This window comes from Trachinotus anak, unplaced genomic scaffold, assembly GCF_046630095.1.
Source record: "Trachinotus anak isolate AG129_WGS33_773 ecotype Australia unplaced genomic scaffold, CSIRO_AGI_Tana_v1 ptg000016l, whole genome shotgun sequence".
Lineage (NCBI taxonomy): Eukaryota > Metazoa > Chordata > Actinopteri > Carangiformes > Carangidae > Trachinotus > Trachinotus anak.
The window spans coordinates 9,360,674-9,649,031 of NW_027273867.1; the positions used below are offsets into that span (position 1 = coordinate 9,360,674).

General features: G+C 41.2%; 4 protein-coding genes and 1 long non-coding RNA gene across 11 annotated transcripts in view; 1 reads left to right on the plus strand and 4 right to left on the minus strand.

Moving 5' to 3' along the window:
- The first annotated feature begins 1,184 nt into the window (after positions 1-1,184).
- On the plus strand, positions 1,185-126,382 carry col9a2 (procollagen, type IX, alpha 2). The gene is made up of 34 exons (XM_071500844.1): positions 1,185-1,470; positions 41,821-41,948; positions 109,929-110,303; positions 111,638-111,712; positions 112,784-112,819; positions 112,929-112,991; positions 114,892-114,945; positions 115,307-115,342; positions 116,217-116,240; positions 116,372-116,425; positions 116,540-116,593; positions 117,644-117,694; positions 117,779-117,835; positions 117,955-118,008; positions 119,634-119,687; positions 119,819-119,872; positions 120,340-120,393; positions 120,493-120,546; positions 120,697-120,750; positions 120,845-120,898; positions 120,987-121,040; positions 121,967-122,011; positions 122,120-122,173; positions 122,265-122,318; positions 122,401-122,454; positions 122,555-122,626; positions 122,972-123,007; positions 123,130-123,174; positions 123,591-123,623; positions 123,774-123,920; positions 124,011-124,065; positions 124,218-124,406; positions 124,509-124,586; positions 125,041-126,382. Exons 3-34 carry the CDS (start codon positions 110,232-110,234, stop codon positions 125,244-125,246), a joined length of 2,076 nt encoding a protein of 691 aa, XP_071356945.1. The 5' UTR covers positions 1,185-1,470; positions 41,821-41,948; positions 109,929-110,231; the 3' UTR covers positions 125,247-126,382.
- Positions 67,158-89,635, minus strand: angpt2b (angiopoietin 2b). The gene is made up of 9 exons (XM_071500845.1): positions 88,478-89,635; positions 82,957-83,112; positions 82,137-82,258; positions 78,858-79,090; positions 78,242-78,366; positions 74,959-75,060; positions 71,366-71,532; positions 68,346-68,476; positions 67,158-68,112 (listed from the first exon to the last, which is right to left on the minus strand). The coding sequence occupies exons 1-9, from the start codon at positions 88,793-88,795 to the stop codon at positions 67,952-67,954; spliced, it is 1,515 nt and encodes a 504-aa protein (XP_071356946.1). The 5' UTR covers positions 88,796-89,635; the 3' UTR covers positions 67,158-67,951.
- A 206-nt stretch (positions 126,383-126,588) lies between the features above and the next one.
- On the minus strand, positions 126,589-193,941 carry col16a1 (collagen, type XVI, alpha 1). Of its 6 annotated transcripts, none has more exons than XM_071500839.1 (71): positions 193,683-193,941; positions 187,721-187,842; positions 178,696-178,764; positions 178,496-178,613; positions 172,220-172,343; positions 171,194-171,475; positions 168,601-168,681; positions 165,328-165,396; positions 161,397-161,429; positions 158,427-158,462; positions 158,278-158,328; positions 157,931-157,963; positions 157,729-157,773; positions 157,196-157,234; positions 156,969-157,031; positions 155,966-156,010; positions 155,774-155,869; positions 155,472-155,510; positions 154,471-154,515; positions 154,314-154,349; positions 154,106-154,228; positions 153,368-153,403; positions 152,822-152,857; positions 152,393-152,521; positions 152,104-152,148; positions 151,721-151,756; positions 151,577-151,630; positions 151,366-151,416; positions 151,135-151,278; positions 150,112-150,147; positions 149,177-149,284; positions 148,735-148,857; positions 148,598-148,651; positions 148,445-148,486; positions 147,996-148,031; positions 147,861-147,914; positions 147,675-147,743; positions 147,530-147,583; positions 147,122-147,148; positions 146,108-146,164; positions 145,782-145,805; positions 145,518-145,589; positions 144,669-144,722; positions 142,116-142,169; positions 141,750-141,869; positions 141,454-141,495; positions 141,109-141,180; positions 140,940-140,984; positions 139,603-139,647; positions 137,293-137,346; positions 137,147-137,200; positions 136,968-137,021; positions 136,832-136,876; positions 136,684-136,737; positions 136,568-136,603; positions 136,417-136,479; positions 136,257-136,328; positions 136,103-136,156; positions 135,910-135,954; positions 134,164-134,208; positions 133,871-133,924; positions 133,673-133,726; positions 133,513-133,563; positions 132,954-133,043; positions 132,779-132,814; positions 132,620-132,664; positions 130,730-130,924; positions 130,463-130,526; positions 130,103-130,279; positions 129,936-130,013; positions 126,589-128,734 (listed from the first exon to the last, which is right to left on the minus strand). In XM_071500839.1, exons 2-71 carry the CDS (start codon positions 187,794-187,796, stop codon positions 128,541-128,543), a joined length of 4,836 nt encoding a protein of 1,611 aa, XP_071356940.1. In that variant the 5' UTR covers positions 187,797-187,842; positions 193,683-193,941; the 3' UTR covers positions 126,589-128,540. The 6 variants fall into 6 exon arrangements, with proteins under 6 accessions (XP_071356940.1, XP_071356938.1, XP_071356941.1 ...); XM_071500837.1 differs by having other exon boundaries at positions 145,761-145,805; XM_071500840.1 differs by lacking the exon at positions 158,427-158,462 and having other exon boundaries at positions 145,761-145,805.
- A 24,924-nt stretch (positions 193,942-218,865) lies between these two features.
- LOC139634534 (uncharacterized) lies at positions 218,866-223,015 on the minus strand. Its single transcript, XR_011693981.1, has 3 exons — positions 222,830-223,015; positions 222,430-222,463; positions 218,866-221,758 (listed from the first exon to the last, which is right to left on the minus strand). It is a non-coding gene; the product is annotated as an uncharacterized lncRNA (long non-coding RNA).
- A 32,816-nt stretch (positions 223,016-255,831) lies between these two features.
- Positions 255,832-288,358, minus strand: part of adgrb2 (adhesion G protein-coupled receptor B2) — a 228,823-nt gene continuing 196,296 nt past the window's right edge. The window contains exons 25-35 of one of the 2 annotated variants that reach the window (XM_071499909.1): positions 288,227-288,298; positions 285,748-285,840; positions 284,139-284,417; positions 282,003-282,042; positions 281,533-281,547; positions 280,072-280,244; positions 279,212-279,925; positions 276,617-276,652; positions 274,436-274,549; positions 263,487-263,540; positions 255,832-260,530 (exon numbers count right to left, since the gene is read on the minus strand). In XM_071499909.1, coding sequence (XP_071356010.1) covers positions 260,354-260,530; positions 263,487-263,540; positions 274,436-274,549; positions 276,617-276,652; positions 279,212-279,925; positions 280,072-280,244; positions 281,533-281,547; positions 282,003-282,042; positions 284,139-284,417; positions 285,748-285,840; positions 288,227-288,298 — 1,767 coding nt within the window. In that variant the 3' untranslated portion in view covers positions 255,832-260,353. Of the gene's footprint in view, positions 260,531-263,486; positions 263,541-266,617; positions 266,670-274,435; positions 274,550-276,616; positions 276,653-279,211; positions 279,926-280,071; positions 280,245-281,532; positions 281,548-282,002; positions 282,043-284,138; positions 284,418-285,747; positions 285,841-288,226; positions 288,299-288,358 lie in introns of both variants that reach the window. The other variant, XM_071499910.1, reaches the window with a different exon arrangement.

Below are 288,358 nucleotides of genomic sequence, written 5' to 3' on the forward strand. Positions count from 1 at the left end.
TCGAGTCCGTTTCCTCTCCATCCACTGAAAATTGAAAAGAGATTCCTGCAGTCTGCTTCTTGTAGCGAACCGCCAAGTGAAGTCAGTGACCCTCCAATCAATTATGAAACCCTACAAATACTAGTGTTCCTCCAGATGTTTTACTCGCTATTGAGTGACTGGGAATACGTGTAGGAAATTGCATGCCCAGGCAGATGTGCAGAGCAACAAGACAAGAGTGTGAAGCAGGCTGTTGTGCAGATTACAGATGGATGGCGGCCAGCTTGAGAGAAGACTGGGAGAAAGTAGGAAGAAGAAGAGAGAAGGAGGAGAGAAGATGTGATGTGCATCAGTGAGGTGAGAAATTGCAAAGCTGCACAGATGGCACACTCTGAACTTCATCAGCTTTATTTGCCCTGGCACCAGTGCCACATGACATGACCCACTGAATGCATCCTTCATGTGCACATCTTTACAATAGTTGTGAATGTAGCACTCTCTGGTCTAAACACCCAGAGTCTATTGGGTCTTTCCAGCGTACAATCCTCCGGTGCGCAGGAAGTGATGTTTGGAATAATTGCGAAAACAAATAAGTGGTGTGGTGAGTGACAACACAGTGCAACATATAATACACTTGTTTTAAGTTTTTTTTCCCCCAATTTTCACCTCTTTACAAATTTACTTGAAAATATTCCTTTTATTTGTTTTTAATCTATTTTCACCTGCAATCTATATTCCCACTCAACCAAAACTTGTTTCCTGCTGCAAGAGGGTCACCACAGTTAGCAGTACATTAAGTCATCTGGATGAGCATATTTAGTGTTGCATTTATTAAGAGTTTGTGAGTCATGTATTTGACACATGCATGTATAAGCTTAGAATATACCTGAAGTAATAGAAAAGAAAGTGGCATAATGTGGAGAAAATGGACCCAATCAATAAATGGTATTAGTACTGCTACAGATCTTTTAAATCAGATTTTTATCATCAAAACGAAGTAAATTCATAAACAAATAAATAAACTGATCATTTTTCGTCTGATAAAAATAAATAAATAATGAGCCAAGATTAGAGCAGATTTTATTCAAAATGCTGTCATATAATAATCGGACCAGCGTTATTATTTAACATTGAATCTATTTGTGGGATGCCTGTTGAAGATCTTCTTGTGGGTTCAAAGCGGTGGGCTGCGCGCCGCTGCGGTTGTGTGGTGGGACGGGGCTGCGCGCCGCTGAGGGCGCCAGGTGCAGGCGACATTTCTTGATGAACAGAGAGTGAAAAGTGGAGGAAACTTCATTTTTGCCCGTGAAACATACAGAGGAAGGTCTCAGCAGCATCACACAGATAAAGTATTTGGGATATGTAGCAGTATTAGCAGTGTTTTAGTATTAATAATGATATTAGCTACTATTAGCTACTCTTCTTCATGGCGGAGTTGGTTAGCTTAGCTAAAGCTACACCATTAAAGGGGATGGACTTCTTCAAATGCTGGTAAGTGAGCCAAACTCACACCCTGCAGGCCATGGTAACGCTGCCCGCCGTGGTTATATTGTTTCTGTAGTGAGTACAACCTGAAGTACCCTGTTTGGTTTGATGGAGCTGTTTGCGTGAGGGCTACTGAGGGCAGGGCCTTCATTTTTACTAGTTATCAAATCACCTGTTTGACCTGATGGGATGCATGTTTGTTTTTGGAAGTCTGTGCAGGAGTTGTGTGTGTGTGTTTGTGTGTGTGTGTGGTAGTTGTTTTTTTTTTCTGTTCATGCTAGGGTTTCAAGTTGTGCTGTTTAATAAGCCTAATGAGCCTTAATAGGTATCTGGATGAGGACTGATGTGTGGAGGTCTAGGAGGCGTTTGTAAGTCTTGTATTTGACACATGCATTGATGTGCTCTGATATGTCTTCTTTAGCAGCAAGCGTTGTGTGGTTTCCATAGCTACTGCTAATCTGAAGCTTTGTATATCACAGTATATATTCATATGTTAGTTGCCTTCTTTTTGAGCCCATCATTTCCCCTCCTATATTCTTATAAATAAATGTTTGTAAACCTATTTTGTACAATTATCTGCACTGAATATTTAAATTAGTGCTGCAACAAACATTTATGTTATTTTAATATTGACATCTTCAGATGTCTTTTGTCCAAAACGTAAAGATATTCAGTCTATAATGAGGGATGATATTGAGAATGAGCAGACACTATTATTTGAGAGGCTGGAACTTTAATTATTTCACAGTTTATTTATTGAAAGATGACTGAAATAATAATGTGACAATCAAAATAGATGCTAACTATTTTTCTCAATTAATTAACTGATTGATTGACTAATTGTTTCAAATGCATGCTCTTATTTGGTCTATAATGAGGGTATCATGACAACCTTGTGTTTTGTATGTACAGGCAACATGGAATTGATATAGAAAAAGAAAATCACTAGAAGAAAAGGTCATGGATTATGTGTCAAGATAAGGTGCGTGATAACTGATTTATGATTGTGACAACTGAGTGAAATTATAACAATCCAATATAGTAATACATAACATTGGATTAGATTATATCCAATAATGTTATGGGCTATTTGTTAGGGTTTGTTTTCAATTCAAGAAGTCCTTGACTGCAGGATTCACCATTGTATATTTACAGCATAGGTAAAATCCAGAGGTTTGAACAAACACATAAATAAAAAGATAAAAACTCCCTCTTGTCCAAACACACACAGCAGACACTATCTACAACATATGTACAATGCAGAGGAAGCCATAGATTGGCCCATTTCGCTCTCTCTCCTCTCTTCACTCTCTCTTTCTCCTCAGGAGAACAGATGCGTAGGCAGCACTAAAGCAGCAGCTGATTGTGTTTGTGATGTTTATCGCTCCCCTAGCTGCCAAAGATTTACAGTAAATATCTCTTTTATTGCTCACACTGGGCCCTGCATTTACACCGATGCACCAGTTCCCCTTCTATATACCTTTGGCCACCCACAGTCGACTTGAGGCCCATAACCCCAGCTTGTCTCTCCTGCCACAGGCAGTGCTGACTTTAAACAAGGTCTCCTGCATGTGTGTCATATCATTAATTGCCGGATCTCGCAGTGACTCGTAAAATCCTGTTCAAAGTAAATGCACCCAGCAGTAAATAAAGCAGCCTTTTATTAGTTTTTGTTCCCTGCAAACAAACTTTGAGGTAAAAAAACAGGGTGAAAGTGTTAAATTAAGGATGATCTGTGCAACAAAAGGGAAACATCGCCTCGGTTCTTGCGAGCATTCATCCACTTCCATCAATAATGGCATGCATTTGAAATGGTGTGATTTGTATTCAGGAAAGGAGTGAACTTTAACCACAATTTGCACATATAAATGAAATCCTGCTTTCAGTTGTGGCTTTTTTTTAAAGTGACACAGAGGACTGAAGAATGTAAGCTTGTATGCATGGGCATGGGTGTGTATAAGGGCAGATGATCTCACTTGGAATACAAGTGTTTATAATTTTTTTATTCCTTAGTAGATTGTGGTTGTTTATGCACTGATTAATTGTATTTATGTGGAAATCACGTATGGTTTGAACTCGTAGTTAAGTCAATACAATAATGCAGTGTGGTACACTTTGAGAATATTAATAGTATGAATTATGTGCATGCTTTCCTTTGTCTTTTGTCTCTAAAATTCTCTTGTCTCTAAAACATACAGTATCTTTTCATGCTATCTGGGAAAGTGGAGGGATTGAGGACTATACGATCAAATCAAGTTGCTCAGCTTCCTCTTGGCATCCGGTCGAGATAGATTTCTTTTCCTGGATCACGCATGTTTTCATTTCATGCTTGTGGCCACACTTCCATTTCACCATTACCCTCCCAGCCACTCAGTTATCATACCTCGTGGAGCACAGGAGGATGAGTTGGTTAGGTGGTGGTAGTGGAAGTGGTGGCGGGGGGTGGTTGTTCACATAAAGGTGAATGATACGGAAACTATCCGTCCCGAGTGGAAGAGAAATGGTGGGATTTGTTGATGGAGAAAAGGATGTAAGGTGATGGAGGGGTGATGGAGGGATGAAGTGATAAAAGAATGCAAGTTGGAAGAAGGGGGTGGCGATGTGATGGAACGGCGGCCTCCTGGAGTCCAGGTCAACCGCTGAACTCTAAAAGCACCCATTTGATCATGACATGTCAAGGATGTGAGTAGAGAGAGCGCGGGAAGACGAGAGCCAGGGAGAAAGATGGCACAACAGCCAGAAAAAATGCTCATCGTTTGGTACCAGATTGAGTGATCCATTTCAGGAACTGGTGAGCACATATATGTGTGTGTCTGTGTGTGTTTGTTACCTCCATTTCATGCACTGTCTCGCACCCATCACTCCTTATGGGTAGGTGGTGTATTGCTTAGCCCACGGATTTGACGGACGGCACATCAGTGAGCCGCATCGATCTGAGGGGTTTGGTGGGAGGAGGATGAAGGAGGAGGAGGTGGGGGGAGCTGGAGTTTGGTTGTCACAGACAGAGAGATGGAGGATAGTATCAGGCATGCAATCTCACAGCCAGGGACCCTGGCGTGGAGGGATAGGTTGGAGCCATCCATCTCTCTGCATTACCCTTAGCCACAAGGACATTAAGCCACAGGGATAAGGGTCTGTCTGGGGGTGTTTAGAGCTATGCATGGTTATCTCTCTGCGGGGACCACAAGGCTAGAAGCCAGTGTTACACCCAGGCAGATGGGCACTTTCTCTGCTTTGAAGTCTGTCAAAGTATAGAAGGCAGAGAGGGAGAGTGTATGGTTACAAGGCTTTTTATGTGCTTTTCTCAGTTTCTGTGTGCTGTCTTGTCCCTAGTTTTACACTCAAATAACTCAAGTGTATTTAAGACCAAGTGTTTTCTGTCATGTTTTAAAGTGTCCTACTTAAGAGTATAACAAGTCATTGAACTGTGGAGCTATGGCCACATGAATTTCAACATGTATTACACATTTTATCTTCTATTCCTCTCATGACTTTAGAGAAAAAAATGAGTGGTCTGGATTAGCCCCTTTAAATCCATGATATAATACACCACATTGTCTGCAGACTGATTGCTGCTTGATTAGAATGTCAAGACAGTCCAGTCAAAATGAAAATTTAGAGGCGGAATAAAAGGAAAAAAAAACATGGTTTCACTACCCCTCCAATTTAAGGTCATACCACTGAGACTACGGAGTAAATATAAAAAATAGTCTTACATCTTCTGCATTGGGATTAAGTTGTAGCTTCTATTTTGTCCTCAATCAAATGTAACCTACTATGAAAGCCCAGTAATGCAGAGTTTAAAAAGACAGTCATAAAAGCAAGTTCCCATGAGTACTCATGGTTTGACTTTGAGGCGGGTCTGTCGGGAACAGCCTTGAAACTAATAAGTGCTTTCAATACTTTATCCGACAACAGAGAAGCATAATGAATGGTATTCAGTTTAGTGGACTTAGTTTGTTCAACATAAAGTTTGATCCTGTATGTAGCAGAACAGTCATATGACCTCTGTTGTACATCTCAGTGTGCAGTTTCAAAGAAAACAAATACAGCTGTAGACACACAGCTTTCTCCAGCAGACATAAAGACTGTGTAGACAATCAAGTAAGAGAGTAAGACTGTGTAGTGTCCCTGTCACAAATGAGTCTGAGGCCAGTCTGGTGTGATAAGAGAGAGATAAAAAAGGAGGGCTGATGGGGCCTTTGAGGACCGTCTAAATGAGACGGGGATAGGAGTGTGATATGTACAGTGTTTTTCACTCTGAAAGCCTGTCTGCTGGCCCTTGCTGCCTGGCTGGACACTCCCCTGGTGCGATGGTGTGGGACTTCTCAGGTCAATATTTCATGCTATCTGGCTCAGTCATTAGTGATTAGCATACACACACACACACATACAGCTACCCACAAACACATCCACAAAGGCTTGTGTATCTAAAAGAGTTAGCTGCACATTGCTGTTTCTTGACAAACCTCTCAATGTCACTGCTTACAGAGAATGCTCCATAATAACGAACAGATGTTGATTCAATGTTAATTGTGATTATTAAAGTTATAATGGGACAGAGGCAGCAGATGACCCTTTTTATTTACCTAACAATAAAAATGTCAGAATAAAATCGGCATCATGTGGTTTAGTTGGGTTACTGGGATGTCCTGTTAAGTAAAACATAACGTTGTGAGCAGATTGAATTTCTTTTAAAGGCCCAGCTGGTAACAAATGGGTTCAGGCGACCATTCGACAAACATCAGCTTCTGTTTTATAAGCTGTTGTCTGTCATGTTTGCTCAGCAAAGGTTCATGTGTATCACAGAGACAGTTTAACCAAATCCAAAGTCGAATTATTTCACATGACTGGATGTTGAACTTTCATATTTTCAGTTGTTTTGACAGTGACACAGTTGCTCACACACCACAATCAAAACAATTGTCTTATGGTTTGGTCCAACTTACCTATCAGTTGTGCACAACATCCTTTTCACAGCAACATCCCCACTAAATGAGGATGGCAGTGTCTTTCCTGACTCACTGCCTTTCTTAAACACAAGCAAGCCCCCCCCCCCCTCACATACACAAGCTACATGCACACACTGTGAGACCAATGAGTGGAACAGCAGCCCATCCATTTCATTTCATGGGGAATTCTGCTGGCTGTGAAAGCAGTGTGTGTGTGTGTTTGTGCTTGTAAGTACTTTATGTTCAATTTTGTGTTTTTTGTCCCTGCAGCAAATGTGTGTGTGTATGCCTGCTGGGTGTATTTACTTATGTCACACTGTCTCAGTATGCATATGTACACACAGCTGCCTCTGTAACACAGCTCGACTCCGTATGATCCAAAGGGAGCTTCAGAGCTTTGATATGCTTTCATAGCAACACAAGGGGATAGTGGGGCTGTCAAGAGACCCCAATAAACCCAGCACCAGACCTCTGTGGTAGGTGGATGTGATGTTGGAGTAGAGCAGACAGCCACTGCTGAAACCAACACCATCCTAAAAAGTGTGTGTTTGTACATGTGCATATTCATGCACGAGTTCTGCTGTTTGCCCTCACAGCAGCAAGGATCTCTGCCATGTCAATAACAATGAGAGCAGCCAAGATTTTAATGGGAATATAATCTCCTGCTTATTTGGTCTTTCTTTGGCACTGAGTGTATTTAGCTTGCCTGCAGTGATTCAGTGCGGAGAGAAGCACGAAACGAAAAAGGAAGCTGAATTTGATCGACTGAAGGACAGCTTGTTAGTGAGGGGAAAAAAGAAGGGCAGTAAGGAATATGGATAATATGGAAGAAAGGGAGGGAAATGACATAGGAGGAGGCAAGGATATAAAATGTATAAGCAACGAGCTGGAGTGAAAAAAAATGTTCCCACACATAAAGTCCTCCAGTTCATCTCTGGCTTTCTTGACATTGTATCTCATCCTATTCCAGCCCTTCCACCCTTACCTCTGCACTTGTGATTTTATTATGGCATCACACCCTTTCCTTTCAAGCACTTACATGACACATAGATGCACACACACACATACCCACAACCACACTCGCAACTAGACCCAATGATCCTTTCCTTGGCCTCTGTGGGACCAAAGACCTCTCTGCCAGGAGATAACGAGTTCCCCTAGAAGAGTGAGTGAGACGGGCTGGAAGTGAGATACAGAGAGATGAGGCCACTGATAGGAGGGAGAGAAATAACACTCAGCAGTGCATGACCCCCCTCCCCCTTCCAGTGACTAATTATGTTGTCCTTAAGGTTCCAAGGGATATTCTTCCCTTAGTTTGTCTTCCACCCTTTCTACCTTTGCCCAAGGATACACCCAGCTGTCCATTGCCAGCATGTGTGTGTGTATGGTGTTAATTGTTCCCATTGGGGCAGTTTTGTTGCCAGTGAACTCCAAATGAAATAAATAAATGAATAAAAATAGATTTAAAAAATACACATATTTTAACAGATTTCACAAACTGTTTCACCACAGTGGTACAGTTGTTGGTGTAATTTCACTTGTATAGCTTTTACTGACAGTAACCATTTTATTAGGTAAAATGCCAAATCATAACATACATTATCTCAAGGCACTTTACAGGGTACGATCAAGACCTTACAATATTATGGAGTGAGACCCAACACATTTGACCTTTTTTTAAATCAAAAAAACTGTGGCTGCTGTTTCGATATTGTATATGTTGTGACTTCAGTAGTATTTCAATTAATTGTACAGCTGTAGTTATAGGACAACTGAAAAATGCTCTTCCTCTTACCAGCCTTATACAGCAATGAACCTCTACTTCACTATGTTGTATTTCTTCAGCAGTGGACACTAGCACATAAAAAGTATACTTCAGCTCTGACACATGTGTTATAAAATCTGAAGTAATCAATAATGTCATCTCTGTGTATATACTGCAAAATCACTTTGGGTGTCTGAAGTGTCATCCTCAACTCTGATAGCTGGCTGAGCTGCAGTGATGGTGCTGATTGAGACTCCCCGGAGGCACAGAGAGGGAATATATAACTTATCTCTATGTGCAGTTATTCTGCCATCAACTGACATCAAAATACAAGAAGACATAAACTAGTCTTGCTGCAGTGATACAGAGAACAATGGCAGATATTATAGACATCATGGGTATATCATCTTTTCTTTTAAGAGGAACCTTTATTGACACCTGATCTCCTGGCAGCTGCAATAGAGCTCTGCTAACAGATGAGACTGGAACAGAAATGGAGGTGAAACTGTAATTTTCAACTCACGACAGAGACCGGATGTTTCAGATACAGTTCTATACAGTCAGTGCTGTTCTATTATCGCTTTTAACATTTAATAAATGAAGTTGTATGATACAGTTGAACAGTATTAGAAAAGCCATCCGTAGGAACAGATGTGGGAATAAACAGCTTTCAGGTGTTTAAAATTGTAAATGCTCACGCTGTGCTTCAGAACTACATTAAATCACAGGCAGGCAATAAGTTAAGGTGTAACTTTTGAAATAATAATTTAAAAAAAACACCCTTCCCTTTGATTACACAGTCAGGAGACTGGCATAGTAAAACCTTGATTTGAGGGCACAACATCCTATAATTCTCTACTTTCAAGATCTGCTGTATTTTCAGGGTAAATGAGTATGTCTATAATTAGTCCTTAGAGGTGAATAAGCTTAGTAACGTATCAATATTGCACCAATATTAATCTTCTTTCCTTTACCTTAAGTTTGATTTGACATACTTCCTACCATTGTTAGAGTCTCAGTTGCTCACTTCTTCAAGCCGTCATACCCCACCTCACCATCCTGCTCTTTTCATAGGGTCGGGCCTTGGGCAACGCCCTCGAGAGCACAGTTTTCCTTTTGTCTTTGTTAAGATGTTTTTTTCCTCCTCTAAAATTATCTGAACCTTTGAGACAGCAGGTCCAAGGGAAATAAAATTCTGTGGATTAGTTTCAAATCTCCCCCACTCCTCAGGCAATAAAAATTACATAGATCAGCCAGATGGTAGGAGTAGAAGAAAAAATGTCTAAAAACCTGGACAAGGTGACCATTTTTATTGCACTAATACAGCCTATCATTGGCATTGGCCAACATTCAGTGTCACTCTGAAGCTTTTGAGGGTTGTTGAGAAATTCAGGGTCAAAGTCACAGATGCCTAGAGGCACGAATCCACACTTCTGCCAACTTATTTCGTGTTTCTGACAGTGGTCGCAACTTTTAACTTCTAATGGAGCTCAGAGAGACGGTGGAACAATGAGAACTTTGCAGGTTCATTGTTGGTAATAGAATTGCAGGTGGTATTATTATATTGGGTTGTTTCAAATACCAACAGTGATGAGTTGGGTATTGAGAAACTGTGGCAGACAGCATGGGCTCAGAGGGAAACATTGACCCCGACAACTCTGAGAGTGTCCTCTCAGATTTAGTTGAACTAAATGGATTTGACAAGGTTGCATCTTGACCCATTTGCTGAAATTTATCAACATGTACCATCATGGCCTTGAAGAAGAGCTGCTTTAGCATTTTAAAGGCACTGTAAGTTTTGCTATTGCTGCATAGCCAACATTAGCATTAACAGCAGTTTACTAGGAAAAAACGACTTCAGCATCAAAGTTTAGCCTTTTACTTGCCAAGAGCTGTCTCCAGCGGTGGAAAGAAGCACAAATGTTAACTCTTGTTTTTATTGCTCCTTTTCTTTTTCTCCTTAAATTACCATGCTAACCAGCTAGCCCCGGCCTGTCCCAGCCAGTGTACTCACTTATTTGACCGCCACTAACTGTAGCCTCCCATCTGCCCTGAAGACAGTGCTGCTCAGATGGTGTCTTATATAACGTCTTGTTTTATAAAGACAATGATGGCTGAAGCTCTTGTCAAGTGATAATTACCACCATCCATTCAGGAGAAAACTTACAAATAGCCCCTTTAAAGACGAATCTGAGGAATATATTTAGTATATAATGTCTCTTTAATTTAATCTTCAAGTGCTCTCAGTAGCAGAGCTGCCACATTCTCCACACAGTTGTTAAAGCTGTGGATCGACTGTAGCCCCACCTGGAAAGTCTTTGCTGCGTTAGAACCTCTGGTAATGATATTTTTGCATTAAGCTCACTCATTGCATCTAAATTAAATTTGGGAAGTGTAAGGGAGTGCAGGAAACTGAGAATATAGATTGCTTTTACGAAGCTCTGAGTGGTGAACGTAGTTGTTCACAGTATTTATAAAAGCAATCATTCATTCAAATTTGGTAACTATAGGGCCTTAATGAGCTTTAATGTGGTGAATGGCTCTACGGGCTCGTGCACCTCTCAACTGTCATGCGAGCAAGGGGGCCAGGTTTATCTCCCACTTCAAACTGTTTATGTTGCTTTTCGAGAGCTTTCATATTCATATTTTTAATTTCATAATGTAAAAAGATAAATCAGCATTGAATCACGGTGAAAAGAAAATGCTGCTTTCTATGAGTTAGATGCAGGAGACGTTTTGTATTTGACTGCTGATAAGAACACCTCCTGTAGCATCATTGACAGGGGTGTGGTCAGACAGGGGTGGAGATGCCCCCAGAGTAACCTGCAGCTGCAGTTGATTGTTCTTTGTGATTCATTGCTGAGTTTCTCTTAAGCCACAATAGAAAACAGTGCAGCTCTACACTGTTCTTCACTGTTAGAAAGTTGGTATACCGTATACTGCCCTCACCGTAAGACATACTTCACTCTGTCTAACTACAAACAGTATACAGTTGAATCAGAAATGGTTTCATTTAAACCCACACACTGCCTGGTAAAGGTTAAGCATTTTCCATATTGTAAAATAGGTGATCATAACACAGATTGGGGTTAAATTGCTTAGGGTTAGGGTTAGGTTAAGGGGTGGGGTTAATATGGAATTTAAATATGATATTTGTGTAAGGTCATCTCAGAATCAAAATGAAACTTCTAATGGGGTGACAGTGAGCAGCCGGGGACCAGAGTGCCTGCTGCTGCTTATGAATCTTTGGGCTGGACTGCAGTTTTCCTTCGGCACAGTATGTGCTATTTCTATTTTAAACTGTGATGGTCCCTGCCCTCCTCTGAGCTGGTTCAGCATCATGGTAAATTGACTCAACATATGCAGCTATTTTTGGAGATGGCATTTTAAATGGCCCCTATGTTCAACTTAAAGCAGTTTCATAGCTCCTGCCTTTCTGTTTCTTTCAGCTACCAGACAGCAGCGTCACTGCTCCCCCTTTCCATGCTATAATCAACTCTAATACTGTGTCAGTTATCATTAATGCTCTGTAATGTGATTCACCGTAGGGCTTTTATAGTGGAGAGGCAAAAAGTTGTGTTGCCTTTGTTACTGCGGTAAAGTGACTGATTGCAAATCCTTTGTTAGAAATAACCCGTCTACATCCAGGTTTTGAATATTTCTGGAACATTTTTTTTGGCAGATCAGTTTTATGCATGGGAGGAAGGGACAGTAATCAGACAGTGAAGTGGTGAGGGTCCCTATGTGAAGAAAATTCAGAGTGACTCATTTGAGGTGTTACGAAAACCAGATGAAGTGAAGTTTTGCAGGGCTAGTTTTATTCACACTCTAGACATTGCAGAATGGGCTTCCATTGCAACTACTGCTGTCAGCTACCACTGGTTTCAAAGCTTTATGGTTAATGGTGGCATTTGAGATATTTTCAGCTACAATATTTAGAGTTAAAATCCCTCAAAATGAGGGTTGTTGTACTTTAGTGAGCAATTTTTGCTCTGTATGAATGACCCAAGATTATGGCAAAACATGGTGTTAATGCAGTGGCCTGCTCACTGTCCTGCTCTGACCGTGGTCATTTCAGGATGAAGTAATATTTCCACAAAAAACACAATGGGCTTGTGGTCATTTGACTACACACACAGACACATTTAGGTCACTTATAATCCATGAACTGACATGCCCCCCCTCCCGAATCTACAAATAAGTGTCTCCAGTGTGACAACTTGTCCCCACAGGTAGGCTAGAAATATTTTAAGATCACACTGGCAACAGGACTTTTATGTCTACGCGCCAGCCAGAGCCGGAGGCATATTGTTTTTGGGTTGTCCCTCCGTACGTTTGTCCAGTTCTCGAGGACATAATATCTCAGAAAAGCCTTGAGGCAATTTCTTTGAATTTAGTAAAAATGTTCACCTGGACTCGAGGACAAATTTAAGTTTTGCAATATCTCAGTAACTTCTTCAAATTTGACACGCATGTCCACTTGGACTCAAGGAAGAACTGATTAGATTTTGGTTGTGAAATGTCAAGGTCAGTGTGACCTCACAAAACAACATTAGTCAACACTTCAAACAGCAATTATGACAAAATTTCATACAAATGATTATTATTTCATATGACTCTGGATAAACAGGGATGTCATCTGAAACTTGTCTCAGAGCTATACAACCCCGCGTTGGTAGTTTTTCATTGTTTCTTTTTTTTCTTCCACACAATTTTTCATCAACTGCTCTGCACATACACTTGTCAGTCAGACTTCCACAGTATGGTGTTAGGGGTAATACAGCATGCAACTCTAGTTGTGCGCTGGTCATTTGTTTAGATTGGGGTTTAATGTGGCCAAAATCTTTCACAAACAGGTTTTGGTGTTTGAACACCTTTTTGTAAGCTGGGCAAGCACATGCACACAATTACCCACCTTTATATGCGTAACCGTCTTCAACATTATTATCATAAAATATTGTAATCTGATTTATACTATAAATCAGATCAACGCTACTAAATACTATAAGTGCTATACTATAAGGACCACTATGTGAAAAAGGGGACAACATATAAGTATAACTCTAAAAGGAAGATATTGGGGTGAGGGGAAGAAAAAAAAAAAAAAAAAGATTTAGACCCATGTGGGTTTAGTGGAGTTATCGAGATGTTCCCTCCCTTTCAAATTGTTTGATCCGGGCTATGTTCTTGGCACTCTGTACGTGATGTGCAGTCTTGATCTGAGAGTCGGAGGAAGTGCTGTGTCTGCACAGGTTCTTTGATACTAGCTGAAGGCAACTCCCTCTCCTGGGTGAGGTATTAATAATATAGAAGGAGATTCAAGCGGAGAGGGAGCAAATGTGTCACTGTTGAAGCTTTGAGGAGATCTGTGCTGATAACAGCCACCGTAAGGCAGCCGTACTTACTGTAGCCCTGTCACCATGCAGCCCCAGTCTGGTCCTCCATGTCTCTCTCTCACTCTGATCTTAGAGCAGCTAGAAGTTATAAGCTGTGTAGAACTAAGACAATTATGTTGCTTTAATTTGCACTTAATGTTGGAGGTATGCTTTATTTCTGTTGTTTCCCTCAGTTGTAGGATATATGGCAAACATTTGTACTTTGGACACTTTTCTCATGAGATAAGACTTGCAAATATTTGAAATTTGGACTGTGATTTCACAAGCCAAACCAGCTTTAGATAAAAGTAATTACAAATACTGACATTTGTCCTAAACTTCATATGTTGCTATAATATGCAATATTGACTTTAGCAGTGTTTGAATTGCTGAATGGGGTCAGACAGAGGATTTGGGAGGTCAGCTTGTAATTATTTGCAAAATACCAAGTGACACTGACTTAATAATGATGTTTGTAAATCAGTGCCATTTGGTCTAACAGTTATTCACATATCCTAAACTGTGTTTATTGTAGGGCACAAGAGGGAAAAGCCATTTTAATTAGGCTGTATGGGCTGTTAGACAACAGTTTGTGTACACATCACCACTGTGGGAGATTTAAACTATTTCATTTAACTCAGCAATGCAAACCACCACAGAGCATGTTCAGTTCTCTTAAAAAAGTGACACAGGACCCCTGAAGTTTAGATTTAATTTGGTTCCCTGTGCCTCCAGAAGCCCACCTCCCAGCCTGCTACATCCCAAAATTCATGCTTCTCAAATCAAAGGCAGACACAGTAGAAGAGTTTTCTGGGTTACCTTATTCTATTTTTCCCACTTCATTTTTTAATTGTTGGCGATCAGGCAACCTGATTCTAATCAACTGAAGTCAGGTAGTGATGTGTTTGATTAAAAATATTTAATGTGAAAAATGTCTCTTTTCCTTTAATGTTTAATCTTTTCTTGGAAGTGTCATTTCTTTTTGTATTCCTGTGTAGTAGAAGGTTATGAAAACTATCATTGTGTTTTTTATAAAAGTTGTGAATGTGGATTCTTGCTATGTGAGCATGAGCTTTTTTCTGCCTTTTTAGGGTTAGGGTTGATGTAATGTCTGTTTTGCACATCTTTCCAGTCTGGTGTCATAACTGCAAACAAGGAAGAAATGAATAACTGAAATATTTTTTGACTGGGGCTTTTTGCAAAACCAAAAGCTGGCAATATGTCAAACATCCTATGTGTCTAAATGCCACGTTTGCACGTGTTTCATCTGTGTGTGTGTGTGTCTATGTTTGTGAGTGAGCAGGTGTACCCTTTCACTTCTCCACACTTGCATGTGCTGGATACTGGTGCATGCCAAATCACAGCTGTTGTACCAGTGTAGCTGTGTTGTACAGGCTTTCTGATATGCCAGTCATGGATGAGATAGTTAGAGACTTCAAAGTAGCTGAAAGTAGCTCAGAGTCAGCCTCAGTCTTTAGGCAGGCAGGTTCAGGTTTACCTGACAAGCCTCTTAAAACACTTAATCCTGTTAATTCACAATGTAAGTCTGTTTGCTGCACAGTTCTCATCCACAACTAGGAGCTCAGCCCCTACTGAGTTTGTCTGAGACAAGTTAAGCTGGAAAGTCTTCACAAGTAACATTACCTGCGTGTCTGTCTGTCTGCATGAGTGTGTATACCAGACATGGGGACCTCAAAGATTATTTGAGGACAGACACATTTTTAGATGATTAGGCTTTGTGTGCTTTTTAATTGGGATGTGGAATCACACAGTGACTGAGGTTAAAGTGTAAACTGTCAGCTCCGCTATGAGTTTTTTTTAAGCCATGCATGATGAATAATTTAAAAACTACTGCTATTCATGGCTTCCATTTTCATAGTGGTATATTAGTTTGGACATGAGATTAAGTAAAAAAAAAAAAATCTGTCTAAGTTTTTGTTTTTCTTATGTTCTTATTATTGAATAATAAAAGACAGTGTACCTTGTCTGGTTTTAGCTTGAATTTTAAGTGCTTCCTCAGACCGTAGCGGTTGGTACAAATATTGTACAATCTGTTCAGCACCTATTCTTGTTAAATTGGAAAATCATATACTCTCTCTCTCTCTCTCTCTGTGTATGTGTGTGTGTGTGTGTGTGTTTCTGTATCACATACTGTGTTATAAATTGATCTGGAGAAACGATTTAGATAAAAGAAACTAATGTAGGTCTGTGCTTGTGTTTTATATGTACCTGCAAACATGTTTTCTTTACTCAATTTCACTGAAGATGCAGCTCCCTTCTCTCCACCAAGGGTATTTCTTAACTGTATCACAGCTGCCCCTGCCTTGAGTTATGGTGCTCTGTGATTCATTGAGCGATTCTGATGAGGTTATGAGCGAGCCAAGGACAAAGTTATCTCTCCTCTGCCCAACAGAAACACTGAGTTTATTAGCCTTCAAAGCAATAGACCTCTTTTTTTTTTTTTTTTTAAATCTAACCCTTCGTTCCTGCACCTCAACCAGCCACTTCATACGCTACATGCATTGGTTGGCAGAATACATAACGTTGTATGGAGACAGGAAAAGAAGAAAAAATGAAAAGAGGAAAAATCCATTACACTGCTGCCTTGACTCGTGGAGCCTATATAGCGTAATTCATCCTGAAGCTTGTTCAACTCGAAATGGCCCTATTTACAGAGTTCCATTACAACAATAAGAGGGAAAAGAGAGAGAGAGATATTGAGAGAGACTGTGTGTGTGTGTGTGTGTGTGTGTGTGTGTGTGTGTGTGTGTGTGTGTGTGTGTGTGTGTGTGTGTGTGTGTGTGTGTGTGTGTGTGTGTGTGTGTGTGTGTGTGTGTTTGCGATTCATGGGGAATCATGTCCAGGGTGTGTAATTGAATGACTACAGTGTCGTGCTCCTTCATCCTCCGTAATTAAGCTCAGGACAAAGAAGAAGAGACACAGGAAGAATCTTACATGGGAGCTGGAGGCTGACTTGTCTCTAATCTGTCTGTAGCACTGGTTCATCATCTTAACACAGCTACATGTACAGACATGCATACTTTTGTAATTGCGAGTCGCACACGCTGCTTCCTCTACCTACTTTTATAATTCTTCATATCTAAATGATAAAATAGGTTTTTGTTATTGATTCGAAACCCCTGTGAGTTGTGTTTTTGATGTAGTACCCTTTTACTATGCTAGATGTAGTTTTTTTTTTTTTATAAGATAATATGAGATTATAATTATCTCATATTGTCCAGTCTCAATAGACTCACATCTGGCAGGTTGATGTATTTCCAAGGACCCCTCTGTGGTCTGGGCTGAAGGGTCTTCAAGGAAGAAAGTGAGGATGCTAGTCTGGCCAAAATATGAATTGTAGGTCCTTTGTTTATTGTTGGAGGTCTCACATTTGTACCTTCAGGCTAAACTGTTGTTGTTAGGGAAAAGTCCAGTTTCATCATGGGTAGTGTAGTCAACCAAGGCTTTCTGAGACAGAGGCATATATGGAACTGAAAGGGGGATATCTCTACTTCTCCTGCATTCATTTGGAAAATGATTTTTTATAATGAGTCTCTTCTTTCCTTACGAATGTGCAATACTAAAGTGGTGAATGTGCTGTTATTAATTAGGGATACAAGCAGAAAGTAATGAAATCTTCTTTTCTTCCGTCTCCTTTTTCTTAATAACTGAGATCAGAAAATATGGTGAAACATGATCAGTCAGACGATCAAACAGGAGATAAATGAGCCAACAGCTTTACCTGGAGGTCAAACCAAATGTGAGCACATCAGTTATGTCAGTTATTTTTTCACTTTCTAATAGCAACTCATGTAGCCTTCAGTCTGCCCTGAAGATGTAGCACTCCTCACAGGGTGTATTATAACCTCTCATCTTCTAAATGATGGCACAAGTGCTTGTCAAGCAACAGTTGCCTCCAGTCACGAAACCATGTTTGGTGGCAGATAAAACTTATAAATCGCCCTTTAAGTGTTACTGTTCTTTTTGTATGCTTTTGTACAGTTATGGTTACAGTCTCCTCCTGAAACACGTATTTGAGTTGACGTCATTTGTGGAAAAAAAAGACAAAACACACAAACAAAGTTATTTTTGGGACATTTTGCCTTCATTACTGTGACAGCAAAGGGCCACAAGTCAGACTCGAAACCAGGCCGCTGCCGCCAGGACTAAGCCCAAATGGTAAGCGCTTTACCAGGTGAGCCACCGAGGTGCTCCCACAATAAATTAAGTTAAAGATTGATTTAACTGATAGCATTTTGTTTGGTTTATTCAAATTTTCTAAAGATTTTGTGATAGTATCGTTATTGTGAATTCTTTTGGCCATGATAATTGTGTAGTGAAAATCTGATATTGTGACAAATAAGACTATATCTGAAAATAGCCAACACAACCTCTGGCATTAAGTTTTAACCTATGGGAGTTGCCTCCTTTCAAAATTTTCATTCAAGAGCTGTGCTTTGAGTGCTTTGACTGTAAGCATCAGAGAACAAGTAGACATAATTTAAGTGTAACAACAGGCTGTTTACAACACAGTGTGCAGAGAGAACCACTGTGCCAGGAAGGCAAGAGAGTGTTGTGCATGTGGATTCACACACTATACACACATACAGACAAACATACACACCACCCAAACTTATGAGGTGGAAATGACTGATTGCTCCTCATCTATTTCATCATAGGGATACATTGAGACTGGGCACATCACACACACACACATGTGGCCACAACTCACTCCCAGACTCTGTCTCGCAAACACAAACACACACACACACATATGCGTGTTTGCCTCAGGACACAGACTGTCCTCCACTGTCTGTTTATGAACTCATCTGTTTGCTGCAGACAGGCTGGAGATGAGGACATTTATAGCGTATGGCGATACAGCCACATATTCAGCATAATTAATCTACTGTCTAATTTGCCCTCAGCGCTCCCAATGCATCTTGTCTTGTATATTACATATTATAAAACTATCCTCCTTTCACTGCTATCATCTGCTTCATTTGTAATCTTTGAAGTTCACAGGAGGTTTTTTTTTTTTTTTTTTTTTTTTTGTGGTGGGGTTTTTCATAGTCACCCAGACACTGAGGTGTCAGACGTTGCTTGTTTCAAAATTGACTGAAATAGACCCTTATTAACCAGAATTATGTAGAGGACTTGTAGCAGAGAACAATCATCTGAATGTGCCGCACGTATACTGGAATAATTCAACAGGAGGCAGACAAACCTTGTACCTGTTTGTGTGCAAGTTCATGCAGAGGCAGACTCATATGGATGTGTATCTGTATGATTTTTTTCTTTCAGTATGTATGGTTTTTGTGACTCCCAAACATAGAGACCTTCACTTTTCACCCTGATGGGAGCCAGGGATCAATAATGTATCAGCCATCAGATGGGTGAGTGTCCCTCCTATCATTTGTTACCTCTCCTTATCATTTCCTCGGCCAAAGTATGAGAAAACAAAGGTGAAAGAGGGAGACAGAGACACTCTTGAGACAGGATGACAGAGGAGGGAAATAAAGAGCGGGAGAGAGTGGGTGTGTGCTCCACTAGTTCTCCAAGGCTACTTCCTCAAAGGCTCAAATAGATATAAAAAAAATGGAAATTTTTATTTTTGAATCAGAGTGTGAAAGTGTGTGCATGGTGGTATTTGCGAAGGGAGAATTAAATGATCCAGAGTGTGAATATGCCTTTGGAGAGCTTATTTCTACATCATTTATGTCTGATTACACAGCTTTTTCTTTTAACTTCCACTTCCAGAGAGTTGTAATAGCAGAGCCATATATATATATATATATATATATATATATATATATATATATATATATATATATATATATATATATATATAATTTTTTTTTTTTCTTTTTTTTTGGAACAATGCTCAAGGATATTCATTGTGGGTATAAAGACGAATTGACAGCTTTACAAGGACAGCTCAAACTTGCAATACAAGTTAAGAGGGAATTCACTAAACTATAAATCTGGAGACATTTTCAGTGAAACTTGCACTGCCCAGTGTGGAAAAGCACTTTTCTGTGTAGAGCAGGTCTCTCTTGAGGATGGTTATGTCTGCCCAGCACATCAATGGTTTTCATACTTCTAGCCATCCGTCATGTCAACCACAAGCCGTCCCTCAGGAAATCATGGCACATCTTCAAACATCCCAGATATCCCAGCTGCAGTATGTTCAGGTCTTTGCAACAACATAGGCAGAGTATAAAGAAATGGTAGACATCAAGCTCACGGAGAGTTTCTAGCGACAGGTCTACAATCTGCTCTGGGTCTTCTGCTTTTACCATACCCACTCATGTCTTCACATTTATTAGCCTTATAGATATATAGAAGACCATTTGTGAGTTTGTTTCCACCATTTTGAGTCTCAACTGTCAAAATTTATGAACAGATGGAAAGTTCACGATGCTGTGGGCATTGCTCTAAGGATAGTCATAGCCCTTTATAATGTAATATTGCAAAATTGGGAGTCTTGCAAGTGATGCATTAAAAACGAATGTAGCTTAGTCTGAGTCATCCTGAGTTCTAAAAATGCTGGATCATACATCTCCCGTGATGCAACTTCCTCTCAGTTTGTAATGCAGGCTTTTCGTAGCTTGTAGTCTCCAGGCCTGGGGCAAGATAACCCTGATGAAATTAGTAGGGTTCCCATCGCAAGTTCCCATCAGAGCTGTGGAAGACATGATTCAACTATCTTTACCGACTGGGTAGTACTCAAGGGTTTTCCTTCTCCAAGAAAATTTGATGTTATTCAACTTCAAACTACACATTTACATTCTCGCTGATGAAGAGTAAGTCCTCAAGTGAACCCTCAAATTTTTGTGAGTAATTGCATCATGTGCCATACAAAATAAAATTGGTAAAACAAGCCTTAAAGTGAATGGACGTCTGTCACTTTCTCAGTGAGTGTAGCCACTAGCCAGCTGGCAGAGTTACTGCTGGAGTTGAATCCTCTCTCCTCCAGACAACTTATGCATCTCCAGCCCACTGAGAGGAATCTATCTCAGTGTTCCCACCTCTTCAGTGAGTGCTGGGAACCCCAGATGGAGCACAAAAGGTTTTGTTTTCCTGCCATACTGTTTACTATTAACACCCTTCTCTCCAGAGTGGTGGAAAAACCTCAGCATACTTTTTTGGCTTAGGCGCTGTGCCTAAGTTTATAATGATAGGGAAAACCCTGCACTCCTCATAATTAGCAAATGTGTAAGTGCCACTTAAAGTTTTGAAACATATATTTGAGCTGGAGACTTAAAAAATCTAATTGAGCCTTGAGCTGTAGCACATAAATTATGTTTCCCTCCTCAGTCAGTATAGCTATAATCAGATATGATTGGCATCACAGCTAAACTGCACAACCCTGGTATTTAGGTTAAATATGGGAGGTGCAGCTTTCACTGCTTGCTGCATAAATTACTAATCATCGCCTTCAGATTTCCTAAAATATATAGCCTACATGAAATCAAAAAGCTCAAATCTGAGTATGGTGATGAATGCATAAATTTTAAAGATATTTTCCAAATTTATTTGACATCACTCTCAATACACAGGCACATTTTATTTCTTTCTTTATATAACATTCCAGTTGCATGACAGTTCTTGTTGCCAATTGTGTTCCAGGGACTGCTGCTGTTAAAATACTAAAAGATGCCATCGTCCCCAGTGTGATATTGAGAAGTGCCTGTGGTGAAATTAATCAACATTTCAAAATCCTCAAAAGGTAATGATTTGCAGGAGAGTCTGACATGGTGTACTTCCAAACAGTTACATCTCTTTCTCTTTGTTGCGGTAGCTGGCGGTGCTGTGTAATCAACAAACACATTGTGATTGGCCAGTGATCCTGGTGTACAAACATGGCATACTCTGCGCACCTTGAATGACAGGCTCACAGAGAGGGCTGCTAAAGGAATAGGCAGGGATGACAAAAACTTTATAGATGTCTCTGATGGTCCGCCGACCCACCAATGCGGAATCATTTCTCCTGCTGCTCCTGATGTCCAACTATGACAGGCCAGTCTGTTGTGAATGTGTTTGTGAGAGAGATAGGCGAAACAATGTGCAACACACAGCTCTACAATGAAATAAGATATTACTCAGTTGGAATATTAAAAAAAAAAAAAGAAAGAAAATCCATATGTTGGGGTCAATGTTGATATTTTGGCGGGCCACCACAAATAAATCAGCGTATTGGAAACATTTTTGAATCATGGAAATTAATGTCAGAAAACGTGGGATAACTAGAAATTGTTAAGCCAAAGGCAACATGTTGGTTGGCTCTGAGCAAGAGATGAGATTCTTAGCACATGCCCCTGGCAGCAGTACCCCTGGCTTCATTTTCTGCTCTAAGAAAAGTGTACATGAATATCCAAGATTAGACCGGTTTTGTCTTATGCAGACTGAGAGTAAAATATGGAAGTGATTGGGCAGGGGTAATGCTTCCTCACAGCAGCAGAGAGGTCCACTTATGTGATCTGACCTCAAGTAATAGTTTACAGGGTGAGGCAGCAGGCCTGATCTCAACTTAACCTCTCCAATCACTCACCCAGAGGGATTCCTCTGCCATACTGCCTGTAGGAGTTTTGTAGTAAATCTATTTCTATGGATATGCCGGTGGCACTGTCAGTCATCCATGAGTAGGCCTGAATGAGTATGTGACTAATGTTGCACGCCGATGTAGTACCCCTTCCTCATCTATTTCTCTCTGTGGGGGTCGGGTGGCTTATATTCTTATACCTGTTTCACTCCACCACCTTGCTCCCCCCTCCCCTGACCCACTCCCTTCCACACCCTATCTCTCTCTCTCTATCTCCCTCTGTTGATCTTTCTGCAACTCTTTCCTTTTAGTTTCCAGAAGGTAAAGCTTGTTCAGTTCAGATGCTGCTGCCAGTTGGTGAGTCTGACTGCTTTAACATATCAAAGGTGCTGTGCAGGAAGAAAGCACCTCATTATTTCAACTGCCAACATCAAGCAACTGTGCATTTGTAAACCACAAGAGATTTTTTTTGGGGGGGGGGTGTAAACGCACAAAGTTAAATAACTGATTTTGAAAATTTCACCAATCACTTTTAATCACAGTGAATTACAAGTATAACTTTTCCAGTCTTTAAATGTATCTTTATCCAGTGAATGTATGATGTATTCGCCAAGACTTCAGTTTAGGAACCTTGATATATGTGCAGAATTGTGACTTTGTCCTTTTCTTGTTCGTTTCTTTGCCTCTCTATCCTTGCATATCTTGCACTGGCTTGAAACAGTGCTTGAACTTTCTGTGTGCTTCTTGTAACTTTCTCTCAGCCTCTCTGTTCCTTTGTGTTGTGTGTGTGTGTGTCGTGATTCATTAGCTGTGCTTGGTGAGAAGTTCGGGACACATTTTTCTGCACTTTTGAAAGCTGTGGAAAGATATCTGTAGTTTGTTAGACAAACACTGGGCCTATTAAAGGTCACAAAAATGAACATAAAGAAAAAGGGGGTTGCACTGGGCAGCAAAGAGAATATTTCATTTTAAGATTAGAACAATATCCCACCTACACACGAAAGAGCTCACTTGCACACTTAGGGATGCATGCAAACATGGGTGAACCCATTCTTTAAAAATCTTTTGGCAGGGTAATTACATCTGGCATGGTATCAGCGTTTTCACCTTCACAGAGGTCTAGTTTAGTCATTGTGTGTAATTGACTCCATGCTAGTTAATGTAATGTTATTCATAACTGTGCAGGGGGCTACACTGGTCACATTACACTCAATGGGACATAGCTGGAGGTTGTGTGTCGTCTGTGTGTTAATGTGGGGGAACTGTACTATGTGGCTGCAGCCACAGACCAAAGTCAAACTGTGCTGTGAACAATCTGCACATAAATGTGACACACTTTTTCTCATTCCCACAGGCCATGCCACATGTTAACAGGAGAGAAACACACAGCTGAGGTGTCTGCTCATGCTACATGAAGCCAATTAGATGGCAAGTTTTGCATATGGTACCACCCATATGTGGTGCTACCATATGGGGGAAGTGGGGAAGAGGTATAAACACAAGGATAGAGAGATGACATATAATGCAAACAGCACCGCTAAATGAGAGGAGATGGAAGGAAAGCATAAGACAAGTGCCTGGATTACAATTCAGCTGTTTATCATATAAATGAAGGCTTGTGTTGAACTGAGCCAAGGGATAACAATCAATCGTTTGGCATGCAGATCTGTCTCCATTTCCTTGCCATTGCCAGCCATCCACATAATTTGACTGTGTGCCACATGCATGTCTGCCTGCATCTGTTTGCTCTGCTAATGTCCATTGTTTCGTTTCATCACCTCTGACATGCTCAGTAAGAGGGTAAAAGTGTTTTCCGTGCATTAGTGCCTGCTCTTGATAATATCTTCATTTCATTTGGATATGTCGCTGATCTGGAGCCAGCATGACCTTTACAAGTTGAGTGTTTATACATTTAGAAAGCATCCCAGTCTCATTTTAAACCTGATGGTGGGAGTGGACAAAGCAAGTTGATCACTTTGTCAGGGCAAGGCACAGAGGGCCTGAACCGGTCCCTGTAAATTTTGACAGTCTACAAATATTTCATTCAAAAGAGTTACACACATGAGTATCAGGAGCTTGATGGCATTAATTTATCATCGTGGCTAAATGGATACTGCTTTTTTTTTTTTTTTTTTTTTTTTTCCAAAACCAATTTATCATCATGTGAGCCAATTAGTTATGAAACTTTTTATTTTTCATTGGTTTTCATTTTTATTTCATTTTGACATTTTTTCAATTTCAGTTTCGTGTTAATTAGTTTTTAAAGCTAGTTTGATTGTTAATTTTTTTTTTTTTAAATGCTTTACTTTTTATTAGTTTCAGGTAGTTTTTGTTTTTTTTGTAATATGGGGGATTTGTCAGGAGAGATTCAAAATGACCCAACTCAAAATGAACTCAATGATCTTTAGTTTTAGAGGCATTACTAACACTTGTTGGAAATCTTTTATCGCACTTATCGTAATGAGTTGTCAACCTGTCTGCTTCACACCATGTGTGTGGGGAGGGCCTAAGACACCCACATGGTGAAACAGAATAAACATGTATTATTTTTTTGTATATACAGTGCATCCGGAAAGTATTCACAACGCTTCACTTTTTCCACATTTTGTTATGTTACAGCCTTACTCCAAAATTGATTCAATTCATTTTTTACTTCAATATTCTACACACAATACCCCATAATGACAAAGTGAAAAAGTTTCCTTGAAATTTTTGCAAATATATTAAAAATAAAAAACAAAAAAAAAAATCACATGTACATAAGTATTCACAGGCTTTGCCATGACACTCAAAATTGAGCTCAGGTGCCTCCTGTTTCCACTGATCATCCTTCAGATGTTTCTACAACTTGATTGGAGTCCACCTGTGGTAAATTCAGTTGATTGGACATGATTTGGGAAGGCACACACCTGTCTATATAAGGTCCCATAGCTGACAGTGCATGTCAGAGCACAAACCTAGCCATGATGTCCAAGGAATTGTCTGTAGACCTCCGAGACAGGATTGTATTGAGGCACAGATCTGGGGAAGGGTACAGAAAAATTCCTGCAGCACTGAAGGTACCAATGAGCACAGTGGCCTCCATCATCTGTAAATGGAAGAAGTTTGGAACCACCAGGACTCTTCCTGGAAACAAGGCACCGCTCATCACCTGGCCAATACCATCCCTACAGTGAAGCATGGTGGTGGCAGCATCATGCTGTGGGGATGTTTTTCGGGCAGCAGGAACTGGGAGATGAATGCAGCAATGTACAGAGACATCCTTGATGATAACCTGCTCCACCCACTCTGGACCTCAGACTGGGGTGAAGGTTCATCTTCCAACAGGACAACGACCCTAAGCACACAGCCAAGATAACAAAGGAGTGGCTTCGGGACAACTCTGTGAATGTCCTTGAGTGGCCCAGCCAGAGCCCAGACTTGAACCCGATTGAACATCTCTGGAGAGATATGAAAATGGCTGTGCACCGATGCTCCCCATCCAACCTGATGGAGCTTGAGAGGTTCTGCAAAGAAGAATGTGAGAAACTGCTCAATAGGTGTGCCAAGCTTGTAGCATCATACTCAAAAAGATTTGAGGCTGTAAATGCTGCCGAAGGTGCTTCAACAAAGTATTGAGCAAAGGCTGTGAATACTTATGTACATGTGATTTTTTGTTTTTGTTTTTTATTTTTAATAAATTTGCAAAAGTTTCGTTAACACCAGTAACAAAGATTCTCAGACTATTGCTTGTCACCTCATTCAGGGCCCAGACCAGTGCTGTTTGAGTTATCAGCTAAGATACATACTGACAGATCCAGCCTGATCAATAGCTGCCATGTCATTGCTTGGCAGACAGAAACAAATGTGGGTGAAATAACAAGTTTCATTGTTTTGAGTGTGCACATAGGCCACCAGTATTTCTCCACATGACTTTCATCATCAAATATCCCTAAAAGAATAAAGTTCCCTGTGCCTCTGATATTCCAATCTGGGTAAAAAGCTTCGGCTCCAGCTCATGAACTGACAGACAGGCTCTTTTCATTCATTTTGCATGTTAGACCTTACTTTTGCACTATTTCACTCTTTTGCAGCAAACCACATCCTCCCCACTGATCCCATTCATGTCACTAGTCTTTTGTCAGCCTAAACTGCTCCAGCAAACCTTTTGTCCAAGCCTGCGCTGCGCACCCTTTGACTTTAGAGGCTTAACAATTACAAATCAACTTGAAAGAGCCACAAAGGGGATATTATTGAAGATGAATGAAAGTGGGCTGCTGTAGGAGTTTCCTTTAAACTTCACTAAGGCAAGGATAGAGGGATTAGTGACAAGGGATGCTAATGATGCACAGTGGGGAGGCCCCTACCTTGTGATATGTGACCTCTACAGTATTTGATTATGGGTGAGATTTTATTAATCCTACTTTTTAGCGCAACCTCTATGAATTAAAAAGGGCACATATCACACTCTCACAGCAGGTGTTTTAATAATAATAGGAATGTAAGCTTTGTAGCAGTAATGCTTAATGTGATTGATGGTTGCAGTACATGTACACTCATAAATGTGTATGATGAGACATACACCATCTCTGACCTCCAACACTACCACACCCATTCCCCGTTTGCTTCAAATGCATCAACTCTCATCTCCCAAAAAAAGTTACGTTTTGTGACTTTGCTGTCTGCTGAATACAAAGTGAAGTGATTACACGGAGACCTCCCACTGCTCTCAGCAAACTGCTGCTTCTGTAACTCACACTGGCATGGAGGTTTGGCACCGGCTCTGCCTGGGTATAGTGCCCCCCCCCGTGCTGTCATTAGCATACAGGCCATGTCTCACTGGCTGCCAACCTCTAGGCAGTGATTCCATCTTGTCGTGATACGCGGTGAGGGAGTGCAGTAAAACTGCCATCCTGCCAGGCTCTGACGGCTACAAAATTGCAGTACGGCTGTGAAAGGGAAAAAGGAGAACAAAAAAAAAAAATTACAACCTGCCTGGCAGAACGTCAAGAAAGAAAGGGGACTGAACTCACAGAAGAGCTACTTCACCTTATTTTCTTCTGTTGGTGTTGTTGTTGGGAGTTATTGATGTAATTGCCCAGCCTAAGGACAAGGGAAAAATCTATAGTGGAAGAAGATTTTCTTTTTCTCCAAAATGGAGGCATCAGTGAAGGCAGCCAAGTTATACTCATGTGTTATAGGTCATCTTGTTGACTGTAAGTTAACGGTAATTGAACTGCGACCGCAACTGCGACTGTTGTTAAGAAGAGCCATGGCCATTAGGGCTTTGGCTTGCATGTCCCACAGGTAGTCCTGCTCTGCTGGTTTATGGCCATCGGGCCTAAAGAAAATCAGAACCTGTTTCTATCCAGTGCAGGTCCTAATCACCTCTCTCCCTCTCTCGGCTCTCAGCTGATTTTTCTTTTAACCTTGCATTCCCATTTTCTTTTTCAAGAAGCAGACAATATTTAGCAAACTGATCACCAGCAACCCCCATTTGAAGTCTTTAACCCTGCCTGAGGGCAAGCTGTGTTACCTTCATAAATACAAATTTTCTAGTCAGATAAGCCTTGATCATCAAGAACACTTTCAACTTGCAATGTTTAAATGTTCTAATTATTTGACCACATGTTGTGAAGAAGAAAAAGGTCTATGAGGATGCAGGCGGCCCCTAAAATCTTTTATCTCAGATATTTTGCATACTTTTGCATCTGTAAGATACCATAACCTTCAAAGGACACTGAGCTAATATGAAACAAAAATCCACATCTTACCCTACTTATTATAATGCAAAAACTAGTGTTGTCAGCACTGTGTTTCACATGATTTATTTCTTCCTTCCATGTTTTCATGTTACCTTATGGTTGCCAAAAATTGAACTGATTCTGATGATTCTGACTCTATATATTTAAGGCAAGAAAGAAAGTCACTAAGCTATGCTTACAGTGCTATGATGCTCAGGCTTGAACACAATGAGATAATGTTGACGCAGGGAGCAAAACCTGGCATGTACATCTTGTATATAAGCCACAGAGAACTACACAGGGTTATACTGTATATTGAATGTTTCTGAGGCTGTTTATAATATGAAATGTACTCACAGCTATAAATATTTATACCATTTCTATTCATGTAATGGCTTCCAATTCCCAACTGGCAAAACCAATTTTGACATTTAATATCATTTTGACATGTTACTAATCTGAACATCCAGCTGCCTCAGGTACAAAGTATAGGTCTAGACCTTTCCTTCTGCAATCTCCGGCCTTGACATATATGATCAAAATGTGCTCTGAATTATGCCAAACTTTGATCAAACGCAGCTGCCACCGTGCCAAATTGCCAGCTGCAAAATGATGGGGTTTGGCCCCGTTTAACTAACTGATAAAAAGACAGCTTCATGGGATCCCAATCCCTATGTCAAAAGTAATTCCTGCTCTTCCTCCATCCCTGCATTCAGCAAAAGGATGACACACCACCTTCATTCTGCCAACTAAAGTCTGCTCACGTCAGTGCACACACACACACACACACACCCCCACAAGGACAAATTCTGTCCATTGACTGTGTCCGTCTCTGTATTCTGATTGAGCAGAGTAACAACGAGTGGACTTCCCTTTTCCTCTCTCACTCCATCATTGCTTAGTTGCCAGCCTACCTGCCATGAATATCTCTTTAGGGCTTGTTTTACTTCACCAATGTGACCATGTCACCTTCGCCATATTCTATACATCTATATGACTTCTATAGGAGGTTTGAGACAGTGGTTCAGGTGCATTTATAAATATTTATAATGTTCTGTTTTCACAAGTATGTCTCCAAGGACTTTACAGACAGAAAAAAACAGTATGTCTAACTCAACACTCATAACAAAGTCACACTATGTGATATCAACAGGTGACATCGGACAAGACAAATATTGTATGTTGAAAAGACAAGCCTACCCAATTTACTTAATGCATGTTAGGTTGGTTTTGTTTCTGTTACCTCAAGGCTTATTTCAAGATGAGTAATCTTACACTTAAAAAGAAAGGGAAACCCAGTTTGTTTGGTGCATTTATGTTATGTGACAGAAAGTCTTTATGTGCAGTCTTTCTTATTTGTGTATTCTCAGTCTATGAAATGTCAGGAAATAGCGAAACATATTTGAGGGTGACATCTTCAAATGTCTATTGAAACCCCCCCAAAGATATTCAACTTACTGTTGTGTCATGACAAAGCAAAGCAATTCTTTTTCTTTTTCTTTTTTTTTGGCATTTTTGCTTGAAAAATTATTGAAACAATCACTTGATTATTAAAACTGTAGCCATTTAATTTCCTGACAATTGACTAACGATTTCAGCTCTAGTGACAGACAACACACTAGTATTCAGCGGATATTTGATTTTTTAATGAATTTAAAGATAAATAAGGTTATGGTAATCTCTTACTAGCACATCAAAGTTTGAAAACTGAAAAAGGAATGAAACAGAATTCCTTTTAAATTAGATCTGGTTCGAAATCACTCCCTATTAACCACATAGTACACTACATTTACCCTCATCTAGCCTTTTTGAGTGCCCCAATTCTGAATGTAAAATTTAAACACTATATGCTCCATATGGCCCTCAAAAATTCCCATAATCCCAAATAATGCCTTATAGGTGTCCACATTCTTAATTTACAGCTTGCTATAAAGTAAAATACAATTTCTGTTGTGTAGGGAGAAGTGATAGGGTGAAGGACGGAGTGATCTTGGACACAGCCTTAGTTATAGCTATCTGTACAGCATGTGGGTATGTGGGTGAGACAGTAAACATTTTAAAGGTCTGTACTAGATTCCGTAATATCATTTTAAAGTGATTTGAAACTTTTAACTGCCCTTGCCTTACTTATGTTTTCTTCTCTCGTCTATACTTACTGGCACAAAAACAAACAAATGTAATTTTAATAATAACAATATACAATTAAGTGCCATACATAACGTATGTTATATAATTTATGCATGTTTGGGTAGCTCCGCAATCTTCACTTCACAGTTTTATTAACTGGAATAATGTGGATAAGTGTAGAAGTCTTGATAGAGTTTCTGACTTGGAAAGTTAATTTCTTTAGCACTTTGGCTTTCACTCGTTCCCAGGGACATGGAGACATGGAGTTTTTCATGGCCCATTGGCCTGATCTAATTTGGTGGAAGAGAAGCCTCTATGTCTAAATTTGTCACTGTGGCCACCAAGGTTGGCGCCAAAGGATGGATCACTGAGCAGCACCCCTATCTCCCATATCAATTTCAAACGAAAACCTAAAAATACACCCAATTATACGGGGAAAGTGGTTGTTGTTGGTCTTTATCTGTTCTAACCCTAAGGTGTCACCTGGATGAGGTTATGTCCAATATAGAACGTCCTAGAGGGTTAAAACATGTGGGGAAACTCTTGATTAAATATCATCTTCTATTCCGTATGTTTCACTTATTGCATAATTCACATAAGAATCCAACATGTGAGTTGTGTTGTTGGGGCTTAAACAAGAAGTTAATTATCCTTTAGCCTTTTTTTTTCAGTCCACCAAAGTTAAATCAACTGGGAGCCTTGGGATTCATACAAGAGCTTTGTCACTTCCTGCTTGCTGTGAGACTGTGCAAGCTGCATACTTCAGAAAGTAAAGACCAATTATGTTGACACCTCTAAGCACCAGTGGATGCCCCATCCTCTCTTCTGTCAACTGACAGCCTTTCAGGGCTGTCAAATCCACCCACTAATCAGCTAATAACACCAACAATTGGTAATTAGGCATCCCCAGAGTAAGCAATTAATTATCGGTTCACAACGTGCCTTCCCCCCACTAATAGTTTGGTAAAAAGACAGCCGGGTTGATGTTATGTTTAATAGTCATAAACTTTTATTGCCTCTCAAACACGAAGAGTCAATTACGTAGGCGAGTGAAGATTCCTGCTACAGGCCCTGCAGGGGAGAGAGGTTGATTAAGGGTGTTAAAGGCCCTGCAGCTTTAGAGGAATGGTTGGAGAGTAAATAAACAGAGAGCCATAATTAAGGATTGGCAGAAAAAGGAAAAGTTTATTTTCTCTTTCTCCTTTCTCTTTTTCTTTGTATTTCTATTGCCCCCTTTTTCTCTTGATATCACTCTTTCTGTGTCTCTCTCCCTTTCTCATACATGTTTATTCTCATTGACTTTTTTTTTGATCTGATTGAGCTGAAACCCTTCATCTGTTTGAAGTTTACTTGCTGTTGCTAATGGTGTGGTTGATGGCGAGATTACAGCACAATTTCTCTTCTCTGCAATTGTATGGACTTTTTGTTCACAATTTTAGAAACTCTATACCTCATGATTCCCAGAATTACATTCACTAGGGAAAAGTTCTCATTTATCACTAACCCTATCTAAAATAGTCTACAACATATGCACTTACTCAGCACTCACACAGACATACATGTTTGAACATATAACTTGATCGTCATCAGTTAACTATCTTTACTACTTAATGCTAACCTTATCTTAAATTAGAGTTTTGTGGGGCTTTTACATCTATAGTCATATTGCCTGACACACAACACATGAATTGATCAGTTTTAGAGTCCATCTTAGCACAGAAACAGCTCTGGTTAAGGTTACCAATGATCTCCTCATAGCCTGAGACAATTGACTTGTCTCCATACTCGTCCTACTAAATCTCAGTGCCGCATTTGACACCATCGATCACAAGATTTTATATCAGAGACTAGAACATGTTGTTGGCATTAAAGGAACCGCACTAGGCTGTTTTAAGTCATAATTAAGTCATACTGTGCTCGGACTGATACTTTTTGGCCTATATATATGTACTTCCTTTAGGCAATATTAGCAGGAAGCACCAGATAAATTTCCATTGTTATGCAGATAACACCCAGCTGTACTTAACTATGAAGCCAGGTGAGACTAACCAGGTGTTCAAAATTCAGGTGTGTCTTAGGGACATAAAAAACCTGGATGACCAGCAATTCAGATTTAATTTAATTTAATTTAATTAAGACAAAACTGAAGTTATTGTAATTGGCCCCAACCACCTCAGAAATGCATTATCTGGTAATATACTTACTCTGGATAGCATTACCTTGGCCTCCAGTGCCATAGTCAGAAACCTTGGGGTCATTTTTGACCAGGACATCAGAATCAGAATCAGAATTAGAATCAGTTTTATTGCCAAGTATGTTTTCACATACAAGGAATTTTTTCTGGTGATTGGTGCAATTGATCAGCAACAGTGGGGCTCTCTAGCCTTGTTGATAAGGCTAATAGCAGATGGGAAGAAGCTATTTTTGTGGTGAGAGGTTTTGGTCCTGAAGGACCGCAGCCTCCTGCCAGAGGGGAGTGTCACAAAGAGTTTGTGTCCAGGGTGGGAGGAGTCAGCTACAATCTTCCCTGCACGCCTCAGAGTCCTTGAGGTGTACAGGTCCTGGAGGGATGGAAGATTGCAGCCAATCACCTTCTCAGCAGAGTGGATGATACGCTGCAGTCTGTTATTGTCCCTCTCCGTGGCAGCAGCGTACCAGATGGTGATGGAGGAGGTGAGGATGGACTCAATGATGGAGGTGTAAAAGTTCACCATCATAGTCCTTGGCAGGTTGAACTTCTTCAATTGCCTCAGGAAATACATCCTCTGCTGAGCTTTTTTGATGAGGGAGCTGATGTTAAGCTCCCATTTGAGATCCTGTGTGATGGTGGTTCCCAAGAAGCGAAAATGCTCCACGGTAGCCACGGGGGAGTCGCACAGGGAGATGGGGGTGGGTGGGGCTGGGCTCTTCCTGAAGTCCACTATCATTTCCACTGTCTTCAGAGCGTTTAGCTCTAGGTTGTTCTGCCTGCACCAGGTCACCAGACGGTCAGTCTCCCACCTGTAGGCAGACTCATCGCCATCAGAGATGAGTCCAATGAGAGTGGTGTCGTCTGCAAACTTCAGGAGCTTGACAGACTGATGGCTGGAGGTGCAGGTGTTGGTGTACAGGGAGAAGAGCAGAGGAGAAAGAACGCAGCCTTGCGGGGATCCAGTTCTGAAGGTCTGGGAGTCAGACACGTGCCTTCCTAGCTTCACGTGCTGCCTCCTGTCAGACAGGAAGTCGGTGATCCACCTGCAGGTGGAGTCAGGCACGCTCAGCTGGGAGAGCTTGTCCTGCAGCAGAGCCGGGATGATGGTGTTGAAGGCAGAGCTGAAGTCCACAAACAGGATCCTGGCATAGGTCCCTGAGGAGTCCAGGTGCTGGAGGATGAAGTGGAGAGCCATGTTGACGGCGTCATCTACAGACCTGTTGGCTCTGTAGGCGAACTGCAGGGGGTCCAGGAGTGGGTCAGTGATGGATTTGAGATGGGACAGGATAAGGCGCTCAAATGATTTCATGACCACAGAGGTCAGGGCAATGGGTCTATAGTCATTTAGACCTGTGGGCCTTGGTTTTTTGGGGACAGGGATGATGGTGGAGGATTTGAAGCAGGCTGGCACGTGGCAGGTCTCCAGTGAGGTGTTGAAGATGTCCGTGAACACTGGAGACAGCTGATCAGCACAGTGCTTCAGGGATGATGGAGAGACAGAGTCAGGACCGGCTGCTTTGCGGGGGTTCTGCTTCTTAAAAAGCCTGTTGACATCTCTCTCCAGGATAGAGAGAGACGTTCCTTTGGTAGGGGAGGAGGAGGGGGGTTCTGATGTGGCTCTGATGTGGAGGTTAGTGTCAGGCTTGTCCCATTGTCTTTCAAAGCGGCAGTAGAACTCATTCAGATCGTTGGCTGGATGGAAGTCGTTAGTGGGGGGGTTTAGGTTTGTACTTAGTGATCTGTCTGAGCCCTTTCCAGACAGAAGCAGAGTCGTTGGCTGAGAACTGGAGCTGAAGTTTCTCAGAGTACAGTCGTTTAGCTTCTCTCACCGCCTTGCTAAACCTGTACTTGGACTCTTTAAACCTGTCCCTGTCCCCACTCCTGAAAGCTTCCTCCTTTTGCCTCCTGAGCTGACTGAGCTTAGCTGTGAACCAGGGTTTGTCATTGTTATAACTCACCCTGGTACGTGATGGGATACAGCAGTCCTCACAGAAGCTGATGTATGACGTCACAGCCTCTGTGAACTCATCCAGACTGTTGGAAGCAGTCCTGAACACCTCCCAGTCAGTGCAGTCCAAACATGCCCGCAGATCCTCTATGGCTTCACTGCTCCACTGCTTCGATGTCCTCGCAACAGGTTTACACAGTTTTAGTTTCTGCCTGTATGTGGGAATCAGGTGGACCATGACATGGTCAGAGTGGCCCAGTGCAGCCCGGGGGACGGCGTGATAAGCACCACTGATTGTGGTGTAACAGTGGTCCAGAGTGTTCCCCTCTCCGGTCGGGCAATTAACAAACTGTCTGTATTTGGGCAGTTCGTGGCTGAGGTTACCTTTGTTAAAGTCACCAAGGACAATAACTACGGAGTCCGGGTTGGTCCGCTCCACACACAGTATCTGCTGTGGCCTGTGGTGGGATGTAAACACCGATCAGAATGAATGAGGTGAACTCACGGGGGGAGTAGAAGGGCCTGCAGTTTATGATGAAAGTCTCCAGGTCAGGAGAACAGTGCTGCAGGATCACTGTCACGTCTCTGCACCAGCCACTGTTAGCATAAAAGCAGATTCCTCCACCTTTCGTTTTGCCGGACAGCTCTGTGTCGCGATCCGCTCTGAAGAGCTGGAAGCCGGCCAGCTCCAGGGCAGAGTTCGGAATCGATCCACACAGCCACGTCTCCGTGAAGCACAGGACGGAAGATGAGGAAAAGTCTCTGTTCTTCTGCACCAGTAGCTGAAGTTCATCCAGCTTGTTGGGCAGTGAACGTACGCTGGAGAGAAAGATACCTGGGAGCGGTGTGCAGAGTCCGCGCCGGCGGAGACGCGCAAGCGCACCAGCACGTTTTCCTCTCCTCCGGCGTTTCACTGCGAGAGCAACGGTCAGTGATCTCTGACCAAAATGTCCAATAATTCCACAGGTGAGTCGAGAAAAGTAGGAAAAAAATCCACTGGAGTTGTTTCTCTGATGTTAATGAGCTCTTCTCTGGTGAAAGAGCTCCGGAAACCAAAGCAGAAAACTGGATTTACAAAGAAAATAAGGCAAAAAAATGCGCACCAAAACACCGAGGCAGCCATCCGCGGCGCCATGGCAACAGAATAAAGACATGTCCTTTACTTCACACATAAAGCAAGTCTCTAGGACAGCCTTCTTCCATCTGTGCAACATTGAAAGAAACTGACACATCCTGTCACTAAAGGAAAAACTAGTTCATGCATTTGTTACCTGTAGACTGGACTACTGTAATTCTTATCAGGATGTCCCAGTAACTCATTGAAAAGCCTCCAGCTGATACAAAACGCTGCAGCACAAGTGCTGACAGGAACAAGGAAACAAGCTCACATCTCTCCTGTGTTAGCGTCTCTGCATTGGCTCCCTATAAAAATCCAGAATAGAATTTGAAATCCTCCTCCTTTAATGGTCAGGCACCATCGTATCTTAAAGAGCTTATAGTTCCCTATTATCCTAACAGGACTAGAATGGGGGGCAGAGCCTTCAGCTATCAGGCCCCTCTCCTGTGGAACAGTCCCAGTCCCAGTGTGGGTTCGGGAGGCAGACACCCTCTCTAGCTTTAAGATCAGGCTTGAAACTGTCCTGTTTGATAAAGCTTATAGTTAGGGCTGGCTCGGGTATGTCCTGAACTTAGTTATGCTGTTATAGAGCTAGACTACTGGGGGATTCCCATGATGCATTGAGTGCTCTCTCTGACTCTCTCTCTCTCTCTCCATCTCTCCACAATTACATCATACCACAATATGTCATTAACTTTGTATTTTTTCTCTCCCATAATTTGTGCTTCTCCTGTCTTTCTCTCTCTCTGTGTCCTCCTATTTACCACTGTCTATCTATTATTAACAGTTACCCCCCCGCCTCTTAAACCCAACCGGTCGAGGCAGACGGCCGCCCACCCGTAGCCCGGTTCTGTTGGAAGTTTTGTTAGTTTTCTTCCACCCTGTTGCCAAGTGCTTGCTCTTTGTGGGAACTTTATTCTCTATAATAAAGTAAGGTTGAGACCTTACCCTGTAAAGTGCCTTGAGATAATGTATATTATGACTCAGTGCTATACAAATAAAATGGAATTGAATTGAATTTTGGTGATGCCCTCCTGAATCATCAGCTCTACATGGATCCACATGCAGAGTCAAATTCTTATGTCTGTATTTACCCTCACCAATGTCAAAACAGTTATAAGGAATTAACAGAGCACAAACATTATTACCTGTTACCTTGTACTTCATAAAAAACAATAATAAGGCTAATAATGACACCAACAATAATTGTAGCAGTGGGTGTTGAGCAGGATCATGGGGGAGCAGGTGACTTACAATCACAGATCCATAATTTACACAAACAACTCTCAGTACACTAAGGGTTTTGTTGCTGAGTAGTAGTATTTTAAATTGTAGTCTGGAGTCTAGTCTCTAGATGCTTACACATGAGAAAAATGATCTAATTTCCTATCTCTTGTCAGTACCTGTGCTGTAGCATTTTGGTTCAACTGGAAGCTTTTCAGTTATTTGGACATCCTAATAATAACAAAGTGCAGTAATCCAACCTAGAAGTAACAAATGCATGGACTAGTTTTTCTGTATCTCTTTGAGACAGGTTGTGCCTGACTTTTGCAATGTTAGAAAAAATGCTGTCATTGAAGTTTATTTTATGTGGGAGTTAAAGGATGTAGCCTGATCAAAGATAACTCTGAGAGTCATTACAGTCAGGCCAAGGCAGTGCCACATAAAGTAACTATATCATTAGATTATGTGTTTCTGAGGTGCTCAGGGTCAAGTACAATAACTTCGAGATTTGTCTGAGTTTAATTGCAGAACATTGCAGGTCATCCAGTTTTTAATGTCCTGAAGGCATGCAAGTGCCTAACTAGTTGGTTTTAAATATAAATGTGTATCATCTGCATAACAATGAAAGTTTATGGAGTGTTTCTGTCTCTCCATTGCAATTAGGAGGTCATTTGTAGCTTTCACCAGAGCTGTCTCTGTGTTGTGAAGCACTCTAAAGACTGCTTTCCTAGGCTGTTACAGAAAAAGGGAAGGTTGCATCTGGGTCTGTAGCTGGTTAAAACACCTGGATCAAGAATAGGATTTTTGAGAAGTGGTTTAATTGCAGCTGCTTTAAAGGGCTGTGGTACATAGCCTGTTAATAAAGAGATATTGCTTATATAAAGTGAAGAAGTGCTAATGGTAAAACTTAGTTAAGCAGCCTTGTTGGGGCTGGACAAGTTGATGGTTTAGATGAAGAAATCATTGTAGCTAGTTAGTAGAGGTTGATATAGGAGAAAGATGGTTAAAATATACTGTATATATGGTTTTATAGCTGTTTCTAAGGTTCCTGTGTTTGAGGATTAATCTGTGCTTGTTGAGGGTAGGAAGTGATATTTTGTCTCTAATAATACAATTTCATCAATAAAGAAGCTCATGAAGTTATTACTACCGAGAGCTATAGGAATACATGGATCAATACAACTATGACTCCCTGTCAGCCTGGCCACACTGCTGGAAAAAAACATGGTTGTTTTTATTTTCCTCTGTTTATGATGAGTAATAGGCTGCTCTGGCACTACAGAGGGCCTTCCAATATGTTTTAAGATCTTGCCAGATTATGGTGTTTGGTGGGACACTGTATCCTTTCAAGTTTTTTGCCATGTTTGCTTTAAGGTGTGGGTCTGGGAGTTAAATCATGGCACTAACCTCTTTTGTTTTACTGTCTTCTTCTTCAGAGCAGCAATAGAGTCATGTGTCATTCACACTGAGCCTGCTATAAACTATACTATAAACAAAATGGCCACTTTGGGAAGGACTAAAGTTACCATAGGAGTCCTCTGTTATATTGGGACATGGCATTGAATTAAGTGCTGTTGGAATCACTTACTTAAATTTAGCCACAGATAGACATCTAGTGCAGACTTTTGTGCCTTATGGCGTGTAGTCCAGTAATTGGAATTCAAAGTAATTAAATAGTTTTCTGATAAAGGAGGAGTCTGTAGAAGGACTATAGTACGTTCAATTTTGATGCCATGAGTCAGAACAGGGTCGAGGGTGCGGTTAAAAGAGTGATTGGGTTTATTTACATTTTGAGAGGAGCCGATTGAGTCTAATAATGAGATAAGCATAATGCTAATGCTATCAATATCAATGTCCACATGAATATTAAAAACACCTACTATAATTACATTATTGTGAGGACTAAACTTGAAAAAAAGAGTTAGAATTTGTATAAAAATTCAGAGTACAGGCCAGGAGGGTGGCACTAACAGATAGAGTTGGCTGTTGTGTTTTTCAGGTTGGTTGTGAATAACAAAGAATAAGCCTTTATGATTTAGTTTAGGTTTAGGGTTGATTAATAGGATTGAGTTGAAGTTGCAACTCCAACTCCTCGGCTGGAATTTCAGTATTAATGAATGGGGGGAGTGGATCCATTTAGGGGTGGGGTATTCAATTAAAATTCAAAGAGGTCAAGTTTGACAAAATGTCCTCAAGCAAAGGTCTGGATTGTTGGTCTGGGGGAGCGAACTGGAGGGAAAATAAATAACGTCTCTAATAAAAAATATAATATTCTTATCTCATTTCAAGGAAAATAAGGGATGTAATAAGTAATAAGTACATAGCAGGGATCATTTGATAAATGAGCATGAGTGTCTTGAGTTTCTTCTTTTGTGTTAACTCCATTTCACAACCATTTTTTTAATAAACAGTCTCAACGCATCTTAACAATTGAACAAAACCTCTGGTCTCGTCTCTCCCGTGTGTGTATCTCACACAGACTTGAATGGCAATGATTGACTGAGTGGCATCAGGTGAGATTATTTACAATGCAAGCAATTAGTCTGTGAGTTCCCTGGGCTGCTAAAACAGTGGCGTAAAGGCTTGAAAAGCTGCACTGGTTAAAACAGAATTCAAAGGTTATAGGTCCTGGTCCTGATAGGACTGCATCTGGGTCAGCACCCAGATGCAGTCCATTTATTAGTGACCTCAGTTTTATACTAACATATTCTTCATGACACAGCTGGGTTTCAGTAAGACAAAATAGATCAATATGATAATCTCATATTCAATCAATTACTAATACAGCTTTAGATGATAGAGATGTAATGTTTGAGAGTCCAGATTTAACTCTATTTTGTTGTACTGTTGCAGTGATGGTGTTAATTTTTATAAGGTTCTTATAAGTAACTCCTCCCCTGTTTTTGATTTAATTAATTTAAGTCATTGGGGGCATACACAGTCTCTGTGGGGTTTTGGGTGGGTGACTGTTCTAATGGAAGCGCAGAGAAGCGTGTAAGACTGCAACTCTGCCTCCTGGTCTCAACTCTGGGTTATCATGGTTTTGGTCTACCAATAAACTTCATCAGATTTCTAGAAATGAGAGCTGCTCCATCAAACGTGGGATGTATGCTGTCTCCCCTAATCAGAGCAGGTCTTCCTCAGAAAGTCTGCCACTTATCTACAAAGCCCACATCATTTACTGGACACCACCTTGACAGCCAGCAGTTGAATGATGACATACGGCTGTACATGTCATCACTGGTCAGATATTAGCAAAGACCCAGAGAAAACTATGAAATCCAACATTGTCTTTGCAGATGTACACTGATTTGACAATAATTTTAGTGTCATTGATGTTAATGTGAATAACAATTTTACTATAATTACACTTATCCTGAGCCAGCAGTTTAAAATAGGAGTCATCGTCGCCTGCTCTGGCTCCAGGAATACATTTCGACTATGGCTGCCAGTGCTGCTAACTTCTTGTTTCTCGAGATTGAGCTGCCATTAATCAGAGCAAGTTTCTCAGGGGGTGTGTTTACTGAGTGGGGGGAATCTGTTTGAAACATGAACTGGTTGATGGTGAACCATGGGCTTCTGCTTAGTGCTACACTTCTTTTGGGCAGTCACCCAGCCGCCTTGGCTTCCTGGGTTCCCTGCTCAGGAACTGCCAGGTAGGGAGTAGGAGCTACGCTGGGTTGCCTCGCACTGGCTACTGGGGGGTGGCTAACTATGCAGCTGATGACTGGGTTTCCATGGTGCTGAGCTGCACCTCCAATTCAAAAGTCAGAGTCTAACTTTATCGTTTCACCAGTGCAGAAAATTTGTCTTTGTCTCACCAATCAAGACAATACAGAACACAGAAAATACAATAGGTATAACACAGTAAAAATAAGAAACACAATATGCATCACAAATCATAAGCAGTAGAGTAATATGCATGCAAAAGCTGATACAACTTAATGAAAGCTTCTGGAATGGGGACAGTTTAATGTGTTTGTTCATTATATTAACTGCACATTGCACAAAGGATCCTTTATATCTTTTTGTTTACCAGAAGTGTTGTCTCAAAGGCATTAACTTGAATTCAAATTTTTAGTGTCACTAACAAAAGACAAAACTTTGCTGCATATAGCTGCATTGTATAGGGCATCTTTTAGTTCAGCTACTATGATGATCAAATGAAATGTTATGGAGTCTGACTGAAAACCTGCATCTGATTTGCTCCTTTTATGGCACAGATTTAGATGATTTCCTTTGCTTCCATCTAATTTAAAAACAAATGTAACAAGTGTAATTGCATTGAAAAGTTTGGAACTGAGAAATCATTTCTAACAGTGAAAAATCCCCTTACAGACCCTTTAAATTGTGTGATTGTCGACATTTACAGAATGTATGGTGACAAAATTACAGAATCAATTGGTATTTCGATAACAACTTTCTAATCTAGCACACAGTATGTGGTTTGACTGTCATCATGGAGCATAATAACTATCTTACTCTATCCTGCACAGGCTTTCTGCAAAGCTGACACCAGCAAAAGGATCCATCTTACCCATTTTATAAATATTTCAGTTTGTATTTCGCATTAAACCTGCAAATTACTACATAGTTACATTAATTCACATGGATATTCAAGGGCAAAGGTGTTTTACAGCTATGGTTTGTTTGCAATACAACAAACAGAAGCACAGAGACACACACCTGACCTGTCCTGATCGAGGGTCAACATTCCCTCTTGCTGCTTGCTCTCAGGGTTTGTGGAGTGTAGCTGCACGCTTCAGCACCATAAGTGGTGTGTGGCTGTGCTATGGCTCTCCCCTGCGCAGCCTCACTGTCGCCTGGACAGTGAGTTATCCACATCCTCCATCACCCCCCTGTCTCAGCAGCCTAATGTGGTGTGGGCTTGTTGTGGCTTGGAGCACACAGGCCTGCCTGGTCAGCCATTAATACTGACCCATTTCCAGCAGCTGTCTAGAATTAAGAGACAGAAAGGCATGCTGAGAATTATTTTCCAAAAGATTTTGGCTTTGTTTTGAACCTGCAACATACACAAAGTTTTGAAGAGTTAAATGTCAATGTGTGCATTTTGTGTAGAATGTTTGACAGATTCCTGCTTTAAAGTCAACAGTACAGGTGCGAATTCATGTGTCTCCTTCTGTCTATGTTAAGTTTGTATTTTCTTTCATTGTACTTACTTTTAAAACATTTTTCCTCCTGGCAGTCTGCAGGCTGTAGAAACTCTTCTAGAGATTAGTCCTGTGAGTTTCATAATGCTTTTGTTGCCTTTAGCCTGTTTCTCCCTTGCAGAAGGTGCTTTCTGAGCATTTCTTACTTTTGTTGCAGGGTATTACTTTCAGTATTGCATCAAAGTTCATCTAATTTGTTGTCCCAATTTCCCTTGCAGCCGCCGGTCAATCATTGGGGAAATGTTTCAGAGGAGCTCCAAACATGAGAGAGGAAATGAGCCGAGACGGATGTGCCCAAAAACACACCGTGGGAGATGGAAGCCAACGAGACAAAGGCAGAAATCAGGTAGGAAGGATGAGAGGGAGAAGAAACTGAGACAGAGAGAGAGGAGAAGGCAGGTGAGCTATGAGCGTGCTGACCTTCCCTCTCGCTGTCAGAATAAAATAAACCCAGCAGCCCCTGCCCCTCTAGCTGGATCAGACTGCTAGTCCATCAGCTGTCCCATTAACATGTCAGAGCAAACTAAACAAAAAAACACAAAGCACTGGTGAGCAAGAGGACGGATGGATGGATGCCTTAGCTTAGAGGACGACTGGCCGTATGGATGTGTAGTGAGAGATGTACTGCTGAGCATTGTGGATCTGTCATCAGTCATTTCTCTCTGTCTCGCTTTCTTTTTCTCTTTCTGTCTGCAAACAATGGCACAGCCATGCACCAGCACCCACAAGCCAGGCACAGAGAGGTTAGGGATTGTATCTAGCTGCTTGCATGGAATATTATTCAAGATTATAAAAAAAAAAACAACCTCTCCTGAAATATTATTAGAATCTTGCGTCTTTTAGTCAGCACAACATTTAAGTGGGTCACATTTTGTGATCTTATAAGCAGCCCTAAATTATGCTCCAACACTCCCCCTTCGTCTCATCTGCAGTTCACAAGGTGCAGAAGAAGATGGAGGGAGAGAGCCAGGCTCGATGACTGAGCCTCCCCTCGCCAGGATGCAGATTGTCTATTTGTTTATATGTTTGGACTTTTAATCTTGTCAAGTGGGTTATAGAGCACAGCTGTCGGTATACAAAACCAGTGGGGTAGCTGATCTAATACATAGAGCTCTTTTTTTACCTCCCTGCATGCCCCCTACTCTTTTCCCTCTGTCTGCTTGTCTGTCTCTGCAGCACAGATGGATCTACAGTGGCTCCTGGTGGAGCTCTGAGGTACTGTACTGAGGACTCACTCCACGCAGTGGATGTGTGAAATCCTTGACCTAGTTCTTCTTCCTCTTGTGTACATTGCATGTCTCTTGTTAATCAAATCAGTGTTTGAAAAACTGGTAGACTTTTCTCAAAATGAATAGCAGATGAAGGGGACTAGAGCAGCCTCCTTGGTTTGACAGATTAGCCCAGATCCATTGATTTTAAGTAAGAGAACATCGCAGCAGACTGGCACTGAGCACAGCTGCTTTCATGGATTCTGGCATCTGGGTGAGGGTTACATCATATGAGAAAAGCTCCACCATATTGTGCTGTATATGTGAAAGATGTGTAGATAAAAAAAAAAATATCCAGAAGGATTTTCCTCTTGTAAGCAGGCCTACATGAAACATACAGACAGCAGGTTTTCCTGTGATAATTTCCACCTCTTGGGGACAGCTGTGAAGAAATGTATTGTTCATACATTAAGTCCATGGCAGCAGTGCTGTGGAGGGATGCCTTTTACTCACAAAGAGTATTGATTGAGTCAGTATACATGCAAAATCTTCACAGATCATTAGATCCTATAGGCTTAAAGTAAGTAAATCTTTTGCTACATTCCAAGGAGAGAGGGCACAGCAAGTCATCGTGTTTCTGGAGCTCAGACGCAGTTCACTCTCCTCATTTTCTCCTCTTCCCACTATCTCTGCTGGCCAGAGGTAGTCTGGGGAATTTTGCGCTGCCTGGTGGAAGGCTCAAATCACACAGTCTGAGAATTACTTAACTGGACAAACATGAGGTCTTTGTATATGCGGTTGGTATTTGGCTCTGTGTTTGTACACATGTTTACCTCAACCTGACTTGTCTTATCTTGCCTGCGTTCGTCTTTCCAATGGTTTTCAGTGTAAATTTGCCCTCGTGAATTAGCTTAAACCTTTTTGAGACTTTTTTGAGACTCTTCACTTTCTATTTTTACGTGCATATCTCTTCCTCTGGAGTCAGACTGTGTATGGATCTAGAAACTCTGTGGCTCAGTGCGTCTTTCTGTGTATGTTTAATGAATGCCACGCCATTTTGGAAAAATTATTTGCTTTCTTTTTGATGCCACTCTCATGTCTGTACATCAAATATGAAACCACAACCACTGATCATAGCATAAAGACTGGAAACAGCAAGCCTTTTCAGAGGCAAAAGTCCATCAATCAGCACCTTTTTAGAATTTACATATTAATAAATGTTATCCAATTTATTTAATTTGTACAAAAACCAAAGCATAACTAATGCCCTGGAGTCTTTTGACTCTGTGAGATTGCCAGGAAACAAAGAAATAGTCCAGCAGATAACTGCTCTAAAACAAATAGACCAGCAAACATTAGTCAATTAATCGATTAGACTAATTAACAGCAACTGTTTTGATAATTTATTATTATAATAATTTTTCAAGTAGCAATGCTAAATGGTCTGTAGTTCCAACCTCTCAAATGTGTTTGATATAAATGTAAACTGAATATCTTTTGGACCATTGATCAGACAGGGCAGCACGTTTGTGATAGGCATCTTTTTGTACTGTTTTACGACCAAACAATTCATCGTTTAAATGATAAAATAATTGGCACACCAAGGGGTAATGAACATCATTGTTAGTTGCAGCTGTAAAAACCACAACATGTCATTTTCACAACTCAGTTGTAGCACAAATGAGGCAGACAAGATACAACAAGGTAATTGGTGAGATTAAAGGTGCTTGTTTCCCCCTGTTTTCAGTCCTTATGCTAAGATAAGCTAACCAACTGCTGGCTGTAGCTAGTTATCCTCTAATTCTAGGCAAGAAAGCAAGTAAGCTTATTCCCCAAACTATCCATTCTTAATGAATCATATGTGTAAATAAACTCTAGTTTTTAGAGAAGAAATGCCAGGTAAACCCACCCCTGAGACCATCTCTCTGACCCTAAGAGCAACCACAACCCAATTCTTTATGTCACAGAGAACAAAAAGTATACATTAATAAATAAAAATTTGAAATGTAATTTCAGCACGTTGAAGATAAAACACCCCCCTGATATGGTGTTGGGAGGGGTCAAGGCAGTGCCACATGTGGCAGGGAGGTTGATGAAGGGCCTGCAGCTCTCTGACAACTTATTTTCGGTGGGTTTATCCGTCAACCATGTTGATTCCATTAGCTGGGACCTGACAGCGAGTGGCTGTGCTCCAAGCTCTATCAGTCTCACATCAGAAGCTAGTGAAAGAAAGAGGACTGGAGAAATAGGGAGAACGAGACGGAGAGAGGTAAATAACAGCTGCACCTTTTACTGTATAACTCCTCACCCCCACCACGAGTGATAACAGTTTGGAATGGCATGATATAGCCTGACATGAGCATCTAAAACCAGCATAAACAGTCATAAGATTAATAGTAGTATAATAATGACAGGGCAAAATTTCACATGAATATGGTGACAGTGACAATGAGAATGAAGTTGACAAGAATGATGACAATGACCATTATGGCAGCATTAGAGACCAGCAGCATTATCCTGTCCCTGCATGAAGTGGGTCGAAGCCCTAATGCCTTCTTTGTGAATGTGACAAAGTATAAAGCGTCTGCCGCTGCTGCTTTCTTATACCCTTTTCCCACGCACAGCCATAAATCTCCTCCTCATTTACTGCTCACAGGATTGAAATTTAGTTCCCCGGAAACTGGTTTTAAAAAGACACTTCAGGTCTGGCAAGTTATCAGATTAGGCAATACCCATCCCCATTTAGGCTGGCTGAATTAGATCTGGGGAAAAGGGAATGGGGTCAGACTGCCATATTTCATCTTTAAACCAAAGCTCATATTTTTGCCTGAGATTCCTCACTGCCCCGCTGTCTTCTTGAAGACATCCTGTGCTTGAATGTACTCCCAAGTCCGAAATTACCTTTCTTCTGTGTCTCAGTCCATCAGCCTCGACTTGTTATTACAACTTCCCCTCAAAATGTGCCAGGGATAGATCCATCCAGTGTAATGATGATGGAAGTCACACTAAACAGGTCGGCGGTGTCTGTCACGGGCAGAGGGGCAGCTTTAACTACGAATAAGGTGCAAAATGACTGATGAGAATGAAACATTACTCATTTGGGGGGTAATGAATTTGAACATGATTAAAAGGCCTTTATTCTGTTGAGCTCACACCCAAACAATCCAAGCTGGAGGAACTGGCTCAAAGTCAGGGTTTGACAGAACAATTTGTATGACGCTTGAGAACTCGCTAGCTTGAGAAAGCTAATTAAAGCTTTCTGAATGGTTCCTTGACCTGTAAAATCTGCTGGCCAGGCAACCGTGAGAGAAGACAGAACAAAGTAGAAATCTTGATTAAAACTCAATAGAAAGTCACTAGTGGAAGTGATTGTTTAAGCCTGTTCCAAGTCATGTGGGTTGGACACTGTAATGCCTAATTGTAGTTTAAGCAGCAGCTGTTGGGGGGATGGATGAAAAACGCGTTACACCAGCAGGCTCAGCCTAATTGAGTAGTGAACATAGAAGTACAGGAGAGGGGCATTCCTTGTTACTCCTTTGGGTAATAGCTAACAACAAAAAATTATTATTATTTTTTTAACTGCACAGTTTTTTTTAATTAGATGATGAGATGTCCACATACAGTTAAAGTACACTTTCAATATTCTGCATTACATTTTTAAGTAATTATTTTGTTAAATCAGGGAGAAAAAAGTATACATTAATAAATATGCACTTGAAATATAACTTCAGCACGCTGAAGTTAAAACACTCCCCTGATATAACTTAAGTAAAGTTCTTATTTTGTTATGCAATTCTTTCTGTGGACAAAATCAGACCTGCTTATCAGTGTGGTTTGGATCCAGAACAACTTGACTTTGTTAAATCATTATTAGCAATACTATTAGTGGCATCTAATACTTACCTGATTTGTAACTGTGTTTTCATTAAAAACAAGTAAGTAATAATTTTTGGCTAATACAATTATTTTAACAAATATACAGTAAAATAATATTACTCAGTCCTCTAAAACTAAATTTAAATAAAGAAATTGTTATCAAAACTTCACCACAAACTTAACAGAAGCTTATTATGATGATTTTTCCTCTTGGACATAAGGTTTGCTAGTAATGTATTTTTCAGGTTGGGTCAGTATACCAAACAACTGAAAAGACCAGGTAGAACAGAAAAGGCAGCTTGAGGTGTGTGTGATCTGTAAAATGCATCTTTTAGCTGCAATGTTTCACTCTGCCGAGGACGTCCCTGTGATTGAATATATTTCAAAAGTCACCGAAAGGGTCAGTCACTCTGCAAGCTGATGCGTCATGAGAATTTCGTTTTATAGAGTTCACTCCAAGGCAAATCCTTCTAGAGTGAGACACACATTATGTTTTATTCAGCGACCCTCTTGCTCTGACATTTTAGAAACAATAGGAAGTGTGGATGTGTGAAGCAGCTTAAATGCAGCGATGTCCACACTTTCAATTTCTACATGAAATTCGGCTTGAGATGCGAGACCACAGCCAGGCAGGAGTAACTGGGAAAGGGGAGTACCTGTAACAATCTCCTTGACCTTGGCTAAATAGAGGTGGAAAGGAGGACCAAAAGAAGTCAAGAATAAGAAAGTAAAAGTCTTTTTTTTTTTTTTTTTCAAAGGGTGAATCCCACAGGTGTTCCTCCTGTCTGACCTCGACAAAATAGAAGAAAATGAGCTAAACTCATCACCGTGCCTGTAGGAAATTTCCAGTTGGAGACAGAGAGCAGAAGGGGAAAGGAGGTTAAGGGCCTCCGTGGAATTAGACGCGATGTTCCCCTGACTGAGGGCTTTGGAAGACATAGACGTTCACACAGGGGATTGTCTGGCAAAAAACGGGATCATGATCTGAGATACTGTGATGCATAAAAGATTTAATCTGCTGTGTGGCATCATTTCAATTTACACAAGCTGTCTCAGTTACAGAACTTTTGTTGCTGGCCAAGTAAAAGTTAAGTAAGTAAGTTGCAGTTAAAACACTGGAGCAGATATGTTTCATATTCAGGACTGAATACATAATATTTCTGTCCAGGAGAATCAATAACTGTTAAAACTGTGGAGCAAACTGCAGGAAAACAGTTTGTCTGTTAAAGCTGCAGACTGTGAAATTCACTGAATGAAGGTTGGAGAAACACCCAGAAAATTTCATAGTCGGGGGATTGCGTTGTTTTCTCTTTTTGCACACTCAGCCTTCTTTATTTGATTTTCACATCTTTTTCATCTCTTCATATCATATTTATACTGTTTTTATTCTGCCTCTGTCTCATTCCCTCTCTCCCACACACACACACATGCACACGCACGCACATATACACACTGTGTGACGAGTTCGACACGATCTTTCATTCAGGCCGGCGTCTGAGCTTAATGTGGTCCTGGGCTCCTGAGTTCCCTTCAAATGAGTTTTTCTATTATGCCTCTCTCCACCCTCTGCAGGGCTATTCCCTCACAGCCATGTGGTCATGTGTGAATACTAAGCTGCCAACATCACTATATGTGAGTCAGGGTGTGAGAGTGAGATAGAAATAATCGGGTTTGCTACAGGCTTGCATGCTACTGTAAAACAAATCAGTTGATATGTTCTTATGTTCTCTGGGACTATACTGTACATCTTGCTTGGTACTACTTCTTCTACCTACTATCACAACCATGCATAATGTCTGCAATGCCCCCCCTGTGGAAGAAAGATGAGTCACTCTGTGCAAAACTTCTAATAGAGTCCCAAATTAAATCACGCTCATTGATCATCTCCCCTCTTTATCTTCCTTCTGTGATTGTGTGTTCTGATCCCCATTCTGTTGCTCTGCTCATTAGCATCCCTGCAAACCAGCAACTGATTCCCCAGTGCTGCTTACACTCCTCAGCACCCTGACATTGATCATAGGTCTCCATTTACCAATACAGGGACTCAAAGGCATTATCGTATGCACACATGGATTCATATCTCAGGCACACAAGCATGCACATACATACTGTCATGCATACCATATTACCTAGAATATATACCCTGCTGGTGTCGAGGAATGCAACTGAACATGGGTGCATCGTTTTCCCTTTATTAGCATGACATCTTTCAGGATCACAAATAATAGAGGAATACTTATCTGTGTTTGTATTGTTTTCTGTTGCCTTCCCATGTGACTGAGCTTTCAGTGCTAAAGAGAACCTTAAGCAGATTTTTTTTTATGTTCTCAAAACAGCAGTGATCTGTATAAGACATTGAACACTGATGCTAGAAAGCGCTCCAGCATGACAAATATTCTGGATGAGGGCAAATCATTTATATACAAGCAAGCTGCTTTACAAATCTAACTCATAGTATTGAAAAGTGCTGAAATGTGCCATCACAGATAAATTTCAAGTCCATAAGCCTATATTTGGCAAGATTTTCTCTGATCATTATCATCTTATGATCCCCCTCACAGTATTTTATGTTTTTATGCAATCACAGACAGTGCGACACAAACAGAATGACTAAGTAGAGGGGGACTGTGGTGATACGAGTGTGTATGTGCGTGCACCCGTGTGTGCGAGGGAGCATTACAGAAGGGTAAAAAGATATGCCAAGTGTGGAATAATGGTTTGGCATGTGTGAAAATGAACACAGTGATTGGGATTAATGACCTTATGGGAGCCTAAAGTGGGCATAATGAGCTGGAAAAGGCATATTCTAGATAAACCCACTGGAATGGTAATGGAACAAACTGCTGGAGTCAGGCCCCAGTGTTGAGAGATATCGAAGTTAGATTTAGACCTGATGGATTTCAGTCCTGTGCACCTTAGGGTGATGAAGCTCTCTGATTCTGCATTACAGCCAACTTTCCTAATACTCTCATGTAGCTCAAGTGTAATGTTGTTAGGTATTAATCATTAATAGGGTTTAACATGACTACTAATGGAATTTTCTACTTAACCAAGCTGTGCACATTTGTAGCTGTACACATAATGGATGTTAAAACTTACATTTATCCACAGACAAGAAGTTTGTATTAACAAACTTAAACATAACCAACAAAACCAAAAAAAAAAAAAAAAAAGTAAACCTAACAGCATCTGATAAGCAAGAAGATATATACATTTTATTAGCCAGTTCACAAAGTGCTTTACAATAAAAGAATGAAATACAAATAAAAACAATTAAGACCAACAAAAAAACCAAACAAGTTAAACAAAAGCCCAAAACTAGAGCCCATTTAGTGATGGGATCACAATAGCCACGATGCCCATCAGCATGTTGACGTTCTGACCCATGAGTACTCAGTAATTATTATTACATTATTACATGAGCAGTCAGTAGTCATGAGTCGAATCACACCCATTTTCAAACTTGCTTGATGTCAAATACACAACTGTAAAATTTTGTGACTGTATTTTGTGACACTATCACAGTGATAAAATCAGTCCACAGACTGACAGACAAGAGCCAAAGTACTCGAAATCACCTCTCTCGTAGTTCCTGCTACAGTAGGTGTCTCCAGGACCAGGTGAAGACGATACCAGTCCTGTTGTCACAGCTGGTAACAAATTGGTCTTTAACTGCTTTTTAAAAGTGTCCACAGTATCCACAGACCTTACATCAAATGGAAGAGAGTTCCAAAGTTTAGGAGCTACAACCTCAAAAGCACAGTCTCCTTTTGTCTTTTACAAGGAAGAAACAAACCCCAGTCTCCAATGCCAAAGTACTGTGCCTACCCAGCCTCTGACAGCAGACTGTGACTGTGACTGTTGATATAAAATGTTTAGACTGAATGGATCAACAAAATAATGAATGCTTTTGTGGTTATATTTAGTTAACTTTTACGTTGAGAGATAGAATATCTAATGTTAAAAATGTCAATGCTGGCTTGGAGTACAGGATAGGGTAAAGGTTTCTTAGTATTTAACCAAGGCAACATTCTTTCCCTAACCTTAGATGACAAATCTGGTGAAAGTGTTTTTCTATTTTCCTGTATTTTCCTTTCTAGTGACAAATCTCATGAAACATCAACAATGAACAGATCCTCCTCATAAGTGTTATCTGTTTAATGAAAGCCTCATATAGCTTATTCCATTATTGTCCATTGTTGTCAAGACTATTTAAAAACACACCAATGAGTCCATGTTGCACTTGCTGACATGTTCTGTCATTGCAATCAACATGGGTAATTGTCAATTTTCAGTCAGTCTTCCTACACTGTTGAGCTGCCATAAATTCAGCATTAATAATAGAACTAAATTGCTAAATTGCTGAAAATAACCCATAACAAATACACAATTTACTCTTGTTTAAATAATGTTTCCCAGAAACTACAGTACCCAAATTATTTTTGGCTTACTTAGGAATCAGATTAGCTTGGAGTTAGAATCACAGGCTGGGAAGCTATTGCATATCGAGACACAAACTAACTCATTGTAGGTTTGGGTCTTTTCATGAAATTTATAGTCACCAACTTTATGCTTTAACAAAGTGTATCTGTAGGCCAAACCCCTGAACATGTGGGATGCAAGAAACAAGCCTCACAGTCCAGTGCCAAAGTCCTGTGCTTTTCCTGGATCCCTCTCTATAACTTCTGTGCAGTATGAGAATGTCCCACCTGAACTGGAAAAATCGCCAGAAAACGTCATCCAGGCAGCAATTGATTTCTTTTAAAACATTTTTGGCAAAGCAGATAAGTAGTAAATAATACATTTTGCCGATCAAGTGCACAGTTTGAATTATAAGCTAGCTTGTTTAAGGACACAAAGCAAATTATTTATTACTTAACATTTACTGTTGATTTGAGTATGGGCCTGCAAATTCAGAGCTATTCTAAATACAGTGTAGTTTTCAGACTTGGTAACATTCTGTACAATGCTGTCAAATTTGACAAATAAGATTTGAAAAGTTGACTTCCACACAGAATCATCCTCAGCAGCTGCCTCTTGGCTTCTTCTCGCTGTCTTTCACTGAGTTTGGACCTTTCCTTGAGGCGTCCTCCTTGGTTTGTGCTGCGGGCTCTTGGGACAGATGTCTTTGGTTGTCACTCACAACAGGATTTCAGTGGGGGTTGAGAGAGCAGGAGGGGGGATGCAGCATGGAGAGTAAGTGAAGGGTGTAAAACTGGCCTTCTGGGGGAATCACCTGTTCTGAATGGAGTGGTGGGGGCCAAAGGAGAAAGGAAAGGGTGGTTGGTAGAGGAGAAGGAGTGAAATGAAGAGTGAGGATTATGAAATGAAGCAAAGAGAAAGGTTTTGTGGTTAACATGTGTCATGCACAGCTGCTGTCTTGGTGCCTGTCGGCAATGCTTCAGGCTTTAGGCCTCAACAGTGGGCACCGTAGGCTGGAGGGGGTCATAGGAGGCATGCAGGGAAGGAAAGCAAAGATTGTGTGAGGGTAAAGATGGTATAGAACAGAGTGAGGCCATAAGAGCGTAATGAGGCCACAGGGTGATGGAAAAAGAACAAGAAAAAATGAGATGGAACATTGTGAACAAGTGAAACAAAAGAAAATCATGTACTGCATAAAATAGAATTTCTGTCCCTTTGCAGACCTTGTCTCACATTCTGAAATCGTATATATCCTCCACCAGTCCCAGGCAAATAGTCTATGATAACTTTTACTCGTCCGTCAGCAGTATGGGTCCACAGGGACCGGGCCAGCAAATTTATGGGTCCAGGTTAGTGAGTGGTAAAGGAGATGACTCTGGGAATGAGAGGTGGGCTGTTTAGGTAAAGCTTCAGTTGCTCTCCCAAAGGTCCTCTTGATCATCACACTTGCCCCCTGGAGACAATGACTCAGTTCAGTGCTCCCCTGCTCCCGTCACACGCTCATCATATCACTGAGAGAGACATGGGCACCAGGGAAAAGCATACACACATGAAAATACACTACCCACACACACACATGTACCCAAACAGTTCCTCTGCTTAAATGATATTTTCCTTGACATCTGTGTCTGCCCTCATCACTCTTGTGTTTGTGTCATGTTGGCAAGTGGCTTGAGTGTTTGTGTATGTGTGTGCACATGTGAGTAGTCATGTGTTTATGTGCCATATGTCTTATAATGCTGGTAAACGACCCCACCAGCTCTCCAGAGCCTGATTCCACTCTGACAGGGAAACGACCATCTTGACCGCAAGGATAAACCCATAGTCCTCACAGATGGATGTCCACACCCTTGGTGATGAAAGGACTTCATGACCTACATCTAAACCAACAGTAAAACTGGAGGTTGGGGAGTCGACTGTGTGAAGAGCATTTTATTCAATTGACACAGCCAATGATATCCACTTTACAAACACACATCAAACCTAAAGATGCCTCAGGTGTGACAATCTTAATGCATAACAAAAAATGTCAGGTGTTTGCACATAGATCACAGATCTTCCTCAGCTTTTTTTTTGTTTGTTTTTTTTAAGATGAAAACTAGGTCTTATTAATTGTTTATCACTGACATAAACCTAACCCTCACACAGATTCAGATTGTTCTTTCTACTACCAGTTCTTGCTTCTTGATAGATTATTTGACTAAACCAAAGCTACCTCTATTTTAAGCAGATTTACAGTTTTTACAATTAACTGTTGTCCTCTGAAATGTGTCATGCATTTTGCTTTTAGGACCTGTATTTGAAATGTAAGAGCATGCGTTAATGGTACCACTGGTACCATAAATGCTTTCTTGGTTTCGATTAGAAACCTACAAACCTGCAGATGTTTAGAGGAGCTATTTGTATGTTTTGCTGTTGCTACATAGCCAACATTAGCATTAGTAGCTGTTCACTTACCAGTCTAAAAAAAAACATTTAGAGTACAGCATCAAACTTAATTCCTTTACTCACCAAGAGCTGTCTCCAGCGGTGGAAAGCAATGCCAATGTTAATTCTTGTCTATCACATCTTTTCTTCTACTAAAGTTAGCATGCCAACCATCTAGCCCTGGCCCATCTTGTCACTTTCTGATAGCGACTCACTGTGGCCTCCAATCTGCCCCAAAGAAGTAGCACGCTCAGAGTGCATATTATAAACTCTTGTATTGTTAAGACAATGATGGTTGAAGCTTTGACAATCACCACCATCTGCTCTTGTCAAGAAACTACGTTCAGCGGCATAGAAAACTTACGAATAACCTGTCAAAATGGTGTTTGTGTGCGTATATTTATATCTTTAAATATAACTGTTACTATTTGCTTTCAGAGTAGTTGAACTCTGCTCCTGCTCCAGCATGATGGAATACCCACAGCTTTGTGAATGCACTGTTACCTTCTGTCCAGCCAAAACCAAGTCTGCAGATACTGGCTGGGGGGTCTCTTGGGCCTACTTTTCCCCTGGAGAAAAAAATTTTTTTAGTTGTGCAGCACAAAAAGTGCCTTGATGAAATACAAAATAAATCTAAATAAATCCACAGTGCAATTATAGCCAATGTTTTCTCAGAGTCCCCTACATCCAGAACAAACAGGGACAGTCAAATATGATGATGTGTTTGACACAGACCGATTCTCTGCCCACTCATGACTGACTGATGACACGATGACTGGAAATAATGGCTGAAAGAATGACTTGACTTCATTATACATAGACTTACTTTAATTGCATAAAGTAGATTCTGTAGCATGCAGAAGCAAATGCAGCGATGGCATCAGTCATGTGAATTTGCATAATAAACATGCTGCCCTGTTTTGCTGAAAGCACTTTTCAGACAAATATCATTCACAGTAAAACAACAAATATTCATAAATTTGGAAATGGAAAGCAGGAAAATAGTGTATTCTAAAAGAACACTTCTTCATAATTTACAGTGACTCAAAATAAACAGAATAGAATACAGAATAAGAGAAGAGATAGAATAAACAGAATAGAGCTATTGCTAATTTTCTTTGAAGAAAATGTACATGTAGCAGAAGTTAGCAGGCAAAGTTGATGGGTTCTTCAAGACCTCACCTCATACACATCATACAATTTAGCAGAGAATGTGCATACAAATAATCCAAATTTTCATATTGACCACCAAAAAGCAAAAAAAAAAAAAGTTTTATTTGAAGGACAGCAGCTGAGATCTTGGCCTTTAAAAGATAAGATAAGATAAAAGATAAGACTTTTGTTTTCATTTCAAGACACTTAATGAGGGCCTGAAAGTACTGATTTCTTTCCAAAATGGATGTAGAGAATAGTGCAACTGAATTCATCAAATAGTCTGTGTGGACAACTCTGATTGGAGTTACTGTTGATGCACATGTCCAAGTCAAACACACTGCTTGTCTTTGCTTCTCTGCTCATTTTCATGCGCCCTTGGAGAGAAGCCAGAGTTCTTCAAGACCCCTCCTCCCTGCGTGCTTGATCCCAGCACACAGACGAGTAGAGGCTGAGCAGTTTGGAAGAATGGCGGGTACTCTCTGCAAGTGTGTGTTTGTTGACCCACTTTCACACAGTGAGCGAGAGAGAGGTAGAGCTGCAAAACTTCTCCCTCCTTCCTTCCTCTGCTCTACCTTCTCTAACACTCTCTGCCTTGGCATCCTAAGGATGCAGTGGTGGCTATGGCAACGCTGCAGTAGTGAGTAAAGAAGGGGAGGCTTCTTTCTCTTCTTCTACTCACTCTTTTTCTCCCTTTTCTCTCTATCTTCAGTTTTTTTCTGGTTGTGAGCTCAAGGCTGTGTCACGGGTATGCATCTAGATGTTGTCTTTATAATTACAAAGATCCCTATCTTCTGATTTATTTAGCATGACTGACTTGGGATTTTTCCCAGCAGTAAGCTTCTCATTTAACCTAATTTTCATCAAATCACTTTTTTACACTATTTCAATGAGCTATTATAAAGAGCAATTGGTAAAATCATCCAAACTTTATTACAGCACACACAGTTTGTTTTAGGAGATAAACACATTGCATCACACTCCTCACTTACAGAAGTGTCAGTGGGTTGGTTGTAATGGCTGCCACTAGAAAGGGATCCAGGACTGTTAGGATGCTGTCATTAACTGGTTCTTCAGGGATCCTGTTGTTGTGCTGTTGACTCTCCTTTGAGGTTACTCCTGATTCTGGATAACTCTTTTGTGTGTGTGTGCATTTGTGTGTGTGTGTGTGCATTTGTGTGTGTGTGCATGCCTACCATCTCTTTGGCACAGTCCCACCGCCCCTGCCCAGCAGTTTGAAGCTGAGGACTCCTGGCAAAGACAGAAGGGCTTTTGGGACCTGCAGCCGAATGAATTTTTCATTCACTTCCCTCCGCCAACTCTCGCCCCCACTCTCCCCTCTCTCCCTTTCTCTCTCTCGCTCTCACTAGTCCTCTCCCTCTCTCATTGACAAGTATAGTCTCTTGCTCAGTTTGCGATAGCACACCTGGTGCCCATACAAACAGGGGGAGTAAACACAAAATCACACTCTCAAACACACACAGGTGCACATTTACTCCTGCTCAAGCACAGCATGTAGCCTGCAGACAGAATAAACAGCTCCTAGACAACGGCGTTTGGTATTCTACTTTCCAGTGTTTTTTTTTTTTTTTTTTCTTTTCCTCCATCCTCTCCTTCCCTGGTTCCCTGAGGGTGGGCATGTGGAGAAAGGGCAGAGGAATCCTTTCTGCAGGGGAGTGTTACCAAAAAAATACATGACAGCAAGAGTGAATACACACTGGAATTGCACACATTCACACACAAGGCACTACTTAGGAGAGGGAAGACGAACGCTCTTCACCACCGCATCAACAGACGTACCACCTGACCTAGCTGGCACTCACAAAACTGTGTCCTCTGCAGCACTTAGTGGTTACTTTGTAGTCCTTCAAAGGGGCTGAGAAATATTTAAAAGAAAGACGAACGTAAAGACTTGGTGATTAAATCCCATCTAAACCAAGCCACACACATGATCACACACATGCATCCATGTGCACACAACAGACAAAACTACGACTGCACAAGACAACCAGACATGTCCTTTTCATGGGCCAGAAAATAGAGCTGTCAAGTGGCAGTGGCATGGCCAAGTCATTGAACCCGGACAGATTTCTCAAGCAAAATTGCCTATCAGAAAGCAGGTGAACCTTGAGGCCATGACATTTTAGATCTCAGCTCCTGAGACATTTAAGATCTCAGTAGGTGACATGTTACCGTGACCTGCTGTCTGTGTTTGGACGTATATGACTTGGCAGGTCCCACAGCTTCAGGTAATGTCAGACATGCAGGGATGTTGTGTTTTTGTTGAACCAGTTTTTGTGCTTCTGTGGTGATGGTTGCAGAGCTCTTAACGACAGAGGGCTCCTCTCTGCGTGGATCTTGGGAGAAAGTGGAAATGGTTGCCTCCATACGCTCCTTACACTCTTTGAACAGTTAGAAGATTCCCTTCATCAATTATTGATCAAAGCCATTACAAAGCTCTGTGAAAAAAGTTGCAAGTGTGTGGTGTGATTCATGGTGTCCACGGGTACGGGAGTGTGTTTCTGTTTGTATGGCAGAGAAAGTGAGGGGCATACAGATGGAGAGGGAAAAGGCTGAAGAAACAGAAGTAGGGATAAAGGAAAGAAAAAGCATGCACTTATGTGGCTTCACAGTCAAAATGAGATGTATTTTAGTTATTTTAAGTTATTTTCTGCTGTGGGGAAAAGGATTGCATTGGTATTTTTGGGGAAATGAAACATCTCTAAGTTTTCCATTCTTTATCTTTTTATTACTGTGCTCTGTATTTGGTATTAAAAGGAAAATCCACCGTGAATATTACATTTTGTCTTTGCTGTGACTTTGGACACTAAATTTAACATCTACAAACACACAATACTGTCTCCTTAAGCTGGAAATCAGGGCAAGAACTGAAGTAATGAAGTCATTAGGTGGCACTTTCTGGATTCAGTATACTGACACAAAATTTGTGAGTGACTCCATGGCCTATAGAATTTTTGTTTTAAGACATATTACATTCAAATGAGTTTTATTAGAATGTAGGGCTGAATCAGAACATGTTTCTATATCCCAGTAAATCACAATGGGTGCTGTCATTCTGTCTCAGGATTTGTTCTATTATTAACCGACTATAGAGCAGCTCCAGGACTTGTAAATCATATGCTGCAGTCTTGTCTCTCTGCTGCTCAGCTTATGCAGAGATTTGGTCAAGTTCAGAAATTAAAAATGAACAGCTCAGTATAATGTGAATTCTTTTCAAAGATGGGTTTTTTTTCTTTTACTTTAAATAAGTAGGAGTGGCAGTTGTCACGATTCTGTGGTAATGGACCACAGAGTCGTGATTACTGCCACAAGTTCTTATTTACTGAGCAACAGCATGATCAGTGCTGGGGCAAAAGGTTAAACAGAGCACGTGGGATGGGGGTAGTGAGATTGACAGCACTGGAATTTTTCATGGAATACAGCAAGAAAAACGGTATTTATACATTTATTTATTTATTTAGTTTTAAAGCCCATGCAGAGTTTTACTTTAAATATAGAAGTTCAAACGGAGCAAGGCCTATTATATTACCTTCGATATGCAATGGTCAGCATCAAGTAAGTGCATCAAATCTGTAGCAAACACTCATGCAGGAAAATCTTGTGTTACAGGTTGCCATGATAATGTGAACAGGACTGTAACAGAAGCTACCATGTGAGTTAATGACAACCTTCATTATCCTGTGCCTATTAGTCTGTGCCTAATGAAGGTTGTCCTCATTAGCCTGTGCCTCCTAAAAGTGCCAGATAAATTCATGAACATGTTTACTTTGTAGTCTCTGGTTACAGGCAATTTAATACATTATGAACACAGAAATAGGGCTTCAACCAACATGATTATTTCCACTGTTGATTGCTGTATATTTTCTCAATTAATTGATCAGTTGTGTGCTGTAACCAATCAAATGTCCATCACAATTTCTAAGAACCCAATTTTGTCAAATTGTCAGTCCAAACCCCAAAGATTTTCACTTTTTGATAAAGCAGCAAAAAAGACAGTTGTCTCATTAATTACTCAACTAATTGTTGTATCTTTGCATAGAAATACATGTGTATAGCAGTCAAAAATATAGTGGTAGTGCATAAGTGGTGCACAAACTGCTGCAACTGCTCTCATCAGAATGTCCCCACTTGTAGTCATAAAAGCTGCTAGGTGGTACAGGTTGGCCGAAACTGCAGGAGCCACATGTGTAAATGTGTAAAAACCATGTCTATGGCAAATACCACACAAACTGGTACATATAAAAGAGAAATGTTAAGTGAGTATGTGTGCACCACATGGTTGTGAAGAGCCAGCTGCAGGTGATATAATAAGGTGGAGGTGAATAAGAGGAGATAGAATGTAAATAATAAACATTATTTGTGTAGGTTGTTTGCCAGTTTCACCGATAACACCGGTGTCTAATTTATTTATGAATTTATGACCACAGGTGTCAAACTGGTTGAGCTGCAGCTCTGCAGTTATGATATTAGCTGGTGCTGGATTTGATTCCTGGGTGTTCTACTGTATCGTCTCTTTGATATTGTACCATGTTGTTGTCAAGTGCACTGTAAGTAGTTTGTTTTTTTTTTTTTTTTTTACAGCTTGTCAATATCATTAAAAAAACGAAACAAAAAAAAGCTGCATAAAATAGTGATATGTGATGGATGGTTTTTACACAGCGCTTTTTGTCCTGTGCCTCATGTACATTCTGCTAAAATCCATGTAATCACAACAGAAGAAAGTGAGGGAGAGTGAAGCCAGCTGAGTGAGGTGGGCTCCAGAAGAGTTGCAAGTTGCTTGTAGGATTGAACAGACTGAAGAATTGTACTGTCCCCTTAACACTAATTAGGGTTTGTATCACTGTGTACATCCATCTTTGGCTTTCTATTACTTTTACCAGCTATGACAGCGTGGCTGGTATTGCGTTCACCTTTTGTGTGAGTGTGGGTGTTGTAATGGTAAAATGTGGGCCTGGAGACACCTCCTACTGAGACGATGGTAAGTGCTTGGCCAGTTGTTCGTGTTTGTGAGTGTGTCTGTCTGTGGACAGATTTTGTCACTGGAATAGCATCACAACTGCGTAAGATACAGTTACAAAACTTTACAGGTGTGTAGTTGAGATTAAAATGAAGGCTGAATTTGAAGATGGGCGTGGTCCAGTACTCATGGGTTGGAACAACAACATGTTGACCAATGACTGTGTATATAAAGATGAATGACATATCAGCTCCCTGAAAGTGAAGCCAAAACATTTTGATTGCCCCCTGATGGCTGGCTGCAGTATAGGTCATAAACCCCACCCCTTACATTTTATTAGATGGGCTATTTAGGTAGTTCTTATGATGCAGATCTGGTTTTCTGGTTATTTGATGCTATAAAAAGGGGATATAATGTCATGATTGATGGCTGTGACTGAGTCAGGTGGGTGTATGTGCGGGACCTCGATACCGTGGCTTCAGCCCTGATCACTACTGTGCAGACTGTGGCCCCCAAATGGCGTCACCAGCACAAGATGGCACGGTTAAAAATAGTTGGTTTAGAAAAACTCTTACTTACAAGTTTGATAACTCATTACCTTGACCAACCATTAACAGCAGCTACTCTTAAATTCTTCTTGGACCATGTGGGGAAAGAATTAGATTCAAAGAATGATATTCTGAACTATGCATTGAAACATCTTAACTACTCTTGAACATGGGTTTACACAGCAGTGAACAGTGCTTTAGGTTCTGCCAATGGAAAAGTCTTAGAATCAGAGCAGTCTGCTGCAAAGAATGAAATCAGAGCAGTTGCGCTGTAGTAGCATCAAGTGAGTATTAGCTCCTATAGCCTGCTCAATTATGATTGGCAGTTGTAAACTCCAGACACCTGTTACGTCTGACTGCCATCAACAAACTGACACCCAACACGCCCAGCAACACTGATTACAAGTATTAGATGTTATGAAGAGTGTCAGGGACTCATAATGACAATTGGCAGCCCACATGAATAGAATAAAAGAAAACAATCAGCCCTAGCAAAGATGACATTGCTAAATAACTATTTAAAATGCTAATAGTTATAAAAGTCTCTCTCATTACTGTGCATTATGCTGCATTCAGTCTCATATTCATTTATCCTATCATGTTGATACACACCTCCATAATGATTGTCAAGCCCATTCATTAATTTGCAAACATTTCGGACAATTAAAATAATATACCCTCCCGTACCGTTGAAACTTCCACAGGTGTTTTCCACCAATTAAAAAAAAAAAAGCAAAAAATAAATAAAAAATAAAAAATCTAACCAGTGCATTAGTGAGGGACTGGGGTTGTTTGATTGAATTCGCATCTGTCTGTTGATGTGTGCTTGGGACTCTGACTCAAGCTGAGTACTAATGGCCAATTCAAGCCAATTACAGCCGTAATTGCAGAGCTCTTGGCATTTGGCCTTATGAGGTGAGAAACCTACTCTGATTGGTCCAGCCAGGTAGTGAACAGTGAGGGACAGAAATAGCCCCATTTGGAAGATATTCATTTGTTGAAAAAGTCAAAAAAAAAAAAAAAAAAAATCAGAGCTGTTTCTACTGAAAAAAAAAATCATTATACCCAAGTTTGCCTTAATAATATAAATTCTGTACACCGACTGGAACAATTACCAGCCTCATAAATCTAAATCAGTGTTTGGCACCCTTGTTATACACTATGTTTTGATACAGCAAACAGTTCTCTCACTGTGACATTTTTTCCACGGTGACTCTTCTCACTGTCTGGGCTGTGATGGCTCCAGAAAGCAGCTTGTCTGTTTTCTGCCCACATACTAGAGCACCTGGCCAGACACACACTGCCCGAGAGAGAAGGTCCCATTTCCATAAACTTACATGTAGCAATGTTTACTTGCAATGGCTGCAGACATCCTGCAGTTAAATATGCAGCTCTTATTTGCCCTCAGTATTGCTGTGTAGGCAGTGCATTCTTAGTTAGAAAAAGGTGTCAGTCCTCATAAATTATTAAATCATTACTTTAAATTTTGCATCTGTCCCCGTTTTGACTAATAAATCACACAGACACACTTGTGGGTTAAGAGATCACTGACTTTCTTGGTTGTAGAAGTAAGAAAATGTTTTGGGTGCCCCCAGCTTGTTTGTTCCCACGGAAGGGATGTGCATCATTTGGGCGGTATATACACTTTCATGCTTTAAATACTAAAAGCAGTGTAGCATTGTAAGATTTTGTTATTCAAACAGGAGTAAATAGTACCTTTGTTTAGAACTATTTTAAAACTGCAGATTTGATGCACACGTGAGTATGTACTGCAGCAAAATGATATATGTGGAACTGACTCAAAATAACCTCCAGGACCCATCTTCATCATAATGAAGTAACTTGTCAGCCAGTGCAACAATGTGACTCAGTGCTGTGTTTTTTAATGGTCTTTGGACAACACTGAAGCTGTATTGCACAACAGGCCGTCACAGGCTGTGGAGAAACAAATAATATTGGTTTTGGTCTTTACATAAGATTTGTTGACAGTAAGACAAATGTATTTTTTACTTTCTTAATATTTGTGATATTTGTCTCTACAACTACCTTGAATTCCACAAAGCACTGACTCAACTAGATGCTGGAAACTTTCCACTGAGGTCTCGGCCCATGCTGACTTGACAGCATCACGCAGTTCCTGCAGATATTTCAGGGGCACATTAATGCATCTGATGGCACATTATGCTGCTGGAAGCATCCATTTGGAAAAGGATTGACTGTGGTAATAACTGGGTGAACTTGGTCAGCAACAATCTGAGAGTACACTTAGAACTTTAAATGTTGCTCAGTCAGTGCTGTGTGACAGGATTTTTCTTTTTTCCACTTTTTGTAGATCACATGAGCTTTATCTTGTAGTTCTTGGCTGATGGGAGAGAAGTCTTGAGTTCTTATCTGAGACATCCTTCTGCACATCAAAGTGAGTTTTGTGAGTTTGTGGCCTGTCAACTAGCATGAAACCATCTTGCCACTCTTTGACCTCCTTTGTTTATGATGCATTTTTGTCCCCAGAGTTGCAGCTACTGTTGGGATGTGTCTTTGTTTGTTTTGTTTTTGCTGCTTTGCTCAGTACCCTCCCATAATGCGTAAATACCTGAGTGTGACGACTGTTTAGTCAGATGCTGGAACCATCGTGTCTGTAATGATCATGCCATATTCAAAGTGACTTAAATCCCACGTCTTGCCCATTCCAACATTTAGCTTAACAGCAACAGAGCCTCTAAACTCTGTCTGCCTGCCTTATGTCTTATTTACACATCACTCAGTCTGGGAAGGCAAACTGTTTACATGAAAGGGGGGGTAAAGTGAGTTTTTTTTTTTTTTTTTTTTGGAGAAAGATAGAAATGAAAAGAGAGGAAACCAGAGGTAGATATATCCTGCAAGCTGATATGACAACAGAAATACCAGACAGTTCCACTGGAGTCAGGTTGTTTGCTGATAATTGGATTCTACCCTCAGTAAGAGTTACTGTGTTTATTTTAAAGCAAGCAGAACACGACAGCCGAAGTTATTCAGCTGTATACCTCATTATATTGCAGTCAGCTATGATTTTGATATCCATGACTACAGTTATGTTTCTTGACAGCAAAGGGTTTGTTTCACTTCCCTTTATAGAGCAGAGTAAAAGTTAACAAATGCCTTCATTGAACATCTATTTTCAGCCTTTTCAAAGTCACAGCACAGGTTGATTCAAAGGGCTCTTCCTTATGAGCGATACTAATGTGATTTTTCCAAGGTTGCCCCCCACCCCCCAAATTCCTCTGTAGCCTTCAGTTAACCATCTGCTGGGTTGGGGGCACATGGTGAAAGATGTGTTAATGAATGCAGAGTTATATAATCCAGACCTGTGATGGAGGGAAAGACCACTTCTCTTGACAAGGGAGAAAGGTAAAAGACATTCTTTGTGCCACCAGTGCCCCCAAGTGGCTGGCGGTGGCATTTTTCCCCCTCTCCCGTCTTCACCTTTTCAAACATGACATGACAACTGCTGCTTTGCCTTTTCTCTTTCTATAAAGAATAACTCAAGAGACGTAGGAGCTGATGTATCGCACGTGACAGGCTGATATACGGACGGTATTGCTTTTTCGATGACCACTGTTAAATGGGCTGCATGCTGACACAGTACACCACACAGCAAGGACGACTGTTACAAATCAGCCCCCAGCCCTCCCTCTTTTCCTCCTCCTGCCAAAACACCATACCTGGTCCTTGCCCTGGCCAGCCATCATACTCCTTATGAATCAAAGACACTGGAGCAGAAGTAGAGAGAGACAAGGACTTATGAGCACTTGGCTCTGCCTCCCCTATTTTCCTTTCTTTCTCTCTCTCTCTCTCTCTCCTGCAGTCTCTACATTTTTCTCGCTCCTCTTCTGCATCTATCTGTCTAGCTAGGTCGGATGATAAATCCTCCGGCAAGGTTTAAAGCACCAGCGGAGCAGAAACTGCCCAGGTTACACTCTGTTCACACCAGCTAATATACATAGCGGGTCAACGTATATGAGGATATGTGCACACGCAACTGCTCCCCTGCCCTTCCACCCACTCACAAACACATTTCTCTTTCTCTCTGTCTCTTTCAATTTAGTTGAACTTTATTGGCAATACTATTTATTACAATCAATGTTGCTGTCACAGTATGGTAAAAAGGCAACAAAACAACAACTTGTCCTGAACATCACTATATTTATTATTCATATGATTTTATTTATTTTTAGGACATTTTGGGCATTCTGAAAGCAGATCTTTAATTCCTCATTTCTACTTCTCAACATTGACTGAAATTGCTTATTTGGAAAAAATGACTCTCTACACAGGTAACAAAATAAACCTTCCAGCACCTCTAAAGCTTAGTACTTAAGACATTATATCTTATTTGTTTAATCCCTACAAAAACTGTAGTGCACTCTGTCAAGAAATATTCAGGCTCATAGCCCCCAGACAATTTCAACTTGTTGTTTTTATGGTCTGTTCAGAGTGTGGATGAAAACGGAAAGATGTGATTAGCCACAAAATTGCTGGACCTCAAGTAACATGAACTGACATGAGGACGGAATTGTTCGAGCTCAAAATGTTTAACTTCAGCAAAAAAAGGTCTGTACAAGTGGCACTTTGCATAGACTTTAAAAAGATGGACATAGCCTCCGTGACAGAAGTTTCTGAGGAGCGATTTTGAGATCAGAGTGGGCTGCCCCGCCGTTGTCGTCTTGGCAGTGCCTAAGGTGGGGAGTGTGTGGAGCCAAGGCTTCGGTGCATGCCGGTTTGTGGCAAGCATACACTTCCCCATCAGCCACTCATGGTCCACCTATTAGTGTCCTCAGTCATACAGACATCTAGGTTTCCAATAGAGATGCCCTAAATTGCCTGATGTTAAAGCCTAGCAGGCTGTTGGGTTTGAGAGAAGCACTGATCCTCTCCTTAACTCTGTTAGAAAGTGAGGATGCATTTCATATTTCCCATTTCCCAAAATGTCAAACTGTTCATTTATGTCACTTCGAAGTTAGTGATAGCAATTTCCCCACTGACACTACCGCATACACTGTGTATTCTGCATTTGCTTGTTTCGTTGCAGCATCAAAGTCGTATGACAGTAAAAAATTACAATCTAGAACAGCTTCACAGCAGAAGGTGTGTTTTTGTACAATTTTGTAAGCAATTTTTGTACTTGTATAGGATATTTTGTATCTTTGAAAACCTTGGTATGTTTGTAAAATTCAAAATTATGACTTGTGGGTCTGAGAAATACTTATACAAACAACATGAATTTGTAGTGATGGACCTGCCAAAGAAGAGCTTAAGTATTCGACTGTAGGACTGTGCATGAGGAGCTAATAGAGATAAAAGTCAAATTTCTAGTTAAGAGTCATTTTACAAATTCTGTTTTTGAGATTAATCAAAATAAAGTTGCAAAACAGACTATTTTTTCTTTTGCAGGGATTCCCCCACTGTGAGAACTACTATATATAATAATAACAGACAGTCACAAATAGTGACAATATTGTAAAGCAACTATAAAGTTACTACCGTTCTCGCTCTCTGCCTCTGTTTATAAGTAGCCTGTCGAATAAACAGGGTCTGGGACACGTAGAGAAGCAATGCGGCCCAGAGTCTGGTCTGCTTCACTGGACCTGAACACAGCCATTTCATCTGTTGAGCCAGCAGGCCAAATCAAGTGGTCTTTATTAAAGTCGCTTTGATGGATTCACCCCTGGCCTCCCCCGCTGTGATCTATCGCCTGTCCAGCCCTTGGAGGTCGTAATAAACTTGTTTAGCAAGGGGGTCACTGCATGCAAGCAGAGCATGTGTGTGAGTGTATTTGTGTATGTGTGTGTTTGTATTCGTATAGGTTCTTTTACAGTATGCAGCTCAGGTCTGTCGTCACAACTGGTGCGTCGTTTATTCATAGCCGCTGGCTCTCCATCCTCCTGTGATGATATTTGTAGTTTCCTCACAGATTATGGTGTGATTGCATCATATATTTATACACACACATTTAAGATACGGACAGGCAGAGTAGCACCGCTGTTATCACTTTGAGTAGCTTTACCGTCTTGAGCAGATCCTGCATGTTTCCTAATAGAGTAGTAAATCAAAGGCAGTTGAGCCTGGGTAAGTCCTTAATAAATTCAATGAAGTGACACACAGACAAGCTATTTATTTGTGAAAATGAATGATTTTCTGTTTGGTTATATTGTTTCCATAACCAGAAAGCAAATATTATTCTCTTTTTCAAGTATCTGTGCTGCCGACTTGAATAGACATGACATGTCAAAACACCAATACCTGGCTCACGGTCCATTATGCTTAATACCTAATTTCTGCAGTTGTATTACATTTGCAGGATTTCGAAATGAAACACACATGGTAACATTAGGCAGAGAAGACGAAATCTTTAACTGTTCCATCCTTCATTAAATGAAGCACAACAACTGGCAGATGCCGTGGACATGGCCAGACATCGTCCTCGTGTGTTGTCTTCCAGTTAGCAGCCGCTGTCTCCAGCCTACACCAGCAGATGCAGGTCACTGTTAGTCGAGGTGAAACCCATCCGCTGTCTAATGGCCACCACAGGGGCCCAGTGTTATTGGATGATTCATCAGATCAATGGTGCAAGTCAGTCCTCATCTGACTTCCCTGAGTCCAGCATGTGTGGCTGGTTGGAGTTTATGTAGCTCACATGGAAACAAGCACCTGGCATTGTGGGTTATAGGCACCGAAGACTATATATGATTTTATTGTTTTAACAAAGTAAAAATCGAATTTATAGCTTTGTTCCCAGATGTTATTACAAATGTTTCATTTTTGAAAGTAAATCACACCAGTGAAAATGTGATGTGCTTTTATGAACGAAATCTCTCACAAATAAAGTTTTATGAGAGGTGTGACTGGAAAGATTTGGGGATTTTTCATTCTGAAAAGACTATTGAAGACACAGCAAAGGGCAAAGCCTGTTATTGTTGCTGTTCTTTATGCTGCTGTTTTATTAACAATCATTGAAGTCGATGTAGGATATCACAGGTTATATTGTGCATGGACTGAACTACAGTTTTAAACAAGTACTGATACTTTACAGTCCAGTGGAATAAAATTACAAACAGGGCACTGCATAGGAGAATTATGGCTTGACATCAGGCATTACATATATCACAGAGTTAATTAAGCATTTAGCATGAAATTAAGACCTTTAAAGTATGGAGTATATATTTTAATTAGTGGACCTTTTATAAACTATACAAATGGCGGTCTGTTAATCCTTGCAGTTTAGACATGTTGCCTGAAAAATGATTTTACAGCAAATAGACAACCACAACAACACAAGTTTTCATATTTTAATATCAAAATATGTGTTGCTATAAAAGGTTTCTGAAGGTTAATCAGTTTATTAATTGAATTAAGTTTTGGGTAACTGCACAATTTGATTTGATCAGTTCTTGTGATATCTTGTCATCTGTAGAAAAGCTCATACCCTTCTGTCAGCTCAACAGTCCTCGTAAAAATATAGTCGGGGCACCTTGGTGAATAGATTTCATTGGTGGAATTCCTTGCACAGGAATTCATTAAAACCACAGTCAATGGCTGAGCGTCTGGGTACGTCTCCGGGCAGTCGCTATAGCACCCCTCCAAGGTGCTCAGAAGCTGTAAGTGTCAACCGTGATTCAAATTTCCTCCCAATGTTTAGCATTTCCTGGGTGTAGTTCCTTATATTTACCAGAGATGACATTTACTTCATGAGAGAGCCATGCCATCAGAAGTTTGCTGGGCGCACCATCATTGTTGTCATAGTAGCCATCAGATTTGGCCCCTTCCAATAGTACCATTTAATGCCATTGTAGCGAACCACGCTGGATGAGGCGGGGTAATATATGCCATTCAGGTTGGACGGGCCACAAGCCTCAAACCACCAACCTGGAGAAAAGGAAACGTGGCAGTAAGTTCAAGGAAGAAGTCAGAATTAATTGAAATCCAGCTCATGAAACCTAACACCCAAATGTACAGCTGTAGGTCAGCAGTAACTTTATACTGGCGCAGAGGGAAAATGAAATGCACCTCGGGACATTTACAAGGGGGTGGATAGAAATGTTTAACAAGATGTGTTATAAGGAGAGGCAGATTGAGATGAGTTGGGGGAAGCTGCGCACCTCCTGATGCAAGCTGTGCACACTTGCAGGTGCAGAGGTCGTTGTCTCTGTCCTTGGTGCTGAATTGGGTGCCAGTGTGGGTGAGGCTGCTGGTCCGTCCTGCTGTGCCACTGAAGCCATCGGCATGAAGGCTGGTTTTGGGGAGCAGGAAAAAAAGCGCAAAGAATTTCAGCAACAAGCTCATCCGCAGGCACTTTGACTCATTATTTAGAGCTGTGTTGGGAAACCTTTGATTGTTGGCAGCTCCAAATGGCAGTTTGTGGTCACTGCCTGAAAACTGTTTGATTTTCAATATCTGTGAAATCATCTAATGTTATATTGTAGACTGAACACAGCACAGGTTTATTTACGACACCGGCTGAACTGTGATTCTTTAATACCACAGGATACTGAAGGGATGACAGAGGCAAAATATTAGTGAGTCTAATTTTCTGTGGTTGGGGCACTCATACTGTTGGTTAGGAACCAGTTTGTAGTTCACTTTTAATTTTCCACTCTTTGCCTGATGTTTCAATGCCTCTGGGCATATCTAACATTAAAATGTCATTTTGGCAAACACGAAGTAAATAGACAGCATCTTAAATAGGGCAAAATCTAGCGTGCCTCTCTCTTGCTGCTCTAACTTGTCATTTAGAGTCTGTGTATAAGGGTGTATTTTTGGACAAAGTTCTTGCCTAGTGCAGCATTAAATCAGAATAACCCTGTGTATATTATTATGCAATCAAAGATGAATCAAGATATATCAAAAACAATCACATATTATGACATTGCAACTTTTTTTAGTGTATGTATACTTTTTAATACAAAGTACCATCTCCCCTAGGTCCCCACTGTTGTCAAACTTCAAGACACAAACTAACCTAAAACCTCTCATTATTTTTCCTCCATGCTGTGCTTTGTGAAACAACCCAAACTGTCTGAAAGCAATCCCTGCCCAACTAAAATTGATTTGCTCAATTATTTCCATTCAGTGGCACAGCAATGGGTTGTTTGTGCATATGTGTGTGTGGGTGTGTGTGTGTGTTTCTGTGTCCATCCATCCGTGTGTGTGTGTGTGTGTGTGTGTGTGTGTGTGTGTCAGTACTGGTTTGAAGAGAGTGGACGAGGAGGTCAGCCCTGCTGTCTGACCTCTCCTCTGCCCTGTCATTCTGTCTGGTTAGTGCAGGACTCTCCCCTGAGTTATGTGACCCCCCCTCTGTAGCCGAGGGCACGCTGTCTGTGATGACTAAATGAAGAATCCTCCTCTTGAATTTGTAAGTTCACAGGGCAGGACAACACATCACAACGGGGAGCAAAATGGGAGTTTGAAATGACAGTGCCAGGGACGGGAATAACACTGGAATAGCAGAGAGAGTGGAATTAAACATGAAGGAATATTTAGTTGGATAACTTTTTTTCCCTTTTCTTTCCACAATGGATTGGTGATGTGAAGTAAATTAAAAATATCAAATTAGACAGGATGGCAACCACAGGCTACAGGATATCCTCCTGGAAAGAGTGGCCTGTGGACTGTGCCGGCTCTTCCTACTCTCTGAAACATTTGCATTAGCCATGACTTCCAGATGAATTAGTTCAGCTATTCCACCCACACCACAGACCACAGGCTAATTCTTTTCAAGGTGACAGTCTTTTTACATTGTTGTTTTATCGTTTAATGAAAAATATACTGTTACAATGAAAGGAATGCTCACGATTAGTTTTACTATAAGAACAGCTATTCTTGGCTAACTCAAAAGGGAAAAGTGGTCTGTCATGCTGATGATTAATGTATGAATAATGTTAGTGAAATTTAGGTGAAGACCTCCATGTTGCTCCAGGGAGCACACTAGATGCAGCTGGGGAGGAGGAGGAGGAGGAGGAGGGGGATTGCTTTGGCTGACTAGTTTAATAGCACCATAGTTGTGGTTTGGGATTTATAATAGAAATCCTCAGACGAAGTCAATGTCTTCAGAATGCTAGTAAAGCTGGTACATATTGAGCTAGTTAAATAGAACATGATGTCAGAGGTAGCAGCTACAGAGGTGATTATATTCATTCAGGTGCTTCACCTCACACAGTGTAGCCTACAGCAAAATTGTGAAACATTCAATTTCATTGCGCTTATTATGTGGAACAAACACAGGCAAATGCAATTTGCTGCACTATTAGGGATCTTGGAAAGCATGCACCCACGTATGATTATGATTTGTCATCTCTCAGAGCATCAATCTCCATGAATGTCCACAAAACAAGGGTAGATTCCTGTGAATTTATATGAAATCTAAACACAATTATTTTGGTTTATATTTTATTTCTGTCTGTTTTGGAGGAAGCATGACTTCAGCACACGCACATATAATCTTGTTAGTGATTGCAGGGTTACTGGGGAGCTTTGTTTGAGTTGTCAGTTCCTGGCAGGGCCAGGTATTGCAGAGCGTTCCTGTTATACTCCAGTGGATGTGGCTCCCCTTGGGGATTTTTCAAGGGGCAGCGGTAGCAGTGGTGATGGGAAAAGAAAAATGGAGGCAGATGAAAGTGGCTGCATGCCCTCCATTGAGCTCATCATTTTGAATGACATTCTTAAAGATGGCCCAAGTGGCTCCTTAACTTCAGTGCTTGGGGATAAGAAAGATTAGAGAATAAGAAAATAGAAAGGAATTGGAACTGCTGATAACAGTTTCTAATCTGTCGTGATATTAAGAGTCTTACACCCAAAGGGAAAGCAACGACTGAAAGGGCGTTACTACATTGCAATTATGCCTTTCACAATTATGCCTTTTACTGAAATAAAGCAACTTCATTAAAGTCCTATTCATGTCAGATTTCTGAAAATGTGAGGAAATTTAATTGGAGACTGGTTTTAGTTTGGCATTTTCTCATAACTTGTGCTACCATGTACTAATTACCAAACACCTCAGGTAATTGGATGATTTGATAATTAAAGTAGTCAATTTTGATCCAAGCATTATTACAAGTCAGAATACTGCAAACTTAGTTCTGAATAAAATGGCCAAATAATACATTTTATGTTGTGTGGTTACCTGTAGTTGTTGTCCTCATCTTCTATGTAGAAGCGATCGTAATGTGAAAAGGCTTCGTTCCCCTCTCTGTCTTTTAGCTGGACATGCAGACTGTATTCCTGGGAGCTGGTCAGCTTGTGGATGATATCATTCCCCAGCCAGTGTTCCCCAGACGGCTCTCCAAAGCCCTGGATTAGACACAAAGGCAGAGAAACAATGGAGAACGAGAAAATATTCTAACAGGAGGGATGATTTTACCAGAGACCTGCCAAGTGTTTTGGAGTTAACATGAAAATGGACCTCAATTTAAAAAGTCACGTTTATCATTTTGATGGCTTAAGGCAGTCCACTGGGTTTATGAAGTGAAATACTCCTCTCCCAAAGCAAGAGGCCAGTCAATTGAGACCTTAATTTACCCTAATATCCTACCAATGCTCCATCTGGGCTTGCAACATTTACAGTAAAACAAAAATTGGCTTTATGGACTAATCCACTGTTGTTTTTAACTATAGAGCTGCAGTTTTCTATCCCATTGTTACTACTGGAAAATTACATTGAATGATCACTAAATGCCACGAAAAAGGAAATAAAACATTTTGAGAGGTACATTTAGTGGTATACTGCTTAAAGATACAGGAAGATGAAGCATAACAAATTCAGGAGGTCACTAAATAGAGTATGAGAATGATGGCTTTTTTACCAGATCTCAACCAAATGGAGCACCTATGGGCAGGGTTTGAGCCAGAGCCATTTCAACATCCATCCATCCATTAGCTAGACCACTTTGGAGGGTTGTGCAGGGCTGGAGCCAATCCCAGTCGACAAGAGGCTGGGTTCACCCTTGACAGGTTGCTACTAACAGGGCTGAGTTATACAGAGAACCATTCACACTCACATTCACATCTATGGGGATTTTGGAGTCACCAGTTAAAGCAGTTATTCGTACGTTTTGCTATTGTGACATAGCCAGCGTTAGCATGAACAGCTGTTAATGACTCTTACAAGTCTAGAAGAAATATTGTGAGTTCATGCCAAACTTCATTCCTTCATTCACCAAGAGCTGTCTTCAGTGGTGGAAAGCAACGCCAGTGTTAACTCTTGTTTCTATCACATCTTTTCTTCTACTAAAGTTAGCAAGTTGCTAACCAGCTAGCCCCGGCCTGTCACTTTCTAATAGAGACTCGCTGTAGTCTCTAGTCTGTCCTGAAGACATAGCACTGCTCAGAGGTCGTATTATAACTTTTTGTATTACAAAAGCAACAATGGCCTGCAGACACGAGAAGAACATGCAAACTTGACACAGAAGGGCCTACTTGAATCCAGAAGCTTCTTGCTGTAAGGCGACCGTGCGGCCCACCACTGCAAGACTGATTTTTAAAACACATGTCCCATCACTACTATGTCACAACATATACTGAAGTACATCATGTAGTTGAAGAATTCTACTACTACTCTACTTGTTGGTTGCACAGTTCATTTTTGATGAAAAGGGAATGCACAATTTTATTTTTAATTCGCATTTCTTTAGCATAATCAAAAACAAAATCGCTTATGTCTGATACAATGAGTCTATTTTCAGTTCTTATATTTTTTTAGCACTTAATTTTAGTACTCAGTGGTACTAAAGGTTTTCACAGTATTGCTTATTGCCCCCCTTGAATGGTGCAGTGACCCCCTCTCAGTTAATTACAGCTCAAACACACAATGGGAGCATTTCTTCCAATAGAGTTCAAGCATTGAAGCTGTTCTGGCGGCTCATTGTGGCCCAACACCTTACTGAGATTTTTCTATTCATTTATCCACCACCTTTATATCATGAGAAGACAATATATAAAGAAACAGGCACAGGATAGAGAAGCTCGCTCATAAGACGTTCACTCTCAATAAAAGTCACAGTGAATCATATCAGTGATTTGATTTTCACTTGAGATGTTCCTGCGACCAGTCAGCACCTGAATAGTAATACTGGCTGTGCATGGACAGTTCTGTTCACAGAATAGAGACATGCCAAGGACTCACATAATACAGAGTCAGGAGGCAATTTTAAATGACGTTAACAGGTGGAGGGCGCAGTAATACGAACATGATTTCACAAAGGAAACCACAGCAGTAAATGAAAACAGATACCGTGTGCCATGGGCGTGATGCCTTTGACAGAAATGGTTTGCAGTGGGAATGGAAGTTATTGGATGCCACTCCAGGGAAATGATGATAATAACATGCAACTGTCTATTCAAAGAGACGGCTTAAGAGGAGCGATGTAATATGGCCTCCACTGATGAATCTCACAGAGGGCTGTCAAACACAAAATACGCAAGCGAATGTGGGGGGTGGAAACACAGTGGGAAAAGGCCAAAGCATACAGTATAACCATTAAGTCTGATTATTTGTATTGTTACATTTTTAAGGCAGAATGGTGAATAATCCAGCTCTATCTGCAGGTATGAAACATTATTTATCCATTTGAAGACGGGGACACATTTTGTCCTCGTTTATCTCTGGAATTCAAAGTCACTTTGTCTAGCTGCCAGACTCTTTTTGTGTTTGGTCTTTAGTGAGAGCGACTATATAGTGAGAGCCTTGGAGCATTTATCATATGACCTGCAGGTCTGGATGCAGCATTTGATCAACACACTGACCACAGTTTTGGAGAATACGGAGAGTGGTCCGGCGCAGTGAAGCATTTCAGTACATACGTTATCTGCCATCTACCAGGGCCCCTGTTCTCCCACGCCCCAAATGGAGCCAACTATTTATCATCCACTTGTAAAAATATTGTTCTTGAAAGAGGTTTTTAAGCTTTTTTCTGTCGCTCTCTTTCAAACTCTTAGCATTTTCATTCCAGTCCAAGCTGTGGCAATTGATTTCTTGGCGTGGGTGAATGATAAATTGCTACTCTGTTCAATCAAAAACCCAAACTAGCCTCGCTCACTTATTCTGTGTGTAATTCAAAAAGGCCTCCAAGCATGTTTTTCTCTATTGCTGAAACGAAGTAGTGACTCTGCTGAGAAAACTTTGTTCTGAGATAAAAAAAAAACAAAAAAAAACCAAGATCTAAATGTTAAGTCCAAACAAAACAATAGCCAAAGGTGTGTGATTGATTCGGTGAGAGCAGTGGAGCAACTTCAGAGTCTCTTGTGTGTGATTGTATTATTTCCAGTTTGTTTTTTGGATCTTGCGTTTGGAAATGTTGTTACTCTCATCACCACACTCATTTCCCTTTGCAGGAAAGCTATTGAGGTCTAAAGGATGGATACAAACAGTAGTGCTCTGTGGTCACTGAAATACATGACGTGTGTGTGTGTGTATGTGTGTGTGTGTGTGTGTGTGTGTGTGTGTGTGTGTGTGTGTGTGTGTGTGTGTGTGTGGGAGTATGACAGGGAGAGGGAGTGAGAGCAGGTGCAATAACAAGGAGGATGGTGGGGAACACGAGGGCGGCCAAATACAACAATCGTAGGTCACCTGGGATCACAGGCCAGCCGCTCTCCCACGCCTCTCTGTGCCAAACCACCCGTAGATAGTTATTGGAGCGTCCTGTCCAGTCCCACAATACTGATCCATACTACCTATACTGACAAATGATGCGCCCTAACCCGATAGTCTGAAGAACCCACCGTTTTGTAGTCCTTCCACCCACGGTGGAAGTTGACGGAGCCGTTTGCCCGATGCTGTAGCACTGTCCACCCGCCACCTCTAGTCTTCATATCACAGAACACCTGGAATAAAAAGAAAATTACAATAAGGCTTTATTCCTCCGGGCTAGTGAACTCAAGTCTTGCTTGGTCAGATTCTTTTGCTTGTTTACCAGTCAATGATTCTGGAAATCTGGAAAACCTTTTAACTTAAAAGAACAGCAATGGATTTTTTTTTGCCTACTTAGGAGCAGCAGAATAACTGGTAAACAGAAATATTATCACTTTATTTCACACATATTTGCCATAGTAATTATACAGATTCTTCAGATACAGAGAATTATCTTGTTTTGAGCCATCTTGGCAAATGTAAGTTGAGTATTCACTCTGCTTTGTATCTCCACCACCTCCTGAGGGAAGTGTTTAGCTCTTTAGCAGCTAAATGTGTTAACCAGCTTGTCACTAATTGTCTTTTGTTGCTGGGCAGGTAGCTTGCAGTGGGTTAATTGCAACTTTTAGTTTTTTTTTTCTGAAAACGGCTGCCTGCTGTGGAGATTGATGACAGAAGTGTAACTGAACTGAAACATGAAAACTGAATGACATTAAAGTGGCCCTGTAGATCTGAAGGGAACTGCAGGTGATAATGCTCAGTGGGTTTATCACTTCAAGTGACTCCTCACACATTAATTGCACATCATTAATTCACATTAAAAAATATTGATTAGTGGACCTTTAAATTATACTTAATATGGACACAACTGATACTTTAAGCTGTTTGATGGTTAAAAAATAAAATAAGGCTATGCTTTATAAAAATTAATGTTTTGTATCAGTATAGTTGTACCAGCATTGATCATTTTTAAACAACTGTCCAGCCTTATCACTGTTTTCTGATTTGAGACATTTGACATTGACAACTAATCAGTCCTGAGTGTGTGTGTCAGTAAACTGAGATTAATTTCAAAATTTTACACTTTATAGCACCAGAGTGAACTAGGGGAAAAAAGTGTCAAGAAATGAAGAAATAAAACACACTATAGCTTCTCTGTTATTTGAAGGATGACTTGGAAACCTCAGGAATAACGGGGGGGGGCAACATTTCAGGTTGTCACAGTGATATGACCCAGGTGGGAGGAAAAACTAACATATCAGCATGTTCTCCTATCCCCTTAAGTGGGGCTTGAGGAGGAGGCATCTGCGTTTTTGGTTACACATGCTGTTTTCTTTCTGACTTGGCTGCACATTTTGCCAAGTGTAGATATATTTGGAAGAGGAGATAGGAATGAATTACACTTGAAATATAGACTTGTTAAGGGACTTGTTTTTAAATATTCAAGGTGTTTAACTGGACATATTCCAGCTTCCCTTAGGTATCATGATTATATGACTGTGTAAATGTCTCCCATGGGTGGTAAGATTAGCTGCTTTTTGTAACTGAGATCCTTTTTTTAATCGAACAAGTGCATTCAATCAGCATTGCTCAAGGCTACAAGATTGGACTTTGACAGTTTTCTGAGGCATTAGGTTTGAATCTCCATATAATATTGTCCCTTCACATTATAGATGTTGTCTGACATGATAACCCCCTCTAGAGCCTGCAGTGTGGATAATAACTGATGAACCTGCATTGATTTGCTTGGCCACTTGCTTGAATTTTGTCCACCAAACAAACCACCCTGACCTGTCTCAAGAGCTGTGCAATATAGATGCTGGTGTGGACAGAATCCCAAGGGGTCTCTCTATTTCGACATCTCGACTGGCTATTTTCTGCTAGAAATGAAATGAGAGTTTCCAGCACTTTCCCAGAATAGTAAAACTAAATCAAGGTCAAAAGGCACTCAGGTCTTTTACCTCAGAAAACAGCACAGACTGGCAATATGCTGTGATTATCCTCTGGCACATTAAGCCAGTATTGTGGACTTAAAAGCATCACAATGGATACAAAAACAGGGCGCTGAAATAGAATTCTCAATTCAAGTCATTCCCCAAAAGGCATTGTTTCTTAGATTTAAGCCAGATCCATATTTAATACGCCAAATTCACTTATTATTAGCCAACAAGGAGTCATTTAAGTCCAAATCCATTACAATAAAATGCAAAAAAAAACAGACCATTTAAGTATTATTATGATTTTTAAAAACGATAATATGATTGTTATTATTTTCAAGGGGCATTCTGGGGATAAAATGGTTACTTCTGAATATGTGTTTCATTTTATGAGCCCTGTGCACATGTGGTTCTAAAAAAAGAATGTATAAAAGGGTTATGAAAAATTACAAAAAGGCGCTGATCCAAACTATGAATTATTTAGTCTGTAAACACCATCATTATTCACAACCTTGGGGATTAATAGAAAAGATAGATGGATAGATTACATGGATAGGTTACATATGTACATGCTTTTTGTCCATGGTCCAACTGCGGAAGCCCACTCTCTGCTTTGAAAATAGGGCAATTTATTTCTGCCCCACTTTTAAGCAGCCACCCAGCTTGCCAGCCACATTGGAATTAGATGGCATAGATTGAAAGCAGCAATGATTTGGGGAGTACTAACTTGCATTAGTGGAAATGTACATTGGCCTGAGTTGGCAGGAAACACATGGCACCAGTGCCTAACACCTGGCTGCCTTGCCCACAGGAAATGAAGAGGAAGAACATGGGAAAACAGAGGCAGTAGGAAACGTTGCCAACCAGCAAACTAGACTGAGAGTAATGAATAACAAAAAACTGTTTTACTATTATCTTTCTTCTTCCCTGAATTCTAGCTGTAATTCAAAGAAAGGATAGCCTGATGGTAGATGCCATGGATGAGTTAGCAAGGGCTAGCCACTTCACGTCAGCAGGGGTACCTCTTAAGCTTTCCTGACTTTGCATTCAGCAGTGTACACTCACTCACCATGAAAGGAGGCATAATGCTCCTGTTGCATATTATTTTAGCTCTCTGTAACCCAGGATGGCATTTCCATCAGCCTCCACACCAGAAACCCAAGCAAATGACCATTACCTCAGACTTGTTTGTCCTTCTAGTGTTTACTGCAGTCTAAAAAAATGATGATAAGCTCTCTGAATGTCATTATATGATCTGTGTGAGAGAGCTTTACATTACCCAGGCTGGGCAAAACCTGTAAAGTTAATACGAGTGAAATTACCCCAGTGCTGAGTACTGCAAGACAAATGGATAAAATGTCTTACAAAAAAGTTTCATGTCACAGTCAATTAAGTGATATTTGCAAGAAAAGGCCAGTGACCTTTAAAGCCTCACTACCTTGACAGTCTGGGTGGAGTTGGGGAGGCGTATGCTATATATTCCACTCTCTGTCGCTCCAGATCGCAGGATCTCCGCACAGTCCCTGAAACTCAGCTCATCCTTCTTGGGCATATTGGAGATTTCTGCAAAAACAGGCAGGCATGTGTTTACAGATGGCAGCCTTATGTGTTTTGCACACAAATCCCAACCCCATATGTGAGTTCTCTTGTAGAGTTAAGCTCTGGCGTAAGCCCGCCGCGTCTGTAGTGCATGCATGTACTGTACGTAGTGTGTCTTAGATTTGAATTCCAGGCTGCTGTAGGTGATATTTTCACGTAAAATGGATTTTTTACAGCTTAAATCACAAATCCCATCCTCATTAACCAAAATACTGAAGATCTCCCTTTTGTCTAAATGCAATTCTGGTGTTTATTGATACTGTTAATGAGTCTTTTTTTACACTGAGGAGGTAATGACTCATAGAACTGCAGTAGAATCTGACTAATATTTATTAATCCTTTTTATACCTACAGAACATTTCTCTTCTTACGTATATTTGTATCTCTTGTTTAAAATAAATTATGTTGGCAACACATTTTTGCTCATTCAAAAACAGTAAACCCCTCAGCCTTACCATTGCAGTGGCTGACCATGGCCAGCAGTTGCTGAACAGTGTCAGTGAGCAAGGCCTGTTGTCTCTGAAGTAAGGTGCTGTTGAGCGTGGAGCTGCCCAGTTCACCCTGGAGCTGACTGACCAGTCGGCTCTGCCTCTCCAGGAGCTCTTGAAGCTGCTGCTTTTCACTCTGCAAGCCTTGTACCTCCCTCCCATACCGAGCCTCCAGTGCTAAGAGCCTCTGTTCCAGAAAACTGTCAAACAGCAAAAATTAATTGAGCATAATATTGGGGTTTTTTTCTACTCACTCACTTCTACTTACTTCCTTACAGTGCATTGGAGAAAAGTAAAAATCTGAGGACATATCAAGTGCTCAGATGCATTTTTGATTGTAGGGGGGCAGAGGGTATAAGAGAGTGGGTGCATGTGGAAAATCGCAGTGGAGGTTGTGCAAACTTGGACATTTACATGAGGATGACTAATAGACATCAGTACGATGGTCCCATTGGGCAAACATCATATAAACACCTGTACTGCAGCAGCACTCACAGATGGGCCTGCATGCTAAGTCTCTTGATCATAGCCATGAGGCAACAGTCTGACAATATGTGTGTGTGTGTGTGTGTGTGTGTGTGTGTGTGTGTGTGTGTGTGTGTGTGCGCGTGCGTGCGTGCCACACCCCCACCTCCAAATGAAGATCATAAATCCCTGCAGCCTGATCTTTATGGCTTTGACTAACGACTCTGCAGCAGTTATTTATTGAAACAATCCAGCCACCCAGATTGAACAAGCTACTTTTCAGCCCCGCGCACATGCAGCTGCTGCACTGAACGTGTGTCCACAATCTCCTGCTTTAGGCAGCGTCTCAGTGTGTGCCCTGGCAGGAGAGCTGGATCAATCCAAATCATTTTTAACATCATTTCCATTTCATATTTGCGTTGTGGGGGAACACTCAATAAATGTGGCAAAGCAAGCTAACAAATTGTTCTCCATTGTGTATATTTTGCTTTGAGGAACAGTCAAAGTGTAGAGCACGGCAGTAACCCAGCACTGCAATATTTAAACAGTTTTGCGGGGTTGACAGAGCAAATGTGGTATTTTGGATCACATTGTATCCTGGGCAATTAAACTGTTATGCTTATGATTTTGTGCTATTTATTATTATTGTAATATAGATATAGCTATTAGTCTACTCTCTCTCTCTCTCTCTCTCTCTCTCTCTCTCTCTCTCTCTCTCTCTGTCTGCAATGTGCTGCACCCCTTGCCAATACTACTTTACATGTAATGCCTATGAAAACAAACATGTCTCTCTGCTCTTTTTAGTTTGGCAGCAGTTCAAAAACTGGCTCCATGCCCTTAAGGCTCAGCAGCAGTAGCCCCCTACAACCACTGCAGCCCTTAGTTCTCCCTTATTCCATAGCTGCCTGGTTACAAATCTACTATGACCTTCCTAATTTCATGTGTCCTGTCATGGTGTTTACCCTCATGAAGATGTATTCATTTATATACACGTCAGACACATGTAACCAACTTGAAGGAGGAGGGCCAAAGGGCAGAGCAGGGCAGAGCAGGGCCAGATGTGTAACAGGTGTTGGAACTGGGGCACTGTGTTCTCCCAGTCACACTTGGTACAGATGGATGGAATGATAAACAACCACATACAAAGATAGAAAACACCCACTCCCTTTCACACTGCCCAGCACCCTGTCCTTAACCCCTGCTGGCCCCAAGTTGACCTTGTGTTCTTAGACAGAAGAATGGGAAACCCCTCCTAATGTGCACTGCCTATTCACTGGCAAACACACACACGTTTACACAATACGCATTATATTGTCATTAAGTGCCCTGTTGTTCACATCAGTTGGAGTCATTCAGCATACTGTTTTACAGTTGTTGTACCAGAAGGACCAGTTTCATATTTGTGCATGTACAGTTACAGTGTACGACCCCTTTAAGGCCTCTGTATTCTGTGTGAAGTAGCTTTTTCCTGAGAAAACATTCTTTGGTGCACGGGAAGAGATGTGTTTTATGTTTCCTATAGCAGCCACACCAGCTCATTTGGAAACGGTAAAGGAAAAGTTAGGCAGGCAAAGAAAATAGTGCCACCTACAGTAACTACAGCCTCAGCCTCACTAACAGAAAATCCACAACAAAAACACAACATTACAGCAGGCACAGTTCTAGATTATTGGGCAGAGGTGGACAAAGTGCACAACCCCACTACTTGAATCAAAGTATAGATACTCCTGGTCAAATATTACTCCAATACCAGTGAAAGTTGTGCAGTCAAATTTTTACTTGAATTAAAGTATTGGAGTACTTGGTTTTTAAAAATACTAAAGTATTTAAAAGTATGCATTTTTTAATGGTAACACATAGTTGTATTGTTCCACATTCACAGAACTCAGTGACTCTGAAACAACCTACTGAATGACTGACTGAGTGTAGAATAAAGAGCTTGTAGAATATGATACAAAGACAATAGCAATGGCCATAAAAACACAATTAAATTTTAAAAAAGAGCCAATGTTGTTTCTCTTGCTTTTTAGGTAGTGTTGAATTTTGGTAAAAACAACAAACATTTAAAATGAAAGGACTCTTTCTTTGTTCCTAAAATGTCATACATGGACATCAGATAAGGCCACAGTGCTCTTGTGAGGAATCTTCTGCATCATCTTTATCTAACAGAGCCATCGTTTGGCCACTGCCAATTCAAACTGAGCTGTTCAAAACTGCAGAAGCACAACATGAATGCAGCGTAGGAGTTGGCTGTGATGGGTATTTCTCCTGTGATGAACAGAGTGTATGGTCTATCACATTTTCAAAAATAAAAATTGCACTGACTAAAAGCTCTGCTTCAAAGTAACAAGTACTTCATAGAAATGTAGTGGATCCAAATGTTTGTCTTTTAAGTGGAGTAAAAGTTTCCCAAAAAAAACAAAAACAAAAAAAGTCAAGCACTCAAGTAGAGTGCAGATACTCGAAAAAAATACTTAAGCGCAATACTCGAGTAAAATGTACTTCTTTACTTTCCACCCCTGCTAGTGGGTGATCTTAGGGAAGTACAGAACAAAAAAACAACCACAGCAATGGCTGCGTAACATCACCTCATGATGTCCAAAAATGAGAGCAAAATGAATTTTGAATAATCACTCAAGCTCCAACCACTGTACTAACACTTAAATTGCCATAATGAATCTAAAAATGAAATGCCTGTACCTACCAGTAAAACCACCCTGTAAGTTTGGCAGTGCTTAAAATGTGCTCGCCTGAATAATCATTTGAAGTGTGAGCGCTCACCTGTTTTTATCACTGAGGCGTGAGATCTCTTGAGTCTGCAGGAGAATATGTTTCTCCAGCCGGTTAGTGAAGAGTGAGTACTCGAGGAGCTGGATCTCCAGACGACTCGTCTGGTTTAACACCTACAGATTGATAAAAATAGAGGAATAACTCTATCACGGTATGTGCTTGTACACGGATGGATGGGAGTGATGTGAAATACTGGATGAAGAGACTGCTGGAACAAAAATGGTGCCCATTGAATTCATAAAAAGGACGCTTGGAGATAAACAAAGATACACATCACAAGCCTTACAATGTTCATTCTTTGAGCTTACAATGAAAACTTTAGCAAGAATTATCTCATATGCACCTGTGACATGTTTTGAAGTTGCAGATGAAACAAAAACTTGAACAAAGCAGCTCAGATATTTGTACAGGTTGCTGTTTGAATATCAACTTTGATAAGAGAAAAAGAAAGCATGAGGACCAAAACAAGCCCAGTCTGTAATAACAGCTCTGTGGCATGATTGAAGACACATCTGTGTTGTGCTACTGAGCTTTATGTTTTAATTGGCGTGTTGTCAGACGCAGAGCTCAACTCACTCTGTCAATCAGAGCCTGTAGAACCAAATACCAGCTGTTTTAAAGCAGTCGCCGCCACCTTTGAGCATGGCTTCTTTGTGGGTTACATCTGATTTACATTTAATTAGCCATTCGCCAAGTGTTTGGTAAGTGACATGATTTGTTTTTGCATGGGTGTAATCCCCACAGTTGTTCATTTGGATTGGCTGCAAACACGTTTTCACAGGTTCACTCCAGTCCTTCTTGATGGCCTCACCTGGGTCTCCACGTCTGTCAGTTTGCGGGTCTGCTCTGCTGATTGGCTGAGGAGGTTGGTTCCCATTTCAAGCATGGCGGCTGTCTGGGTGTGTACCGCAGTTCTCTTTATTTCCTCCATCCCAGAGCGTACATTCTCCTGGATGAAGTTCTCCAGCTGTAAAGAGAACAAGCAGACACTGGGAATATTATTCACAATGTCAGATTGTGGTCATTTTCATATTTTAGGAGGTAATGTCCCCAAAGGTCCACTGACAACTTGATGTCTTACAGCAACCTCAGAGTGTTCTGTAATTGTCACCTCAATTTGTGATGGAGTCATAGCATTCAGTATCCCCAGGACACTGCCAGTGTCTTGCCACGCATCTGTCCATCTGCAGGTCTACCTCAGGCACATACTGAACTCACATTAATAACATGATACAATACATGGGCATTTCAATGGGAAGAAAGAAGAGCAGCGATGGGGTTTGACATTGTGATATTCATGTGCTGGACTTCAGGGATAAGGTCGCTTACACTCTGTAATCAATCATAAGCTCATAGTAAGAAGCATTGGTAAAAAATCATATGTTTCAGCAGAGGTAAAAATAGGGCGGCATCCATCTTGCTCCAATAAATAGATTTTCCTATTAACGTGGTGGGTTTGAGCACATCAGGCAGCAGGAAGACAAATTTGTCTTTTCCTGCCGTGAACGATGGAACTTTGTTTGATGTTTAACGTGCAATGGTCTGTGCCTTTGCAATAAGGCAAAGTAGGATATCGAACCGGAGCACATTAATATTTATGACTTTTCTGGGGAGAAAAGATCAGACTTTATTCGTTAAACCACATGACTGGAAAATGAAGTCTCTGTGGAGAAAGCATTCAGAATTATCCAGCTAATGAGTGGCTATCCACAAAAATCGAAGAGAATTCAAATGAGACTAAGATTGTTTGTATTTTTTCAATACAAATGCCCATCTCAGAGAGGAATGTGATTATAATAATGCACAATCACAGGAGGGAGGTGTTTCTGTTTTTTATGAAATGCAAAAAATACTGATGCAAGTGGGAAAATGGAGATGAATTGGCAATGAATTGTTTGCCTGCTAGTAATCTTTCTCTCTTTGTCTCTGACTTCCTCTTGATCTCTCTCACTAAGTCCCTCTTTCTTTCAAACTCTCCCTCTTCCCCTCTTCCTTCCTCTTGGTCTGTAAATCCATCTCTCACTTCCCCTACTTCAGGACAACTAAGACAGCACAAAAAAAATCCCTCCATAACGAAGGTTATGAAGAGATTACCAAGCGGATTAAAGCCAACTCCAAAGGAAGAACCAAAGATCCTTGCATCATAATCAGTCTCGTGTATTGAAGCCGCTATCAGCCACCGGTCCAAATTGTTCCCATTACAGCCGTCTTTGATAGAGCTCAATCTAGAGGTCTTGATACACTCCATCTCCCTCTGCCAATTGCATTAATTGCAGCTATGTCATATGCTGCACTGTGCAGCCAGATAAATCACATTTGGGATGTAGTGTAATTCTGTCTTCTCTTGTGTCTGAGTGGGACAGAGGAGGGATCAGCGCTCAGAAAATCATAGGAGTTGTATCACTTGATATCTTAATTGTTGAGCAAATAGACACATTTGTTCTCAGCTACAATTACAGAAGACAGGGGAAACATATCTGCTGGATGTTCTGGCAAATGATAATGATGGACTGAAGCAGATCAGGATGGGCGTGATCATGAGGGACGGCGATGAATATGTTTTAAAGGAAATAGTGACTTGACTGATGTGTCCACTTTTCATTAGAGAAAGAGATTGGTTTAATTTGGATTTCTGCCTCCACCCCAGTCCAATGGAGGAGGATATAATTGTGTTTGCGTTTCCTGCTGCAATATAAAGCAACATTTAAAAAAAAAAAAAAATAACATCAATATCTCTCCCAAGAGCCAATTATTCTGGACATTCTGCAGATCTCACTGTGGATAGTTGTCATTTCATTCACATTTACCCAATTACTGTCTAAGAGTTGGGCGGCATTGTGGTGCAGTGGTTTGCACTGTTGCCTCACAGCGAGAAAGTTCTGGGTTCTGAGGACTTTCGGTGTGGAGTTTGTATGTTCTCCTTACGTGAGTTCCCTCCGGGTGCTCCGGCTTCCTCCCACACTCCAAAGACATGCGCATTAGGTTGATTGGTGACTCTAAAGTGCCCATAGGTGTGTATGTGAGCGTGAATGGTTGTCAGCCCTGTGAGAAGTGATATCACCAGATAAGCAGTCTAGCTAATGGATGGATGTCAAAGAATTAGCATGGTCTGTGGGTTATCCAGAGTAACCAGGAGACTGAGAGATGTTGCTGTTGAGCAAAGCTCTAGGGACTGCAGTGTTGGTCTGTCCACCACTTTGGTCCAGAGTGAAATATCTCAAAAAATGTTGGAAGGATCGCCATTAAATTTTTTACAGATGTGTATTGTTCGTAGAGGGATTCTAATATCTTTTTTATGATCTCTTGACCACTTTATCTGGGGCCAACTGCAGGCCAATAACAATAATCAATATCCTAACGTTCATGATACCTAGAGGATGAATCCTAATGACTTTGGAGATCCCCTGAATTTTCTTCAAGCCATTCCATCAGGTTGACATTTGTATTTTTGAGTGATGTTTCGCAATAAGTATGGATGGATTTGATGCAGACATTTGTCTCCCCCTCAGGATGAATTGTAATAACTTTGATCATCCCTCAACTTTTCATCTGGCATCATCAAGTAAAACTTTCAATTTGATGAGGATGAAACTAATGGCATTCCTTTCAGCCTCAACTTTGTGTTTAGTGCTTATTTGCTAATGCTAGCACGCTAATATGTTTAACGAGGATGATTAAAAGGATAAACATTAAACAATGCATGCAGCATGCATACATTAGCATTTAGCTCAGAGCACCACCCTACCGACCCACTTGCATAATGCAGACTCTTGGGCTTGTTTAAATGTAATATTAGAATGCTGTGTGCACAGCAAACAAAAGTCAGTTCACCCCTGACAGATAAGATGCAAATACAGCAAAACCTCGGTCAAATACTACCAAAACTATCTGCATGCACGGGCACCGCTAAAAGTATCTCAGATAATAGACAATAATGTTTTGTTATAATTAAGATGAAAATCAACAACCATAGTTTTATAGTGTTCAAGATGGAGAACAGGGGCGGATGTTTAAGAAAAGACAAGAAAATGGAGACCAATTGCATAATGTGGGAGACATACTTTACTATTGGCTTAATGAAATATTACTTGGAATCAGGTCACTCAGGGTAGCCTAGCCACCTTGATCTCTCTGCAATATTTCTGCATTAGCATAATCCACACAGGCTCTTAAAAGTACTAACAAAAGCATGCTCACATCCCTTTTGCCAACCCCTCAGGGCAACAGAAGGCAAAAGGGACTAGATGGGGGGTTATGTTTGGGGTTAGTACAAAAGAAAACAAACACTAGTTTCTTCTTGGAAAGAAGGAAACTTGAATGTTAATACACTCCTGTTGCGCTCATCCACTTGGAGATTCCTCTGCGGAACATGGTGGATTAGTGTGTGCGCTCCCAGGTTTGTGTGTGGGTGTGTGTTTTCTTTCAAGAGGTTCGGATGGAAGGCTCAGAGTAATGGTCATAACATCCCAGGGGAGCTTTGAGTGAGATCGTCCAAAGTCTCATCGACATGCACATGCCTCGAGCTCTTCCGCATGCATATCACCCGTGTCTCCATAAAGCTATGCAGATAAGCTTAATGAGTTCCACAAGGTGCTGAAAAGGCTTTGCCACCTTGGGTCAAAGGTTAGTTTACCCCTGTTCATAACCAAAAGAGGCTCTCTTAAGGTCATACTGTGTTTATTTTGAAATCCCACCTACAGTGCCATCATTTATGCATCACAGTGGCCTAGTGGGGGTAACGTGTTGAAAGGTTGGATCTTTGTGTTCATTCCAGTCGTATTGTGGAGGAAGTTTGGCAACAGAGCAAGATATGTGTCAGCAGAGCTTTTTCTGTAGATGTGGGGGTTTCGACTGCATCTCCTCTTCATGATGGTGAATATAACATCTCTTGTGGAGGGTAAGAACAGACATACTACAGAGAATATGCCCAAGAATAGTGCAATATGTGATGCTTTTGTATTCAACAATTTGACCTATGCATAATAGCTGTATGCATTAATAATATACTGTGCACATGAGGAAAAGTGTGTGAACTCTCTCCCTATCTTTGTCTCTCTCCGTCTCTGAAAAACACACATTACACATACAGTGTGGCCTCCTGGGAAGCTTCCCATGGAAGTTAGGTCTCCAGTTCATTGACTGCGCATCAGACAGAGTGTGCACAGGGGAATTGAGTCCGTGTGTGTTTTCATGTGTGATTCCGACGGCGTGTCAGGAGAGTGCGAGCGAGACAGACAAAGAGTCTGAGATCTGATGGTCGATGAGTCAAGGTGTGAGATGAGATGCGTTCATCTCTCCCAGAGCTGCAGAAACATCCAGATGTGGCCAGAAGTGAAGGAGATGGATATAGAGGAACAAAGTGTCAAAAGAAAAAGCAGAAGAGAGAAAGGGAAGGAACAGAAACACACAGACAATTTTTTTGGTGAGTGAGAGTGGGAAATGACAGCAGCACAGAAAGAGCACTGGTATTCATAATACCCCATTTTCAAATCCTGAAATATAATCAACATGTTTGCCTTCAGTTGGCCAATCTAAACACTCAACACATCGCCTATAATCGGCCTAAGGATTAGTGTCCACCATAAATATTCTGAGAGATGCAGACAAGAATAGAGAGACGGGTGGAGAGGGGTGGCATGTCAGTCAGTCTGTCCTAGACAATGGCTCAGTACTGAATCTGTGCCCTGATGACCTTAGCAATGAAAACACTATTGTGAAGCCACTTTAATCGCATCATTTCATTTTAGTCGGTCATAATCCGAGCTAAATGGAACCTCAAAGGCCAACAGCCCAGCGAGGAGACATGCTGAAATGTGTCTCCCACAGATAAACAAAAACATTTTTCACAGAGGAAAACGTGTTATATTTTTTTAATTTAAACTGAGTTTATTGCAGAGTTTTCATCGACTTTGTTTTCTGTCTACTAGTTGCCTGTTTGTTGCCTAATTGTCTGAGGTATATTTGGCACCACCTCATATTCAACAAACTTTATTTCATCTTGTCTTTCTCTTCTCTCACGCAAAAGGGACTTCTGGCGTTCCGTTGGTCTTAAATACAGATACACACTTGTACACCAGGCGTTGTCATGGAGCCAGATATGCATACAGCGACCATCCAGGAAATCCCAGCTCAGCACTGAACTTATCAATAATGAAGGCTTGTCAACAAATGTCACTTGATAGTCTGCTCCATGGACAGTCCTGTGCTTTCTCACCCAAGCATTTTATTTGAAAGTCTACAGACCAAAATAATGCATGTGGAAAAAATAAGAAAACAGCAAAAATGTCAGGAGGAGAAAGTGGTTGTTTTAGCTAACAGGTCAGAGATCTTACCTTCTGCAGCCATTGGGTGTTATTCTCCATAGCACTCTCCAGACTCTCCAGCTTCCTCTCCTGCCAGGAAGGCCTCTCCTTTTGGGCCTTGGCTTGCTTGGATTGGCTTGAATCAGGCTTAGCCTCGGGTGGGGAGTCCCTCTGCAGGGTGTTGGTGACCTGGAAGTCCTTTAAGGGATGGCAGTGCTCCACCTCAGGGAGGATGAAGGTGTAGCTGCAGGGGCCGTGCTGAACACGGTGCTGTTGGCGCTCTGAGCCGATCACGGCGGCCAGCAGGTAGGCCAGGCAGGCGAGGGTCAGGGCCAGCAGGCGGCCCATGTCAGGGGAAAGAGAGGGAGAGGGGAGGGAGGGAGGAGAGGGGGAAGAAGGAGGCTGCTCCACCTGGCAGAACAGACAAGTGGGTCAGGTGAGTTTCCTGTTTTTCCTTCTGTATCTTTTTCTGTGTCCTGTTAAATTGTCCCTCAAGACTCTCTGCCTTCCTCCTGTCTTCTCACTCCAGCTCCTGCCACTTCTGACTCTGTTTTATCACTCTCTCTTCTCCTCTTTTGGCCGGTCCTCCTCTTTGCTGTTGCATCCAGAAGTTCTCTTCAGCCCAGTTTGTGCTCCCGCTCTTCAGACAGACAGAAAACACACACACACACACACACACACACACACACACACATATACGCACACGCACAGGAAAATAGGATTGCCTCCTATTGTGACACCAACACTCAGCCAGCGCATGCAGCTCGGTCCAGGAAACCAACAGCAGACTTCCCTCCCACCATTTATCTCTCTTCTGAAAAGTTGCTTTCCTCACTGCCTTCTTTTCAAGCTGCTGGAGTCCATGCGTTGGTCTGGAGGAGAGAGGAGAGGAGAGGAGAGGAGGGGTGGAGTGGAGAGGAGAGTGGCCCGCTTCAGGATGTTGGCTGAAGTGGTAACGCTCTTAAAGTACAGAGAGGGAGAGAGTGGCGTTCCTCTCCACACACACAAACACACACACATATACACACACACATGCACACACCTCCTTAGCACATAATCACTCAACCTTCAACCACCCTTCCCTCTTTCATTTTCTCCCTCCTTCTTACGGTACTCCTGTTTGCAGGGGTTGGAAGAGGAAGCAAAAAAATACACACTGCTCACCACAAGAGCAAAAACTAGGAACTTTCTCTGACAACTTTTTGCCTCCTCCCATTCTCTCTCTCTCTCTCTCTCTCTCTCTCTCTCTCTCTCTCTCTCTCTCTCTCTCTCTCTCTCTCTCTCTCTCCCACATCTCTCACTCTGTTGGTTTACTGCTGTGACCACAATTAAGTGCAGTATTGCCAAAGCATGTTTTCCAGGTTTAAAATGTTAGTATAAAAGTTCAGAAAGTTACAAGAAAACATGACAAATGGTTTGTAATGAGGCATTCTAAACTCAAGGTACACTTATCAGCTGTTCCAAGAGCTTTCAACATCCCATAAACCTTTCATGCATATATTTTAATAGAAAGCTGTGATAATGTGAAAACACCAGAAAAAGGTAGTAAGTCAACCTTGAGATAGAAATATTTCATCACAGCTAAGGTCAAGAATGAACCTCCATAAATTAATGAATGATAAGGTCATTATGTGCCCAGTATGTGTCTGTATGATACAGTATATAAACTACACAACAAGAAATTACATTCCACTGATACACAACATGATACACCATAATAAAAGAAAAAACATAATCACAGGAAATCTTTAAAATAAAAAAATAAAATGGTGTATACATGATAGGATTAGGTTTTGTTTAACAATGTAAGGGTGATGAAGGAAACGTAGAGGTGATGAAGTATAAATAAGGGTTAAAATACTGATAAAAGAAGAGGAGACGGAATGTTTCTTACTGTTTTCTTCCTTGGGCTCTGACATGCTCCAACATATTTCACTGCTTCTTAAGGCAATGGAGGACCCCTCCCCAGTCAGATTTTCCCCAAGTAAATATTGAGTTTTGTTTTGGTCTTGGAGTGTGTCGAATTTGTAGAATCAGATTTATTTTTGGTTCGCCGGCCACAGTGCAGCACAGTTGTGGCTTTGTCTTTACCATCTGTTGTTGGTTGAACGGACACTGTCTGTTTTCTTTTGTCTGCCAGTGGAGGTCCATCCATCAGTCTGTGTAGTTAATGTGTTTCGTGAAAATGTAACTGTAATTAAAGGATGGGAGGTTATAGAGTATGGTATGACACTGCAGATATTGTGTATATTATTCCTTTTTAGAAAAACAGGAGGATGATGTTTTTGGTCTTGTTAGTCACTGAAGTATTTAAACTTAAAGACTCTGGGTGGGTGTTTTTCATGGCAATGTTTGAGTGACATCTGAGAACCGTGGTGCACCATTAAACAGAAGTCATACCTACAAACACTGATAGCCCATATAGCAGTCGCTATAAACTATTAACGATTATTGGCAAGTCTACTTGAGTTTTTTTATAGTTGATGTTTTATATTTTACAGTATATAGCAGGAGTAGGACTCAGTGACTTTTAAATGTGGTGTTGAGTTTTATTGTCTTTTTTTAGGTCACTTATTAAAAGTACAAATTAGCCTAATTCCTCTTTATTCTGTTTCTAGTTCTGTTTCTCTCACTTGCTTACATTGTCGGCCAAACCTTCCAACACTTTCCATTTATTCCATCTACACAATTATGGTTTCATTCGTATTGCTGCTATTTTCTAATGCATCCTAAATTCCCTCTCAGCCTTTATCTCCTACTGTGCAATTCAAGATTCAATCCACACTACAACATAGCTGATCCAGTCAATTATAGTCTGAGAGTACGTACTCACAGTGTGGCACCAGACTTACTTTCAATACATCCTGCTTCTTTCCAATACCCTCCTGTCACAGTGATCAAGTACCACTGACTCAAGCGAACAAAATAACGCTCTCTGAGGATAACAAGAGAGGAAGTTGCTCTATCATACAGCCAACATGAAGGCTGTTTGTTTGCTTCCTGCAATCAATACTCCCAAAGAGGAACAAACCATATTAGAATTTCAGATTCAACATTTTTCTCTCCTCCTCAGTTTTGCCTCTGTCTTTATCTTTTGTTCGTTCCCGTGTTAATATCACATTAGGAGACAAACTTACAGTATAAAAGCCTTCATACAGTCTTCATGCACTGTAGAGTCTTAGCCCTTATCTCCCAAGCATGATGAGCATTCCACACTGTCACTGTTGTGTGGACACCTAATGACCCAACAGCTTTAAAACCGTGTGTGTGTGTGTGTGTGTGTGTGTGTGTGTGTGTGTGTGTGTGTGTGTGTGTGTGTGTGTGTGTGTGTGTGTGTGTGTGTGTGTGTGTTGCCCCGTCGCTCAGCATTCCAATGACTTGGATCTATAGCAATATGCATCGACTCATATCCATCCTGGTCATGCATGCACTGTATATACAACACCCATCTTCCCGAACACAGCTCGATTGATTGATTTTCATTCGGAAATTAACGTCATTGTGTAGATGACGGTGCTGATTTCAAAGGCAGAGCTGTCAGCACGTGATTTTCTCCTGTGTAAAGGAAGAAAAACAAAGAATGTTTTACTTTGTCCTCGAACGATTGTGTGGTTTTGTTTTAGAATGAGGCAGTGTCTCTCTGTAGCCATTGGTCAGACATCACGTTGTGTGTGCATTGATTAAATTAAATGACTTCCAAACTACTGTTCATAACAGGAAGAATTCTCTCCAGTGTTTATTCTTGCCATGGATAATCATCAGATGTCACTTTATGTTCAGTTCTGTCCCAAAGTTGTGAAAATCTGGGAACCTGTACATGAACAACACAACAATAATTGGAAAAGTTTTCCCACTGAGATGATTTAAGCACAAACACAAAACCTGCTGCTGTTTTTATGTGTGAAACATATTTGCATGTTAGGCTTGTATGAACTGAAATGAAAGATGGATATAGTAAGTGTGTTGGGTAACAGGACACAACAGAGTAATGATCTCGTGCAAACTCACTGACAATGCATTATCCAGAGGGAGAACTCTGAACATTGTTCCCCCCTGTGGCCTCTTTCTGCAGAGTAAAAAGAGCACATACACATTTGTATTGCACTCAGTTTTTCATATAAAGACAGACTGAGGAAGAAGATGGGATTAGATCTTTTTGGCAGAGGATGGGAAAGAGCAGAAATAAACCAAGTGGCAATCTGAGTGAGTCACGTTGGAGAGCGATGTATTGATATGATTATTTATGGAGATAGCTCGAACAATCAAACTGCCTCAGGTTGCTTGTGTGTCCAGAAATAGACGTTTTTTCATCGGGCTGTTTCCAGTGTTCACAATCACAATATGAAAGGAGATGTTAATAAAATATTCACCAGAGTCTTCTCTTAGTTCCACATGTGGATATGAGCAAAAGTGAAAAGTGGCAGTGACTTTGTACTGAGAGGAGTTTGACTGCTGTCCAGTATTCTTTCATAAAACAAATTCCTGATCATAAACAGGCCACCATCCTGTTCTAAAACACTCTGTGTAGCTTCTCCCATAATTCATATCGATGCATTCAGGTACACTATGGGATATAAATGGAACAAACACTTAAGACTTTCTCTTTCTCACACACTGCACACATACAGGACATATTGTTGTAACTATATGGCCAGATACTTAAACACTAAGTCTTGAAAAATTCATGGTGGAATAATAAAAAAAATAAAAAATAGAGGTGACCCTATATCATAAAAACATGTTTGCTACACACTTAAACACATGATCATCAAAACAGAACATAAACATGAACAGACATCTTGACCCCTTGAAACAAGATGAATTATGTTTCAATAAAAACCTGTGTTGATATGATTTCACATCAGCCATCTGCACTATTTTTAGATATGTTGCAGAAAAAAGGAAACATCTCATACAGAAGGTTAAGTGCTTTGTTTATTGAAATGTACATTTCAAACATGAACACATTTTCTGCCATATAAAACAAAGTGTGATGTTAAAAGAAATTGCCTGGGGCCCATAACTCATGGCGTGCTGCAGTGAAACGCTGTCCCAGGGGAACTCTGGTTGTTTAGTTTAGTGTCTCCTGTCAGGCCAAGGTATTTCCCACTGCTCCCAGAAGGCCTTGAATCAATCCGCCTGCTGGATTTGAAGGTGACATTCAGTCTCCCCTCCCTCTGGTCTGGGTATAGTGACTGGGTTTCTTCCTTGTCTGCACCGCTTGTCACCCAACCCTGTCCCGAGAGACAAGTGTTATGAAAGAGACAGAGACAAAACTGTTTAAAAAAACAAAGACAGAGTAATTATTTTTTCTTTAAAAGGGACCAAGAAAAAGTAAAAAACAGGTGAGTTATTTTCATTTTATTTTTGTAAGCCAAACTTGTTGACAGTTTTCACTATGTTGAAGCCATCCGCAGTGATTTTGTTATTCTAGTGGAGCAGTGGGGAGTATCCACCCTGTGGTACAGCGGATGTGGGACCCATCACTCCACACAGCAATCTAAACCTTCCTCCTGGGCAGGGTGGAAAGAGCAAAGAGAGAGAGAGAGCAGAACTGCCCCAGATTCCCTTTAAAAAGTTCCTCCTTTAAGAGCCCGTCCGAAACACTTAACACCCTCATCCACTCTCATCTATGCAGGCTGTCACTCACAAATCACCATCTGTTTAAGGTCTGTTTGTTCAGACTGGCAAAAGAGAAATGTGAGAAGTGCCCAGCTCAGACTGGCCTGTGACAGTCTGCTGTGGGTTAATAGTAATTATGATAACAATAATGATGTTAGCGTAGCTTTACTGCCTCCCTTCATGCTGTTTCTGGGAGAACAAGGCATCCAGGCAACAAAGAGCCCATGGGAGCTGTTCTGAAGAGAAAACAAAGTTTAGCTCTGCTAATTTGAACTGGAAATAAGATGAACTCGAATGAACCTTATCTGAAAAACCCAAGAGTGAGACTAGTCCCGCTGTAGCTGACATTCATTAAAGACATGCAGGGCAACTAAATCAAACTCCTGGTGTGCTCACTCACTTGTGGCTTAAACCACTTGGGCTAAAGTTGCCTTGAAAATGACATAATCACAAACTGACAGGTCCAGAACAAACAAAGCTCCGCATTCAGAGCTGGAGACTGAATTGTAACTCAAATGCTATGGAGCGTGATTCACCCACGGACCCTTTTGATTGTGTACACAATGATATGCATTCATTTCCATGGAGACTAAACAAACAGAGCGGCTGGTGTCCCTCTTTTCTGATATGAGATAGTTTCACCTCTCCTGACTCGCCTATCAAAGCAACAAAACTATTCCAAAGGGGAAATTCCTTTACTGGCAAGAAAAATCTATTATTGACCATAAAACCCGACCTTACAGCAATTAAAAAAAGAAATGCAGTTCTGTGTAATTGATTGAGGCTGATTCAGACAGAAAAAATAATGGCGTTGACAAATGAGCACTTGAGAAATAACAGTTTCTCAATTCCAATGCCAACATTCAGTCAAATGTTACAGGTAAAGGGTTGTGAGAATGTGGCTGAGTGTGTTGCTCAGTGTGTGTTCAGGCCTGCCAACCACTCTACATAGACAATTTAACAGCCCTCATAAAAACAGGAACATTAGGCAAAGCAGGTCCAGATCCACGTCTGTCTCTCATCGACCTTTCTTATCCGTTCCCTATTTGATCCACTTCCCCTGAATGAAAAATGTCGGCGACTCCGCTCTCTCCTGAAGCTCTCCCTTTATAAATTTCACCATCTAAATTGCTATTCCTATTAGTCTGTGACACATACAGTCTGCTATGTGAGAGCTGCCTGTTACACAGGCCAGATACCATTATTCATTGCAAGCTGTGTCTTGTAAAACAACACCACAAGAACCTGTTTGAAGCCTGGGTACAATTAATTACAGAAAAAAAGGCAGATGAACACTGCAATGTGATATGTTTTTACCACTGTTGTTTCCTGCCTAGTAATGACTTATGCAGAAATTTTAACAGAAGTGATTGAGATGCTTAGTAAGGGTGTGATGACTGAGCTAATGCGCATATTAAATGATCCCGTCACAACAGAAGGTAAATTGCAAGCCATCAGGAAAATCATCTGCTTCATGCGATCACAGTTCATGACAAGTTTTCTCCTCAACCATGTCTGTTTCCACCCCGCGCCCCTCCTCTGGTAAGAAAAGTTTTCAGTGGCTCCAACGCGCGATTCAACTATAAAAGCCTGTAATCTGCTTCATATGTTATTTTGTACAGCAGAGGGTGAGCGAATGTGTGTGCATGATTAGGAGGCACCTCTCTTGTTTTGCAGTGAGATTAGGTAATACAAAGCACTTTATGGTTGAAACACATATTGAAAGCAGCTGCTTTTCCCCCCAGCTGTTCTCGCATTGCCTTTGTTGTGTGTTGAGTATCAGGAAGTCTGTCCAGGTAACCAATAGCCCAACTGTTGCTACCTTCCAAGCTAATAATATAAGCCTATGGGTATGCATGCCTGGATCTGCTTGCTGAATGTTATTCAAATTTAGTTTTTTTGTGATGGCTGCAGTGTCAAGATGTACTGTGTGTTGCAGTACAGTAACTGTTGTGCATGCACATGTGTCACTACTTAGCAGGGTTGTCAATGTCTGTGTGTGTTTTGAGATGAGAGAAGCAGAGAAATATGTCAGTCTAACCAGCCCTGCATATGGTTTCACATGTCTGTACTTACATTAGGTTTCATGTGGAACATATGCAACATGACCTCTGACCCCTCACACACTCAGTTGTCAGTTTCCTTTTCCTGACACCAGCACCTGGGTGCAGTTTTCCACTTTACACTTTTTCACCCCGGGGGGTATGCTTTCTGTGTGTGTGTGTGTGTGTACATGTATATGTGTGTGTGGGCATGTGTTCACATGGTATAGGCCCTTACCGTCCGGTTCTGGAGATGGTAACCTGGTCACTGATTGGAGCTCATCAGTGTGTAGCCTTTCAGAGGACCTAAATTCACTGAAAAAAGAGGTGTTTATGTTTTTGTGTGTGTGTGGGTGTGTGTGTGCCAGCCAGTGTAATTTTATCTGTTTGCACTTGTATTGCCGTACTTGGAAGTTATATACTGTCATGCCCTAAAGAGTAGTAACTACAGAAACAATGTTTTGAAAAAAGGATAGACATTTTATGCTAGCTAGCAAGAAAGGCTAACCCCTTCATTTTAAGCCTCATTAATCTGACCATTTTAACTTTAAATTGTTTGTATATAATAATAATAATGATAATAATAATAATGCCTCAAAAACGAAATCTGTGAAAAACACACCAAATTGCATGGATTCCACCAGAGTGAAAAGCTTTGACAGCAGTTAGCATTACTGTTACTCTGTTAAGCTAATTACATTTTGGCAGGACTGATTTAGCTGTTTTTGACCCATTAAGTTGTGACTGAATTTGGCTACTGCCTCATGCAGATGAATTAGCAGGGTTTTGGTTCATCAAAATGTATATTTTTTTAGTTGCAAATGCAGCTGGAAAAAGTATGTGAGCCCTTGGAATGACCTTGTTGTCTGCATTGATTTATTCATAAAATGTGATCTGATGTGGATAAACATAATGTGCTTAAGCCAATATCACGCATACAATTATAACCTTTTATGTAAGTGAACCCTTGGATTTAATAACTGGTCAAATCTCCTTTGGCAATGATAACAAGCTCTTCCAGTAGCTGCTGATCAATGACTCTTTCATATTGGTATGCAGTTCCGTTTTCTACACTTAGGGCTGCGTGTCATTCAACAATTCAACCTTAGCTTCATCAGTCCATAAAACATTTCCCAGTAGTGTTGTGGAGAGTCAAGCTGCTCTTTGGCAAACTTCATTGGCGCATTGATGTTTTTTTGGAAAGCAGCGGCTTCCTCCGTGGTGTCCATGGCAAGAAGCCATGCTTCATGCAGCCATGCACCATGATTTGGGAATGGTGGACTCACGAACAGAGATATTGACCAGCTCCAGTGATTACTTTAAGCCTTTAGCTGCTACTCTCAGGTTCTTTGTTACATTTCTAATCATTGCTTGTTGTGCTTTTGGAGTCATCTTAGCTGGACAACCACTTCCAGTGAGAGTGACCACAGAATGAAATCATCTCCATTTATGGGCAGTTCATCTGACTGTTGACTGATGAATATCTAAACTCTTTTAGATGACTGTGTAAACCTTTCAGCTTGATGAAACCAGCAATTCTTGATCGTAAGTCATCTGAGATCTCTTTTTTGCGAGGCATGGTTCACATCAACAGATGTTTCTTGTGAATAGCAAACTCAAAATGTTGAAGTATTTTTTATAAGTCAAAGTAACTCTAACCCAAACCTTCAATCTGGTTTCATTTACTAGACTCTAGGTCCGACCATATTCTAGGACAAACTTGTACATAGATGGAGATAAATTCAAATGGTTCACTTACATTTTCTTGCCACTGTAGTTTAACAAAGACAAGTCACGGCTACCTGCCCCCAGCTAGCTTTAGCTAGATGTGGTGCTTTAAGAGGAGAAAGTAAGACATATGCTTGCCTGCTCAACAGATAACAAAACATATATCAGGCTTTCTTATTTATTCATCTTAATGTAATGAAGCATGGTGGAAGTGGAGGATGGCAAATTCCCACCTTGTTGAGATGGAGCATTAACTGTGCTAAATCAAACAGTGAAACTAAGACAAAACGATGATCCTCAAAATGTAATTTCTCAATAGGATGCTAAACCAGAACATCTAAGATTTTAATCAAAGCATCAACTGTGTGTCCATGCCCGCACAAACAGACACTTTGTGCAGACTGAATCCTGTTCAAAGGCGTGTGCATTTATAATCTCACAATCTGACACAAACACGCACATACAGGACCATCTCGAGTGGATCTGGCTGAAAACTTGGGAACATTATGTCCCCGTGAATTATGGTTTTAATGCTTCATCCGTTCCCATTAGGCTATCCATCACACCAGGGCTCACTTAGTCATGGAGCAGTCTCATCAAGGGGGAGAAGGGTGATGGGAGATGGGGAGAGATGCACACGAATGAGTGGGAGAGGCAGAGAGATAGAGCAAAGGATTGAGAGAAGAGAAGAAAATGGGGAGGTGGGGCGGGGGGGGGGGTGGCATGTAGATGAGTGGTTGTAAAGAAAGGATTTAAAGAGAGGGAGAAAGCTTGGGGGAGAGATGTTGATATGATCTGGAGGGAGATAAAATGTGTGGATAAAATGGACGAGCAACAGCAGCGGTGGAGAGACAGGGCAGAGACAGAGTCATTTAGACAGATTGATGGTGATGAGGGAGGGTCTGAGATCCCTCCAATACTGATAACCACTCACAACTGCTCTGACTGAGAAAAAGGGGCTGTGTGGGTGTTTTTCCTCATTCACTCATTGCGTGGTTCCTCGCTACAAAAGTAGCTCTGGATAAAGTGGCTTTGACATCAGGCGGAATCCAAACAATATTAAAACACAACATTGACCTGTTTAGACTTGCATGAACTAAAACACCATTTTCAGCACTGCCTCTGAATTCAGGTCTGGGTCCCAGGTTGTGTCTGAGTCAGTTTGCATTTGGTGGGAGGCAAAAGAAAGAGAGAAAATGTTCTATTAAAGTAAGTAATTGTATGCTCAAACACACAATTACACACATATAAATGTGTCCTATAATGCAGGATCATTGTAATTAACTTGTGCCATGGAATTATATCTGGCCCCTCTATCACACATGTTATTAACCCTCTTGTAGCTTACCTGTGTTGATTAAGTATTGATTTGTACAAGCCTTTATAACTGTATACGTCCTTCTTATAAAACTGCTTTATATTCCAATTCTCCCTTTGTAATCTCAGTGACAAACTGACATTCTTGGAGTGAATACAGATTTTACTTATTCAAACAGCTATTACTTCCAAACAGGCTTGATAGCAGACCTTCTTTTTTTTTTTTTTTCTTTAAAGAAAATCACAGCGAAATCGTATTCTTATGTCAGCTGCACCTGGTATCTCAATTTTACCTCAGTCCCAGCTTTTTTTTTTTTTTTTTTTTGGTTATATAGCCTTTTAAAATGTATTAAACAACTTTTAATTAATATTGCATCTCTTATGCAAGACCATGCATCAACAGAAACCCCACAGTTTAGTGACCTAGAAACACTATTTAACAATTCAGTGTACTGCATGCCAGGCCACCCAGGCCTTTATATGGAGGAATTGCCAATTCAGATGTAAGTGTTAAAGTAAAATGGTGTCAGCAATATGGATGACTGGCCACAGAGGGTTTCAATCAACCATGTGGTATGAGAGGAAAAGCCATGGCAACATTGTCCAAAATGTCAGTGACAAATGCTCAGTGCAAGAGCTGTGAAGGTTGCATGTTATTGGGAGAAGAGGGAGGAATGACAAAGAATGAAAGAGTGGAAGATAAGGAGATGGATGAAGCAGGACAGGAGACAGAGAAGGGGAGCGGTCAGCGATAATGCAAATGAAGACAAGTAGGACAGCTGAAGAGTTCACAGGGTCCAAAAGAAGGAAGAAGTTGGCTGGGGTGTAAGAGGACACAAAGCCACAGGTTGCTTTTAAAGGTTGAAACAGGTGTGATTGTACAAGATCTGCCTGCGGGATGGGATGAGAATCCTTCACAGTGGAGTCAGGACAAGGAGAGGAGTAGGAGAAGATGTTACAGCTGGTCTGTTTCATAGAAACCTGTGTGGACAAAGATGGAAAACAGGAGATGTAACAAGCCTTATGCTCAACGTGGCTCACTGTGCTCCTCCCTGGGCACCCACAGACAAACACTGTTCTCTAAGTTAAACACCAGCTCTTGTGTTTATTCATTAACAATCTGTTTAAGTAAGTAAAAGGATGTAGTTATGTCTTGCCTGAACTAACCCACCGATCAATTTGTGAAGAGATTTTTCCAGCTCTTTCATTGCCACACACACCCCAGGAAAAGTCAACTACAAAACCTAAATATTGCTTGATATTAAGCTGACCATGTAGCATCTGGTCTTACTCAAGAGTCTGTGTGTGTGTGTGTGTGTGTGTGTGTGTGTGTGTGCTGTTTGGCAAAATGTCGGTTATTAATCAGTCAGTTTAAATGCCTTTACACAGAAATTGAATGTCAGACACTGTCAACATGGGATCTGGGGCAACCCATTTCAAGTCTGAAGGTGAATTCATGTGTTTGACCAGGTGGTGCGTGTATGGATAGGTGCTTTTCAGTTTGATACACAATATTTTGTATTTGAGCTTCATGGTCTCCAACTGCGCTCTATTTGTCAGTGGTATTTTATATCACACATTACAAAGTAATCATTTCTAATTTCTAAGTTGGACCGAGTATTTGTAGTGGGTCCAGATGACTAAACCAGAACCGTCTGTCCTCATTCTGGCCTATTGGAGACTGTAGGTAATCGGCAGACTGGACTTGCATGTATATTATCAATCATGGAGTCAGGATTTAATTTGTTGCTTTCCTGTTGGTTTCAGAAAAATAAAACAAACAGATCCCACGCATGAAGAAAAAAAAAAAGTCATAAGAGCCAGATGTAGCCTTGTGCAACACACATTCTCAGAATTAGACAAGTAGGATGTCTAGTTTTTATTGGTTTCATGTTCAGCCTGTTTTAGTGCTTCTGTGGATAATTTGGCATTCATCAAACCCCTTGATAACTACTTGCTGAGGTGCACTTTTAACTTTGACGTAAACCTGCCATAATTTTTGGCCCCTTGGGAGTAGCACAACAAGCAGTAAACACAATACTGAGCTATCTCTTTACAGTATGAAACTTTTGGCAAAAAATGGTAACAAACAACAGCCTATTTTCACTTCTAGCAAACATAGCGCAACGTTGGCATTTATTTAGATTTTATGTTTCTGGCAACATACAATAGGCACCCTCCTTTTAGCTCTGTTTCGGTCTCCAAATCCTGAGGGAAATGTCTGCTTGTTTAGAAGTGAGATGTTCCACTGTGTTCCCTGGCAAAAACACTCTGATAAAGCCACTGTGCACTTCTTGCACAGTGGCTTTATCAGAGTAGAAACAAGGTTGATAAGAGCTGTGGGCGATAACACCAAAACAATCAGCTGAAAGTTGCTAAAATGCTCTGTAGAGCTGAAGTCGTGCAGTGCAGAGTCGGGTGATTAGTTTCTGTGGGTTTGTCATCAGGAACAACACCTTTCATGTTAGACAGGGTTATTTGATCTAATGTTCATATAAAAGTATTGATTAGTGCAGCTTTAAAGTTTGTGTGGAATATAGTTTAGTGAGTAAACATGGTTGGAATTTCAGTGTGTGTTTGCCAGATGTGCTGTTAGGAGGGACTGAAAAGCTGGGAAAGCCCAAAAAACATGCCAGCGATGATATATTTATTTTCAGTGTTGGTTTTGAAGTGTTGAAGTGCATATTTTTTTGGCAAGTGTTTTGTGTGTTCTCTAATTTACCCCAAGATATATTGACTCATATCGTCACTGAAGGCTCAGGCAGCCAGTTGGATGCATTTCTATTTTGTCAAATTGTTCAATGGTAAAATTGAGTGATTACCTGGACCATGGTGGACTAATTTGTTCTTTAAAACGTGCGTGAAAAAAAAAGAGGATAAATGCGAGAATGTAGATAAGAGCCTGTGCTGACTGCTTGTAAAAATGAATCATGCTCAGCTTTATTCTTAGCCTAATCCAATTCAGAGCTGATGTTAGAATATCACAGCAGGCGTAAGATTTAATTACAGTTCTCTTTAACAGTTTAAATGTGGCATTGTTAGCAATCCATTTGTGCATGCCATCCAGATGTAATACAGTAATTATGGTACATCCTTAGCCATTTAATGCATTTTTATTTTATAACTCTAATTCAGAAATTGACTCTCAAGTTTATAATCTTTTTAACTTGTAGATGATCCAAAAGGCATTTTATATGAGACAGATATTAAACATGGACAAATATAGAGAGCTTAATTCAATAGACTTTCCATCTCAAATCAAATTTATTTCCTCTTTGCACGTGTGTGTGTGTGTGTGTGTGTGTGTGTGTGTGTATGTGTATGTATGTGTGTGTGGGGCACCTAACATACTTGCAGCAGTCCCTCCGTGACCCCTGTGGATAGGTCTGAACAGGAACTGCTATGAACAGAGCACTTTAAAAGGAACTCTCTCCCTGAGATGTTTTGTTTTTATCCTCTTATTTCTCTTTCTCCTCTTTCTCTGACACAATATGCAAATATGGTTTGTTTTTAGCTCATTATTGCTCAGGCTGTGACACATGGGAATGTGTCTTTGTCTCAACCACTCCAACAGTGGCCACATATACAGTCCTCTTTGGATTTTCTCTCAGCTGTTTTAGTTGTAGTCAATGTCCAGAGATGATCGCAGAGCTGCTTAAGCCCTTGTGATGGTGGGAATACCAACAGGTAAAACTGAATTCTGCTAGTAATTCCTTAGACCAGGGAATTACTAGCAGCCAATATTCTGGTAACATATGCTTTTTGTCCAACCCCCATTTTAAAGCTGCAGTAAGCTTTAGTTTTTCCTTCGGCCAATTGGCAAACAGCTCCCTATTTACTTATCCAGCAGGTGCAAAGCAACATTCATTTAGTGTTAGCTCACAGCTAATTTTATCTGTCTGCCGTTTGGTGAAAAGTAGGTTTGTCAGAGCTTTTATTTAACTGAAAACAGCTGGAGCTGATGTTGATGTTAGTGGTGAGACTGAACCAAAACAGAAACATTGCACCAAAACACTGAGCTAAAATGCTCAGTCGAGAAGAGGGGAACAGCAGTCATTGATCAATGATCAAATGGCCATTGTTTATATAAAATATTGATTAGTGGAACTTAAGGAAAAGTCTGACTTTAAATTTATAAGTAAAATTACTTAAAAAACGAATGGAGTTAAAATATTTTCCTTCACTTCTCTTTTTCTTCTCTTTTCTTTTGAGGTTCTTTTAGTAGATGAAAGTAACCTGTGCATTTATTGAATTTCTACTGTATGTGTCTGTATGGGCTGTATTGGACGGTGTGTTTGTGCATGAGAAAGGGAGAGAAATGGAAGGACAAGTGTTACATGTTGTTGTGAAAACATGTCAACTTACTGTATGAAGAACTCCTCAAAGTCTAAATGCAGGAAATGATCTTGATTACAGCAAGTCTGCATGAAATTGTGCTGTCTCCTTTTATGTCACGGCAACACCTCATCACAATAACATCACATTTATCATCACATATGCAGGAATTAATTAATTATGTAATTTTAAGGGGTTCAACGAATATCACTGAAAATGCACATAGTACATATAAAACTGGCTTTATGGGACACGCAGCATGGACAATGCCCCCTTTCTGTCTCTCATACACATATTTGAAACTGAACAGACACAGCTGAATCCTGTCTTAAGTCATTCTTCTGGATCATCCAGGGGGCACAGCGCTGGGCTGTATATGACTATTGTTCGGTTGTCTTCACTCATTTTGGCTGCGGGGTGTTTTGAGACAATTTTGGCCACTACTCCATTGTGGATTTATTTTGATTTATTTTGCATTCCATCAACGAAACAGTGTCAGAGCTGCATGGTTGTCAGCCTAACACAACATTTTTCTCTTATTTTTCAAGGGGAGGGTACTGTAGGTCCAAAACACCCCCAGCCTGTACCCTGGACTACCTCTTGGCTGACCTGTAGGAAACAGTGTAGACAGCAAACAGTGGGGTGTTGTCTGTTATACTGTGTTATACTAGTGTCAGGGAAGAGGGGAGTTACGGCTAGCTTACTGCTACTGAGTTTGGCTTCCCCACAAGAAAACAATGGTACATATTTATAAGGCACAGGCTAGGTCTGAGACTTCAGTTCACATTTTAAATCTCACTTTTAAGACCCCTTTAGTGACTTTTCCTTTTCTTCAAAAAAGCAACTAGCAACATATCCAGTGACTTTCTGGGCAGACTTTAAATCCTTTCATTGGAAGAGAGATGCTAATATTTCTCAATGAATGTGCTATAATATTTCTCATGAGGTTGATGCTCCTAGACTGACTGTGTTCAGTAAGTGGGAGAGGGCAGCCATATGTTCAGTTGACCAATCAGAAGCCAGAAAGAATGAATGAGCTGTAAATGTGCATAAATGACAAATGCTGATTCACATTATTTGTCTGGGTAGTTAAATTTAGCTTGACTATTTAAGTACCAAAGTAGTTACTAAACTAGACTCCATTACGTGAGTGGATCCCCTCTATGTATGACACTCCTACAGTCTGTACAATAGCCCGTATGAAAAGGTTTTGAAATTCAAGATGATTTAGATGCATATTGATGTTAAAAATAAGAGCTAATGATAAAGCTAGTTATGTCTAGTTTGACTTAATTAGTATCTGATAAATATATGTTAATATGCTAGTAACTTATTGATGTCACTGATATGTAAATGGACATTTGACGTCATCTGGCTTTAGCTCAGGGGTCTCTGTCCTTTTTCATGTGAGAGCTACTTATGTCTTATATTACTTACATTTATTCACATTCTGTATCAAAACACTCAAATTAACCAGCCGAATTGAGCTACTTTTTGTATATACATATATCATTTGTGACATTGTGGATCAAAAACATCCTAAATTCACATCAGTAGCATGTCAAGTGTATGTTCTGTATCCATAGGTTTCAGATTTCAGTGTGTCAAGCTCACGTTTATGAAAACATCTTAAATTCACACCAGACTCACTTTGCTGAAGGTGAAATGACAGTTTTCCTTGAAAAGCCTTCACAGCACTGATCATATCTCATATGATTTTGTCTTTTTCTATTAACTGTAGGTTCAGGTGAGTCAGGAACACAAGATCAAGCAGCCACCGAGCGTCAGACAAAGAGTCGTCCTCCTCCCTTGATCCGTGAAAACCTTGATTTATTTCAGCAGGGGAAAAAAGCGCTGTAGTTTCTTACCCCTGCTCAGCCATGTGACGTCTGTGTGGAGGAGGAGATCACCACACTCAGCAGACAAGAAAGAAACAGTTTGAAGCTTCTGTGTTGTTTGGACTTGGCTCGAAAGGAGCTGATAATCTTAACAACTGTTCCTTATGTTTCATGTTAGTGTGCACCAGCCCAGAATGTGTAACAAATGCAGCAGCATAACCACTAAAAGCATAAAATCATTACTTAAACATAATCTGCCTGTTTCCAGTCTCGATCTGAAACACATGTATCATGATGACTTAGATTAACTGTTTCTTATTTATAATGTTTGAAGTTCTCGCACCAAGAGCTCAAATTGGATTTAAAGACCATATAGCCTCATACCAGATCACTTCCACAGGCCAGTATATTTCACCAGTTATTAGGTCAAAACAGCATGTGATTGCCAGAAAACTTAAATCAAATTCTGGGGAGGCTGAGAAAACTTGTGGAGGATACAAGCCTAATATGTTGCTTCCATAATAATGTCAGAACATGAAATATTAGTATGTGTTAGCCAATGCAAACACATTAAAGTAGTATTAAGAATCTGCTGCGTGAGACTGTCTTTCATCCCCTCATGCCTTATCTCTGGTGGTGGTGGTGGTGCAGTGCAGTTCTGGCCTATAGTCAGACATGCAATATGTGCCATGCTTTGTTGCTTGGAAACCCCTCATGTGGCTCTGACTGGGGTCAGCGGCTGTTAAATGGTGCGTTTTTTTTAATCTCCGCAGCAGTCATCGTTTTGTCAGCCTGTGACTGTGGGCTAGTTCTCACTGTGCAGCTGGGTCTCACCACTACATCAGGTTCAGCTCAGGTAACAGGCGCGGCGAGAAGCCAGATCTGACTTTCACTGACTTAGCAAATGCACAAAAGGATAAAGATTTTCACTCGAGTCTTCGGGGATCAAAGTCACTGACCAAAGAGGAAAGTCTGAAGGCATGGATCATATGTGAACGTTTATCTCTCACTCACTCGCACACACCCTCAAGTGCACTGTTAGCTCCATGATCGACAACCAAATGACACCGCAAAACATCTTCATCCGCTGAATTCCCCAATAATTTTCCATGTCAGAGGCGCTTCAACCTCCAAATGACTAGAGTGATTTTCACGGCGAGAGAAAACCCACCAAACGCCCTAATGAATATGTTTTGTACCAGACAGACTAATACCCTCTGCCTGAGTATCATCAGCCTGTCAGTGTGTACCTCTCCTCCCTCTGCTCTGACTGTAAACTGTGCCTTTTCAATGGCACACTACAGACTTCGGGGCAGCTTCAAACCCTGCTGGGTTGTTAATGACCTCCTCTGTTATCACTTCATTGCTACTCCTCACACCTGCACTCAAGAATAATATTTACCCTGTCTGTCATCATCATCGTGATGGGTGTGTGTGTATGTGTTTGTGTGTGTCTTCCTGTCTTTGAGTTAGACGTTAATGAATACTTCCAAGCGAGGGGAAAGGGAACGGACACGGCCCGTCTGTGTGAAACAGAGTTTTCTCAGGAAAAGCAGAGACCTGAACACCAGTGCAGAACCAAAAACTCCCTGGTCACTCATAATATTTAAATTAGGCGCTACTTCTATGTGTGAGCGCGCATATGCATGTGTGTAAACGCCCGTCCTTTCTTGTCTCTGTTTTGTGCATTTATGTGCAGGCTGGATAATGACTTGTTGAGCTTGTGAGGTGAGGATGTGTGATGATCACTTTGGGTGGCATGTTGCTTCCTGCCTGTCTCAGTAAGCTTTGAGAAATATGCCACCCGCTTGCCTTCAGAAGAATAACAGCTAAGTCATATTCCTCTGAGAAATTAAACATGAGCAGGGAAGGAGAGCGATTCAGGGGTACTGGGAGAGTGGAGAGAGGCCAATATTTTCTTTGTCTGTTTTCGAAGTTTGAGGAGGCTGGGGAATCGTTTGTAATGAGAAAGACAACAACTGGAGGATGATTCTTTTCAGTTTTCACCCGTGAGAAGATCAGCACAGCAGGTTTTTGGATATGCACACATTTTAATGCATTTGATACGCCAGTTTCTCAGTTTATTTCTATGCTGTCCCTGTTTTAACCACTTTTGTGTCTGAAATTTTGATGTGAAAACGCAAAATCAAAGAAGGTAGAACAGGCACACTTTGGCAGACTTTCAGAGAAACAACAGAGCAGCACTTGTTAGCAAGGAAAAGTAGATGTGTGTCAGACAGTTGCCTGAGGGACTGTTTGATACTTCATGTTCACGGAAGGTGACCTAATGGAAATGTTCAAAGCCATTGTTCAACATTTTTGGGAAATATGCTCATTTGCCTCTTTAATAAGAGCTACATGACAAGGTCAATACCACTCTCCTCCCCCTCCTCCTCCTCCTCTTCTTCCTCTGTATGAAGCTAAAGCCAGTTAGCTTAGCTTAGCATAAAGACTGGACACAGGGAGAAAAGCTTGCTCGGCTCAGTGTGGGAGGTATGAAAATTGTCTTACCAGCACCTCTGAAGATCAGTAATTAAAACATTATAACTCTACTGACAGAGTTAGGCTAGCTGTTTCCCTGTTTCCAGTCTTTATGCTAATCTAAACTAATCGGCTACGGGCTGTAGTTTCATATTTAGTGTGCAGACATGAGATAGGGGTCACTATAAGGTATCAAGCTTCTGATGTCATTCATTGTCAAACTATTCTTTTAATTTACGTTTCCATTTCTGGATTATTATTTTAATTATAACTGTTTGCAGTTTTTTTTTTTTTTCTTTTTCTTTTTTTTTTTACCAGGCATGCTAAAATACAGCCAAAATGAACTCACATGCACTATACCAACACTCCAAATGTACTGTAATGTACTGTGTGCTAATATAAACACAGTATATCCACATGCAAAATTCATACAAAATGTAATAATAGGAAAGATTACATGTGAGATTATTTTTTATAAAGTAAGCTTCCATGTTTGACAACTTAAAGCTTTAAAATCCATGCACCAGCTCCTTTTTAATCACTGTACATTTCTTTGATCAAGCACACTCTGCATCAAAGGGTTAATACAATCTAAGCTCTTCCTTGATGTTGCAATTTTCAACTGCTTAAGGGAAGTGACTCATAAGGATTACAAGAAACTACTATTTTGTCATTTGGATTTGCAGAACTTTGCTGACATTGTCACTTTTGAAATGTACTTGTTGGAAGAAGCGGCACTGAGGCAAACACTTCACAGTTCACTAGAGCATAATGAATTAGAAGACCATTAACAATGCCTGTCTTTGGTCCCTGCAAAATGCAGATTTGGTCCACTCAGTTTGAATACTACTACCCACAGCACTGCTCTCACAGAAGGGGATCAACCTGATTGCATGAGAGTTAAGTAGGACTGTACAGATTAATGGACAAAATAACAGAAACACCTTACAGATGTTTATAATTCAGTGCTATTGACTATCACCGTTTTCTGTGTAAACTATGATTAATACTAGGCAACAGTTAATATTTAATCCTTTGTGGCAAAGTATGAAAAATGCAATAATAGTATTAGAGTGTGATAAATGCTGTAAGTGAAAATGTGCAAAACAAATACAGTACTGAAGCCACCTCTGAGCTAGTTTCCTAATTTGTTGTTTACAGGGGTCTGTAGTTCCCTGTGGTGTACAATAAATCTCAATTTACTAATAGATGCGTCTCCTCTCAGCATCCTCAGTACTGTCTTTATCATCCCTGAGGAGAACAAATGTGAAATCCCCCAGTTGTTGCAGCGGAGGCCTCCATAGCAACCACCCACCTTTGCAGAGGAGGATCTGATAATGTGTATTTGCTGCTATCTAGTGGACAGAAGTAGTTGCTTTATTTGGTGTAATGTAAGTTCTGCGCGATAGGGGTCACTATAAGGTAATTTTTTCACATTTCCATGAGTTTTGTTTAGCTTGCCTCAAGATGCCACTTTTTTTTATTACTGTGGGAACCTGTGTTGTGAAAAGTGACCACTAGATGTCAGTGAAGGACTCAGCTTTCAGGGGCCTTCAAAGCATAAATAGGGGGTATGGTGATCAGGTGCTTTATTGTCTCTCTCTCTCTCAAATCTCAAATCCCTTCAGTTTACACCTTTTATCTGCAAAGTAGGTTTCCAGTTCTGTCATCAATGTACAAGAACTCTCATGAAAACTGTTTGGATGTTCTTTTGGATGATCTGTTTTACACCACCATGCAAATAATGGCCTCAGGGTAAGAAGAAGCACCAACAACACAGACATTTTTGCAAAGGGAGACAGAAAGATGTTCAGGCAGGTTCTCTTCACATATTGGCTTTATTCTCAGGTTTTATCCATTGGTCCACTGTGAGAGTGGACCTTTGGGAGGAGCTTGATTGCTGCTCTGCTCTGATTGGCTTCAGAAGCTTGTTAAAATATATATATTATTCATAAAGCATCCAATCAAAGGGCCAGAAACTACCCCTTTTCTTGCATATTCAAAAAGTCTGCTCCTGCCTCAATCTAAAGTGTGTGTATCTATATATAGGTGTGTGTGTGTGTGTGTGTATGTGTGTTTTCCACACTGTTGATGGGTTCATATTTCTTTTGCTTCCAGGGGCCGGCAGTGGGACAGGATTATACCTTTCCCTACTCCCTCCCCACCTCCACCTCCCACCCCCCTTGTCCCTGCATCCTTCCCTCTCCACTCTCAGCTCTCTCCTCTCTCCTGAGTGGATTTTTTTGGGGCTGTGCACATAGCCCCACCACCTCTTCCTTCCCTCCCCCCCTCCTTCCTCTCGGACAGCTTCACTCCACCAGTTCCACGCTGTGCCGGCCTGGAGAGGAGTAAGGGAGCGGAAAGAGGAGCGAGAAGAGAGGATTTGGTGAACCGAGGAGAGACAGACAGGGGAGAGGGACCATGGCTGCTCTCTCTGCCTTGCTGAAGACCTGGGTGATACTGCAGACTTTGTGCCTGGCTCTGGCCCAAGTGGTGAGTGGACAGGGGAAGTTGAGACCGGCTCTGCTAAAGACTTTGCTTCTTTATTCTGGGGTTCAGTGAGGCTAAGGGCCCCTGGAAAGGGCCAGCGGGCTCTGGATGTCTTGAGGTGATGTTATGGGGTGTGTGCTGGTTAAGGTGATGTAATTGCTTGCTTTATAGCACGCATGTAAAAAAAAAAAAAACACAAAAGATGAGCTTGAAATGTTTTTGCTGCTGTGAAGACAAAATGAAACCGGACAATCTCTTTGGATTATCATCCTTATCGTGAATGGAGTCTCATCTCTTCTTAACTGAGGAGCTCCTATTGAAGGCGAGGATTTTTTTTCAAGAAGACTTTTATTTATGGAAAAAATGAAGGAAATATCAAAGATTTTTTCAGTTTTTCACAGGCAAACTAAGAAGCCATGACAGAGATGGAACTTACTGTGCAGTCACAGACACACACACACACACACTTTGCCCACTGGGTGTGAAACCCCCCCTTATTCAAACAGACACCTACATGCTATCTACTGAATTTCTGTTCTCTCAAGGATTATTTTTGCTTTTTAAAATTTTGTACATTTTTCAAGAAGAATTCATATTGAAAGTTGGATTATCACCTGATGGACTGGCTCATCCACTGAGATGATTTGCAGTACAGGCTGAGGAGACAGCGAGATGGAGAGAAGGGTGTGAGGGGGGGGGGGGGGGGGGTTGGTGGTTGGGGTAAACAGTGCCAGTCTCATGACCCCTCCTCCCACATTCCTCCTCAGTCTTTTGTTTTTATCCCTCTGCTACACCAGTTTTATTCAATACTATCTCAAATGTGTTTTTATATTTTATCTGTTTCTATAGTTGCTTTTATTTGTATATTTTATCATTTGTTCATATTTTGTCAAAGTTGTGGACACATTTGCAGTAACCTGCCTAGAATGGACTGATATAAGGGTCTCCTGTGCATCATATGATAAATTATGGTTTCACTATTTATTTATCCATTATTTACTATTGCTGCATTATTTGTTATTCCGAAAGTGATAGGTATCCAGTGATCTGTACAGCTCATCCAGTCTAGCTTATGCTATTTGAATGCTTTGACAACACTATTTTAGTATTTCAATTTTGTACATTAAAAAATATATAATATCAAATAGAAAAAAAAATGATTTTCTGAACTCTAAAGTTCCTATATATCACTATAAAGAGAAATAATATCAAGCTTGTTCTAATGTTATTGTACCTCATGGTATTATCAACTACAGTATCACCATAATATTCTCGTCACTACGCAACATTGCAGTTAAAAATTTTGTTGTGATATTTGTTGTCTGTCTGTGTTTCAGAGGGGTCCACCTGGACCTCAGGGCCAGCCCGGCCCAGCAGGCCCTTCTGGCACTCCTGGGTCAGACGGCATTGATGTGAGTATCCGCACAAGTTTGCCCAACAGGTTGGTCACAAAGACCGTCATTGTGCTGGAGAAATACCAAACCCTGTGCTTCTCTGCAAGACTGGAGTCTTACCAGCAGAGGGCACTGCAAATGAAAACACCCTGGTACAAAAGATCTCTGTTCCCAGCAGAGAGAGGGGTCTTTGAGAAGGGACCCTTAGCTCAAGTCTGCGTTTGTGTCACAGTAATGTGATACATTTGAGATATTCTCAGGGTTAACCACATACAGGTTGTTTAAATATGTGGGAAATGGAGGCTGCTGGGCTAGTGGAGTAAGAAACAAGCAGCCTGTAAAGGCCAGGCTCCAGGGGACTTTTGGTTTCTCTTCTATGATCTACAATCAGATGTAATTAAACTTATACATTTGAGCTGTAAACAAAAGTCTATGATCTTAAATTTATTGCACCATCTTAATGTTACTTCTCCACCAGGATGCAGCTGGTATAAGTTAGTGTTACCACCTCCCGTTGCAAGACCATTGTTGCTTAGTCCAAACTGGAAGTTGTAGTCTGCCCTCCAGTTTCTAAACTGTTTGGGTCTCTGCCTCATTGGGGCAGCGGGGATGTCAACCAGAAGAAGAATCTGGCCTTAGAAGAAAACACTTAAGAGTTTATCTAAAGCTTATTTACACCATAATCACTAGCCGTATCTTTGAACATGTTGGCTTGAAGAACATGACATTAACAAGTTGTCACCTTGTTTCATAATGAATGTTTGTGTGATGAACAAGTCAAAACAAACAGACTCTACAATTTCTTTATTATTATTATTTATTTTACCCTATTTTGCATGGACAAGACAGCATCCTAAAAGTTTGCAGATGATGCAAAAATGCAAAAATCTGTGAAACATATAAAAAGAAGGGGAAAAAAATCACAGACAACACAAACTTTGATGATCTATTGTTAAAACTGCATCATTTGTTTTGTGTGTTATGTTTGCTTACCTCATCATTTGTACCATTCTCATACTCATTCCCATAAATGTTAAATTAACAAATCCCAGATAAATGATTTTAAATCAACACTCCATCTCTTCACAGGGAGACAAAGGACCTCCTGGGCCCCCTGGTCCCCCAGTAAGTTTGTACTGTGCTGTTTACTGAATGTTATATTGCAAAAACATTCATATTTGATTTATCTGGCCTTGGGTTTGTAAATGACAAAAGTGTGTTTGTTTTAATGTAGGGACTTAAGGGAGAGCCAGGAGAACCAGGTCCCGATGGTGCACCAGGAGAGAATGGCATTGATGTAAGTAAACACGCTGATGTGTTAGAGAGAGACAATGTGACACACTGAGAGACAGAGAGAGAGAAAGAGAGAGAAAAAGAGAGAGAGAGAGAGAGAGAGAGAGAGAGATGGATGTGAAAATGCATATGAAATGATCAAAAATAAAAATGCTTGCCAAAAGAGACATTCTGAGAGGCTTAATGTGAAAATAGTGTAATGAAGAGAGAGAGAGAGAGAGAGAGAGAGAGAGAGAGAGAGAGAAAACTGAGGAAGTAGTGTAAACTTAAACTTTCATTCTTTATTCTTCCTTTTATTCTACTTGCATATTCCCAGAGGAAGTGTATGATGGAACTTAGTCGTTGTGTAAAAGAAAGTGAGTCTGACAGAGCTGTCATTTTTTTAAAGAACACACTGTGGGGGAAAAACAGCCAAATACGTGTATAGTTTTTGAAACCACAAAGTACACAACCACACACAAAAACCTTTCTTTAGTTGAATAAGTAACATTTTCACTCCCTATAGTGAGTGTGAAGTATTTTTAAAATGCAAATTAATGTCAAATTAATGTCGAGATCATTTGGATTAGCAGGTCCTCGTGTTGTTTGTATCACTTGTTGTACTAACTCATCAGCTATGGCTTTTACTCAGGTGTCATGGCGATGGAGCATGATTTTGTCCATAGTGTATTCATGGAAAGCATGAATGTTCATTTTTCACCTTGAAAATGCCACTTTGACAAAAAACAATTCCAACTCAAGGTCCATTTACTAGATTTCTTCCAACCATATCACAAGTTTTGCAGAGCTGTTATGTAAAATGTTATCAAAATGTTTGTTACACCTCAAGGATGTGCAAAATGGGTTTTGATGAGAAATGATGCATGTAAACAAAACTGTTTTTTAATGAAAACTCCACATGGTACCTTTAAGTCATATACAGTCAGCAGGGAGGGCAAAAAAATGGCATCTTTAAAAAGGTCATAAAAAAATCTATATTATTGAGCTAATATTCAGCCTTTGTTTTTTAATGTAATATTTAAACCATTTTGTAATGCCTCCCATTTTTGGTGCTTATTCTTATTATCATAAATTCTCATAGCTCTTTTTTTTTTTTTTTTTTTTTTTTTTACAATTCTAGATTTTCTTTTTCAAGAAGCTTCATTAAGCTTCTGTGCATTTGCTGAGCTATATTTATATCAAAGTATTTAGGGTTTCCTTCTGTGGTTTGAACTGTCTGCTAGGAGAAATATTGTCATGGCATGATTCTTGAACCCCTAGTTTCTTGTGATTATGGTGATTTAGTGATTAAATCTTATTTCACTGTTCCAGTCATAGAAATCTATTTTGAATGGATAGCTGTTTGGGGAAATTATTTGGAAAATATCCTCTTGTGAAACTTAATGATAAGGTGAATATATAGTTTTATATTCAATCCATTATCTATTACTGATTATACTTATTAAACCTCTAGTAATCACAGGTAGTGAGGAGATGGAGATAAGCACAAGTAGGTGAGGTTAAAATGATTTTGAACCTTCAGTTCTATATAATAATAATTGTGATGTTGCTTTCCTACAGGCAGTGAGTGTGAGGGCAGTGTCAATGCTTAATGGTCACATGCTAATAGAAGCACGCACACACACACACACACACACACACACACACACGCATTCCTAAGAGATTTAGCCAGTAATCCGCCCTGGAATCTCAATCTCAGGCTTGTTTCCTAATTACTTACAAGAACAGTGTCAACTTCGATCAAATGTGTGATTAGCCCTGTTGCAAGGTGAAATCAAGTCACATGTAGCCTGTGGAAAGCACAGTGGTAACTTCCTCAATGTTTTTCCTTTGTATTTCTTTGTTACCTCAGTATACATGTCTAGTTTATCTGCCTGCCTTCTTTTCTCCCTGCCTGTCTCCAGGGTTTGATTGGAGCAAAGGGTGACCGAGGTCCTATTGGGAGCCCTGGCCCTAAGGCAAGTGTCTAAACCTCCGCCTGGAAAGATTATCAGAACACAGCGTTATACTGCTATTGTGTGGAAAACTATAACTCAAACATTTACATGTATTGCCTTTGGTGGTGGTGTTTTGGGTGGAATAAAGCTTCCATTTTTAACAAGGGTCAGTACCTTTATCTTGTTTTAGTAACGTTGAGCATGACACTGAACCTTTGCTTATAAGTGTGGTAATTGCTTTATCTCTTTTGTCATAAGCGATAAAATATTGTTTAAACTTCAGTTCAGTGTATAAAGCCTTGAGGATATTGTTGTCAGTTATATGTGTAAGAGTCTAACATGTTAGCACCATAGTTATGTTGATGTTTTCTGTTGTCTGCAGGGACAACCTGGACCGAGTGGTGAGCCCGGCCTTCCTGTAAGTGAATTATTTATACTTACTTTAATACTTGTGAATTGACTATTGACAGAATTAGGTATTGTTTGAAGCCTAGTCAGTTTCCTAACAAAGTCCCAACATATTGAAACCCAGCTGGTCTCATAAGGCAACCTCCCGAGTCCCTTTTTCTTCATGCCTGAATGCCTGACCAGCTGTGCCCCCTTTTGAGTTCAGTCTACCCAGATGTGGCATATGCTTTCTACAGCTGACATGAGCCTTATTCCTATTAACAATCCTTGATAAAGACGCAAAGTGCTATCAATGATCTGCATGTTAAGCTCATATTGTCATCAAATGCTGCCACATTGACTTCATGCTCAAGGCCAGTCAGCTCAACAGCACAACGTCAGTGTGCCAACACAACATCTGTAACACAGTCAAACACCACTAGGTGGTGCTCTGTGTCCATCTATCACACATCATCCACTTTATTCAAACATTAAGTCCAGATTCACCCAATGTCATGCTTGAATGCAACACCATTAGTTAAATCCTTTGTTTAGCATTAACAGGCGTGCTGTCTGGAGGCTGTGCCTCTACACCCAGCTGCCTCGCGCTGCACAGACAGGAGATCCTGCCCTGTGGGTTGTTCTTCCTCCAAGAAGGCTTACTTACTTAATTACTTTTCCATAATTAATACCAAGCAAAAGACAGAGCAAACATAAACTGATTGCATTCTGTGTCTTTGTTGTTCTTGAGCACTGTTTACCCTGCACTATGACACTGTACACGTGTGTTACTAAATTACTGTTGCCATTATTAATTGGCTTTCACAAACCTTAATTGATACTTTGAGTGCTTAGTTCCACTTGTTAGACAGTAACTTAACCCCTTGTCCCTTCTGTCCACACAGGGATCTGGTCTTCCAGGCCTAGCTGTAAGTAGCTTCTATGGTGTAATACAGTTATGCCTTTATCACTTAATGCTTTTGCTTTGAGGTGTTGAAATAATTTTGTCCCCTTTTGGTCATGTATTGTACTTTCTTGCTCTTTGTGTCTTTCTGTCTAGGGTGCTCCAGGACCAATTGGTCTTCCTGGGGAAATTGGACCAACTGGACCAAAGGTAGGACACTGGCTACAGTTTATTTTACAGTCTTCATGACTTGTGTAAAATTGCTAGAATCTCACCTGTTCAGTGACATATTTACAGTTTCTTTCTTTCCTCTGCTATGTCTAGGGCATCATAGGACCATCTGGACCTCCGGGACTTCCTGGACCTCCTGGCAAGCCAGTAAGTGTCCAACCGGGACAGGTTTTCAAGGGAGCATCTTATTCACCTGTTGTCTTTCTCTGGTTGGATTGCTGAGTATCAGGTGGTTGTAGTGGGGATGGACATTTTTGATAAGGTTCCCTTAATTTTCTTTATTTATTTTTAAGAACTGTGGCTTAGATATAAACTTAGTTGGACATTTTACAGCTATGCTAATATCAGCTGATACATCAGCCCAGCAATTCTATCAGTCTAACTCTAACAGCAACAATGGAAACATAGTGAATTAAACTGTGCCACTTACATAGAAAATCTGTAGACAAGCTCTCACAGTAAATCATTTCAGATCTGTGACTGACAAAAGTCTTTTCATCGAGACTGGTGAGATCAGCTGTAAAAAGAGTGAGAGACAGATTAGCTACCAGCAGCTCCCCGGGCTTAATCAAGCATTTAGTTACATCAGTCTAACTGCAGTTAACTTATATTATAGACTGGGGTCACAGTGTAAAAGTAAAGCAAGGACAAACTCAACATCACATCTGCTAATGCCGTGTTGAAGTGTGGTCTTTTCTGCAGAACCACCAAAAAAAATTTTTGTTGGTTTTTTTTGAAAATACAGCTAGAGCTCACTGCTGCCTGTACAGGTCCCAGCAGACACTAAGTGGTGAGATATCACAAACAGTTTTGAGTGGTACACTTTCAAGTCTATTTTCCAATGGTGTATATACTCTCCTGTGTGGTTCCAAGAAGGGGAGGAGGGTGTCTTCATTGAGAGTGATGTTCCCAGCCCAGGGGAGTGTATTTGTTTAGCTCTAGTGCCATCCTAGGGTAAATAAACCCCCATTAGATCAGTGGACCTGTCTCATCTGACTGTAGCAGGAATACATCAGCCCCTGTAGAGATACTTTACTTTCTAACTCAATCTATAAACAGAGAGACGGAAAGATGGAGGGAGAAATAGATAGAGAGAGAGAACGACAGAGTGCTTGCTCAGCTCAGGGCATAAGCCTGCCATCTGTGACCAGGTGATCTTCTTCAACCTTCTATCTATCTATCTATACATCTGCCTAGGGTCCTCCAGGGAAGTTCATCGGTGGGGAAGAGGGCAGTGCAGACTTCCAGGTAAGATCTAATGACATCTACTTTATTGCAAATCTGTTGTGACACACTTTTCATAATCCATTTATTTCCCTCTCCCTGGAACAGTGTCCTCTTAACTGTCCAGCAGGACCAAAAGGCCCCCAGGGACTGCAGGGAGTCAAGGTGAGCAGTCTGTGTGTTTGCTTCAAGTTGCTCTGAGGGGTAACTTTTTTTTCAGTATCAATGGCATGTTACATTGCAAAACTGTTATGACACAATACTGATTTATTGTTGCCCTCTAGGGACACAAAGGACGTGCTGGTGTTCTTGGAGAGCCTGGCAGCATAGGAACAACGGTGAGGTGCACAGTCGCTGCTAGAGAGGATACACAAATACACTCAAACACCTATACTTGTACATGTTGTGCAGTCTTGCACACTCACCCACCATTCAGGACCAGCAGGAGCGAGGATTAGCTCTAATGAAGCCCCCCAAGGCACATGACTGGCACTAATCTGGCTGCGATTAGTCAGGCCTGGCCCTGGCCCTGCAGTCAGCATGCAGTGAGCCAGATGAAAGGGGTGGTGAAGAGCCAGGTACATAAAGGGGAGGATGAGAGAGTCAGGGTTCATGCAGCCCTTTCACCTCTCTGTATTAAGCAGAGCTAATGAGCACACAGTAGGCTCCAAGGGAGCGGCTAGCCAAGCCCCAGGAATTAGCCTCTGATCTTCCCACACAAGGAGTCTTCTGGCAGCGCTTAGATGCTCAAAACACTCAATGCACCAAGTTACCACTCCTCCCATGTAAGTCACTATTTTAGAAGACCTGACTCAAGGTTGCTTTATGGTGCAGCTTTCCCTTTTTTCTTCTTGAAGACAGTCGGCAGGAGTTGTTTACGTCCCCACTAGCTGCTTGGACTAAAACAAAGATACCATCCATGGAAAATGTGCTGTTGCAATAGTATTGCTATATCTCTGATGGCTATGTGATGCCAAGGACTCAGTAGATGAGTGAGCAAGAACCGAATTGCATATAAGCTTTGTTGAGCTTTGTTTTTGATGGATTTTATTGGTCTAAGCAGGGCAGACGACAAGTTGCAGGTACCAAAAAAGTTCACTGATGCTGGTAGTCCAATGAGATTAAATGAAAATATCTTTCTGTAGCAAAAGCTAGGAGGCTATTAGCTTATCTTATTTTAGCTTATTTTCTGTAGCTTTGCGTAGAGACTGGAAGCAGTTTAAGTTCAAAATTATGCCCTTCAGTATCTTTAAAACTCACTACATGTGACTTATTTGTTAAATTTGAAACAGAGATGTAAAAAAATATAAGTCAATATGGAGCTTCAGCAGCCAGGTGCTCTGTAGCTAGTTGTCTGGCTTCCTCACAGTAACAAGTCTCCAGGAAGCCACTGTGCTGGCCAAGAAATAGTTAAATCAACTTCCCTGAAACCACAGCTTGTCATTTTAAAGGTTTTTGAGCTTTAGAGGTGTCGGCAGGGATATTTTTGAACTTTGGCCAGCTAACCGTTACCCCCGCTTCAGTTATTTATGAAAACTCATCACTACTTGTCTCCAGCTCCATAACCAATTCGTCAGTGTGACTCCCACACTGTCAAACTATTCCCACAATAACACAGAGGCTTTTCAGGCTGTTCAAACTGGTTCAGCGTCCATAACCATGCACTGATGGTTATTCAACCAGAGTACGGTCGTTTTTTCTTCAGTTTTTTGACCAGCGAGGTGCTATCATACAACAATCAAAGACCAGCATAGACATCAAAAGCAACCAGTAACCATCACATACTGGTTCCAGCTGGATTTTCTCCCTAGCTCAGAATTTCTGGAGTCAAAAATAAAGACCTCCTACAAGTTTGTGAAAGTATATTGAATGTGCCATCATTGGTAGCAGGGAGCTGTGCTACAGAGAGCAGCACAGAATGAGAATAATGAATCAGCCTCTTCTTTTTTATCTCCTCCACCAGGGCCCCAAGGGAGAAATGGGTATCTCTGGGGAACAGGGCATCCCAGGACCTCCGGTATGCTATTCTGTTGTTTTCACATAGTATCATCTTGAACTGATAGAGCCCATAACTTTAGTGTGCTATGACTGGACCATGGTTAAGGGTCAGTTTCTGTCTTACCTTGCTGTTCCCTGCTTCCTCCTAAGGGTCCAATGGGTCTGAGGGGTTATCCTGGAATGATGGGTCCTAAAGGAGAGGCAGTGAGTACCACATTTCCTTTTTTCACATTCACATATAACTTTTTTGTCCTCTTTCTCTTTGGGTGCAAGGCTGTTCCTGTTCTTAGATGAGCACCAAGGAGGCACAGCCAGACCTGCCCCCACTATACAAACATCATCCATTACCAGCAATGGGGACATATGGAAATGATGCTAACACAAATCTCTCCCCTCCTCTAATGAGTTGGGGTTGTCTGGGTCCACGGTGCCTCCATCTGTAGTTAATGATCCGCTGTAGCCATCCGTCTTACTGTTAACATTAGCCGCGTTAGCCAAGTTAGCGCCCCGGCTTAGTGCCAAAGCAAGAGTGGCTGGCTCTCAGTGTAGTTCCCATTAGTGAAGTGAGTTAAGTGCTAATTACCCCTTTATCACAATGAATCGTAGGCCACCGTGACTTAGCATCCTCCCTGATCTGAAGTGATTGATGGCACTTTTTTGTTTTCCCGTAGGGGCCTACTGGTTATAAGGGCATCAGCGGACCTGTAGGAATTCCTGGGCCTCCTGTAAGAACGCACACACACACACAAACAGACTTTACTAATTGAAAAACAGGTTCCCATAGTACATTTCAGGTACTCAAAGTCTCTCTTTGTTGTTTGCAGGGTGAGGAGGGACCTCAGGGACCACCTGGAGAAGCAGGAGAGAAGGGAGACAAAGTAGGTGACTCTTCTAGTGTTTTCCCTTGAGGTTTACTGTGAAAGCAGGAAGACAAAAAGAATGTGGAACATTTCTCAGAAATTGAATGGGGACTGTGATTCTGAAGTGCTTTGTGAAAACACTGATTCTGATTTGCTCATCTTCTGCAGGGCAGTAGAGGTATCCAGGGCCCACAGGGTGCGGTTGGCAAAAAAGGAGAGAATGTGAGTGATTGTACTTTAGTGTGTGCGCTACCCACAGTCGTGTTCAGAGAGTGTGCCAAATGAAGTCCACAGACTCATCTGCCTGCTCTTTCAGGGTCTGCCGGGTATTGATGGAAAAGACGGCACACCTGGTATTCCTGGAATCAAGGTAAGGGTTGCCAGCCGTGATAATGAAGAGTAACTTCAATCTCAGTAAAAGATGGCGTTTTATTGTTCTTCCATTCTCTTTTCTGCAGGGCAGCCCCGGCCAGGCCGGGATGCCTGGTCCCCCTGGTCCTCAGGGAACAGCGGTGAGTGATCTTTCAGTATAATGTCTGAGGGGTATATTTGTCTGAGAGCGGTTCAGAAATGCCACTAAAGGCACATGCAAATAAGCCTGTCTGTAAATGCTTATTGTCACTCAGACCACGTAGGGGGTCAATCTGTTCTCCTCCTCAATTCAACTAAGCCAGACCACAGACAGAGGAAACCAGCGTGAAGCAGCCTGTAAATTTTGGTATGTTTTGTTTTCTGGGCACTCATCCAGGTTAACAGTGACCCCATGACCCACGCTGTTTTAGAATTTAAACCACCTTGAAATAGCATTCTCTCTCCCACCGTGAGCGATTTATCACAATCACACCAGTGGGTATACTAGTGTGTGTGTGTGTGTTTTTGTGTGTGCGTATTTCTGACTAAGGGGTAATGGAGCATGAGATGCACACTTTGCTGTGTGGTCATTGCAGTGACACTAACACTGCTGCAAACTCCCTCAACATAACTTAGCCCGCTATATGCCCTGCTGTGATATACCATCCCACACATAAAATCACTGCAAGGAAACCTGCTGCAGGCTGGTATATGGTGAGGTCCGACACTGCATCTCGGACTATTTTCATTATTATTATATAAAGCATCAGCTTTATTATTACCTGCTAACAGCAGCCACATACTAATATCCACATCCATTACCTAACAGCAATTTCAGGTTCTCTCCCTGTATTTCTAACATATGAAATAAACTTTATGCCAGACTATCAGAATACAAGATACAGATGTAATCTTTTTTCTTTTTAAGAGTTTTCTGTGGTATTTTCAGCTTTTATTAGAAAGTGTAGAGAGATTCAAACCAGAGGATATATGGTTTTCACCTTTACTTCTTGGCAACCAGGATGCACAAGATACTCATGTAACTTTTGATGTCATCTAATTTTGGTCCTGTTAATTCTGTCTGTAGGGATTGCCTGGCAGTCCTGGAGCTAAAGGTGGACCTGGAGCTAAGGTAAGCTTAGTACAAATTTGTGTTACATCATGTTACATTGACCTCTAGTTTATGTGGTTTCCATGTTTTTCTGAAACGTACACCTTCTCTTATCTCCCTCCTTGTTAGGGCGAGCCTGGACCTAGAGGTCATGTTGGCTTGCCTGGTGCCCCTGGACCTCTGGTGAACATATACACAACATTTCATGCATTTTTTCTGTATATAGTGTAGTAGTGTGACTAATACTATTAAAAGTACTTTTGCATTCTCTTAGGGTGAACCTGGTCTTCCTGGTGAGGCTGGTATGGAAGGAGTCCCTGGACCCAAGGTACATATCCAGAATTATTACAATAAAACACTGACAATGGCTGATTTAAACCAGATTTATTCACCTTACCTGACTTCTGCAGGGTGACAGAGGGCAGCGGGGCCCAGTTGGGCCACAGGGAATAGTTGGCAAGCCTGTAAGTTGCACTGTGTCTTTTGTGTTTCTGTATCTTTCCAAACTATTTCAAGCTGATTTCAGGTTGCAGTTCTAACACTATTTCTATAACCACCTAACAGGGAAGCAAAGGAGAGAGAGGGCCCATTGGTATCCCAGGTGCCCAGGGCCTTAGTGGAACCAAGGGAGACAAGGTCTGTGTGTGTGTCTGTGTGTGTATGATACATATGTTGCTATGTGAGACATGCGCATCATTGGTCTTACATTCAATCATGTTCATAATAATTCAGTTATAAATACTTGTCAGATGGGGGCAGTGTTTGCCCATGAAAAGTCCCATAAATCCACAGTATATCAATGAATAAGACAAGCAATATAAATAAGTAATATAAATGATAATCTAAGCATCTCCATCTTCTTTGTTTTAGAGATGAGACATCTCTCTCATCTCTGGTGTCATATGCCTTGAGTCAACATTTAGGATATCATAATCTAGATTTGACCCCATTTACATGTTCTTCAACCATCTTTCTTTCCAGGGCTTCCAAGGAAAAGTTGGGTCAAAGGGGGACATTGTGAGTAGCATTTTTGCTCTTTCAAACTTGGATTGTGTGAAACCTCATATACCAGCTCCATGCTGACAAATATCCTCCTCCTCCCTGCCCCCTCTTCATCTTTTCCTCTCTGTCATTTTTAGGGTGACCCTGGTGTTGAAGGATTGGCTGGTGAGAAAGGTGAAAAGGTAAAAATCATAGCAGCACAGCCCTTAAGCTGTTTCAAACTTTTTGTTGTAAAGAACCACTAAAGTCTCTGAATGAGCAAAACATTAAAACTTTCCGGCTTTAGATAAGGAGGTTTAAACATCTGGTTCTAAATGCAGCAGAGCAGAGTGATATATAGCAGAAAATGTTATAATCATACAGAAGTTAAGAAGAGGAGGAAGTCTGCATTTGAATTTGCATACAAATCCCCATAATAATCCAGATGGCAAATGAGCTATTTACACGACAGTGAAGCAACGATGCATGTTGGCTCTTTCAAGCCACATTTTTAGACATTCATTTACAATATTCATTCTTGAATTATTGTTCAATGAGTGTCTCTGAAGCAGAAATGATAAGTGATGTGATGAATGTCTGTCTTTCTTTGCTGTGTCAGGGTTTGTCTGGTGAACCTGGGCCCAAAGGACAGGTGAGGATCGAACTGTATGGAATCTGATGGCAGTTCCATAACAATGCTAGATTGGATCTTCCTTCCTTACTTTCACCATCATCTATTTTCATTGGCCTGTTAGTTTACTCTCCCTCAATTCATCCTGCTTTATTGCTCTGCTCTTTACAGCAAGGAATTAGGGGTGACCCTGGACACAATGGACCCACTGGAGACCCTGGTAAACCAGGAGACCAAGGACCACCAGGGCTGCCTGGTCCTAGGGGACTCAATGGGGAGCGAGGAGTGCCTGGCATGCCTGGCATTCAGGGAGCAACTGTGAGTCCAGTTCACTTTTCGTCACAACATTTATTCATCAGATATATGTTGGTTGTTGTCTCTTTGTGATGCTAAGTCTCCTCTCTTCAGGGACGCGATGCATCTGACCAGCATATTATCGAAGTGGTCTTGAAGATGTTGCAGGGTGAGTGTCTAGACCTGAGTATTCACCTTTGATGTCCATAGGGGAGATTAGATTAGCTCATTCACCAAAACTACTTTCATCTCCTGAGCAATCAGTTTCCCATCATGAGAGGTAATTTAATCAAAATGATGATGCTGTCTCCTGTGTTACAGAGAGGCTAGCAGCAGTGGCAGTGAGCGCCAAGAGGGCTGTGCTTGGTGGTGCAGGTGTAATGGGACCTCCAGGGCCTCCTGGACCTCCAGGAGCGCCTGGCCCCCAGGGGCCGCATGGCTTACCTGGTGCCCGTGGCATTCCTGGCATGATTGGAGCACCAGGACAGATTGGAAACACAGGGCTTAAAGGTAAAAATAGATCAGTATACGTTTGGATATGATGAATACACAGCTGTAAGTAGAGCTTTTCGGGGCAAATCTGATGTTTTTAACATATTTTGCCCACCCCAGGAAAGAGAGGGGCAAAGGGAGAGAGAGGAGATCCTGGTAAACCTCACCCAGGACCACCAGGACCCCCAGGAATACAAGGTAAGAGCTGAAGCCTCCCAAAGCCAGGACTGGATTCTGTAAGAACTATGCACTTACTTAAAGCATAAAACAGTCTAAATATGTGATTCTGACCAACGGGTAAGAAGAGGAGCACTACAATAAGTAACTGAAGGACTTGACATTATAGTGCTTGCCTCAGGAGAGCCTGCTCAAAGGCATTTTAAAAGCATCATTAACTCCAGTCATTTAACAGATGCTCTTGAATGAGAGTGTAATAGGATTGCAAAAGTACACACTAATTCAAACTGTGGAAAACGCACTCACACTCTCCTGTGCACACATACACACACTTTAAATGTATGCATACATACAGTACACATGTGTAACTGAAGTCCAGAATGGGGTTTCAAGAGATTTGAATGAACATAAGGGTAATTAAGCTATCTTGACCCCTGGAAGTCCTTTTTTGATGTAGAACCCTCTCCCTCCACAGGTGTTCCTGGTGCTCCTGGTGTGGCCCGGGATGGCAGGCCCGGCGAGAGAGGAATTCAGGGATCAGCCGGATCGCCCGGTCACCCCGGTGCGGCGGGTGGGGCAGGTCTGCCAGGCTTCTGTGAGGCAGCGATGTGTCTGGCCGCATCAGCATACACCTCTCCGAGACTACAGGAAGCGGGAACGATCAAAGGACCTAATGTCTAGAGACCTGTCTCTCCATCAGCAGCTCACAATACCTGGGAGAGAGGAAGAGAGGGAAGAGGAAGGAGAGACGGAGAGAGACCACTCTTCTCAGTCGGACAACATCAAGAATGAGGGGTGGGGGGACAATAATAGTGACTGGATGTGGCGCCCCCTCCTGAAACTCACAATCTAAAGTTTTGACTGAAGGGACATACAATGATCTTAATCCCCCACATCACCATGACAACAGCAGCTCACAGCCACCCACAATGTTTTTGAATTCTCTAGTGTTTTTGGATGGTGTCACTGTCAGTCCCATCAAAATATCCCAGCCCTGTTCCAGCAGTGAGAGAGGAACAGATTTACATTGCATCTCCTTGTCTCCCACCACAGTATCTCTGAGCTGAGAGTGGCTGAAAAGCAAGCGTGGAGAAAGGTGCTTCTCTTTTACACCGAGGTCACTTTAAATGGTTTTATATGTATGCAATATTTTGTTGAAGTGTTTTTTTTTTTAAAGTTTAAGTGCCCTGTCTCTCTTGCAACCTCACACCTAATGCCTTTTGAAATGTACAAAAAGGACCAATAAATGATTGCAGCCTAATGTCACACTCAGTGCTGTATTGTAAAATGTAGTAGATTCATCAGTCAGCTTGAGTGAAATCCTTGATTTACCTCATGTGTACATTGCTCCCCTCCCCCTCCCAATCCCTGCTTTCTACTCAAGTCTCATTTTAGAAACTAACGACTAGCTTTATCTCTTCCTCTTGTTGCCTGGCAACAGCATATCCCGATGGGCACTCCCATCTCCCACAATGCAGTGCTGTAAATCTTTGTAAATGTGTGTTGATTATTATGTAGAGAAAAAGGAATGGGTTACGATATGCACCAACAAAAATCCTGTGTTAATGAATTCAGTGAATAATAAAAAGTTCCGACAGATATAACGACTTTTCCTCAAAACGAATCAGTTACCAGTCCGAATGTGCCTTCTATGCCACTGTCAACTGTCCACAGGGTGTAACCGATTTAATAACTGATTTATTTTCATCAACAAAAGTTATTTATTGTTCTTTCTATAATCATCTGTAAAGAGGGGTTTTTGTCTGGCTGTTCAGGTAAACCCAAACAAATAAAAAGGAACCTTTTGTAAAATCCAATGTTCTTCTGTATCATGTGGGGAATGGAAATTAGTCTCTTTTAGTCTGACTCACCTCTTTCAGCTCCTTTTCTTTTCATTTCTCTGATTCGATTTCTTTAATCATATCAATCCATGCATGTAAATAAACTCCCATGCTTCCAAAGCTGCAGATGCTCAGCTTTTTTCAACATTCTTGCAGCACGAAGGACAAAAGTTCAACCGCACTAATGAGAATATAGTATATAATTGTTCAAATGTACATGTGCACATTTGTTGCAATGAAAAACCACCACACTTGTACAATTCTGCTTTCAAATTGTATGTTTTTTTTTTCTCAAGTGTTTCATAGAACAACAATATGTAAGGCACATGGGTTTTACAACAATGACAGTAAAGCGACACATGCACAGGTAGAGTTGATGGATTGCTGAACGGGCCTACCGGGGCATGAGAGGTCAGTGGGCCCTTGGGCCAGAGCCTCTGTTTGATGTGACAGTTAACATTTCTTGTTGGAGAGTCAATCAAACAACCATAAAGGGGCACAACACGACCACAAAGAAACACAAGTCCACAAAGCGATGCAAGACTGACGACAAAGAGACAAAAATCGACCATAAAGAAACATGATACAACAAAAACACATAAACCAACCACATAGAGAGAAAACGAGTACAAAGGGATGACAAACAACTACAAAGAGGCACACAACTTCCACTTTAGTCTGGATGTGCTCCTGGGTAGGAGAGGTGGGGGGTCTTTGTCTCATAATCCATCCATGGATGAACAACAGTATTTGAATAGTGTTTGTTACAGCACAGGTTTAGATAACCACATGATACAGCCTCTTTGAGAAGCAGCTTTAAGCGTAATATTTCCCATGGGTTAGCAAAACAAAAGTCGAGTTTTAAACTGCCACTTCAACTATGGAGATGGTAATGATTTAAAAACTCCAGGGACTTCCAGAAATAAAAGTGACAAAAAGCTTGAAAACCCAAAAGCCATCTATGATGTTTTTCCAAACATTTTCTTTTTCTTTCCATATTATTGCTGGGGCTTGGTGGTCGTGCTCAGTGTGTTGTATTACAGTACCTGTGGTGAATAGGCTCAATCATTGCTCATATTTTCTTAAACAAGTGCCTTGTGAGGCAGACCGATGGCTATCACAGCTAGTTTGGAATATAAAATGAGATGAGATGCTTTAAAATGGCTGCACCTCCAGAAAGATTGGAGTTAAAATGACACAAAATAATAACATAAGCCAATATGCTTTCTTATGTAAGCACAATCTTCTTCCATAAATAATTTGTCTTTTACTGAACACATTATTCCATTTTGAAAGCTTATAGATCTTAGAAAAATATCCCCTTTTTGTTTGCTGTATAACATTTGACAGTGAAAAATAGGTGGCTAAACATGCGCATGCCTTTTATCAAAAAGTATCAAAAGCCACTATATATATAAATATAAATATATACAAAACAGTCAATCCATCAAAGAGGGTATGAATGCAAGTTTTTGACTTCTGTTTCTACAGAACTGAAATGCATTTCTAGGGATATTCTCTTACAAGTCAAATTCAAATATGTATCACACCTCAGGCACTGAGACAGAATATTAGAAATGCATGGGATGCACTTCGAATGGGATTCGGTGACAAAGGAACAAAGATATGGGAGGTGGAAGCAAAGTGCTACAATAATTGTGTGTATTCTCTTCCTACAGATTTAGAAAATGAAGAGAAAAAAAACAAAAGGAGAAAAAACAAAAAACAGAGGAGGCCGGAATTAATCAAGGAGAAGAAAATACATATTGTGATTCTTGTCACCTCCCCTGGGTTGTAATGTACAAAAGGAGTGAAACACAGTGAGAAAATAAGAGGCAGTAATATAGCAGTGAATTGGCATTCATAGGGAAAACGAATGGTGCAATAAAAATGTGCTGCTGGTGTGTCTTTGCAGGCCTCAGTTCCAGTGGGGCCCTGAGAACAAAATTGTGTATTTCTGCTTAGAACTACAGTAGAAAACTTTGTGGGTAAATCTATACAACTCAACAACAGTGGCTGCTCCTTTATGTCATCAAATTCAATAACTGTGGGTCATGGCCTTTGGCTTTGTCTTTTCCATAGTGTCTTTGCTTCAGTCCCCCCCTTGCCCCTCTCCTCCATCACCTCTTGCCCTCTACCAGGGGCCCTTCATAGGTGGGCCCTTGGGGCTGTATTCTACTTGATGGCTCATACAGTCTCCAGGATTACACCGGCCATCCTTTCCTTTTGTACCAGTCTGTCCAGGAGGTCCTGGGATCCCAGGAACGCCCTGTTGTCCAACAGGACCTGGGGGTCCCATCTTGCCATAGCCAGGGGGGCCTGGGATGCCTGGAAGAACAAAAGAAATAGAGGGAATGTAATAATCGTGCCACTGTCTCTCCTTTGGTACTTCACCTGAAGAGGAAATACTCAAAAAGGATTGCCTTTTTAAGGTTAGATGAGAATACCAATACAACTCTCATTCACATTTTGGAATGTTTGAAAAAAAACTTTCTGTCAATACACATTGTGAAATATGCCAAAAGTTGCTCTCATAAATTTACAACTAGACATTTTTACCCTGAGGAGGATGTATGGATTTAACAAACAAGGCAAAGCATGTTAGTTAATGATCTTTAGAGCTGCTGGTAGTCTGATTTTTTACCACTGGATAGAGCCAGGCTAGCTGTTTCCTCTGTTTGGCACACAGATACAAAAAAGCTTTAAAAATAGTCTCATCTAACTCTGAGCAAAACAGCAAATATCCAAAATGTGGAACTAATCCCTGGAAGGTTTATTCTAATACATCTATAATACAGCTTCCATGAGTAAAGTGTTGCCATGTAACACTGCAGCACAAACACAATATAAGAATAAAGATGAAGATTTTAATGATTGGTAATATGGTAAGGAGATACTGTATCTATACACTCAGAGCCATGGAGATGATGTTACATTTCTGTCTGTTACCAGGGGACCAAGAGAGGATCATGAAACATTAAATTGCTATTTTGATCACTTTATGTTGGAGTGGTTGCTTTCTCAACCAAAAACTTGGTTGAAACTTGGTCAAAATGAAAATATGAAAATGAAATAAGCTGCTCCATGTGAAGTGCAGATGCTAATTTGCTAATTTGGCTAATGCTATCTGAACATCTCAGATAAAGAGATCTGGATGTTGATTTGGGTGATTACTAACCTGGAAATTTTAATTAATACAGTTTAGGAATGATGAAGAATTATTTTCATCACACTGGAAATTTACCACGACACAATCTTGTTAAGTAATTAGCATAATTTATGTGATATAATGTTAGCTTCAGGTGCAGCTTGCACATGTGTGTAAAACATTTTGAATAGACAAATAGGTATTTGATTGTTGCAGACAGACAGTGCCTCAACAAAAGTTAAAGCAGAGCAGTGAAAATACAATACAAATGTGAAATGTGCTAATCACAATGTACTTGCTAATGACTGCCCCATGATTAGCTCAAATCAAATGGCTGCCACTGTGCCACTTAGTGATCCATGAACCAGAGGGGTACATTACCTGGTGCTCCTGGAGGTCCTACATCTCCCATCTCTCCAACACCTTTGTCTCCCTTTTCTCCGTGTGGTCCTCGCGGTCCTGCAGAAAGATAGTTGCACATTTTGAACACATGACAATTAAATTAGTTAACAATGACACTGTCATTGTACTATGAGTAAAAGGTTCACCTGGAGGTCCTTGGGCTCCTGGTCGACCTTGTCTGCCAATCTGTCCTGGGATGCCGGGTGCACCCGGGGCTCCAGGATTACCTGGAGTACCGTCTTTCCCTGGGGGCCCAGGTCGCCCTGGGGACGCCACCATCTCTACTGGCATTTGCATGCGCGACATGTAGTAGGCCATTCTCTCTGGGGAGGAGAAACATTCAATAACAAACAATGTTTTTGCAGTGGTAAAAGCTGTGGTGTCCCAGAGGAAAAATGAAAAATTCTTTATCTTCAGATAAGCATCTGAAGATAAAACATTGCTCTAGTGTTGAAATTGTGGTAAACATTCACACCACAATTCCAGAGATTAGCACATGTCCTTACCATCAAAGATCTTAATGACCTGCTGTCGGATGAAACTTCTGATTTCATCATAATTAACGACAGCCTGTGACAGGATGGGAGAGAAAAAAAGAGAAAAACAAAATAGCAAACATTAATCAAGGTAGATAATTGAAAAATGCATTATTTAAAAGAGCAGATGGAGCCAGTGACTGCCTCTGGCCACTATACTGATTGAGCTGATTAAAAGTTAAAAATAAAATAAAAATCAGGCATTGTGCTGTTAAGTGTAGAGAAGCTGTATCTCACATCATTTCCTGGTGACCCCGGAGTTCCAGGGAGCCCTGGGGGCCCTGCTGAGCCTGGGCTTCCCCTCTCCCCTCTGGGTCCGACTGGGCCAATCATGGGCTGTGCATCTTTGGAGTGGTAAGCTCCACCACCAGGAGGTCCTGGTCTGCCCCTCTCCCCTGGAGGACCCCTCTGGCCTGGGGCCCCTGCCTCACCCTGAGAGACAGCCACACACAGGGTAGTAGATTAGAGAGTTAGAAAATTTTCTAGCATTAACAAACTACGTATCATTATTATGTGCATTTATCACTTCTTAAAACTCTCTGTCATGCACTTGCTTTGAAGAATGCAGTGATGTGTTGCTGATGTAATCTGACCTTGCTTTCAAGAAAAAAGTGCAACATTTTGTAAAACAAGCATATTTGCTTTCTTGCTAAGGGTTAGATGAGAAAATTGACTCTCATTCCTAGTCAGTAGTTCTGGTTATTTGACGTGGGGGTGTTTGACGAACCTCTCTATAGTTAGTGTATTAACTACAGTATATTCGGATCGTGCTCGCAGTTTAGAGAAGCAGCCAGGAACAACGACGCAGAAGCTGAGCAATGTGCTGCTGTGGATGGGGCCATCCACATTTTAGCAGATTTTAGCCACTTAATAACAAGTGTATGCTATGTTCTGAATATTTCACAGTTTTATCTTGCCGTCAAACAGCACTTACCTTTGGAACTAGTGTTTCCGAACTGTTGAACTACCACATGACTACGCACAAGAATATGGTAGTTCAGCAGTTGAAAAATCTAGTTCCAAAGGAAAGGGCAGTTTGACAGCAAACTAAAGTGCTGAAAATATTCTAAATACAGCGCACACTTCAACTGATATTAGCTGTTTTCTGTGGCCATTTTTTCAAGTGGCTAAAATGTTTTTTGGTTTTTTTTTTTTAGCTGTTGCCCTCTGCAGCAGCACATCACTCAGCTCCTGTGCAGATGGTCCCTGCTTCTTCTCTAAACTGGCAGTGCACTGATCTGAATCTACTGCAGGTAATACAATGACTATAGATAAACACCTCAAACAAACCCACGTCAAACTATCACTTTAAACATGTAGCTAAAGCCAGGAGATCCTTCAATTAGCAATAGCTAATTTTGAGACACATTATTAACCCTATTTTAATAAAAACCCTTTTGGCCACATCTATATCACTTTCCACACAACAGACAGCTCACCGTTCAGGTTGTGTAAATACACTAAAAAAAAAAACAACCCCGCAACACTACATTAGCGACAGTGATTTATTGAGGAAAAAGCAGCCCATAATGGACGTCTAATGTTTACATGTCACCAACAGACAAGCGGCCCTTGAAATAGAGAAGAATAGAGGAGTCCGTTCTTGTCTTTCTCCTCTGTTCTCCTCTTCTGTGCAGCTAAAACCCTGACAATGCCATCCTGTCAGTGTGACAAATAGCCTCATCTAGCATCTCCCCTCATGCTTAATAGCATTATCCCAGAGGCAGGAGAATAACTTTATCACTATATCCACCTACAGTACTGTATGCCCCTGCCTAAGGAGAGATCCAACAGGCTCTGTAGCCACAGAAGGCTAGCAGGCGGCTGGCTGCCAGTTTGGAGATGGGTGAAGTGGGGTGAGGCAGAAAGAGGATGTCGGTGGGAGGGTCGGAGGGTTAGTGAACTGATGACTGTGTTAAGTGCTGGTGCTGAGTGGGCAGAAATGGAGGAAGCAAGTGTGTTCAGCACCATAGTGCGCTGACGTGAGTCTCCCTGAGCTAAAAGCTAGATAAAAAGGGGGCATCTCGCTATATTAAGATGGTCTGTAGAGGTAATGGATGGTTGATGCTGGGCTTGTCAACACACACACATGCACATTGAACTGTACCATGCTGAGTCAGCTCTTACCTTTTGACCTGGCTGCCCACTGTCCCCTGGTAGGCCTGCCGCTCCCTGTCAAAACAAAGAAAGAAATATCCACCGAGGAATGAAATATACACATCACCACATCAATCTCTCTCCATTATACTTTAATGGGGACAAATACCACACCCACACATTACTCACATCTTTACCAGCAGTGCCATCATTGCCTGGCTCTCCCTAAAAGACAAAGTCAAAGCAGGAGGAAAAAAAGGTTATGAGTGGTGAGATATATTGATGAGCTAGCAGCTTGGATGATGATTCATTAAAATTACTTTGTTTTGGGGGGATTCATTCGGAAGTTTTGAGAGGCACTTACCATGGGCCCTGGGTGTCCAGGAGGTCCTGGGGGTCCTCCCATCCCTGGGAGACCCCTCTCACCTGCCTGGCCCTTATCTCCCTTTATACCCTGCAAAGTGAGGGAGAAAAGATTTACAGTTTAGATTCTCTTCTAATGTTTGCACTTTTGGCACCAGGACAGAATTTAAATTGTGTCTTGTTTCACCCTCTCGCACGCACACGCACACGCACACACACACACACACACACACACACACACATACACAAATGATATACAGCACATAATACATAATTTTGACACCTTTTTAAAGCACATTAATTGTAACTCCTGAATCTTTAAATTACATTTCAACATCCTCATCTCTGGTCATTAATTTCTTTTTTAAGTGTGCAGCTTCTGTAATTATTTACAGCAATCATAATTAATGTTTGTATTATGTGTCGTCCCTCGCACTTACTTGTTTATCTTTCTCTGACTTTTTCAGCTGCTGAAACAACCCATTTTCCCCTTGGGATCATTAAAGATTCAATTAACCTAATTTAATCATACAAGTCTTGCTTTACAGCACTTCTCTTACCACTCCAGATGGACCAGGGGGTCCTGGAGGTCCAGCTGGACCTGTAGAACCCTGATGGGGAAGGTAAACACACACAGGATTGAAGTACAACACACTTACAAACTACTATATCTATAGATCTGACATTTACAGTATGAGGTTAAAAGGGCAGTGAACTTACAATGTGGCCTGGGGGTCCAGGTCTTCCCTGAGTCCCTGGGGTACCAGGTTCACCCTGGAAAGGTCACAAATAACACCGTATTGATCTCCAGGGTTACACTGACTGTGATATATGGGCTTGTGTACATAGTTTATCGATGTGCTTTCTAATATTTATCCTGATTGATTGAGGAAAATGGAAGAAGACAAAAATACTCACCTCATGTCCCGGTCTGCCTGCTGCTCCAGGTGGACCTGTAGGTCCAGGCTCACCCTGAAAGGAGGAGAAAGTCATGAAAAGGTAATAAGAGGGAACATGAATGGAATGAAACACTGCTCTACCCAAAACAACAAGGCAGCGCAGTGATAAAACCCAGACTTGTGTGATGGCAGTTTTCATAAATATCATGTTGATAAAACAGCTTGGTTTAATGAACAAGAAACAGACAGCAACAGTGAGCAGACAAACAGACAGACATCGTGTGACTGTAAAGCAAAGAGTTTTTGCCTAACCTTCTGTCCAGGGAAGCCAACATGGCCAGTTTTCCCTTTGAATCCCTGAGGAGAGACATCAAAGAACATGAGACTGGTACAATATCAAAATTCACAAAGTTGAGGCTGCCAAAGAAGAGGCAGACATGTCTTTGAAATCTCGAACACCTGCTCTCGGGTAGAACACAACTGAGACACAGAGAGAAATAAAAAAGAAACTGTGTGAATATCACCATCTCTGCCGTGTCAATATACAAGACAGAGAGTTAGAGAGATCTTAGCAGAGGATAGGAGGCATAGAAGTTTCAAATGCTGTCCCATTATCAGTGACATCTATGATATTAACAAGACTCTGTAACGCTTATACTACTGTAGTTTGTCAACATGGGTGAGGTAAGTGAAATATCATGAGCTACAGCCCATGCTAATTTGCATAGGACACTGTTGGTAAAACTATACAATGGCCAAGCCTTAAGATGATCACAGCTTTCTTGAGACTTTCCTACACATATGCAAAGCACCATATCAATGTCACAAACAATTCATCCACCTCTGTCAATCCACCCACCCATAAAACGCTTTGGATGGGCTTTCAGTGACGAAGGCTTAGTCTTGCAGTCTGATTTGCATACTAGTTTGCTGTTTGTGAATCTGAAGGTGAGCCATGGTAATGCAATTCTAATGCACTGTATAAAAAGTATGCCTACCTGATTGTATCTACCCAAACAAGCTACTGTATGTGAAAAATAATGAGGGCATTCCTGATGTGAAAGCTTGGATAAACACAACATTTACATTTGTCTCCCAAAATGTTCATGTTTTACCAAGACTAAAAGTCTGCTGCTCTGTGAGGCTGTACTTTGACTTTAGAGATAAATGCTAACATATCTAAGTTTTTAATAAGCACGAAACACAAATTAATATGCATGATGGAAAGGTAATTAATTTTGTAGGTATTTGGAGACAAACCAGTTTTAAACTAATTAAAAATGTGACCTGATGATGGTGCTAGATGAAATGTTCAGGGATCAGTAATTTATGATTCATCCTGCGGGGAAAATGAACATCTGTACCAAATTTTGTGTCAATCCATCGAGTCATTTACAATATTTCTTAGGAGTGAAAAGTCTTCAGTGAAAACGTTGACCTGGTTGAGTCACTACAGACAAAGTACTCAGGTCGTCTAGGGATTGTGGACGTCTATACAAAATGTCAACCCAACCAACAGCTGTTGCGACATTTCACTAAATACCAAAAATCTCAATCTCAAAATGCAGAAATGTCAGAGGATCATCAAGGTTATCCTAGGATTAATCCTCTGGAGAGCATGAATGTGCCAAACCATATTGCGGATGTTGAGATATTTCATAAAGGAAAACCTCCTGGTGATGCTAGAAGTAAAGTGAGGGGATCACTAAAATCAGAAGGATACATCTTGTGGGGACCATGAATGTCCATGCAATAGTTGCTGAGATATTTCAGTCTGACAGACGGAGCAACCGACCTTACCATCCATACAGTCACGAAGCTAGCATGGCTAAAACATCTTACTATATATATGACTGAAGTAACGGTCATATATAGTCATAATGAAATAAAGGCTTATTTTATGTTCATTTTATGCAAGTGTGTGACTGTGAAGATCTACTGTGATGCATGCTGACAGGAGATATTAGATTAGATATTACAAATTATTCATACAAACATGAATTTTGAGCACGCTGTTAAATCAGATCATGTTGATGTTATGTCGATAGTGATACTCACTGGGATTCCTCTTGGTCCAGCAGGGCCTGGAGGGCCTGTCTCTCCCTGACAATGAAATATAGCCAGTGTCAAAGGTCAGCTATTATATTGCATGCCTTTCACTATAATCACTATAGCTTTACTACATTGTGTGTTTGGATCTTCTGCATGTGTGTGGGCAATGCCACCCATGTGATGCATGTGTGTGATTTACCCGCATCCCTGGTTTACCATCTTTCCCATCTATTCCTGCAATGCCAGGGGGGCCCTTTCAATGCAAAAACAGAGACAGACGAGGATTCATAAGTGTGTACAGTTCACACGTATGTTAAACTTGGATAATATACAGTGATATAAAATACATGTACCATCAATCCTGGGGAGCCTGGTGAGCCTGGGGGTCCAGATGATCCCTGAGATCCTTGAACGCCATCATTGCCCTTTGAAAGTAGGAATTTTCAGTACAGTAGATGATCATTTTGGATGGAAAGAAAATTAGAAACAGCTAAAGATGTGTTTTGTACTCACTCTTTCACCTTTGAGCCCAGGGAGCCCTTCCCTTCCAGGTTTGCCAGTGGGACCTGGTGGACCCTAAAAACACACACAGTAATAATTGATAAATCTCTGCACCCATTCCAAAAGAGCATTTTGCAACAGAGAAGCTAAAACATTTACATACCGATGGTCCTGGGAATCCAGGTTGTCCTTGGAAACCCTTGAAATAAAAGGAGTAACATATAATTTGTTATGTCACATTTTTCTATTATGTGTATGTACATCATGTGTTATACGTACCTGATCTCCTTTGGCACCAACAGGCCCTGATGGTCCTGTGTCTCCTTTAATGCCCTGCAGACACAGATTGGCTCAAATTATGAAGCAGTTATTAAACTTTGTAATGATAAATGAAGGAGCCAGACAGAATTTATGATGATGCACTGACCGGTAAGCCAGCCTGTCCTTGATACCCGGGGTTACCAGGAGGACCCTGCAGAAGGGAAAGAAATATATTCAGTAATATACAACACAAGTTGCAGCTTCATTTTGTATTATATAACAGTGCTGGTGTAGTGGCTTACTGATTCTCCTTTCTGACCACTGCTTCCTGGGCTCCCACGTTCACCCTTCAGTCCCTGACAAAATAAAATAGGCAGTAAATCAATGTCGACTCACGTCAATGTAACCACCTATCCATCCATTAAAGCTGTAAGTTTGTTGTCAATCCCAAACTCATAATGAGGCGTCAAGAGTAACTTACAGGCAGTCCAGGCGGTCCCATGGTTCCTGGGTAGCCTGACGTCCCCGGAGGGCCCTGAGGTAAAGATCATACAATCAATCACACAGGGAAAGCAATTATTTTTCTACATGTTATAATTTCAAGGAAATTGATTGGCAGATAGTTACCTGCTCGCCCTTCAATCCTGGAAGGCCAGCTTCCCCTCGCTCACCCTGCTGACCCTGAGGATGACGGGAGTGAGGAATGATTAGAGAATGAAGGACGGGATGTGATGTATGTCAGGAAGAGAATGGTAGAAACGAACCAAGGACGAAGCAAGTCAATATCAAAGAGAGGAAACAGCTAACTGGCTCAAATCATCTCCCATAGGGAATGCCTACATATGATTTTGTCCTTTTGCTCTACACCACTATGAGGCTTCAGGATGGTGATTTAGCTCTGTGACGGTGATATCCACAGGCTGAACACTGCCTTCTCAGTCCAATTTGTTTTTTTGTTTTTTTTGTTTTTTAATTGGATACTGATTTTCAAATGTTGCTTCCCTTCTAACCTTATTCCGCTGCAGATTCAGGTGCAAATCTTAACAAAGCTGCAGACTTGATTAAGTAATTTATCTCTCTACGACCCTGCTCTTTCATCAAACAAACACAAAACAAAGAAAAAACGAGCAGTGTTGGTGTTACTAGGCAACAAAATACAGACTTTATTTCTGTCGTGCGTACAGTTTCTACAGAATGATCCCACAATGTATTGAAAACTTATATTTCACAGTCTATTAATTTGACGTAAATATTAATATGTGTGTGCGAGTGTGATCTGTCGCCTAGCAACAGCGGCTGCAAGCATATGACAGATGAGTTCTGGGAGAAAAGAAAGGAGAGAAGTTTTGAAAAATGAGAAAATAAAAGAACGCCAGAGGAGATTGAAGATACTCTCACCATCATTATCATTATTATACTGAAACGGTGGGAGCTGCTGAAAATAAGCTGTTTACTTCACTGTTATTAATGTGAATTATTCTTTTAGAATTCATAAATGAAACTGCACTTCAAAAACTGGTAAGCATATCAATGCAAGATGCAAGATTTAGTAATGTGACTGGCTTTAGTAGAGAGTGATTACTGAAGGCTGTAAGTTAGAGAAAATAATTACTAATTGATCACACTGGGGAGAAACTAATTAGTAGCTGATCATCGTGAGTAACTTCACGCAACTGAATATGAGTAATATGCTCAGCAGCAAGGTTCTCTCTCCCTCTTTCTCTCACAGACAGTACAAACAGACACACCACTGCACCCAGCAGAAGCTAACACCTGCTATAAAGTGCTACTAGACTGCAAATGGATTCCATGCAGCGCTCACATGGCTCATCCATTTAGCATCCTATTCTCCCAAAAAAAAAAAAAAAAATGGGAGAGAGGTGGGGAGCGGGGAGGGGTGGGGGGGTCTGGCTGCACAGCAGTCCTGCTCTCCATCACTTAGACAAGGGAGTAATTGAACAACTGGAGAAAGAGACAACCAAATCATTTCCTCGTCTGAAATAACTTTCATTAAAGAGCCATGGAGAGTGGCAGGAGGATGGAGAGATGGCAAGGAAGGAATAATCAAGGGCTGCTTGATTTAAAAGCGAGATGATCTGTATTTGAGACAACAAAGAGAGGCACAGATAAGATAAATACACCAAAAGCAGTGGTGGAAAGTAACCACCGTGTGGTGTACTTAGGTACAGTTCTGAGGTACTTGCACTTTGTTCGAATGTTTCCATTTAATACTACTTTATACTTCTATGTAACTAGATTTCAGGTAATAGTATGGTAGTATTGTATAATAGTATTTATTGCACTATATTTATTTCCCAGCAATAGTTACTAGTAACATTTCAGAATTCACATAAGATGCAATGCCTTGTTAAAAATTAAACCAGTGGATACCAATCTTTTTGGCTTGTGACGCCTTACAAAAAGCTGTGTTTAACTGGGGCCTCTTGTCACATTTCAGATGCACAGGAGCTGTTTGCAGTAACCAAAGAGACATTTCACCTCTAAACTTGTGAGATGGTTTTTATTTAAAAAACAGTTTTAAAGTAAAAGTCCAAAGGGGTCAAATTATCCGTTGTTTTACAGAAAAGCAAAATTAGAGAAAAAATACAAATTGCTGCGGTAGCAATTAGTTTTTTCTACTCTGCCACCTAATGAATACAAAGCAACAGATTTATTGTGACCATTTGCAGGTTGGGAGCCACTGGACGTGAAAGAATAATTAAATATTGTCTTAATAATATATTAAATACAGACACTTTTACTTTGAAAATATTTCTGTTACTTTTACTTAAGCTAGATTTTGAACAAAAGCAACACTAATGTACTAATACTTTAACTTAGCATATCTTCCATTACTGGTTAAAAGAGAAGAGAATAATAAACAATTAAATCATTAATAATAAATAAATTGAAGCTGAAATTGCAAATGAAACTTACAGGTAAACCAGGTCGGCCCTGTTCACCTGGGAAACCAGGAGGTCCCTGTGGACAGAAAACCGTTAAATCACCTGAGACAAGATGAACAAACATGAAAAAGACAATTTACTCCTCTTATTGAAGCAGGTTTCAGCTTCTTCCAGTCACAAGAAAGCTTGTATGCGTTGGTGTAAAGTAGTATTGAAAAGATGAGTGCATTGGGCCACTTTGTGTAACATTTTCTCTGAGACCAGTAGGGGGCCCTGTGAGCTCATGGAAAGTGACAAACACATATCTAAAGCTCTGAGAAACAAAAACCCAACAGTGCTGTCCTAAAATCTGAAAATGATCATATCTTTTACCTCACAGAAGAAATGGCAAACTAATATAAAGAATCCACTTCATACTCTCATTTTTTGTTGCTAACCGATTTTTCAGGGGCGTAAGTTAGATAAAGAGGCCACCAAGAGATTGGAAAACTTCTTATACAATCTGCAAAATGGGTACATCTACAGTAGATGAGAATTTCAAAATATAAGTCCACATTACAGCTTTCTAGTCTCGCCATTAAAGGTGGAGTAAGCGACTCTAATCCAATACACTTTTTTGTCGAATTCAGTGAATATCTCCTCTTGCTCCACTACCTGTCTGTTCCGTACAGTGACTACAAGCGGCAGTGGTGTATACCCTGCAACATAAACCAAGAAGGAGAGATGGCTGAGGAGCAGCCAAAGAGGAGAAGGTCAGGAGCGCAAAAACTGAAAAAGAAGTGCTATGATGAGGTAAAGGTGAAGAGCTGTGTTAACATTGGTGAGGCTTTAAAATCCTGTGATCAGGCCTGGGAAAGAAATTCAGCCCCGGACTTATCCGCTGGGACTAAGCCATGCCTGAATGACAGGCACACAGAAAAGACTTTAAGGGCTTTAAAACTTTAAAACCTTTATGGATGTTTACGAACCTACAGTCCTCTCTTCTATCGCTGTGGTTTTGGAAAAACAATCTAAACAATTTAATCTCACTAATTTTTACGCCTTTGTGTTTTGGATGTTTGTGCGCACTTCATTTATTTGATGATGTTTTATAGTATAAGGTTTTTTTTGTTTCAGGAAAAGAGGGAGTTTCCACTTCCACATGAGACACCCCGGATTCTGCCATTATGCACGTCCATAAATTTAGGGGATGGAGCTTCTATTTGTTTTACTGTTGACTTCAAATATCAACAGTCTTGGATTACGCCACCTTTAATAGGAAAATATGTCTCTTCAATGAAACCAAGGCAAAATATTCAGGTGTCTCTGTTGTAAATAAAATCCACGGGAGTCAAAATTTGCTGTCTGATAGTTTAGATAAAGCCGTACCATGTTTCCTGGTATTCCAGCTGGGCCTCTCTCACCTCGTGTACCCTGCAGTGAAGATACAGAAAGAAAGGTTGTTTGGATATGTATACTTGCACAACGGCAGACACACATACACTCTCCGAACAGATTACCAGTATGTGCATTTAAAAAAACACAGGGACAGACTCACTGGCTCTCCTTTTATTCCTGGTGATCCAGTCATTCCTGGAATTCCAGGTGTTCCTATGCAGGATCGGTCACCCTAAGAAATAAGAAATGTGCATGTATTTCTCCATGTATGTCCATGTTTATTTATACTTTATACTCATCTAATTGATCTTATTCATTTAATTGTTTCATTTTTTCTGTGTCATGTTCTTATTAATCATTTTATTTGGTTTGTCTGGTTTTATTTCTTTTGTAGATCACTTTGTAACTTTGTTAAAAAAAAGTGTGATATTAATTAAGCGTATTATTATCATTATTATTATTATCATTATTAAGTCTACAGAATATGACAATGATCTCAGCTGACCACTGCTTGTGTCGCCTGCTCCCTCTGCAGCCTCTCCAAACACTGCAAGCAGACAAGAGAATAAGTTATCAAAGTAATGCTTCACTGTTGGCACTGTTGGTACAGACTGACTACTCACATCAAGCCATGCAAACTCAAATACACTGCAAAATGAGGGATTGTCATTGTGCATTCATCGAAGCACAATAACAGTAACTGTGCTATTAGTGACATTTCATATGATTCTGCATCTGCAGAATCATATGTTGAAGCTGGAAATGTTTTGACAAGAAATTCCCAGTCCCTGCGAGTCTCACCCTGTCACAGCTGTCCAAGGGGGTTACACCAGGCTTGCCCTCATCTCCTTTTTCACCCTTGGCACCAGCCAGGCCTGGCACCCCTGGCAACCCTTGGGAGCAGCCCCCATTACAGTCTTCCTGTGTTATAGAATACACACGCACGCACACACGGGCACACACGCACGCGCGCGCGCGCACGCACACACACACACACACACACACACACACACACACATAGAAACACACTTACATATATATATAGAGAGAGAGATGCAGAAACAAGCTGAACAGTTTTCATCCCCAAAACTGGCAAAACAAAAGCGCAGAAAGTCGCTGAATATAAACCTTATTACCCAAAATGCATCATTTTACTGATTAACTTACATCATCGTCTCCTCCAGTGGCATCTTGAGGCAGCTGGTGTGGTCCAGTGGGGTTCTACAAGAGGGGGCAGGGAAATGGAAATTTAATTAACATCAGTTAAAGAACTTTGTGATTATAATTATCAAGACAATTATTAAGTTCAACTCATATTATTAAAATCGGCTCTTTTCTTTCACAGCCGACAAACCAAAACAAAGTTCTGCATTGAAGTTAGGTTTCTTCAAAACCGGACAGGATTTCTCATTGACATCACACCTTAATAAGATCAAATTAAGTTCAGTCTCAACAATACAATTATTTTGCCTTACTCTACAATTACAAAGAATTTTGTGTAGCACTATAGAAACCCTGGTCTGTATTTCTAATAATATTCCTATTTACAATTTATTTCATAATTTCTATAAAATTCCAACTTCATCTATACATTAAAATACTCACTCCATAACATCACTGCACTGCATATAACCTGCTGTTTATTACACAGCAGAGTTACACTGTATAATAAGCTTCAAGTTTCAGTGTCAGATATTTCACTTGTTTTAATAATAATAATAGCCCAAAAAGCGGTAGTCTGTATGAACCGTGGTATGCCAAGAGCTCTGTGTTGACACTATATGCTCATACTTGACTGGAGTGTGGCAAATGCAAATTGCTTAAAAAAATATATATATATATATAAAAATAATAAAAAAATAAAATAAAAAACACACAGTAACATATAAACGCTGGAAAGAAAAAAAACTGATTTCCCATTTCCACTAATTGCCATGAAGCTGTAATTAAATAGTGTTGAGGGCTCAAGTCTGCACTAAAAAAGTTTAAAATTCATAGTGTCACAACACGAAAGCCAAACAGCCATGTATAGGTTCTGCCTCTACAGTACACCACATACTCACAAGCACAAACACATATAGTGAAAAAAAAAAACAAATAGAGATGCTAAAAACGCCACAATGGAGGTACACTGTCTATTTATCATGAGTTCTGAAATACAACCGCTCAGTCCACATACCCAATCACATAAACTGTGAAAGGCGGTCGCCTCCCTATCAAAGCAGTGGGACCCTTTCCACTGAGAGTCTGTCAATAGCACCTGGCCTGGTTTCAAAGTCATTACAAACCCATTTGACATTGTTCAAACTGGAGCCATTAGCTAGAAAGGCTATTTTATGCTGCCTGCTATTGGCTGTTATACGGGCTAGAGCACGGCCTTGTGCATTAACAGGCTTGCTCAAAAGAAGGTTCTCTATAATTATATGTCACCATGCAGTGTTCACTTCTGCCGCTCTCTAAAGGGATCTGCAAATTGGTAACTTTGTGAATTTTCTGAGCAGCATGCTGTTATGTTTCAAAGACAAAGCAATTTCTCAGAGTCCTGAGAGGTAGACTGCTACTTTGAGTGACACTGTGCCTCTAGAGGCATGAAAGAAAAAAAGAGCCATTGATGGGGTTTTCTACCAACACTGAGGCAAAACCAGGTCTGGGAAGTGTGTGTGGAAGTGAGTGTGGAGAGCAGAGGGCGCCAACTTTTCCATTCCATTCCATTTCCATATTGAGCAATTCAGCAATGGGTCAGAGCTTACACTATGACTTCACCTATGATATGTATCACTCTGTGGTCACTTTAAAAATAGAGATGTGGTCAATATGGGGTCAATGGGCACTTTGATGAGGTAAGTTTCTATAAAACAAGTCTAAAATCTGTTCCACTCATCCACTGAACTTTCAGTCCCTCCCTTTCCTCCATTAATCTGTTACTTTAAATCTCGAGCTGAAGGTGAAGTTCCCCTTGAGGGCTGGCTAGAGATCAGCATTGATGTTCCCTTAATGAAATTAAGCCATCATCAGACTTGAAAGAAACAAAACTGACACCATAATACTGTCCACAGATGGGTTCACCACACTCCACCTCATTTCTCTACTTTGATATTGTCCTTCCACCTACTGCAACTTTACTTTGTCCACAAGAACACGAGCCCATCGTGAACAGATCTGAGGCCAGATCCACAACATACTAAAACTCTGAACATATGTAGTGCTTTTTTTCTGTATTCCTGCATGTTATACATCTCTGTCATCATGAAATATGCAGGCACATGCACAAGCCTTATGTCCAGTCCCAACATAGCCCTTTTTAATGTGTGACACAAACCAAACTCTCTCTGTACTTGGTCTCACAGGAGTGGCATCCTTTCACAGCACAAAAGCAGCACTTGTGCTCAGTATGTATGATTTCACAGGGGTACATCTTATTCTCATTTTACAGGCATGGGGGTGTACAGGATGGAAAAAAATAATGATATAATAAAATCATTTTAACAAAGCTCTAATTCTTCTTACCCTTTTATTACCTTATTTGTTCCCTTAACTGACCTCAAAGTTCTCAAATCAAATAAAGCACACATGGAATAACAGGACCTTCTGTTTTTTATAAATACCACTTGCTGACACATACTAATTTTGTGCTTTTGCATCATTTATACATGAGGCCCCCAGATCTCCAGTCAGTAGATAACAGCCGCCTCTCCTCCTTTTCTCTCTAATTTTACTTACGATGTATCCAGGCAAACCCGGTTTCCCCGGTATCCCGTCGTTTCCGGGGATACCCTGAAAGAAGGAACTGAGGTTGAACTTTTCTGTTGCCAATCAAGGGCTAGCCACTCCCATCTCCACCAGTGCTCAAGGTAGAGTCAAAGGGTCAGGGTAAAAATGGTCAAACCTGTTCCCTCTCCTGAACTGTCTTATGACATTTTTTTAAAAATCTCAAAATCTGATTTCATTTAGAAATCTGAATTTAAAAAAAAAGAACTCCAATATGTTTTCATTAAGTAATATTTTGCATTCAGCTGTTATTACAAATGCCCCCTCGTCATAGACATGACCTCTTCCATCCAGTTACCATCACCACATCTTTCTTACACCTTTGACTCCTGTAGCACAGCAACACTTTATTTGAAGGTCTGCTTGAATTACAAACTTCATAAATTTATCAAACTTGTACTTTGGATAAGCACTGCATCGTTTTTGTTTTTTTTTACATTCAAATTTAAAACCAGACCTCCAAATAACTGTTTATGTCTTGACAGACATTCCCGAAGCTTGCTTCCCACATGGGTTAAAGCTTGAAGCACCATAGTAGTTAGTGCATTTTTTTCACTTAATCCTAATTATCTTTGCCTATTTGAAACTAAGCAACTACGCACATACTGCATTTCCTACATGCACATGACGGACCCCTAAAGATGCAAAGCATGTCAAAGCCTTATTTATGTCCCCCAGATGCACAAGCTGACAGTCTGTATCATAAGTAGCTTGTTCAATTCAGGCTGATGGAGCAGCTGCTGAATTGAACTGAAGAGAGCCTCCCCCTCCCTCGCCATCTTACTGCCCTCTTTCTGTTACCTGGGGTCCTTGGATTCCAATAAAACCCTGTGGCCCAGGTGGGCCAGGGGGCCCAGGTGGTCCTGGTGGGCCCTGAAACATACAAAGTAATGACAACAAGTGGGGTTAAACATTCACAGTCAAACACAAATGAAGAATTCTGTGATTTTTTTTTTCATGAAACTTTGCAAGGTAAGAAGTGAAACCAGGCTTTCAGACAAAGCCCAAAGTTATCAGACAGGACTGATGGTTGATAGATCAGACCTGAGGCCCGGGCTGCCATACATTTGTTGGAGTTCCTGGAGCTCCCTGGAGGGTAAAAGTAGTCAAAATCAGAGCAGCACTGATGCTTACACAAACAGGATATACAGAAAGCACACAGTGTGTGGTTAAGAATAATGCAACAAATGTCAATAGACAGAAAGATGCAGAGGGGAAATGAACAAGCATCAACATAGGTTTTTCTCATTATGTCCTCTGGGGAGTCATAATATACACTCAAACACAAAAATCAATGTATATTAGACTATTGTTATGAGGCATCAATTCTCTTAATTGTATGTCTACATGTGTTTTTATTCCAGTGTGTATGTTGGCAAGCATGTACTTACAGGTCCGCCTATGCCCGTGTGTATCGGCATTATGCAGTTGCACTCTCCAGGTTCACCCTGAAATATACATCAAAGAAAAGAAAAAAAAGCTAAAGTGAAAGTCTTTGCACAATTTTAAGCAAAGGCTGCAAAACTGAGCCCTCATTCAACTTTAAAACCACTTCTGGTACTGTAAGAAAGTCAGAAGTCTCAGCTTTCAGGATTCTTTTGTTCAGTTTCGTTAAATCCTGAAATCTTATCCATCAAAAAGACACTCATAACTCCAGGGCATGGAATGCTGTGAATGTCTTTTGTATCACTTTTATGAACAAAAATCGTTGCATTACATGAAATTGTCCCTCAAGCCTTAATGTAGTGCAAGGAAACGATGAATGTATGGTGCTTTGATGCAAAAAAAGGTGTAATCCCTGTAAAATGTGTAACAGGAGGAGTCCATATGATATCCCCGATTACACACTTGCTCTCACATCTTTCCTCTAATATCCCAGTCAGGTTGTTAAAGTATATATGAGATATCCCGGAATAGCTACAGCTCTTAATACTCTCTAAATGTTGCCTATCTTGGTCATTCTCTCTAGGTTTCTCATCTTTTTAGCCTTTCTTAACTTTATTCTTCCTTTTAACTTAGCCATCACAAAGACTTCTGTCCCATATCTTACACCCCTCCCAACCCTTAAGCACTGCCTCCACCACTTCTTCATCTCTCCCACCCTCTCAGTGACAGTGACTGGTGGCTTTGATGAATGCGGTAATTAATAGTCTCACACACATTCTCTCTCAAGGCCCCGAAACTCCTCTTGTCTGCCAGCAACAGTACACTTGTCACCTCCTTTGCTACTCTATCCATGCCCCAAGGCCGGTGTGTGCATCTGTGTGCCAGCACATGTGTGTGTGTGTGTGTGTGAGGCGAAATCAGGGTGGGTGTTGAACCATCTCTTGCGATTACCATCTGTTCCACCCCCTTATATTCAAACCCCTCCAGATCCCTTCATCCAAACAAAACGGTAGACTTACCTTGTCCCCCTTAGCTCCATCAAGTCCCTGCAAGAGAAGGAGACAGCACACACACACAAAGACACACACACATAAACACTTAGTTCGTCTTGCTTTGTTGTTCCAGAAGAAAGCTCACAGGGCAGTGAGCTGAGTGTAGATCAGGGGACAGAGGATGAGATGGGAGCAGACATTGCCTCTGCTATGGATTGAGGCAGACATCCTTGGTTACAAATTATGCCTAAATCAAGGACAATTCCCAAAGAAGCTCAAAGAAAATTAAAACTCTGAACAGACGCCAACACAGAGGCAACAACTCAAGTGTGCTACTTAAATTTCTGTAACATCTCTTCAAGCTGCTGATGCACATGTATGAAAATATGCAAATTAAATACCTGCTTTAAACAATAAAGGGACAAGACAACTCACAGGTCTGCCATCAGCTCCTGGCAATCCCATAGAGCCAGGTGCTCCATCTTTACCCTGTGGGTCAAAAAGTAAAAAGGAAACAGTGTTTGACAATATGAAAACATCACATCATATGCACATGCAAAAATATGCATTAATGTCCTACCGGGGGCCCTGCTACTCCAATTCCCACAGGCCCCTGTGGTCCTGGTAGCCCGACATCTCCAGTGGAGCCCTATGAACAAGAAACACCCACTGTTTAAGTCTCAAAGTTTCATTGTGTCAAACAGAACAGGGGTCATTTGCATATTGCAATGATAAGTTGATTTTCCAGCACACTATTTAATACTACCTTTTCCCCTGCTGGGCCAACAGGGCCAGGCAATCCTCTGGCTCCAGGAGGTCCCTTTACAAAACACAAATTTAGACCAAATTAGAAATAAGTAGAGTTGAATTGTAGAACTCTGGAAAAATGGGTGAAATTTACCACAGGTCCTGGCAGTCCTCTTGGTCCTTCTTCACCCTAAGACATAAATGAAAAAAAAATAAACAAACAAAAAGGAGATTAAGAATGGGAGAAGGCAAAGATTGGAGTTTGTGGTGAGGATGTTTTACAGTGGAGTTGTAAGGAGGGACTGGTTTTCCCAGGTCAACAAAGCATCAAGTGAAGTTTCCATGACAAATCAAAGGATTTAAGAGAGGATTAGTTTTGGACGGTTATTTAAAACCTTGTGACTTTATTGTCAGATCTGAGAGACAGGAAAACTCTGAATGTTGACATAAAAGGAGAATATGGTGTTCGTTCGTGAGATCACAGCTGGACTGCATCCATCTAGGGAGCTGTGTGTCTTTTGTGTATGACAGGGCTTCATTAATTGTTGACATTAAACTTTTTTATTGATCCAGATGTGCTCTTTTAAGACATGTCAGCCTTACTTGAGGTCCTGGAAGGCCGACTCCTGCAACTCCAGCTTCTCCCTACAGGTGGCACAAGACAACACAGATTAGAATCTGTCAGTGACACATGAGTAGACACAATCCCCTGCATGTATTTATAAACATGATAGCACAATAAATAGGCATTCATACCTTGCCTCCTTTGGGACCTGCAGGCCCCTGCACACCTGGTAAGCCTGGTTTTCCCTGGAAAGAACACATGTGGCGTGATCATCAGTAATTTTCTGGGTCCAGAGAGCCGGAAGTAAATAAATACACAATTCCCTCACATTTTTGCCAGGCTTCCCTTCTCCTGGGGGACCAGGGTCTCCTCTCTCTCCTTTGGGGCCTGGCACAGCTACACCATCACCCACTGCAGTGTCCAGAGAGGGACAGCTGGTACAAGCATCACCCTGGCAAAATAAAACAAATTTTGGAACAATCAAACTCACATTTTGCCAGTGTCCATTTTAACCACTGGAAACCATTATTAGTCTGACAGTGTGACAAGTGGCATCGAAGATATCACGTGTAATTAGGCATCTCTGGTGAATGGACCCAACTAGATTTCTATCACATACAGTCTGTGGAAAAGGATATGGACTGTGCAGCAAACACGGTACTACTGCTTCTTTTTATACTGCCACGAATCTTAAAAAAAAAAAAAATCAGTGAGGAGATCCAAAATAAAGTGCAGTTAAGTTGATAAGACTTAGTTCAAGCACTCTGTACCTTCTCTCCCTTCAAGCCCATTAGTCCATTTTGACCAGGCTCTCCAGGCAGTCCTGGGGCTCCAGGAGCTCCGTCCAATCCCATATCTCCTCTGTCTCCTTGCTCACCCTGGTAAAATTGAAATGTAATGAAAAAAGGACATACTTCTCTGCCTCAATGCCTACATAATAACTGATGGAATTTTTGTAATAGCAACACCAGGGATCAAGGTTTTTACAGGTAGGTTCCTATTTTGTTTGTGCTGTGCGCTCCTACAAGAATGCAGGGAATGTGACACACAATCCTGCTGTTGCTTTCATGGTATGTCACTTCTTGACTGCTGGTGGTCATAAGAAATGTACCAACAAAGAAGACTAACAAGCAAACCTTCATGTAAATAATGCATTATTTGAAATCTGTTAGTCATTTTGGCCACCAATACTGGCCTGGTTGACAATACATAAACCAGGTCATTATTACTGTCTGTTATAATGTGTTACATGTTTGCTAAAAAAAAGAATTAGCTGATATATCATTACCAGATGTATTTAACTCCGAAGGATAATGATATCAGCCAGGGCCCGTAATCCAGTTACTGCCTGACTCCACTTTGATGTCCATTTCAGTGGAAAAGCTTCAAGGTAATTTAAGGACCCCTGGCTCTGTTGACGGCAAATTTATTTGCCTTTTTTTGGGGGTAAAGTGATGTGAACATTCCAAAAGACAGACTTGGTGACCTGAAATAAGGTAGAGTGCCTGAGCTCCCTTGAAATATTTTTTAAAACCATGCTTGGTAATTTTCCTGCAGACATCCTTGGTCCCAGTAGATGTCAAATTAGTTAAGAAAGTCTGACTATCTCTAAAGGCCACCAGTGACTCCAAAGAATCTCATTTCTCCAGGTCATCCAGTGTGTTATGTAAGGTAGAGACTGCAAGAGACCTTAACAGGAATTTACCTTTTCTCCTTTTGTACCAGCAAGACCTGGCGGGCCCTGTGTAAGAGAGTGGAAGGTGATATAAAAAATACACAGTTACATGCATAGAGATGCATGCATACACACACCCCCACACTCTGTAACACATGTGTAGTCCTCTGCAAGTACTGTACAAGCTTCTTTCCGTTTAGGTAAAATAACTATTGACATAAAGCAAACCACAGAGGCACACAGCGTGTAATTGGGAGGGGTGACAGATACCAACAGAGATTTATTACACTTAGTAACAATTCTGCAGTGAAAGGAGAATCCCTGCATATCCTATTTGTACAATTATGAGTTGATTCATCCTCAGGGTATAATCTTTTAACATCTAAAACTTCACTCATTGAGATGCTGCTTTGTCTTTGTTTCACTGTGGCGACAAAATAGGTTAGCAAGAAGTTACTTTGGATTTGTGGAATTTTTTTAAATGTCATTTCTATTCCTATATCAAATTAAATTAATGCAGTAAAGTTGTACTGTTTCATTCACATTTTACAGAACAAATGTACAGTAATGAGTATAATAAACAATAAAAGCACAGTAACATACTGTAATATGTAATAACATCAAGCGAAACAAAAGAAAATTGTCTAAAAAATATATAGTGTACAATTTAAACCACTGATTTGGTAAACTTCAACTTTAAGTGAGTTTTCAGTGCTAAATTACTTTATTTCATTTTAAGGAGCATGATTTAAGTGTCTTTGGTTCGTTTGCTACTCAGTTTAGGGGCAACATGCTGCCCTCTAAAGGAAGGACCAAGAAAGTCTTGAGAGGCCCAGTTTTTTCCTCACCTGGCAGTTGTCATTGTATATTTCTCTATGCTTGCAATTTTCAGTGTTGGGTGGGCAGCGATACTATCAGTAATTTTTCTAGCCCTTTTGTCCAATCTTTATCCGTTTGCTTTCATTGCAAAAAGGCTGCCTGTGTACCTGAAGATACATTTAAATTTCTAGATATTCATCTGATGGCTATCTTTTCCTTACAGAGCAATCGCACCTGTTTGCCATCAGCTCCAAGACCTGGAGGTCCGGGTGGGCCTGGAGGGCCCGGTTCCCCTGGCTTGCCTCTTGTTCCCTCAGGCATTTTGATACCGGCAGGTCCACTGCCAACCTCAGCGGGCTGGCACACTCCGCACACGCCCTAGGAAAGGGCAGGGAATCAGAGAAGTTAGCCCGTATGACAATCAAGCTAAAAGATACGAAAAGCAATACATATGTCTGCGCTTACCTTCTCACCCTTTAGGCCAGGGAGACCAAGACCAGGCAGCCCTTGTTCTCCCTGTATAAAGATGAATATAATATTAAAACTGCATCAAAAAAGTTTTGCTCGATGGCAAAAAGAACAACACTGAACCTTTATTACTTTTAAACACTGAGGAACAAGGCTATGATCAGGCTATCAAGAATTCATCATTGCACTCTCTGCACCATTCTCCTACCTTTGTGCCTTTCTGTCCATCTTTGCCACTGTGTCCCCTTGGTCCAGGTTTTCCCTGTCAAGTGGACACATTTCATTTCACAACATCACTGACTCAGGGTGTGAAGTGAGACTTTCTATTTCAAAGAACCGAATCTGAACTTACCGGCTTACCATCAGCTCCTATGCTGCCTGCACTACCCTGCATACACAAGCAGAAAAAAAACACTTCAGTATCTAAATTTCACAAATTCTTAAAAAAAGGATGCATCTTTTAAATTGGTAATTCACATTTCATAGTAAGCTGCACCCTACGGGCAACCATATCAAATGATTATTTTTTTTTTTTTTACTATCTACGCTTTTCACTGAGAAGTTCCCCGCTGAGTAAAATCCCTATTGCAGACAGTTTTGGCCACTGCTGTGATTATCTTCTTCATGAAGTCTATTAAGAACCCCATTCACTAACTTACTAAGTTCCCCTCATGTAAGCCTTGTCTGCTTTTGAGGTGACCTACTCTCAGACCTGTTTCTTTTTATGTTACTTACCTTCTCTCCTTTAAGGCCAGGTGATCCTTCCTGTCCTGGCTCCCCCTGTGGAGCAGAGAAAGTGGACAATATATCATTTTGTTGAAGGTGCTTATCATTGCTCACACATGTTGACATGTAGTCAAACAAAGTAGTTCTCATTTTTCTTCTACCATGTGTGTTTTGTCCTCCAACAATTTGAAGATAAAACATGTATTGTTTTCAACTTGGTTGTGTATATAAATACTTAAAATGCTCTGCTTTTTATTCAGTAATAGAATCACACTAATTCTTACTGGAACAGACTTACTTGTTCTCCTTTCTGTCCAAACCCAGGCTCTCCCTTCTCTCCCTTCTGTTGCAAGGTTTGGGTCGCAGCACCGGGCATGAGGTTAGGGGGCAACTCTCCGAGAGTGGGGCACACGGAACATGGCTCTCCCTAAGGCATATGGACAGACCAGAGGAGAGTCAAAGATTAATAATAATCCATCCATTTTAGAAGTCATTTAAAGGAGATGTCAATCAAGGAAGCACAAACAAAATTAACAGGGTCAGTAATATCCTGATGCTCCAAGAGAGCTGCAACTCATGCTACTGTAAAAATTACGTGTGTAGGTCTAGCAAGAAAAACAAAGCACAGTTAAAAAAAATTAGACTAGTCTATCTAGCTGACAGCTAAATAAGACAGTCTAAACAAGACATTTTTTAACGTCAAGCCTAATAAAGACACCGAGCTGACCTTTTCTCCTTTGGCACCACCTGATCCTGGTTCTCCCTGCCAAAACATACAAAATAACACACACATTCAGGACAGCAAATTGGTCCCAGCTCACCCTGATGAGCATGTTTGCTTTGAGACGCATGGTGTTGCAAACATACTGGTCATTGCAATTAGGCAGATGTAGGAGTATATCAGCAATGTGTAAGTGGGTGTATGTGGGTATGTGTGTGGGAAGTTGGCATTAATGCACATATGGGTATAGTCAGTCTAAGATGACAGTGTGTAGGTATGATGAGTAAGTGTGTGTGTGTATGTGTATGTGTGTGTGTGTGTGTGTGTGTGTGTGTGTGTGTGTGTGTGTGTGTCTGTGTGTGTGTGGACTCTCTTGTGTTTTGCGGACTTTAGTTCAGGTAGTTTGCTGCATCTCCTTTAGGAGAGAGCCTTCTGCACTGCTGATGTTGGCATATCTGAATGTGTGGGAATGCAGATGAGTGTGTATGGGTCACACTTCCACAGAATATGAATCAACCATGCGCTATAAATGAATGAGGGGTATTTCTATACCTTCTGTCCTGCCTTGCCATCTGCACCTTGAAGCCCCTGGTAAATATGGAGAAAGGAAAGAAAAGAGAGGAGCAGGGATGAGCCAGAAGTAAGAGTGTTGTTAGTTCAACTTTATGAGAGCGAGGTCATATCTCACTCTCCCTCTCTGTTGCTCTGCCTTCTTCTCCTTCTGCTCTAACCAGGTATGACAGATGGATGCTGGCACTATTGGAAATCGTTGCACACCGAATCTCATAAGGCTTCTGGATTTATATCCCCCCCCTCCCCAACCCCCCCCGCCATAAATAATTCCCCATTTCACCTGCTGTGGTAAGTGGGAAGATGCAGAATGAAGAGAAAGAGAGGCACAATGCGCAGTATGTTGAGGCCAAACTCACCAGAGAGAAAGACACGTTAGGATTACATTACAAAAAAATGACCTTTGCCATGGAGAATAAAATTTTGATGGCATATCACTCTTTGTCTCCTTGAGCTGCTGCAACACTGTGAGAATTACAAGGGCAAGTACAACCCTAAGGCAGAAATAAATGCCATACCTTCACTCAGAATGATAAGGAAAATAAAACACAAACACTATCAAACAAGTGCTCAAGGCTCAATTATCAGCTACAGCTCAGACTGTGTCTACGACTCCCTAATAAAACATGTAGCAAGATCGTAAAAATGTTAAACTGAACATTAAGGGCAGATTCAGAATACATTACAATTTGACATTATTTGTCAAACTCTTGTACTTACAGGCACTCCTCTCTCTCCTGTGCCTGGTAATCCAGGCTCTCCTTTAGGGCCAGGCTTCCCTTGCAGAGCCACTGTGTTGCCTATATCTGCAGGCAGTACAGGGCACACCTCGCATGGGTCACCCTAAAGATTGAACATGAGTCACACACATTGCACAGTATGTCAACAAGAGAGCACATGGATATGTAGTTTAAAGACAATGTTATACCTTCTCTCCTTTAGAGCCTCCGGGTCCTCTTGGTCCCTATGAAGACAGGAGAATAGCAGTCAAATACTGGTGTGTGAGCTCACAGTTGAAACACTGTCTATTGGAAGCTCATGCATACGTTACTGAATACCAATCAGTATTTAAAAGAGTCTCTCACTGGATCTCCTGGCAATCCATCTTCTCCTGCAGGTCCTGTATCTCCCTGTAAACACAAATCACTGCATGTATCATAGCAATATTGCTGCAGTTACCCTTAAAACCATCCTCAAAAAAGCATCTTTGTCTAATACGTTATGTCATTTTTGGGTTTTGCGAGCCTAAGGATGGTAAGAATTTATGAGTCCACAGAAAATCAAGCTATCCTTCAACTTCAACTGAACAAGTGAAAACATAAACACCAAAAATTAAATTAGGAAGTTAATATTCTTGGCCAGATTAGCGGCACTCCCACAGCTGAGGTGAGCTCAAGTAGCTTCAAACACATCATGTTCCAAATATATTCTTATGAATGTCATATAAACTGGATGTTATTATTACACTAAAAAATAGAGTACAATAGTTTGTATCATAAAATTAGATTGTCAATGTATAGTAAGTTCATTTTTGCAATGTTATCACTTGGAGTGACAGAGGCTGGACAACTATTTGACTGTATTTTAACTGTTTGCTCAGCAGTTAAGCTAAGTTAGTTAACTACCTTTGCTGTTAGCCATTCTTTTAGCTAACTCTTTCATTACTTTCAGCTAGTCCATAATTTCAACTGTTTATTTGTTACTCTTAGCTAACAATCTTAGTTCTTTCATTACTCATAGCTAATATAGCCATCAATCTATATTTTGTCCTATGTGAGCTCTTAATCCATTACTTTTTGCTAACTAACTATTAAAACTTTTCTGCTCCCTTGCTAACTTGACTTAACAACACATTGTGTTAATGTGTTACAAGTGACTGAGGTTGATGGGCAACTTACTGGTAAGTGTAGTAAAGAAAAGTAAATATATTTGTGTTTCTCCTTAACACAAATATGTGAATACTGAATAAAATCCATATACCCCCTGGAAATTGCAAAAGTATCCCATGGGGTACAAATACTCCTGCTTGTCATTAGTCTTGCTCACTTTCAAATACCATAGAAATGGGCCAAAAGGGTAAACTTACCTTATCTCCTTTTGCACCACCCGGTTCACCAGGAGGGCCCTGGCAAGAAGAAAAAGTACATAAATCTTTTGAAACACCTTTCTTAAGATCCGTTCAGGCTTCTGTCAAGGGCAATGAGAGCTACACCAAAAGGAGTCCTGCCAAGTCCTGTCCGGCACTTCTGAAAGCATTGTCTCATAAAACTACTTTTTGGTCAAACTGAGGCCATCTTTAAGAGGAGGACATTAAGATAATCAGTGACACAATCCAATAAGTGCTTCTTTTTTTCTTCTCGAGTTCTTTAATTAAAGAAGTACACTTACTGGTGGGCCTGGCTTTCCAACTCCTGGCAGGCCTGGACGTCCAGGCTTCCCTGGCTCCCCGGCCAACCCTTCAGGACCCACCATACCTGGGGTACCCTGGAAAACAAGTTCAACACAGCTCTGTTAAAGTGAACTGAATGTATGTGACAGACAGGTTGGTGGTAGAAACTGTCAGTCTTAATGCTTACAGACCTTCTGTCCCTTGGGGCCAACCACACAGATGGACCCTGCTCGACCCTGGGAGATGGTGACAGGCAGACAGAGAAGTGACAGCATCAGTATGGGTCAGTGACATCATCGCTGTCAGACCAGAATAATCAAGCAAGATGCACAGAAATCTATCACCAAAACGTCTTCATAAATTGTCAAAGGGACTTGTTGATTTCCCTCATTTGTTTGACATCTTACAATTGGAAATAGAAATAGGGAGAATTGTAGAGTCTATAAGATGTATTATCTTCAGTGGCGCATATGCAATATTTTCTGCCTGCCTGATTCAAGCCACATCAACAAGCACATTCATATTCACAATGTCAGATGGATGGGAGGCTTAAGAAAATCTATCCTCCACCAAATCCATCTGTCCACGACAAGCACTTAGCCTGGTGAACAGCTAAATGTGAGTGTGTCTGATGCCGAAAACCAGGGGAATATCTCAGAGCACACACACATTGTAATTTGTTCCTCAAAACTTTTCATGCGTCTACAGGATCACTGTGCTGAACAGGGAAGATTAAAAGGTTTAAGTCTTCCTGAATAGGCGCCTGCCTGTGTGAGAGACGAACAGCACAGTCAATGAGGCAGCATTGATTGTGCAAGCTTTGTTGCTATAGCCTAATCTAACAGGCATTAACAGGCCGACTTAACGCTATGGGAGAGAGGAGGGGGGGAGAAGAGATATCAATGGGAGTCCAAGCTTAAAGAGTAATGCCATATAAGTTTACTGAATATCCACTCTTAGCCTGATAAAAGTGCCTGTGTAAGTGGATGTATGTGTGTAGGTGTATTGGTGTGTTTGTGACTGCATGCTGAATTTAGCATTTGTTGTTTTGACAATATGTATTCCAAGCTTTGACTTAACCTTACAGAAAATTATTCCCGAAATGCACTTTTATTCATTGTAATTACAGAAACTCTGTCAGACAAAGTAAAGAGAGCAACAAAAAATAATTGAAAAAAAAAAAAAAACACCTACATCCTTCCCTGGAGTGCCTGTGAGACCCTGTGGACCAATCTCTCCCTTCTGACCTTTTTCTCCCTGGACAGAACCAGAGAAAAAAGGTGAGAAACAGGGAATACAGGAAAGGAGCAGAGAGAGGGAGAGAGACAAGTGAAAATAATACAGGATTAGAAATTAATTAGATGGTCATCAGAAGGTCACATCTTCATTATTCATCAACAAAAGTTTCTTAAACCTTTCACCTTGTATCCCGCTGCTTCGCCCCAGTTGGCAGGCATCACCTGTGGAGAGAGGGAATGGAGATAAGGTCCAGATCAATGACCTGATTCTAAGAAGACATCGTACACACACCACTGGAGCATAGAAAACAGCACAGTGACCAGTCAGCATCCCGTATGGGCTAGCAGCAGGACCCATATGCTCCACTCACAAAAACACACACACACACACACACACAACCTGAGAGACATGGGCATGCATTTACGGTACATTATGCATGAAATAATTTGTGGATACAGATGCATATATATGAGTCAGATGCATTAAACTTACATATACTATATAGAAACATGTGCACAGACATTCATGCACATAGAATTACTGATAAATAAACACACAAAGCACACGCTCATTCCCACTGCACAATTAATAATGAGACTGGATGCTTGAAAATGAGGCTCTGAATAAAGATTAAACTAAAATAGCTGAAGGGTTAGCAGGGTTGGGAGGCAGTGGGATGTGGTGCTGTAACCTGTAGCAGCCGATTGGCACTCACCGGCTCGCCTTTCTCCCCCTTCTGGCCCTTGGGTCTGTCTGTGCACTGAAGTTAGAGACACTTGGTTGGCATGTATTATCACAGACCACTTTTTGGCAGAAATTTCAAGCTCATACTGTGATGCATGCCAAATAACGAGACAATGCCTTTCTGCAAAACAAGGCATGGCTTGAGAGTGAGACGCAATGGAAAAGTTACTTACTGGACCTGAATGGGTGCCAGAACAGTCATCACCCTAAGATAGAGAGGGGGAGAAGAGAAGAATGATTGCTTGTGGGTGAGGAACGGAATAAGTGAGTACTGGAGAATGCATATCAGCTAGGCAGTGGATTGGTCCACAGCCAGCATCATTCTGTGTTAGACTACAGCAGCATCAAATTGTGTGTGTGTGTGTGAGTGTATGTGTATAATGTTAGGTTTTAGCATTCAGTGGCAGACATGTCTGGACACATGTGATGATATCACACATTCCGCTGATTATGTCTTTCTACACAGACACATACAGATTTATGCCTCTGTAAATACTGTGTACATGTCCTTCATACTCACCCGGTCACCTTTTTCCCCTTTCAACCCAGCAGCCCCACCGAAATTTACTACCTGCAAGACACACAAGCACACAGTTACACACTACACAGTGCTACACTTCTGTCATGTTCCAATGGAAAGAAGTGAAAGTAAAGATCAGTGATCCTTACATTTTCATGCCTATTCAGGAGTAAACAACCACCACACTACAGACAGACACAGAGAAAGAGAGTTATTATTATACTTTTTTTAATATTCGCTAAAGAAGTTGTGTGTCTGAATAGAAGGAAGTATATGTGTAAGTGAACGTGTTGTAGTTTCTGTTGTCACCAGGCAGAGGCGCTGTTGCACAAAACTAAAATGTGCTGAGTCCCTGTGCTGCTACAGTATGCGGTTAAAAGGGATGAAAGGTGGGCAAGTAGGCGCACACACACACACACACACACACACACACGCACACCTCCCATGGGAGACGGAGATCAATAGGAATGTCTGATTCCCACAGCACAAGAGTGAGCAGACCAGCTGCTCCTCACAGGAGGGCACACACACGTACACACACCAAATAAGGATAACCATTATAAATAACTGAAGCATTTTTAGCGGAAGTGAGTAATTAAAGCCGAATCCCCCACCCGGTGTTTCTGGAAGCCTTGCTTTCACACACTAGGAAGTTTACATATATTGAAGCGGTGACTATGGGCTTGCTGAGACAACAACAGAGGGCTAGTAACAGCACAGAGACAATGTGTAATTCACCCTCCCCTCTCTCCCCCCACTCCCTTTTATGAGCTACAAAATCTATCAATGGCTGGCTCGACCAGCTCGGGGACGAGTCACTGTTTCCAAGCTTGTCTCTGACTGAAGCCTTAGTCAAGTCCGCATATAGTTCCACTTAAAACCTCAGCGGCCTTGCCTTTTTTGTTTGTTCTCTACTTTATTCTTTGAAATGAAAAGTCATATTGCTGTTAAAGGGCTGTATATGTTCTCTGCGCATTATGAAATGGCACAAAAATTGCCTTGTAATTAAGTAAGCTCACTGTGCTGTCATCACTGCTCTTAATGATCTAAGACTAATTTAATCTTTTTTCATCAAAAAACAATGGCTAATAACGAGTTATTTCCATCAGCTTTCATTGTAATACTGCATGTTAGGTTTGGTATTAGGTAGTAGCGCCGATGAAGGTTTCTTTGTGTATATTAAATACCTTAATTACATTAGCTCACTTGTTAGCAGTACAATGCGTATACTCTCGAGAATGAAACATCCCAGTAGAAAGGTTCAAGGTTTTTGGCCACTTGGGAGCAGCATAACAAGCTGTAAGCTCTTTAGGTGCTAAATGCTCCATTGTGTTTATCAGCTAGTTGCTAAATATTGTAACATTCTGTAGCAGTAAGGATATTTTTTTCTTTGGTGATAACGTCTTGCGTGTTCACTGCTACAAGCAATCTTTTATGTTACACATAGTCATTTCAGTGACAGATTGAATAGTACAGCTTAAGGTATATTAGTTTTTATACTTGGCATCACAGTAAAACTTTCAAACTTTGGCACAAGTGTCCTAGATATTAGTGTCAGATTTAAGTATTCAACATCCAAGTGTTGTAAATACTCCCTTTCTCGCAACCAACATTTCAATACACAGACTCTCATTTTACATTATGCATGGCAACACCTATGCTCATTCATTAGCGTAAGCATTTCGAAAGACAGGCTGAAATTCTGGTGCCAACATCCTGTCAGTGAGATTAGCTTTTTTGTATTAAACCTCCCACTGTGCTCATTTTTGGCCATTGTCTGTCTATCTGCCGTGTTTTGACAGAACAAGAGCGAAAACCAGCACACACAGAGGAAAATCTAATAGCAGCATAAACATAAATTCCCAATCTCCTGGGTTGTAATTCTCAAAACCAATGAGGAGTTGGCACCACTTTCTCAAAAGCTAGTTAACTTTCTGTGACGCATGATGTAATGGCAAATGTGGGAAGTAGACTCTGGGACTTGATTTCTGAAACAGGCTTTTGTGTTAATAGATTCCTGCTGAGCCTTTTGACTCACATAACCAAGAAGACATTGATGTAGCAGGAACAGGCCTTAGAGGAATACCTGAAGCAGCATGACATGAACACCGTGATAAAAATTGATTTCTGACTGAGCCTTACGATTGTGCAGCCAAATCTACCCCTTATTCAGATCATTTATTACCATAATAATATTAATACATAGGCCTGCCTGGCATAATTGCCAGTATTGGTCTTCTAGGGCGTAATATCAGATTGTATTATCATTGGATTCCTATGGGTACTATGCTTATTTTTACCCAGAAAAAACAGTCAGCTGTGTAATTTGACCAAATTAAATTCACAGCAGAGAGAAAAAGTCACTTTCAGTTCTTTTCAAGTGTGTGTGCCCCCAGTGGCAGGGCAAGCTGTGTACTCCAACCCTGGTTATGTCCTACTTTGAGGAAGTGAGTGGAGGCGGCCAGCTGCATTGGTAAGCACACACAGGAGCAACATAATGAAGCGTCTAGAGTTTTGTATTCTATTTGTGAACAGAACATGCATATTGTAGGTGAATGACAAAATTAATAGGCAGCAGCAACTCCCGACTGAGACTCGGTGCATAATGAAGTGTAAATCAGCCCTCAGTCAGTCAGCAAGCTGGGTACGTGTGAGGGAAGGAGGAGGAAATAGAGACAGACTATTTCTTTTTCTAACCCCATGCACAAAACAAATAACCACAACATAAAGGCGCACACACATACACACATTAGGCCTGCATTTAGTCCTCCTATAATTTCAGAACTAGACATATGTTGGAGGTCTCTTTATCCATCCATACTCTATGCTTGCTCATCCTGGACCCTATTTCAGGATGTACTTGTACTAAAAGAAATGCACACTGTGGATTGATCACCAGTTCATTCACACTGGAAAATTACAGTCTCCAATTCACCTAACCTGTATGTCTTAAGACATAGCCAAAGCACATGTGGAGAACATGCAAACTTTACTTTTTGAACCCTGGACTTTCTTGCTTTGGAGCGACTTTCTTGGTCCGAGACACTGTCGTCCCTCAAGCCTCATTAGGAATTCAACACAGTAAAATTAAATGTGTGGGTGTGAATTGTGAGGCTTACTTTCTCTGCCAGATCCTTGGATGCAAAAATTTCCTGTGGTAGAAAAGAAAAGAAAAGAAAAGGTCTTTTTTTCTTTCTCTCATGATATTTTAACATGACCTTAATGTTTCTTCCACTTTAGGCTTGACATTGGTCCACAATTGGTTACTGTCCATGTTTAGACAATGATTCTGACAGTTTCATGGCCAAGACTGGTTCAGCTAATATTCAGAGGTAATGAATCCGATAGCTTCGAAGGCCATTCACAGAAATATTATTTAGTCTGGTTTTCTACAACTTGGCAGCACTGTAACTTAATTGTGGTTTCAACCCTACGTCTTGCTCAAATTTTATGACAAAACTAATCTACATTTTCAAATTGTCAAACCTTTGAGCATGTACTTCATATTCCCATACACTGGCAGCTCTCTAGCAGTTTATAATGACTGAATATCTTAAAGATGTACCAGAAATGGCATGAATCTCCTCTGTCTCCATAATATCAATGTCATATGGTATAGGGAAGGTATTGTTTTCCTGTTGCATGCGCTTTGTATCCCGTAAAACCTTGTTGCAATTACCATTCATTGCGTCAGATACACAACAAAGAAAGAAGAAATAGGGCCCATCTTGGTTTCACACACAGGTCATTAACAGTTATTCTTTATTCTAAGTGAAAAAATAGATGAAAGGGGATGAGTAGAGAGAGGACGAGAAGTGCTGTACCTCATGAGCCCTGAGGCTAATGAAGACATGGACCCAGCTGTGCACAGAGTTACAAATCAGACAAAAAAAGAGTCAGCTAGGAAAGAGATGGAGGAAGGACTGCAAAGCCGAGCGGAAACAATTTGTTCAAGTTTACAACAGGTGTTGGACTTCAACGTACAAAGTCAAGTAGAAACACACCGAGGCCAGAGGAAACAAGACTAAAAGGAGCCTTTGGTACTTCTGAAGAGGAGATGACCTTTCAGCTGGAGTTAGGTTGAAAGAGGTTTACAGTGTTGGAAGATAAGAAACAGTGACTGCCGTGACTCAAACATAGACACAAGCACTGGTAAAAGCCTGATTCTCCTAGTAGTTGCAAAGACAGGTTGTTTGACATTACCAGAAAATGGGGTTTAGTACAATGTGTCGGATAAGTCAAATAAGCCCAATGAAATTCACTGAGCTGCTGGTGAGACAGTCCTTACAAACTCATAGTGTGCAACCAAACCTTGTTTAAGCCAATAGAACTTTTTTTTTCAATTGTAGAGGAGATCCAAAACCTTCCAAAGATAAGATATATGTCAGGCTGGATTTTGTACGAGGCATCTAGAATAATTCAATATGATGGACTGGTGCAAACATAAAGAACATGTCTTGGTTGAGTCTGGGGCTTAATACTTCACTCAGTTGGATACATCACACAGCTTCAATGAAGAGTTGGAACAAGCTGAGACAGAATATATGTATTATATACACACACACACACGCACACGTGCGCACACACACACACACACGCACATACACACACACACACGCACAGACACACACACACACAAAGTCAGACTGTAGAATGATATGATTTTTCCAAACTTAAAGCAGCAGTTACGCATTTTTGGGGAATCATTTTTGTTCACTCTCTCACTGAGTGTTACTGTAGATTAGAAGATTGACGCCCTTCTCATGTCTGCCTGTTAAATACAACACTACAGCCAGCTGCCTGTTAGTTTACCTTAGCACAAATACTAGAAATGGAGAAACAGCTAACCTGGCACTGTCTGAAGGAAACAAAAGCAACATGTACCTTTACAATTAATTAATGAGAAATCTTATTTGTCTAATTGCAAGGGAACCAGCAGAGACCCCAGGAGATTAGCTAACAAAAGCTCACAAACATTTTTACAATTTGCTTTTTGTACAAATGAAACAAAACAAAATTCAGTAGCATAAGCTGATCGGTGGATATTGTTACCTTCAAACAGAGTCAGGTTAACAGTTTCTCCCTGTTTTTGCGCTAAGCTAAGCTATTTGGTTGCTGGCAACAGCTTCATCTTTACCACACAGACACAACAGTGGTATTCGTCAGTGTATTTCCTAAAATGTTTAACTGTTTAAAAGTGTGTTCCACCGTTTTAGTATTGCACTCTGAAATTGTCTGATTCAAGATGGGCACCTAAAAAAAGATCAACCATAAATTTTGTCTTTTTCATTCCATCCATTCTTCTTCCTCATCAAAACCAGGTGCCTCTGTTGCCCACAATGCAACAGTTGAGTTGTAGATTTGGGTATGCTATGCTAACAGTGGCTAACGAAGTGTTGGGCCTCTAGCATCAAGCAGAGATGAGGAGTGGGCTTAAGAGATTTGGTAAGATCGCTTCTTTCTAACTACACAGATTTTGTTTATTTTTTATTTCCTGTAGTCTTCAGTCCCAACCAACACTGGCTCAAGTGACATCACATGAGGCAGTTTATCGACCTTGTGCAGTTCCTTTCATAGCTACAAAAGACTTTAAACAACTTCAGAAGCACTCCCCAAGATCCGTAAACATACTTTCATGTGTAAAATAAGGGGTAAAATGAGAGGGACACAGGGTTAACAAAAGAGGAATATACTTTCACAGAAATGGTATCAATAGTTGACCCCAATTTACCCTGTGCTCACTCTAAAGTGTACAGTACTCTTTCTACATACACATGGCATTCCACCTTTGCAGAGTTTAATGCGCTGTCACTCAGTAAAGGCTTAGTTTTATGGAGGCAGTGCTATGGCTCAGTAACATCTGGCCTGCACACTGGAATTTTGTATTTCACAGTTGATTTATATAAAGCTAACATAGAGATAAAAATAGAAAGTCCTCAAGTTACTACAAGACACCAACAGAGAAAGAGCAGCAAAGGGATAGAAAACTGTGAAATGCGGACAGACTGCATTCATGGCAGTTACACGTGTGATAGAGTAAGAACAGAAAAGATGGTGACACTACTAGGACTAAAACATAGTACTATATGAGACTAAACCCCTTGATTAAAACAGTCACTCTGCAAAACTGATAGCAGAGACGGAGAGAGAGAGTGACAGGTGAGACAAAGAAAGTAACACAGAGGGAGACGGCTGACGCCTGAGTTATTGTAACTATGTCTAGCTGGAACCATCTACGGGATTGATTACTGTGTTCTGAAGCCTGCCAGAGCTCTAAGTTAACACCAGCACTGCACAAGAGAAACAACAGCCCTAATGAATAGATAATTGGATATAGGTCCCATTAATATGAATGATGAAACAAGCGGACGTGGAAGCAAAATAAATTGCCTTTACGTTATACTGGAAGAACTTTGTGTATCAGGCAGCACTGAAGCAATCATAAAAAACGCCATGGAAATTTGTGGAAGAACTGCTCCCATGTGTTGCATAAGGCTCTATTTGTCAAGCGTTCGACACTGCCCACGGACACTTTGAACGATTGCTACCAGCAAACTTAACTGAACTGAAGTCATATAAAACTCTAAAACTCAGAAGTGCTAAAGACTGCAGTAGTGTAGAAAACATGTTTTCAACAGCAGATTATCAAGGGAGAAAAACAACTTATATCAACATTTGGTAGAAGTCCTACAGGCCAGTGTTTGCTTGCCAGCAGGAGCATCTTAGACAACTCAAACTGCCTCAAGAACAAAGCTGTATGAGGCCAAGTGTGTGTCTGTTCCTGTATGTGTTATGTCTGTGCCTGATGGAAACCATGTGCTGTGATAATTCATGATGGAAGAGACAGTTGGTGAAAGATGCAATGACATTTCTCCCTCAGTTTGTTTCTGGACGGAAGTGCCTGTCATTGAATTTGTAATGACAAAAGCATGAGAAGCGTATTTCCAATTTTTTATTATTTGAGTTTGTGAAGATAGGCCTTACATAGTTTTTTTTATCTGGAAAAAGCAGTTATTTTCTGTGTGCATGTGTTGGTGGTCTGTGATTTACCTGGTTAAATGTGTTTTCCAATAGGTCATTCTCTGCAGCACGACGGCTCTTGGGAGCATCAGGAGGGCACTGCAAGCATGCAACAGACAGATAATTTAGGACAGGGTAAAAGACCACTTCAGTGATTTCAAACCTGAATCCTATAATTCTGCGCTGGGCAGGATGTAAAAATCTTACATACCAAACAAACCCCCCTGCATTTTGTGCCTCTTTCTGGTAACATAGAAGGCGTCATGTGGCAGACTGCGGAGTTGGAGCTCCTTTCCAAATTTCTTTTTTTTTTTTGCAAAAGTGGCATTTCAGGCTTTTATTCTTGAAATCCATAATGATGCAAACGCTTTTGTGTCACATAATATGACCACTTTTGACACTGCGAGATGGAGCAGAAATAAAAAATGAAATAGCATCTGACTGATGTGGTCAAGTACACACTTTCATCAACATGTTTGTTATTATTATTTCTAATCATTGTACAAGTTAAACGAAACCCACACCACCTGCCTCTGGCTACAAATCTGATCTGTGTGTTCAGACTATGTTGCTATGCACCATCCACACAATAATGTGATTTCCTGGAAAAGCCTCTCTCCATTTGTCCAGCAGCTGTGGTCATGCGTGACTGTCACTGGCAGAGAGTGAATTTATTTATCACCACTCCCACCAATTCATATTCCCCATTAGCCACTTAGATGAACCAAAATAGCAGGTGTGCTTAGAGGCACCCACACAGCCCATACCACATCGTGCTTGTCATTATACTCACTCAATTAAAATAGAGCCCTAAAAGTCAACTGTAATGCTAGAAGCGCTGATTTGAGTTAAATGCTAATTGCTAATACTACATAATCAACATTGGCATAATAGCTGTTTACTTACCAGTCTTGCCAAGAGCTTCAGCCATTGTTGTATTTGCAATACAAGAGATTATAATATGTCCCCTGAGGAAGCGCTACTTCTTCAGGGCAGACGGTACACAGCAGCGACTCGATATGTGAAAGTGATGAGACGGACTAACTGGGGCTGGGCTAGCTGGTTAGCATGCTGACTTCAGTACGGGAAAAGAAGTGATAGAAATTGAGGCAAAACAAAAGGGTTGCTTTCCACCACTGGAGACAGCTCTTGGTGAGTAAATGAATGTAATTTGATGCTGAACTCGCAAGATGTCTTCTAGACTGGTAAGTAAACAGTTGTTAATGTTAAAGTTGGTTGTGTATGTAATAGCTAAACTTACAAATAGCTCCTTTAAGCAGTGGTCAAGATATCTGAGAAATTTCAGTCTGGCCTCAATAGTCAATAGCTGACTGACAGACCAACACCACCATCCCGAGAGCCACTTTGAACATAGCTGAAATGGGACTCATCCAGAATTTTAAAAACATTTTTAGTTTGAACATATACAACTTTCAATAATGACATCTACAATAATGATATGCTGAACAGAGCTAAACAAGCTAGAAGACCATGAAACATGACTGACTATATTATCTCCAATCTCTAGCAATACAATGCATATTCCTGTACATGGTAGTTCAGAGTTCAGACCACAATGTCAAAGCAACGAACAGCGAGCTGTTTTCTCTCATTCTTTTGCATTTTAAGAAGGTGCAGCCTTCAAGGGTGTGTGAGCATGCAAGTCAGTGTGTATGCCTGCGCACGCATGCTCCTCCACTCCTCATTTCAAATGTAAACGCAGCTCGGAGGGAGCCCTGCAGCGCACATGCCTTGAGCAAAAGAGATGAGAAAATTTTTACAGCAATCCGTCCTTCCTCCAGATGACTCGACACTCTCAGACTTCAGAGGGAACTTCTCACCCTATTTGTATCCCTCACATAAAATAATTTGCTAATAAAACATATGCATGTGCACACACAAACGCGTAAGCGCAGACACCCTGGGGAAGTCTGACAAAAATTTGGCTGAGCACAAAAATACTTTCAGCTTAAAAATAAACCCAAGAACTGACTGCTTGCCCAAACAATCACTTGCTCTGCCTTTGCTTGTCAAACAGAAACTTACTGCTGTATTTATGTCCAGTGAATGTGTTTCCTATTTAATAAGGCTTTTGTCTGAAGCCTGCAAACAATAACTGCACAGACATGCAGATTAAGAAAATAGGTGGCAAGAGAAAAGGAGTGAATTATAAAGAAAAATAAATACAGGAGAAAACTGCATTTCTGCAGCTGCAAGAAACAGCAAGTGATACTTTCAATCAGGCTTTTAGTCACACTTCAGAAGTACAACAGTATTGGCAAGCTGCAGTTGATGTGACATAATTGCACACAATGGAATTACTCTACACCCTAGTCAATTTGTATACATAATATCCTATATTCAACAAAGCCTCTGAAGAATACTTTGTTAACAAACATAATAAGACAGGCTTTTTCATATTTGTGGAAACCTAAGTCAAGTAACTGATGGAGCCCAGTAAGGGCTCTCTGTGCATATCAAAATCTAAGGCAGGCAGCCAAGTTTTTTTTTTATTTCTGACCACCTCAAGAGAAATGGAGTAAAAAAAAAAAACACACAAAAGGAAGCAGATTAACACGTGTAAGCCTCCAGGGCAACCGCAGACTGTTTATGGTATGTAATTCTGACAATGCAAATGCATTGTAAAGCAATAAAAGCCCAATACCATCCCAACGGTGAAGCATGGTGGTGGATGTGTCATGCTTTGAGGGTTATGTTTCAGCACCAAGCACAGGGTGACTGGTCAGGGTTGAGGGAGCACTTGAGTGGCCAAGCCTGAGCCCTGACTTGAACCAAATGAACATCTCTGGAGTCTGAAAATGGCTGTCTACTGACGGCCCCCGTCCAACCTGACAGAGCTTCAGAGGATATGTTCTCAAGAATGGCAGACAATCCCCAAATTCAGACGTGCAAAGCTTGTCACGTCATATCCAAGAAGACTTGAGGCTGTAACCGCTGCTGAAGGTGCTTCAACTAAGTACTGAGTAAAGGGTCTGAATACTTATTTCAATGCGATATTCCCGTGTCTTTTTCCAAATAAATTTGCTAACATTTTCATAATTTTCACTTTGTCATTATGGGTTATTGAGTTTAGATTCATGAGGGAAAACATGATCTTTTTTTCATTTTAGTATAAGGTTGCAACATAGGAAAATGTGAAAAAAGTTCAAGGGGTCGGAACACTGTCCGTAGCCTATGGAATGATGCAGAATTGTAGTGCAGTTGTGAATAGTCTGTGCTCCACACAGTTTCATTGTTATTTTGAATCATTGTTAATCAGTTAGTGAAGGTTGTCAGTCTCACCCGAGCCCCAGGTATCTCACAGCAGGCCTCCTGGATAGCAAGGGATGGGTCACAATACACCATCACCTGTTGAATGTCCATCTGAAAAAGAGAGTAGGAGAGAGAAAGAAAGATTATGATATATTCCACATGCAGATCTCCATAAGTCCTCTGCTTTGTTCATAAATAATGCAAATAAAGTTTAAATGAGGCAGTAAACAAGCTTGAAAGCCTATTAATTTCTGATTTATATAAAGCATTAGCAAAGCACTCTGTTAGGAGCTTTGGTGCGTGGGTGAACATGTGTGTGTGCGTGCATGTATGAACACTTCCTCCCTGCACTCACAAAAGATGCTGTTTTGCTTTCTAACTAGGCCAGTTAATTGATCATCAAAACTAAGTGCCTGGAATACTGGCTTTATTCAGCATTTATAGACTACTACAGACTCATTCTCCTATTTAGTCCACTCACTTTTTTTAACCAGCACTGAATGAGATTGGCTCAAAGAAAACAGCTCAACTCAGGGGCAGAACTCATGGTCTAAAACACACACACACATTTACAAGAAATATGACCATACATATCCACACATAGAGAGAATGGATGATTTCAGTACAAAGGCCTCCGTGGAAGTTTGGTTCATCAGAAACATTTCACGCTGTCCTTCCTGCTGGAAACATGGCTCTACAGGTGTGTCTGGAAAAAGCCTTTAGCCATTAAAAGCCATTAAAATTCTGTATGCCAAGGGTATACTGAATTACATTATGCAGCAAAGCACCGCCGTGCCATTCTTTATGGTATAGGTCCCAATAAGGGGATTCAATTCATTCAAACCACTTCTGTAAAAGACAAGTAACAGTTTGTTCTTTATACAGAGAGAGCTTAAAGGTCACCACACTTTCAAAGAATAAATGTAATTGACATTTACAGTGCAAATCTTAACCTTGATCAAAGGTGCTTCACTTGTCAACATAGGGCAGTCATGCAGCATATTTAATCAAATTTCACACAGAGTACTCTGTATCTAATTTTGCCAGTTCACCTTAGCTTCATGATTTTTATAATACATGCAATAGTTCACCCTTAACCTAGTGTTTCCCTTCCTGCTGTAAAATTATTGCCCAAAATGCAATGTCATGAAGTCACAATTACATTTTGCAGAGGACTTTTAATTTGAAACAAAAGAGACATAGGGTGACATCCTGCCAAGGTGGGAGGAAGAGAAAGAATAGAAAACTAAACATAAAAGAGATAGGGGAAGATTATAGCTATCAATTTGTATGAATTACTGATATTCCCTCCAACTGCTGGGACACTATATGCGCACACTACCCTAGTATGACAAAACACTTAAAATTGGATTGTTGTGTTAGTCTCTCTACCAGTCTGCGTGCCTGTCATTCAGGGTGCACATGAGAGCATGAAGTGTGTGTGGTACGAGACAGGGCTCACTTAACCGATATAGGTGTAGTGCTGCTGGAGCACACCAGAATGAGGAAAATAAATGATATTTTTCAACCTTGCTATCATTATCTAGTAGAGATGAAAAAGCAGCAAAAGATCCTTTCATTCATCATTCACTCTTTTCACATTTTCTTTATTTGTAATGCATTTGTAAAGAAACACTACAAAGCCAGCCTATTAAACTTTGATGCTTGTGCTGCAGCCACAATGCCAGCTGGAAATGAAAGCTTGCTTGGCTACATTTTGATAGCCATAGCCTATTAGATGAGCTTGACCACTGCCTGAACTGCAGCTTTTTGTCAGAATGGATGTTTCCAATCCAGTAAATGACATCATTCAAAACACAAACTACTTATGTTCATTCATGCTACTTAATTCCATGCTGATAACAATCTACAATTTGATTGTGTGGTCAGTTATAGTTGACTAATGTATATAAACTTGCCACCATAACCTTTAAAATAAGCCAAAACGTCATTGTGCACATGCGTGTCATAGGTGTGCCCTGGTACTTAAACAACAGCACTACCTCCCCTGGGCAATCCTGCAGCTGCTGAGGAAAATCCTAAGGGAAAACACTGCTTAGTCCATGATTTTTAAGGATCTTAAGGATTGGTTTCCGCTTGATTATTTTTTTTGTTTTTTTTTAGGAAAAAGAAATCAATTTATTTTGTGAACAAGAGTAGTGTTTGCCTTTGTGATCAAAGTTTCTCCATTTAGATTCTTGCCTGTGGTGTCCCCCAAGGGTGACTCCTAGGTCATCTTTTATTTTCGATTTAAATGCTGACACAGGGCCTCATCACTGAACTGGATGGCAGCGAATTTTTGAGTGAGTAAATGAATCAAAATCATTAGTTTTCATTTCACTCCCTTTCTTCAACTGCTCAATATAGTGTATTATCCAATATTTATATTATCTTGTCACCGTCTAGGGATTAAGTTTTCATTTGACAACCAAGTGATTTTTTTTAAGCTCCTAATTTTTCTAGTGTTTTCTATTCTATGCTCTACTTCAAACCTTCCTAGTAGTAATTATTTTAGTTACCTATCTTTCAGGTAAATACTTTGTAACTGTGTTTGGAAATGTTGTATAAAGTTATTATTATTACTATCATCATCATTATTATTATTATTATTTTATTATTATACCTGCACAGGCCCAGCATCAGAAGCACGAATGCCCAGCAGAGTGTGTCCATCAGTGGGCAGATCTCCACGTGGATCCAGGGGCTTGGTCTCGATGGAGCTGCAGTCCACATGGAGGGAGGCTGCCCCTTGTTGAACGCTGAGAGCCACCTTGTGCCAGCGCAGGTCCATCAGGGCCTCCACCCCCTCCCCGGTGAAAACACAGCTCACCAGGTCGGCATCAGGCTCTACCCCTTTGGCTCTCAGGGACAGGGTGCCATCAGGGCCACTGAGGTCTACAGAGAGCTGTAGGGATGTGGGGGAGAAGAGCGGGAGGAAAATGATGTATGAATATGCACAAGTACTGATCTTGCAACAGTGTGGTCAATATTCTGATCACTTAGCTCAGGCCTGTGGATAACAAAATGTACTGTATCTCAAGTTGTCTGACTGGAAGTGGTTTCAGTGAGGAGTAATATGTACACATCTAACAAAGCTGTAGAACACAGAGGCAAAGATGAGGTAAAGGAGAAGACGTATTAATTACACACGCAAGCAGTACAACCAATCAATCACTCCTAATGAGGCAACTTGGCCTCCATCCATCATACACATTGAGTATTTAGATCTGGCCTCAGACTCTTAGTGATTATGGGGACTCTGAGGGACTCCAGTGCTTCATCATGGAATGCACATGAATAACAATGAAGGTGAATGAAAGAGATGATCGAGGGAGGAGCGGAGGAGAGACGGGAAGCATGAGAGAGAGGATCGCATGAAGAATAAGAGAGGACAAAAGGCTTGTGGAATGAAAAGGGGGAGAGAATTGAAAAGGTGTCATGAGAGAGAAGAAATCGAAGAAGAAAAAGGATGACTATGCAGAGAGATGAGAGGCAGCAAGAATGAATAGACAAAAAGCGTGATGAATAAAAGGTGAGAGAACAAGGAGGATAGAGTAAAGGGAAGGCGGGAACAAGACAGGGAAGAAAATATTAAAAAGATGCAGGAATGTATGAAGAAGGCAGTGAGAAAACAGGAACTGAGGTGCACCTGTGGGTATCCTTGCTGATCAGATATCTGGAAGAGGTAGATGGTGTCCCTCAGGGCAGCCTTCTTTAAAGCCAAGGTGAAGATCAAGGTGAACTCCTCAGGTAGGCCATGTGGGAACACCTGACTGAAACACAAAGGTTCATAAGGGTCAGGGACACAACACTCCTCCATATGTAGAAACTATGAAATGAAGAACATGAAAAGTTATTAGGGGAACTCCAACTATTTTTACATAAAGGTCAATTTATGAACCATGGGGAGTGCTATTCAGCCGCGCTTCTTTGGTTCTCAAAGACCTTTCTAAAGTGAGAGAAAATAACCCATGATTTTGTCATCCGGGCTTGGATACGACAAAAAGTCTGTGATGCACACTGGGTCCATGAAGTTTAAAGCAGCTATACTCAATACTTTTATATTATCAATAATTCCCATGACTACTTTTAAGTGAACGTGGTTACTCGCTGTGACAACAGACTCTGCAGTTCCCTTCAGCTCTATGGGGCATTTTAGTGTGTTTAAATCATTATCTTGGTTTTCAGACCCACTGCTTTCCTGTTAGCACTGCTCACCCTCATCAGTGTACACTACCTGCAACAGCATTTAGCTATAATTGATTTTTTCAGAGTTGGTGGAGACCAAAAACAGAGCTAAATTGAGAGTAAATATTGTAACTACATTCATCAGGTGGACCTTAACACAACTCCAAATGAATGCTCCAAATGAACGCTCCAAAGAATTCTAGGTAAAAATATATATATGTGTTTGTACATGTATACATAAGTGTATGTCAGGATCTATGTAAATGGCAAGAACGTATATGCACATGTGTGACACTGTCCACATGCATATTGTGTGTTATGACACTCAGCATCAATCAGATATTTCCATACAATGTGTTTGTGATTTGAAATTGAATGTATATGACATATACACCATGACATATTTGTGTAAACATCCATTCATAAAGATGGTCATCAGTCAGAGAGCTAACATCACATTTAATTTATCTTTTGACACATAAAGACAACTCTTGGGTTCACATTATCTTTCTTTGATGTCCATATTAGTACAGTGACAAAATAATCTAATGTGTCTTTTTGTTTTTCCACATTCCTCTGTGGGCATTTTTATATTCTACGCATGATTCTTTTCTATCCCTATTTTTTCCATTTTGCTTTTTCCCCCACATTTTGTGACGGCAGCTAACAGAGCAATGCAAAGCCTGCGGTGTGTAACCCCCTGGCATTAATTTTCATAGCAGATAGAGTCCAGCAAACCTCATCCCTCAGTTTTGGTCAAGGGCATCTAAGCACACAAATAAATACACACACAAATATTCACTGCATGGCAGTGTGTAGATGCATTGAGAGACGAAGGGTTCACAAACAAGTCCAGTGAAATGCATGCTGACTGAGATGGTGAACACTTTGAAATAATCTCTCTTGCTCTAATTCTTTCTCTCTCTCTCTCTCTCTCTCTGCAGACACAAACACACACACACACACAGAGTTGTTGATGCTGGCAGCTGGTTTCCCACTCCTAGAAGTGGGGTGACAGTGATTTATGACTGAGGGAAGATCCAAGGGAAAACAGCCAACTACAGGACGTCAAAACAAAGAGAGGATGAGTAGGAGAAAAAGTGAGAAAAAGAAAACTCTGAACCAGGAGACCTGGAGAGAAAGAAAAGGAAAGATATAGGGGGAGAGAGGACTTTAGCGAGGGACCAAGATATCCTGGGTATTATATGGGAATGCATAAGAGTTTGATACTAGTTAATCAATTTGAAAGTATGTAGGTAACAGCATGAAGATGGGGAGAGAAAGTGTGCAGAAGAAAGAGAGACAGACAGACAAACGGAAAAAGAAAGAGAAAAACCAACGTTAAAAATAGAGTTGTCTGTTGATTAGTGACATGAGCTGCAGGGCACAAAACCACTCCCAAACTATTGACTACTACATCACCTTGGTCTCTTACATTTGGGGTCCTGGAAAAGAACATATAAACCCTTCAGACGCACACACACACACAATCACACACACACACACGTACACACAAACATGCAACAGGCAGATAAATCACTCAGTATGGGCCAGACGGATTGAGATCTAGCCTCTCCCAACTCTGAGAGAAAGTTACTTCTGCTTCTCTTGTTTTAAAAAAAGAGAGAGGGGAGGAAGAAAGTCAGTGCAAGTCAGAGAGGCACAGGGGAAGAGGAGGAGAGGAAATCTAATGTTGAAAAAGCAGATCTCTGGTTTAAGATGGGAAAATCACCTGGAGAGGTGTATAGGCACCTTATACTGGGTTCTGACTGTGCTGGAATCAATTGCCTTCAGTGGAGAGACTCTCTATCCCTGAATGTATTATATACACCTAACAGAAAGGAATTTTAAGCAGCTAGAAGCTGACACACAAAGAAAGAATAATGTTTCAAGCCAGAGTGGCCAAATGTTGTAAGACGTTGCAACTTTTTCCCTATGGCTATCTCCAGTTTCTTGTTTTTTTAATCATGTTTACGATTTTAGGAAGAAAATGAACTTTGCAACCATTAACACGTACCTTGTCAACTGTTGTAAAAAATACACCTCAGTTATAGGAATTTATGTACTGCCCAGCTGTGGTCCATATCACCACTCTCTGCACTGGCCCAAGCCTTTTTCAGGACCCAAGCAGAATTTTATTCACTAGTAAAGTAAAATGACTCTTGGGCAAAATCCCTACAAAACTAGGTGGTTTGAATTATTGTCTTTGAGTTTTCTAGTTGTTCATTTTAAGCCCTACAATTTCAACAAACTTGATACAAATATTTGTTTTAGGGATCACACATTCAGATTTGAATGTACAAGTGTAGATAGTAAAGTGCCCAATATTCAAACAATACACAGAGTCTGTGGCCCATGTGTGAGAGTCCATCAGCTCATTCCTGTTTGCCATATTATTGCTAGTCAAGCTGACTTTTCAAGGCAGGCCAAAAAAATCTAGACCACCAGGAAATGTCCTGCTGCTCCCAATGGGCTGTCGGCCTTTGAATGGATCATAAAGTTGATAGTTGTCAGACGTTTCACTAAAGGCCAAAAAGCCCTTGAGGAAACATCAGGGGATTACCATTAGAACTTGTCCTCTGCAGACCGTGAATGTCTGTATAAAAGATTATGGCCAACAGACAAAGCGACTGACATTGCTATCCCTACAGCCATGCCAATAGCATGACTAAAAATCGTGTACCAGTACTTCCATTTGCACAAATTCAACAATGTGATCACAGCGGCTCCGAAGATACAGCAGTTCCCACGTTTGTCTTCGAAAAGAGCTAAACGAAGAGCATATGTGCGAAGAAATATAGGTTGATTAAAAAAAAAAAACACAATTCATCCAATCTGATGCAAAATCACAGCCAAAAACAGCCAGTCATTTATATGGCTAATGCTCTGAGTCTGGACAGGCTTGCTGCTCCACAAACTCAACATTAGTCAGACTAGCAATGATTCTCCAACTGTAGATGTAAGCTGAAAAATCTTTATAAAAAGTCTACCACCCTCTCCTCACTGACTCATATCCCCAATCTGCCCTCTGTATTTAGTCTTTAAAAATAAAATGGCTTTTTCGCTCTAGCTTTTTTTCATCCTACATCCTTGCTATTTTTATGAACCTTTCGGGGTCACAGAAACATTTTAAAGGCACCGAAGCCTTCACCTTCGTGCTCCTCATCTTTAGTTGCTTAGAGTTGACCTTTTAATCACAGTTCTACATTCTACAGTTGTGCTTATCAACTCATTTCAGAATAAGAGCAGCAACAACATGCTTAAATGTGTGAAAAAAAAAAAAGTAAATTGCGCCACTTTTGCTATGTGATAGTTGTTACATTTATTTAATGCATTTCACTTGTGTCAAAAATAGCTGTGATCTTGGCTACATGCCACGGCCTTACAGAATTGCTTCCTCTCTCTCCTACACACTGCAGATGCATAGCAGAAACAGGCCCAAAGCAATCAAATTATATCTTACTGAAATTATAATGCATGTGACCAGCTGTGACTTGTGATCATTTCGCTGAGGACGGCAGACAGCTGAGAGAGGCGAGTGACAAGTAGCTTCATCTGGCTGCCACTATGTTAGCTTGGATTAGCTGAATGGATTAGCCTCGGATACAAAGCAAAACGGCGCTTTCCAATTACTGTATACACGTCTCACACTTCACTCAACCTCACTGGTGATGAATTAAAAAGCTGCTTGAGTGACGGGGAGCCCGCGGTGGAGTGGAGCCATGTGTTATACAGTTTCAGAAATACAGTGTATATTCTGCGACTGAAAGGCTGCAACCGCACATGTATTAGACACACACACACACATACAAAGACACACACACACAGATTGGAAGATTTAAACTAGACAGGAACATGCATATGCTGACAATCACACATATGCATAAAACGCTGAGCACACACTCGCTTAAACTGTTATTGAGAGAAAAAAGCCATAGAACAAGCCTGAGGGTTTGTTCTGATGCATTCACTTATTGCCTGGATTTGAACCTTTAACCCACTTGTTCCCTCACCACTACATCCCTTAATCGCCCATCTGTTCTACGCCTCCACTCTTATTTTCTAAATGCCTGAAACCCTTCTGCACAATGCAATTTAAATAGGCAAAAGTTAAAAAAAAATAATTAAAAGCATAAAAAAAAAGGAAAGGAACATTATGACTAACCGATGCTGATAGACAGTTATCTCTGATTTTATCTACTTGTCTGAGGCAAGAAGGCAAAGGAGAAAAGGCAAAGGCAAAGGCAAAAAAAAGACCGAGCATCTTCTCTGATTTTGTTTAGTCTTTTTGAGAAACATGTATTGTAGACAGTGAGTTCTATGTATAGAGAGGAGCAGAATGAAAGGCAGCCAACAGGCAGGGCTGATGTACTAACATTGATTATTCTCTGTCTGAGTTAAAAAGAAGTCACCCAGGTAGCATCCTTTACTGATGAAGCTGACAGCAAAGCTCTCGATGGCATCAAAATTTCAATAAACGTTGCACCATGACAAAATCCCAAACCAGCATCAGAGAATGGTGCTCCCCTCCTCTCTCTGTATGGTTAGAGGCAAAACAAAAAACATCTTCAATTTTCCTCTTTGGTTCCAAAGATACTGATTTCCTGAGAAGTGACAACCCCCCCCCCCCCACACACACACATACTCTCTCACTTCATAAGAGCGACTACTCTCTAAGCCTGTGACAAACAATATATGTGACACTTTCAGAACAAAATGTCTCTACCAAAAAAGAGTGTTTTGTAGACAGATTTATCGGGCCTTCAAGCAAGTGGAGCTCACAGCGCAGGACAGAGTGATAAAATACTCCAGGCTGACCCAATTGGCAAGTTCTGAAAAACGGCTTTATCGGTGGGTAAAAAGAAGCTCAGCCGTCTGAAAAGCAGCTATAATTCACAAGTACTGAAGAAGAAAAACAAGAGAAAAAATAGAGGACTGAAAAACAGCCAGCACATAACCCTAATAAACACTTGTCATGCAATTCCAAACATAATCAACACCCAACTAGTGTAATAACAACATGAAAATCCAGGAAAGCATAATTACACCATGTCAACCTGCAAATCCATGTTGAGCAAGGAAACTGTGCCCTGTTTAATTTTATGGCTGCAGGTCTCTTCGCCCAGAAACAAGTTCAGAACGAGCTCAGGCTCAGAAATGCTGCTATTACATTCAAACCATTTAATTTTCATAACCATTTCATTTTTTTTTTTACTAGCAATTGCATCATGCCGACTAATTAAGCCATCACTCCTATAGATTGGGCTCAAGAAAATAAATCAGGCTTTCGAATTTGAAAACTAGTTAGAATAAGTGTATGTGGTCACAACCGGAAAACCAAAAGGCTGTTACAGTTCAGTTTTACAAGCCAGTGTCAGTGGGGAAGGGAAATGAAGTGGTATTTCTGGAAATGCAATCAGAGATTGACCCGTGGTGCATGGTTTGCCAAGTGTCTGCTTTCTACACAACAGCCAGTGGACAGCGCTGACACGTTGAGTGAGGGCTCAGAGGCAGATTAGCCGTAGGGTGTTAAGTCTCTCTGAATTTCTCTTTGTTCAGAAACGGCATGAAAAGACATAGGCCTACAGAAAGCTTGAAAGTCCAGAAGAAAATTCACTTTATTTCCCTTCCCTGTAATTCATCCTCTCCCACATGAAGCTGTACGCAATGTGTTTTCTGCGAGATGTGTTTGTCTGTAGTTGCTGGACGTAGAGGTAGTGTTGTACAATAAACTTACTCGGTTGGGCGTAGGAGTGCTGTCTTGCCCAGGCGGAGGATGACGGGTCCTCGAGGGTTGCGGATCTTCTTGACATCGGGACTCTTGAGCAGGGAGAATCGCCTCACCAGATTAAAACCTGACAAGAAAAGGCATTCATCAGCACCCACATAAATAAAACTCAGAGAAGGATGTATGCCTGCTTGAGTTTGTCTGTTCACCAGTGATATTGTGTCTGGCCGTCTGAGGAAACTTCCACTCATCCACTTGTAAAGATGGGCATTGTACATCTGCAGAGACAAATAGATGACACAGAGGGTTATATAATAAAAAAGTCAAAAAGCGCGCGTGTAAACAACAAAAACTCTGAATGTGCTTTAAGTCTTTGGAGAAGTTATATCCAATGTAACCTTTCACACTTACTGCTGGGTGAAATGGTCACGGTTTATATGCGAGAACAAGTAACTTCAAACATAGGTACATTTGAGAGTAACACAAATATTGATCTGAAGGAAGAGAAAGGGAGTTGTGGAGGTGTAAGAGAGTAAAAAAAAAAAGAAAAAAAAAAAAAAGAGTGTAAAACACACGGAGCGAGATGAAATGAGGACAAAGCTGTGCAGAGAGGAACAGCCTGGTCTGACAGGTTGTCTAGCACCAAGCTTGTCTGTCGCGGTAGCCTCTGTTTGATGGATATGTTCTCACCCTGTCAGGGGAGGTTACAGAGGAAAGTGTTGCCTGTCAGTGCGGCTTGCTTGACTACGAGGGGGGGTGGGTGAGATGTGTAGAAAAATGGGGGCCAGTACAGGTAGACATGGACCCTGTGAATCACTGTGATCCACAGTTAATTGATCTCTTTGGGGCCAAGGACCACTGCCCCAAGCAAGACGTTCCACAGGGCAAAGCGTTTTTTACTTTACTATGACTGCAGAGAATCTGGAAGCAGGTGGTGCCCTGTGTCAACCAAAAATAAAACCTAATAATTCTCTCTGAGCTATCTTGCTGTCAGTAATATTCTAAATCATTAATGTGAAGGTTAGATATTTTAATTTAACCCGATTCAAGGATGCATCATGCATGGGGATGATGGTGGGTTTTTTTTTTGTTTTTTTTAATCACCTAACACAAGGTGAGAGGACGAGGTTAAACTGCATGCTTATCTGCTCTAAGGTAAGGCGCAAACGTTAGCATGCCTAGCTAGCTACCTAAAGTGGACAACTAGCATTATTTCCAGAGCTAAAAGGCATATATTATGTGGTTACAATTAGGCTACTTTTGGAAATAATGTTATTTTTATGTATTTTTGTAGATGTTAGCAGCAGCCTGGTTCCCTTGACAAAAGTGCTAAAATGCTAACAAATTTCTGGGTTTTAGGACTCATTCCTGCGGCACTCTATACTATACATCCAAACTAGCATTACATACAGTTGTGTTTTGTTTTCCATACTTATTGGTCATTCCTCACCCTGAAGTTCTCTTTTCTTGTAAAACTGAAGCATTTGTAACTTAGTGGTAGTGGGTAGTGGTACACAGGTACACAAACTAACTAACAGACTTACCATTGGCATTATAGCATTAGCTTACAAGCTAGCTGCAGCTTGTAAAATCTGCTAGGGACAGTTAATGCCAACAAAATCCATGATCGTTGGCTAGAAATCAGAAGCATACTTTTGTTTATCTCTGTGCATAATTAAAACCAAATGTTACAAAACATTTATTGCTATTTCTGAGTGGTAAATTGGACATTGTTACCATTATAATAACTAAGATGCTTAACTAATTGTCAATTGTTTATGCAAGATGCGGGGTTCATTTGAAGGTCAAGTTTGTTGCTATTAAACAGGATAGAGCCCGAAGAAAAAGCTTTATTATATATTGGAAATAATAATTCATTTCAAGCAACAGTAATGTTTTTGTGTGCCCTGGTTTTATGGATTCCGTGTAATAAAGTTGTTGAGAATTTCTTTTTGATGAAACAGGAGCATGGAGAGTTGCCTTGAAGCATGCAATGGCAGTGTCTGTGTTTCCAACTGCAATTTATCCAGGCTGGAAGTCACATCAAAACGAGGTGAACGCGCCTAATATAATTACCAAAATAATAACATCCAACTGACTTTAATTAAGAGTTAGGAATTTAATTTCACGGAGGCAGGCTCAAGAAAGAATTAAATCACATTTAGCGCTTCATCACCTATTATCAAGTTCATCACTTGACACCCTGCAGCTTCTGCTCGTCTTAGTTTGAAAACACAAAGTCTGTTTCAAAGCGCAGCACCCTTCAGCCTGCCTCCCTGCACGGTGTGTCCTTCTCTTATTGCTGTCGAAAGTACAAATTAAGGTGTGGAAAAAGAGATGTCAAACAGTGGTGTTGCAGGAAGCTGAGAGAAACTTAAGATAAAAGGTCAACGAAATTGCATGAATATAATGTGACACTTGAACAAAGAAACAGATACAGTAGAGAGCATAAGCATAAGCCCCCTGATACTTACTGTATCTTTCATCCTTTCTCTCTCTCTCCCTCTCTCTTTCACACACACATACACACAATCACACACACTGTACTTATAACTTTACTGGTCCATCCTGAAACCTTAACTGCTAACTCAGCACAAAGTACACTCTATGCAGCCTCACAGACATGTCCTGCCTTTTAAATCAGACACACACACACACACACACACACAGACACACACTAAGACCTTATCTTCATATTGCCCTCTCCAGGTTTTTTTTCTTGAAGTTAAGAGATCTAAGTTCTACCTTTCGTCACTGTTTAAGCTTTATTTTTTTCTTTCTGTTATTTTTGTTTTGTTTTGTTTTTCATCACCGCCCCATTTCCATCAGACAGAATCAAGATGAAGGCTTTGTTCGGGAATAGAGAGATCCTGGCTAGAGGCAAGTGGGCAGCACAGTGAAAAGTTAAACAGCACAAGAGAGGCGAGGGTGGAGAGAGAGGAAGAAAAAACACAGAAGAGAGGGAGAGCATGAAGAAAGGGAAGAGGCGGTGAGTGATGTCACTTGAAGAAAAGCAAGTTGCCCTAAACACCCAGACAGTCTTCAGGCTATATTTTTCTTATCTGAGGTGATATTAAGAGTAGCAGACTGTATTTTATCCCAAGATAAAGAGATTAAGTTATAAGGAGCATCTTTTACCCAAAATATGCTGTTGTCTCTTTACTTGCCATTTTAGGATATCTCAGGCGCTCATACTCTACATTGTATAGCTTGGCTCATCTGAGCTGTACTTTGGCACACTTGGCTCAACATCCTTCAGCAACTTAAGCCAGGCTAAGACCACAGGAGTTATAAAATCCTAAATGATCTGAAATCAGGTTGTATCACGCAAATAAGAAGAAACTTAAAAGATCTTCTTCTCTTTAATCTCAAACATGCAGACACTACAAGATTCGACAAAATCCTAAATGATCTGAAATCAGGTTGTATCACGCAAATAAGAAGAAACTTAAAAGATCTTCTTCTCTTTAATCTCAAACATGCAAACACTACAAGATTTGACAAAGACATGATAAACACAGTTTGTCTATTCTTATGCAAGAACTGGAGGTTAACTGATTTTAATTGTCAGTTGTAATGTCTGCCAACAGTAGTATGCCAGTTTACTTTAGCCTTGGGGGCTAGAATGTTTATTGTTTCCTGCCAACACCAACAGCTCAGTACTGAAGTAATCATAATTGTAATCATCCAGATTTTAACTCCTAACTATCAACCATGTTTGATCAGTGCGGTCCTGATGAGTCTGGAAGTTTAAGACTGGATCTGTAAATACATTACCAGATAATCTGGGCCAAACATCAGTACCAACCAAATCCCAGAACTGATTTCTCCTCTGATTGTCTGGAAAACACAAACATGTTGGCTTGCTAACTAGAGGCTTTAGCAGGCTACCATGTGAGCAAATATGGCTAATGCTAATGATTACTCCACCCTGCTAGGCTATATAATGGAAAGACAGACAAATTGGACAAAGAACTGATTATAGCAGTCAATGTACAACAATATACCATCTGGACCTATTTTTTTGGCCTTTTGGCAGCAGCGCAGAGTTGGGTGATAATTCTCCATTGACTTGTGACTGACTCATTGTCTTTTTTAATTTAAATTTTTTTTTTGAAAAATTAGATTTAAAGTATTTACAAAATGAAATAAAAAGCAGAGCTTAACTTTCCATTATTTGTCTTTATGTTTAACTCCAACAGTTAACCAGCAATCTCTATAAAACACACCTTAATAACTGACCAGCTTTAACACATCCTTTTCTTTTTCTTTCCCTCTTCTATCCCACTTTCCCCAACATCGTCTCTCACTGTGTGTGTGTGTATCCCACTGACCAACTGGAGTCGCAATGATTGGCTGACAAGGGTCACGTGACCAGTACTAAAGCTGCACTGGTGAAACTGAAAACAAAATTTAATGATGCTCAATAATTTATAGGTTATATGTCTGCCTCCAGATTGAACGGCGTCTGGGTCCGTATCCAAACTGTGGTCTTAACATTGATCTTAGCCAGACATGCTACTGCATATCACATAACATTTTCCAGCAAGTTTAGACTCTCTCCAATCATGTAACACGCTGATTGACATCTTAAGAATTTGTTGTAAACTGTATATGTGTAAGCATATGTGTATATTGTGCTGATAAACAGGATACATTTATTTTAAAAATTATTACTTCTTTTAAAAGCTGTGAATCAAGTGAAATGCTGTGTTTACTTGTTAATATGTCAGACTTTTGCTCACGTACACAGGTGAACCATGCTATTTCCACATTGCTCGGAGGATGGATGATATTTTATTGGACTGTTGCGTACTCAGGCACTTTGGCAGAGGACACATGGCAGAAGTTGAACCCCATTTCTTCTCAAGCTGTGATCAAAGAAATGCATTTGCTTGTTGACAAGCTAATTAGCACAAAGTATGAGTGTCACTCCAGGATCCCGCTAGTAGCTGCATGTAGCCTTAAAGAGATTGGATGGTCTTGGCTGAGTTCACTTCCTCTTTGATGAGTTGTGTTTGAGTCTTGCCAAATCAGGTAATGATACTACACTGGCAGTCATGCAGTACACTGCTGTGTGTGTTCCCTCAAGTCTCCACCTTGCCAAAGATAAAAGTCCAGGAAATTATGGGTCGTTAGAGAAGTAAAACACTACTTTTTGATGTATACAGACTCACACTTAAATTGGATGGTACAAGTAAAAGGTGTCAGACAAGGACAAACCTGGATGATTTGATGAAATGTATCAGTGTAAAGTATGAAAACTCAAATATGTCTAATATAACTTAGCCTAACTATATTTAGGCCAATGACTACACATAGATACACTGCTAAGGCATTCATTATGACAAATAACAATGTATACGTGCACTATCAACTCAACTCTTGCTGACCCACTGCAATATCCCAGCTACAATAAGTAATGTGTGACATTTCTTGTATTGCAAGTGATATTTAACAAACTTCAGAAAGTTTAGGAATCAATAGCCTTATCTGTGAGTGTCCTCTTGTGGCTGGAGTTTACTGAAACCAACTGCCTCCGAGTATTAATTCTGTTTTCGTGGCAGCAAACCCTTGGCAGAGTGCTTCCATTTGGGAGAAGAGGTCAGAAGTGTGCTTACAGAGTCAGACTTGGTGGTGTGAGGTTTGTAATAAGAGCAGGTATGGTATGGTTATTCAGCGTGCTTTACTTCCAAGATAATTGGACTAGGCTGCTGATCAGCAGAAAATCAGACTCAGAAGAAGAGTCTTTTAGGTCCCAGGGCTGTTAAACAAATGCAACATGAGGGCAGGAGAGGGGCATGCTGAGTTGATGATTCAATGTGATGATTCAGTATGGCCTATCTGAGGTTTAAACTGGGGGGAAAATGACAAACTGAGAGGGTGATTAAAGGACAGGGGGATTGAAACAGAGTGACAGAGTGTGTGCCCTCTCGGCCAACTCAGACAGACAAGAGAGAACATTCCTGGTTGTTTTCCAGAGATAAAACTGCAGCACAGAGGAGTGGAAAGACTTAAAATGCTGCACTTAAGAGGGATGAGCTCACTCATTTCCCCCTTGTAGGCCTCTGGCTCACGTTCAGTTCACTTTCACAAGCACCCACAGACACAGACCTGGTTAATGACATGCACATTTACAAGCTTTTCACAACAATAAACTTAGACAGGACATGCAGAGGTCTGTACTCATCTCATGAGATTGTGCTGTTTGACATATTATCTGACATCCTGTATGTTTGAGGAAAGGGAAAAAGACATTTAAAGACATTTTTAAGTAGTGTACTGAATATTTGTGCACTGTGCAGTATTGAGCACTACTTTTTAAACTAGTTAAAAAGTTATTGCACCTTCATTATGCATTTTGCAAAAAGGTCTGATGATGCACATTTTTTTCTGTGGAGAGCAGAGACATTATAAGACAGGTCCATTCATGAAGCAGCACATCTGAAGCAATTACAAGTTTAGCTGTTTTGCTAAAGTGCTGAAGTTCATTTCTCGCCAGTGACGTACAGGCACCAGCTTTTATAATTGCCAAAGTAGTCAAGTCACACTCTGAAGGTTACCCATCAGCCCTAATCATTGCCCATCAGCAGTAGGATATGTCTCACATTCTCTACACTGCAAATATTAACATGGCACACTATGAACAATTTTTAACAATTTTTATATGAACAATAGATCATCTGTCAACTCTTCATGTCATGTGATATGGGTTGCTACAGGTATCTTCTGTAGCTTTACTATCTTTTACATGTTAGCATCTTTCAACTTGTTTTGGTTTCCGACCTGAAGCTTTACTGTTTTGGTTCAGTTTCATTGCTCATATTCATATTCCTTGCTTTTAGCTGCAGCAAGCAACTGAATCCACTGCACTATCTTCCCTACACCAAACAGTAGACAGTTAAAGTTAGCAACAAGCTGTTGAACATAATGAACATTTAGCAGCTAACAAACCAGATATTTTTCACAGGAGTTGGTGGAGACCAAAACAGAGCTAAAATGAGAGTGAAGATTGGATTCACACTTGTCGGGTGGCCGTGAAAATGACTCTGAATGAATGCTTATGTTGCTCCATGCCTGTTAGATTAGTGAATAGGCAGATGCTTGCTAACATGCTAACCTCCCATCTGGCTGACAAATGAATCAAATTGTGCTTTAAGGTTCTTTGAAAACTGTACACATATTGTTTGATGTCTTGTATCGACATCGTTGAATAAGAGAAAGTAAAGAAGTATCGTTCTGATATCACTTTTTATTCCACCTACTTATAAAGTCGAGAGTATATGAAGGAAATAGTATATTATTTGTGTAAGTTCAGCCCTACACTATGTAATCAGTATCATTGTCAGCATAAAAGCAAATTTAAAAAAAGAACGTCACTTTAATTCTCCTAACCAGGCAGTGTAATGTAGATCTGTTCCTGCAGCTGGCTGCTTGTCTTCTCCATGCTCATTTTCTCTGTAAATGAGCTTATTACTACAACAATTCATTAGCATCAGAAAACACAGAACTTAGCTCAGAACAGACAAAGGGAAAATAGGTAAAAAAAAAAAAAAACATAAATCCGTTACTTCAGACTGTTTAAGGTCTATGGTGCACGAAAAACCCCATATCAGCAACACTTTACCAAAGGCATGGCACTTCAGCCATTTAATTTAACTGTGGAGACTAGTCTCTTTGGCGGGTACACTGCAGAACTGCAGTGCAATCATCCAGCTCAACTCTTTGACACCAGTTTTACTTAAACCTGCTTTCCTGCTGTAATGTCAGCAAATTACCAGTAAGTAGAGATTTGGATGAGTCGGAGGAATAGTGATAGTGTGTGTATGTGAATGTGTGCGTGTTTCTGTGTGTGTGCGGTGCTCGCTGTGACAACGTGTGAAAGCTGCACTTGAAAAAGCACTTTCTTCCAACCACTGGGGGAGAGGACTCAGGGGAGCTGCAAGCTGACTCAGTCTCATCCGAAAAGCTCTGACTAGGGTCTCCCAAGAGGGAACCCCCCCCCCCCCCCCCCCCCCCCCCCCCCACCCCTCCTTGACAAAACTCCCTTCAGAGCTCCACGAACTATGGAGGATTGCTCGGCCCCCCCAAGTGATATCACAGAGCCGGCCCCTGAGAACACACTGACAATGTGATGAAGGAATATGACAGTTTGGAACAAAATAAATAAATAAAAAAGGCAATAAAAGACAAAAAAGAGATTTCTTTTCACCTCTCTGCCTCTTGATTTTTTTAGTTGTCTGTTTCTGTCTCGGCTCTCTCACACACACGCATACAAATAGAAGCATGCACACATTCGCTCCAACACGCCAACAGACAAGCTAGCATTTCATCTCATATGTGCGCACACAGACTCGTGTTTCTCCTACACAAATGCACAGAAGCTCGTATGATTGATGGCTCATGAAGAAGAACACAACCGCACATGGTAAACACACACGCCTCTTTGCCACAGCCTAACCACACAGCCACCAATGGATACCACCATCAATGCACATAAGCTATAATTACGCTCCTTTTTCATTGTAACCTTGGGCTCTCTATCACACATGCAGGGCACACGGGCACGCACACACACACACACACACACAGATAGACACAGCTCCACCAAACACAGATGGGTTTCGATGAGTACAGAGTTGGCCAGGCATACAACTTCAGCTTGAAAGTCTGAATAAAAGTCTCAATTTAACTGTTTGTAACTTGCAACAGTATTACTTGAGCACCAGAAGGCAGTTTTTGGGGACTTTACTGTCTTTTTAGCATTTAAATGAAGATATAAGGACTGTTCTGAGAGGCGGTTATTTGAGAGCATTTTTTGCAGCGTTTGGCATTTAGCAGGATTTATGTTCAAAGCCTTTGTCCTATGAAGCAGTAATATTTGATAAATAACAGAGTTTATCAGAGCTCCACAGAGGCTAGTGATGTAATGCAATTATTTCATTTATTACAATCATTTTGGAGGAAATACTTTTCATCTTATTTTATATCACTAAGTTGCTGATTTCTCAGCATGTTTGCAGTCCTCATGCTAAGCTAGGCTAAGGCTGTAGCTTCAAAAACAATGGACAGATAGGAAAGTGGTATCAATCTTCCCATCTTATGCTCTTTCCCAAAATGTCAAACTATTCCTTTTGTTTAAGAAAGACATTGTGTTCATTCTGAATTCCACATAATCACCATGCAAAAACCACCACTGGTGTCAAAAACGCAGCAGGGAAAGGGGTAACTCACCTTCCTGTCCCGGCAGCGTGTCACATGATCCAAAGCCGAGGGCCAGCAGAGTCAGAGAGGAGCAGAGGAGCCACATGGTTTCACTCCTCCGTAAAGACGCCTCACCTCGCCCCAGCCACCAGCTGATGGATGCACAAACAGACAAAGAGAAAGTCAAAAAAGTCAAATCCTTCCTGCGTTCTGTCAGCACGCCACCCAGTCCTCTAACTCTGCCGACAGCTGCACATTATGTTTGAGTCCTGAATAGACATTGATGTATATTTATGAGTCAGTCACAGTTGATGTGTTAATTATGTGGTGTGACGCGGACTTTGTTAGTGGCACATGAATTAACCAGAATGTCCCTCATTAAGGAGTGTAACTCTATAAACTCTGATCATAGTCATTATCCTGTCCATCTGGTTGGCCTTTGACTGGGCAGCTGCGACACAAACACACACACACACACACATATACATGTAAATATGTGGAGTGGAGTGCACTTAAATGCACACACACACACACACAACCATATCTAAAAGCCATTGCCTTTAAGTCAAAAAGAAACTACACATTTTGTTGCACACAAATACCTACTGCACATGTAAGAAAACAAAGCAACATGCACACATGAAAGTGAAGTGATTGAAATGCAGGCTGGCTGGTCCAGAGTCAAACTGACAGTGGGGCCAAAACACACAAACACATCTGGAGACTATTCCACTGGAGCCATGGTTGTGTTGCACCAGATGCTTCCACGTGGCTCAACAACAAGCACACACACTCTCACACACACACACACACACACACATACACACACACACACACACACACACACACACACAGTCATGCACAAATTAAAATGCACGCCACGTCAAAATAATCATTAAATTCAGTCTCCACAGTCCCTTTGCCTTATTGCAACCCCTTATTCATAAACACACACACAAGAATGCACACACATAAACACACCGCCCACTCGGACCCGCTTAAACACATCCCAGCTGACCTGGACTTGCCCTCAGCATGTGTGAGGACCCCATAACTCTGCAGTGTTTACAGGTACAGCAGGCCCCTGGAGGCAGGCAGGCGGGCAGACTGTGTCTCTGTAGACACACCTGTCCCGTCTGCCAGGAGAAATGACCCCCACACACACAATGTGGTGCTCCTGCCCAGCGGAGGACACGGTGTGAATACCATCTAGCCTGACCTGAGTGTTTGCAGCGTGCTGCTAGTAGACAATGTGGTGGAGGACTTTGTTTCAAATTATGTTCTGAAATAAATTATGCATTCAATGTTTTGGGGGGCAGCTGACTCCAGGTGTCGTTTTCCTACATTTTGAAAGGCCAGGTTATCATTTCCTGAAAAGATCCTGTACTATGGCACGATTTATGTGTGAGCACAGTTGTTGAGTTAAAAGTAGCTGCGAGCTATGCAGCAAGAAGTTTTGAAAAAAAAAAAGTTTTCTTCTGCATTTCGATGTGCAGAGGGTTAATCAAAGCCTTAAATGGCTTCATGCCATTATTATAGGCTTCATGCCACATGATCACAATAATAAGAAAGTTCACATAGTACATAATACATAATGCATCACAGTCCGGAGAACACAGTCAGAAGGAAAAGTTACAGCTCATTGCTATTATTATCTGGCCATAATCCAAAACAATTTAAAAGGCTTCCTAATATGTGTTGCTATGGATGTCTCTCTTTCTCCTCCTCTCACTCTCTGCACTCCATTCGCAGCTTCGCAGCCACACAGCTGACTATAGCAGATAAAGGCGAGGCAGTGCGGGGTTAGGCCACCGGGTTTGGCCAGTGGGCTGGCCATGAGCCCGCCAAGCATGCTGATCGGGTCACTGAGTACGACGCCAACACAGGAAGGAAAACAGTGACAGATCTGAACGTCTTCCAACACAAAAAGCCTGAAGACACGCACTGGTGGACAGTGGAAGTGGTGACCAACATCAATAGTCACAACACAGCCTTCGTGTTTGTCTCAGGATGGACAATTTTTTAAATAACAACGTGCCTCGCTGCACAGTAGTTGTAGGAGTCAATTTTGGTTCTGGGTCCAGACTTTTTGCCTATTTTCTATTTCCTCAACAGCTATCAATTTTATTACTTTTCATGGCTTGAATTCACAGACCAAAGTGCCACTGGTACGTCCTACATAACAATGGAGGCAATTTGTGCTCAGTGCTTAGCAATTTTTGTTGTCACACATTTCATCATCATTGCCATCGGTTACAGAACAACAACCCTTCCACAAGCCCGTTTAGATGAACACACTCTGACAGAGTTAAATGAAACATGTCCTCTCTATGATTTGACAAGAGAATTGCTTATTTGCCACACAGACACGGATGATTAAATAACAGTGAACCGGTAGCCTGCAGTTTAGACTACTTTGTATCTGTTAAAATGGGAGAACCTGGCATAAACGTGTAAGCCATGTAATATTTGAGGGTTCACTGCTTTTCCAGCTGTCTTTCCCAGCATACTGCAGCAAGAAGACTGACAGAGAGCTCACTCAGAGGTTATCTGCTTGCATTCTACCCTGCAATATCTCCCACGTACAAACACACACACACACACACACAAGCAAGAGTGGTTTCGGTGCTGGGCTGTGAAAACAACCTCCTGATTGGTCAGTAGGTCATCACCCAGAATGAGTGCTGCTGGGAAAGTCCTCTCTCCCTCGTAGGGGATGTGTTGGGAAGTGCAGTAGAAGTTGACTGGAATGCAGCAATAATACAGGCGGCTTGGATAGCAAGTGGACAGATGCATATGCATCCATTCATTCCCATACAGATTCATTCATATATGCGTGGTATGGGAGGGAAGAGGGCACACATACAGATGTGTATTTATGCACATAGGCACACACACAAAGTGAACCAAGCCATTTCTACACCATGCACCATTAGGAGTTAGCAGAAGCCAACCTCCAAGAATGACAATGGCAAAGTCCATTTCCGTTGCTAATGGCTCTGCAAGGCTGCGGTCCTTTGAGCTACATGCAAAAATCAGCATGCCGGCGAGCTAACAATGACAATGCTAACATGCTGATGTTAACTAGGCTGCTCATGTTCAGAATCAGTGTCAGAATCTGTTTTTCTGCCATGGAGGTTTTCCATCACACAAAGAATTTGTTTTGTCGTTTTGTTGCAAATGAGTAAACATATTAAGAAGAAAAAAATAGAAACAAAGATAAAACAATCACCATCTTACCTTCATGTGCTAGCATGCTAACATTAATTAATTAGTATAAAGGGCAGCTGATACTGCTAAGTAATGTCAGGGTTGAAGAGTAAGTAAGTACATTTACTTGACTACTGTTCTTAAGTATATTTTTCGAGTGTCTGTACGTGAGTATTTCTTTGGAAACTTAGGACTTTTACTCCACTACACTTTAAAGTCAAATATTGTGCTTTTGACTCCACTACATTTCTATAAAGTACTTGTTACTTTGAAGCAAAGGTTTTGGTCTTTTATTTTATTTAATTTCATTTTCAAAAATGTGATATACCATGCACTGTGTTTGTCACAGGAGAAAAACCAATGACAGCCAACATATTTGCTGTTTACCATGACCAAACTTCATCACTGCCTACAAACATTTGTTGTCCAACTTGGGAAAGCATGTCAAGGTATGTTATGTTTGCAGTAGCGGCCGTTTTTATGCTACTGTTGGTCAAATGAATTATGGCCATTTCTATAGGCTTTGCAGATTTGAAGATGAATCTCTGTTCCAAATTTCATGGCAGTCTATCCAATAGCTGTCAAGACATCGTTCATTAGGACTCATCCTTTGGCGACCATGAATGTCATGGCAATCCATCCAATAATTGTGCAGATATTGTTGTTCAGATATTGGACCAAGTTAGTGGTCCGACTGACAGACCAACAGACAGAATGGATGTTGACACCAGTCAGTATGCTGCCATGTTTTCCTGGAGCTGTTGTTGCCAGATACTGCCAAATACTGTCAGAGCATTTTTGCTGAATGTGTTTTTGACTGTCAGAAGCTTCTATTTACTGTAATTCTGACTTGTCATCATGAACACAGCAACATCTCCACCTACACTCTTGGCTTCTACAACTTTGGATGTACTTCATGCGAGCAAACCACAGAATGCTTTGCAGGCCTGTTAGAATGGAGAACTAAGCGTATATAAAAGTAGCTGAAGATGCCCTGAGGCTTTGATAAGACACTTGAGATATCCATTGACCAGGAGCAAAAAAAACTTGCAAACAAGTGAAGGCAATATCCAAAGCTGTATGATACTGAAGACGAACTGAGACTAGTTTTTACTGGTCCTGCATTCTGGACAGTGTTCAAGGCCTTTGGTTGTGAATGAGAAACAGAGCACAGTTGCAGACTGTGCAGGGAGTGTTGAAGACAAACAATATGTCTACTCAGGGCTGCCTCAAAGTTCCAATGCTGTGGACCCTTTTGGTCCACTTACATAGAGTAACGTGGTAAAGTGAGTTCCTCTCTGATGACGTGAGCAGGTTGGCCCGGGGCCTAAGCTATGCATGGTTGAGTCAGCCTTCAGCAGGCTGACGACCTGCTGCTTTTCTTCAGAAGTGACGTGAGCCCAATGCTCACGTCACTTCTGACCTGAAAAAGCAAAGAGTCAAGTGTGTGACACAGTCTGCTGCATGCTCATAGAACAGGCCAGAACTGGAAGCAGTATATGAAACAGATACTGTATGCCTCCACTGCTACACAGTGCATGTGCAGCCTACAGCAGGTGAAATGAGCAACACTTAATGCGCAGTTAAATTCAAGGACACAAATTTGTAAAATTTTCAGGGTAATATTCCCAAGGGTCTGAAGTGAGAGCAGAACCTGTTACTGCAAGGGGGGGAAATGTGTCCCTAGAGATACTGCAGCTACCTGCAGCTACAAGGGTTTCCAAACTTATTAATGTCTTGGGTCCTTACATCATATTTTTGTTGAAATAACCCTCTGTCGTTTAGGTCAGGGGAGCTGATCAGATATATCAATCTATTCCCCAAATAAGCACCTCACTGGTGAATTAAATACATGCAAAACTGAGCTGTTCCAGATTTTGCAGGGGAGACTGACTCACCAAAAACTCTCAAGAACCCCTCTGGGTGTTTTCGGGGGGTGCACAGACAGGATGCAAAAGCCAGCAAACATAGGAGGGCTGAGTAATGAGGAAGGCAGATGTGTCTCTGGCATTCAGGCTTCCTCCTCAGCATTTTCTTTTCTTTACCAGGTAGAGGAAATAAGTTTTTGGAATTTGCACGCTGATCTCAGATCAGTGCAGCACTATGCTCAGACATTACTTTGCTTGAATGATATGCATGTAGCTGCTCCAAAAAAAAGATTTAAAAAAAAAAACAAAAAAAAAACAGGCTTTTCCATGCCACAGGGGTTGAATGCAAGCCACAAAGATTTACAGTAACAGCTCACACTCATTATGTGTTGTATTAAGGCCTGGCTTAGATATTAAGGAAAAATCAGCATCACTTTTGCCAGCAGCCATACCAACGAGTCCTGGTTTTAAAGTTTTTTTGCAAAGTCCAATAAAGACATTCAGCAATGCTACCATATGCCAAGGCTACTCGGCAGATACAATATAACTTTAATGATCTCCATTGGGAGAAAGTGAGTTTATCGTACTTGTATTTTATGGTATGTTATCTCTCTTAAAATCATAGTGGTGTGCAGTATAACTATGACAACCTCACAGGGACTGCGTGTCTATTGTGCTCAACAATGAATTTACAGCAAATTCGTGGTGTTCATCTACTGTATAATACGCCTGTAATATCCCCATGTGATGTACTGTATTAAGCAGTCTTTGCAAAAGTTACCATAAAGTTTCACTGCAGTGACTTTACAAACTGCAGTCTTTTAACTTGCTAAACTTTTTTTTTTTTTTTTCCCTCCAGTTTTATCCGTTTCAAGCATCGCTGACACGTCCATAAAACTCCATAAAAGCCATACCTTCAACTACTGATCAATCCACAAATTTGCGACCACATTAATCCGTAAGTAAACACGTGGATGTATCCAAGGACCAGATTGGAAATCTTGCGGGACGATGCAAATGCAGTCAAATGTAATCCAGTGTGATTTTTGTCTCCTTGACTGTTTTTTTTTTTTTTTTTTTTTTCCTTGAGGCTTCTTCCACGGAGAAAGGAAAGAAGAAAAGTTACTGCAAGATTGTCCGTGTCCAACTTTTCCCCTCCCCTCTCTCCCTCCCGCCGCTGCACGATCTAAATCCCAAACCTCCCTCTCTCTCTCTCTCTCTCTCTCTCTCTCTCCCTCCCTGTCTCTCTCTCTCTCTCACACCCTCTCTATGCTTTTCCTAAGTCTGTCTCTCGGTTTCTCATTACTTTTTTTCTCTGTCTATCTCTTCCCGCTGTCTATCTCTCTCCTGGTCTCTTTTCAACAACCCTCCGCACTCCCTCTTTCTCCTTCTTTCTCTCCCTACCTTCCTCTGGGAGATCCCTCAGTAAAATGTGTAGTGACATCACCTTGTCCACAGTGCAGGAAAATGAGCCTGGGGCATCTCTTTAATCTCTGTACCAAGCTTTTCCAGGCCTTTACCCTCTACCTCCCACCATCACCCCCCCCCCCCCCCCCCCCCCCCCCCCCTCCCCCCACCGTTTGATTCATGGCTTACTGGAGGCTAAGGAAGACTTGCCTCCATTCTGTCTGGGTGAGGGGACTGTATTAAGACAAGAAATACGAATTACAGTGGCCAGGCTGGCGCATTATTGAGAAGAATTTACTCCATTAAAATTAATGAAGTTACTTATCATACTTACCTCTGATTGACGGCCGGGTCCACAGCTTCTATATTGTTTTATCACTGGGTTTTATTGCATCTGATCCATAAAGTGGCCTCGGTTGCAGCCCCTGACCATTCAGAAACACTCGTCTTAATAGCCACATAAATTCAACCTTTATTGTCAGTAAGTAAATAGTTCAGGAGGCGAATAAATATCACTTTGGTTTGATTTATGCGTGACTCCACCACTGCTGTGGCTGGATAGGTACTGAGGAGTGCTCACATCTTCAAGATATTTATTCCTGTCCTCTGCTGAGAGGTCAGCTCCTCTACCGAGCCATTATCTTTAACTTTCACATTAGCTTTAACCTACAGCTTATAAAAAGAAAAAGTGTGAAAAGCATAATAAGAGAACAGGTGTGAAGACAAAACCTGGTGAACTCCAGAAAAGCTGCTTCAACTCGAGTATGAAAGGAACAAGAGATTTACGCTTCATCAATGACTTTTGCAGCTGTCTAGTCTCGCTGCAACCTTTGACCTACACTTTGACCCGGATGTGACCTTTTTGAACTCACAGCATTGGAGGAAACAGGGTCATGTATGTGTGTGCACGTCTTCATATGTGGAGGTGGCCCAATCACAGGGAAGCAAAGAAAGGCTTTAATAATTTGGATTTCATGTACAACTAAACGCCTTATTTTGAAATTTACAGACGACTGAATACACAATGTTGAAATTCTAATATCACTGAATTAATAGCAGGGAAATAGTCTGCCTAAAAAACATCTATTTTAATTTATGTGGTTTGGATTTTCCTATTAGGTCATGTCATGTGCAAATTCTTCTTTGTTTTTTCCGGTTCACAAATTCAGGCAGAAGATTTGAGGGTTTGCACTTCCCAATCCATCATCACTCGATCATATGACTGACAGAACGCAAGCAAACTGATAGGACAGAGGTCTGATTGATTGCTGATCCTTGGCAGTTTCATCAGTCCAAACTGAGCACATTAAGTTTTTTTCCCAGACTGAAATATCGTAGCAACATTTGAACAGACATTTGTTGTTCTCAAAAGATGTATCTAACAGCTTTGGTGATCCCCTGGCTCTACCTCTAGTTCCTCCAGTGTTTTCCACTCTGCTAGATGCATTGGTGCACACAGTCATGGTTACGACACGATCCCCTGACTTTTAGTCTACCAACACCACGAGGTTCACCTTTGTGGCTCTTAATGAAATGTCTTGACCACTATTGGGCGGATTGCCATGAAATTTGACGCAGACATTCATATCCCCGTCAGGATGTATTGAGATAACTAAGGTGATCCCTTAAGCTTTCAGTGTTCTACTTCAGATGTGTTCGCTGGATGGTCAAATAGCTTCGGAAACCCCCTCCTCCCATCTTTCCAGCATTGGAAGTGTGGTGGTTGGAAAATATGCTTTGAACAAGTGGCAAACTACAGGGCTGAAAAATGAAGTCAACATCTAAGTGCCAAAAACTGCAGTTACTTGAATGGCCACTGGCTCCAAAAGTGAGTCAATCCCCATAAACCACAAATTAAATCGCCTGACTTCACAGAAAAAATCAACATGTTTACAACATAAACTGTTTAAAAAAGAGTTTTTAGTCTTTGAAGCTAATTTCCCTCTTTGTGGCAACTGTACAGGGGGTGAATTTTTATATCACTCACCCGTTCAAATGTTTTTAAGACTTAAAGTTATGACTGAGATCATGCCGCTTTGAGTGACAAGTGGGTGAGCGCATGCTTGCGACAAACCGACATTCACAGAAGTCTCGGCTCCTCACATGCCCCACCTCTTTGCCCATTTTTGGATAGCTAGGAGTTAGGCAGAGCTAGGCAGTGCCAAGATGGCGACAGCAGAGCAGCCTACTCTGAGCTTGAAAACTGCTCTTCAGAAACCTGTGGGTGACATCACGGAGGCTACATTCAATTTTATATACAGTCTAATGGTCTGAACCACTTTTTTTTTATATAACCTGGTCCTTAACTTTTCATCTAGTGCCATCATCAGGTCAAAATTATTTTTCTCAGATATTTTGGTTAATGACCAAATACCAGTAAAACTAATGACTTTACCATCATCCTCAGTTCATTTGGCAGACCCTTTTATCCAAAGTGACTTACAATTGAGGAACATCACTAAAGCTTCAGTGCAGTAGGAGACCTTGGTGTAAGCATTAAGCACTACATCTATTCAACAAGTGCAGGGAGATCAGGTAAAGAAGTGCTAGTAAGTGATAGTTAGGCATGTTAATGTGTTAGAGAAGTTAGGAGAGGAGGTGCTCTTGGAGGAGATGAGCCGTCGAGGGATTCTTTAAGAAAGAGAGGGCCCCCCCCTGCTCTGATTGCATTTGGTTGCTTGTTCCTCCATCTGGGAATCACACATGAGAACAGTCTGGACTGCGATTGCCTTATGTGCAGGGATGGCAAAGCCAGACAGCATTCCTTGGAGAAATGAAGGTAAAAAATGATCTAGTTAATATCAGTATGGTGTCATTTTGAGCATGTTAGCATGCTGATATTAGCATTAAGCTGAAGGCATGCCTGTGCCTATGTACTGCCTCACAGAGGTACAAGCATGGCTGTAGATTCCTATTCTTGCTTGAAGTTTAAGTGCTAAAAATTCTGTGATATATAATTTTAAGAAATGAGATTCACATTTTTACAGGCCTTCATTGCCTCTGTACATTAAATATAATGTAATGAAAGAATAATATGCATCATCTCTCTAAGCAGATATGGAAAGAGAAACTTCATAGCTGCCATAGGCACGGTTGTGAGAAGCATCTACTGCACAAGAATATGTACACATCTTTGCTGCTTTACAGACACTCTTTCATCATAATTGACTTGTAGATATTTGCCTGATGCACTTTGTCATCATCAATAAATGTCATTGATTAAGAGGCATAGATAAATTTCCCTGCCAGAGTTTTTTTTTTTTTGCTTTACAGCAGTCTCTTCAAAACTTGCCAATGCAGAGAAAAAATTGCATATAATAATTACTAGACCTTCCCTTCAAAGGTGCTGCGAGTGTTTGTGTGTGTGTGTGAGAGAGAGAAAGGATTGACAAGAAAGATGCAATTATTTTGAGGGTCTCTCTATTATACATGAAAGGATGCTGTTTCAGAGGCCTCCCGAGAGCTACATATGGGTAACAGATTTGTCTTCTCTTCCAGTTCTTCACAGCTCTTCTATGTGTACAAGGAATTCAGGCCACGCAGCAGCATGCGACTTCAGTTTCAATGAGAATTGATGTAAATGCTCCAGTTCACATGCATATGAGACATTGATATCGGCGCCTGGCGGGACTAAATTGCGATGACAACCCTGAGAGACACGATCATAAATGCTTCATCATAAAAAAAGGGGGAAACAAAAAACAATAAAACAAAATAAAAGATTGCCGTGAAGGATCAACGCCTGAGATATCATCGTAAAATGCAGAGCCTTGGGGGAGGAACGTGTTGCAATGAAATTGGCCACATCTCAAATCACATAGTGCCGTTGTTAAGCAAACTGACAGGGAACGCAAGGCTTCTGAACATGGCCTGGTTAGACTGGTCCAGGTTTTGCAGACTTGGTGTGTGTGTGTGTGTGTGTGTGTAAATATTCTGCATACTGTATGTGTGTGTGCATGCATGTGATGGCGTCATCCATTACAATCACACATATTGTGCGTGGTGGGTGGGTTTGGCTGAGTTCCAGCTCTCGGCGGGGGAGCATTTCTGAAAAGGACGATCAATGAGGTAGTCAACCGGCATCGTATGGCGGCCTGAAAACGTTCCATGATTTACGAGATGCGAGGCCTAGCTTGTTCTAACCAGCTTTATTCTGTCGGCGGTCGAAGTTTCGCCTCACATTCTGCTCAACTATAACTCTTCTGTGCCATCTTTTTTTTAAATGCACCTGCTCCATATTTGTTGACAGGATACCACTTTCAGAAATTAAGTGGGTTTTCTCAAGTTAAGCTCTCTTCAGTTCCTCTAATTAAAAATGAGCAGAAAGGCAATCCGGTCTGATTACAGCTGAGGACTCTTGAGTTTCTGTTGCCAGCAAAGTTTCAAGTTCTTGATGAGACTGGAAAGGACCGCACCTGTTGCAAAGCCAGGGCTGGCTGCACTCTCTGTCACATGTACCCCTGAGTAGGGAAGAGGCTTCAAGGAAGGGAGGGAGGGGGGTCCATATGCGTGTGTGCACATGTTCCTTCCCAGAACTATATTCCCACTATCTGAGGTTCTCTACCTTCATTCTATCCTGCCCTCCTTCCCCGTCCTCCCTCATTCATCTTCTCTCAAACCCACACCTCCTGCGCCCTATCCTCCATCACCTCCCTCATCCATGGCTGTAGTCATATTAGAGGTGGACTTTTCTCCCTACTCCCTCCCCTCCCTTCCAAGAACCCTCACCACTCTTTCTCTCCCTCAGTAACTATGTGAGGTGCAGGGAGTGGATAGATCCTGGCAGTGTCTTTATTGGCTCAGTTATTTCCACTGCATGCTCCCATGCTCCCCTAAGAGGATGAGGGATGGGGGAGCACGGGAGCACTGAAAGAGGGGAGTAGACAGGATGGGTGGGTGGGCGTTGGTTTGTAGCATGGAGAGAGAGAGAGAGAAAAAAAAAGAAAGAAGCATACTTTTTCTTTTTTGCATTTACCTTAGAGTTGCAGTCAGTGAACCTTTACACATGCATGGTGAAAGTCTGACACACACACACACACACACACACACACACACACAGACACAACTGAGGGGAGGATACAGTCAGTGCACCCAGTGAGTCCCTGCATTTTCAGTTCAGATGAAGGAGTAGATTCTATTTCAAGCATGAGTGCTGATATAAATCAGTCGATCAATAAGGAAAGAGATAGCCGCAAATGCTTATAGATGGGCAGTCACACAAAACACAGCCTAGCGCACACCAGTGAATTAGTGTGAGGGAGTCCTGTTTTGATAGTCATTAAAAGGCTCGGCACACTGGTGTGTATGAGTAAATTGGCTTAATACTCAACACGGGCTCTTGTTGACTGATAATATAACTGAGGCTTCAGCTTAGCATGAATAAAACAGTGTGTTGTCTCTGTGTGTTTGTTTGTGTTTGTGTGTGTGTGTGTGTGTGTGTGTGTGTGTGTGTGTGTAGAGCTCCTCAGTTTGCTAGTCTGCATGATTGCTGCAATAAGCTAAGGAATAAAGTCAAACTGCCAGGCACGGAGCTGAAACACTCCCACTGCTGCAGCAAACCAGCAACTTAAGTAACAACGTCGCCACACACCAAGCACACTTCGGATTTAAGACTGGAGCGAGATGCTGTAATACGTTACTAAAGTCTAATTTGCCTGTCTTGACACTGGGGGAGGGAAGCACAAAACAAGAGCACAATAAAGAGAAGGAATGGGATCTATAAAAGAAAACAGCGAAAGATAGTCACTGAGGGAGATTGGGAAGGAGGCTTGAGAAAGATGAAGAGGGAGTAGATTAAATCTGCCACATCCTGCGCCATGACGACAAGCATGTGGAGCCTATTTGGCCAGCTGACACATATTCCAACAACAGCACTTCATTTCTTTTTTTCCCCCCTCCCTCCTTCCTCTCAGTCTTTCCATCCAGAAGAAAGGTTCAAATGCAGAGGACGGGGGGATGGGTCTGTGGAATATGCTGACGCAGGCTAATGAGAAAGAGGAGAAGAGGGGGAGAGACACAAAGAGACAAAGAAGGAGAGAGACCAAAAAAAAAAAAAAAGTTGGGGAGAGCGGTGGAGGAAATACAGTAGCGACAGCAGTAGTTTTCCATTGGAGTCTGGAAAGAGTTGCTGTACCCCTCTCACTTGGAGCCTGGTAAGCTTGTGCGGTCACATGATCACCAGGCCACGTTATTCAGAAGTTTATGGGAGCGCAGAGTTTTCTTCCCGCCAGGCTTTCCAAACATGCTGCATAAACCTAACATGAGTCTGCATGCCAGTGTATTTTCCACATGAAATGTAACACAGGCAACTTTCTTGTGCAGACTATTTCCACTCTCCTCATCTACATTAATCAGAAATAGTGGTGCTCTGCTCCCCCTGCTAATATTTCCACTATTTAACTGACACGTGTATTTCCTCAATGCTCAACTCCCGGTCGCCTGTTTGGACATGCAAAGGATATGTGTAAATTTGTACCTGATCACACCTGTGCAGCCACTAAGCCAACAAGCCCCTACCTGAGTCTCTACAACACTGCGTCAACACTGTGCTGTCCAAAACACACAGTAACTGAAGGCTGAGCAGACCTCCTGGCTCTTTCATATATTTGAGCTATCTCATTTACCTCCACGGTTGAAAGGAAACGCTCCAGTAATGTGATTTTAAGACTTATTAGACAACTATTTGCATGCTCTCGATCTGTCTGAATTCAGTTACAGGTACATAAAATATTCATGTTTTCTCTTTCTAGTTATTTCTTCCTACCTTCTTTTTTACCTTGGCATATATTGTAAGAGAATTAACAAATTCTGGCGAATGTGAATAATTCTTGCTTTCATTAGATTCAGCCTCACCCTTGTATAAAAAGGAGCTCATGAGAAATTGTTTTTTGTTGGAAAGTGTTGTATTACAGCTGGAATTCAGCCTTTGTTTCAGGATCATTATCATGAATACCTCTGCTGGTACCTTGTCACATTGGCAACCTCACGTCCCTCTGAGGTGTATTGCCGTCCATCAATACTTGAAGTTAATGGATTTATTATTGTGGATGTATGAGGGAATCAAAAAAAGCCTTCTTTGCTTTGCTCCCTCGGAGGACTAAGGAAGCGATGCCGTTAGTTCAAGGGCTGGAGATGGCCAAAGGAGCATTAAGACTTGGCTAAGGTCGGCTGTTGACACTTGCCTCCTAATTGCCCAGAGGCTGCACAGACATGCAATCTGCTTTCAAATGCAAAACTGCACTTTCGGAGATTAGAGACACACCTGGAATACATATTACCATTTAGCATCACCAAACACTTTCCCAGTGTTTATCAGCTCACATACATCCTGGGGAGAAAAAAGTGTGTGCATGCACATCCCAAAAACACACACATACCAGAATAACAGAACACCTCGGCCTGCGAAAACACCCACTGACTTGCACCCAGCAGAAGCAAAACTACATTACCATAACGATGAGTTTTACAAGACAATACAAAGAGGAAATAGAGGCATGTCCTCCAGTGGCCCTGTAGCTAATTACAGCAGGTCACGAAGCACATACCTAACCCATACCACAGCAAGTGTCTGACTGAATCCATATCAGCATGCTCCATGCTGTGCATGCTCACACACGTGCACGCTTGCACTCTGAAACACACCGGCTGTTTATAATAAAATCAATATGAACAATATCAGTGTTGTGTATCTCAGCTGTAACCTCAGTGCTGTGCCTGCCATATGCCTGCCTGTTCTACCTCCTGCTTTAACCCTATAGGGACCCACAACACTTCTTGAGCGAATGTTAGAAATAAAAGTTTGATTTTCTTGCAAGGAGTGTAAGCATAGAGCAGCCTGTTCAAGGATGTCAAGGTAAATCATCTTCTGTGGATCTCGGGGTGAATACATCCCATAAAACGGACAGTGGGAAAGTAAATCAGCCCAGAGTCGGAGGCTTTTAGGCTAATCAAACTGTCCGCCAGGTAAACGAAGCACACTAGGAGTTCAGGATACTTCTGACAGCCGATGGTGGCAGGTTTAATGAAAGCATTGGCTCATTAACATAGGGCTCAGACGGTGGCCTCGTGCTGTCCCTCCCAGGCTCGTTATCTCAACAGCAATCCACCACAGCTATGGCTAATTGGCTTCAGCACACAATAAAACTTCCAACATTTTGAGAGATCATTAGAGCAGGTTTGTTTTTTTGGAGCTTGCCTGCATGTTATCAGCAGGTCCACCGATACAAAGCATCAGATGGCTGCGGGTTCACCTAATTTCTCCACCCTAATGATGGATCCTGCACCAGGGATAAAGTTTGGAGTTGGAAAGTGGTGGGGACACAAACAGGAGGGGGTAAGACTGTCCTCGTTTTAGAAAAAAATTTACATTTTGTCCATGCAGCTTTGCAGCTGTGGTAAAAACAAAGCCAAACAATGTTACAATATAACGAGTGTAACCATGCATTAGCGTCAAGTCGTCAGGAAGAGAAACATCACGTCTTGTGTCACCATGTTACATAGGCTCTCACGCTCACTTTTCTGTATGGTCTGTATTAACACCTGCCATGAAAATAAAAAGAAAACCCTAAAGTGCAGAAAGTCCAGTGAAAATTGGCAGCACAACATAAACACTGTTTCATGTTTGGCCGACTGAAATGATCTGTTACATTCTCATTAGCAGATACTGTTCAGACGTAGCTAAATAACATCAAAGTAAGGTACTTGTTTGATTTTTTTTCCCTGGCCCATTGTTGTCGGAGAAACACCTCATGCTGCCATGTCTTTTCATTTCTGTTAGACTGCACTGAGTGTCAAGGCATAACCGGCGTGATTTGAAAATGGTTTGGACAGACAAGCAAACAATATTTTCTTTCCTTTCTTCTTCATTTTTCAAGTAAATAATAGCCAAAATGAAAACAGGGCTACGGCAATTCTTGTTTTTGTACCTGACAAATCGTTAAGTAAATGTGCACCAGCACTGACAAGGGAAGCCTTCGGGGCAGTGAAGCTATACAGTAGGTATCCTGCTGCCTCTGCCTTAGGCATTTAGACTTTAAGGTGGTCAGAATTTTGTGAGCAAAAACACAGATAACCTTAATTAACTTGTTTACACTCAATATATCAACCATTCATGTGGCTGCTAAGCCACCGTCTCTTTCTGATCTTCTAAGTTGTGTTTCCTTGTCTCGGAATCCCGGACAAGTGCACCTGTGCTGGTGGTAAGACAAAGCAGGGCTGAATTAAAACCTCAGGATTCATTACCTAAGCATTCTGCTTTTAATGCCCCTTAGCAGATTGTGGATGTAATACTCATTACATCCTCTGCTTGGTGAATGGATGGGCATGACAGAGGTTTGGGTCCCGGCAGGCAAATCTTTGGGATAATGCCACTTAGGAATAATATACCTCATCCAACAACTGGCCCTTGCTGAATGGGCAGGTCTGGTGACAACCATTATTTAAGTCATTATTCTTTCACTAAGATCAACTCAGTGGTGCTCCTCTGGTTCTTAAACCTACTGCTAGCGCCTTCTCAGCTAAACAATCTTTGTGTCTATACAGGACCTTAGGGGCTAAATCTAAATCTAAATCCAAATCTTAAACCCCCCCCATTGCATCTTTTAGTTTGTGTTTTCCCTCCAATGTTTAGAACCTTGGAGGTAAATCAGACTAATGTTGGATTAAAAAGTGACACCTCACATCAGTAACATAAGCACAACAGCAGTGATTTCAAAACTTTGATCTGGACAGCTAACAAACCATTGGACACGGTCTTTCATGGGCCCTAGAGAATGAGTCCCAATGACTTTGGTGACTCCTGACTTTCCCTCTTGTACCATCATCACCTCAAAATTTCACTTGGTCCACGTGACATTCCCATTAGCGAAATATGTGGATTAAAAATTACCCTGTCTTTCATGAAGTGTAGGCGGTAGTGTAGCAGCAGCAGGAGACGGTGCCTTTCATTTGGCATCTGCCTGTGTGTACTCTCTCTCATACCCTCTCTACCTCTTTCATATGCATCAGTGGTCCTTGCAATTAGTTTAGATTAGCCAGGCCCCGCTGTGGGGAGGCCAACCTCATCCCAACCCTTTGCAGCAGTGAGGTCGACAGGTGATATTTTCAACTTGAAGTCTACTCTTCAGCATCAGTGTAGCTTCCTCAGGCAGCTCCGTCCACGTTAGACATAGAGACCTCTTACTCTCCGCCAAGCGTCCTCCCTCGCATTGTCCTGGTCATTAAGAGTCTCAGATGGTTTTAGCGCTGACCTCTTCACCCCTACAGAGGAGATATGCCCACTATCATTGTCTGAGATCAATGGCGGTGTGAGACGCAGAACAGAGGTAGTGCAAATAGAGAAAGACAGACAGAGAAAGAGAGAGATACAGAGAGAAAGGGACTGCTCCACATCAAGTCCTAAGCTGATCGATCCCCCCCCCTAACAGGGCCTAGTAGCATTGATCGTAGTGTAAGTAGCTGCCTCGCTGTGGCTTACACTAAAGCCCACACAGCACTGCTGCAATGCTCCACTGACACACAATGGAGGTTGGTTTATAATACTGTGTTTCGTTGACACGCCCTCAATATCTCAATATTTCTTTGATGCATGCCCTTCATATGTACACTTTTACCAAATTTACCGAGTAAATAATTTGCCATGCCACATGGGGGTCCGCTTGACACGGGGGGCCTATTATCATTGCAAGTGCTCATCCACTCACGCTTGTTCGTTGTTTTCATCTGAGGACTGCGTATGTTGTGTGTGTGTGTGCACGAGAGCATGTATGTCCTTTGAGTCACACACTTGAAGGAATTTACTTGGTTTATGATTGTAACACAAAATCCAAACAAGCTAAACAAGATGGAAGACAGAGAGAGAGAGAGAGAGAGAGAGAGAGAGAGAGAGAGAGGAGGGTCTGTTACAGAGGACACAGATGAGCAAAAGATGACAGGGGGAAAAAAAATGGAATGCAGGTCAGGCCTCGAAAGATTACCGCATGAAGGTGGTCTAGGCAGCACAGCTAATTATGCGTGACATTACCGAATAAGCTGTTCCGCTTGCTACATTTTATTAAAGGGAGTAAGAGGCTGCATGCCTTAATTCATTATTCATTGATTTGAATGGATATTTCACAGTGAAAAGACACGGAATAGCAGAGAAACTGTCCACTGGCTCAAAACTTCAGTAAAGTTTTATTTCCAGGCATTCAAATGATCGATTTTAAGGGAAAACAACTGCAAAATCTGACTTTTTGGGGACTCAGAACAGCACACAGAGGGAATTATACTTTACAAGGCAAAGCAACACAGGAATGGTTTTATTGGGACGTCACACTTTGACAAGACGTAAATGTCTGTGGGCTTAAGGGAGGTATAAAATTTGAGTTGCGATGTTTACATGCAGGTGAGATCTCAAGGCAGCTTTGCCCTATTTACCCAATCACTGAGGCAATCCAGTTTTACAAACAACTATAAATGTTGAGCACAAGACAGTCTCTTTGTTCTGTGCAAGGCATTGACTCAGCTCTCCAGCTGAGAGAGTTGTAATTCTAATCTGATCATTTGTTCTCCCTCCCTCTCTACAAAGTACTTCCCAAATATGTTAATCTACCCAAATATGCCAACTTACTCCACGGGGCAGAGTGTGATTTTTCAAACAGAGAGGACCTCTGACTTACTGCTAGATAAGTGTGATATGAAAAAAGCATTTCCTTACATGCACACATGCGTATCACCAACGCTCACACAATCACACATAAAGGCACATACAACATATGCGTGTGCGCTTCAAACTCAAACCTCTCTGCTGGGGCGAGCTTTGGGAGCAGCTGTTTTTGTGCATCTCCGGGTTGCCAGTGTGAATTAGAGAGAAGGCTGCTCTGCCTCCTCTAAATGTTTCATGATGTTTACCAGGCTGTTTGTTCTGAGAGCAGATCAAGGGCGGACCACTCCCACTGGCACCCACCAAAGGGGAGAAGGAAGTGGGGGTGAGGGAAGGAAACACGGTGAAACAAAGTGAATGAATGAGCTTTTATAAGGCCAGACTGATGGATTGATTTAGCGATGGATGCTTTGATGGATGAATATAGACATATATTACACCAGCATCACACCTAATCTACATGCATATGTATTGCTGTCATTTATGGTATGGCCGGTATGCTGCTCAAAGATCTTGTTGCTGCAGTTCAGTGAAATAAAATTCATTAGATGTGGTTATCGATCATGTGTTTTCATTATGAAAAACTTTCCTGGCAGATGGCCACATACTGGGCGAAACAATATTCAGTATGCATGCATTATCAGTGCATGCGTTAAGACGAACTATCAGAATATGCAGCACTGAATCTAAACTCAATCAGTGTAAACACAAACAGTTTGAAGGCAATATCAAAGCTGCCGGGGCCGTGCTGAGTGAAAGGACAAAGAGTGGGTAAACCTTAACAGATGGAATGAATGAGAACTGATGGAAATGAATGAAAGAATGAGGACAAACATATAACACAAAGGATCAAGGTCAAAATCTAAATGACTTGAAAATAAATCATCAAAGAGAGAGGTGGAAGATGGGTAAATGATTGGATAGAGTAGTTGCAGACCGTCTACATACAAAATAAGTCTGACTATATAATCTACTGCAGGACAGTAAACGTACAGGACAAAGATGTACAGAACAAACAGAAGTATAGATTATGTCCAAATTGAAACATGCCTGTATCGACGTAAAACTGGGAATTCTGGGAGAACTCTTAGCAGGACTTCCAAACACAATGTGGACAGACAAGGATACAGGATAGTGAATATGACAGATTCAGAGCATCCACCTGGATTCACAATTTTCTAAAGGTGGATATAACTTCCACGTTCGATGTGTTGTCTTGCTCGTCAATGTCAGAAAGCAAAAATGTCTATAGTTGTTTTTCCAAATGACCACACTTGAATGAAGGGTGAAAGCCTGACTTTGCAGACAGTGACGAGCAGAGACAATTGTATAAATATGGGGATTTTATAAGACAGTTCAGACAATGTCCAACTATCTGACAAACTGATGAGCTGGATTATGTTCAATGCCAAGGTTCTCTCCACCTGCCACTACAGTTTGGGTAAAGCCATAGACAGCTCAGGGTCATGGCAAATAAACTATGGTGAAGATATATTTAAAGGGACAAGTCAACATTTTGGAAACTACCTATTTCTTTCTTGCCAAGAGTTACATGAGAAGATCGATATGGCTAGACTCTAATGTCTTTGAGGTAAATTAAAGCTCAAGCCCGTAGCTTAGCTGAGCACAAAAGAAGAAGAAAAGAAAAGAAAAGAAAAAGAAACAACCACAGCCACAAAGTGTACATTTCAGTTTTTGTATGCAGAAAAAGGGAAATATCAGGGTAATTAGGAAACTTTATGAATGCTGGTAGGTGGCTTTTGTTGCTGCTAGACAAAACCAAGCTGCCCCCTGTTTCCTCCTTGTTTTCAGCCTTTGTTCTAGGCGAGACTCACAGCTGACGGTTGCTGCATAATTACTATACGAACATGAGGGCGGTGTCGATCTCAGCAATTAACATTTGCCTATTTATCAAAGTTTGATGAGACTCAAACTTCAGTCAAGTGCATGAAAATCAGACGTGCTACATGCCTTCGACCGCTGACCTTCTCTTACTTTCCTCCTGGCTACATAGGAAAGATGCCAATGTTCGATGCCACGCTACTTCCTGCAGTCGCATCGAACATTGGCATCGGATAAGGTTCACACAGTGACGAATCATTCAGCATTGACATAATTCCTAGGATGCTGTGCTGCATATAGACTGCAGGTTGGCTCCTCCACCTCGGCCTCAACTCACCTCTGTTGTGCCGTGTATGGTACACTAGGTCCAAGATGATGGGACATTAAGTGAAGTGGCAAAGGGAATACAATATGCCTTGCTCTCTTGCCTTCCATCTCTTATTAAACAATGAAGAGGAACCCATTAGTATTCTAGCCTGTAGCCTTATCTTTCACACTCTTCCTGCTCCTTTTCCTAAGCTGTGATGTCAGGCAAATAGTTTCTCCCTAACTTGCTGTATTTCATCGCTCTCAATGCTAAACCCCCCCTCCTTCCTCCTCCTTCCCTTGCTCCTCAGACGGTGTTTAAGATGATAATTGACATTCTCAGACAAGATCAGTGCTGACCTGGAAGCGAGCAGGGGAGCGTTTAGGCGGTGGCGAAGCTCACAATGCCCCTGCTGTTCTGCCGGTAATTACACCCGGGGCACGGAGATCGGCCGCTGCTTATTGAATTCATATCAAATAAAACTCAGGAGAAAGTGCCGGCTGACGGTGCGATGTAGCAATCCCACCAACCAACCACCATTCCCACATCATCCGTCCATCCTCCCGCCCCCCAACCCCCTGTAGGTCATCTACAATTTCTGCTAATTCACTTACTTAGCCAGTCATATCTGCTCCCTCTCTCTTATATTATTTTCCGTCTCTTTTCTTCCTCCCTGTCTGTCTCTATTACTTTCTGCACATTGGAAGTCTGGTTGCTCTCTCTCTCTCTCTCTCTAACTCTGTTTCCCCCCCTCATCTTTTCTTTTCACTTAGTCAAACCTTGGGAGCTCTGTTTCAGTTTTCTTTATTGGACTCTCTAACTCTCCCAGAAGCTGGTGTCTGGGTGTTATTCTCCTGTGCACATATCTCTGCTTTGCCTCCTACCTCTGCCTCAGCTGTGCCACCGCCCTGTGTCTGTCCTCACCTGGCCTCTTGCTGTGCCACTTGCTATTTCCTTCACATGACATTCTCCATTTCATTTCTTCTTTCTTTGTCTGTCTGCATCCAACAGTCTCATCAGCCCTATTTCCTTCAAATGTCATGATTGACGGCAAGGAGAATACAGATTACTCTACAGTGCTCTGCCCACATAACAGTGAGGTATTACAGGTGTCTTTACATTTTTGCCTCTCCATATCTCCAGGACTGTAAGACCACCTGCTGTTACTTTGTCTGTTGCACTGCCGCAGTTTGTCCCCGCTCCAAGAGTTCTGCTGCTTGCCACTTGGGGGCGACATGACCATATGCTTCCATTTATTAACTGATCTGCAACTGCAGGTCCACAGCCCCTGCTGCACCTCATACACACTCCTCAGTCTCTGGGTAGCTGCACTATCCCATGGGCTCCCTCCTCCTTCTCCTCCTCCTTCTCTCCTTCTTCCCTCTTTTCATCCCACCATTACCCCCTCACGCACCCCCCGCACTTCTTAAATCAGCTGCGATAAAAACAGATGCCGGATTGAAATGTCACAAGCGTATCTCAAACTGCCAGAACATTAACCTGTTCACCCTTACGTGCCTTTTTTGATTTTAACCCTTAAGGGATGGGGGGGGGGGGGGGGGGAGTTAGGTGCTGGAGCAGAGGAGGAGGAGGACGTGGCGAAAGGGAGAGAGAGGGTGGCAGGATGAACTGCCATTGATTAAGAGCCCTCATGGGTTACAGAGAGCAGGCAGATATACAGGCAGGCGGTGGGGGGAAAAACAGACGGCGTAAGCAAAGTAGACAGAAAATACTCCAGTGGCTAGAGGGAGGGAGGGAGGGAGGGAGGAAAAGTGGGTAGTCAGAGCAATAAAGCAGAGAGACAAGAATGAGCTGGAGAAAAAGAGAGGCAAGAGGGTCGACTGAACAACAGACGCAAAGTCAAAGAGACGAGGAGGAAGAGAAGGGGGAAAGGTGAGAGGTGAGTAAATACTAAAGGAGAGGTAAAAGAGTGAATGCTAAGAGGTAAGGTTGGGAGAGTCAGGTTATGTGTAGTGATGGCAGCAGGGGTGAGCATTGATCTGGAAAGAGAGTGAGCGGAGAAACAGAGGAGAGAGAGTGCAGAACAGAGTAGATATGCGCTACATCTCAGTGGGGGCGATTTGGTTGATAATAGGCTGATAAAACCGCCGCCTGCTCTCAATGCCTGTCATAAATCTTTCATTGTTACTCTCGTCTCCTCCATCTCCCTCTTTTTTTTTTTTTTCCCTTTTCATTTTTACTTGCATAGCCATCTCACCGGCCTTCAGACATACAATAGAACTGCCACGGCTGAAACAGGCCAGTGATGCATTTCAGAATAAGCACCACAGCTGGAGGGGAGGGGGGTTGGGGGGGGGGGGGGGGGGGGGGGGCACTGACTTCAGGAGTCAAAGTGGATATGACTCTGATATGAGTAGTGTGAAGCCTTGAGGATTCATTGTAAATAGGTTGAGAGGGATAAAAATGAAAAAAGGTTTTGAGACCAAATCCTTGACTCTGACATGCGGAGCTAGTATTAATATTGTCTAACCTGAGGATTTGCTGAGCTGCACCACCACTCAGAAGTCTCATATTTCTCTGCTGTGCTTTCACCTGAAGATCCTCTCCTTCATTCCCACCTCCTGCTCTACCTCACTCCTATCCCTCCCTCCCTTCTTCTCCTCTCCTCCTCCTGCCTATCTCTTTGTTGTTTCCATGTCTGCTCTCCCCTGACACGGCCATAAATCACAGGGACTGAGAGGGTCTTGTTTGCGTTGGGGGGGTAATTGTATGTACCGTATGTAAGCTCTCAGGCCATGATGAATTAGCTGCCCTAAATAGGCCACTCCTCACTGACACAGGTGGCACGAGCATCAGCCAACACTTCACTAGCCATGAAAAGAGGGAAATAGGTGAGGAGACAACAAAACGAATAAACAATCAAAATACAGAGTGTAGAGAGGAAAAGCACATTTGGTTTGTTGTCAATGTAGAGTTACTGCCTGAAATCCTCTTTATGAGGCACAAATGAAAATCCTTTCTTCTCATCAGCCACAGAGAGTTTTAGTAGGATCTTGAATAGAACAGGGCCATCATTAATGTTATTAGTAACAAACCTATACTGTTCATACTGTTGTGTAAAGCCGCTTTATAAATGAAATTAATTTATAAAGCAAACTTTACAGAGCAAGTTCCTGCTGCAGCAACAATATGAAAAAGAGCAAATGGGTATCATGAGATTAAACTTGATGCTTTATTGAGCAACCTTCATGTACTGCATATGCATGAGAGGAAAATAGAAAAGCTTCCAATGAAACCTGTTGAAATAATTTTGTCTTGAAATAAAATTATTTTCTTTTATTTCCATTCCTTTCAGCCAAAAGACCATTTTGATAACTGATTTAAAAGCTGAGATTTAAGAATCAGGCAGAGTGTGGTCCCCATTTTAACCCTGTTATTAAAGATGGCCTAGGCAGTAATTTTTTGGGCATCAATGGGCAGAAATTCCATAATTACCTTTCAGCATATTGTAGGTCAAGTGGTCTGGGAGCAAACTAGACGCCTGCACCTCCTCCTGCTTCTGTTTTCAGGCTTTAGAAAATCTTTGCACAGAGAGAGAGAGAGAGAGAGAGAGAGAGAGAGAGAGAGTTTTCTGTTGGCTGTTGTGCAAATGCAAATGCGTGTACACACCCCTTCAGGTGGACATGTGGACAGATAACAAGCTGCTACTGCAAACATTTTCCCGTAATATCCCCCCAACAGTAAAAATATGGACCAGATAAAAACATACCTCTTCATGACAGCAAATCTCTCTTGAATTCGGGGCCTCTCTCTTGTCTCATGAGTTTGTGCTGAAAGTTTCTCTCCTGCATCTAGCTGCTCTCTGCGTGGACATCCTCACGTTTCTCCATCCTGGCTGCCTGGCTCCTTCCAGTTTTTGGATCATTCTCCAGAATTGAGAGTAAACATTTCAAATACAGAGGAAACATCTCTAAAAAATCACTTCTATCAGAAATATTTACCGTAAACAATGACAATGAAACACTCCTCCGACAATGCAGTGCAATGCACAATCTTGCATTTTCCGGCCTTAGAATTGTTCATCCTCCTTGGCTCATAGTCCAGACTGTAGCTGGGAAACACAGACAAGTGGAGCAAAAACAGCCTTAAGTGCACATACATCACACTGTATGTTCAGAGCTATCTCTCTCTTGCCCGTTATGCACACAACTCATGTACTGAGCTATTCCTGAAAGGAGCTGCTCTCCTCCTGTAACAATGTTAAGTCTCAAACTTCTCAACCTCACAGCAGATCTTGCACAGAGATGATAAATTTGTGTAATTTGCTTGTTTTCTTTCTACTGTTGCCTCTTAACCCTAATGCACAAGTCGCATTTCCACACGTCTGCGCATGCACATGATGCCTGCAATGTCATAACTGATCTCAGTACAGTAGAAGCTGAGCCAAGGACAGTTTGCTTAGTGCACTTTGGTTGTAGCTAATCACTGGTCAAAGATACCAGGATTATCCTTAATGCACATGCACAAACCTCTGAATTAATCTGCTCTCTCCACCTGCCAAGCTCCTGCCTTTGTCAACGGGACACAGTCACACCTATGAAATTGACCGAAATTATAGGTACAACATCTAGTTTGTTAGTCTGCATCATAAACTGTCCACTCCTACTACTACTGCACTGTTTTCTGCTGTAAATGGCCATGAAGGTCTAATCCTGACAGCTGGGAACAATCTCACAAACTTTATCTAGGACTATGTTAAACAGTTCATATTGAGGAAGCATTCAGGATCAATCTAATGTTGTTTTTGAGCTGAACATCGATACTGTATTAAACGTCTACTTTTGTAAGTGGCTTTTTTAAGCGGCTTTTGGAAGTTTTTAATGCCAGACAATAGTAGAGACATCTGATAGTTTTTTTTTTTTTTTAAGCTGAGGCTTTAGTGAATTTGCATTCCTGGCAGAAAACATTTTGAACACAAGATTCCCATTGACTCCCAGCCAAGAAAAGAGGACTCCAGTCTGCCCATAATGGGATTTAAACAAAGACGGAAGTAGGCTGAAGTAGAATGTCCCGTTTTGCCTGCGTACCGTCCACTCCACGCCAGCCATTGTCATCCCTCAGCTGACAAGTGATGTTCAGTGTGTTCCAAACACCATGACAGATATCGTTTCGTGTCAGGCAGCCAGACAGCGGCGAGCGGGAGAGGGAGAAGGAATAATGTGGCTGGACTGAGGAATACAAAATGAGGGAAGAGGGAGAGAGGGCTGCGGGTGAGGGCAGGGAATGAGGCAAGTAGAGAAAATACATTTATCTTCTGGCATATGAATAATCTTTTTGCCATCCCCACCCTCCGTTTCCCCCCACCCATCCATGCATAATATTTTTCTTCATCACTGGCAAAGGTGCCTGTGAATAGCTATATGAGAGTGAGATGCAAAGAAAGAAAGGGAAAAAAAGGAGAAGGTGAGAGAAAATGCCTTTCAGACATAGAAGGCAGCCTGAATATGTCTAGGAGATACACTACACTACGCACACACACACACACAAACACAGCTGGACAGTCCCTAATGCAGCAGATCTGAGATGTATTTATGGCTCTTCTGATGGTCACCATGACAATATGACACATGGTGGAGATTTTTCTCCCCAGAAGCTGTCCACCTACATACACACACACACACAAACACATACACACTTTGTCACACATGCATTCATACACCCAATCTGACATTGAGGTCAGGATAATATATTTGTGAGTGCAATTATGTGCTTGGTATATATGTGTGTGTGTGTGTGTGTGTGTGTGTGTGTCTGCGTTCTCTGCAGCAGTGTGTGTGTGTGTGTGTTAGGTGCTGGTGACTTTGCCTGTGTCATTCCCATGGTGTTAAATCTTTTTCATCTTACCTTGAGGATGGATCTCTCCTCTCCTCTGTCTCCTTGGCTGTGGCACCGCTGTCTCCCATTGCCCCCCACCTCCCCCCTCCCCGGCCCTCTCTCCCCCACTTTCTTTCTTTCTCCTTGTCTCATTGGCACAGGCCTGCTCTCTCAGTGGAGGTGTGTGCAGATCCAGCTGGTGAGTGTCATGCTCTGCTGCTTGGTACTGTTCGGTAATGGCTGCAGCGGCCAAGAGAGCAGCTGGACAGACACACACACACACACACACACACACACACACACACACACACACACACAGAAGAAGAAAGTCTTCCTAGAGACTCACTATTCATTCATTTCCCTCATTACCATATTGTCTGTCCCTCAGAAAGACCCGGGCCAGGTGAGGGGGGTGGTGGAAGCTGGGGAGTTTGGGGGGGGGGGGTGCTGCTGTTATTTCACCCTGGAGCACCATCATAGGGCCTTGGAATAGCTTTCACTGTGATGACCAGTGGCACGTTTCCATTTCCATCAAACCAGAAAATGCCACAGGAGTAAAGGTTTAAGCCTGAACTTACAATTGCTGGATTAAAGCCTAAACTGGCATTTGTAACAATACACCACCAATCACAAGAGCTCTGTAAACAAATCCATCTTAGTTACAAGTCTCCCAGCTGGTAACCACTCAGTCAGGTTCCCCAGAGGAAAGCAGCACTGCGAAACCACATACATCCCATTATGGAGGTCAATAAGTAAACATGGAAATTCCAGCTCTGCTCTGATGTTTCTGCACTTTCGCATCTCAGGATTTACTACATCTAAATTGCATCATAAATCCGATCGCGGTCATTCTCGAAATCTACAGTTTTCAGGCGATGGCTCCGGTGTATTTCACATTGGCATCATTTCAGTGCTGAAAGCCAGTGACTGCACACGCTGCACCGCTATCTCAGCCAAACAGCTACACACTAGAAGAGCTTCATCCACCACAATCTCAGTCTGATTTTCTTGACACTATGTTGCTGTGCCATTGCTTTAATTAAGCTACTAGAACTTAAGGCCACTGATTAAAAACAGGCAACATCCACACATGATATCCGAGTTGTTATTAACACTAAGCTGCTTGGCCAGGATACTCTCACATCTGTGGTGCTGGCCCACCAAGAGTCTGGCTGATGGATACACATGTTTTCTTGGGTTTAAGCTTCTCCCATTTTTCCTGATTTACTGCACCATCAGTACTGCTAACTGGGGGATAAGACTCAAACTTCTCTCTTGAAATACAAGAAGCTGGAGACTCAGTAGCAATGCTCACATCTTCTAATTTATTTGATTGACAGGTGTCAGCCTGGCACGCTCATCCACTGTGGTTTATGCTTGTTTGTCAGACACCTATGGGTAGAGCTAAGAGACGCTACACTAATTTCCAATTTCTGTCTATGTTTGCCTTACAATATGTGGCAGATAACTTTAAATGTATGTTTAATTTAGGCTTCAGTGTTTCGTATACAGATGTAACACCAAACTATTACTAAATGTTATATTATGTTAATTTTGACCTTTTATTTTTATTTATTTATCTTTACATCTATAATTTATTTACTGTTTAAAGTAAAAATCTTTTTAGTTGTCTCTTTAACCCATCGCACTTTCAACCATGAATCTCAGCATCAAACAGAAAGAACATGGAGGAAAAAAAAGGGACAGGAACAGATGAGAAACAACCACACTACACAAATGAATATTTCAGAAGTGCAGAGCGGAAGTGATCTCGGAATTCCTTCTTTGTTTTAACAAACTTCAGAAACATCTGACATTGTAAATCATTGACGAACTCCCAGATCAAGATCATATTTTATAGAGGAAGTTCACAGGCACATGCGCGCACACAGGCATAGAGATGCAAATTTGTGAAGCCTTTTTTGCAGCCAGAGCTACAAGGTTCAAGAGGACTTCAAAGGAGTCAAATAAAAAGATGGGAGAAAGAGAAAATGAGAGCACGCAAGAAGGGAGAGAAAGAGAAATGAACCAGTGAATGCACTGCAGTTTTTTTTAAAGGGCAAAAGATATATATATATATATATATATATATATATATATATATATATATATATATATATATATATATATATAGTATATACAATAAAAACAAATTAAAAGCAAGAAAAAAAGATGTATACATGGCGGTCTGCTGGATGAGAAAGGAACCACGGGCAGAGCATATCCATAACTATGCAACTGAGATGAGAGCAGAGAGCACTGAAGATGAGAGAGGTGAAACAGTCTGAGAGCATGGCAGGAAGAAGAAGAAGCGCAGGGTGAGGGATTGAGATGAGGATGGGGCTGCTGCACAAACACAGAAAGGAGCGTGGCTGAAATGACGATGAACGCTTTGCCAAAGAAACAGTGGAATATCTGAGTTTTAATTACCTCCACCAAGGGGGATATGTTTTCACCCGTGTCGGTTTTTTTGTTAGCGGGATTATGCAAAGAGCACATGCCCCCTTAATGGAGGGTTGGGGCATAGGCCAGAGAAGAACCCATATAATTTTACAGCAGAGCTTGATTATTTGATGAATCTGAATTTTTTAAAGTCAGAACTCTGTATGTTATTTGACTCTGGCCTTGGTGCAGTGCTCTTCTTCTAGCTGATTTAATTGTTCAATCAATAGATTTAATTTAAGAATCATGGCATTACACTATTGTGTGTCAAACACAGACGTGGACATATACTCATAGTGTAACCTCTCACACAGAGCTCTCTCTCTTCTTACACTCCTACCCAGCGAGCAACTGTCAATCACCTTGGCTCTTAGTGAGGGATTATTTAAGTTTTACCAGCTTCTCTGTTGTAAAACTCACTATGCAGGCAGTGCTTCCATCGAGTATAATCCAATTTATAAACTTAGTCTATTTTAAGATAATACTCACAAGCTTCATACACGCTGACAGACTTACTGGTCGCTATAATCCTCTTCCTCTCCATACCAGCCATGGACGGTGAAGAACGACCGAACGTGAGGCGAATCTCACTCCTGTTCATTTTCTGTGATATGGAGGTGAATCGCTTTGCAGGTAATTTTGTGATTCACTTCGTTAACACTTGAAATTGAATCAACACGTCATCCATCTTCCGACATAACAACAGCAGAGTGAACTATGGGTAACACATCCAATAATGTGCCATTTATTTAGAGTTCTGCCTCTGTCACCCATTTTCAAAGCATGGAATATACAAAACTCAAAATGTAACACCACAGTTTCTGAATGTGTGCTGGACCTCATCAATGCACACTTCTTATGTCATCCTCAACTGCATCGAGGATGTATGAGGTCCCTCCCTTTCGGCTGATTAAATCTGTGTAGCCATTACACAGCAGTAGGAGTGTGTCTGTTCCATCTGCACTCTCTAATTTGAGGGATGTACTGCACATTATCAAAGTGCTGCACAATTATGCAAACTTTAAACAGTGTGGATAACTTTATTACAGTACATCATTTGAAATGGCACTCAGATGTACACGGCCATCTGTGCGCTTGGATTGGTGGGCTATTCCACACAGATTGTAGTGTAAGAAATGATTTATCAAACGTTTGCCCAGACATTTGTGAGAAGCTACGATGTCATTCTTTCTTTTCCCAAATTATATTCAAGGTTTGTCGGTTTTTTTCATGCCCTATGACCAAACTTTTTACAAAGTTTTAAACAAAGCACGTTCTTAGAAGTAGATGAACAAACAGAAGGGGGAACTCTGTCAGGGAAGGTAATAAAGGCCAGACTGAAAATAATTAGAATTAACCTTTACCTGAAGGTTGATGAGAGGGAGTCCTAGAAATCCCTCTCTTTGTCCTTTCTTCTGCCTCTGCAGGGCAAAGACTGCCAGGAGCTCCACTTTTTTTTTAAATTTTGGCTGTGAGTCCATAGCCCTGTGAAATCATGTGCGTATGATTACTTGCTTGTCTCAGCATTCATGCCCTAAGTTTTTAAGATCAATTGAATCAATCAATCAATCAATCAATCAATCAATCAATCAATCAAAATACTTTATTGATCCCCAGGGGGAAATTGGGTTATGTTACATTTGCTCCACAAGAATAGAAGTATAACAGCAAGAATAGAGAATAACTTAAGAGGTAAAGAATAAAGATAAGATAAATATAAATACCAACATAAAAACATGAAAAATAGAAATATAAACATAAAATGTAAAGATGTCCTTAAATGATGATACAAATATATACACTATAAATATAAGTGTAACAGTATATAGGTAACTGGCCATCCAGGGAGTGCTTATGACTTAAGCTAGTATTACCACAGATCATCAGTGACAAGCAAGTTACTTGAAAAGATGTAACTGATAAGTCATTGCATGAAACCTATTGAAAAATTAAGTACATTACTTTACTAATAAACTTGTTGTTCAAAGCTACAGTATGTAACTTTTTTCTAATACTTTTTTAGTTGAAATATGCTCCAAAACATATCTAAATGTGGATATGCGCTCTCAAAGGCTTCTGTGACCCAGACCCTTTGAACAGTCTGGCAGCAGTACAGAGATATTTTCTTCTAAAGTTTCTGAGCAAGCCTTGCCCTCTTAACCAATCAGAGAAAGTCAGGGTGCTCTTGGCTCTTGATCCGAACATTAACATGCTTCTGGTCTACTACTCTTCTAACACAGAGGCTAAAAGCTAGTATTAGCTGCTAAAAAGAAGTGTCTATGACTCATTCAAAGGCTAACAAACTCAATTCCTGCATTAATTGAGACAGCATGAAGAGGATGTAGGTGAAGGGCTGGGCGGAGCATAACGGAGCAGCGAGAGGGAGAAGTGGGAGGAGCGCAGTGGTTTGTCTTCGAGTGTCATGCTCGCACTAGCTTGATTTCCAGAACTTGCATATTGTAGCTCTAACTTTGGTTACTCAGCGCAGCTCCATCGAAATTGCCTTTAAATATACTGCTACAAATTGTAATCCTTTAAACTGCCCACACATTACTGTAAAATGTTACTAACAATGTGTCAACTAATTTGTTTGAATAATAATATAATGAAGCCAATGGGAGAAAAAAATATAATTTAAAAATATAGAAGGGAAAAAAGGAAAAGCATGTGTGTATTGACATTTTGAACATCACTGTATATTAATGCAGTTAATCGCTAGTGACAGAATAATTACAACAGTTCTCATCCAATCATCTATGCAAGCGGTTTGTCCTTTACTGGCACTTGTGGGATCCTGTTGAATTCACCATTACCATACTGTAATCACTGCAAAGATCACCTCTCATGTCAAACTCCCATTCTTTCTGCAAGACCTCATTTGGATGCTGGGACTTCATCCAAGAGATTGATGATAAAGAACAATAGCTGAATAACCCTGCCACTGCAGAGTCAGTGAGTGAAACACCTCTTTTCATAGAGTTCAGAGGATGACGGAGATCTGAAATACAAAAGACACTAAGATAGATAGATGCTCCAAAGATATTTTTGGGAGAAAACATACCATTAAATTCCCAGGACTGAGAAAAAAAAAGGTCTCTCCTTAATATATTGAAGAGAAAGTTTCTTCTAACTGGTCCGGTGTATCTTTTGGACATTAGATTTTCCTTTCAAAAATGAGTATTAAATTGAAAAAATGGTTTGATTTTTATTCCCTATTTCCTATAACAAAAACCAAAATCCAGAAAACAGAAGTAAAAGAAGGTCTGTTTTTTCATACTCTGAGACAGGTGTTATGCTGAGTTCATGCTGCCTGCCGAGACTGAGAAGCAGCATTCTTTATACACTTTATCTGAATGACGTTTCTGAAGGCAAACTCTTTTCTTGTTCTTGATCAATGTGTTTTTAGGCACAGCATTTTTGGGTTGTGTATATTTCTCCTCCCAGAGAGGAGGACTTTACTGCAGAGAGAAACTTGTCTCCCACGGGTTCAATAAACTGTTAAATTGTCTGCTGCTTTTAAAGGCTTGAAGAGGATGAGCAGAGCTGATGTAACTCCAACTGTTATGGGAAAAAGATGTATAGGCTAAACAAAACAAAGTTTCCATTCAGAATCTATATGGAGTTGCTACAAATGTATTGCCATGACTTCATTAACTAACTTCATTACATGCTCTGATTTGTTTTCAAAGCTTTATAAAGTCTTATCTGGGAAGCAAACTCTGTAATACAGTCTGTTCCCATTGCTTCCATTGCATTCCCATTGGTGACTGCTGACCATACAGTATATCAATATATATTTTTTAAACTTTTAATACCTCCTGTGCAGAATAGATTCAGCAAAAACTCAGGAAAACATGCAGACCTGGATGCCTACAGCCAAGCTTAAGAATGAACAGCACACATGCAACATGCACACAAAATGTTGGTTTCATAGGTGAACCTTGAACTGATAAAATGTGTTGTGTGGCTCCTCAGGCTCTGCGGGCCTCGGCTCGTTTTTCCTCCTCCTCCTCCCTCAAGCAATTGACTGGTGAATCTGGAGATCTGCAGCCAATCAGAGTCAATCTGGGGGTGTATAAAGGCTTCGCTGTACTTCTGGACTCCCAGGCCACTTTTGTTGTTAATCCATAGTTGTCTTCTATGTTGTTGTCAAGTGATTCTGCTGTTTGTTATTTTGGCCTTGGCTCTCTGTGGAGTTACACATAGTTCTTTTTTTTTTCTTGGATAGGTTTTTTTATTTGTTGAAGCAAGATAAAGACAACGAAATGATATAACCTAGCATAGCATAGCATAGCATAGCATAGCAAAGCCTTGCATAGAATAGCATAACATAACATAATATAACAAAATGTAATGTAATGTAACATGACAGCGTACACTACTGCAGAGGGAGTTACATATAGATCAATATAAGGTTGAAATACTTTTTAGGTGAAAGACATTTCTCTTAAGTTGATTCATTAGTTTTATCCTGTAAAACATTTTCCTTCATTCGCTGAACAGCGAGTCTGACATGATGTGTTATGTCTGTGAACTGCAACCTGATACTGTTTCTCACTTATTTTGCACCTGCAGATTACTCATTTACTCATCTACTCATTTGGCTTTTATCCAAATCGACTTACAAGTGAAGGACGTCAGTAAGTTTCATCAGTAAGATTCAACTCTGGAAAGACAGAAAGACCTCCACAGTTATAAATATGACGCTAACATTTCCATTTCTACAAAGATATTATTTTGCTTTTCTTTAAGTCTTATTATGGTGAAATTTCACATGTACAAATATAAATTTTCTCACAAAATCCTTGTCAGTATGGAGACACTGTCTCACCCTCCTTGAATAAGAATTCATATTTGTAATATTATATCTTATTCTTGTCTTCATCCTGTTTTCTTACACTAAATTACACTGCCGCCTCGTTTGTAAATTGCTCCTTATTTCAGCAGTAAAGTTAAGTATTATTTATTTAGTTTTGAAAAGAAACCTCTTACAAACTCAAAGCAATGCCTAATTACTTAATGCAATAATTATGGTACACTCACTATTGTACAGTGTTGCATAGTGATTAATTATATGACAACACTGATTTACACATCAACCACAGTGACAGTATGAGTCTCAAATAGTACAAATAGGTATATGTAAATTACATTTCTAAAATTAATATAAAATGTACAATTTTTATGATTTTTGCTTTATAGATCTGTGGTGGTAGAAATGTGTTGAAAAAGTTTCTTTTGGAAGCGGTTTAGCTGCTTCACATGGACCTTTCAGCTGTTTTTCTATTGAAGTTGTTAAGCCAACATCACTTAGGGCAAGGAATCTGACAGAACACAGAATTATTTTAGATGTGTGAGTTTGTTTGTTTTTTTTATTTTTTTATTCTTCGTTTCATCATTCGTTCAATATCAAACTAGTGGTGGTGCTGGAGGTGGCTGCTGGTTGGTTGTGTGATGCTGGTTCTGTGTGGTTTGGTTGGCATCCACTCTCCCAAGGACCCTGGCAGAGTCCTGCCCTGTGACATCAAAAAGAAGTCATAAACATGGACCCACCTCTTGCTCTGCTATTACTGTGAAAGGCTCTCAAAACAGAATGTATTAGTTCTGTGAAGGAAATTTTTCTGTCTTTATTTTTTGTAGGCCTCAAAAGCACAACTTGGAGGAGACTGTCCAAATTCAAAGGGGAAGTTCCACACAAGTATTCAGTACCAGACATGTATGAGTGAAAAAGGACAAAAGGCAAGACACACCTAACAATAGTTAGATAACATCTGATTCTATGCCCCGCTGGATAAGACATCTTCAGGAAATTGGTGTGTGGCATTACTCTCATTCATATGCTGGCTTTGTACTGCTCATCTTTTTGTCTGTGGCACCATGCTCACAATAAGTACTTCTGCCTGAGACATCTGAACTCTGAGCAAGTGCTGCATACAGTCGCTAGTACACATAAAAACATACATTAATTTCTCTTTCTTATATCACAGACTATTCTTAGTCAAGTCTGAGGTGGTTCAGAGAAGAAAAAGAAAAAGAATGGTTTGGAAAACAGCCATAAAAATAAGTAAATTATTAAATAAGTAATACTCCACTGATAAACAGGAGTAACCTACAGTATGTAGCTGGTTTACACAACACAAAAACATATTAATAAGTTTGGTGACTAACAAGTCAGATGTTCACTCACCTTTTTTTGTCCACAGAGACCAGAAGCAGCTCAGCTGGTGGAGTAAGATAAGTAAAAAGTTAGTAAAACAGACATTAAATCATTTCAAATTACTACATGATGTTACTAAAATATATAATTATTAGAATTAAAAGGTGGGGAGTACATTATATAACTAACATACACAATAAAATACATTACTTTGTCAGTTTTTTACATCATTGCTTCTACTTAGTTTCTAAGTATTTTTTGTCAAAGTCAGAACCTTTTTTGCCCACAAAAAATGATTAGTAAGTCCAGTAGCATTTTAATTATTGAATGAATAATATCTAATGGATATACATTTTTAATATGCATAACATTCTATGTCTTGATTTTAGAGCCTATTTGAAATCATTTTCTTTACACATCAGATTCTCACCTTTTTCGTCCTGGTCTCCAGGTTCTTGTGGGCTGTGATTTTTGTGTCCATCTGAAAGAGGACATCTGTATTTTTACTTGTTTTTGCAGCGTAAATTTGAATTTTCTTTTCTCTCTCCCCCCTGCAGTATAGCTCAGTCACTTCCAACTCTGGTGTTGACCTGGAGGGGGACTGCACACTGTCATGTGTTACCTGCATAGCCCATGGTGCTGCCAATACATAACAGACAATAACATGCATGAGGTTCAAGCCAGCCACCTCCACCCCCAGCTGTGCAGACTGCAGATCAACCAGTAGAAGTCACAAGTGGTGTCACAAGGAGGATTGTGTTTATTTGAACTCAAGACCAAGATAAAAACTACCTGCCCTGCTAGACACAAAGGCTGCCTTCATCTTCTCCTGCCCTGCCAGATGCAACGGCGACCTGAGACATTGGCGGCCCTGCCAGATGAAAAGGCCAGCCCTCAGGAAAAAGAAAGGTTGATCCAGCCACGTGCTACCTTGAATATTGACAGCCCTGCCAGATGCAAAGGCTGCCTGGTGCTTTCGTTGCCCAGCCAGATGCAAAGGCCAGTCCTCAGGGTTAAAAAGGGTCATTCCAAAGACATTAATCCAAAGACATGCCATCATTAAGAAATAGTGGACACAGTTCCCAGAGCAAGATGCGAGCTGAGGTGTCACTGACCCTGCAGACCCATGTTGGGAATCAGTGGTCCTGCCAGATGCAGAGGCCAATTGTCAGTGGCGAAAAAGGATCACCGCAGTGATACCCGTGGGGTGGTTTGTCAGTCATGTAGAGCATCGTGGAGTTAGTCTGAGTCACTCTCATGAGACCACCTCCTGCCTCTTGGCAGCGGCCTCCTCCTCGTCGCTCTCTTCCCTGCTCTTCTCTGCGGAGGAGTTGGAAGCCAGCGTCTTCTTCCAGAGAGCTGACTAATTCTGTTAACCTTCTCTGTGGTGAATGACCCAGTGCTCTTACAGCATAACCATCCTCTTCCTCCACACCAACTGCATCAATTCCAGGATCCTCTGCGGGTTGCTTGCTCGTTCCTGGCGAATCAGCTGCTCAGGAACTCCATGAGGCTCAACAGGAGGATTGGTGGGAGAAACTGCGAAAGAATAAGCATAGGAAAAAGTGAGAGGAAAAGCATAAGGGAAGAGGATGAATATGAACAGCAGCACCTTGTTGTCTCCAGTCCATCCCAAAGTTTGATGGTGGGAAAAGCGGACATAGAGGAGCAGGATCATCATTGTGGTTCTTCCTCTCTTTCCTCCTCTCTCCTGCTGTTGGGCTGGTCAAACCTGCGCTGAAACTCACCGATTTCATCATCTCTAAGAGGGGGGAGAGGAGGATTGTTGATGATCCTTTTCTCTTCAGCCCTTAAGAACATCAGGGTTGTTATTGTTGAATGTTATTGTTCAATGGCCAAAAAAGAGAAAAATATTCGAAAAACACTGCTTTTTTTTATTGATGCTACATTTCAAACTACAAGGTCTTTTTTCAGGCACACATCTGTGGAAACACAAAGGAGGCTGTACACAGACTGTAGCCCATAAAGGACAAATTTGACGATACGTGTCCCCTTGAGGCAAAACCTAGAGCACTTACCGATTTGTTTTCTTCGCGTGTACCATCTTTACAGTTTAAGTTTACTTTTCTTTTTTCTGTCTTTCCTTTTTTTTCATTGTTAAAACAGTTTGCCATAACAGCCACCAACTGGACTGGCTGGACTTGAGTGTGTAACGAGAGACTGTACGTGTCAGTGATTGAACCAAACAGCCAATCAGAGGTCATGGTGAGTGGAGACATCAGCCATCGTCCCTGCCTCAAAAATCACAGAAGTCGCCTTGACAATTTGAGTGAGTGTGGAGCTGTTGCGAGCGTGTAGAGAGGCTACAGCCAGTTCTTGCAGGAATGCATTTGTGCATGTGGAGCAGAAATTCTGTTATGCGAGCTAGTATCACCTGCATGCTCATGGTTTTTTATGTGCGAGGGTTTGGAGACTAATTAAACACCATACTTTTGCAACGTGTTTATTAATTCATGATACCTGCCAATGGGAAAAGCAAACGCGCTCTCCAGAGGCCGAATACGGTACGTTTATTTGAGGTTCCACCTGCTCTGACAATATTTTCTTGCCTTTTTGCCTGAGGTGCACAAAAAAATAAAAAAATAAAAAAATGGACGTGCCTGTGACAGACTCTCACTTACTGTTTGTGAAATGTACAGTTTCATTTTTTAGTAAGTAGTCTACATGTAGCATCAGCAGCAGGAATATGGTTGTTGGATCTGCAGTTTCTGAATGCACAGTGTGTAATTTAGCGCAGGGCTGGAACATTATTGTCATTATCTAAATCTTCTGAGACACCGGGATATAATGGGAAAGCTTCTGATGGTGCCTTCTGTGCTGCAGTATGTAGTGGCCAATTTTTTATTCATTTATATATTTATTTTTTTCAGCTTCAGCATATCTCTTAAAAATTCTTCCTGTAAGCAGGAGGATTCCAGAGAAAACTTGATTCATGTAAGTGGCCTAGCTGGTTGTGTCACAGTATTTGCAGAAGAGGCTTTATTATTATATGACTTTACTGAAAACAGCTTTTTTATCAATGAATATATGGTCTACAGTGCTACAGTGCTACATCATGCACACACGGACAGGAATTTCAATCTCTCCTGAAATGTAAAGTCAACATCTGACCATGAAAGCATATTTGGATGCATGCTGTATAATATTATATACCAAGTGAATGTTATATGGTCAAAATTCACACTGTTAAGCTAAAACAACCCAAAATATATTGTAAGCAACACCATTTGATCCTTATAATATCTGTCCTGACTCTTGCAGGCAGGCAGAACTCAGCATAGCACCTCTCTCAGACTATGAAATGATGGTGATTTTATTTTTTATTATACGAAATAGAAAATGAAATCAAACCACTTTCAAATATCACTCATTCCTTTTTGACCATGAAAAAGGAAAATACTTTGTTTTCGTTTTTTATTTAGCTTTTGAATACCTGTTCCTGAAAGGAAAATCAAATGACAAAAAGATACACAGACCGCAACCTCCAATTATCTCTTGCTTTTCTATTCCCAGCTATCCCAACTGGCTTTGTGCATCGCAACAGCTCTGTATTTACTAAAAAGTCACTGCTGCTGTCTTTCTGCCTGTTCTCCACCCCTAATTCCAGACCCAAAGGTTCTCTCTGCTTCTTAGTCAGCCATGCATAGAAATAAATTGACTTGTCAGTGGACGATCGCTTGCGTCTGGTTTGCCATCTCATCTTTTTCTCTTCCTCCTTCCCACTGCTCGTTCCACCAACTTCCATCCTGTCCTTTCTTTTCAATAGATGTCCCCTCTCTAATTGCTTCTCTCTCTTTTACCCTCCTCTTATTTCTTTTCTCCTCCCTTTCATTTTGGTTATCATTTTCTTTCTTGTATGTGTTCTTTGCTTCTGTATTACCCCACCACCACCACCACAACCCTCCATCCACCCCCTTCTTCTTTCTCTCTTTACTCTCTCTTCCTTTCTCCCTGGCTGTGGGGTGATGTATGGTCCCTGTCAACGCTGGAATCAATGGGACGCCGGTTGTTTTAATTTAGCCCGGGAGCCCAGCGGATCCAGATCCTCAGCGTCATGGAAGAGCGATGGCACTGGCCTTTCTCTCCTCTGTTTTTACTCCCCACCCTCTGTCCTCCCACACTCACAGCATTGATCAACACTTAGCTCCCTTTGGACAACGCTCCGTGGAGGCCCACACCATGTGAAGGCCTTAGAGAATGAGTGAGCTCACCTCGTGTCTCTGGATTCACATCAACGCAGGTTGATGAGCTGCCTCACAGTTTGAGATGCCTACGGCCAAAGCATGTTGGCGTTCCAGCGTGGTGAAATGTAAATGGGTGGGTTTGGGAAAGCTGCCACCTGTGCCAGCAAGTGGCAAACCATGTTTTATTGGGGATAGTTTTTCTACAAACATAAGCACATATCATTCTCCACTCAATATTTTAGGTCAATGTGACAGAGTAGCGGCTCAAGCATGCAAAAATAATCCCGATGGACGTATAAAGAATTGATAATGGGCTGAAAGGTAAAAGGTTGGACGAGCTTCATTTGTGCTATGATCTGGGGCTCATCAGCCACATTTCTCCTGACAACTCCTCCTCTCCTTCTGTCTCATATCATTTTCCTCCCTTTCGTCATCTTCCCTTCATTGCCACCTATCATTAATACAAATCATCTTTCCCCATATTCCCTATTGCCAGGCCTGAGTGAAAGCCGTCATGCAAAGCTCACATTGCGGGCTAAAGTAATTAAAGCGGCTGCTTTGAAACAAAAGGCTGAATAGGGGAGAGCTTTGGAGAAATTGAAAGAAATGTGCACAGCAAGAAGGGGAAGCAATCAGAGAGGTGGGTTCCACCACAATGGCTCTGTTGATGAGAATTGGGCTCTACTCACGGGTCATGTATTATTGGGTTTTTAACAGATGTATGCATAATGTAACACAAAAGGATGGGGGGGGGGGGCTTGGTTTTTGTTTGAGCCACAGCACATTTGCATTGTTTAATAGAGGAGATTATTGTGAGGTCTGTCAAAACAATGTAATGGTTATTAAGTTCTTCCATTATTTTTACTTCTCCAAGTGAAATGAACTTTAGTCCAGATGAAATCACAAAACTAAATATAAACAATTTTGCTGGTTGACTAGCTAAAAACCTGACATTAGTGAAGCATGCTAGCAAAAAAAGATACAACCTTGTCTCCTGGGAATTACATTTATATCCTACTAATTTGTTTTCCAAATTAAGTTTGTAGAGACATGAGTTGGCTAGATTTGACGATGTAACAATATTTCCCTTACCTTAAGTGCTGTGTGTACCTAAATGTAACCATTAAAAAATTAAAAAATTTAATTTAATTATTAAAAAATTCTGTTGCCATGGTGCCGCGGATGGCTGCCTCTGTGTCTTGGTGCGCACTTTTTTGCCTTATTTTCTTTGTAAACCCAGTTTTCTGCTTTGGTTTCCGGAGCTCTTTCACCAGAGAAGAGCTCATTAACATCAGAGAAACAACTCCAGTGGATCTTTTTCCCACCTTTCTCGACTCACCTGTGGAATTATTGGACATTTTGGTCAGAGGTGCACTGACCGTTGCTCTCGCAGTGAAACGCCGGAGGAGAGGAAAACGTGCTGGTGCGCTTGCGCGTCTCCGCCGGCGCGGACTCCGCACACCGCTCCCAGGTATCTTTCTCTCCAACGTACGTTCACTGCCCAACAAGCTGGATGAACTTCAGCTACTGGTGCAGAAGAAGACCTGGTGCAGGCAGAACAACCTAGAGCTTAACGCTCTGAAGACAGTGGAAATGATAGTGGAAGAGCCCAGCCCCACCCACCCCCATCTCCCTGTGTGACTCCCCCGTGGCTACCGTGGAGCATTTCCGCTTCTTGGGTACCACCATCACACAGGATCTCAAATGGGAGCTAAACATCAGCTCCCTCATCAAAAAAGCTCAGCAGAGGATGTATTTCCTGAGGCAGTTGAAGAAGTTCAACCTGCCAAGGACTATGATGGTGAACTTCTACACCTCCATCATTGAGTCCATCCTCACCTCCTCCATCACCATCTGGTACGCTGCTACCACGGAGAAGGACAATAACAGACTGCAGCGTATCATCCACTCTGCTGAGAAGGTGATTGGCTGCAATCTTCCATCCCTCCAGGACCTGTACGCCTCAAGGACTCTGAGGCGTGCAGGGAAGATTGTAGCTGACTCCTCCCACCCTGGACACAAACTCTTTGAGTCACTCCCCTCTGGCAGGAGGCTGCGGTCCTTCAGGACCAAAACCTCTCGCCACAAAAATAGCTTCTTCCCATCTGCTATCAGCCTTATCAACAAGGCTAGAGAGCCCCACTGTTGCTGATCCCCCTGATCCTCAATTGCACCAATCACCAGAAAAAATTCCTCGTATGTGAAAACATACTTGGCAATAAAACTGATTCTGATTCTGATTCTGATTAAACAGTTAAATCATATTGTTGCTATGGAGGGATAATGTATCACAAGAGTTGATATTGTAGACAAAACAAAATATGTAACTTGTGGGTTGCAGTTCAAAGTTGTGGTTGCCTTCTGGCTCTAAGTAAGCATTAGGTAATGATAGAATAGTTATAGTTATAATTTATGCAAATACAGTTTAATGGTTTGATTGACATAAAGAGCATACAAGAGCATTCTGACTGGAATATGAAAACAGAGGGGGGCATTGACACGTAACCATAACAGACTGATTTCTTTCTCAGGGCATGACATGGTGTGTGGTGTAAGAGAAAACTTCAGTTGGATTTAAATTTTCAGCATTGTACATTAGGAACCCATATTGTAATGTCTGAAATGTCTCTAAAGATACTAACCAAGTTGGCAAGGAAACCTGGGAAAAAACAGAACAACTCATGGGAGAGAGATGACAGTAAAGAAGGTGGCAGGTGCCATCGGGTGGAAATTAACATGGTGGAACATGACAGAGTGAAAAGAGGAGGGTTGGCGCAATGTGGGATTGATGGCTGTAGGATAGGGGTGTTGAGGTGAAGTCGGCGTAGTGTCAGAGAGCACCTGTGCCTCTCCCAGGTCTGGAGTACACTCCATTTAACATTACAACACTGTGAATTTGTCAGAGGGAACCAGGCAGAAGAACTGTTAACTGTTATTTCAAGCTGTCAGCTTGGATCTGCATCACACAATGCCTCGTAGGGCTCCCCCATGTATGATACAAGAAAAGATGATTGTAGGTGGCACATAAGGAGGGGGAGACATACAGAAAGACAGATCCGCTGTTATTATGAATAAGCAAGCTGCCTTGCACCTGTCACTTGTGTTATAGAAAAGTAAGTGATAATATTCATGTGAGACTCAAACAATATCAAGAGTTGAAAGTTTGAGCAGAGTCATCCCAGGATGTGAACACAAAAAAGTATTACTTAATATTGTGGAATACAGTACCTAAAACTTAATGTTGACTTATTATTCTTTGATCAAACTGTATGAAAATCCACTGAGACATTTTAGTATATAGGTAAAACAGAGAAACACACAAATGTCAATTCCAATTTTACAGGATCCTGTCTCTCCCCCCTCTCCATCTTCCCTTGTGTCTAATTTTGCAAAGATGTGTATCGCCTCCATCCACCATTAATGACACAAATGGCACAAACCTTAAAGCACATAGCAACAGTTCACAAAATGTCAGTAGCTGCAAGGCAATCAGAGATTGTGTGTCAAAATATGCTTCCGTGAAATAAATTGTGTGCTATGTCTCCAAACAGGGATGTGTTGTAGAAATCTATAATTTCCTCACGCTAGATCATCATAGAATTTTACTGGTTAAACATAGACGTCATGTACATAATGACAGAAAAACCCAGAGAATACAGGGTTCAGTATTCTTAAAATAAACTATTTCACACCGTGGGTCATCCAAAAACATGTAAAGGCAGAAGTGCTTATACATGTTCTGAAGAGGGGCAACATGAGATGTGTCATAGGGGATGAAAGCATCCACCATCGAACAGTCTCTCCTCTAAGGCATTCAGGGGGTTGCAGTTATTTGTTAACACAAAAAGTGACTGATGTAGAGTGAAAAAAGAGAGATTGAGAGTGGAATTTAAATGCTGCAGTTTCTTTCTTTGTTCTTATTAAATCAGTTTCAAAAAAGTTACCAAAATTACTGGACTCCCAAAGTCTGATGTTGAAGGATGTGGGGGTTTCAACGCCGTGTAAAGCGCCAATTTGTATGTTTTCTCTGTCACCAAATGTGGTTTCTTGTCAGGAGCGGGTGATGGTGATTGTGGCTTGACAAGAGCTTCAGCCATTGTTGTCTTTATAATAGAAGAAGTCACGCTACGCCCTCTGAGCAGCGCCTCCTCTTCAGAGCAGATTAAAGGCTGCAGTGAGTTGCTATGGTAAAGTGACAAGACGAGCTGATGCAGGCTGGGGCTAGCTGCTTAGCATGCTAAATTCAGCAGAAGAAAAGGTGTGATTAAAAACAAGGGTTGACATTGATGTTGCTTTCCACCATGGGGGCAGCACATGTTGAGTAAAAGAATGAAGTTTGATGCTGAACTGATGTGTTTCTTCATTAACAGCTGTTAATGCTAATCTATGTAGCGATAGCAAAACTTACAAATAGCTCCTTTAAATAGGGTGACCATATTTTCAACCCCCCAAAGTAAAGTGGCATTGTTAAGTGTACTACACGTTAATGCACATGTACATGTATGCGCTTATGCTCTCACCATAGGCGTTTACTGAACGCACCTTTCAACCTCATGGATGCCATGGACGCAGGAATTTTGTTTGGTACCTTTCAGAGGAAGCAGTAGGCCTCCTGAAGCTCTTTCGAAAAGAAACTGTCCCTTCGGAATGACAGCTAACCGTTAGCATAATGACAGGTTCTATCAGAAAGAGCTATATAGCAACAGCCTTGACAATGACACACTGATTGATTGACACATACAAGACCAATCAGTGTTGAATTCAGATACATGCTACATTGTTTATGTTTTTATATTAGGTTAGGCACAGAAGACGATAAACGTCTATGTAAGTGCTAAAAACAAGAATAATATAATTATTATTTTAATTGTGGTGAAAACTGGGACAGCTTGTTATGTGATTGTTGAAAACAAATGTGTGTTTTACAGACATTTTTCAGGACAAACCAGGACAATCACGGACCAACCAGAACATCTGGTCACTGTATATTTCATTTGAAGTATACCAACGCCTTATATAATGTGAAAGTCGAGAGTATATTTGTTGAATCTAAAATGACTTTGTCTCACTGTGCGCTCATTTAGGTCTTATCTGTGTCTGACTGGGCTCCAGCTGGCCTTGGTAGGTCAGGATGGTCTTTAGTGCTTGTTTGAATTCTGCATTGAATCATTTCGAGTCGATATTAGCGACACTTCTCAACATTAGCTCTTATTTCTGTTCCTTCTAGTTCACAGTCTTTGAGGGATGACAGTGTGACCTCCATACAGCAGTCCGCTTTTAGCCAGTGTGTCCATGCTGTATTGCATCCCAGGATGTGAGCTCTCCTTGTCAAGTGGTTTGAGTCATCTCATGATTTGTGATACTAAACCGGACATCATTTCATCATTTTAGACAGTGATAATAAAACTTCTTGTCTGGGCTTGATTTCTCTGACATGTTGTCAGTGTGTTAAGTGTGTTGGGTTGGATAACACAATTCGTTCAGTTCAATTCACAAACATCAGCATATTCACCAAAACTGAACACAACTCTGATGTGATGTTTGGTGACACCTGCGGGGTTCAGGGTTGAGAACCGTCCAACCACTCCACAATATAATTGGCTTCACGGCTAATAGGTTAGCATGGAAAGCAGTAGAAAGCAGGCGACAAACCTTAAGGTTGTGGCAGCTTTAGTAAACACGTGGCAGATGAAAGTCAAACCTTCATTGTATGTAGACAGACTATATCACAGCTGAGTGCACAGAGCAGCACTGCAACCAAGCTAAGTTTTGTCATAGCAGTTGTTCCAATGATGACTCCCTCTCTGCTTTGGTAAGAGAATTGATGAATTCATCGATTGAATCATTTTCCCTTTCTTAACCTACACAGTTAACAGATTCTGAATCAAATGGAAAACTTTGTTGAATGCTTTGTCTTATCAAACCTGGGTTGATGAGCACTGACATTACCTAAATGGATGGTCTACACTGTGTTGAAAAGATAGAACAAACAAACAAACAAACAAACAAACAAACAAACAGGCTTTGACAAGCTGTCATGAAAATAAATAAATAAATAAATAAATAAAATAAAAAGACAAGATCATGAGAGAACAGAGTACAGAGAAAATACTCGATTTTCTGCAATGGGGGTATCTGACTTTCTACTCTGCTGTTACCTTGGAGACAGGGCACAGGAGTGCACAGATCCACAGCTGTGTGCACACATACATGCACGCCCAGTCACATAAGAGAAAGTGCACCAAAAGTGGAAACAGAGGGCACAGGAGGGGGTAGTGGGCAGTCTGACATTTCAAGTGGAGTTCCTGCTACAGTGTGGAAATGTCATATTTTTCGGCCAGACACATCTATCAAAGTCAGGAGGAGTTTCCTGACAGTGGGCAGTAAAAGAATTACCACTTCATTACCCTCTGTGTATCTGTCTCTTGCTATCTACCATTTCTTTTCTTCTTTTCACACACACACACACACACACACACACACACACACTTAAAATGTCCTCAAATGTGTAAATGGATGTATACTTTAACCATTTAAAGCTTTGAATCTCTTCACCAATGTAACTTACAAAGGTGGGAAATGCTGGCAAGTAGGCCTACTTTGTTCTCTCCCATCTTGTCAGTGTACTTGGTGGATGGAGTTCGCTTGTGAAACATATAAAACCCATTTGAAAGCCCCGACAGAGTAACTAGTACTTTTGCAAAGACATTGCTATCTGGGGAGAAGTAGAAGTGGGAAAAGATAGAAAAGCAGTGGGTGCTAGATAGTGGTCAGATGCACACACTTACTCACTCACACACACACACACACACACACACACACACCTGCCCTCTGGGTAGCCAGAAATGTCAAGAAACACACACCATGTTGTCAGTCACTGGCTCAAAATGGAAGTATACAGTATGAAACAGGAGCCCTCTACCCACAAGACAGCATCCAGAGCACAGCAGTGCCCCTATGGCGATCAAATAGTCCTCACAAACTGCAGCCGCAGGACTGGAGCACCCCCTCCAACAGCCATCACCCCACCCCAAGCCATACACCCCCCCCAGCCATCATTATGTCTGGGTTAGTTGCTTAAAGGCCACGCGCTCCATTTGGAAGAGAGACGAAAGTGCTTGTTCGGACACAATGCAGGATTATTGCAGAGGAAATGTTGCGCCTGCTGCTTTGCCCAAAGGCATGGATATGTTTGTCTGCAGTGGAGCTGACCACCTAGAGCAGTGCTGATACTGAAGAGAGAGGGACAAGAGGGGGTGGGGGTAAAGTGTGAGAGAGAAAGCAGGGAGAACAAGAGTTGTAATAACAAATTCTGCATCACAAAAATCTAGTTCTGAAAGACAATAAAACTGATTTAAAAAAGGAAGAGATAGATGGAAAGAAGTGAGTTTCTTTTACAAGAAAGCCTGAAAATATCTCTGTCCTTTTCTTCCTTGAAAAATTGCTGCGAGCTCTTGTACAGTGAGTCAGCCATAGTTAATATTATTTTTGAAGGAAGTCATTACTCAAATACATGAAATAGCCAGTAGTTAAAACTCCACAGAGGGGATCAATTTCTCCCTGTTAACTACCCCGCTCAGGGACAGGTCTCTAGAAAATACTAATGCATCATTCAAGAACGTTGCATTGAGTCAAGTAACCCACAGAGCTATAGTGTATGAGGAGCCAGGCTCAGTTATGCAGAAGACTACATCAAATACTTTCCCACTGGAAAAAATGTTCACATTATCTTTGAGAGGAAATAATATGTAGGTTACACTTGCCATCTACACAAGTGTGTTAGTAGCAGCAAACCAGTGTCCATTGTGTTGTTTGGTGGTGCATTTACCTTTTTCTTGTTCCAAAAGGTAGCTAAGAATGAAGATGATACAACGTCATATTAATGTAATTTAGTGAGGTAGTTCTGCAGTTTGTTACAACATTCAGGCCAAAATGTAGCATCACACAGTACAAATGCGTCCTTTTTATTACCCTTGATGCATATTTGTTTCTTCTTCTTCTTCTTCTTGTGTCTCAGGCATAAGAGTAAAAGCATTCTATTAATGTTTCCAGCCTGAACTTGTTCTCAGACAATGTAAGAGCAGTGTCATAAGCACCTGTTTAGTCACTAAAAGAAACTGTGCTCACAATGTAGAAAATAAGGGGATTTGGATTTGAAACTGAGCACATCTGAATAATACCATGCATATTTAATAACAACAACATTTTTTGTGGTTACATCTCTTCATCATAAATCCAAGTTAATGAGTATTTAAAATCTTTACCTGATGTTGGCACCATATGGGAAGTTATGAGATCAACAAAGTAATGCAGCTAGCCACCATGGCTTTGCCACTGTGATCATAGCTCCTTATTATGTTCTCTCAAACTCTCAGTCTCAGATATATTATCCTTTCCTGAAACTGCAGCAAACTTCGTAAATGACAATTCTGAGGTTGGAGTAGTTTTTCAAACATTCAGTGCAATTTACAGCCATGGGTTTTGGTATCAGCCCCACAGAATCAAAGAATAGCTAGAGATGTCATTTTGCAGTGAAGTTAGACAAATTTCCGTGGAGAGATTCATCCTAGAAATTTTTTGTTATTTTCCCCAATATGGATCTGCCACAACAGGATATTGCACATCCAGAAGGACATATAAAAGCTTTCTTGCTCTTGCTATAGTGCAAAACTCAAACCTGGATGCAACAAACTAAAACCTGTTCTCTTGAGAAAGTGAAACACACATATTTTTTTAAATCATTATTTTAAGCACAATTATACTTGACATGTTGAAACGAAGGGCTGAAGCTTTGGTATGCAGTGTAAAGGCATCTGAAGGTGTTGATGAAGGACAGAGGCACACAGACACCTGTGTGTACAGCAGGTTGGGCGTCTAAATCCTAGTTAAATTCATAACTTGTCTGGAGATGGCCTCGCCAGTGTAATCCATGTCGCCAGCAGGTTGGCGCCATGGCTTAAACATGGTTGAAAAAACTCTCCCCAGCTATCCATAAATCTGTGACTCGAGCTGCCTGGAGAGCCAACAGGAGCCTCTCTCTGCCTTGTTATCTTTATGGCCCCCATTGTGAGAGCACTGATTAAAAGGTGCTTGATTTAAAGTGGCTTTCCCATTTTCATCTCTTCCTCTCCTCATTTTGCATTTTTCTTGCACTCGTTCTCATCCAGCTTTTTGTCTAATTCTCTCTCTCACTCTTGTTTGCCGGTGTAACGCTTCACTTCCTTAAGAGCATTCAATGATGGCCTCGCTCTCAGTCACGCGCAGATGAACCACTCGTGCACACACACACACACACACGCACACACACAGATACACTCACTACATATAAGGGAGAGAGGAGAGGGGGAAGAGGGAGCTGCCTGCTATTTATACAGCTCTGCTGTAATTATAGAGGCAGTGCTTTTTGGGAAATCATCTGCCTGTTGCTGCTGAAAAAAAAAGAAATAATGGAGGAGAGCATGGAAAAATGACATTCATGTAAGATAGAAGCACAAAAATAGTACATTATTAAATTATATATCATATATTAAATTGAATTCCTTTTCATTCTATTCTGTCTTTTTATCATGATAATGATGACTATCATAATCATTAGTAATAGCTGAATAGAGAAAGAGCCGGACCTATGGAGGGAGAATGGGGGTTGCAGTAAAGATAATAAGTAGCAGGTCAGATATGGGCACAATGTCAATACTGAGCAACAGATGGGTAGTATTGATCCTATAGATGTGTATTAACACCACCAAGGCATTCTTTAATTTCAGGGGAAATGCTTGAGAATCACATTACCCGCTCCTCATAATCCATTTCAGGCTCTCCAGACACAGGTCCTGTTTCCTAATTAGTTCAGCCTTTCCGCCATGACAGGCTGAGCTCGGCCGCAGTCACAGCAACACCTTCCCTGTCGGGATGACACCGCAGCTTCAAGGGAGAGTTGGGGGGAGGAGGAGGAGGACAGATGAACAGCGAGGGAGTCATGATACTTCATTAAAGTGATACACTTGGCTGATTTCGCTCTGCGCTCCTTGGATGCCTTGCCTGTTCTTCACCTCAGTTGCCCTTTGCTTCTATCTTGATGTACCCTCTCTCGTTTTATTCCCCCCAACACCTTTTTTATATTCTTTGTTGTGCTACATAAAGCAGAACATCTTAGTTTATTAAGATTAAATGAGACTGTCCTCACAGGAAAAGGGCAGAATTAGTTATTTGTTAAAATGCCTGAACAGAGTACTTTATATTTATGTTAACCTAAGAATGACCTTTTGTAGCCATGTGAATTATAACTCATGTCTTTCACGATCAATGGCAGAAGCTGCCGTTGTGCCACAACATCTCTGAGGGAAGAAGTCAGCATGAATGGTTTGCTCAACAAAGCGTGTGACTTTAACCCAGGAGACTGCTGTTTGCATCCTGTTTCCTGCGAGCAGTCAATATTGTTTTCATTTCACCATGACCACAATCTTTCCATAACTTTTTTTTTTTAACCAAAACATCATTCATGCCCAAACTTTCACATTATAGCTTGTGAGATGTCAGTTCCAGAGACCCAGAGTTCTGTTTGAAGTGACACGTACTGGTGCAAATGCTATTCCTCTTCATTACTGGATTACTTCATTTTGTGACATGTGATTGGTCACAAATGATGTGCACCTATGTGCACTCGTATCAGTCGGACAATGGCAGACCTTGCCACTGACAATGCCAACATCTCTATTACACCTGCACTACACTGGTCATTCTGTCATGCACAAGACAACATGTACTAAATACTGACTGGCTAACTGGAAAATTTCCACCGCACTGTACTCTATGAACCTACATTTTTATTTGACTATTGAAGATGTTATTGCGATTATTTTGGCAGATAATGTGACTGTGATATTTCAGTTCTTTTTTGCATTTCATTTTCACTGAAATATTTGAATATTGCACTTGGCTATTGCGTATTTCAATAATATTTCAATTAACTGTTCAGCCTTGTTGAACAAACTATGTTGCTTAAATTATGTGTGGTAAAACATAGCTTTGGTTATGGTTATCAGATATAACAACACTCTGGCAAAATGTTTAGAAAAAAGAAAAGTTTAAATAAACATGAGAAATAAGAAATATGTTGAAAAGCCAAAAAAACCGGAGAAGTACTTGAGGGTATTTGTCAATATGAAAAGGATTTAATTATCAATCAAAAATATGTTGTTTCAAATGAAGTATGTTGTTTTATCTTTTTAACCTATCTACCCAAATGTAATTTTACAAGCTACACGTATGGCATATGCTTTCCTACGGTTCATTGTCCACCACCTCCCCCTTTTTTAATGCAGCAGAGTATATCTGTTTGCCAGCACCGTCGACATCACCCTGCCACCCGACTCCTTTTTCTGTCCTCTCTCCATCCCTTTTTCTGTCTGCCCGTCTTTTCCGTGCTTGGCCCATGGAGCATCCTGACTTGCCTGGCCAAAGATAGTTCCCCTTTCTCTATGTCTGCCTGGCTGCTCTACTCTAGGCCCCAGGGCTCTCTCCAGTGCAACTGACTGGGCATTGCTCCACATGACATGTCCATTTACAAGACGTGCCCTTCCCCTACTTGCGAAAACAACAGCCCCCTAACCACAGAGTGCGCTGGCAGACACTACAAAGGCAGACGGGAAGGAAAGTATTTTAGAGGGGAGATGGTGAGGAAAGGCACACTGTGAGAGACGAAAGACGGAGGGTGCTGATAAGAAATTTGAATGCAAATGCAGGAAGGATAGATACGAAATGTATAGTAAATAACTGAAAAAACAGTGACCCTCGACAGCTGCTTTCATGTTTTGGTCTTTGAAATCCCTCAAATCCATTGGTCTTTCTAGGGTTTATGGCTGAAGCGCCTCATAACATTTATGAGTGTTTATAGCTCACTGACCTGAGGGACAACTTAAGCATTAATATGCCACTGGGGAGACGTGAGATGTATTTGTAACAAATTCAATCCCACGTTTGTAACAAGACCATCCAGTAAACCTCCCAGTGCACTGCGCGTCGAGGGAGACTTTGATGGGGAAGGAGAGGAAAGTAAGTGTTGTCAAGGTAACGAACATGAAGCCAGGCCGATTAACAAACAGTGAGGCAGAAGCCAGACAGACAGAACATTTAAATGTGTTATGTACTTTTACAGCATTGTGGATTTGGCAGTTCAGGGGCGTTTAAACGTGCTGTCATAATGTTGTCCACTGGCTTCGCTCCCTGGCCCCCTGGGATAAATCACTGTGTCATTGACCTGTCACGGCACATGTTATAAAGAGGCATCATTCAGTGGCCTCTAAAGCATTATATTGCTTCTTATGACCTACACGAGGCACCACAGACCACCCATAGATCACACAACATATCATACGGGTCTGGAGGGCAACCAGGCCGTATGTGCCTGTCTGAATTGTAAACATAACAGAAGAGCACATAACAACGTATAAAATAAAACCTAGATTAAACTGAGAAAATTCATCTAAGTTGTTAATACATGTGGTAATACACATAATCATCTTGTACTGTAAGATTCTGAATTTTGTGCTTCAGGTTTGGATCTGGGCATCAAGGTACACCTTTTTTTGTTCATCTTTGGTAATTACTTGGTGTAAGTGTGCTTTCACACCTGTGCTTTTTAGTTAAATTGAACTCTGATTCATTTTCCCCCTCGGTGCGATTTGTTTCGGCAGGTGTGCAAACGGTAATCACACTCAGGTGCAGACTAAAACAATTGCACCGAGTCCCTGTCGAGGATGTGGCCTTGGTCTGGTCCCAAACAAAGTCTAGATTTGTTTTTGGTATGAAAGAGTTCTGAACTCGACATGATCCCACTAGCAGGGGAAGTTTGAGCTAGACAGCGAGACATGATTGTTAGCATGTCATTGCACTTCGTCAACATTAGCTCCATCCTTCTCAAAGGTCTTACAGCAGCACGTCCAAGAGGAGTCAGAATCTGTACGGCATTATAACAATGTACTGCAGCAAATCTGCGTTCTCGTGTCAGATAGTATATAGGTAAATTGCCCAGAAACATATTTGAGCTTTGAAGAAAAATAATTTCACTTCTGAAGCTGACCATGTTGCACAGGATGTCACAGTCATGTACATATTACATTATACAAATTCATCAACTGAATCAGACCAGATCAGGTGTGAAAATGCCCTAAGTCGTGAAACCATGTTTCTGTCATTTAGTACTTATGACACAAGTGGTGATGTCCAGAAAAGAGATGTAAAACTTCTTTTCCAAGAATAAATAATGGTGGTTTCACTTTAAAATACTTTTGTGCATCTAAAATTAAATTTCTGTAGATATTTTGAAAGATTTATTTTTTTCTGGCATATTAAATCCTTTTTTGGATTTACAGTGATTTAGGGAGCTTTCCGAAGCTAACCGACCATCTGACAAGCACTTCTGAAGGCATATAAAAAAGCCTGCTTAAGAGTCTACAGCTTGTGAGGCTGTCGTGTTTTGCTAAGAAGATGCTAACATGCTCACAATGACAATGCAAACATGCTAATGTTTAGCAGGTATGATGCTTACCATGGTTACCATCTATATATATGTGTTAGCATGGTAACATCTGTTAATTATATGGTAGACATTTTGACCTGAAAATGGCGCTGCATGAAAACTCAGGGCATCACCATATTGTTGTGTATTTCACTGTATTACAGTTCATCCTTCATGGAAATACATCCAGCAGTTAAGATGATATTTCACTCAAAACCACAATTGTAAACCTGCTGGTAGCACTAAAGGACAGGTCAGCGGATCGTCACAGTCATTAGATTAAGATTCATGCCCTGGGAATCATACATTTCTGTACCAAATTTCATGGCCATCTGTTCAATAGTGGTTTAGATATTTATGTCTGTATCAAAGTGATTGACCGACCGGGCAAAAAGCTGATATCGCCATCCAGAATCATACTGCAATCATGGCTTTAAAAAGCTTTGCATTCTCACATTACATTGTAGAATAATGGAGCCACTTGTAGTGTCTTCACCTTCGGCAATACACATATACTGTAGATTCAAATGACAGATTAGGTATATTGAACTAGCACCTGGCTCTGCAAGCTGTTTTAAATGCAATTTTGAAAAACAGTGGGTGTCCATCAAATCAGGGAGATGGGGCAAATGTCCAGCAGGTGTAATATTTGGCAGCAGAAGCTTCTTACTGTGAAAAGTAAATTGGTGATTTCAAATTTCTCATGGGTGTTATTAGCTATTTAAAAACAAAGAACAAGTGTGCACTTGGAGACAAAGGCAGCGACCAGTGATATCCTCTAACTTCACAGAGTGAGCTGCATTCAATGGAATAACACCAGATACCTTAGTATTCCATTTTCTCTATTTTTATCTTCAACTTTCATTTAATTATCTGTGATTCCGTGTGAATCTGTGTTGATTTTCCTGTAGTGTGAACCACATACGGAAAACTCATTACCCTCAGAAACTATTTTTATTAATTTAATTTAATTTAATTTTACTAAGTACACACATCTTCATGAGTGTGATTGATCAGCTGTGTATATGAGAACATTTTACTAGTATGTGTGAGAGGGTTTCAGTGGTGTATGTAAAACCTTTTCACTTGTATGTCTGAGGTTTTCAATATAGTATGTAAATGAGTATGGTTTCATATGTGTATATGATAATTCAACAGCTTCCCCCTCATACCACTGCTCCTAATCCACTGCACACCTCCTCTGACTTATCTCCCATTCCCCCTTCTCTCTCCTTTGGCTGTGTGGAATACTAGCTATTTGAGCATTACTTTCATTTGCAGAGACAATTATACACCACAAATCGTAATTAAATATTTTGTTGTACTACATTTTAAAGTTTGTCTGATGATATCAGTCTGTCTGTCCGTGCACCCATCCATACTTCTGAACAAGTGGTCCTTGTGGTGGCTCCTAAATGCTGTGAATAACTAAACTACCAAATGTATAGCATATAGCCCTGGCCCATACTCAGATAGTAAACAGAATATCTTCTTATATTAGATTGTGAGACAAAAAAAGACATGTCAAGATGTGATCTTGGCCTGTGGAAATTATGAAGTTTTACTACTTTAGTATATAGTTTTCATATCTTTTCTTATGTTTTTCAGACAAACTGATTCATTTAAAAAGGCGGCCTAAGGGTCTAGTATCCGGATCTCAGAGGGGTTGACTAGTATCGTCTTTTAAGGGACTCAGACATAGACTGCTAGTTATAAATGTATACTCTTTTTGGAAAACAGAAACTAAAGTGTATGAAACTTCAGAAAGAAAAATTCAATTAAAAAAATTATTAAAAATAAGAGCATTGATGTGTTTGTATTTGTGAGGACAAATATTTGATTCTATAATATTGTTTAAAAAGGCCTTAAGTGATAGTATATGATCCATGTTGGGTGATAGGTGTAGTTGTGCTTTTTGTATTTGTAATGTTTCCATTGGAAATCATATATGTCACATGTCATGCCACATGATGAAGCCAACCCTGAGTTTTTTTTTTTTTTTTTTCTTTTGATTGCCAACCCTGCGTTCTCATCACATTCTAAACCCTGTTATGATGTCATACTGAATTTTGTTCTGGATCAGAGCCAAGAGAACTCTGGTTGGTTCCAACCAGATCTCCAACAGGGAAATATCTCACAGAGGAAACACACACACGACAGAAAGGACTACACATCAAACGCAAGTAAAGTTATTCCAACTTCTACTACAACTCCACCACTGCAGCACTATCTGTGTTCAGCCAAGATGGAGAAAAGTGCCAACTCAAAAGGCGAGGTAAGATTTTCTCAGCAGGAGATACTCAGAGAAACTTTTTTATTAGTGTTACATTATTTAGGCCAGCTTTCCTATCTTCATATTTTATCTAAAGCTTCAACAAACACAATTACAATTTCATTTTCTGGAGAGGGGATGGATTTTCAATAAACCACACCATATTAGTAAGTGCCTTTTGCTTTCCCTGTATTACTGTAGTTTGCATGACATGAGTTTTAATGGACACTATGCAGTTTGTTAAGGATATTTCACTTTACTATACTGAGGTATTTAAGTGAAACACAGAATCAGTATTTAAATGTATTTGTAGCTAAATCAGTGATAGAGAGGAACTTCATTTGGTTGGTAGCTACGCTCTGGTTGAGGCGCATTTAATTTTGACACATGCATTAAAGGTTTTGAGTGAGTTACAGCCTTTTGCAGGTATAGATATATTTCATGTGATGACTACAGTTGATGCTTTAGGAATTTTAACGGGGAGAGATAATGAAATGATGGGTGAAGGTTGATCTGGTTTCATGAAAATTATATATATAATATGTATAATGATAAATGTATAAAGATGAAAGACCCCCTGTCTTTCTTCTTTATGTGTAACCAAAGTAAGGATGGGACCGTTACCTGTTGAATGTGTATTTGTGTCTTTCAGTCACGTAGACAAGTGCAGCCTGAAGATGCTGATCAGCGACAGGGACGCCTTCCACACAAAATGCTACACGCCCTCGGACGAGCCCTTCTGGACTCAAAGAGGGAAAACAAGGAGCTGGCTGCAGAGGGAAAGGAAGAAAGAGAAGGAGGAGCAGGAGAAGAAAGAGAAAGAGGAGAGAAAAAAGAAGAAGAAGAGGGAGAGGAAAGAGAAGAAGGAACAGGATAAAGATAAAGGAGGAAGAGAGGGGTAAGACCCTTTTCCCTTCAAGCCCCCCCATCCCCCTTCCTAATGCCCCCACACCAATCCATCCCTTTTCCCCCCTACTACCCCTCCACTCCCATTATTATTATTACACACAGCTGTTCCGGGTCTCTTTTCTCCCTCTGGTTACGTCCACACTGCTAGGTTTTCATTTTAAAACGCATCACTTCTGCTATGTTTTTGCCTCCTGTCCACACTACTCCGGCGTTTTCAAGCTCTGAAAATGGAGCGTTATGGAAACACTGCTGGCTCCATTTCAGTTTGAAAACTCCGGAGTTGCATTTAGGTATGGATGGACAAAAACGGAGACCTATGGAAACAATGATGTAGACACACCAGGTCGCGCCCTGATTGGCTCATATCAGCCTCAGTTCCCAGATGTGAAAACATGAATTACAAGTCTTACTCATCTTGTTATCTGTGCTAGCAGCTGCTCTTCATTGAAATCCTGTATGTTAATGCTACAGCTGCCTTTGCTTTCCGCGTTTTGTAGTATTTTCTGCAATTAATCCATTGAGTAAACCTGACAGTAGACAATTGATTTCCTGGTTTCACTGGCTCATGCAAGCCCTGTGTCCGTGAATAGTCACACATGTATGCGTTTTCAAGTGTGGTAGTATGGACGCAGATCGTTTCTGATACGGAGCTAAAACGCTCGTCTGGATGGAGATCACTTTCATTTGAAAATGCTGTTTTCAAAGGAAAACGTAGTAGTGTGGATGTAGCCTCTCTCTCTTCCCCCTACCTCCCACTCCCTCCTTCTCCTCTCAAACCCAACCGGTCAAAGCAGATGGCCACCCACCCTGAGTCCGGTTCTGCTGGAGGTTTCTTCCTGTTAAAAGGGAGTTTTTCCTCCACACTGTTGCCAAGTGCTTGCTCTTTGTGGGACTGTTGGGTTTCTCCCTGAATTTAATTAATCCTCCTAACCTCTGCCACCCGCATCTCCCATTCCTCCTCTCCCTCAACCCTGTCAACCATCCCCTTATCCCAACTTCCCACCCTCTTACACCTTTAACCCCTCCCCTGACCCCTTTACCACTCACTCCCCACACCTGTATCCATCCACCCTTCCTCAAAAAAAAATTAATAGACACATAGATAGATAGGGTGGATGGATACAGGTGTGGGGAGTGAGTGGTAAGGGGGTCAGTAACATTTCATAGATTATCTAGCTATCTATCTATCTATCTATCTAGATAATCTATCTGTCTAATTTTATCTATCTCTCCATTGTTCTCTCTCTATCTCTATCTATCCTTCCTAAAAAAAATTAAAATAATTGGATTTCAAAATAATTAAATCATATAAGAGACCATAAAAATATACCAACAACAACTTGACAGCAAAGTTTTCAGATATTTACAATATTTAACTTTCTGTAAACTAGTTCGGTTTTACTTGACGTTACATTATTCACAGCATGGGATATGTGACGAATCGTGTCCCATATTGATTCAGTACAGGATGCAGCATTTTATCTTCAAATATGGGACAATCCTGTATTATGGCAACCCTCGTGGGAAACCTAAAGGTAGCCTACTAGCAGTTCATGTGTGTACTATGAAATGTAATTTCTGATTTTAAAAAAGCTTAAAATGAAACTGTGCATTAAAGAACAACGAATTTGTTCAAAAATAAAACTTACAAACTAAGCAAAAAAGTCATTTTATCAATATTTGAATTTTACAACCAGTTACTTTTGATGTCATGCTAAGAAAATGTGATTTTGGAAGTAGGAAATAGTGACAACAAAGCAATATTACAGTGTCACTTTCTGTTTGGAAATGTACATATCAACAACTGAAGAGAAATAAATACAAAAAGAAATACTGTAAATATTCTTAAATTAATTTGCTGTCCATTCAACTAAACTAAGCACACTGTAATGACTGCAATTAATGTAATTAAGTTCTTCTCCATATATAGGGTGAGTTTTATAACCCCTTCTTAAAAACAAAAACAAAATAAGACACTGTCGTGAGAGTAAATGTGAATATAAATGTAAGGCCAAATAAATGTGAGTTGATATCTAATTATGGGGAATCTATAAAAGGATGTTTAACACTTGGTAAAAATGTCCTGCTCTGTCTTATATACTGTATAGTAGCACATTGTTGCAGCAGTGAACTTGTCTTAGAGTCATATAACTGGATGAGGTTGTTAAAAGCTGCTGAATTTCTAGTCATGAGGTAGCAATTATGCTGAGTGAGCAGAGAGTTTCACATTAAAATTTAAGTGGGCAATGTTATTTTGGAACATCCTACTACATAGGCAGTTTATAAAATAATGCCTTTCATCAATGTAATAGCTCAAGGACAGTGGCGGTATCACTTAGAGAGCAGTGTGGATTTACTTGTACAGTAAGAATCAGTTCATTTGTAACATTTCATTTTCAGACATGAAGGTTTTTGGCCGGTTAAAGAAAGCTGTGGCATCATACAGTAAGTGGCCTGTTAAATGAGCTAATCTGATTCGTAACAGCCTATTGTACATGCAAACTCTACGGACCTGCTGGGAGCCCAAATGTTACAACAACCCGCTGGGCTCCATCTTACAGAGAAGTGCCTAATTGGTTCCTCTAGTGCAGAAGAGTGAGACACTCCTCTTTGGTTTTGACTTTCAAAGGAACCTGATGATCATCCTGGTGTGGCAGAGGCAGGGCGGTGTCCCTGCTGACATTGGCATGGAAAGCATGAACAGCTGGCTGGTGTGCAGCGCTGGGGACAATAGTTCCAACAAATATGTAGTGTCTGGGTACTGAATACATCATCCTAATTGTACAATACTCTAAAAGGTTACATGTTAATGTTGCATTTGTTGGCTACTCTTCATTCCCAACAGCTTAACTAAGTATATAGTGAAAAGTTAGTTAGTTAGTTACTAGCCTAGAGACAACAGTAGCAGCAAATCTGTGTATTTAATATGCATTACAGATCTTTTTTGACACTTTCAACTCTGCATTTATGGTTGATGGCTGTGTGTTCACCTTCACCGGTACGATATGACTTCAGCAACATACACTAACATACCCTTTCAGTTCAGAACAGTTCAGATTGTCTATAAAGAAGTTAGTGGGCTGCGGCTCAGGAGGTAGAGCAGGTCGTGCACTTATCAGGGCGGTGGTTCGATCCCTGTCTCCTCCAGTCTGCATGTTATAGTGTCCTTTGGCAAGATACTGAGCCCTGAACTGCCCCTGATGACTGTTCAGTCAGCATATGTGTGAATGTGTGAATGTGTCAAGTATTGCAAAGCTCTTTGAGTGGTCGATAAGACTAGAAAAGCTCTATGTAAGTGCAGTCCATTTAGCCTGCAATAGCTTGTATCAACAGAAACCAGTTAAAACACATGTTGTTGTAATAGAGTTCTTTAACGCAGGAGGTTATCTTATTTCAAACATCTTCTGTTCTGAGAGTAGCACCTCTCATGTACTTTGAGGAGCCTATTGTGTTTCCTTAATAAACTAATTTCGAGCTCCAGTTTCTGCTTGAAAAGAGTTGCTGATGAAGCAGGACCACCACCAGCTGCTGCAGGACTTGCAACATGGAGCCAAGAGCAGGGACAGGACGTTAGGAGGAGCAACAGCAACTGACATAAATGGCAGATGGAATATTTCATCTGTCCTGTGTTCAGTATGTAGGTTTGTTTGGTTCTGTCAATGATTGTAAAGACATAATTGTTTGACTGGTTAATCTCAATGATTAGTGATTGAAATCTTACCTTAGTTTGTGCTTGAGTGTTGCATTGTCTGGGCTCCTCCTCAGCACTCTGCACCCCGGCACACTGTAAATCACTGTGGCAGCAGACCCTTGGCGCTGGGCCTCTCCCTAATAAACAATGAATATTGCAAATGATAAATTACATGTTAGGTATTATCTGCAGTGACATGCGCTGCAAGGTTAACATACAATATGAATAACTTGTGTTCATTTGTCCACAAATACAAATATAAATTCATTTCATACCAGTAAAACCACTGTTGCAGACTTGACAGTCCACAGGTTCATTAAGAGGCTTTTCTGGAGCTTTCAACCATTCCACCTCTTAACAGTTGAGTCAACATGTGTGAGAAGAAGTGACAAGTTGAACATTTACAGGTCCATAGCAATTCAGTAAACTTAAATCTGCGGATGAGGACTGTGTGATATGGTTAAAAGCTCCAGAACAGCTATGGAAAGGTTCAAGGTCAAGTCTGGATTTTAAACCTTAACGTTGTTTAGATTAGATATGTGGCACCCAAATTCTGAAGTGTCTATACTTAACTGATGGCTTTATTTCCCTACAGGTGAGAGATAAAGTGTATTCATGCAGAAGCATATCTGGTATGTACTCATACCTCTTTCAGCTTCCTTATTGGTCCAGTAACCAAGTTCTCCTTTTCCAGGTGACCCTCTTTACATGAAGAACTTGGACAAGAATTAAAAACTGATTCCAGTTTGACTAGCATCTGCAGGTTAGAGAAAAAAAATCTTGTCTACAGCAGATTATTCCAGGCAACTAATTAAGTGGCATATGCATATAGGCTGATTGCTTTATGAGGTGCCCGGCACGTGAAATGCTGACATTTAGCCGGTGGAACATTACTGACAATTGCAAACACTGACTGGTTACTTACCAACTTCTTCATAATAACCTTCAAAGGCAAGTATGTGTCTGTCACCCTGTTTTTGGAGTTATTTCTGCCCCCTTTTGACCAGTAAATGAACTGACACAGCTTTAAGATCATTTAGATCATTTAATAACTGGCAGCATTTTAATACTTTAATTGAAATAGTTCAATAAAAGGGACCTATATCGCTTTGCATTGTGGGTAATGTAGGCAGCAGATTTTGGAAGAGGAATGCACTGGATATAAAACCTCTGCTTCTGCTGCATCATGAGTCCGACTTGTTATAGGAGCGCAATGCTAATTTGATGGAGTACTGCTGTAATACAGCTGCAGGTCAGCTGTTTTTTTATTTAGATAGCTGAAAGGAAGACTGCTCTCATTCTGCTTTCATTAGACTGTATTGTAGTGGATGGACAGCTCAGTTATGCTCTTACCTCAGTACTTGAAGGATGTTGCTGAATTTATAGAGAAAGCTGTTTTGAAAAGTTTGCATTACTGAACTCAAGACATAACAGTACATTCTAAACCTGCAACATGATCAGTGGCAAATCGCATGCAGTGTGTCCTCCTTTCAGCATAGTTTTTGGACTTAAACAGTGTGCTTTTCTTTAATTCTTTAAAGATTAATGAGGTTGTTGGAACAAGTTTCCTTTGGTGAGGGAGCAGAGTCTAATAAGAACAGATCCTGTGCATTAATCACAACACTAATCACTTCTGTACAAACGAATGTCAGTACAGGTGCTTTGTGTCACATTTTATGAAGGTGCTTGCTTGAATTGGATGATAATGTAGGAAAGATTTACTTACTTTTTTTTTCTTACTCTTGTTCATTTTTTATAACATTTCATGCAATTACTATGAATGTAAGAGTTTTAAGACGAAGATGTTCAGGGTCACTTTTAAAAGTAAAGACTTTGTTCAGATGGTGCTAATGCATGTTTTTCTTGCAGTGCTTCATCTGTAATACACAAAGGGTGAGGAAAGAGGCACATAATTTAGATCTTAATGTCATGGTGGAACATGGAAATATTCTCTAGTGAGGCAAATAAGAAGACTGTATAGTGCTGCTAAAATGACATTTGTATATATATATATATATATATATATATATATATATATATATATATATATATACATATATAATATACAATATATATATCTATCAATTAACAAATCTGATACTTACTTTGAGTTGACATTTTGAACATTAGAGCTGACTCAGCTGGAACTGGAGTGTTCACTGAAGGGACATTGTGTCAAATAATACACAGTATAGCAAATGTAAATACCTTGCGGATAATTTATACTGTTTTTTTATGCCAAAAAAATTGGTTGTCCTCGTGAAGAACACCACAAATTGATTTAAATTAATAAAAATGAGTAAGGTGTTTCATCACACATTAAATTTTACACACATGCACAGACATTTTACAGATGAGTCAATACACATGTTCACATTTGTGATGTAATGACTGTGGTGCGCATCATAACAGCAGCGTGCAAAGATGTGTGCGCATTGCAAATCAAAACCAATTTTCCCAGCTGGGAAGACAGGGAAGGAGATGGAGGAATCTATTCCTGTATTGCCGTGGGTTGGCTTGACTTGGCACAGAGAGGCTTTTTGAGTGGGATCAAATAATATTTCCACTCCCCCAGGGGTGAGACAGGGTCCCTGAACACATCCTGCTTTTATCTGAGGCCACTCTTCAAGGCTCCGAGCCCTATCTAGGAGAATAGAGGGATGAAAAGGAGGTGAAGTGAGATTGAGGCATCCAGCATATGTTGTCTGTATGTTGGTGATAGTATTTATGTGGTATATTTGCTTCCCAGTAGCTTTGTTTGAAGGCCAGGAAGAGGGGCCATGTGCTCAGATATTTGCACGAATGCAAAGAGAGGGAAGCACAGGTAAGATATCCTGAGCAAGCATGATTGCAGCATGAAATTACATACACATACACACACACACACACACACACACACATTCATGGACTGCCTCAATACACTCAATACAATGTTTCAAAATACCTTTTCCAAGTTCCAGGAGGACTGCAGCAAATACAGAATGTCAAAACAAATTATATAATTTTTTCAATTTCTTGCGCTTGAAAGCCTCAGAAATCACTTATTGCTGAAATGCTATATCATCAACTCATTCATCAATAAACTAAAACTTCTCTAACTCAAATAATTCGTTGCTGTGCCACTGAACTTAAAGGTACCCTGTGGAGTTTAAGGCACTAGCAGAAGTATGGAGCTTTTCATTAGTTGCTCTGCATTTTGTTTGTCTCTTGAACAAGGCTGGATATGCATATGTGTGATTATACTGTGAACACGAACTATAATAGATATGAATTTTTTTTTCTGTTATTGTCATCACTACAGCAATCATACTGGCATAGCCTAGATTGTGTTGTGTGATGAAACAAAATAATATCAATTATTTTCTTACAACACTGACTTTATACAAATAGTTATATAGTTCCAGTAACAGTTATAATGAGAACGGAACTCTGGATGTCTGTTTAGAAAATAGCTCTGAATCTTAAAAGGAGACAAAGCAGCTTTTCTGAAAAGTGGCTGAAGTGGTAATCACGGGACGCCTGGTGCATTTAATTCTGTTTATAACTGAGCGGCGAACGTCCCCGTCCAAGTGTAACGGGAGGGAAAGAACCATTTAACCAGACTTTGACATAAGACTGGAGGATATAGGAAACATGTCTTCAAGTGAGGTGAGAAAACCTCTTGTTTTCCTGTTGTGACATCACTTGTCTGATCTGATTACTGTGACCAAAAACATCTGAACCTAAAAAAAAAACATACAGTGTGATGGCTGGTACTCATGTAGCGAGTGGCTGTGGGCAACTGGGATGCAGCTGGCAAGGATGTGCAGTTACTATTAGTGGTTATACTGACATAGTTTGTGTAAAGGTCACCCTTCTAACATTAGAGTAGTGAACTACAGCCACAGACTATAATAAGAGAAAAATACAACCCCCACACAAAACTGCCACTTCAACATTGTAACAAATGCAACAGAAGTCAATGATGAGCTGTCAAGGTTGAGTCCCTCAGTCTTCTTTCCATTGTGTTATTGTCGGACAAGATTTATTCTTGTCTGACGCCTCCACTTCTTTTTCTGTTGACCCTCTGCTGAGCTCACCCTTTTCTTATATGTAATGCTCAGCACTCTGGTGGTTGTTGTGTTTCCTCTGACATAATTGCTTTTCAAATGCTGTGTCTCAAATTGGATACTTCAGTCAGTATATTCACATGTAGTTCAGTATACCTCTATGGCGCATGATTGCAAAGGTGCTCCCGGCTGCTTTGCTCACTTGACTTGACAATGGATGTTTTACTTTCCTGTGAGTGCCACACAACATGGAAGTTAGGCCGCCATCCCCCCCCCCCCCCCCCCCCCCCCCCCCCGGAAATCACCATTGGGCTCTGTCCATGTTTAGGTAAAAAAAAAACAATCAGATGCATCTAAATGAGACAGTGTTAGCCTTTAGCCTCCAGCCTAACTATTTCCCCTTGCTTTCAGTTTTTATGCAAAGCTAGGCTAAATATGTCAAACATAACAACAGCTCCATACAATCTGTTGATCTTATTCTCAGAATGAAAGCAAACACATTTCCCAAATGCTATGCTTCTCCTTTAAGAACCACTCCTTGGCTCTCAGTCCAGCTCAAATGAATGTCAGGACACCTCAGCCAGCGGAGCATCCACCTCCAACACACACACACAAACACACCTGCACACACATCTGAAAAGAATGACTAAAGTGCATGTGGGAGGCACGGGGGTGTGTGTGCCCTCATTTGGACTCCTCACTAGTGACCGCTATTGGACAGTTGGAGTTCGAGAGGCCGGCTGGGCTGTCTCGTTACCCCTGCAAGCAGACGTGTGTGTGGGGCACATCATGACTCCTCACCTCCCTGTCCCTGTCAGCGTATCTCCTACACCCTGTCCTCTGACAAACAGCCTGGAGGAATCCGCCTGCACAGTGTCCTTCTCTGTTCTTGGTTTCTCTTGCCTTGCAGTAAGATTTGAAAGGGCTAAGTCGTTGTTAAACATCTAGCAAGTTCCCAGCCGTTGCATTTGCGGATCTCTCTGCATGAGGAGAGAGAGGCTGTGGTGGATTGCATTAGCCTAAGCCTACCACTAAATTATGCCAGTGTTTCGAGAAGCCCTTGGCAGTGTGGAGAGGCAATTCATTCTGGTTAAATGTAGGCTGCCATGATATGTGAAGAGTGCTTTGTGGAGAGAGCTTGGTGGAGCCAAAAGAAGCTTCAATGAGTCCTTTACCTCAGCTCTGAATAAATCACCCTCAAAGTGTCAAAGACCACTTGTGTTTTATCCCGGCCTGTATGATGAGGACTGAGACACTCAATGGATTAGCGAGGCCAGAATTTGGATGAGGGACAGCAAGGGCATTACACATGGACAGCCATCTAACACCTTTGTGGAAAGGCAGTCCCAAAGGAGCAGCCTGGCTGTGCCATCAGCGCCAAAGAACGGAGCCAAAGCCGAAATATTGGCATCATAAAGAATTCAGGGATCTGATCCATAACAGCACAGATGAAAATAAGCTGTTTAGTCAAACATCAGAAAAAAAGAGACTTCTCCAAAAGTGTTATTAATGGCTTTCACTTGGTTCAGAAGTTTAAGATGACTCAATTTACATTGTGATCCTCTACTCTGCATTATATACTCAAGAAAAACTTCACAGAGCCATTCCCAGCGCCAGAGTTCTACTTTCTTCAGCACTCTCATTCACGGTGGCCTCGTCCACTCCATCCTCCCCTCTAATCTGTCTGTCTGCTGTTTTCTCAGCGTCCACCCTGAGCAGCATGGCACCTGAGCCTGTGGGACAAAACCATCTGTCAGCCACCGAGGAGGGACAGTGAGACATGCTACAACCATTAGAGCGATGGATTCCTCCTCCATCCAGCACACATTCACCTTTCTGCGGTGTCAAAGTGAGACATGTAATTCCACTCACAGGTTGCTGTATGCGATATTCCCAAGCCACCACACGCTGTCACTTCGCCCAGGTTCCTCAATGTTCCATGGGTGTTTTTGTTTTTCCTCCTCCTAGTGTTTGTTTTATTTGCTTTTTGACTTTGCGTGTCAATCTCACTCTTTCTCACTTTCCCTCTCCCCTCGGTCTCACTTGACACATCTAACTTACTGCACACTTCAAATAGCCGGAGGCTTTGACCATTATTTTTTTCTGCTTTTGTTTATAAATTGTATTAAAAAAACAAACAAACAAACAAAAACAATAGGTGCCAACAGAAACAATGCAACAGTGAAGCTATGCCTTGCTTAAGAAAGCTTTTGGTGTTTCCCAGCAAAATGTGACTCTTAAAGGCTTAGCAAACAAAGCTTTGAATACATTTCTGTCTCCATAATACATTTGCAAAGCTGGGGGTTTTGAATATTTAAAAACCAACATTGTTTCATGTTAACTCTCATATAAAAGCTGGTATTCAACTAAAAGCCAGGGGAGAGGCCCAGCTTGAACAAATAAAGGCCAGCCACTAATAAGGAAAGGTAAAAAATAATCATTGAGGGAATTACTTGCAGCCTACAACAACAGTTTAAATAGTAAATTAAGTGTTATGCACTTTTCCATGGCACAAATTCCATCAGTGCAACAACAGACTCGTGTTATACTCATTGCTCTGATGTTCTGAGTTTCTCTGTTTTAAAGGAAATAATGTTTTCTTAGGCTAATTGAATACAATTGTTCCTTCTTTGGTGTGCATCTGATCAATTTTAAAGTGCTATCATTAAAATTCAACACTTCCTGATGTTCTTTGACATTAAAGGCCAGTAATTAGAACACTTCCTGTACTGATGGAATTAGTGCTGTGGAGGAAATTTTACTGAGGTTAACACAGAGGATGTTCTGAGTTTGCATCAGCTGGAGAACAGGGGAAATTAGAGACAAAGTCCTGTCTCTAATGTAAATCTGTTCAAAATAAAAGCCCGGTTTTCTCTGCTAAAGTAAGGCCCTGGGTATTATTTGAGAATTTGCAGTACATCCCTGTTTGCGAGCTGGTGTGTAACCAGCTACAGGAATGTGTGTTGCTTCACCTGGGGGGCTCGCATGCACATGTGTGTTTTATCTATACTGCATCCAATCATGACCACATCAACCTCTTAGGGGATTGTGAGGCAAAAAAAAAAAAAAAAAATACTGTTGGACACCAGCAACACCTGCAACCATGTGTCCTATTTCCTCCAAATTCCCTTCAATACCACTGCACGGAGCAGTGTACACAATACGGCTTCACTATACACACAGAGACCAACCAGTTTTAACAACATCACATGGCTCAGGTTCTCTGTGTGTGAATTAGGTTGTCGTAATATGATGCAACACACCCTTATATAGCAAAATGCACCATGAGAGCAAAAATATAAACAGCAATAAAGGTCTTAACAAATCACTGCATAATGATGCAGGATGCTCAACTTAAGGGGACGTTAATCAAATTCCCAAAAACAATTGACACAGATAAAATGGAACTTGCAGTTGGTAATCCATCATTTAATCTGATACATTAATTTGAAATCGTGTAATCCCGCTGTTTTGCAGGGCTCAGTAGAACAGCCCATGCTTGTTTGTTTAGGGGGTGATGTCACAGTGCGGGCAATCCTTCCTGGGAATAACAAGACACAGCACCACAGCAATATCTGCTCTTTACAGAAGCTGTAGCCAAAACACACACAGAAAAAAACATAGTCTAGTTGTGGATTATCAATTTGACGGAGTATAAAAAGCCTAATGCTTCCTGTTCCTGCTGTGTCACTTTTCAAAACACACAGTGGAACTCTATTGCTCTATTGTGTAACTCATCTATATTAAACTTTCAGGACTTGCTGTTCTGAGCTCTAAAACACGCTAATCTCCCAGGGCTGTCAACAACACACTAGCGTGCCCTGTCTGCATTGTAACTATCAAGCAAAAGGCAGTGCTGACAGGAGGTTCCTGGTGGACACAGCCTGAGTCAAGTTGAGATTTGTTATATCTTCTTTCAGCTCATGTCTGTCCACTCCTCACTTTGTCTCCCTGTGTTATTTGTCAGCAGGGTCTGTCCTAGGGTCACTTGTGACACACCAGTACCACAACTTAATTACCCGCAAACCTGAGGGAAAAATAACCAAGAGGCACTCTAATCACTGCAATGCTACTGCCAGAAGTAATGTGAAAGTCCCTTCCTTGCTTTTACTCTGTCACCATGCATTTCATCCTTGGGGCTGCCTTCTCTATTTTCTTCCTCCTCTGACCTCTCTCTCATCCCTCTCACTCCCTTGAGAAAGTTCCAGTTGGTGGCCTTTCTCCAGGGTGACTGATGGCAGCTCCATGGGCAGACTCATCCACACTGAATTACCCACAAGCCCCTTGGAGGGCAAATGTAGAGTAGCTGAGGCATGCGCACTGTGCCACCCCCTCTTGTTCCTTCATTGCAGCCTCACTGACTGGACTATTAAAACCCATCCACCCATCCACACCCATCTTATTTTCACCATGTTACATAACAAAAGCATTTTTGGGAAATTCCACTGTGGAAGAGGATTGTTATTAGCATAAATATCGCTCAAAGTTTATACATTTTTAATGAAATAATCACTTTGAGTTGACATTTCCCCCTTCGGTTATTCCAGTGCAACATAGCTTCAGACCCACAGAACTGTTCCTCTTACATTTTCAGACAGACCAGCGGGGCCTCTGATTGGTCACAGTTAAGCTTCAATGCTTCTGGGTAACAGAGTTTGTCATGCCCAATACTCAGAGTGATATTATGAAAACATGGGATTGTGAGTACACTGCAAATCAAGAAAGAGCCCAGTTGTTCTCATCCACAGATGCCCTTGAAGCAGCGCATATGCACATATGAGACACTGAGATCAATTTGAAAATTTATTTTCATATAAAAAGACACTATGAAAACATTAGAGGACTACTTTGTACAATCTTATGTATAAAAAGAACAAAAATGAGGGAGAAAAGGAAAGGGAGGGTTTGTCAGAAATAAATCAACTAGAATGTCGGATGGTTGTAGCAGTCGGTTAACACCTAAGCATCAAAGGCTGAAGGGTGGAGGTGAAGGTGAGCATAGACGTTGGCTTCCACATGGAATAAACTTGCAGGTTTGCTTATCAGTGTTTCATTTTTTTTCTGAGCTTGGCAGGCAGCTAACAGAAAAAAGAAAAAATAATTGACATACCCTGACCACCTGACCAGCATCATTTTGTGTTAGTCACATCAGAGTCTCTCATAGCAAACAAGTTGCAAGATGATCTTTAGAAGCAGTGGCACATTCGAAAAATCAGTCAAACATCTCTACTTCAGTCAGCAGCATCCCACTTACCGTTCTTGAAGGTGAGCTTGAAAACTCAATGAGGGCTGAGAGAAAAATGAGAAAAATAAGAAAATTCTCACTGAAATCCTATAATGCAAATCCTATAGTGCACTCTTTCTTTCTTTCTTTTTGCAAGTTACCATGGGAACAAGGCTTTGTGGAGAATTAATATAGAGCTTTCTCTCTAAATGTTTAGTTTTACAAAAAAAAAAAAAAATCTAATTTGTCTGAGTCAAGGTCAAATCTGTTTCATATGTTTTCTTTCTGCTATAGAGTAGGACCCATTTACTGACACTGTGTATCCAATGGAGCGTTGCGTCTTTCTGTTTGGACACACTCTACGGTAGATCTGGACCCTGAGCTTCACAGAAGGTCAGGTGAATGTGACCTCAACTCGGAAACTTAAGGCCGAACCTGTCTCGCTCCTCTGGGAGGAGGCGGGCTGTAGGTTTGCCTATCAGCTGATTAGCTTGAAAGGTTAGAAGGGCCCCACTCTTGTCTCGCCATCTGCGCTGCGCTGCACTACTACCACATTAGGGATCTTTAAACAGATGGTTTGAGAGCTGCATTGGAAAATGTCAGGACAAATCACCATCCCTGGATAATTACTGTTTTGAGCACTCCCCCTTCTTAAGCTGCACCTCTAGCTTTCTCGCTATATATTCTAGAATCTTTTTCCTTGGATGTCATTTTCTCTCACGCATGCTAAATTGTCTCTCATCTCTTTCTCCAAAGAGCTGCTTTGAACATACACAGAAAAGTTATCAAGCCACAAAAGTTTCAATGTACATATGTTCCATCATACTTTTTAAAGGAAGTATGGGACACTCTAGGGCCCTCAGTTTCTCTCATTATAAATAGCAGTCTTGCTAATCAAACTGTCCTGTCCTGTTTTAAAGAATGCAATAGTCCAACCTGTATTAACAAGCCCAACTTTTTATGAACAAACCTTGACAGAGCAGAACGAAATAATTTCTGTCTAATCTCCAAGTTCCCATGATGAATCATGTCCAAAGTTCTGGAGAGGTTATCTACAAATAACTTCTTATTTAGACAATAATAACATCTAGGAGAAATTCAAATCAAATGTCAGAGCTTGTCATGGCACAGAGTCTACCTTTCAAATGATCTAGTTCTCTCTTAACAATGTGCCATTGTCATTCTTTTAGACTGCAGCACAGCTTTCGACATGGTTGATCATTGCATTCTTTTAAACCATCTCAAGGACCAGGTTGGCATCCAAGGGACTGCACTCAAGTTGTTTGCCTCCTACTTAACAAAGAGGTGTTTCCCTTTTAAGATTTTGACTTTCTCCTCCTCTCTTATCGTCATCACATGTGGACGACCTTAAGGTTCCATTTTAAGGCCCATTTTATTTGCTTTGTCTATGCTGTCTTCAGACTCCATCTTCTGCAAGTGCAATGCCATCTTTCACTGTTATGCTGACGACACAAAAATATACCTTCTATTGAATTTGGGGGATTGCAACTCTATCACATCCACCCTTGATTGCCACTAGGATGTGAAATGCTAGATGGCAAAAACTGTCTTCATTTGAATGACAACAAGACAGAGTTGATTGTTTTTGCCCGCCCCCCAACACCAGAGGGAGTATAGCTGTCGACTCAGGGCCACTATCATGCCCATGCCACTTGGCACTGAAATTTGACAAACAGATGAACTCTGTAGTGAAAGGTTGCTATCTTCAGCTGAGGAAAATAGCAAAACTGAAGTCCACCACCTCTCTTAACAATATGAGGACTGTGCCACGGCATTGATCTACTCAGGGCTGGATTATTGCAGCTCTCTGTACCCAGCTATTGGTCAGTCGTCTTGGTCTGGCCTGCAGCTGGAGCAGAATGCTGCAGCGAGACTCCTTGCTGGTACCAGAAAAAGAGACAGCATTACACCAGTACTGGCATCCCTACAATGGCTCTCTCTGTCAAAAACATAGTCAGATTCAACGTTAATTTACTTGCTTTTAAAATCAAACATGGGCTTGCGCCACTGTACATTTCAGTACTTCTCCTAGCCCTCCTCCAACTCTAGGCCTTGATCCCACGATTGGGGCTAGAGGGTAACGGAGATCAGGTCAAAGCTCCAAAGCTTTGGAATAGCCTTCTGTGTTCAATCAAATGTCATGTGGTCTTTTATTCTGTTTTTGCACATATTTTGATATTGCCTTGTATTTCATCATTGCCAATCACTGTTGTTATTCAATGTCACTTTACTCACTTACTTATCTTGTGCCTAAAATTTGTACAGCACCTTGGTGCCAACTCTGGTTGTTTTAAACGTGCTACATTAATAAACTTGATTTTATTTGATTTTGATTCGATCTTTCGTCTGTGTGTGGAGGACTGATGTGCTAACATAGCAACAGCAGGAAACTGGTCGGCCTCTTGTAGCGACTGCAGTATGGATGTAGAATGTCAAGTAGGAAGCATCACTATTGGCTATTTTTCTTTTCCTCTTCAGTGTGTCAGTCACCTTGTAGACTTATGTGTGACTCTCTTTCTGTCTTTCTGTTTCAGGATGTCTTTCTGCAGCTGCTGCGCTCACAAGTGCAGGATACAATCACTAAGAGAGGGATCCATGTGAACAAGGAATTATACAACTGGCTTCACTGCTAAAATCAAGATTTCATGCCTCCTGGGAGCACGACGCTAGGTGGGCAGAACGAGCAACAGACAAGAAGAAAAGTGAAGGAGGCGGCAGATGAAAGAAAGGGTGTGATTTTAAGTTGTTGGGGAAAGAAGAAAAGAATTAGCCGCTGAACTGATCAGTAGTTCACTGTAAGCGATTACATTGAGAGATGCTAAGCAGAGCTAGCACGGATTCCATTTGGGCTGAAAATGACTGAGACATTATCTTTTTCTGGCATCACTGTGATTGGTGATGGCTGAAATGGATTCAAATGCAGCAATCTTTAAAGGCCTTTATCTCCAAGCAGTTGGGGAAAAAAAGAATCTGCATGACAATCACTATCCTTCTTTTCCCTCATGGGTGGATAACACATTACCTCAGAAAGCAAGCTCACATTTATGTGCTATGTGTGTCCCAAATCATTTTTTCTAAGTTCCACATGGGTTAATCCTCACTGGAAATGAAAAAAAGAAAAAATAATGATGAAAAAAAAACTCCAAACCAGTCTGAAAATAAATCATTTCTTCTTGAACAGTTAAACCATAGAACACAACTCAGTTGGTAGTTATTTGTTTCAGTCGTATTATTTTTTCATTAAAAGTTTCAAACCATAGGGGAGGACATTTTTTTTAAACTAAACCATAGAAAATACACACACACAAAAAAAGGGGGAATACAGTGTTGACACAGAGGACAAGAGAGGAATGGATGGATGGGATTGTTGAACTGGAACCTGAAAAAAGCAGAGAGGATGGCACATATCAATGAGCAGCTCTTTCCCATCCCCTATCCATCCAAAATGATGAAAAGAAAAAGAAAAAGAAAAAAAAGTAAAGAATGAGAGATTGAACGCTGTCATCATCCATTAGAAGGGAAAAGGAAATAAATGAAAGCAGGGTGCCTAGGGGGAGCTACCAGTGTGAGAAACCTCAGTGAGATTTTTCTCCCCTTGCTATAAAAAGAACTGAACGGTGCAGAAATATTCTTCTTTTTCTTTTTTTTTTTTACCCCCCCATATCATCAAACAATTGACAGAGATTTTCTTTTTTTCTCCAGAATAAAATCAAGACATTTTTCTCAGAAATAAGTTTTCATAGGTTATTTTTTTTTAAGTTCATTTAAAAATCTTTCTCAATCACAGACGTGTCAAGCCCCTGTTCTTTCTTTTCAATAGTCTTTGTGAAAATATAGAGTAGAACAGTCTTCTTTCCACGTCTGTCCACTGCAGAAGTAAACAAATACAGTATGGGATCCGACAGAGCACATTGCAGGAGACGGGGAGCAGTGTGTGTGAGATCTTTGCCAGAAATCATGTACTTATGTATAGCTTTTCAGAAGTTCAGTATCTCTGTGTGCATCTGTACTCTATCTCAGCATGAGAATGTGTGTATTCAAGTGAGTGTGTGTACATCTGCGTGTCTTCACACTTCAGTCTGGAAGTCTCCCTCGGATGAGTCAGGTGTGTTAGCAGAGGAGGAGTCCCAGTTCTTATTGTGCAGCTCCATCCGGTCCTTCTGCTCCCCAGGCACGATGGACAGCTCGGGGGTCATGGTCTTGAAGCTGTCCCAGGAGCTCTGGTCCTCCGGGGTTGACTTGTCCTAATGGAGAAGAAGGACAAGGAAAAGGGCCGTGTAAGGAAAGGTTAGGTGCAACTGAAGGTGCCACATGGAACTGGAAAGGGTACAGAGAGCTCTGTTGTAATAGTCCAAAGTGTATAGTCTAAAGTGCTTTTAGGGCCTTTTTAATATCCACTTTTTGCTAATTTTTGCTGTGTGAGCCGCATGGTTGAAAAGGGTTGTACAATCTTGATAATGCGTTTTAAAAAATGTGGGTGCTTGATGGGAAAAATGACAACTGTGTTGGTCTGAAACTAGCAAAGACACTTGCATTGTGCTTTGCGCTGCTTTGCACCAGGTGTAATATAGGGCCAAAAGTCTTTAAATAAGATGGGTTGTATCATTTTAATCTCAAGTGATGCAATATTATGGAGGAGCTCTGCAACAGGTACAAAAACAGTTATATCAGATGATCACACTGTGTTTAAACAAATAACTAGGTTAGCAAAGCGTATTTGGAGGACAAAAAAGAAGATTAATTACAGTTTTACCTGAATTGTCTGTTTTCAACATCCACCCTAGTTTACATACCAATTTCCGCATTAACAATAAGCCCAAGCAATAGGCCCTTGATTGCCTGTGCAGCAAGTACTGTGGTAATTCAACTGACTGCAAACTTGTGTTGGAGTATGCATTAAAGCACAATATAAACTGAATTGGTAAGGGCATTAGTCTTTTACCTATTCCATCATTTTTACCATACAAATTGTACATCTACAAATTTCAGCATCTTAAAGGAATAATTCAACATTTCAGAAACATGCTTATTTGCTTTCTGGTGGAGATTAAATGAGGAGATTTGTCCCATTTGTCTATTCCATTGTCCATTAAGTATACAGCTGGTTAGCTTTGGGAAACAACTAGCCTATCGAATGGTAACAGAATCTTTCCACCAGCACCTCTAATTAACACATTATAAATCTTGCCTGAAGTGTAAAATGACAATTCTATGAGCATTATTGGACTCTTCCTTGGCAGGCAAGCAGCCAAGACTCCAGGAAGTTCAGTTTTTGTATAGATTAAACAAACAGCATAATAAAGCATATTTCTTAATATCACACTTCAATGCACCAAGCATATTCTTAAATACAAACAAAATTGGGGAACTGGGGTGATGGGGAACCAGGGTCCCACAGATAATACTTGCCCTGGGTCCCCATAGTTAGTGAATACAACTCCTGATTCCAAGTTTCAACTTTGACCTACCATTCGCACCACAGTCATGTGCACACACTCACCACAAGGTAAATGGCTTTAGATAATCAGACTAAACTGTTGGCTTGTTTACAACCTGTCTGATTATCTGGCTGCTCATGATTGCTGCCACGTCGGGCTTAGTCACAATGTTGTTTCAACAATTAAATTAGGTGAGCACTATGAAATAAGACCCAAGTTGTAATAATCTAGAAGTTTCCTTTAAAAGCAGTACCTGGAAACCATTGCTTTGAACAGTTTTAACCTGTGTACAGATTTGGAGATGGATACATTTACAATATATTTACACAATATACACTCACAGATGCTGAATCTGATCGTACGTCTCACACGGAGAGGCCCACCACTCACTGCCATTCCATAGAAGTTATTTAACCTCACAAATACTAAACAGCAACACCATACCTACCTGCGCTTTAAAATAATAATAATAAAAATAACTACTCCTGTTCTATTATCTACAGAAATGATATCTTTCCTCACTCATCTCCCACCTCTCTCAATCAGTAACTTTTCAAATAAACTGATAAAGCATGAACCCTGCTAGACCTGGGTCTGTGATTGCTGCATGTGGTCCGCAGATGTGCCCACCATGCATGTAAAATACATGTTGGAGGATTAGCTCGAAAACAGAATTAGAGGTAGCATTATGCATCAGATAAGGGCCATTATTCAAATCCGACTCGTTATCTTGTGGAGATAATGATTTCACAGATACGAGCTGGGAAAAGACATGAGGGATTGCTAGCCAAGATGAATCTTGGTGGAGCAAAACATAGAGAGACAAAAAAAAAAGACTACACGTGGTGATTTTCACAGACATGATGGACCCAGCTGCAGCAGGGCTTTTGGACTCCATGAAGCTGAATATTCATGCTGTAGAGAAGATGAATATCAACAGAAGTTTCGGCAATGTATCCTAAGATAAGTGCTTTGAAAAGTGTATTTGAGAGCAAATTCTGTGATGTCCATTACCCCGACATCATTGAGCCTGTTTGTACATATGTAATCCATTAGAGGAGAGAGCACTTCTGTATCTCCTCCGAACAATTCAGCTCTCTCATTCACCTTCTTTCATTTTCTTTTCTCTACTCTCTTTCCCCACAATCCCGCCTTCCTATCTTTTTACCACCTCGTCAAAAGTACTCACATGTAATTCACTTTGAGTTTTTCACACCCTCAAACCCTGTCTATCTCTTCATCTGAGACACACACTCTCACTCTCTCTCTCTCTCTCTCACACACACACACACACACACACACACACACACAGACAGTTCATTGATCTGCAGTACCACAGCACTCCCTTCCACTCTTGCAGTGTGATGAGCGTCGCCCAAGCGCTAGGGGGCAATATCTGCCTGATTATCATTCTCCCTGCGTCACAGCCTGACAGTTGGTAAAATGAATACAAAAGGCATAATCTGGGAGCCAATTTGCATGCTAAACGCTGGCGAAGGAACATTTTGTAATGCAGGAGTGTGGGTAATGCTGCAGTTAAGCCCAACTTTATCCCTGGGAGACTAGGCTAACGCGATTGTGCTGCCACTGCGTGTCTATCCATTCCCTTTTGCCATCTCTGCCTCTGCCTCTATTCCCTTCTTGCCCCAAAGCCCCATCTCCTCCCTCTCTCTGTGCTCACACTTTACCCTTTCTCTCTCTCTCTCTCTCTCTCTCTCTCTCTCTCTGTCTGTCTCTCTATGCCAGAAACCCCTCTACTTACACTCGACGAGTTCTTTTCACCTCCGGCAGACGAAATGCTCCATCGCTTTTCCCTCTGTGGTGATGAAATGGGAGGGAGAAGACGGGGGGGGGGGGGGGGGGGGGGGGGGGGGGGTGATGAGAGAGAGAGAAAGAGAGAAAGAAAGAGGGAAAGAAAGAGAGAGAAAAAGGAGAGGAGGGGGGATCACAGTCACTGACAACTCTGCCCTGAAACAATAGCATTGTTCCCACACCTTCAGCAGGTGAACAGGCAGTCGTTTTGTGCTCACACTTTACCCTTTCTCTCTCTCTCTCTCTCTCTCTCTCTCTCTCTCTTTGTCTCCATCTCTCAATCCCCTCTCACCAGCTCCCTCGTGAGAGAACATAACATGTGTACACACTGGCAACACGCACACACGGACAGAAACAGTGCAGCATGGTTATGCACACATTATCGAACTACAGCATGTAGGAACAGGTGGTCCTTTTTAACATCCTGACCTGTGAAAGCTTACAGGGAAAACTGAGGACGCACAGACAGGGCGAGGGAACAGATCCTACATGCTACGCACAGCTAATAGCAACTACCACTACAATATGAAGGGATAAAAGAAAAGGACGGCATGTGGGTGTGAAGTAAGCTGATTCTAAAAGCCACAACAGTGAATCTACTGTGCAGCGCTAGAGGCTCATGTTTTCTAAATAATGTTGAAAGAGGATAACTAATCTGGTTGTAAGTGCACGGAAATGCTATCTACACTATCTACATTATTGATTTTATACTGCATGGGCTAACATGTTAAATAGTTAATGCTAGGCTATAAAGTGGACATGGCTGACGCTGTATGTTCTGCTGCTGACTTCCACACATAAGCCTTACTTCCCCTGCTGCACCTCTGCAGTGTTCTTTTTATGTTTCCGTCTTCTTAACTCGTACGGTGGCTTGGCACTATGGGTGGTCCAGAGTTCGTTTTTGCTCACAACACGCACTGCTGTTCAGAAGTAACAAGTATTTTCCTACTGGGCTGGTCAGCGTGGGAGCTGGTGATGAATCCAGGAACAGCAGCGTAAAAAATTGTAAATACAAATCTCACAGTGTTTGGTATTGTGGTTCCTTTGGTAGTTAGGTTGACTGGCCTGCAGCTCAATACACCTGTGTGTATGTGAGTGTGTGTGTGTGTGTGTGTGTCATTAGGGGATGGGTGTGAGTGCTCATACCATTTGTACTTTCTCAATCCCGGTATACCTCAAGTCTGGGCCCAGTTTGATTCCCTCCAGTGTCTCTAAAAAATTGGCCAATATTGAGTATACTGAGTGTAGCTTTTTTTTGGTTTTGGCTTGAAGTTTTTATTTAAAGAAGTTTCTGCATCACACATGCTCATATTTCATTTTTCTCTCTGTTAAAAGCAGCAGACGACACTGCGCATCATTCTGTCTCAGAGAGATGTTTATAAAAATGTTTGGGAGTGTGTTTTGATGTGTGCATGGAGAAAGACAGAAAAACAAATCTTTCAATGCTGATATATAAGATTTGAGATTCAGAATCACTCCTTCAGAGACTAAAACCATTTCTGTGGCTTAGCAGATTGCCTCTGGGTGCCATGATTTACTGTCATGTGTGATGTGCTCATTAACTAGCTTAGACTACATTTATTGACAGTTTAAATATCTGTAGCAACTGCATTAGTGGTGGAATGTAACTAGGTACATTTACCCAAGTACCACACTCTTATTAAACACACACACTATTAAGAGCTTTTTACGGCACCATATTAAACTGGTAGATACAGTTTCTACTTACTTTACATGTTATTTGCATGGTATTTGATAATACATGGTATTTTGCATTCAAAGTTTATGCACTGTGATGTATTTTTACAGATTAAACTACCTGCAAGTATACAGTATAAACTAGCAACTCCATCTCCACCAGCTACAATAGTAAAATGTTACTGAAACATCAGTAACAGTAATCTAATAATATTACATATATATATTAGATAAAAGGGCATTTTTTTATGCATTTTGGGTACTTCAACTACTGTATATAATACTTATTTAAGTCACATGTAAGTATTAAGTATTAAAGTGACATTTTCAATGCAGGACTTGTAGTATTTTTGTATTGCAATATTACTGCTTTTACTTAAATAAAGGACTTCTCCATCAAAAAGCTGCATTCACAAAACAAATGGAGATCTTGAAATAACTGATCAACTTTATTTATTTCTTTCTCTCTGCTTTCCTTCTTTCCAAATTGTAGATTATTTCCACCATCTTTTCTCTGTCATATTTGCTCTTGACTGACTTTTATACCACATAAAAAAGCATTTAAAAAGTCAAATATATCAGTGTTGGGTGACAGGATGAACATTATCAACTACGTGCAATAGGCTAATAGGTTAATTTATGACAGACTGTTTTTTTTCCCGCCCAGTTTCAGTCACCATAATGAGTACCTTTAAATTTCTGCCTCATCAACCTTCAAAGTGTCAAATGTGGTTAGATAATTCACCTGTAAAAGCACAGCTTGTGCACCATCAGTGGTCGCGATGGAACCTGCAGTATGGCTTTTTATGCACTGATATCATACCTGATCATTAACAGGTTATCTACAGTCCTCCACTCTGGCTTTTTAGGAGACATCATGGGGGTATAATACTTATATAGAGTATAGTACTTTTGCAGGCATAACAGGAGTAAATAGAGCTAAATGTGTCTGCAAAAACTACAAGACTGTACTAAATAGTAATTAGTGTTCGTTTATCACTGGTGAAATTGGTGACAGTTGCCAAGTGGAAATTTTTGCCTAACTGCCTGACACTTAAAGTTACAGGCAAGCACCACAAGATTCTGAAGGAAGATGCTGCAAGCTGCAAGCATGACAAAGCCAAATGAAGGAAACAGTTTGTAGGGATACAGCGGGAAAGTACACACGAGAAAAAAAGATGCTACTGCACAAACAGCTAAAGCCTTCTTGAGATGCCTCTGCAACACTGCTGGTGGATGTGGCCCACTCACTGCCACTCAGAGCCCCCCTCATTTGGACCAAGGAATGGAAATCGTGTCTGGATGTGGGTGAGTAATGTGCCGGGCTGTCTGTGGGAGATGATGGGGAGGACAGGTGGTTGTGGGTAAGTGGGTTAACTTTACCTTTGTTGACTTGGATGCCCATGGTTCTGCTGACTGTCTGGCTACATTCAAACTGGGACATGACAACAAGCATGCAACACAAGGCCCAGTCAGCCAACACAGGACATAAAACAGGAAACACACAGACAAAAAAACAACAACAACAAAAACAACAAAAAAAAACAAAACAGAAATCAATAAAATGTAGCAGTAAGGCAAAGAAAAGACATACAGTGAGTGTGAGGCCCATGTGAAACAAACTTAAATCACATTTATAAATGAAGAAAATGAAAGTAACATTAAAACAATGCAGGGGTAGACTGAGTGGATACCAGAATGTTTCTGTCATTTTGCAGCTGTCATTGAACCAGCACTGGAGTATTTCAGGGCTTCTGTGTGTTTATTTGTTTGTTTGTTTACACCGTCTTGATAATGATAGCATCCAGATTGCCAAATCAGCACCGGCGTTGTTTATTAGGCGGCACAAAAATAGACTAACTGGCCATGGCGGTCTTTAGCGCCATTTACCCTTTAACTGGGAAGGAATCTGTGTCACAACTAATAAGGCCCTTCAAAGGAGCCAAATCTGGAGAATGTAGGGCAAATAAATTCCATTAGTGCAACACATTGCAAACAAACGAGCAATCAGACACACAGGCTTGGTTCTCTGCTGTCTGGGCCTGTGCAGTGCAGCGCAATGCAATCCAAGGCCAGTGTTCCTATAGTGAAAAACAGTTCCAGCTAGTGGATTTGGCCCTTTTCACCTCCCTTTAATTGGCCCAAGGACACTAAATGAGCTAAATTAGTATTGTGCCTCTTGGTGCACGAAGCCAGTGTTAGGCTTGTTCCGCCTGGGCTAACTGTCCCCTCATTAGGAGCCACTGATAGAGCCAGTGTGCTAAAGCTACACTCCGCCAGCCCTCAGTTTTCATGGGCAATTTATGTGGAAGGATGAAAACAGTTGATGAGTTTATACTTGGCTCGGAGATGGGGGCAAGGAAATAATTAAAAACAAGCTAATGAGAGGAATTAATTATTCAATTAATGCCTCAAACGTGCCACCGAGGGCTGAGTTTAGAGGGAGAAATGGGAAAAGGAGGGAGACAGCAAGAGAGGAAAATGTCAAGCCGGGAGGATGAATAGAGGGGAGAATGAGATATGAAGAAGAAGAAGAGAGGAGGACTTGCTTTATTGCTGGAATGTGAAATTGAAGCCCCTTAGCTTAATGCCAGCAAATTGACTATCAGGACCTATGGGGTTTGCAAGTGCAGGCAAATTGCCCTCACTGAATCAACAAAAATTGGGTCTTTGTCATTTAAAATTATACATCTTCATTTTACATGCGACATCCTCAAAGCATACACATTACCTTTCCTAAATTTCCCTTTGGTGGCCTGAGAACATTGTTGGAATGTCAATAACAGACACTAATGTTAACTGAGGATGCATAAAGAGAGCACCCCAGGTCGCACCTCTCTTTTATGGGGAAGGCTAATGGAAGAACCCTCCTAGACTATGCCACAATATATTTCCATATGTGGCCTGGTAGACTAGGATTTCATTGTAGAATTCACACACATGCCTACAGCCATTTAGATTGAATTGCAAATACATCTTTCATAATCGGAAATTTGCTCGCTGTCGCCGCTCTGATCTAGCATGAGTGAAATCACAACAAAGTAGGGTACTTGTTTCCTTTGTCTCTTTCTCCATCCGACTGCGCTCGGCATAACTCCTCACTGTCTATCTGGAGAGGGAAGCCAAGCACGCTTCATTTAATCAAGAACACAGCAGACGATGGGATGGAAATATATCCCATTTGAGAGCTAAAAAATGCATCAGCCAGGCCATTATGCAGTGCAAACTCTCTCTCTCTCACACAGACACACACACACACACACACACACCGTCCATCCCACACACAGAGAGGCACAGCACTGCATCATTGGGCACCGCATGCAAATTTGTGTTATGACCTTCTGAACCCTGTGGAGAAGATAGAAAACGACAGGCTAGTTCCCCAATGACAGAGGCCGAGAAACTCAACATTAGCGCAGACATTAATGCTAAAACATACTGTGTTGCATACACACTGCAGCCACTCTGTCTTTCAGTAACCCCACTGACTCCATTTGTATCATGTCTCCATTAGGGTAGACACAATGAAAATGGACTCCATTCCTCTGCTAGCCATATGGCCCCTGTCAGAGCATGCACTGTACTTAAAACAGAACAGGATTTGAATTTGTTTTTGCCATTAGCATTAATGCGAAGCCTGCTTTCCATCCACTTATGTATATTGAGTATCGTATGAAGTATATTATATATAACACTGTAAATATTTTCCTCTTATGGGCATACGACTGTGTATAGATATTAGAAGCATTTGATTCAAGGTCAGCCACTGTCAACAAAGCAAAATAATAGCTAAGAAGTTAACATTATCGCACCATGATTGTAACTCTTGTTGCCGGTTGCTATACATCTTTCTGCATTAAAAATGCAAACAGATATCTGCAACCAGCAGGAGAGATATATGTTGGTGTCACAGCCTGGAAGTGACCTTTCTTAGTCATAGTTTACCAGAGTAATAGTAGAGTAGAATTTAAAGGGCATGCATATGTTTTACAAGAATAACAACAGAATGTGTACCAGAAGGCAACATTTACATTTATTTATTTTCTGACTACAGGAATCGCTCTGTTAGCCTCAGGAGCCTAATTGAACAGAAAGACAAGGTGATTTTTAACACTGAGGTTAACAGGCGGTCTTAATAAGTGTCTGCATTACCCTTCGTTTGCGTCTGTTCAGTGTAATACTTATTACTTAACAGCCTCTAGCTATCAGTGTGGTAAATATACGGATTACCAGTTACCGGGAAACATAGAGTTAACAAGTGTGAGGGGGGTGGTAGGGAGAGAGGAGGAAAGACAAGGAAAGCATGAAATTGAGAGATTGAGGTATGTGGATTCTATCGGTGATGGCACATGTAATGCCCAAGACCACTTTAAGCCTACTGCACTTACACAGAAAATTGGATAAGATCAGAACAGTTATAAAAAAAAAGTGTGGGACATTTTCTGATATCCACTCATCTCCTCAACACGGCCAACACAGAGATCCTACCTTTCCACAGAAGTAAAATGGATCAGGTCTCTTCTGACCCCATAAGCCTTTGTGATATTTCTGAGTCTCTCATCAGCACCCATACAAAGTGCACAGTGTTTGGCCATTTTCAGTGCCAGTGAGCTAGTTTACGGACAGAATATCATGGTTTATGAGGTGATTAGAAATCGGTTTGGAGGGTCATTGTCTTTATGAATTGATTTATCACTTGGTTAGGGTGTTTACATGATGAGGTTTTAACTCAGGCACTGAAACAGACACAATGACTATGTGGATTGTCATACCACACTGAGTGTGCAACAGTAATGAAAACACAACCCAAAACAGCAAAACAACAGCTAAAAAGCCTTCATGAGTTTTTTCATGGAGGATAAACCAGGTCCTGCATCAGACCACCTTACAAATCCATCTCTCTGGTTATAGTGATACCAGATTATATATGTCTATATGAATTTGTACAGGAGTTGATGGAGGAAAGGGGGATTAGCATTCATTACATGAATGCTGAAGAACTAAAGTGTGATGCACCAAACTTTTACACCACCACACCACCAGATGATCATCTGACATTAAGACTCATCAAATACAATCACTTCACTACGAGGCAGTGCTGACAGGAAGTAGATGAGCAGCCACATGGAGTAAAAATATAGTTTGACACTGTTTGTTCATAGTCTGGAAATGATAGGCTTTTTGGTGTCGCCACAGTTGTCACTAGTTGGTGATGTGAGACTGAAGCACCATCCTCTGAATTGACCATTTGCTAAGCTCCACCCCTCTGAATCACTGTTGCTACACCTGTCAAGCTTTCCATTCCCACCCAGCAAATACGCATGTTACAATGATAACCACATTAGATTTACCATCAAAAATCTTAGTCTTTGAAACAATGGCTCCTTGATTTCAAAGAGAGGTAGATATTGCTTTCTCATTTTTTGTTGGAAACTCCCAGTTCAGTTGTAGCTAGGTAGTATTAACGTTAGCATCATAAACTTATTTTTAATTGCTTGGCTTGGGTAAACTTTTTAATGTTTTCAGAGGACTTGTTTAGTCCTCTGAAAAGAAGGGTCTTAAATATGCACTAGATGTTGATGTACATGATATCATGCTGAAAGACTAAAGCTGACGCTGCATGTCCCAGGGAAAATGTCAGGCTCTTGGTCTATTAGATAGTCTAGTATTATAGTATGGTGTTATTTTATATTTTAAGAAGAAATGTTAGATCTGTTATTATGTGTTATTTTTGTATTTGTATTTGTTTGTAAAAATTAACTATCTTGGTTAGCACTCTCTGCAGATGCTTGAGAATAAACTTTCCCAAGTCCAAGAAGGAGCAGGACTGCTATCGTTAGCCTAAACTCTGATAGCATCCTGGACCAGGTTACAGATAGAAGACAACAGCACACAGTGAAGGTGGTAGTCATGGACATGGTTCTGTTTTTTTCTTTTTTTTTTTTATCTAACTTGTACCCCACAAACTAACGATGTGATCCTTGGCACAGTAATGATTAGTTACAGTACAAAATAAAACTAAGCTAGTTAACTGGACATGCTAAAGACTGCACCTTACGTTAAAGCAGATAAACACACAGCAATCAAGTGCTTACATGTTTCCTCTTTAGTTTTTGGTTTTGGAAAAACCTACACACTTACTACTGCTGTGCACGCACACACATGCACACGCACACGCACACGCACACACACGCACACACACACACACACACACACACACACACACACACACACACACACACACAAACTGCTTCAGTTTGTGGAGAAATCCAAAGCTTGACAGGCCTGCTAGTTACAGTTGTTAAGCTATGACTGCACAATCACTGTTTGCGGGAGGGGTTTAACCAACAGTCAATTACATGTGAAGTGTACATTACTGCTGCATGAAAACACAGCTGCAAAACAAACAGTGGCAAACTATGGGGTATGCACACAGTGACATGTAGCACATCAACTCATCGGCCTGCTTTAGAGCGAGTTAGAGGGGCTCTACTGCACGAGGTTTATGTGGGGTTTAGTATGTCTTACGTTGACTTTCTTTGTAAACGAGGGACGATCTGCGCACTAGCGATGGCTCAGTGTTCTGCCTCGGTGGAGGGGGAGGGGGGACCTGTGGTGGACGAACACCCGCCACGGTGGTTAAAAGGGTTTACAGGGTGTTTAGGGTCTGGGTTAAAATACAGTTTAGGCGCTTTAAAGGACAGAGAGAGGCCTGAAAAAGTCAGGGGGGTTAATGAGGTTTGGAGGCATCACTGCCTGAGATAGAAGACTGATCATTAGGCAGGTAAGCAGGAGTGAGGGTTTTCCCTGCTCCTTGTATTGCTTGGAACAGGCCAACCTCCTTCATCATTTAAAGGTGAGATGCTCAATAGTGCCTGTCCTTAAGTGACTAAGTCAATTGGCCATGTGAAGTTAAGGGTTATCAGCTTCCACAGTACTTTGGGTGTCCATCCATGGGAAGACATCCTAGTAAAATGCAATTAGGTTTGCTATTAAATCACAGCACTCACATAATATATGCGAATATCAGTGTCAGTGTCTGTCATATGGCATAGAAAGGAGGTTATTAAAGTTATTATGAAATGATTATATCATTACTCATGCAGTAATTGTCTCCTACACACATTTTATGTGCTTCAAACACAGGCAGCACAACACACTGAGCTCAAACACAAAAATAAACACACAAACATAAAGGAACAAGTGGACACACACACACACACACACACAAACACACACACAAGCCTACAACCCCACACACAGGCATGCAGCCACACACGTAGGCACTCTAATATGCAAGTGTATGGACACACACACCCACACCCACACACATACACACACACACATCCTTCTCATCTCCATAATTACTGTATAGTCAGCATGTCTGTGTCTGGGGGTGACTCTTGAAGTGAGATGTTGACAACAGCAGAGCTGAACTCAAGCTGGGTCCTGTCAAAGGCCTGACACTGATAGCATTATCCGTGTAATTATTCACAGTTAAGTGAACTGCCTACTTACTTTTAACATAATAGATTTGGATGAGTAAGCCATATCTATGCTAGCCTTTCATTTCAAAACTAACATGACGTCACTAACCCAGAGGAAATATGCATTCCAGTTTGTCTTAATTGGTTTAAATACAGCCTATCTGTTAGTTGTGGCTGGCCTTTCATTCCTTTTACATTTGGGCATAATCTCAAAGCACACCTGAGCTCCCTCTGAGGCACATTAGCATGCTGCATCGCAACTGTTAAGAGACTTCTAATATATGGCTCATGCCTTTGCAAGCAGCCTGCCATTTTTCTTCTCTGCCACAAAATATTTGCTTGGCATTAATGAACGGGGAGTCAGCCAGCGCTTCTGAAAATCTTGATCAAGACGTTGAGCAAATAAGGAGTGAAGGAAAAGGCCAGTCTGGCATTGGGAAACGGCAGAATGTTTGTGTGTATGTGTGTGTGTGTACAGTATGTGTGTGGCTATATGGCAAGGGGAATATGAAAGATGTCAGGCTGGCTTCTGTTCCTCCTCTGGCGGTGTAAATTAGATGTGAACCAGCGTGCCGCCGATGCCAGGGGAAAGTACACCTATCAAGGCTGACTAACTCATCACGGCTCTTCGCACTGAAGCTCTGCAGATGAGGGGAGTGTGTGTGTGCGCATTTAAAGTTTAATGAAACTGGTCCTCTGAAGGTCAGTTCAGAGCAAGCAGGGACTCTTTCGTCTGCTGCTAATGAGGTATTAATGATTCAAAGATGCGTCTGCGTCTCATGCGCACAGGTGCCCACCCAAGCGCCCCACTGACACACACACACACACACACACACACACACACACACACACGAAAAACAGTCACATACAGTACATAGACAATGAATCCATTAAACAGACATATAAAGCAGTGTGACAGGCAAAGACAAAGCACTTGTGGATGTATAGTGGTGTTTTTTTCCTCAGCAGCGCATAATGGTGAGGTGAGAAATCGTTCCACTCGTCTTAAATTGGAGAATTTGGATTTCATTAACAGGCCGAGATTGATTATCCCTCAGCTAATAGCTCATGTGATCAACTTTTTTTTTTGACAGGTATTTAACAAGGCACCAAACCCACGTGTGAGAATGAATTAAGCTCAGGCCAATTACATCAGACATAAAAGGGATTTACAGTAAATAAGCAGAAAAAAGTGCCTCTAAAGCTGTATTTATGAGGTAGTTATTGTTCAGTTCTCCACAGACGAGATAATAAGTACAACAGTGAATTAATCAAATGGTAAAGAAAAAATATAAAGTATTCACATTACATTCAAGTTCCCTTGCTAGAGCAAACAATGTTTTCAGATTTGTGAGGCAGCAATTTGGTTGGAAGAACTTCACAATAATGAATACAACCACTTTCAAAGGTACCCCATGTTTGTAAATGACTGGGAGCGATGCTTAGAATTTTTATGACTATAATTGTCTGAAGGCTGCATGTAAGAATAAATACAAGCGCTCACTATAGTGCTAATAACATTTAGTCAGTGCTGACCACATTCTGTATAAAGCATATTACTTTTTTTTCTGAGCAGAAGTCAGTGTTGGTTTCCCAGTGTCAATTCTTTAGTGTTAACAGGGTGGGGTTTTTTAGGGTTGTGACAAAGTGTGAAGGGGAGTGGAGGTGCATTGGTACAGTGGGTTCCCATCCCGCTTCTGGGCAATGGTCTTACCTTGAATGTGGACATGGCTGCGTCCCTGCTATACCTGTCTATGGTGTGGAACTTGGACGAGTGGTTGAGCTCATGGTACAGCTCAGAATGTCTTTTGCGAGTGTGCATCACTTTCTGGAAGGGAAGAAAGGAAGGGACAGCAAAAATGAACCAAACAGGAAAAAAAAAAAAAGCAAACGGAAGGGGGGGCCAATATATGGGCAGGCAGGGGAATGGTAATGGGTAAAAGGCTGAGGGACTGCAGTGATGCCAGCCATGAAAGAGGTTAGAGAGGGATGCCGACAGATCAATTGATTGCTGGCTCATGCTCATACATCATCCACTTCCTCAGTCTTTAAGAATTTGGCAACTGGGAGTACTGCAGAGGAGTCCTTTAAGTGAAAATTTGGTGAAAATGACTGACAGGAATGTCATTGTTGCAGACTGGCGCCTGCTAGCTGGTGGTCCTGTTAACTCAGGATTTTGTTGAACTCATTAAATGTCTAACAGATGGACCAGAATCTAACTCTGGCCCCAGTGAAAGGATATTTGACAAAAACTGCCTTCCCTGTGTTCTGAATATGTCTATCTAGATGGCTGCTGTATTCCAGATCTTTAATTCTCTGACAGCAAACTGCATTTGTCAGTGCCACCGCTGTTGTCTCTCTGTGCTAATGGGCAGTGCTGGAGCTGTTCGACAGTAGCTAATCGTCAAAGCAGCTTGCAAAGCTGAAAGTGACACGGGGGCAAGATGCCAGCACTCACACCCACACACTTACCGGCCAGGACTGGCGCTTAGCACTGGCTCCTGTGACTTCAGAGTGGGCATTCTCATCTCTGCTCTGCTAGGAAGGTGCTACTTATTTCTTGCTATGTGTATTTTTTTGCTGCTGTATGTTTTGCCTCTCTTTTTGACTTTGGCATATCCTTGTGTGAGTCATACAGTTTTAGGTTCTCAAGAACGTCATAACCTGAATAAACTATTACCTCATGTAGGTGATTGTCGTAACCTTCAAATGCTCAGTTGATAATTTTATAATATATAACAATAATTTTACACATATAGTTCAAATGATCACACCGAAAAACCCTGATGATGTCATCAGGGTTATCTGGGCTTGGGCTGGAGAGCTCTAATGACCAAATCTAAGGACTCAAACTAACTTTAAGTGCAATACAAGATCACTGGAGTACCCCTTTAAGTATTCAGAAAAGTAGTATTTCCCCTAACAGACTACATTTAAAACTGTTCAGAAAGTTTATTTCTGACGGTGGGCAGAAAAAAAAAAACATGGTAGAAAAGTGGCTTACCTTCCATTAAATCATGGAAGTGTACCCCTCCCTATTTTAGTGGTTGTCTGATGTCAACCTCTTTCTCAAAAGTCAATACTCAATTGATGAGAAAAGAGTTGATTTCCAAGGAGAGCCAGTCTCCTTGTTCATGCAGCGGCCACTAATGATTTTCCAGTACAGTTGCTAGATAAGTAAAATGATCAGCCATCATCACTGTTAGTAGCTTATCATCACTCATACCCTCTATATGCAGTATACAGATATATCTCCATGGTGGAAGGTGAATGTCCAGTCTACAACAGTCGAGATGACACTGAAATCGCACAAAAAGCAGCAGCAGTACAAAGGGAGGTACAGTAATTTGACTCAGCTTTTTGCAAACGTATACTCGATAGAGACTGGAGATTCACAGGACACCCAGGTCATTCTAACACAAACATACTCACACACTGCCGACCCACGTCGTTCCAACAGATATAACCAGCCAATCAACTACGACCACAAACGTATCGACCCAGAACTGAATTACTTGTATTCATTCAGACACAAAAAGCGCTCTACTTTGCTGTTTCTTCAACCAGGACCCAGACCAGAGAATGACATGACAACATCATTGTACATGTCAGTGTGATGTTTTTGTTTTCATGACCGTGTGATGAATTGGCACAAACATTCTTTCAGTAAGGCAGATAATAGTCAGCGAAAGGTTTAAGGCCACTGTTGGAGAAACAGCATACTATGTAAAGTAGGTCTGAAACACGTCATTGTTCTAAATGCAAGGGAGACACAGGTGCGAAGGGAGGGGTTTAGCAATGCTTTTTGCTCCTCTATGCGTTACTCTAGTCCTGGCAGAAGCACAAGAAAGCAGAGACAGGCTGATGACAAGGGGGGTGGGGTCAGACATCTTACCTCGAAGTCCAGCTCAGAGTACCGTACTCTTTTCCTCTGAAAGAGGAGGGGGGCAGGGGGAGAGAAGAAAGCATCAATGACCACCCCTAGACCACTACTGAACTTTTGACCCGCTCTATCTCAGTCTCTCTCTCAGAGCCATTGTTCAGTAACAAGTAGAGGGCTAATGTGCACTGGCTGCCCAACATGATACAGATATTCTTGCAAAATGTCAAAGCAAAAAGCAAATTATTCAGTCTATTTCAATGTAATGAGATTAGTGAAGCAGAATAACCCAGAATTAGAATGAAATAATAATTTCTCGGCTCACATAGTCTCAAATACAATCATTGCAACTCCAGCATAAATCATCCTCCTTGCTATTTTTGGGTAATTTGTTGGAGACATTCTGATTAAAAGAGCTGCAACAAACATATGAGAAATGGTTTTCATCCTGTAATCTTGTTTGGACCCCACCGCTCTCCTCTTAAGTGCCTCCGAAGCTACAGAGAGTGGCACACGAGCCACCAATTTAACAGCTGCAGACATTTCCAGCTCATCTGGCCCTGACATTGCATTGCATTACATTCCATCTCTGACTTCCTATCTGGCTCTCGCTGTCTGCCAGATTTGCATTTGGCAGGGAGAGGAGCTGCTCTCCACAGTTAGTTAAAAGCTGTATTCATTCTTCGTAAGGGCAGAGTTGCTGATCTGATGCTACGGCAGCCAAGGTTTTAAAAAGTAAAGGAATGCAAACAGATCGAGAGTTAAGTTTCTCTCTCAGATGTCATCTTCACTTTGTGAATTCACCCATCAGTGCTTATAAAACACAGGGCAATTACCATCCCTGTACACAGAAATCCTTACCTTAAACAGAGAAATTCCGTGATTGAGTTTGCTTTGTAATGTGGAAGACATGCCACATGCATATACGTGTGCAGTATATTGCATGTTTTGATGGGGACACACATAAAGCAGTCATTAACTCGCTCATTCAAAATTCATAAGGAATCCCTTGCTCCTGTGAGTTGATGGCATGATGATCCTAAAGAAATACCCAGCCACATACACACTTGTTTTTCATTAGTTTGCATACATGTATCAAATAGAGGACAGTGTATGATAATCTGACCTCTATAGCCGACAGTTTGTTGGAGGAAAATACCAATTTATACTTCAGTACTCCCTCTACTGGTTTCTGCAGCGCAAATTGGGTAAAATGCCCTGAGAACCTTTTTTCACGCTTTGACTAGATCAGTTAGAGTTAAAATTTACAAGCCTTTAACTAAAAGTCAACAGTGAAATGAACACTGAGTGCATTTGCGTGATCCCTCCATTACACGTCACCATGTTTGAATTGGAGAGTAAAAGTCTGCTGTGATTTAATCTTGAGAGGCACGCTCTGATATCCATCTCCAAATCAAGCATATTCAAACAGGGTAAAAATTATAGCAGTAAATTACATCCTGCAGGTTTCTCTGCAGATTTTTTTTTTTTTTTTTGGTATTCATGAGTGCACTCGTAGCTCTTATGACAGTGATTTTTTATAAGTTTTAATGACTCGTCCTTAACGTCCTCAGCCCTAAATGAAGCATCTGCAGTTTTCAGTGAAAGTGTTGTTTCCATCTCTTTAATCAACCTTATGAGTCAGCAAGATGCCAAAGTGTGTTCATGTGTGTGTGTTTGTGTGTGTGTCTGTGTGTGTGTGTGTGTGTGTGTTCGTGTGTATAAATTTATGCGTCCATGTTTTTGTGTGCTTGTTTTTGTGTGTATGTCAATGTGTTTGTGTGTGTAAAATTAAGGTGGGCTGACAGACATTCACCAGGGGTATTTCCTCTGATCCAGTCTGTCTCAGTCCATCTGCTATGCCACCTTGTATGGTTAGGAGGGGGTCTCACACAAACAGAACACACACACTACACACACACAAACACACACACACACACACGCACAGAGTAAACTAGAAAAAAACGTTTGTCATTATGTGAATAACTCATTTTAACACTCATTGTCTCAGTTGGCAGCAATGAATACTACTCAGCTGAAAATCATTGCAGTTGTTATAGCAGAATTCTAAGGGACACAACTGTGCTATTATGATAGCATGTCAGGCACATTGTTGATGTGAAACTGCTGGACTCATGTAACCGTATGTATGTAAGCCATACAAACTGACCTCTACTTCTTTTTTGTCGCCATTGATACATGACACAAGTTATTTAGTCTACGCTAGAATATTACAGTCTATTTTTTTCCAACTTAAAAAGAGTAGTAGTTTTATTTTTACAGAATGAAAATTAGTTTGAATTAATAGCTAATTAAAATTACTGGCATTGAATACAAATCGAATTATTATGATATTTTTGGTAAGATACTGGAAAATGTTTAAAATCCTCACATACACAGAATGCCACATTAAATAACTCAACCTTTTCCTTCCACTTGCTCACTTTCTCTTATTTCTATCAATTCCCCACTGTAACTTCACTTACATAGCCACACCAGCACCACATCCATAACTTTAACCCATGAGCTTAGGTGAAAGGTGGATATAGTGAGGAAGCTCCACCCCCACTGGGAACCTTTCCTTCCCTCATCCCTCAACCTCTCACCCACCTCCAGGGATCCTGCTGAGAGGCTGGTGTTGGCGTTGGTGCTGCCCAGGTTGCGTGGCAGGGTCCTGGTTCTCTCCACTGTACTTCCCCCCGTCAGAATCTGTCGGACCGACGGCCTCTGGCCGGGCTTCAGCTGCAGGGAATGCCCGTGGGAGTGCATGTGTCCTCCGTGGGAGTGTACAAGACCACCCTGAGCCATCATGTGGCCGTGCCCGTGGGGCATGGTTTTGATCGTCCCATAGGAGCGGTTGAGGTTCATGGTGATGTTCATGTCGCCCACACTGGACGGCACAAAATCTGCCGGGTAGGCCTCGCTCTCAGCTGGGTGGAGGGTCAGGGGGGAGGGAGGCGGGGGGAAGGGAGGATCCTCCACTGCAATGTTGAGAGGCTTGTCCTCGCCCCCCAGTCCCAGGCCTCCTTGGGAGGAGGGCGCTGGAGGTTTGAGACTGACCGTCCTACGAGGTAAGACCATGTAGTCTCCCTCCCCTCCTCCACCACTTCCTCCCCCTCCTCCTGCACTTCCTCCGCTTCCGGCACTTCCATCCTGGGAATTGTTGGAGGAAGCGGGCGGCCGCGCCCAGCCCAGGCCACTCTCGGTGCACAGGTAGATTGGAGCGCCGCTGCGCTGCTGCCCCTGCTGTCTCTGCTGATCCACATTCACCTCCTTCTTTAGGGGCGTCTCACTCAGCTCATTGAGGCCTCCTAGGGGTGGAACCTTTGGGAAAAACAAAGTGCGCATCAAACACTGAAGCGAGACAGTAAAGGAAAGATAACCTCTAATCTTATAAATTTTTGAAAGAAAAATTGAGCAGAGCACTACATTGATCATCCTGTTTGTCAGTGTAAACTTCAGTCTCGTACCTGTACAATGAGGTTTGGAGGGGGAATGTTCCCAGGGAGGGAACTGAAGTTGACTCCAACTCCCCCTTCCTGATGGGCTGCCAGCTTGGGATCGTCCTCGTCATCCAATGAGATGCGGGAAAGGGTCCCAGTGATGGTGGCTGGGTTACAGGTGTTGACCTCCTTGAAAATGACTGGAGGGAGTTGCGGGGAGAGAGGGGAAGCCGTGGAATCAGAGAGAGAAAGCCGGGGATAGGCATGAGACACAGGAGTTAAGGTAGTTTGTGAAAGTGAAAGAAGCAGAGATGAAGAGTTTATGGTGGGGGTAAAAGAAGGGGCAAAAACAATATTTGGAATGAAAAAAAAAGGAATGGATATTTAGAGAGGCAGGCAAAACACTGTTATTGAAGTTTGTTGGCAGCTGTGATGCAGCTGTGAGAGATGACATCTCCAAAGAAAAGTTTCACCTCTCATTTTGGGCTTGTATGGTTGACTGTAACTAAGATGAATTTTGTCTCTGACACTTTGACCTTAAGTCTTGCTCCATCTCAAGATCTGCTGGTCTGCCAGGATTTTTATTAGCTTGGAGAAAGAGACCCTTGGTGCAAAGTGCTGTGTGCTTCAAATGAAATGGAGCCATATTCCCTCGCTGCTAAATCCTGTCCCATATCTCGCCCACCAGCTTATCACTCCCAGATCATTGGGAGGCTGTGTGTATGTGCTTTAATACATGTGTATCAATGTATATTTCTATCTGAGGGCCTGAATTTATTTGGTAATATGATAAATAAAGCAGAACATTAAACTACTTACAGTGGTTTTGGGTTAGCTTTCATGAATGTTGTTCAGAAAAACAGACGCTGTACGATTCTAGAAAAGCTACTCCCAAATTAGCTATGACATGCTGATGAGACACGATGTTTGATCACGACTAACATCAATCTATCATCACAATCAAACACAAATCAAACCATCTGGAAGATCATGCTAGATATCATGCTCATTCTGTCACCATCAGAGGAAAGAATACTTACTCTGCGGCCCCCAAATCCAACTCTAGACCAAAGCATGTAGCACAGACCATTTTCATGTCGACTGCACTGATGTGACAAAATGTCAGGCTACGCATTTGATCCAAAATGAAGCTGGATCCTGCTGAGTCTGAGCATACCAGCAAGGACACTTGCTGAGTACAGAACTTAGCATTTTCTCTATTTTACTGTCCTGTTGGTGCAAAGTGATGTGAAAGGATTGGACATGTTCCGGGGGGAATTTGACCAGTCTGATCCCTTCGCATCTGCATCCAACAGTGGAGGCCCAGAGGATGACCCATAGACGAATGCGGCTTTTGTTTCATGTGTTGTGTTCAAAAACTCATTCTGTAGTTTCACCTACAACCCGGATTCATCTATAGGAAATTTTTGAAGTCCGGGGAAAAAACCAGGCAGTGTTAGGTAGATCAGTTATAGGTGCAAAACTTACATGGGTGTCCTCTCTCTGCAAGGGTGGAGGGGGGAAAGTGACGCCATGTTAATATTTCAAAGCACAACATAAACTATACTGTGGTTCATTTGTAGACATTTTAACACAGGCACACACAAGACCCTCGTCACCAGTGAGCGAAACAGGTCTGAACACGTTGAGGATTGTTATTATCATGCACAATTAAACACAGTCTCATCCAAACATATGTTCGCTGAGCACTTACTGGGCAGAATCAGTGTGATTGATAAGGCATAATAATTTGCGCACAACTGTGTGGAGATGTAGCACATCATCTCCTGTCATTTCATCAACATGCACAGCAGCGAGCTAAGTATGTAACAGCTCCTCATTGCCTCGCTGCAATGCTAATCCTTCGCTGGACAAAGGAAGATAAAAAAAAAAAACAAAAAATGAAGAGAGACAAAGGGAGAGAGGGAAAGAGAAATCAGGTGGAAGGGAGCGCTCACCTGTTTGACATGCCAAGTCCACATCCTTCTCAAAATCCGTCTGAGAGAGGGAGGCAGGGTAGGAAGAGAGGAAACACAATGAGTGTGTGCAAGTACATTGACTCCATTAGCAGCAGAACAGACGCGATGAGTGATTGGATCTCGAATGGTTATGCTGTATCCAATGACTCTGATGCTCTAATTTGACTCTATAGAAGAGGATGGGATCTGTTGCCATGGTGACACTTTTACAACTCAGTCAATTAGCGATGCCTTCCATGTAGATGAAGTGAAAAAAAAAAAAAAAAAAAAGTTGCCTTAGGTCATACCAAAAATGGTCAGTTTTCATTTCTCTATAGTTTATTTGTCCAAACCAAAAGGAACAGAGGACATATAGAAGACTGTGTCTGATGGCACACACTGGTGCCACTTTGTTCATAATGTGTATTGGTTCACTGCAGCAGATCCAAAGTCAGACTTTGAGAGAGACGAGCAGAGTGCTGTGGAGTTTTGCCAGGTGCGTAATGCTACTGTATGCCTCATCAGTCACCTCAGTGTCGTCTGAGTGGAAACGGGGACACAAAATTTACACAGCAACAGACTATTATCTGCGGTGCCAGTTGAAGCAAAAACTTTGCTGTCTTCTAGGCGGCCAATCTGAGAGAAAAATATATAGCCTCGTGTAAGAATACAAATGATTTTACAGTTCGTTCATTGCTGAACGCAAACATTGAAACATCAAACCCATCACCAGATTTTATATATATGTTTTTTGGGCAAAGTCAAAAATGCTTTGCTTTGACCTAGAATTCACTTGAGGAATACAAGGTGGCACTACTCCTTGGGGTACAGAAACAATCCAAAAACCCAGAAGGCGGCAGATTAAATGAAGAAGTACTGTCTCCAAAATGGCCACCACTCAAGTTTTCCTAAACTTTAGTGAGAGCAAAGCTCATTGCTATGCAGCTGTGGTCCTCCCTTCTCTCACCACAGAGCCTCCTCCCGTCCTCGGTGGGATTCACTTACAAAAGCCTTTGTTTGGATAATAAACTACAGATTTTAGACAGTTTGGGCACGCCACAGAGGCAAAGAGAAGAGGGCAGGGGGAAATGAAAAACTGAGAGAGAGAAGGAGAGACTATGTAAAGGTCTCCGAGGAGTGGAAAAGCTCTTAGTACGTAAATCACCCGCAGCAACATAGATGGATCTCTACTAAATGAGCGAATGAGGATATAAGAAAAAAACGTGCTCTCTTTCTTTTTCTCAGTCTGTCTCTCCCATCCAAATGGAATAAAAAAAAAAAAAACACCTTCATTTTAACTATTACATACTGTCCCTGCAAAAGGTCATAGGTTTTGCCAAACAGTTGTTGCTGATGGGAACACAGTCCTATTGACTGACTCCTCCAGTGAAGACTGAGCAAACACTACACAGAAATGAATGCAAAAGTTATCTGTTGCAACATTGCAAGTGGTACTGTCTATTTATACACCAGAACTATTCCAACTTAGATTTAAAGGTGCAATATGTAATATATATATTTTTTTTCGGTTGAAGGAATAGTTTGACATTTTGTTTCACGTGTTTATTCGCTCTCTTGCTGAGAGTTAGATGAAAAGATTGATACCACCCTCACGGCTGTATGCTAAAAGATTGAAGCTATCACCAGCAGTGGAAAAGGACTGGAAACAGGGGTAAACAGCTAGACTGGCTCTATCCAACAGTAGCAAAATATGCCCACCAGCACCCCTAACCTTGCTAATTAGCATGTTATATCTTATTTACTGTTTCTTAGCTGGAAGCAGTGACCTTGTAAAGTCTCCGCTTGTCCCATGTTGAAGACGAGACTCCAAAAAGTCACTTTGCCTCACCAAGAAATAGTCCAGCACATAACCTTCTTTTTGTGCAGATTAAACAAACAAGATATAACATATTAGTTGCTCTTTAGAGTATAGGCATGAGAGTAGTATTAACCATCTTGTCTTATTCTTGCCAAGAAAGAAAGCATGTGCATGTTTCAAATGTCAGATTCGTCTTTCAATATTTGTTCTTGTTTGTTGCAGAATATAAATTACAGATTGCACCTTTCTCCTTCTATGGACTTGACTATTCATAATTACTAATGACTGTGTCATTATGTTTTCTACAGGTGACATACTGGTTGGCTGCCGGCGTGGTTGTGGACGTGATTATGGTTATGAGCGTGGTTGTGGGTATTGTTCAGGATGGGTATATGCTCATGTGCGTGGTTGAGGGCGTGGGTGTAGTCTAGCCCAGCGTTGTGGTTGCCACGGAACAGACTGTGGTAACAGCCTTGCTGGGACTTCGGGTGGCATGATGACGGGAGTGGCTGCGGGTGGCCACCCGAGAGGCACGGGGATGTGCCGTAACGCAGAGGACCACACTGCTGCCCACAGTAGCTCACATTTGGACATTTCTGATGATATAAAAGAAATGAGTGGAAAACATGAAGTTGGAACTGTAGAGGATCGCACTGAGATTTCATCAGAGATTAATTAATTTTGTGAAGTCGGCTTTGATTCAGCTTTAACAAGAAGGGGTAACTACAGCTCTGCATCTTTATGATGTCTCTAAATGTCAGGGGTTTAACACTGTAATGAGATTTCCACTGAGTACAGCAAGAACACCTGAGAGGATGGTGTTCACTGTAATTATGATGCTGATATTACTGGTGGCTGCCCCACCAAATTATCCATCACAGTTAATGTTCTCGAGGGTATTTACACAACAGTTGTTCATGCACCTATGCGGCTGCTAAAACATTTCTTCAAATCCATTCATATTAGAGAGAAAAAAAATTTAAAAAAATGTAGAAATCAAGACGGTTTATGAACTGTCTTCCTCAACTGCAACAGTTGGCATAGCAACCAGCCGACACTGCGAGCTGTGTGCATGATAACAATACGTTTAACCAAAAATTAAATAAGCACAGTTTGACTGTAATGCTCCTCTCGGTTATGAAAACAGAGACAGAAATGTGACATAATGGGTTCCCTGTGCAAAATGATGGCTCCAAAGTTTAATCTTGATAACCTCTGAGGGGCGTTCAGAGGCCCATAATCGTTACCGCAAACAGGTCTGTGGGAGAAATAAAGGGGAACAGCGATGTGAGAGTCGCTCATGCTCTACTAGTAGCAGTGTGACCGTGCTGACATTGGCAAGGCAGCTCAAGTCCGTATGATTTATCACACTATTAGCCACATTTGGAACACATACAATAACCTTATAGGACCTCTGTGCTCTTCAAATAAAGATGAAGAAGTTTAAAAAGTAAATAAAAGTGCTGAAGCATCGGTTTTGATAATACTGGGAAGTCTGGTGGGTAATATTGAGTTATTGAATTACTGAAGTACAAACAAAGTGAAAGTGGAAAATGCATTCATATTAATTTTAGCAGGATACCGTGTACAAGCGGTATTTGTTGACAACTTTTTATGTCCTGTTACAGCACCTTGGGAAGTTAGTGTCAAGCTGGTGGTGAAATAGCATTTTCTGTGGGGAATGAAATTTGGAAAGCAAAATGTAAAAATGCATAATGCATCACCAGTAATGAATTTCTGTTAAGGTAAAAATGGTTAAAGAAAAAAAAAGAGAGAGAGAGAGAGTCAGGAATGAGTTTGAGCACTTCAGTAAAGGCAATCATGCTTCTTTCTACTGAGGCGGGAACTTGCGGGAAGCTCCAGCCTGGTTAATGTTAGGCCGAGGCTAATGGGTTGCAATGTGGGATGAAATGGAATGCTATTCACCATGATCTGCACCTGTCCATTCTTGCAGGAGTCTGGTGAGTTTTCGCTGTCGTCTTTACATCCCCCCATCCGACAGCGCACTGCGTCCTGCACCTGAAGGGAGGGGAATAAGGGATGGGTTGAGGGGGATGAATATAGAGTGGAAAAAGAGGGAGGGGTAAAGAACGAAGAGGGAGAGGAAAGGATGATGCAAAGGAAAGAAGTTTGCGGAGGAACTTTTACTTAAGTTAGTTTGGCAAATGTTGGAGCATAGGGAACTCACTCCTCAGACATTTTATATTCTTCATCTTTATCACTGCAATGACAGATGTTCAGTGAATACTAAATTATGTGAAAATAGCAAAGTAAACGGAAACGCCATACTCCTCACACAGTAGCTCAGCTTGTTGCTTATATAACAGTCGGTGGAGTGGTATAGAAAACACACAGCAGTACTTCAAAGTGTCCTATTTGAGCCTTGTAAGATCAGTGGCACACAATCCCAATTAAAAGCAGCAGCAGGATATATAGATGCTCTAACCTCTGGGCCTTTACAGTGTCATATTGTTTTTTCTTTATCCTCCCACATACGGCGTCTAAGCAAACACACACCAGCCCGCTGTCAAAGGACCGGCTCTTGTAACACAGCTCAAATCAAATGGATCCCTGTGCATTATGTTTCACAGCCAACTCTGAGATTCTTGCCCCGCCACCCCCACCCCCCTCCCTCTCTGGCTCTGTATTATAGATATCCTGGTTGCTTGCTGCAGAGCAACATCATTTCTCAATGTTGCCGCTGTCAAATCCCATAAGAATCTCATGCATGGAAACAAGAGTGCTTGTGTAGGAAGCGGTGCAAGCGCGAAGGAGAGCATCTTCACTCTCGCTGGGTGGTCTGCGTGTGTGTGAATGTGTGTGTGTGTGTGTGTGTGTGTGTGTGTGTGTGCAGCTACACATGGAGTGGATCTGAGTAGCATCCATGTCTGATTAATACTGCATGGGCTCTCATATTGCCTCCACTGTGTCCTTGTGCCCATTTCTCCCCTTTACGTCCATACTCATCTTCAGTGACATTTGTTCCCCTGTTCTCTTTTAGCGTAAATGTGTTTGTGCATGTGTGTGTGTGTGTGTGTGAGAGAGAGATCGAGAGAGAGAGAGAGAGAGAGAGTGTGTGTATTTGCAGCCAATGTAGCCCATTCTGGCTTCAAAGTGAAGAGCCCCTCTATGAGTCCATACCTCTCTCTCTCCACCTTCCTCTCTATTTCCTCCTCCCCTGCTATCATCCCCTGCTTCGCCTTTGAATCATGTTTTTTTCCCCCACAGATCTCTGCATGCGATTTGTCTTCCCTCTCACCCTCCCCACTTAAGTCTCTCCCACCCTTTCTCACAATATACCACCCCCCTCTCCCTTCCCTCCCTCTCCTGCTGCCTCCTAATCGCAACACCTCTACACCTCTAACATCACACATGTTCCCTCTCTCGCCTCTCCTCGACTGATCACAGCGGGCCGCCTGTGCCGCCGCGGTCCTTTCATTCTCCGCCACACTTCCATGCAGCGGGTGCTATCGAGGAGCTCTGCACGCCGGCACGTTTTCTCTGTCTTTAGTTTACTCCACATAATATCACACCGTGTTTTGCTCTCTAATGCTTCCTCATTCTGCACCCTTGTTCCCCTCCTCCCCACTCCCTCCAGCGTGGCGCTCCTCTCGTCCTGTTGTTCTACAGCGACGAAGGATTTACGCTCACTCTCTTGCAGGGGATTTTCATACATTTACAATAAATAATGCCTGGATTTACTGTACCCTGATCCCTGCTGCTTTTGTGATATTGATTTAATGCAGCTAAGCATTCGGAGCATTTAAAAATTCACTTACACTATGCAGTGCATTCAATATCGTAATGATCTCTTGAATGTAGGCAAGGCTGTGTGTGGTGCACATTTACAGTTATGGAAAACTGATGACATAGTAAATCCTTTAATGTGGCTGCTGCAATTGTGAGTAACTCCATAGCAAAAATGAATGTGCGCGTGCACGTGTCAGTGTGTGTGTAAATGTCTGTCTCAAGGGCATGAATACATGTACTGCATGTGCATAATGAGTTTAAAATTCAGCATCCCTGGGGCACCGCAAAGCCTGTGGCAAATAGACACAGGGGGGTTTTAGTTAGGGACTTATCATCTTATTCCATACAGCATCTTAGTAAGCTCCTTAAAGCAGCCTTGGATCAGACGGACAATACTGCACTGTCATACTGCATTATGAAGAAGGAGCGCCGCAACATAGGACATAAATACTGTGCTAATCCTTCTCAAGTCTGATCCGCCCCGTGTTCTGCCATGACTTCAAACTGACCCGGAAACTGATTTGACGTTTGTGAACATGAATCCCACCTGTCGAAGTGGGCGAGTGTTGCTGGGGTCAGTGTGCGGTGCAGAGTTTGAGACGTGTACATTCTGCATGTCTGGGATTGGTTAACAGAGGGAGGAAGCTGGACTCACCTCGCGGCGCATCGCGCAGTGGACGGTGATGATGACAAAACCTTGGACAGAGTCAAAGACGGCAAAAAGAACCTAGAGACAAGAAAAATCTGTTAGCTTCATTATTACAGTGGTTCAAAATGTTTTTGAAAC

Excerpts from the sequence above, each read along its gene's own strand:
- angpt2b (XM_071500845.1), bottom strand. The coding sequence starts at position 88,795 with ATGGGCCGCCTGCTGGCCCTGACCCTCGCCTGCCTGGCCTACCTGCTG. Across the intron at positions 82,259-82,956 it reads TGACAGACGTGGAGACCCAG|GTGTTAAACCAGACGAGTCG; the intron begins GTGAGGCCATCA and ends ATCAATCTGTAG. Across the intron at positions 68,477-71,365 it reads GATGAGGACAACAACTACAG|CCTTCATGCCGATGGCTTCA; the intron begins GTAACCACACAA and ends CCCCAAAACCAG.
- col9a2 (XM_071500844.1), top strand. The coding sequence starts at position 110,232 with ATGGCTGCTCTCTCTGCCTTGCTGAAGACCTGGGTGATACTGCAGACT. Across the intron at positions 121,041-121,966 it reads CTGGTCCTCAGGGAACAGCG|GGATTGCCTGGCAGTCCTGG; the intron begins GTGAGTGATCTT and ends TTCTGTCTGTAG. Across the intron at positions 124,587-125,040 it reads AGGACCCCCAGGAATACAAG|GTGTTCCTGGTGCTCCTGGT; the intron begins GTAAGAGCTGAA and ends CTCCCTCCACAG.
- col16a1 (XM_071500837.1), bottom strand. The coding sequence starts at position 187,796 with ATGTGGCTCCTCTGCTCCTCTCTGACTCTGCTGGCCCTCGGCTTTGGA. Across the intron at positions 178,765-187,720 it reads CACGCTGCCGGGACAGGAAG|ATGTACAATGCCCATCTTTA; the intron begins GTGAGTTACCCC and ends TTGTCTCTGCAG. Across the intron at positions 130,014-130,102 it reads AGGAGCCCAAGGACCTCCAG|GACCGCGAGGACCACACGGA; the intron begins GTGAACCTTTTA and ends ATCTTTCTGCAG.